The 288,358-nt window shown below is 39.9% G+C and overlaps 2 protein-coding genes and 1 pseudogene across 12 annotated transcripts; 2 read left to right on the top strand and 1 right to left on the bottom strand.

The window, feature by feature from the left end:
- The first annotated feature begins 118,265 nt into the window (after positions 1-118,265).
- Positions 118,266-177,752, top strand: LOC127455777 (cyclic nucleotide-gated cation channel beta-3-like; annotated as a pseudogene).
- A 2,661-nt stretch (positions 177,753-180,413) lies between these two features.
- LOC127455742 (kinesin-like protein KIFC3) lies at positions 180,414-243,414 on the top strand. Of its 7 annotated transcripts, none has more exons than XM_051723837.1 (22): positions 180,414-180,579; positions 218,237-218,354; positions 219,680-219,822; positions 226,053-226,233; positions 226,808-226,944; positions 227,150-227,215; positions 227,770-227,901; positions 229,238-229,519; positions 231,566-231,739; positions 234,115-234,262; positions 234,359-234,489; positions 234,584-234,695; positions 235,582-235,763; positions 235,851-235,955; positions 236,137-236,267; positions 237,560-237,683; positions 237,837-237,966; positions 238,289-238,518; positions 239,159-239,311; positions 240,620-240,746; positions 241,057-241,103; positions 242,374-243,414. In XM_051723837.1, exons 2-22 carry the CDS (start codon positions 218,273-218,275, stop codon positions 242,380-242,382), a joined length of 2,826 nt encoding a protein of 941 aa, XP_051579797.1. In that variant the 5' UTR covers positions 180,414-180,579; positions 218,237-218,272; the 3' UTR covers positions 242,383-243,414. The 7 variants fall into 7 exon arrangements, with proteins under 7 accessions (XP_051579797.1, XP_051579796.1, XP_051579794.1 ...); XM_051723834.1 differs by lacking the exon at positions 180,414-180,579 and adding an exon at positions 195,337-197,699; XM_051723838.1 differs by lacking the exon at positions 180,414-180,579 and adding an exon at positions 204,619-204,868.
- Positions 243,415-244,993: 1,579 nt separating this feature from the next.
- LOC127455761 (Wilms tumor protein homolog) lies at positions 244,994-272,343 on the bottom strand. Of its 5 annotated transcripts, XM_051723879.1 has the most exons (10): positions 272,175-272,343; positions 271,627-272,093; positions 269,564-269,686; positions 266,485-266,575; positions 258,202-258,282; positions 256,552-256,660; positions 255,371-255,518; positions 248,365-248,454; positions 245,956-246,039; positions 244,994-245,814 (listed from the first exon to the last, which is right to left on the bottom strand). In XM_051723879.1, exons 2-10 carry the CDS (start codon positions 272,054-272,056, stop codon positions 245,693-245,695), a joined length of 1,278 nt encoding a protein of 425 aa, XP_051579839.1. In that variant the 5' UTR covers positions 272,057-272,093; positions 272,175-272,343; the 3' UTR covers positions 244,994-245,692. The 5 variants fall into 5 exon arrangements, with proteins under 5 accessions (XP_051579839.1, XP_051579838.1, XP_051579841.1 ...); XM_051723878.1 differs by having other exon boundaries at positions 271,627-272,343; XM_051723881.1 differs by having other exon boundaries at positions 271,651-272,343.
- Positions 272,344-288,358: the final 16,015 nt, after the last annotated feature.

The raw sequence follows: 288,358 nt of genomic DNA, 5'->3' as shown, positions 1-288,358 counted from the left end.
ACCACGGTCACTCTCTTTAAACGATTAAAAGAGAAAACATAAACCCACATCATGGGGTTCAAAAATTGGAGTTTATTCAAAATATAAATTAAACCTGGAAAGTTTTAGGATTTTGCATGTGCGATTCACCGAAAAGGGCTAAATAGTTGATCGGCTTGTGATGTGTGAATGGGTTGCACATGCAGCGCGAGTTTCGTCACAATTTAATAGTGTTCGGTCTCCCATTCAGCTGATGAAAACACGCTGCGTGATCATGAGGAAGGATTACATCAAGATGGAGATTGGAATGCAGGTGCGAAAAACTTCATATAAATAAAATAGCCTGCTCCTCTCTCGCTGTTGCTTGCATGCTAATGATTACCCCTCTGCGTGATTTCAAAAAATGTATGACATAATTTAAGAAATATTTAAGATTCCACACAATTTCGTGATCAGTAATCAAATAAGCAAATTTGTGACATTAACTATGTTAACTCATTTTGTACAAAAGGACAGGTTTTCTTTCATTAAAGCACTTTCACAAGATGCTTTGTGAAAATTTACATGCAGGATCATGATTATATCATAAACATCGGGTTTTGCAAAAAAAATTCACTCAAACTTTTATGCTGATAATATCATTTGTAATGAAAAATAAACTATTAAAATTAGAAAAATCGGCACAGCTATTGACCAGGAAAGTAAAAAATGGCGCTCCATGTTAAAAAGGTTGCTGACCCCTGATCTATGGCAAGTATATCAGTGTTGCTGTAATCTAATTACTTTTAAGTCAGAAAGTCATGTAATGCATTACATTTTAAATTCTTGTAATACGATTACATTTACTGACTCTCAATTAAGTTAAATACTTTAACGTGCATTACTAGGGTTACATATATTTCTAAACTATTATTAATGTAGAATACATTTAAAATTATATTAATATATATATATATATATATATATATATATATATATATATATATATATATATATATATATATATATATACTGTATGTCTGTTTGCAATTCTGAGACAACTGAAAGATTTGCACCCCCTAAAGAGAGAAAATTGAAGTGCTATAGTCTTGGTTACTGTCGTAACCTCCGTTCCCTGATGGAGGGAACGAGACGTTGTGTCGATGTAGTGACACTAGGGGTCCCTCTTGAGAGCCCTGAACACCTATGTTATTTTGAAAAAAGGCCAATGAGAATTGGCGAGTGGAATTTGCATGCCACTCCCCCGGACATATGGGTATAAAAGGAGAAGGAATGCCCACTCTCATTCAGGATTTGTGCTGAGGAGCTGAGACAAGGTCCGGCCATTTCAGCGGCTAGTACAGTGTTGTGGCAAGAGGGACACAATGTTTCTTTCCCTCCATCAGGAAACGGAGGTTACGACAGTAACCAAGTCGTTCCCCTTCTGTCCCTCACTCGACGTTGTGTCAATGTAGTGACACTAGGGGTACCTATAGAAAAATGCCACAACAGGTGAACCGTGTTACGTAAACTGCTGAAGCAGGTGCAAGCAAGCTGCTGCGTGTGTAATAGCAGGTGCATCAGCCTGCAAGTAACCTCCCCCAACGCCCCAAAAAGGCGTCATGTAGTTCACCACATCCCTGAGGGGGAAAGCGACGCAACTAGCATGGGAGCAGGCCATGCCAGCCGCGGCCTTTTCTCTCTATGTTTTCTCTCCACAGAGTATTAGATCCGGCTGGGGCTATCTAACGCTATTATATGCATCAGGGAAGGTGTTCTTTTCCATTCCTATTCTTTCAGGGGGAAAAGACCCCACGGAGACCACATCCTGCCTAAAGGGGAGGTCAACATGTGGCAATACGACATGTGGGATCACCAGCCGCACGTGGTAGGTCCTGCATCGAAGGGGAGGAGCTCTACAAGCATGGCGGCTGGGGGCAGAGAGGGCCCTGCCCAAGGGAGATGCGGGTCTGCCGACAGGGAGACCGTACCGTGGAAAATACATCACAGGGGGACACCTGAGTAATCGGCACCTGTGGAGCACCTATCCCAGTACAGGGCATATTAGTACCCGTAGTGGGTCTGGCTGCAAACTCCTCCGCTGAATTTGTGAGCTAGGGAGGAAGGACATCCAGGGTCCACGACTTCGTGAACTCAACTGGGGGTAAAAGCGCATGCTTTCGCCTCAGGGAAGGGGAAAGGTGCTATACACAAGCGATACACCCGGCCAGTTGTTCCGTATTACAAAACTCTACCTGTTCGTACCTGACAAAACACGGGACGAAACCGGCTCAACCCGGAGATTGTAAAATCTCGCAAAGGTATTGGGTATTGCAGATGTCTGCTAGAGAGGTGCCATGGGCCAGTGCCCATGAGGATGCCACACTCCTAGTAGAGTGTGCTTGTATTCCCAAAGGGGCGGGCACGGCCTGGGCCTGGTATGCCAGAGCGATGGCATCCACGATCCAGTGGGCAAGCCACTGTTTGGAGACAGCATTCCCTTTCCGTTGTCCACTGAAGCAGACAAAGAGCTGCTCAGAGCATCTAAAGCCCTGCGTGCAATCCAAGTAGGTGTGCAAAGCACGCACCGGACACAGCAACGACAGGGTTGGGTCTGCCTCCACCTGAGGCAGCGCTTGCAGGCTCACCACCTGATCCCTGAAGGGGATCATGGGAACCTTGGGCACATAGCCAGGCCGGGGTCTCAGGATCACATGAGAATCTGCTGGACTGAACTCCAAGCAAGTGTCACTGACAGAAATTGCTTGCAGGTCCCCAACCCTCTTGATGAGCGCAATCAGGAGGGCCATCTTCAAGGAGAGGGCTTTCAACTTGACTGACTCTAGCGGCTCAAAGGGGGCTCCGTGAAGGCCCAGGAGGACTGCGGAGAGATCCCATGAGGGGAAGAGGCGTGGCCTGGGAGGATTCAGCCTCCGGGCACCTCTGAGGAACCTGATGATCAAGTCGTGCTTCCCTAGGGACTTACTGTCCACTGCATCATGGTGGGCCGCTATAGCGGCTACATATACCTTCAAGGTGGAGGGGGACAGCCGCCCCTCCAGCCTCTCCTGCAGGAAGGAAAGCACTGACCCGACTGTACATCTCTGGGGGTCTTCGGCTCGGGAAGAACACCAATTCGCGAACAAGCACCACTTCAGGGCACAAAGCTGCCTCGTAGAGGGAGCTCTGGCCTGAGTGATCCTGTCTACCACTGCTGGTGGTAGGCCACTTAGGTCTTCTGTGTCCCATCCAAGGGCCAGATGTGGAGGTTCCAGAGGTCTGGGAGCGGGTGCCAGATGGTGCCCCGTCCCTGAGAAAGAAAGTCCTTCCTCAGGGGAATCTGCCAGGGAGGTGCTGTTGCGAGGAGCGTGAGGTCTGAGAACAAAGTCTGGGTGGGCCAATATGGGGCCACGAGGGTGACTCGTTCCTCGTCCTCCCTGACCTTGCACAGGGTCTGTGCAAGTAGGCTCACTGGGGGGAATGCATATTTGCGCAGCCCCTGAGGCCAGCTGTGTGCCAGTGCATCTGTCCCGAGGGGGGCTCCTGTCAGGGAATACCAGAGCGGGCAGTGGAAGGATTCCCGGGAAGTGAACAGGTCTATCTATGCTTTGCCGAATCAACTCCAAATCAGCTGGACCACCTGGGGGTGGAGTCTCCACTCTTACACAACACAATATACACCTAATAATATACAATAAAACCATTCATCACCGATCATTTACTCACCCTCATGCCATCCCAGATGTGTATGACTTCCCCTCTTCTGCAGAACACAAACAAAGATTTTTAGAAGAATATTTCAGCTCTGTAGGTCCATACAATGCAAGTGAATGGGTACCAACATTTTTAAACTCTAAAATGCACATAAAGGCAGCTTAAAAGTAATCCATAAGACTACAGTGGTTAATTCCATATATTCAGAAGCCATATGATTAGTGCAGGCAGGGGCATACTGGCCGTCAGAAGCACCGTGCATTTTCCCAGTGGGCCGCTGGGTAATTTGGGCCGGCCCATTGCCGGCCCAAATTCTACAGGCAATATAGGCAGCCGCCCTGGGCTCGAACATGCCTGCGCAGTACCCATTACAAAGTAAATATTAAAAAAAAACTCTGTAAGGTAAAGCCGTCTTTTATTTTTTCATTTCTTACACAATGTAGTGCATATCTGAATGTGCACAGTCAATGTGTATCTGGTGTGGATCTCATTATTTCACATACAAATCACAATAATGGTGACAATTAAAGACAACATATTAAGTATAAGATGAGCTCTGAATAATCACAAAATGACAAATAACTGAAAGTTACAACAAATACAATAACAGCAGCATACATAAAATCTGCAAACTGTAAAGCTATGAGCAGTGCATAGTCATTTGCATAATTTATTCATAATGCTGGGAGCTGAAGTGTGGCTTGCTGAATAATGTTCACGCCTGATAAAAATGCAGAAAATAAATGAAAAATATTACTTTGTGGCTATTTGAGTTTTTGAGGCTTACTTTGTGTAAAGGATAGCAGAAACAGTGCTTGTCAAAGCATAGGGCTTTTTACTTTTTCTTAAGAATAATTTGGGGAAGGTATTAAAACACTGCAGATATAAAGATGCAACAAACTCACATAGAGGGAAAATACGAGCAATTAATCTGCAAAATATCTGTAAGTTCTACACTTTAAGAGGTATTTTTATTATGTTTTACATATATTTATATTTGTTTATATTTATGTATGTACATTGTTGGCCAAAAGTTTGGAATAATATACAGATTTTGCTCCAATGGAAAGAAATTGGTACTTTTATTCACCAAAGTGGAATTCAACTGATCACAATGTATAGTCAGGACATTAATAATGTGAGAAATTACTATTACAATTTGAAAAAAAAAAATTCATAACTTCTTAAACTACTTCAAAGTGTTCTCATCAAAAAATCCTCCATGTGCAGCAATGACAGCTTTGCAGATCCTTGGCATTCTAGCTGTCAGTTTGTCCAGATACTCAGGTGACATTTCACCCCACGCTTCCTGTAGCACTTGCCATAGATGTGGCTGTCTTGTGTTCCCCTTCTGTCACTCACTCGACATTGTGTCGATGTAGTGACACTATGGGTTGCTCTTGGGAGCCCCAAACACCTCTGATCTTTGAGAAAAGGTCAGTGAGAATTGGGGAGTGGAATTTGCATGCCACTCCCCCGGACATACGGGTATAAAAGGAGCTGGCTCGCAACCACTCATTCAGATTTTTTCTTCGGAGCCGAGCGGTTGTGTGTCAGTGAGCTGAATTCCACTGCCGGTCCATTCACCTTGAAGAAGCATATGCTGTTGGATATATGGCGCATTCCAGCGTCTTTCTCTCCTTCTGCACGATTAGTGCAGAGTACACCCCTGGGCACTTCGACAGTGCTAAAAAGAGTATATATTTCTGCAAAGAGTATATTTTCTCTATTAGAGCAACACATTGACGTGAACGTCTTTTTAAAGATGCCTTTCCGTCTTTGTGTGATTCCTGGATGCGGTCGTTATCTCTCCACCTCTGACGGCCACGGGCGCTGCCTAGTGTCTGGGCCGCGATCACACTGAGGCAGCATTCTTGGATGGTTCATGGTCTTATTGCGAGAACATGACCATGACAATGTTGCGGTCGCGGCTTTCCTTCCTCCAGCGGAAAGCCACTCCAGCCGCCCCCCACGCTGGGCCTTCTACCTACGGGTATGAGGCCGGCCCGGCCGGCGCTGGAGGCGATTTGGGGATTCCAATGGCTGCGGTCTCGCCGGATAAATCCCCGTGGACCTCCCATTTCCCAGCAGGCTCATATGCCCCCGTCGAGCTCCAAGATGAGACCAGCTTGCCTCACGGCCAGCTTAATGTCTCTTTCGGGGCTCGTGAGCAGGATGAGTCCTTGATCACTGCATCGGAGAGCGCGCTGGCGATGTCGGTTGCCGAGGACTCGACTGGGCTACTACCTTCAGGTCTGCTCGCCCAGTCTGAGTCCGACGCAGAGCTGACCGCCTTGCTTGCACGGGCCGCCACGAGTGTCAGGTTGGACTGGAACCCTCCATCCTCCTCTGAGCCCTCATGGCTAGATGATTGGTTCCTGGGTTCATAAGGCCTGTACCCCTGAGTCTTCTCTTTACTGTTGTACATGAAACTGGTGTTGAGCAGATAGAATTCAATGAAACTGTCAGCTGAGGACATGTGAGTCATCTATTTCTCAAACTAGAGACTCTGATGTACTATCCTCTTGTTTAGTTGTACATCTGGGCCTTCCACATCTTTTTCTGTCCTTGTTAAAGACAGTTGTCCTTTGTCTTTGAAGACTGTAGTGTACACCTTTGTATGAAATCTTCAGTTTTTTGGTATTTTCAAGCATTGTATAGCCTTCATTCCTCAAAACAACAGAGAAAGCGGTTTCTTTTGTCATTTTTGACCTAATATTGACCTTAAGACATGCCAGTCTATTGCATGCTGTGGCAACTCAAAAACAATCACAAAGACAATGTTAAGCTTCATTTAACGAAACAAATAGCTTTCAACTGTGTTTGATATAATGGCAGGTGATTTTCTAGTACCAAATTAGCAATTTAGCATGATTACTTAAGGATAAGGTGTTGGAGTGATGGCTACTGGGAATGGGGCCTGTCTAGATTTGATCAAAAATTACTTTTTTCAAATAGTGATGGTGCTGTTTTTTACATCAGTACTGTCCTGACTATACTTTGTGATCAGTTGAATGCTACTTTGGTGAATAAAATTACCAATTTCTTTCCATAAGAGCAAAATCTGTACATTTTTCAAAATCTGTGTCCGCCAATGTATATATTCTGGCCAACTTTGTTTTCATTGATTTTTTAAATAAACATTTACACTTAGTTATGTGGGTGATTGACATGAAATTTTAAGCATTGTCATCAGTATCCTGCTGTGTGACACTTTCTTCATTATTCTATTTTAAACATTTTATGATCTTGTATAGCTATTTATACATACAGTATATAATATATTACTATTATTATTATTATTATTATTATTGTTATTATTATACTTGTTGTTTCCACAACCTCAAATGAACTATGACAATAGTTAATTTGCACTTCTATAAAAAAGTTGAAAGGTAATTACGATCTTTAAAAACTTTAAAGAAATGCTGACGTCACAGCACTTAAAATACACACTTTCCCTTGTACTTTCATGTACATTTTAACCTAACATCTGTATGTATTTTCGGACATGTTATTTGTCTGAGGTATAAAGTGCTTATTTTAGTGCTGTCTCTAAAAAAATCCACTCATCACATTTACAATGGTTTAATATGTTTTAAAGTTATGACAATTTGAGCAATGTGGGGCCCGCTGTCATGACTAGCAGTCAATATAATTTTTTTTTTTTTTTTTTCCAACACAAAAATGTGAAATTGAGCCAGAAATCAATGAGCCGGTGTGTTATGGTGTGGTGTGTTGCGGGCTGGGTTTGGTGGGCCGCTCTGGGCCAGAAAGTCCAGGGCCACTTTTTAGTTCCAGTCCGCCCCTGAGTGCGGGTGTGAAACAGATCAATATTTAAAGCCGTTTTTATCATAAATTCTCCTGCCTGCCCAGTAGGTGGCAATTTGCATTCTTTGTGTACCCATTCACTGGCATTGTGAGGACCTCCAGAGCTGAAATATTCTTCTTAAAATCTTTGTTTATGTTCAGCAGAAGAAAGAAAGTCCTAGACATCTGGGATGGAATTAGGGTGAGTAAATGACGAGAGAATTTTTATATTTGTGTGAACTATCCCTTTAAGCATAAAAACAAAAAACATTTCTGTGAAAAGTGATAAGTAATTAAAAGTTAAGTAATCAGTAATGCAATGAAGTATTCATTAAATAATCGGATTAAATTTTAGAGAAGGAATCAGAAATTTGTAGTAATTTGATTACTACTTGTCAGTAACTTAAACAACACTGAATATGACACGAGTTGCATGGACTACTTTTATGATACGTTTTGGTGATGTTTTAAGCTTTAAAGTGAGTCAGCGCTAGCTGCTGTTTGTATGGAAATCAACAATTGCGACATTCTTTAAAATGTATTGTTTCATTACAACACATTACACACTGCATAATTACAGTTCAAATTAATGCACAGATAAATAGAAAATTATGTTCATTGCACTGTGTATCATATCAAACATTCACTCTGAAATGCCTATCTGCTTTCCTTTTTTAAATTCATAAAACGTTTTGTGTGGGTAACAGACATACAGACCGAAATTGCACATGTTGTCAGCCACTGACTGTGTCTTGTGAAACACAAAGTTTTATTCCTGCATGGTGCACTTGATGCTCTGAAAACTGAATCCTCTATGCATCCACATTTAACTCTCAGAATGTTTTATATCCCTTTGGGGACATTTTTGCACAGGATAGTTATTTTTAATAAAAACTGATAATTGCAAGGATTCATACCTGTGAATGGAAATCCACCTCAGCATTATCTATAAAAGTATGTATTTTTTCATTCTCATCCAGTAAAAATATATGACTGTGATTAGCCCATGCTGGTCAGCGCTGAGAAAAATAACAGGTACCGTCATCTACGCTCGAGAGGGATTGAGCTACACTAGTTGGGGGGACTATAGAAGGGGGGAATTGTCTGATTATGACAGACTCACAGTCTCACAATTGCAAGGTATCTCATACTAAGTTATTTTCAGCGTTAATAAAAAAAAATATATAAACAAGGACATGATTGTAGGACTAGTTTTTAATTATGTAATTAAAAAACTTTCTGAGATGTGTTTCTCTCTTCTTCTCCTGTGGTGTGAAAACATCAGGTATGGAGGTAAGTGTCTTGACTCATTTCCAATTTTTGACTCCAAGCATTGTGGTTATCACTGTGTCAGCCATTGCAGGTTTGAGAGTGTCTCCTGTATTCCATTCACAAATGGAATTACAATTTTAGTGATTTACTCCCACATTAAATATTGTTGTCACTCCCAAAACTTTACAGTGTGTACATGGCCAAAGTATTTAATCTAAGCTCCATAAATGACAAGAAAACATCATAAAACAAAAGTGGTCTATAAGACAGTATTTTTCCAAGTCTTCTGTCGCCGTACGATCACTTTGTGTGATGAACAAACCGAAATTTAGATTTTTATTCACTATATCAAATCAAATCCAATTAAATCATTAATAAACTCCTGTATACAGAACACAAATCAAATATGGCAACTCGTAAATAACATCAGATCTGATGTTGTCATGACATTTGGTCACGAGACACACAAGAACAAATGAGGTTTGATGTTATTTACGTGTCGCTGTATACAGGAGTTGATCAGTTATTTAATTTGATTTGAGCGTTTTGGAAATCTCAAGAAATACTATAGATGGATTATTGATATTGTTCTTGAATTAAACATGCTCAGTGCACCAACTGGAGATGGTAAAATATTATAATGTCACTATGTCAAGATACTGTATGTCTAGAACATAAAAATATAGCTTGTCAGTATTTCAAACCTTAAGGAGTATCTATAGTGGCTGTTTCAGTAAATATTGTCTGAAAGAGGCTTGGATTAAATCTGCAGGAATTTTTTTTTAGGTTTTTTTTAGGCTAAAACAGACGGAGGCAAAAGTTCACTTGTTATTTGGCAGTATGTCCATGTAAAAGAAAAGAAGTCTTTTCTCTCTTGTCACACTGCATTTCAGACTAGTGTTACAAGGGAAGAATGCTTGTGAAGGAAAGGTTGTGTTTATTTGTTTAGTTTCAAAATGCCCTCCACTCTTACCCTTCTTCCAGCCAGCTCTCCAGATCTGATAACATTTTTGTTGTTGTTTTATTTTAGTTTTTATTCTTTCAACCCTGACAGCTTGTGATTTGTTTTGGTTGCGCTAACAGTTTGATGTTTACAGTTAATAATTTTAATGAGCATGCATTTTCAATGTGATATTTATGACATTAATAATACATGTTTTCAAATGTGATTCTTTATCATGTAAATTATATTTTAGTTGAGGTGAGATTACATGTGCAAAGAAAAGTAATAAATATATGACTTTCTAACAACTATTTAATTAAATTAGTATAAGCTGTGAAGACAGACTTAAAGATTCTCTCAAAATAAAAAACAAACAAACAAACAAAAACAAAAAATTAGTGTTCATTCTTCAAAACATGGTTGCTTCCATAACCCCAAATCCTTTAGTTTTGCATAATTGTAACTCATATTTCAAATTTCAGTCATAGAACTCAAAACCTGCTACATTTACAGGTCACAGACTGCAGCACAAATACATTTCTTCTTGATAGCAAACTTTATTATTATACATTTTTTCTCTCTCTGGTCCATAGATGAAGGTGGAAGAAAGGAGACAGCATATCTTTGGTATCAATTTCTCTGCAGCAATGTGCATTTATCTTGCTTGTTCTTTTTATTCCCTCTGGGCATTACTCATTCTCTTTGTGTGGACCAGAGCAGTTCTTCAGAGATGGATGAAGTTAAATGGAGATTGTGTTTCCTCAAACAATCCCAATATCTATGTGTGTGTTGTTTATCAAATCTTCTTGATGCTGTTGTCAAGTTACAGAAACGTGCACACATGTGAATGTGCACACATTGTGACTGTTTATTGCATCTATTGCTGTAAGATATGACTTTAGAGAGAGTACAGGAAGTGTAAAATATATCTGACTAATGCAACATTAGTAGCAACAGTCTTCAAAGCAGTTTGAATTTCAGCAATTAGCCTGTAAACACACGTTTACTTATTTAAATTGGGACATAACATAGGCTTTTTTATATAAAGCTAATTACTATTACTGTCAGTGTTAGGTATACTCTGATTATAGAGCAATTCGTTAATGTAATCTAATAAAAAATTAGTGTAAAGCATTGTATTTAAAATTTTTGTAATCAATTTACAGTTACTGACTTTCAATGAAGTTAATTACTTTCAGGTACATTAATTGGGTTCCATGCTGTATATTTCTAAAACAACATTATTTATGTAGAATACATTTAAACCAATAAATCTTTTTATATGTACATTTCTTTGCATTTCTTTGACTGCTGAAAGGCATGCACCACCTAACAAGTCATTGTAAGGGAGAAACATGCATGAGTGCAGGAGTCTATGACTTGTATGTGACAATGAACAAGGAGGTAATATAGACATTATTTTGAATTTGTTAAGCTGATTTTTTTTTCTTCTTTTTTTTTTTTCTGTGAAAAGTGTTTTAGAATGTATTTTAAAAGTAAAGTCATTAGTAATGTGGTTACCTTTTCGATGAAGTAATATTTAAAGTTATTTATTTATTTATTTATTGGCATTTTTAGAAGAAAAAAAAAACCTACTTCATGAATACCTTTTTCAAATTAGGATATTTTTGTCCCTAAAATAAGTACTGAATTTTGTATTCATTTTAAAACACTTCTAACTACTTACAAAGCTTTGAATGATCTAGCGTCACAGCTACACCCGGAGGTTGTAGAACCTTGCAAAGGTTTTGGGTGTTACCCAGCCTGCTGCTCTGCAAATGTCTGTTGGAGAGGCACCCCTGGCCAGGGCCCAGGAGGCCGCTACACCCCTGGTAGAATGGCCTCGTAGCCCTACCGGGGGCGGCATGTCCTGGGCATGATATGCCATAGTTATGGAGTCAATGAGCCAGTGGGTGATCCTCTGCTTGGAGACAGTGCTTCCTTTCCGCTGTGCACCAGAGCAGACAAAGAGCTGCTCAGAGATCCTAAAGCTCTGCATGCAATCCAAATAGATGCATAAAGCATGCACCGGACACAGCAATGACAGGGCTGGGTCTGCCTCCTCCTGGTGCAACACTTGCAGGTTCACCACCTGGTCCCTAAAAGGGATCGTGGGAACCTTGGGCACATAGCCCGGTCGGGTTCTCAGGATCACGTGAGAGTAGCCCGGACCGAACTCCAGGCACATTTCGCTGACAGAGAATGCTTGCAGGTCTCCTACCCACATGATGGAAGTGAGCGCAGTCAGGAGGGCAGACTTCAAGGAGAGTGCCTTAAGCTCGGCTGACTGCAAAGGCTCAAAGGGGGCTCTTTGTAGACCCTGAAGAACTAGAGAGAGGTCCGATGAGGGAACGAGGCGCGGTCTGGGGGGATTCAGCCTCCTGGCGTCTCTTAGGAACCTGATGATCAGGTCGTGCTTCCCTGAGGATTTACCGTTGACTGTGTCGTGGTGTGCTGCTATGGCGGCAACGTACACCTTCAAGGTGAAAGGGGACAGCCTCCCTTCCAACCTCTCCTGCAGGAAGGAAAGCACTGATCCGACTGCGCATCTCTGGGGGTCTTCCCGTCGGGAAGAACACCACTTAGCGAACAGACGCTAATTAAAGGCATACAGCGCCTCATAGAGGGGGCCCTAGCCTGAGTGATCGTGTCTACCACCGCAGGTGGTAGGCCACTTAACTCTTCTGCGTCCCATCCAGGGGCCAGACATGGAGATACCAGAGGTCTGGTCGCGGGTGCCAGATGGTGCCCCGTCCATGAGAAAGAAGGTCCTTCCTCAGAGGAATTCGCCAGGGGGCTGTCGTGAGGAGCATGAAGGTCCGAGAACCACATCTGGGCCAGTAGGGTGCTACCAGGATGACCTGCTCCTCGTCCTCCTTGACCTTGCACAGGGTCTATGCAAGTAGACTCACTGGGGGAAACGCATATTTGTGCATGCCAGGGGGCCAGCTGTGTGCCAACACGTTTATGCCGAGGGGGGCCTCGGTCAGGGCGTACCAGAGCGGGCAGTGGGGAGGATTCTTGGGAGGCGAACAGGTGCACCTGTGCCTGTCCGAATCGACTCCAAACCAGCTGTACCACCTGTGGGTGGAGTCTCCACTCTCCCCTGAGGGTAACCTGTCGTGACAGTGCATCCGCTGTAGTGTTGAGGTTGCCCGGGATGTGAATGGCTCGCAGCGACTTTGAAGAGCTGCTGACTCCAGAGGAGGAGACGTCGGGCGAGTTGTGACATACAACGAGAGCGCAGACCGCCTTGGCGGTTGACATATGCTACCGTTGCCATGTTGTCTGTCTGAACTAACACGTGCTTGCCCTGGATCAACGGCCAAAACCCCCGCAGGGCGAGCAGAATTGCCAACAACTCGAGGCAGTTGATGTGCCAATGCAGTTGCGGGCCTGTCCACAAGCCGGTGGCTGCGTGCTCGTTGCAAACAGCGCCCCAGCCCGTTTTGGTCCGTCGTGACCACGACGCGCCTTGAGACCAGTTCTAGGGGAACACCTACCCATAGAAATGAGAGGTCGGTCCAAGGGGTGAAAAGACGGTGACAGACTGGCGTGATGACCACGCGATGTGTCCCGCGGCACCATGCCCATCTCGGGACTCGAGTCTGAAGCGGTCTCATATGCATCAACCCGAGTGGGGTGGCCACCGCTGAGGATGCCATATGCCCCAGGAGCCTCTGAAAAATTTTAGTGGAACCGACTGGGCGTGCTCGTTCGTGAGGCGCGTTGTCAAAGAGACTGAGTCCAACTCCAAACCGAGAAAAGAGATGCTCTGAACTAGGAGTTGCTTGCTCTTTTTCCAGTTGACCTGAAGCCCCAGTCGGCTGAGGTGTGAGAGCACCAAGTCCCTGTGTGCGCACAACATGTCCCGAGAGTGAGCTAAGTCATCGAGATAGTTGAGAATGCGAATGCCCACCTCCCTTAGCGGGGCAAGGGCTGCCTCTGCGACCTTTGTGTAGATCCGAGGAGACAGGGACAGGCCGAAAGGGAGGACCTTGTACTGATATGCCTGACCCTTGAATACAAAGCGCAGGAAGGGTCTGTGTCAAGGAAGGATCGAGACGTGGAAGTACGCGTCCTTCAGGTCTACCGCCGTGAACCAATCTTGATGCCGGATGCTCACCAGAATGCGTTTTTGTGTCCGCATCTTGAACAGGAGTCTGTGTAAAGCCCGGTTCAGTACTCGCATGTCTAAGATTGGCCGCAACCCACCGCCTTTTTCTGGTACGATGAAGTAGGGGCTGTAAAACCCCTTCCGTAGTAGGGTAGCGATCTCCGCGCAAGGTAGCAGCATTTTCGTCCTTCACCAAGGTGAAGTGGACACCGCTGAACATGGGCGGATGCATGGCGAACTGAATCATGTAGCCGAGTAGGACGGTCCGGACCAGCCATCGCGACAGATTGGAAAGCGCAAGCCATGCGTCCAAGTTCCGTGCAAGGGGGACCAAAGGGACAACGTCGTCGGACGTACCGGCAGGTGGGGCCTCGCGTCGTGGCCATGCTGAGTCTAGGGACATCGAAGCACTTACCTGGCTCCTTGTGACCACCCCCGGAAGAGGCCTGTCCTCGTGACCCGTGGAGACTGTCACATCGGGGGCGGATTTGTGCCACAGCTGGGTGTTCAGGGGCGGGAGACCACCGCTGGAGCGCCAAACCTGCCAAATAGAGTGGTGGATGGTGGTCGAGATGATGGCCGTGCACACCGGATACGTGACCCAAAGAACAAGGAAACCACTCTTGCTGAACTCTTGAGTACTGCAGCCACTTGGGCATGCAGCGCAATTAAATGCAAAGGTAACAAAAAGATGGAGAGACCTGCTTACCAGCTCCAGAGCAGCGGGTTTTGTCGTCCCTGGGTTGCCCGTCTCAAGGGCGCTTTGAAGCCTTTCATGGGTTCTGGGCGGCCGCGAGACGGGTGGCGTCTGCTTCCTGCGGTGGGCTCCACGCCGGGGCCGAAGGGGCGGGCTGCGGCAGAGCCGGTGCAGTCACCGCAGGGGGACACCCTTGGCGACAAGCAGACAGAGTGCGGGATCTTGAGCTGCACCGGGGCAGGATATGCCGGATAACCTCCACCTACTGCTCCACCATCAAGAACTGCTGGGAAAAGTTATTGACGGTGTCACCGAATAGGCCAGCCTGGGAGATGGGGGCAGCAAGGAATCGTGTCCTGTCGGCCTCACCCATCTTGACCAGGTTGAGCCAAAGGTGGCACTCCTGGACCACTAATGTGGACATCGTCCGCCCGAGAGACCACGCCGTGACCTCCATCGCTCGGAGGTCAGTCACCGAGTGCAGTTCCTGCATCAATCCCAGGGCGGAACTACCCTCGTGCAGTTACTTTAGTGCCTTTGGCGGACTTGCAGGAGAGCCATGGCGTGCAGGGTGGAGGCGGCTTGTCCAGCGGCACCGTAGGCCTTGGCCATCAGAGACAATGTAAACCTACAGGCCTTGGATGGGGGCTTTGGGCACCCGCGCCAGGTGGCGGCGCTCTGCGGGCATAGGTGCACCGTGAGCGCCTTTATCCACTGGGGAATTGCCGAATAGCCCTTGGCCACCCCACCATCGAGGGTAGTGAGGGCGGGGAAGCTGAAAAGATCGGGACCAGGCAGTAAAAAAGTGCTTCCCATGACCTTGTCAGCTCTTCATGCACTTCCGGGAAGAAAGGAAAGGGGGCGGGGAGCCTCTAGGGTGGCTTGCTTTCTTACGGAGGCTAGCCACGACCGCATCGTTGCCATGGACGTCCTCGCAATGAGTACATAACCATCCACGAACACTGTCTCCGCGTGAGCATTGCCCAGACACGAAAGACAGTGATTGTGACTGTCAGAAGGCGAGAGATAACGAGCGCAACCAGGAATAACACACAATCGTTCGGCTCCGAAGAGAAAATCTGAATTAGTGGTTGCATACCAGCTCCTTTTATACCCGTATGTCCGGGGGAGTGACATGCAAATACCACTCGCCAATTTTCATTGGCCTTTTATCAAAGACCAGAGGTGTCTCGGGCTCCCAAGAGTGACCCCTAGTGTCACAATGTCGAGTGAGTGACAGATAGGGAACGTATGCTATTAAACTTTGGGAAAATACTGAGTGTCACTGCACCCGTGCTTGTTTTTTTATGCTCTTCGCAGATGATAAGTTGTCTGGCAATTGTATCAAATGTCACTTTTTTCTGTCTTTTACTGCCGTCGGTTTTGCCATTATTTCCTTGCGATATCAAATCATTTTAATTTATATTTCTTAATAGGAAAGCTGTTTCACTATACACAGAAAAGAACATTTTTGTACACAAATAAAACAAATAGCCTAATAATTAATTCTTATGTATTGTTTATCGTAATATAAGATAACGTGTTAACGTGAACATTACTACATTAGTTTTTACCTACACAATGCTTAACAATTTATTATGAATAATGTAATGTATGTATTAGTTGATTAATTAGAGTAAGTATAAAGTGTTACCCATTTAACAGTTAATCAAACCTATTAATTTAAATAGATATTTAATATCAAGTTTTAGTAGTGTACTACTGTATACTATACCAGCAAGAAACTGGTATGGTCTTACCCTGACATACATTATGTAAGTTCAACTGAGACTATAATTACAATGAACCATAAATTGTTATTATTATTTATGTAGGAAGTCCAGGAGTGCCATTTACAAAAGAATGAAGGAATAAATAATCAATCTATTAATTTGAAAATAAAAATGTGAATAAATAAACCAATTTATAAATGGACAAATAAATAGACACATTTAAATGTGAATAAATAAACCAATTTAAAAACAGACAAATAAATAGACATTTAAATGTGTTTATTTAATTCATGTTTTAAAATGTACTTATATTTAGCAATAAAACAGCACATTAATAAGTCATGTTTAAATGCATATTTTAAATTGCATTTTAAAAAAACATTTGGCAATAGCTTTTCTTCATCCATTTGCCAGTTACTTTTCTTTACTGTTTGACTTTTCCTTTTCTTTTACCATTTGTCAATCCATACCTGCTGAAGCCCAGGAGTGCCAATTAAAAAAGAATGAGGAAATAAATGATCAATCTGTTAATTTGAAAATAAAAACGTGAATAAATAAATAAATTTATAAATGGACAAATAAAAAGAGACATTTAAATGTGTTTATTTATTTCATGTTTAAAATGTCATTAAATGTAGCAATAAATGAGTACATTAATGAGCCTTTTAAATGCACGTTTTAATGCGCTTTAAAAGCACCTTTTAAATTGCATTTAAAAAGTTATTTGGCAGTTGCTTTTCTTAATTCATTTGCCAATGGCTCTTCTTTTTCGTTTTCCTTTTCTTTTCCTTTTCTTTTCCTTTTCCTTTTCTTTCTCCAATTGAGAATCAAGTTCAAAAAATGCCATTGGACTGTTGACTCATGAGAGCAACCAATGAACTTTTGATTCAGTTATAAGACACACCCCCTCTCCCACGTGCCACTCAAAGAGGATGTAAGACGGCCTGTCATTGGATGATGGTACGAGCAGTTTACGTGATATTATTGGATCTGCGAATCCCGCGCATAACATACGGATGCAAAGCATATCAGAAGTTAATGGTGGCTCGTTCACTGTTGCTGTGAAATGCTGATCGCGGCCTTACCTGAGTGTGCACAGTGATGTGTGTCTAGGATGGGAGCTGGTAATCGTGATGCTGTCAGCTGAACCAGCCTCCCAACCCGCGCCCCGATCTGAAATGTGCAGCAACCGTCAATAAAGAATACCGCAAGATCATACTAAAGCACCTCCATGAAATTGGCACCCCATATAATTAAATCTTTACCAAATCTATACCATTCAATAATGAACGTTTGTGCTGGTTCAGTGTTTGAGATATTAGACATTAATTTTTTGGCTGTGTGACATCACTTTTCACCCCATGAGGTCCAAATCGCTCCAAACTTGTGCCGTTCGTTTGTACTCGATTTGTGCTGATTTGCCATTAAAAGAATCACTGTAACGTCCTGGTTATTTTTGTAACCTCTGTTCCCTGATGGAGGGAATGAGATGTTGTGTCAATGTAGTGACACTAGGGGTCACTCTTGGGAGCCCCAAATACCTCTGATTTTGAAAAAAGGCCAATGGGAATTGGCAAGTGGAATTTGCATGCCACTCCCCAGGACATACGGGTATAAAAGGAGCTGGCTCACAAACACTCATTCAGGTTTTATGCTGAGGAGCCGAGACAAGGTCCCGGCCATTTCAGTGGGTAGTTCAGTATTGTGGCAAGAGGGACACAAAGTCTCGTTCCCTCCATCAGGGAATAGAGGTTACAAATGTAACCAGGACATTCCCTATCTGTCGCTCACTCAACGTTGTGTCGATGTAGTGACACTAGGGGTCCCTATACAAAACTCCACAATAAGCTGAACTGTGTTACATGGACTGGTGGTGTGAGACAGGCAGACAGCTGTGTGCCTCGTAGTCAGCGCACCAGGCCGTTCACGTCGAATGGTCCTTTGGGAACAAGTCAATTTGCCCAACAAATAGGGACAGGCTAGCCCAGCCGTGGCCTCTTTTCCTCTTTTTTCTCCCCAAAAAGAGTGGAATTTTGTTTACCGGCTGGGGGCCATAAGTGTCTACGTCCGGTGGGGGGGGTCACTCCCAAGGGGAAGACACCACAGAGACCACACCCCACCCCTGGCTAGCTGTCCCGGAACTTACCTGCTCGTACCTGACAATACACGGGACGAGACCAGCTCAACCCGGAGATTGTAGAACCTTGCAAAAAGTGTTGGGTATTGCCTAGCACGCTGCTCTGCAGATGTCTGCCAAAGAGGCGCCACTGGTCAGGGCCCAGGAGGCCGCCACGCTCCTAGTAGAGTGGGCTCGTAGCCCCACAGGGGGCGGCACGTCCTGAGCATGATATGTCATCACGATGGCGTCTATGACCCAATGGGCGATCCTCTGTTAGGAGACAGCGCTCCCTTTCCGCTGTCCGCCAAAGCAGACAAAGAGCTGCTCGGAACTTCTAAAGCTCTGCGTGCAATCCAAATAAATGCGTAAAGCACACACCGGACACAGCATCGCCAAGGCTGGGTCTGCCTCCTCCAGCTACCTGATCCCTGAACAGGGTCGTGGGAACCTTGGGCACATAGCCCGGTCGGGGTCTCAGGATCACGTGAAAGTAGCCCGGACCGAACTCCAGGCAAGTTTCGCTGACAGAGAATGCCTGCAGTTCCCCTATCCTCTTGATGGAAGTGAGCGCAGTCAGGAGGGCAGTCTTCAAAGAGAGTGCCTTAAGTTCAACTGACTCTAGGGGCTCGAAGGGATCTCCCTGTATAAGGACTACAGAGAGGTCCCACGAAGGGATGAGGCGTGGTCTGGAGGGATTCAACCTCCTAGCACCTCTTAGGAACCTGATGATCAAGTCGTGCTTCCCCAAATACTTACCATCTACTGCATCTTGATGTGCCGAAATGGCGGCTACATACACCTTCAAGGTGGAGGGGGACAGCCGCCCCTCCAGCCTCTCCTGCAGGAAGGAAAGCACTGATCCAACTGCGCATCTCTGGGGGTCTTCGCGTCGGGAAGAACACCACTTAGTGAACAGACGCCACTTAAAGGCATACAGGCGCCTTGTAGAGGGAGTCCTAGCCTGAGTGACCGTGTCTACCAGGCCGCTTTGGTCTTCCATGTCCCGTCCAGGGGCCAGACGTGGAGATTCCAGAGGTCTGGTTGTGGGTGCCAGATGGTGCCCCGTCCCTAAGAAAGAAGGTCCTTCCTCAGGGGAATTTGCCAGGGTGGTGGTCTGTCGCGAGGAGTGTGAGGTCCGAGAACCATGTCTGGATGGGCCAGTAGGGTGCTACTAGGACGACCTGCTCCTCATCCTCCCTGACCTTGCACAGGGTCTGTGCAAGTAGGCTCACTGGGGAAATGCGTATTTGCGTGGTCCCGGGGCCCAGCTGTGTGCCAGCGCATCTATACCGAGGGGTGCCTCGGTCAGGGCGTACCAAAGCGAGAGCCCAATCAGGGCAAGCAAGCATGCTGAGGAATGGGAGGTCCATGGGGGTTTACCCGGCGGAGGTGCTCCCATTGAAGTCCCCAAATCGCCCCCCATTGCTAACCAACGCGGTCTCATACCCGTAGGTAAAAGGACCAAGGCGGGGAGTCACTGGGGTGGCTTTCCCTCTTACGAAGGAAAGCCGCGACAGCAACGTTGCCATAGTCATGTTCTCGCAATGAGGACAGAAGCGGAGAGATAACGACCGCAACCAGGAATAATACACAAATGGAAAGGCATCTTTAAAAAGACGTTCCGTGAGTGCCACTCTTTTAGATAGAAAATATACTCTTTTTGTTCTGTCGAAGCGCCCAAGGGCATTCTCTGCACTCCATGGGTGCAGAGGGGGAGAAGCCGCTGAAATGAGCCGTAGATCCAGCAATTTGAGGTGAGTATTGGAGGGATTGAATTTAGTGCACTGAATGCAACCGTTCGGCTCCGAAGAGAAAATCTGAATGAGTGGTTGCCAGCCAGCTCCTTTTATACCCGTATGTCCGGGGGAGTGGCATGCAAATCGCCAATTCCCATTGGCCTTTTTTCAAAATCAGAGGTGTTTGGGGCTCCCAAGAGTGACCCCTAGTGTCACTACATCAACACAACATCGAGTAAGTGACAGATAGGGAACTATTTCTCTTCCTTAGATATAGCAAGAAACTTTTCGGGAGCAGTGACGTCCTTTTTTTTTTTTTTGAAGATTGCTCCAAATCATTGTCGTTCATTTGTGCTCGATTTGTGCTGTTAAAAGAAACATCATAATGTTTTCCTTTCTTTGTATTTAACAAGAAAGCTTTTGGGAGCCATGAAATCGCACAGGCTAAACCCCATGTCAATCACTCACACCTGTCTCCATCATTTGTGCTCGCTTCTGGTTTGTGCCGTGTTTGGTATCATTAAAGCATTAATTTTTTGGAATCTTTCACCCCATCAAACTCAAACACATCTCTCTTTCTCTGTCAGGAAATATCAGATTTCGTCTGATATTTAAACCAGGGATGAAAACTTCTCACCTTTCAGCTAAAGTCACCTTTTCTGAAGTTAATTTGCCCAAATTGTTTGGTAACATTTCTAAACTGTCCTTATTAAAATCACTTTAAATGGTTACTTTAAGCTTAAAAATGAAAAAAAAATAAAAAAAAAATTATAATAAAAAAATGAAACTCAGTTATTCTAGATTTATCTACAGTAATAGCAAAACATAGCAAGATACAATACAAATCAAATAATATATACAGTATATTTTTTTAAAGTTAGTAAATAAAATTTATATTAAGAACATATAAAGATAAAATAAATGTAGCCTACACAACCTTTTTTCTCATATGCTTAAAATATTTTGATCTAAAGACTTATGGTCAAACGCTTGGGATTATTTCTGTACTCAAAAATAAATTGTGCCTAATTATAGATGTCTAAACAAACCTTATATTGATTTGTTTTATTTATTTATTTATTTATTTTTATTTTTTAAGAAAAATAGCCAACAAGTGTCCAGAATATAAAATCATTCAATACATGTTTAAAAAGCATCCCAGGATGCACCTGAAGTTGACTGAGAAAATGTGCAGAGCTGGAATAGACAAAAGGCTACACTGAAGAAGTTCTAATAGAAGATTTTTCTGATTTCATTTGTTTTGGTCACTGCATAATTTCCATACTTTTGTGTTACTTCTTAGTTTTGATGACTTTATACTTTAAATTCTAAAATGTGCAGTAACAAATAATAAAGAATAGGCAAGTGTGATCAAACTTTTCTAAAGAGTTCTAGTCTTGCACTGAAGGGCCGTTCACATTGAGCGCGTTTTTGTGTCCATCCACGCTGTTTTGTATGTAAACATGCACTGTCTTTGACGGCTTGTTCGTGTTTTTAGATGGCATGTCAAGTAAAAAAAGAACCTAAACTGTTAAACGTACCCACATCTCGAGTCAAGACACCTATGTTTTGGTCTTTTGTGGTGCTGCGTGTAATTTTAGTGCAATAACAGCACATTCCAGCATGTGTACGGAACCTAACATGTTTTCAAACAATGCGCTGAAATTTCAAACAAATATTTTGAATATTAGCTACCATATTGGCCTATGCCAAGGGTCTTCAACAGGGAGTCCGCGGTGGTACCGCAGGGGGTCCGCAAATTATTGTTTGATCCACCATTGGCTTTTGTAATAATCAATCACTCACTCACTTGTAAGTGACAGCGAGGAGTATTAATTTTAGTCTATCCACATTTTGAAGTCCTTTGCAGCTGCATGCCAAATCTTAAAGTGTGACTAAACAACGCTAGTCAGCAGAAGTGCTCAGCCTGGATAAACCCTTCACACATCAGGTTCAGCATCAGTGCAGTGGAGGGTCGCGTGTGTAAACACGTCTGCTTTGCGTTGGTCGTGCTGTGTGGTTGAACAGATGACAGCCTACGGTTTTTTTTATTTTAACTATTACTTGCTTTTTGCTTTCAGAACAATAGCTTACTTGTGTGTGTGGAACGTTAAGGACCAGACAAGACAGTGACTCTAAAATCAACATAATTAAAGGTGCACTCAGTCACTGTTTTCCTCATTACAAGTTTTTACTCAATAAAATGAACAGTAATTTTGAAGTATATGTATAAAATCGATCACTCACATGAGATGAAGACTCCATTTTCGTAACCTTATAAAAGTTGTTTTATTCTGTATGGACAGGGTCTGTCTGTTTTCTTTCTGTCTGTCTATCTATTTATCTGTCTGTTTTTGTCTTTCTTTTTGGAGGAGATTTAGCACAGAGATTAACAAGGAAAATTAAAAATGCCATTTTAAGTCAAAAATGTTGCAGACCCCTGCTGTCCCTGCTGAAAAGACCAGCTAAATCTAGCCTAAGCTGGTCAGTTAGCTGGTTTCAGAGGGTGTTTGAACACTTTTTAGCTGGTCAGGCTGGGAGACCAGCTAGCCTCCAAGCTTAAACCAGCTTAGCCAAGACCACCCTGACAAGCTAAGACTAGTCTGACCGACCAAGACCACCCTGACCAGCTAAGATCAGCATGACCAGCCTGACGAGCTATGACCAGCCTGACCAGCTAAAAAAAGTGTTCAAAACCCCTTTAAAACCAGCCTGACCAGCTACTGTATGACCAGGCTGGGCAACCTGCTAAAACCAGCCAACCAGCTTATGCTGGTTTTAGCTGGTCTTTTCAGCAGGGCAGCATTTAATGATTATTTCAATAGCTTTGCAATGTAAACATCATGAAGTATGTATATACAATAATGTGGTAGCCTACCATACACGTTTTTATAGGCATAAAATGCAACACTCAATTTCATACAATATGTAACAGGGGTCCCGGCTCTGTCTCTTTACCCACAAAGGGGTCCTTGGCCTGAAAATGGTTGAAAACCCCTGGCCTATGCAATTACACAAACACCATCAACGCAAGTCACGCCAGCTTCTAACTAAATTAAAATGAATAAAAGCAAATTCAGAGCTGAATGTGGCTGTTTATGGGAAAAAAATCTGAATAATTAACCTATATAAACATGATGTATAGCTTTGTTAAGCAGTCTCACATATAGCCTATAAACAAATCATAATTTGTAGCACAAACACGGACAAATTTTGCTGTTGCACTTGGAGTTTGATGGGGTGAAAGATTCATCTTTGCCCAAAAATTAATGCTTCAATGATACCAGACACGGCACAAACCAGAAGCGAGCACAAACAATGGAGACAGGTGAGAGTGAATGACACGGGGTTTAGCCTGCGCGATTTCACACTCCCAAAAGCTATCTTGTTAAATACAAAGAAAGGAATATTTTATGATGTTTCTTTTAAAGGCACAAACCAGCACAAATCGAGCACAAACGAACGGCACCGGTTCAGAGCAATTTGGACGATATGGGGTGGAGAGTGACGTCACTGCTCCTGAAAAGTTTGTTGCTGTATCTAAGGAAGGGAAATAGTTACAGTGTGTCTTTTAATGGCACAAATCGAGCACAAATGAACGGCACCAGTTTGGAGCCATTTGGACCACAAGGGGTGGAAAGTGATGTCACACAGTCATAAAAATTATGTGTAATATCACAAACACCAAACCAGCACAAACATTCATTTTTGCAGCACAAATCAGCACAAACACAGCACAAACTAATGGTATAGATTTGGTAATGATTTAATTATATGGGGTGCCAACTTTACAGAGGTTACTAAAGCAATTGCCTCTCTGCACAGCCTGACCTTACAGCTATTCACCTGTTTCATTACTGTATGGCTGCTCTCTATGCCATATTTGTGAACAAAGCCCATATACTGTACCTTCTGTGCACTGTGAGATAATTGATCATAAGCACTGAGACACGATGAAACTGTATCTGTTTATAAAGCTTAATAAAATGTTATCTTTCTTTTACACAACCAGAAGGTCTTTTTTTTTTTTTTTCAGTAAAAGTTGTTAAGTGACTTTTTCATTTCACACAATTCTAGCAGTAAGGGGGTAGAACACTTGTTGGTTATTGCTTTTTTTTCCTCTCTGAAAATGTCTGGCCTGGATCTTGGACATTTTACCTCAAACATCTTTGACATGTTAATTGTCATTATCTGTGTCAATTAAATTTTGCGATACAGAGTTTAAAATCGATTCAGGTACAATTAAACTGTAAATTCATTCAAAATTCAAAATGTTAAATCCATAAGACCCAGACTACAACTGTAAAACAGGAATGTGTTAAAAGAATGTGTACATTGTGTATTTACTGTGTGTATATCTACTGTCAGTCAATAAAAATCATTATGAAGATGAGCACAACAAAAGATGAAGCACAAACTTTATTTGCGACATTATAAACAGATATACACAGCAGGTTGGTGTGAAAAAAACAAATATATATATATATATATATATATATATATACAAATAATTGAATTCAGGTGTTCCAATCACTTTCATGGCCACAGGTGTATAAAATGAAGCTCCTAGGCATGCAGACTGCTTCTACAAACATTTGTGAAAGAATGGGCCGCTCTCAGGAGCTCAGTGAATTCCAGCGTGATACTGTGATAGGATGCCACCTGTGCAACAAGTCCAGTCATGAAATTTCCTCGCTACTAAATATTCCACAGTCAACTATCAGTGGTATTATAACAAAGTGGAAGCAATTGGGAATGACAGCAACTCAGCCACGAAGTGGTAGGCCACGTAAAATGACAGAGCGGGGTCAGCGGATGCTGAGGCGCATAGTGCGCAGAGGTCGCCAACTTTCTGCAGAGTCAATCGCTACAGACCTCCAAAGTTCATGTGGCCTTCAGATTAGCTCAAGAACAGTGCATAGAGAGCTTCATGGAATGGGTTTCCATGGCCGAGCAGCTGCATCCAAGCCATACATCACCAAGTGCAATGCAAAGCGTCGGAGTGGTGTAAAGCACGCCTCCACTGGTCTCTAGAGCAGTGGAGACGCGTTCTCTGGAGTGACGAATCACGCTTCTCCATCTGGCAATCTGATGGACGAGTCTGGGTTTGGCGGTTGCCAGGAGAACGGTACTTGTCTGACTGCATTGTGCCAACTGTGAAGTTTGGTGGAGGGGGGATTATGGTGTGGGGTTGTTTTTCAGGAGCTGGGCTTGGCCCCTTAGTTCCAGTGAAAGGAACTCTGAATGCTTCAGCATACCAAGAGATTTTGGACAATTCCATGCTCCCAACTTTGTTGGAACAGTTTGGGGATGGCCCCTTCTTGTTCCAACATGACTGTGCACCAGTGCACAAAGCAAGGTCCATAAAGACATGGATAAGCGAGTTTGGTGTGGAAGAACTTGACTGGACTGCACAGAGTTCTGACGTCAACCCGATAGAGCACCTTTGGGATGAATTAGAGCGAAGACTGCGAGCCAGGCCTTCTCGTTCAACATCAGTGTCTGACCTCACAAATGCGCTTCTGGAAGAATGGTCAAAAATTCCCATAAACACACTCCTAAACCTTGTGGAAAGCCTTCCCAGAAGAGTTGAAGCTGTTATAGCTGCAAAGGGTGGGCCGACGTCATATTAAACCCTATGGATTAAGAATGGGATGTCACTTAAGTTCATATGCATCTAAAGGCAGATGAGCAAATACTTTTGGCAATATATATATATATTCATTTTCATTTGAAAGAGACACTTTCGTAATACACATAAGTAATACACAACATTAGTTTAAACACTACCATTTGTTCCACAAAAGTGTGCTCACTTGCCTTCTCTGTATCATCAGCTGACCGTCATTCCGACAGTCCGCCTTTTCTCGATCATACACAGGCAATTATTTTAATAAAAATAAAATAGTAAAAGATGATCATACAGTGTTTTTATACTTTCTTCAGTATAAGTTCTGGAAAGTTCATCGGCTTTCTCCAGCGTCTCGAGCCGTTGCCCTTGCTCACCTCCATCGCATGCTTTCAGTTCGGGGTGCGGGTCGGGAGACTGGTTCTGTTGACAGCATCACAATTACCAGCTTCCATCCTGGACACATATCAATCTGCACAATCAGGTAGGACCGCGTTCAGCATTTCACAGCAAGAGTGAACGAGCCACCATTAACTTCTGATATGCTTCGCATCCGTTTCTTATGCGTGGGATTTGCAGATCCAATAATATCACATAAACTGCTCGTACCATCGTCCAATGACAGGCCGTCTTACATCCTTTTTCCTTTTTTTACCCTTTTCTTTCTCCAATTGAGAATCGAGTTGCCCATTGGACTGTTGACTTGTGAGAGCAACCAATTAACTTTTGATTCAGTTATATGACTCCAACCGTCAGACATGGGATACTTCACTGGACACTGCCTGAAACTTGGACTCAAGATGGACTCCACCGAAAATTAATCTGCCACAAGCTTACAACCGAACTGCAATGCACCTTACTGACCTCTGCCTACTACATCACCTCGATCAAAGGATGGACTACACTCTTAAAATAGAATACATAGATAATAAATTAATTGCAGCCTTCATCAGCCAAATAACAATAGAAAATGCAACTGTTTGCACTTCCACAGTTAATTAAAAATATAAATTCTAAGAATTTAGTCATTAATCTTACAGTTCATACAAAATCTTTTTGTTTAAACAAAACATTTACTTAGTTTACTCATTTTAAATCTTGACTTGTACTACACATAAATAACTAATATTGGCATTATATTCATGCTGTTTAGCCAGAGGGGAACTGGCTCCCACAGTGAGCCTGGTTTACCCCAAGGTTATTTTTCTCCATTAACCAACATGTTCCTTGCCACAGTTGCCTTAAGTTTGCTAACTAACTGCCTATTTTTTATTATGTATTTTAAGGTGCAATTTACAATTATGTTTTTTTTTTAAACCACACTATTATGACTCGAATACATTACTATATTACAGCTTTTTCTGTTAAAGCATAGTTTTCTGTAAAGCTACTTTGAAATGATGTGTGTTGTGAAAAGCGCTATACAAATAAAAATGAATTAACATACACATGGACACAGATACACAGATGCACACATTTACTAATCTATCACAATGAGGGCAGATCATAGATCTATATACGATCTTACTATAAAGGATCTTGTGTCTTGCCATTTTGACTTTAAATTCTGTAACTGTGACAATTAAATTTTGTCTTTATTTCTCATAATTGCAACTTTCACAATTGCACAAATCCAAGCACTGTTCTACTGTTTAAATGTTACTTTTGCAATGACTTGTTTGCAAAGTCTCGCAGCTCAATACCCCCGGCAGTCTGAGGTCTCAAGGCACTGGCCCCATTGGCCTCAGCCATAATCCATTCTTGGCAACACCTCCCTAAATTAAAGGTGCAGTATGTAAGATTCAGAAACCCTTGTTATTAATGACACCTATGGCCATTAAGTGAACTGCAGCCAGCTACGTGTTGCTCGCGCTCGCACTCGTGCACACACTCCATAGGGATGTGAGCGAGCATCCAAAACAAGAGACTGAACGTGATCCACCGGCATCATGCTGACAGATGAGGTAGCATAATTAATATTACACAGTTATGATTGCTTTACTACAAACTTTGAGACTAAAATAAAACTACTTATCAGCTAACATAGCATACTGATACACACATACAGCTACAAACTACCGAACTATACCAGACAGTTTACTGTTGCACTGCACTGTTATGTTGCACTATTGTATGTTTTGTATGTCATATGTAGTACTACGATCAAGAAACCAGCGTATTTGCTTAAATGTATCCTGTCTACCTGACTTTTAGTATAAAGAGAATCGTTGAAATTATTTGAAAGTTACGAAGTCTGAGAACCAAGTCTGGGTGGGCCAGTAGTGCTACTAGGACGACCTGCTCCTCGTCCTCCCTGACCTTGCACAGGGTCTGTGCAAGTTGGCTCACTGGGGGGAACATATACTTGCGTAGCCCCGGGGGTCAGCTGTGTGCCAGCGCGTCTGTACCGAGGGGAGCCTCGGTCAGGGCCTACCATAGTGGGCAGTGGGAGGATTCCTGGGAAGCGAACAGGTCTACTTGTGCTTGCCTGAATCGACTCCAAATCAACTGGACCACCTGGGGGTGGAGTCTCCACTCTCCCCTGAGCGTGACCTGTCGTGACAGTGCATCCGCAGCGGTGTTGAGGTCGCCCGGGGTGTGAGTGGCTTGCAACGACTTGAGACGCTGCTGACTCCAGAGGAGGAGACTGCGGGCGAGTTGCGACATGGGACGGGAGCGAAGGCCACCATGACAATTGATGTACACTACCATCGCCATGTTGTCTGTCCGGACCAACACATACTTGACCTGGATCAACGGCCGAAGCCTCCGCAGGGTAAGAAATACTGCCAACAACTCGAGGCAGTTGATGTGCCAACGCAGTCGTGGGCCAGTCCAAGAGCTGGCGGCTGCATGCCCATTGCATACAGTGCCCCAGCCTGTCTTGGAGGCATCTGTCATGACAATGATACACCTGGAGACCTGCTCTAGGGGAACTCCTGCCGGTAGAAATGCCAGGTCTGACCAAGGGCTAAAGAGGCAGTGACAGATCGGTGTGACGACCATGCGATGTGTCTGATGAGGTGCCTGAGGTGCCAGGTCCCTGTGATAACAGATCACGAGAGTGAGCTAGGATTAGCCAGTCGTCGAGATAGTTGAGGATGCGGATGCCCACTTCCCTTAGCAGGGCAAGGGCTGCCTCTGCGACTTTCATGAAGACACGAGGCGACAGGGACAGACCGAAGGGGAGGACCTTTTACTGGTACGCCCGGCCCTCGAAAGCAAACAGTGGCATTCTCACCCTTCACCGAGGTGAAGCGGATGCCGTTGAACCTGGGCGGGTGCCTGGCGAACTGAATCGCATAGTCGAGTTGGACGGTCCAGGTCAGCCATCGCGATGGGTTGGAGAGCGCAAGTCACAGCTCCAAACTCCGGGTGAGGGGGACCAAGGGGACAATCACGTCGGACATACCGGCAGGTGGGGTCTCGCGGCGGGGCGGAACCTGAGGCACCACGTTGAGGGGCTCAAGTCCCGAACCCATGCTGAGTCTGGGGACATCGAAGCACTTACCTAGCTCCGGATACCCACCATAGGACCAGTCAGGGATGGGTGAGGAGGGAACTCATCCCCACAGTCTGTCAGAACCGGCCTGGCGTGGGTGTGTTTGTGCCACAGCTGGGTGCGCAGAGGCGGGGGGGGCCGCCACTGGAGCGCCATACCTGCCATAAAGGAACGGTGGCTGGCGGTCATGATAACAACGGCCGTGAGCACCGGATATGTGACCCAGGGAATAAGGAAAATGCTCTTTTGTTGAAAATTTGGGTACCGCAGCCCCTTGGGCATGCGGCGAAATGAAAGAAAAAGGGAACAAAAGATTCTCCTCCCGGCCCTCCACTGGGGGATGGAGTGGTCTGTTCACAACCTCCACTGCAGCGGATTTCCACGTCCCTGGGTCGCCCGTCCCAGGGGCGCTTCGAAGCCTTTCTCTGGTTCTTGGCAGCAGGTCGTGAGACGGGAGTCGTCTGCTTCCTGCGGGTTGCTCCATGCCGGGGCCAGGCCGTGGGGGTGGGCTGCGGTGGAGCCGGTTTTGTTGCCGCAGGGGTACACCCTTGGTGACAAGCAGATGGGGTGCGGGGTCTTTATGTTTCTTTGATCAAGATGGAGAAACCTTTCCTCTGCTCTTGCTCTCTTCCCATCTTTTTTTACATACTCATTCTGATGCAGAGCAGAGGGAACAGAAACATTAATATGAGGATACAGAGTTGAATTGAAAGAGGAGAGGAAGTTTGCCAAGTCATGAGGAATTTATTGCTGATTCTTCGTTCTTGGATTGAAAGTTAAATAAATGAAACCTACAATTTGTCACTTTTTTATTACTTTCTTTTCCCAGACAAACATGAGCTTATCCTGTTTTTAACTCTGTTTTCCAATAAATGCAACTCACGCAATTATGTGACTGCAGCTTCTGGAAAGAAAAATATAGAAATCTTTCTGTTGGGCTTTAAATTTAATACTGTGTGCTGCAAAAGATGCAGTTTTACTTAAACATATTAAAATCATACTGCACAATTTGCAAATAGCATTTTAAATATTTGGAGTGCATTAAACTTCACTTGTAGCCTTAAAGGGACTTTGCCTTCTTTTTAAAGCTAAATGTGTAATTACTGCTGTTTATCCTTAAATTTTGATTCAGTTATATAAAATAGGGTGTTTTTTTTTTTTTTTTTTTTGGTTGTTGTTTTTTTTTATTTATTTTTTTTATTCATGTATATTAAGTATACATTTATATATTGTTGTCATCCTGTTTGTTTAGCCCTAACAAAAAGTAACCATGGTCACTATGGTTGTACTGCAAATAACATGGCTAAACTATGGTTACTATAGTAACACAATGACTAACTTTCATAAGGGAATGTCACCCTAATTAATATATAACTATCAGGTGGTATAATTAAATTCTGCAGTTAATTTTGATGGCAGAATTAAATAATATAATTCGATTGTAATCTACCTAAAAAATATTGTTTTCTTTAAATAGCTTAAATGTTTTTAGCTACATTTTGTTAGTAATTTGAAGTGTAACTCACTACTTTTTTAGAGGAGTAGCTTGACTATAACTACTTTAAGTTATGAGTAGCTTGTGAAGCTACAGTTTCAAAGTAACTTCTGGTGCTGTCTAATGCTGAGACTTAAACCAGAAACATACTTTCCGCAAGTATGTGTATACAGATGCGAATGCTTGGCCCACACATTTTCAATGTGCAATCCGGTTGAATATGCATTTTTGCACTGTTGTGGCGGTAACAAACTTCAGGACTCAAGGGGGCGATAGAGTTACCTTCAAAAGTTTGTGCTATTAAACTGGATGTTTTATTATTCAGGTAAGTTACTATAAATACAGTATATTAAATGTTGCTCCATCATGACAGTTTATGCTAATCCCTGCTACAGTGCTCCTTGCGGCAATGTTGAGAATGCAACACATACTTGCATTGTGTTATGAATTGCGGTCTGAGATCAACTTCATTTTAATTGCTCTTTAATGCGGGATTACAGACACTGTTTTTAGTGTAACGATTTTGATGTACGAGTGGCCGTTCCATCCTTATAATGTATATGAATAGGGCTTATCTCACAATCAGCAGAAAGTGTTATGCTTTGAGGGCAATGTATTTTTCACTCTGTGTCTATGTGTGTGTCTATGTATATGTATTTGTGTGTCGAGAGGGAGGCAAGTAACAGTGTCTGCTTTCTCTCCAGACTTAAGCACTACATATGCATTTACATACACCCACCTGTGCTGTGTGCTCTGTTCTCACCCGCAAATTGGTAAATTTGCTGCAGTGCCACCTGAGAAATGTGTGGCATTACCCCTAAATGCATCCCACTGGCTGCGTAGCCCCTGTGACATATTAGGAATATAATTTCCCACGCACACATACACACTATGTGGTCTCATAATTCAAGTGTGAAATATCACCATTTCACATTAATAATGTAACAGCGGCAAAAGCAGTAATGTGTGCTGGCTTTGTCCATTCTGTGTTCGGTGAACTGCACAAGCCATGGGGGAGACGTGCATGATCAGAGCCGGTGAGTAAGCGGATATCATTTTCCTCCATCTGCACTTGATTTACTATGTGTTCCTGCAATAAATGGCAGTAATTGATGGCTGTAATCTTGAGTTATAGAGGAGAGGTCATTACAGATCATTTCACTGCGATTTCATACAGTCAGTTAGACTACTCTCTTCTGCGTGGGACTTTAACACTTTCTTATGAGAGGCCTAACGCCGACTCCAGCTTTATTATACGCTAAGGATAGATAAGAAAAATTATTCTTTGGATTATTTATCTGATGTGTAAAAGGTGGTTCCCTCTCTGGTTGGAATTTCTGAAGGCATGTGATAATGATAGCAGGCACAAAACAGAGACATAGTTTGTCCTATAAACTTTGATGATAGTGACAGTGACAAAATAATAGGGACCCGTAGCTATTCTCAGTTGACTTCTTACAAGACTCAAACCCACCATGAGTACATCATCTGGTTTATAATAATAAACTCTGCTGGCTTTTGTAGATTAATCAAATAATATAGTAGTAATGTTAAATGTGAACTGTGTAATTTCTGTATACAAGTTGTCAATCTGGTTTCCCAATTTAAGGCAGCACGCTGAGGTAAATTGTGGCCATAATGATAACGCGGGCTTTTCTGTGTCATGGTGATGGTAATTTTCAGGGTGATTCTGTAAATATGGGCTCTTGTGACATCAGTTTTTAAGTGTACATTTTTAAATCTGCAGCAATATATCAGTGAGCTTTGTCCCGCGTACCGCAAGTTGTATTTACGCATTTACCCCGTACCCTCGTGGGTGTACTGGAAACTATCACAGCTAATTTGGGCTGATTATCTGTATAAATCCATGTAAACATCCACGTTAAGAGTAAATGCCTTTTGCTCTGCCAAATGTGTAATTGACGACTGGAGCACGGACAGACAACATTTCTGTGCATGGTGCCCTACGCAGGCTGTGTACTCTGCATTTAGGGAGCAGTGGTACTGTGTACAGAACTAATGATCTAAATTCTTTCGACACTGAAAACTGTAACTACACTGACCTAACAACTAAAAGCTATGAAATAACGAAAGTGGGCATTAATAAAACATGATCTTGCTTTGGTTTATCTTTTAGCATTATATATAATGTCCCTGTGGGACATTGTTCATGTTTTCACCGTAATAATTACTAGAAAGGTTTAAAAAACTCTCTACTTATTGACAAATTCATCCAGATCTGACAAGAGCCCTTAAAGGGATAGTTCACCCAAAAAATGCAAATTCTCTCATCGTTTACTCACCCTCATGCCAGAGGTGTATGACTTTCTTTCTTCTGCTGAACTCAAATAAAGATTTTTAGAAGAATTTCTTAGCTCCTTTGGTCCATACAATGCAAGTGAATGGGTGCCAACATTTTAAAGCTAAAACAAATCACACAAGTCAGCATAAAAGTAATCCATAAGACTCCAGTGGTTAAATCAATATCTTCAGAAGCGATGTGATAGGTGTAGATGAGAAACAGATCACTTTCACATTCTTCTTATTGATTTTTTTGTTGATTCACATTCTTCTCTTCATATTGCCCCCTGCTGGACTGGGAGAAGAACTTCAAGCAAAAAATGACTTAAATATTGATCTGTTTCTCACCCACACCTATCATATCACTTCTGAAGATATGGATTTAACTACTGGAGTCATATGGATTACTTTTATGGTGCCTGCATTTGCTTTTTGGAGCATCAAAATTTTGCCACCCATTCACTTGCATTGTACTGACCTGCAGAGCTGAAATTTTCTTCTAAAAATCATAATTTGTGTTCTGTAGAAGAAAGGAAGTCATACACATCTGGGATGGTATGATGGTGATTTTTGGGTGAACTACCCCTTTACAGTGATAGCTCAGCCATAATGAAATATTCCGTCATCATTTCCCAACCCTCATGTTGTTCCAAACCAGTGTGACCCTTTGTATTCTGTGGAACACAAAATATGTTAGACAGAATGCTATGGACTGACAGTCTTGGTCACCATTTACTTTCTGTATATATATATATATATATATATATATATATATATATATATATATATATATATATATATATATATATATATATATATATATATAAATATAATGTATATATATATATATATATATATATATATATATATATATATATATATATATATATATATATATATATATATATATAAAACACATTCACTGAAAATAAATAGTGACCAAGGCTAACATTCTGTATAAAATCTTATTGTGTTGCATGGAAAAAAGAAATTCATACGGGTTGGGGACAACATGATGGTGAATTTACAATAGTAATAATAATAATAATAATTCTGTAATACATGATAAATGTTTATTATGTAATGGAATGTAGGGAGTTAACATCCATTATGTCATTTTTGAAAGTAACGAGTTACTCACTACTTGAGTACTCTTTTAATTGGATACTTTCTTACTCTTACTCAAATAACTATTTATGATAGCACTTGTACTCCTACCCGAGTAATTATTTTTTAAAGTAATTGTACTTTTACTTGAGTACAGTTTTTGGCTATTCTACCCACCTCTGGCTGTGCAATTATATAAAAAATAATCTATAAATCCAGCACCCTTTAAATGTCTTTCAACCAATAAGAATATAAAATTTAATTAACAAGTATTTGCAGGTTTGACCTTTTTAGTGTAACACACCAAATGCTCATTGCTCACTCAGGACCCTTCAGGTGCTTATCGTGCTACAGATGGTGCTAAGTGTTGAAGAGCCTCATCTGTAGCTCTAATATGCATTTAGTCTTTGCACTGAGGTGTCAAAGGCTACAATCATACAGGCAGAAAAAATCCGTTTTTTTGGAAGCTGTCACTCAAATCCGTTTAGGTTTTTGTAGTCTGAACAGTTCAAAAACACATTAAATCTGATTTTTACAAGCCTCATCCAAACCACATTGTTAGGTGGTTAGGAATCTGATTAAAATCATATTTTTCTTAATGCGTCTCAGTCTGAATGGTCAGATCGGATTTCATGTGGTTTTTTTGTCATTTGCTGTGCACGACGGTAGATATTTGGTTTTGCGATGAGAAAACATACTGCTCTCCGAACAGCATAATTAATGCCTTCACAGAGCACTTTGAATTTAATACAATAATGATGGTCACACAGTAGGATCGTTACAAACATAATTTTTAATAAAAATGACTTCAAAAGTGAGTTCAGCCTGTTTTATTACACATTTCAGCCCTACAAAACTCTCACAGTGGAAGGTAAACAGGGCATAGAGATCATCACTTCTGAATGAAACACACCCATATGTCATTTAAATGTTACAGGGCACACAAAGCACTGCAAACCTCTTATAGTAATACAGACATTGGCTTAACTTACCCAAAGAGATGCGCTAAAGTGCAGTAACCCATACCAGTTGTGAGAAACCACAACACGATGAAGTATTGAATGTCACGTGAATACGGGACGCTTGAGAATTTTGAGTGTTTCATCACAGGACACAGGTCCTCGTCTCACCATCCAACCTTTTTATGCTTTAATACGGGACACAAAGCCTTCAATGCAGGATGTTTCGTTCTCTGCTAAAATGCAGGACCCCAAGATAAAAGGCGTCCCATATGGGACGTCGTAATTTCGGCCAAAATACAGGACGTCCCGCTAAAATGGGCAGCAACAACACTAGCAGCAACAATCATTGCATATGCCACCTCTCCCATTTTTAAGCTGTTGTCTGTGAAGAATGTTCATATTTGGATACTGCCCTCATGAAAAGCATAATCAATTTTGAAAACATCCATCACTAAAATCTGATGCATGGTGAATATCTGCAAGTTTGCTGAGTTACCATGACAACTAATGTGGACGTGATAGCAAAAGCGACTGTAGTCTGAACAGAAAAAAATGTGATCTGGCCACATATAACTTGCAGTTTGAACAGTCACTCAAAGAAAATCTGAGGAAAAATCTGATTTTTCCTGCAGTGTGAACAAAGCCAAAAGGTTTTGCATCCTTTAAGGAGAGACAGGGTACAAAATAGTAAGATGACAATCAAGCAATATAGCTGTTCTCTAACCATGCATGACAAAATGACAAGCTGCTTTTCCATGTAAATCAGAGTTTCTGTCATAACCAAACGCAACCTCAATGAGTAACAGGACATTTAATCGGTCACTTGGTTCTGCTTTGTGACACTCTGTAGCCCCACCCACTGTGAAATCTCATTGGTCCAAAATCCCGGTCCTCATAAGTATACATTAAACATCAAATATCTTACCAACAATGACACCACAATACAATATTCAACAAAATTTGATTTATAAACTTAAAATTTGAATATATTAACTACACAAAAAATAACTGACCAATAAATAACTATACAAATGAACAATAAAAGACTATAAATGATAAAAAAATATAAAACAATATATATATATATATATATATAAGAAAAAAAAGGACTTTGCTTTGCGGGGCCTCCTGGTGGCTCGGGGGCCAGAAGCAGCCGCTTATACCGCTAATAAAAATTTGAGGAAAAATCTGATTTTTCCTGCAGTGTGAACAAAACCAAAAGGTTTTGCATCCCTTAAGGAGAGACAGGGTACAAAATAATAAGATGACAATCAAGCAATAAAGCTGTTCTCTAACCACACATGACAAAATGACAAGCTGCTTTTCCATGTAAATCAGAGTTTCTGTCATAACCAAATGCAACCTCAATGAGTAACAGGACATTTAATTGGTCACTTGGTTCTGCTGTGTGACACTGTGTAGCCCCACCCACTGTGAAATCTCATTGGTCCAAAATCCCACTCCTCATAAGTGTACATTAAACATCAAATATCTTACCAACAATGACACCACAATACAATATTCAACAAAATTGGATTTATAAACTTAACATTTGAATATATTAATTGCACAAAAAATTACTGACCAATAAATAACTATACAAATGAACAATAAAAGACATAAAAAGATATAAAATAAAAAAAATAAAAAAAATAGCCTCCTGGTGGCTCGGGGGCCAGAAGCAGCCACTTATACTGCTAATAGATAGAAATGGCCCTGACTGTGGTATACACGGTAGTCAGGTGAACAGGTGTTTGCTGTCATAACTGTTACAAAACTGTGTATTTTAGCATGGCAGTAACACTGTATTGACCAGAATACAGGAGAGTCATTCCTTATCAACTCAACCAAAGGTCCCCAGCTCAAAATTTAGTTTTTGATAATTTTTTTGTCAGGCTTCCTAAGAAACCAATTGGCCCTGTTGCTAGGGTGGGTAGAGTCACATTGGGTTACCTTCCTCCTGGTCACTATAAGGTGGTTCTCGCTCTCGGTGGGGCACATGTTGAGTTGTGCGTGGATGCCGCGATGAATAGCGTGAGCCTCCACACGTGCTAGGTCTCCGCGGTAATGCGCTCAGCAAGCCACGTGATAAGATGTGCGGGCTGACTATCTCAGCAGCGGAAGGCAATTGAGATTCATCCTCTGCCACCCGGATTGAGGCGAGTCACTGCGCCACCATGAGGAATCAGAGGGCATTGGGAATTGGGCATGTCAAATTGTGGAGAAAAGGGGATAAAATCCACAAGTCATCTGGCAAAAGTAATTCGCCTATGTATTGAATGCCTTCAATACAATGGAGCCAAAGTTGGACTGAACCATTAAGAAGATACTGACATGGGTTTTTGCTGACAATTGGCTTTTATAAACAGTTTTCAAGCTATATTTGGTTCAGTTATAGGTTCGTGGTTTATTGTTAACAGACAAGTAACCGTGCTGCGGGCACTACGAGAACATTCTAGAAAGTGAATTGTTCATCATGCCGTTCAAGTATTAATCTCTTGAACTGTACGTTTGCATTGCGTATAAAGGAATTGAAAGACACAGAGCCTGCAATGAAGGAGACATTGGAAAGGTGGCCAGGACTCTTCACAGAAAGTCAGATAAGTAGAAATTCATGTCTTCTGTGTATCCGGTTCACTTGTTATTTCATTATGAACATTTGCTATGTATCATTTGTAAATGTCATTTTCATAGTAGTGAAAAGTGTACTAAACTTCACTCCATAATCCACTTTTTAGGGTTGATGTTTAATTCATACTTGTACATTTCAGTGCCAAAGTGATTGCTTAATTCTGTCAAGTTCTGTTGTATATCTGGGAAAAAAATGCTAACTGAATTATTTCAAGAACTGGATTCACTCAACGCTTCCTTGATATGTTCAGTGCCAAAGGCAAAGACATTGGCTCTAAATTTAAAAAAGATCCTGTAACAGATTGAAACCAATGCAAGCTTCTCAGACACACCAGTTCATTTTTGTTTTTTTCTGGTAAAGTAACTGTTGCATTTGCTGTTGCTGTTGTTTGCTCTGTGTTGTGCTTGTGCTATGATTGCTATTATTATTATTATTGTTGTTATTATTATTCATAATTTAACAGAAATCAGATATCAACGGGAGATGAACAGCAGTTCTTCATTGCCTTCCACTCATCCTCGGAGAAGACTCCACAGATTTTTACAAGATTGTAGCACTACTGTAAGTTTTGTAAGTAGTTCTGTCTGTGATGTTTATTAAATGTAATGCAACATTTTTTTTGCATTTGTTCTTGAACCAATGTTGAGATCTGGCAAGAGACGAAATGAAGTAAGAAAGGAAGGAAAGACAGAACACAGAAAAAATAATGAAAGGAAAGAGTTAGAAAAAAGAGGAAAGAAAGTAGAAGAGAAAAGAATTAAGAGAAAAGAAGAGAGAAAGACACAAAGAAAGAAGAGTAAGATAAAAGATAGAACAGAGTTAGAAAGAAAGAAAGAAAGAAAGAAAGAAATTAGATAAGAGAGAAAGAAATAAGGAAGTGTAAGAAAAATAATGGAAAGAAAGACAAAACAGAAAAGAGACAGAAATGAAGTTAGAAAGTTAGACACAAAGGAAGGAAAAATAGATGGAAAGACAGACAACACAAAAAGGAGAAAGAAGAAGAGTCAGAAAGGATGGAAAGACAGAACACAGAGAGGAGGTAAGAATGATAAAAGAAAGACAGACAGGAAGAAAGGAGGTTAGAATGAAATAAAGAGATTAGATAAGAGAGGGTGAAAGCAAGACTTATATGTGTGTGGGCGGCTGTATGCCATGGCATGATTGCTGGTGCCAGACGGGCTGGTTTGAATATTTTTTGTAACTGCTGATTTCCTGGGATTTTTATGCACAACAGTCTTTAGTTTACTCAGAATGGTGCCAAAAACAAAAAACATATTTTTTTCAAATCAAAACAGTGAGCGGCAGTTCTGCAGATGGAAACGCCTTGTTGATGAGAGAGGTCAACGGAGAATGGCCAGACTGGTTCAAGCTGACAGAAAGGCTACGGTAACTCCGATAACCACTCTGTACAATTGTAGTGAGCAGAATAGCATCTCAGAATACACAACACGTTGAACTTTGAAGCGGATGGGCTACAACAGCATTAGACCACGTCGCGTTCCACTTTTGTTAGCCAAGAACAGAAAGCTGAGGCTGCAGTCGACCTACCATCTGTGTGCCTCAGCAGAAATTGAGATTCATCACACCAGGCTACATTTTTCCAGTCTTTAACTGTCCAGTTTTGGTGAGCCTGTACCCACTACAGCCTAAAGACTGTTGTGCGTGAAAATCCCAGGAGATCAGCAGTTAGAGAAATACTCAAACCAGCCCATTTGGCACCAACAATCATGCTACGGTCAAAATCACTGAGATCAAATTTTTTTCCCCATTCTGATGGTTGATGTGAACATGATCTGAAGCTCCTGACCCATATATGCATGATTTTATGCATTGCACTGCTGCCACACGATTGGCTGATTAGATAATTGCTTGAATAAGTAGGTGAGTTTATAACATAGAAAAGGGCTCTTAAGATATGTGATGTGACTTTTTTTGAGTCTTAATTGTTGTCATATGCCACTTTTGTTTTTAGGACTGTGATGGCGTTGAAGATATGTCCCGTATTTCCACTGGCACATTGACAGTGACTCCTGAGGACTCTTGCACCTTTCCTTACTCACTGCACCTTGACTCCACATGTACTGCAAGGTACTGGAAGGAACCATTGCAGTGGATAACCTGGAAAATCTTCACCAAGCCACGTGCCTGCTCTTTGGCCTGATCTATGCACTGAATTTGTAGTATTCTCAAGTACTGAAGAACACCATTTGGTTTTATACAAAGATTGATTTTATGTTGCCAGCCAAATCTTGAATTACAAAATAGGACAGAAAAAGGACATTGGACTTTCTTTCTTTCTTTTTTTAAAAATTTATTTATTTATTTATTTATTTATTTTGATTTCCTGAGTGCAGTATATGCACTTTTTCTTACAGTTTTAATTAAATTGTTTACAGTATGCCTTAAAAGTAATAACTTTAACACTATTTTATGGAACAAGTAAATGGTCTAGTGTTGTCCCAACAATCTGTCTTTGTATTCACAGCTTACAGTTTTGAGAACTTGCTTGAGAAATTTAAGGCAATTAGTTTCCACATATTTTTCTAGCAATGTGAACAAGAAGACTAATTAAGAAAACATATTTTGTATAGTTTTGTTTGAGTTCGGTGTACTAAATTGGCTGAACTAAGTTAAACTTGTCCAATTGAGTTACCAATACTCAAGTTTTCTGGTTACCTTTACAAATACACAAGTTGCCTATACAAAGTTGTAGTAAGCTTTATCAACTAAGAAATTAACTAATTTGCTTGCTAATTTTGAGGCAATCAGTTTCCACAGGTTTTCTAACTAAACTCAACTTATTATAGTTTACAGTGTGTTGTGGATAGGCACAAATGACACCCAGCCATTGTTCCTAGATGGTAGTCATCGAAGACATCAAGGAATTCTGTTACATCGGCTGCAAAGTGACTAAAAACACTGGAACTGATGCTGACATTGGCAATCGCATAAATAGAGTTCGCCAAGCCTATTTTATGCTGAGCAAGGTATAGAAGTCATCTACCATATCCAAAAACCTGAAGCTTCACATGTTTGGTGCTTGTGTAGAGAGCCAGCTCCTGTATGGCTGTGAAACTTGAGGTATCACACAGCAGAACATCAAACGTTTGCAAGTGTTTGTCAAAAAATGCCTTAGTTTAATCCTATGTATCTTCTCGCCCAAATGCATCTCAAATCAAGATTTGCTTGAGCTAACGATTAGAAATGCAGTGGCCAATGAAATCAAGAAACGTAAGTGGCGATGGATTGGTTTTGCCCTCCGTCTGCCTCCCCAAGACATCAGCAAAACTGCGCTTGTTTGGAATCCCCAAGGCAATCATAGACAAAGGTGACCAAGCAACGCATGGTGCAAAAGAACACGGTAGCAGATGAAGCCGAAGGCAAAACATGGCGGCAAGAAAAGGCGCTGGCAAACAACCGTGAGCCATGGAGACGTTGGACTCCTAAGATCCATTGCAAGCACACACATAGAACTGGCATTAACCTCATTTAGCCCATGGCAACATCAACATGTTCCTCCATACTGTGTAGTCTATGCGGCAATATCTATTCAACACAGCTGTTTAGCTGAGGTAAACCACTGAGCATCTGGTTATGCTTGTTTAGCAAATTACTTTTCTCATCCTTTTTCACAGATGCTGTCATGTTTTCAGTTCAGAAGCCTGTTTTATTTTGAAGGTTTCCTTCTCTATGGTTATCTCCAGGAGGGCTTTCTTTTAAAGGTCATCACCGGCTGTGTTCCAGTTAGATGGTTTAAGCAGTTTCACTTCAATTTCCTCAGCAGCCCACAAACCTGCTTAATTTAACGCAACCTTTCCCACATCTCTTCATAATAAGCAATATGAACCTGTTAACGGCATGCGAACAGCTCATGTTAAGCTTCAATGATGGCATCATTAAAAGGGAGTTGGTGATGATCTTCTATTGTACCTAACAACTCCTCTCCTTCTGGTCTTTCTCTCTCTCTCGCTGTACTGACATTGACTAATGTTGATTATGTTGATGTGTTATGATAAAATAATTACATTGTTAAATGAGTAACACCCCTTTTGTCTTTCATGAGAGATGTATTGGGGTAGAATGCATTTGTGCAATGTTTTTATGAGTTTTAACAGTTTTGTTCTGAATTGACTTTCTCCTATCCTAGCTTGACATGCAGAAACAACTACAAGTAAGCAATTTGTATGTTAATTTCTCTGAAAAGTGTAAACATTGTGGCTCTCTGGCGCTTTTAACATTTACAAACACAGTTTGTTTAGGCATCCTGGCCTGCTTGACTTATCAACTTTTGCTCAATCAATTGTATGAGTTTTGGGGTGGGACTGTTTATTTGACCAATGGGAGGAGACTTGGCAGATGGGATGTGTGTTCAGGAAACCTGTTTGAAAAAAGTCATTATTTTTGCAATTCTGTTAGTAATGCTAGCGTCACAGAAATGAAACACTTCTCTTTTGAAAAGTGGGATAATTCAGTTTGCTTATCTTTCATTAGTTTTCACCACTGGTTCAACAATATGCCTTTGCATATACATATAATTGTAGGGTAAGACTGATAACAGGGTGTGTATGCAATACTTGACCTGACAACATCTGATGAAAGGGCTTTCATTTCTGTAAGATTCTTTTTGTGAGAGAGAATTGTTTCCACTGAAGTTATCTACAGTATATGGCTGACAGTTCCGTAGAGGCTTCAGTGAGTGTTTTTCTACATCGGAGTCGGAAAATGAAAATGTGTTCTTTTGTGACAATGTCACATAGATGGGAGATGTTTACAGGATGTGTGTGTTTACATGCATTGTCGCAATTGTGGCCTTGTGAATATGGTCCTCTATTATTTTGTAAAAAAAAAGTCTGACATTCTTCATTCTTTCATTCTGTTTCTCTTTCTCTCAATGTGGGACATTTAGAGGACTGAAATATCTATTAAATATTCCACTGATGTTTGTTTCTCTGGAGTTCACCTCCACCATTATATTTTAAAATTCTCCTCATTTCATCAAAAACAGAACATGAACAAAAACTTTTTTTTTTTTTTTTTTGCATTGTAATCTAATAAAGGGATTGCAAACGTACAAAACTCACACAGAAGTTAATACACAGAGTGAAACTAATGCCTGACCTTATACATATCAGCCCAGTGATCCATGCATTGGCATCACTATCGTGATACAGTTGTGATGTCAAGACATGGTGAAGGCTTACACATGAATATTAATTACTTTATGCTCAAAATTCTGAAACTATTTTGGTAACACCTTAGATTAATGTTCCCTTTGTTAAGGGTTTATAAAGGGGTTCATTAATGACTAACAAGCCATTTACAAATGCATTATAAATCATTGATATGCTACATGATATTTTACCTCACATGTTATAAATGCTTAATAAATACCCTTGTTCATACTTATTTTCTTCATGTGTTCACTTTACATTAAGGAACATTTTCATAGGTTACTTAAACTGAATAAGTGTCATTAAACATTTATAACAAGTGAGATACAATGGCTCACTATTTGTAAAGTATTGCATAACAGTTACCCTTTTTTTATGTTGATATAACTGCATATTAATTATTTATAATGCAATTGTAAATTAAAAAATGGTCATTAATGAACCCCTGTATAGACCCTTAACAAAGGGAGCATTAATGTACAGTATAGTGGTACCACTAATCTTTTACTATTTTCATAATTTAGTCTATAACATGATTTGACCCGGAGATCAGATCCGAAGTGTTTACTCATTTTCAAATTAAAAGTGAAATGTTGCTATTTTTAACATAAATATAATTTGTCATTAAAAATTTGAGATAGCACCATTCTTGTTGACCAATTCTAGTGCTCAAATGATCTTGTGACATTTTTAATTTGGTAACTTTATCCCTACATACCACTGTTGGTCCTGGGATTTTGTCGGTCTGTCAATAGAAACATGTATCAGCATCAGAGTTTTGGTTATAACCAGGCCCAGACTTTTTGCACATTTTCTGCATCAATTTTGGTGAAAAATAGAATAGACTTAAACATGGTTAAATGTGTTAAACAGAGCTAAGAGTACATTTTTATATGTAGCTGAATGCATTATAAAACTACCCAAAACATCTAATAAACCGACACGCAAGGGGTGATGTGTAGATGTTTAAGGCCCAGGTATACTTTGTTTTTGAGCGTTCTGGATCAGCTCACGCCTTGTCAACCATATTGCATTTGTGAGTATAGCCTACTCTTCTGACCATGAGCAAATACAAATGTGTTTGATGCATGTCCACTACACCTTTGTGATACTCTTTTAGTACAGTCAATTCCTCATTCCTACAACAACCAGTCCTGTTACACACTCTAAAATAAGTTACACTTCATAGCTGTTCGAAAGTGGATACATATCTGGAGCGGGGACACATTTGTTTGCATTTTGTGATTTTCACTGCAATGAAAAGTTCTGCCTGGCCTCTAAGTGTTATTTAGATTTCTTAAAGTGGTGGGGACAATAATGGCCACAAAAACAAAAAATGGTAAGGATACCATCCCTTTGTTCCCACCATGAATGATGCTTATGTTCTGCCCCACCCTCCATTATACATCTACTGTAGCTTATAATGTATTTGACATTCTGTTTAATGGTGGGCATACAATATAATACAATTACAGTAATACTATCAACAGTGTTAATGATAATAGTAAAACCTACTATCGATCCAGCAGTTTTGAGGGCTAATATTGCTCGTGCCCCATTGACTGCTGGTTCTGTTACAGCTTCAACTGAGTGCGCCTGTGAATTAAATGTTAATTTTTATTGATGAGAAAATGTCAGCAGGAGGCAGAAGCTCTCTGCTTGGAATGAGACATTCTCACGATGGACTAAGGCACTGATAATGCATTCAAGCCTGCCAAGGCAGCATGAGAGTAAAATCACATCTGGATTAGATGTCTTTTGTTGTGTGTGTGTGTGTGTGTGTGTGTGTGTGTGTGGCTCATTTTAAATGGAAGTTAGTATAAACAAATCTTAAGCCCAGACACAGGCTCTGTTAAAAAAAAACCTAGTTAGCTGCTTCACTTCACTGTCTTCTAAGGCAGCAACTTAATCACACTGTGGCTGTGTCCGAAACCAGGAAAATGCTGCCTCCGGAGGCTGTAAATGGAGGCAGGAAGGGATCAAGGCATGTCCAAATCCAATGTTTGTGTCACATCCTGTCTACTGAGATACCTTCATCTAATAGATTTTTGAAGGCGGCATAGATGTATCCTTCGCTGCCTATAAAATCCCACAATCCTGTGCGTGCAGATCCACAGAGGTTGAGCTGAAGATAAAAATAAGGCAGCCGAAGTGGCAGTTGATAGCCAATTTGTGTACAAATGTTTGTTTTTATGCACATTTTCCAACTTTTGATTCCATTTCTAGTGAGAATGTAATATTTTAGTTATTAAATATACACTTGGTTATCGCCAAAACTCTCTTGATTTTGTTCTAGATTATTTGACCATTGTGGTTTGGTTGGATGAATGAAGCAGACGCGTTGCCATTAGTGGACACCAGATGGCGATAATCAGTTGCTGGTAACCTAGCAATGATGTGATAACTCCAACTCCAAAACTAGTTTCTGGAGGTACCTTCATTTGCAAACTTTGTCTGTTGTGTCATTGACTGATAGGGCAGCAAGGCAACAAGCTACCTTTGTTTATGGACGCAGCCTGTAAGTCAACATGTTGCTTCCGAATGTTTCAGTACCCTGACATCGACCCCATTCTGCCGAGTTACTGACAAATGATCTCCCATCAGACATTTTTGCATCAGTTCAAGCATGCTTACCTTCCCCTGTGGTGCGACCGATAGCATGTTGAGTCAGCAGTATCGGACACCTAGATTCTTGCAGTATCCTGTGTTGAAACCAGGAAGTAGTCATGTTTGCATAATTAGTGATGAGTGTGATTTGAAGTTATACATTTTCCCTCAATGATTAAATTTTTACTCCACTGACAGTTAGGTTTAAGGCTGGGGTTTGACATTGAGGGTAGAGTTTGTGGAATATGCATTCCTCTTCACTGTATTACAAAATTTACAACAATTAAAACAATTAGCTTTAGAACACGCTTTTGACGCCCCTCTGTGGACATTTCACACAGAAACTCAAGCTCACACATGCCCATACATTCAAAAACACTTCCGCTTCGGCCACTGGGGCACAGACCGAGTTTAACAGCAACTCTTGGCACCATACAACTTGGATTTGTACAGGAGACTTGACTCCCATATTGATTTCAATAAAGTTGGCATTAGCTAAAATAATGACATGATAATCTAATTATAGAAATAAAAATACATAGTACACAAAAATATTGGGTAAAATAGTTTGGTTTTAATTACACTCACTGAGCACTTTATTAGGTGCACCTGTACACCTACTTATTCATGCGGTTATCTAATCTGCCAATCGTGTGGCAGCAGTCCAATGCATAAAATCAAGCAGACACAGGTCAGGAGCTTCAGTTGATGTTCACATCAACCATCAGAATGGGGGGGGGGGGATGTGATCTCACTGATTTTGACTGTGGCATGATTGTAGGTGCCAGACGGGCTGATTTTGTATTTCTGTAACTGCTGATTCTCCCTGGATAGCTAAAATCGGTCTGTGCTTTCTGAAATTTGAACCATTGCCCCCAGTGGCAAAAGCAGAAAGTGTTTTTGAACATATGGACATGTGTGAGCTCCAGTTTGCAGATAAAATCCAAGTCCACATAAAAGTCCACAGATGGGTGCCAAAAGGGAGATGCAAAGCAAGGTGCTTTTAGTTGTAAATAATTTAATAGTGATGAGGAATGCATTTTTTATTAACTCTACCCCCTAAACCCCCATCCACCATTGTGCCTGTTCCAAAACAATCAAAAATAACTTGTTTAAATGACTGGCGTCCTGTTGCTCTGACCCCCATCATCAGCAAATGTTTTGAGAGACTAATCAGAGATTACATCTGCTCTGTCTTGCCACTCAATCTTGACCCGCTGCAGTTTGCTTACCGCAACAACTGCTCCACTGATGATGCCATTGCATCTACAATACACACTGCTCTCTCCCACCTGGAAAAAAAGAACACTTATGTGAGAATGTTGTTTGTAGACTACAGCTCAGCATTCAACACCATAGTGCCCTCCAAGCTAGATGAGAAACTCCGGGCTCTGGGCTTAAACAGCTCGCTGTGCAGCTGGATCCTGGACTTCCTGTCAAGCAGACGCCAGGTGGTTAGAATAGGCAGCAACATCTCCTCATCACTGATCCTCAACACTGGAGCCCCACAGGGCTGTGTTCTCAGCCCACTACTGTATTCCTTGTACACACATGACTGTGTGGCAACACATCGCTCCAATGCCATCATTAAGTTTGCTGATGACACGACGGTGGTAGATCTGATCACTGACAATGATGAAACAGCCTACAGAGAGGAGGTGCACACTCTGACACACTGGTGTCAGGAGCACAACCTCTCCCTCAACGTCAGTAAGACAAAGGAGCTTGTGGTGGACTTCAGAAGAAAAGACAGAGAACACAGTCCCATCACCATCAATGGAGCACCAGTGGAGAGAGTCAGCAGCTTCAATTTCCTGGGTGTCCACATCACTGAGGAACTCACATGGTCCATCCACACTGAAGTCGTTGTGAAGAAGGCTCATCAGCACCTCTTCTTCCTGAGACGGCTGAGGAAGTTTGGAATGAACCACCACATCCTCACACGGTTCTACACCTGCACTGTAGAGAGCATCCTGACTGGCTGCATCTCCGCCTGGTACGGCAATAGCACTGCCCACAACCGCAAAGCACTGCAAAGGGTGGTGCGAACTGCCAAACACATCATCGGAGGTGAGCTTCCCTCCCTCCAGGAAATATATACAAGGCTGTGTGTGAAAAAAGCTGGGAGGATCATCAGAGACTCCAGCCACCCGAGCCATGGGCTGTTCTCACTGCTACCATCAGGTAGGCGGTATCGCAGCATCAGGACCCGCACCAGCCGACTCCATGATAGCTTCTTCCCCCAAGCAATCAGACTTCTGAACTCTTGATCTCTCATGATCAATATACATCAGCACTGCACTTTATTACCCTTACTCTTATATCTCACACCGGACTGTCATAAATTATATTATTATTATTATATTATGTCTCTCTTAACAACTGACTATCAACCGACAGCCTGAATGTCAATACAGTACAATACTGTACATTCTATATATATATATATATATATATATATATATATATATATATATATATATTTTTTTTTTATATATATATATATTTTAATTTTTAATTTTTATTGAATAATGTGTATCTATATAGTAAAAAACAAAAAAAAAACAAAAAACAAAAACAAAAACAGCATATTGTATACTGTACAGTGTATGTTATTATTTGTATATTGTTGAGTGTAATTATGTGTATAACAGATGTTTAAATTGTGTTGTGTTAATTTGATGTTATTGTAAATTGGTATATGTCTCATCACTGTCACGACTGCTATGTTGATTGGAACTGCACCCAAGAATTTCACACACCATTGCACTTGTGTATATGGCTGTGTGACAATAAAGTGATTTGATTTGATTTGATTTTGATTCAAACGTCAATGGAGTAAAAGTGTAATTTTAGAGGGAAAATACAACTTCCGAATCCCACTTGTCATTTTTTATGTGAATGTGATTGCTTCCTGGTTTCAGCGTGGAACGAGAACCCTTGTCTCTGAGGCTGCTGATGCAACACCACAGGAAAAGGAAAACACATTTGAACTGAAGCAAAAACGCCTGATGGGAGATGGCGCTTCTCAGTAACTGAGCAGATTGGAGTCTATGTCAGGGTATCGGAACATTCACTGGCAACATGTCGACTTCCCGTGTGATCATGTTGGGATGATCTACTGCGTCTCCTGAGATTCTGAATCATGCGATCAGTGGACAATTTACTATTCCATAAGGATGTGGCAGCTTAGGAGCTGTCAGATTGCAACCGTTGAAACTTAAACAGCTGTGCCTAATAGTGCCTTACAACATCGTTGAATGTAATAATTCTACAATGACACCACATACACACTTGCATGAAGGTACTTCATCAGCGGTCAAGAAGTAAAAGTGCTTTCTCAAATTAAGCACATACTATAAGTATGGGAATTCAAATGCAGAGTCTCAAGTCTGAATTGTCCAACACATGATCCAAACCAGGAAACCAGGGGCCTCATTTGCTCGAGGATTCCTTCATGACACTTTGATTTCTGCTTGTTTATTTCATCTTCACCCCAAAAACACTGTTACATCTCAGTTGTCCCTCAGAGCACTCATATTCCCAGCATTGTTGTTTACCGATCATTCATTTTGCCTTTTTAAATTCAAAACAGGATTACAAGAAGCTGATTTCCCTGCTGACATCAGTATTTGAACAGAAATGGCTGGGAGGCCAACTTTACGTTTTCATGAAAGTAAGATCTGCATGCATGCAGTACTGCAGAGGTTAGGAGTGAGTCAGTGGGGAGAGAGAATATTCTTCAGGCAGAACTGACTTCCTCTTCCATTGCTGTCTGAGTGAGTGTGTGTTGCTTTCTTTTTTTTTTTTTTTTCAGTTTTCCAGCTATTTTCAGTCATGTAAGTATAGCTCCCATATACTTGAATGGGGAAACACTGAAATCTCCAAAGCTGTTGCTTCTGGAACTGTTACATTTATATAGCATATTTTAAATGCAACAAAGTCTGACAACTGTGGTATCATAAGTATTGATCAGGTTGATCCAGCTAATGTGCATCCATTCCTATAGTCGTCATATTGAGAATTGCATTGCCTCTATCAAAAAGTTTTCACTGTAAGGTGAAGAATTTGTATAGAAAAGTAAATTTTGAGGTAGAGCTTAAAATAACGTATTTTTAATTTTTAAATTAACTATTTCAATACAAATATTTCGATTCAGGTAAGTTTCCATGCTCTAGTGGTAGATTATGGCATGAATAAGTCAAGTCCAAGGGAACACACAAACTTACAGAATGTACCTACAATGCATTGTAAGTGGTGTAAATGCAACAGAAAATGTCATGCTCTCTGAGGTTTTTTTCTTGTTTTTTAATTCAATTTTTAATTACACAAGGGGGTAGGTTTAGGGTTAGATTTAGGTTAGGAGGTTAGGTTTAGTGATATATGCATTAATAGTTTAAAATTCACTAAAAGTATCTATTTGGAGATATACAGTACTGTGCAAAAGTTTTAGGCACCTGTGAAAAATATTGCATCGTGAGGATTTCTTCAAAAATAATGCCATGAATAGTGTTCATTTATCAATTAACATCATACAAAGTCCAGTAAACATAAAAAAAACACTAAATTAATATTTGGTATGATCACCTTTGCCTTCAAAACAGCACCAATTTTCCTAGGTACACGTTTTTCTTGGTTGTTGGCAGATAGGACGTTCCAAGATTCTTGGAGAATTCGCCACAGTTCTTCTATTTACTTAGGCTGTCTCAATTGCTTCTGTCTCTTCATGTAATCCCAGACTGACTCTGTGTTCAGTGGGGGGCTATGCCATCTGTTGCAGGGCTCCCTGTTCTTCTATTCTGTTCTATTCTATTTGCAAAAGGAATGTTTGGAAGTCTAAAATGTATATTTCCTATTGACACACTAAAGCTGAAGATATAAATAACCATCTTAAGACAAATGTTTTTGTGAAACATATTAAGTGTGTCACAGTCCTGTCACCTAGTCAGGTTGGGTTTTTGTCTGACGGGACCTTGACATCATCACCTCATGTTCTGTCTTGTGTTTCATGTCCTGTCTTTGTGTGAACGCACGGGTCCGTTTGTGGGTTACCACCGTGTGTGACTTACTGACGTGCGCTCTCCGGTGATGTCACAGTCCTGTCACCTTGTCAGGTTGGGTTTTTGTCTGACGGGACCATGGCAACATCGCACCTTGTTCTGTCTTGTGTATTGTGTCCTGTCTTTGTATGAGCGCACAGGTCCATGTTGTGAGTTACCGCCGTGCGCAAGTTACCACCGTTCGCTCTCCGGTGATGTCACGGACCTGTCAACTTGTCAGGTTGGGTTTTTGTCTGACAGGACCATGGCATCATCGTTCCCTGTCTGTCTTGTGTTTCATGTACGTATGAGCGCAAGGGTCTGGGTGTGAGTTACCGCCATGTGCTCTTCGGTCTGACTTGTTCGTGTCTGGGGCATGGTGTCTGGATTCTGACTTCCTGTCTGGTTCAGTTTTGGTCTGTGTTGGGATCTGAACACTCATGCTCCATGTTCTGTTTGTTTTGTTCTAAGTGTGCTGATGTTTTCACCCTCATGGGAAACCGATTGTTTCCATGGGAACGCTGATCATGCCAACTTTCAGCTGGCAAGCGGCACCTGCCCCTTGTTTGTTCATGCCTGTATTAATCCCCTCATGTGTCATGTCCTTGGCTGGTTTGTTGAATGTTAAATGTAGTTCAGTGCTGACTGAATGGAGTTATATGTAGTTCAGTGTTGACTGAATGTGCTTCATTATAGTAAGCTGTTTGATGTGAAGTAACTCACCTCACTCTCTCTGCCTAGTTGGTCCTGTCGCGTGTATCTGTTGGTTTCCCGCCTCTGCCCGCGTGTCGGATGTGTGGTTGCCTTCCAGTTTGCTGTGTGTCAGCGGATTATCCGCGGAGGATACTTTGTCTCTGGAGTGTGGATGCTTTCCAGTTTGCTGCGTGTCAGCTAAGCTTCAACAGAGGATTCCATTAATTTATCATTGATATCCACAGTGATTATTCTTATTTATTGTAAATAAATCCTTTGAACTGTTCCTCTGCATTTGGGTCTGTTTATCTCACTATCGCCCGCTACAAAGTGCCTTTTGCACAATACTGTATTCTGCTTTTTAACTGTATTAGCATAAAGTCTTATCTCAGGGGTACTCAACTTTGTAAAGCCAGGGGGCCGGAAAGCAGGATCTCTTTAGCCTCGAGGGCCACATCATTTTTTTATTTTATTTATTAAAACATATTTTAATTACTTTTTTATATTAATGAGGTGAGCAGACTATGCTATATGCTATTTAATACATCATGGACATATGTAATTAACACAAGTACAATAAACCATTATATATAGATATTTAGCAAAATTCTCTTAAAAGTGTGGTTCTTTAAAAAAAATAAAAACTGTGATATACTATTATTATAATGATCATACTGTGTATAGGCCAATATGTTTTTTGTTTGTTTATTTTAAAAGATTCACACTTTTAAAAGTATGCCATATACTGCTGTGGAATGCACCACACTAAAAAGACAATTAAAATGTACATTATGATAAATGTCAAAAAATGTTGCCATATATAGAAATATGATGATCTGTTCTGTTGTTGTCTCTATCAAAGATTGTCTAGACACTCTGGCCACCTAGTGAACACACACACACACACACACACACACACACACCAGAGATACAGTGCTCACAAAACCAGACATTATATCTAATACTAAATCTAAAAGCACTTCATCAGACATCATTATCTAATACACCATTTTCAGAGTTATTTTTATGTAAGTACCACAAATCACTAAAAATGAAGCATTTGGAAGAAGATGTCTCAATTCCATTATTGCAGGATTACCCTTTTTTCCTGTTATTACTGTTTGCGATGAGCAAATATCTCTGTTGGCTTCGTTTGTCACCCGACACTCGGTTGATTCACGCGAAGGCAGGGACGAGCAGGTGTGAAAGAAAGACTCAGCGTGTGCATGTTTAAAGTGACTGAGAGCGTGCACAAACTGTTATCAACGCACGTGTGCAGACTGACCACACATTAAATAATTTTATGTGATGACAAATTATATATATATATATATATATATATATATATACACACACACACACACACACACTCACTGAGCACTTTATTAGAACACCTGTACACCTACTTATTCTTTGGATTATCTAATCAGCCAATCATGTGGAAGCAATGCAATGCATAAAATCATGCAGACACAGGTCAGGAGCTTCATTTAATGTTTAAATCAACCATTAGAATGGGGAAAAAATGTGATCTCAGTGATTTCAACCGTGACATTATTGTTGGTGCCAGATGGGCTGGTTTGAGTATTTCTGTAATTGCTATCTCCTGGAATATTCACACACAACAGTCTCTAGAGTTTACTCAGAATGGTGCCAAAAACAAAAAACATCCAGTGAGCGGCAGTTCCGCGGACGGAAATGCCTGATTGATAAGGGAGGTCAACGGAGAATGGCCAGACTAGTTTGTGCTGACAGAAATGTTACGGTAACTCAGATAACTACTCTGTACAATTAGTGAGCAGAATAGCATATCAGAATGCACAACACGTCGAACCTTGAGCAGAAGACATCTGGCATCATAGTGTTCCTAATAAAGTGCTCAGTCAGTGTGTATTGTCTATAAACTGTATATTGAATTATCTGTATTCATCAAATAATGATATACGATATAATGTAATTAATTTGATTACAAATTTCGATTGACAGCCCTAATGTAAATGAAATTTGGGCAACAATAAGAAAAATCTACTGTAGTGCAGTGGTAAGGTTCAAAAGTTCTTTAAAGGAGACCTATTATGCCCCTTTTTACAAGATGTAATATAAGTCTCAGGTGTCCCCAGAATGTGTCTGTGAAGTTTCAGCTCAAAATACCCCACGGATCATTTATTATACCATGTTGTAAATGCCTCTTTTTGGGTGGAATCAAAAACATGCTGTTTTCGTGTGTGTCTCTTTAAATGCAAATGAGCTGCTGCTCCCCGCCCCCTTTCCGGAAGAGGGCTGTGCCTTTACAGCTCGTGCTTTGGATACTATAGCAACAACAAATCAGAACCAAAATGACTGACACCGTAAATATCGGAGTTCAGCCATATATGTATGAGCAACCGTAAACGTCGCAAAGCATAGGCATTTTTCTTATGTAGAAAATCACTTCCTGCCCTCCATCTGCATTTCACGCCACAGCAACGCAGTTACGTGACGTCATGTGCAAACAAGCTATAACGACATAGCTCTGTTCTCCGTGAATACAATCAGAGACAATGGTAACTTTAGCTGCATTAGCCGTGGAATCAGCTAACAAGCACATTCGGAAAGCTGATTTGTAAACATTCACAAAATATAAAGTGCAATACTTCCATCTTCAGGATATGAAGCTGGAACACGAACAGTTGGTACTGATCCATGCTTGAGTCAAATTTTTTGAAAATCCTGCTTTATATTGACCCTCATTCACAAAGCAGTCCGGTGTAAAATGATTTGCACAAACATACACAAATTTTGGTATGTTTTAGGGAACATTTTCTTCAAAAACAAAACTTGTCCACTGCGTCTTCAGTGGCTCTGATGCCGGGAGTACATAATGACACTTATGTTCACTTTTACAGCCAACAACAGAACACTTATGACGCTTACGAAATTGAGACATTATTCTTCTCACTGTAGCTGCTCCAGCGCGGAAAAAAAATGGTGGACTGTGTGTCGATCACTATGGGGAGGATCTATGATAATAGGGTGGAGTCCGTCACCAGTCGTGGGCGTGGCCTGCTCTAAAGAGACGTCACTTTTGAGCGGATACGAAAACCAGTCATTTTGAGACACTGTTTTTGATTAATAGAAATATAAGAAAGAGGAGTGGGTGGACTTTTAACATTGTAGGGTGGTTGTGTACACACACTGCCGACTCACATTTATGTTCAAACACCATGTAAAAGTGAATTTTGCATAATAGGTCCCCTTTAAATGTACTTTAATTTTGAATTAATTGTATGCATCTATTTTTTTCTAATTTATTTATTTTTCATTACAAATCAGCATATCAATTTAAGTGAGAAGCTGAGAGAATTAAAAGATTAAGATGAATTTCAGTTACACCAGTAATAATTGTTCTTATTCATTTCACCTCAAAATGTTTCTTTGTTTATTCATTTTTCAAATACTAAAACATTCTGTTTATATCCAGGTTTAAAATTAGATTTTGAAGCCAAAAATGTTATTGTTGACTTACACATTTGAATGCTACTGTACTTACTAGATGTTTGTGAGTTCCTGTATCTGAGCACTTTGATATACAGGGGTTTATAGTTTCAGTGTTGTGGTCAACTAACATCCACTCTATAAGAGAGTTTCTATAAGAGATATGAATGGTTTGACAGGTACCTGAGAGCAGTCTAAAAGACTTAACAAGACACATTTAAAACATGACCTTTAGAGCGAGAACACAGCATCTGTGTGTCCTTGTGTTGATCATACTTGGATTCCTGTGAATATGTATGTCCACTGAACCTTATTAAATGTCATTGTTGATGCCTCCCTGGTTTTTATCTGTATTTTGACACTGTGACATTTGTCTTTTGTCCTGAACACCATACCTCTGATTGCTTTGTCTCAATTGTAAGAATCCTGCTATGGTATTTCACATGTCTTATCAAACTTAGGGCAGCCTGAATCAGCACTGTTTCACCCATGCAAACATGACACAGATATTTTTGACAGGTCTGAAATAAAAAGATATTGCTTAAAATCTGTTCGCAGAGTTCGTTGGCAGGTGTAACAAATGGCTTCCTTTGTTTTTGATTATTAAATGTAAAGAAGGCAGAGAAAATATTTGAAGATGTTTGTGAATCTGACTCATAAAGAGCATATTGATTAGTTTACTAGGTCTGCATATCCACTTCCTGCTGATTTAGCTTCAGACTTTTCAGGTATTGCTTAAAAATTAATACATGCATTCAATCTGTATTACGACGTTTATCATTATTAAAGCTGCAAATGGATCTCAACTCTGATGACTCATCATTACAGAAGACTTCACCAAAAACCAATCCAGCGGCTTTTTTCAACTAACCACCAAGATCTCAACTCCTTCATCGAACCCAGCGGCACACCCGGCCTCATCTAGAACAATTCACCACACCATGGATCTAGCAGCCTTCTTTGTTCAACTAAGCCAGACGAACTTATCAATAAGGGAGTACTCCCATTTCTTTTCCACCGTTGCCGCCCACACTGGTTTTGATGATGCTTCTCTGAAATCCCGGTTCCAACTTCCGAGTCAGCCACGTCTGAGTCTGCTCCATGCCATGTCACAGCCACGCCTCAGCCTGCTCCATGCCATGTCACAGCCATGCCCCAGCCTGCTCCATGCCATGTCACAGCCATGCCCCAGCCTGCTCCATGCCATGTCACAGCCACGCCCCAGCCTGCTCCATGCCATGTCACAGCCATGTCTGAGTCTGTTCCACGCCCTGTCACAGTCAAATTTGATGCCACAGTCCAGCCTTCCATGACTCATTGCTCGAAGGCCTTCACGGCCCTTGTCTCCAAGTTGAATTATCCGCCACTGATATCGGTGCGTAGGACCACGAAGACCCTTTCCCACAAATTGTCAGTGCCCTTGTCTGCCACGGCCAACGAGCCAATGCCCACGCCTGCCACGGCCAACGAGCTGGAAGCTTCATCTGTTCCAGAGCCTGCACCGCCAACTTCGGCCTCCCAGAGTCTGGAGAGTCTCGTTTCCAAGTCTCTGCCAGTGTTCACGACCACAAAGGTTGTTTCCAAGTCTCTGCCAGTGTTCACGACCACAGAGGTCGTTTCCAAGTCTAAGTCCATGCCCACGACCACTGAGGTCGCTCCCGAGACTCTGTTCATGCCCACGACCAAAGTGGTAACTCCCGAGACTCTGTTCATGCTCACGACCACTGAGATAATTTCCCAGTCATCCTGGACTCTTAGCCTCGAGCCTGCCATGGCTCTGCCTTCTACAACTTTGCTCCTCGAGCTTGCCATGGCTTCATCTTCTATGACTCTGCTCCTCAAGCCTCCCACGGCTCCGCCTTCCATGGCTTCACCCTTCGAGTCTGCCACGGCTCCGCCTTCCATGGCTTCGCCTCTCGAGCCTCCTACAGCTCCGCCTACCACGGCTCCACCCTCAGAGTCCTCCATGGATCCAGTCTCCAATCTGGGGTCACCACCCAGGCCTCCTGACCCTGTTTCAGCTCTGTGGTCATCAACCAGGTCCTCTGATCCAGTCCCCACCCTGAGATGGCCTCCTGGGTCTCCTGGCCAGCCGCCTGATCCGCTCTGGTCTTCTGGGTCTCCTGGTCATCCACCTGATCTGCTTTGGTCTTCTGGGTCTCCTGGCCATCTGCCTGATCTGCTCTGGTCCCCTTGGTCTCATGGCCGTCCGCCTGATCCACTCTCATGATTGCCTTTGTTATTACTGTTGCTGGTGATTGACCTGCCTGTCTGTATTACGACGTTTATCATTATTAACGATGCACATGGATCTCAACTCTGATGACTCATCATTACAATATGCTTGTAGTACTGTATCTGCATTTGGCATTTCCTGATTAGAGTCACAGAGAACTAATGAGATCTGTATCTAACCTGCCAATGGCATTTTTTCCCCATAACATTTCTCTGAATTTTTTTGCGCAATAAATGATCTGATGACAGAAACTATTTATTTGGTTATTTAGTTAGAACTGACTTCTGTGGTTCTATCAAATTTAAATAAAGGACCAAAAGGATGCGATACATTTAGCAGATATTATTTTAAGAAAGCTTAGGTTTTAGGCTTTGGTTCCTTGTAAATGAATTGAGACATCAGAGCACTTTGCTGTTGCCATCATGACACTGTCTTTTTTTTAATGTTGCTTTCTGAAATTAAGCTCATATAATGATGGAGCCATACCTGTAAACAACACTTCATATACTTCATAAATACTTTCATAAAGAACACTTCATCTATGTGCACTTCAGCATTCAACTTGGAATGGACTTCAAAGACCTTAAATCATTAATCTTACAGTTCACATCAAATCCTTTAGTTTTAAACAGGCACATGATAGGCTTTGAAACTGAGCAAGCATCAAATATTTTTAATACACATTATTAAATGCTGTGCCCAAAACACATTATACGGGTGAGTGTAAGTCGCAAAAATGTTATTGACGTAAATTGTTGACTTAGAACCCACCAGTCAATGGAAACAATGGTAACACTTTATCAATTATGTTACAGTGGCGAATTTCATGACCAAATTGTTTTAAATTCAGGACAGTAATATTGCTCATAGCACACAAATGAAAGACTGTCATATACTGAAACGAGCATGTTCATTAAATCATACAATGAACCACAGTGCCACAGAAGAGCTTGTTTTGACATACAACAAAAAGAAAAGAAATGATTGCCAGTTACTAGTTTCATCATAGGCCTCACACGTCACTCATCCCACAGTTCAGAACCACTGGAATGGAGAGTGGCAATTAACTAATCTGACCACCAAAGACAACAATCTTAACCTGCACAAGACAAATGTAATGTAGACACAGTAGTCTATATCCCTTAATATATATATTTATTTTTTTTAATATTTTTTTTCAACAGACACTGCACCCTAACGTTAGAACTGTAAAACAGACATAACACAAGAAGGATATGATTGCCAGATCAATACTTCATAGCCTCAGACTAACTAGGAACAATGACCTAGTATCTATGACCTAGGATCAATAACACAGATTTTTTATAAATATATTAACTTACCTTTACTTGAACACAAAATCCATGCATGTCTCCTTGTGAATGAACATCTCCATCACTTTATTGTAAAAGTCGACCACTTGTTTAAGTTTCGATTGCCTCTCTTTCTCGATTCCATTGAAATCAACTTTGCGAAATACGCATAGGTCGCCGATGCTTACATTATAGAGCTGTTCAGCTTGTTGTCCAAAAACCCAGAAGAGAATTCACCATGGGTTCCCTCAGGATTTATGTTGTAGAACAAAACATCCACGTATTGTCAAGTAATGTTTACCACAGACCAAATTTTACTCAAATTCAAAAACCCCATTATAAAAACCCTTAGGAAAATCCAGAGGGAACTCAGGGCGAATTAGAATTCTGGGTTTGCCTAGAAATTGATGTCATGGCTGAACAGCTTTATATCCATTTTAGCACTTAATAATGCATTAGTTATGTGAACCTGAACGTGTAAACGCAAAACCAAAATCTAGCCTATCAAATAGCATGACTGAAGGAAGGAGCATTCTGATTGGCTTATTTATTTTGGTAAGCATTCTTACCTTGGCCATTTGTAGCAGGCGTGATTCAATTTGAATGAATGTGCAGTGTTGAATGAAAGGGCGGTAAACAATGCTTTGAATGAGAGAAAGCATAACATAATGTGCTTATACCTGAGGGTGGCGCCAAAGCGAACAAATGAATAACTGTCTGTGCTGCTCAACCGAGATGAAAGATGATGAATTTGAATGAAAACAGTCATTTATATTAACAATTATATTTAAATATTTCATAGTGTTATTTTTCTTATCACCCTACTGTTAGGTAAGCACTGCTTATATTGACGGCACCTCCCTGGTTTTAACAAACATCTACTCAGTTTACTCACATAAAACAATACTTATACTAGCCCCTTTCACACATGTAACCAGGAAAATTACAGAAAAATCATTGGGTTGGCTTTACCGGTAAATGTACCACATGTGCTATTCACACATGCAATGACTTTCCTTCCTTTTTTTTTCCATCCATTTACTAGTACTATTCACACATCAGCACTAAATGCCATTAAACTCTGTGATGCCGTTTGCTGGAAGTGACCCCTATAAGGCTTCGCCGAAAATGTAGGCTTCTTGTTTGAAAACATGGCGGGGCATTATTTTGGTCTGAATTCTGAATGTTGTTATTTAAAAAATTTTGGCAACTGTTCACATACAGCTGAAGTCAGAAGTTTACATACACTTAGACTGATGTCATTAAAACAAATTTAACCACTCCACATATATCATATTAGCAAACTATAGTTTTGGCAAGTCATTTAGGACATCTACTTTGTGCATGACACAAGTAATTTTTCCAACAATTGTTTACAGACAGATTGTTTCACTTTTAATTGACTATAAATCACAATTCTAGTGGGTCAGAAGTTTACATAAACTAAAAAGTTACCTGTGCCTTTAAGCAGCTTGGAAAATTCCAGAAAATTATGTCAAGTCTTTAGACAATTAGCTTCTGATAGGAGGTGTAGTGAACTGGAGGTGTACCTGTGGATGTATTTTAAGGTCTACCTTCAAACTCAGTTCCTCTTTGTTTGACATCATGGGAAAATCAAAATAAATCAGCCAAGACCTTATGAAAAAATTGTGGACCTCCACAAGTCTGTTTCATCCTTGGGAGCAATTTCCAAACACCTGAAGGTACCACATTCATCAGTACAAACAATAGTATAAACACCATGCAAGCCGAAGAACACCATCCAAGCTGTGAAGCATGGGGTGGCAGCATCATGTTGTGGGGATGCTTTGCTGCAGGAGGGACTGGTGCACTTCACAAAATTGATGGCATCATGAGGAAGGAAAATTATGTGGATATATTGAAGCAACATCAAGACATCAGCCAGGAAGGTCACAATGGGGTCTTCCAAATGAACAATGACCCCAAGCATACCTCCAAGATTGTGGCAAAATGGCTTAAGGACAACAAAGTCAAGGTATTGGAGTGGCCATCACAAAATTCTGACCTCAATCTGATAAATAAAAATTTGTGGGCAGAACTGAAAAAATATGTGCGAGCAAAGAGGCATACAAACCTGACTCAGTTACACCAGTTCTGTCTGGAGGAATGGACCAAAATTCCAGCAACTTATTGTGAGAAGCTTGTGGAAGGCTACTGTAACACAGCTCACAAACAGAAGGGAAGGAGAACACAGGGAAGCAGGTTTTTCCAGGCTCAGGTAGGACTTTTAATCAGCCACTTCAATGCTTTACAACTTCACAAACTCATCAGCTTCATAGGCACGTAGACTAAAACTCATTAGCTTCACAGGCACGTAGTACCTTAAACACATCAGCTTCACAACATAACAGATTAAACGTAACCGCTTCAGGAACACCATGGCCTTCCTTGTGCCAGACTGTCTCTCTCCCTCTGCTGGTGGTGTGGCTGCTTATATGCCGCTCTCCCCATGCTCACTGGAATTAGAAACAGGTGTTAAACATAATCTAGCTCAGGTGCAAGCACCCTTACCACTTTCTCTCTCGGGACAGATGCTTGACCACGCCCCCGCTGCCACAGCTACCCAAAGTGTTTCACCCAAGGTAAACAATTTAAAGGCAATGCTACCAAATACTAACAAAGTGTATGTAAACATCTGACCAACTGGAAATGTGATGAAAGAAATAAAAGCTGAAATAAATAATTCTTTCTGTTATTATTCTGACATTTCGCATTCTTAAAATAAAGTAGTGATCCTAACTGACCTAAGACAGGGAATGTTTTTTACGATTAAATGTCAGGAATTGTGAAAAACTGAGTTTAAATGTATTTGGCTGAGGTGTATGTAAATTTCTGACTTCAATTGTATATGCAGTTGCTCGAGACTCACTGTCAAATCAAAATCAAATCACATCACTTTTATTGTCACACAACCATATACACAAGTGCAATAGTGGGTGAAAGTCTTGGGTGCAGTTCCGAGCAAAATAGCAGTCATGACAGTGATGAGACATACACCAAATTACAATAAACAGATTTACACATCACAATTTACATATCTAATATACACATAATTACACACAACACAATATACAAATAATAATATACAATATACAGTATACAATACACTCAATATAGAATATTGTACAGTATACAATACACACAATATTGAATACACATTATACAATAAAAATAGTATATATAGTTGTGGCAGCGGGGGCGTGGTCAAGCATCTCTCCGGAGAGAGAGAAAGCGGTAAGGGTGCTTACACCTGAGTTAAATTATGTCTAACACCTGTCTCTAATTTCAGTGAGCACGGGGAGAGCAGCATAAATAGAGCCACACCACAGGTAGACGAGAGAGAGAGCCTGGGCACCAGAGACTCGATTGTGAAGCCAAGAATTTTTTATTGCAAAGTTGAGAGTTTATTTTGTGAAGTAGTTTGTGTATTTTTTAGAGTGAGTTATTGAACAGCGTAAAAGCCCTGAAAGTGTGTGTTTGCCGCAGTGAGGAAAATAAAACGCTTACCTGAACCAGGAAATCTGCTTCTTGCCTCCTCCTTCCACTCCGGGGAGCCCTGACTGCCGGCGGGTCATCCCCGCCTTCCTCGACCTGGGAGGAGACAGGAGGGGAAAAACAACAACAAAACAAAATAGGCGAGGGAAAGGCCAACACAGAGCGACAGAGAGAGAGAGAGAGGAGAGAGAGAAAAAGAAACTCACCGGTTCTCTGATGCGCCGTCGCGTGGTCCTCGATCACTCCTCCACCCTCTCAGGCGGACGGCAGCCGCTCCTCCCCGGGCGGACCGGAGTCAGACCTCCGACCCCCAGCGGACAGAACGCCCCTCCGCGTTCCTGGTGTCCCGTGGGGACACTCCTCCGCCCCTGGCAGCGGCCCTACCACTCCAGGCGGTCGGGGAGTTGCTTCCCTCCTCCCCCCGCGGACGGCGTTCTTCTCTCGACCCCTCCGCATTCCCGGGGGACAGCAGGGCACTCCTCCGCCCCCGGCAGTGGCTCCCTCGCTCCAGGCAGTCGGGGAGTCCTGTCCCCACTCGCCTCGCGGATGGCGGCCATTCCCCGCGTCCGGGTGGTCGGGCTACTCCGTACCCCGTCGGATGGCAGCAGCGCTCCCCTGGGTGGACGGCAATGTTGAGGACTCGATGGGAATCCCTCCTCCTTCACGGGTTTCGGCATCAGTGTAAGGGGGTTCGAGGAAAGGAGGAGGCGAGAACCGGCTTGACAACTTAAATAATAATTTAATGAACAACTTAAACAAAAACACACAGTCATAAACACACACACAGTACAGCTGCCTGTAATTCTCTCTCTCTCAAACTGTCGTCCCCGGCTGCCTTTATCCCTCGCACGCCCCATCAGGCTGATTGGGGACCAGGCGTGCGTCATTCCAGCCCGGCCCCGCCCTCCTCGGCTCTACAATAGTATATATAAAATATACAGTAGGTTGTATTGTACCGTATTGACATTCAGGCTGTCGGTTGATGTCAGTTGCCAGTGTTGTTAAGAGAGAATATAATTTAAGACAGTCCAGGTGTGAGATAATAAGATTAATAAAGTGCAGTGCTGATGAATATTGATCGTGAGAGATCAAGAGTTCAGAAGTCTGATTGCTTGGTGGAAGAAGCTGTCATGAATTCGGCTGGTGCGGGTCCTGATGCTGCGATACCGCCTGCCTGATGGTCGCAGTGAGAGCAGCCCATGGCTCGGGTGGCTGGAGTCTCTGGTGATCCTCCGAGCTTTTTTCACACACCGCCTGGTATATATGTCCTGGAGGGAGGGAAGCTCACCTCCGATGATGTGTCTGGCAGTTCACACAACCCTTAGCAGGACTTTGCAGTTGTGGGCGGTGCTATTGCCGTACCAGGCAGTGATGCAGCTAGTCAGGATGCTCTCTACAGTGCTGGTGTAGAACCGTGTGAGGATGTGGCGGTTCATTCCAAACTTCCTCAGCCGTCTCAGGAAGAAAAGGCCGCGTTCATTGTGACCGGGGGATTTAACAAAGCCAATTTTAAATCAGTTGCACCAAAATACCACCAACACATCAGTTTCAACACACGAGGGGACCAAGTTTTGGACCATTGCTAGTCTCCCTTTCGGGATGGCTACAAATCCCTCCCCCGCCCACCATTTGGCAAATCAGACCACTCTTCCATTCTGCTTCTGCCCACTTCCAGGCAGAAACTGAAACAGGAAGCACCCACCCTCAGAACGATCCAGTGCTGGTCGGACCAATCAGATTCCACGCTACAAGACTGTTTTGATCACGCGGACTGGGAGATGTTCCGGTCTGCCTCTGATTACAACATCGAGCTTTATGCTGATAGCGTAACGTGTTTCATCAGAAAGTGCGTAGAGGATGTTGTTCCGACCAAAATAATACGGATCTACCCCAACCAGAAGCCGTGGATAAATAGCAATGTTCGCACTGCACTTGATATGCGGACCTCCGCTTTTAATTCCAGGAACACGGAGGAGCGTAAACAAGCCAGTTATGCCCTCCGCAAAACTAACAGAGCAGCAAAACGACAGTACAGGAACAAGATTGAAGGACAGTTTAACACCACCAGCTCTAGAAGCATGTGGCAGGGAATTAATATCATCACAGACTTTAAAGGGAATAAAAACTCCGCCGTGAACACCGCTGCCTCTACCCCGGATGAGCGAAATACTTTTTATGCTCATTTCGAGGGAAATAACACTGCCCTCGCGGAGAGAGCTCTCGCGGCCGAAGCTACAGGGGTTAGCTCACTCTCCGTCTCTGTAGCGGATGTAACCCAATCCTTCCAACGGGTGAATATCCGTAAAGCCGTGGGTCCAGACGTCATTCTGGGCTGTGTCATCAGAGCGTGCGCGAACCAACTGGCTGGTGTTTTTATGGACATTTTCAACCTTTCCCTCTCCTTGTCTGTGGTCCCCACATGCTTTAAAATGTCCATCATTATTCCTGTACCAAAGCAATCCAAAATCACTTGCTTAAATGACTGCCGTCCTGTTGCTCTGACCCCCATCATCAGCAAATGCTTTGAGAGACTAATCAGAGATTACATCTGCTCTGTGCTGCCTCTATCACTGGACCCATTGCAGTTTGCTTACCGTAATAACCGCTCCACTGATGATGGCATTGCATCTACAATACACACTGCTCTCTCCCACCTGGAAAAAAGGAACACTTATGTGAGAATGCTGTTTGTAGACTACAGCTCAGCATTCAACACCATAGTGCCCTCCAAGCTTTATATAAAACTCCGGGCTCTGGGCTTAAACAGCTCGCTGTGCAGCTGGATCCTGGACTTCCTGTCAAGCAGATGCCAGTTGGTTAGAATGGGCAGCAACATCTCCTCATCACATATCCTCATCACTGACCCTCAACACTGGAGCTCCGCAGGGCTGTGTTCTCACCCACTCCTGTATTCCCTGTACACACGACTGTGTGGCAACACATAGCTCCAATGCCATCATTAAGTTTGCTGATGACACGACGGTGGTAGGTCTGATCACTGACAATGATGAAACGGCCTACAGAGAGGAGGTGCACACTCTGACATGCTGGTGTCAGGAGCACAACCTCTCCCTCAACGTCAGCAAGACTAAGGAGCTTGTGGTGGACTTCAGGAGAAAAGACAGAGAACACAGCCCCATCACCATCAATGTCCTGGAGGGAGGGAAGCTCACCTCCGATGATGTGTCTAGCAGTTCGCACAACCCTTAGCAGGGCTTTGCAGTTGTGGGCGGTGCTATTGCTGTACCAGGCAGTGATGCAGCCAGTCAGGATGCTCTCTACAGTGCTGGTGTAGAACCATGTGAGGATGTGGCGGTTCATTCCAAACTTCCTCAGCCGTCTCATGTTGAAGTCATATGCAACGACTTCAAATAAGACTGAAGAACTACAGAGAACAAAATGCTGTCGCTATCCAAAGGCAGAGATGCCATCTGTGGCTGAAAAGCACAGTAACGTTACGTACAACGCCACAAAGAGGTCTGCAAGTTCCAGAAGGAGGCTGGTGATTTTATCATACATAACAGAATCCCTTACTGTTTCTTTAAACTGTTAGAAATTTTTTTTATCCACTTGGATGAAGAGAAGCGCTCTAGTTTCACTAATTTGTTGACATTTTTCATACTTCAGATTCACCGGTGTTACGGCGCAGAATAATTGCATAATCTTCGTCAGAACTTACTTACGTCCGCGAGTCCTGACCTCGGAGAACTGAAACCGGTAATCTTATGGCTCTGTTCACACATACCATCAATATGAAGATATGTAGGTAATGGTACAATTTCTCATTAAGGGAAATTGTCAGAGCAAAATGTTCAACAATTACCATTTTCAAAAGGGTCGTGTTCACACATGATCTCTAACTTGAAAATTGCAAGACATTTTCTGCAAAAGGCTGTATGTGTGAAAGGGGCTATTGATAATTAATATTGCCATTATATTCATGCTGTTTAGCCAGAGGGGACCTGGCTCCCCCAGCTGTGCCTGGTTTCTCCTAAGGTTATTTTTCTCCATAATCTAACATCTCATGGAGTGTTGTGTTCCTTGCCACGATCACCTTTGGCTTGCTTGGGGCCTACAGTAAAGACAATAATTTTTAAGGCATGATTTTCAAATGCATTATCCATTTAAACTGTACATTGAGGATTTTAAGACATTGCAGCATCATTTTCTGTTACAGCATACTTTTCTGTAAAGTTGTTTTGAAATTATGTGTGTTGTGAAAAGCGCTATACAAATAAAAATTACTTGACTTGACCTAGAATCACAAGTGCATTCCATGATCCAACTATAACTTGATCCTAGCTTAGGGAATAGGTTTAGGAATTCAAAATAATTTTACACATCATCACACAGATTTCTAGGGTGACGGAAATGCTTCAAGCCTTGAATGTTGAATGTGCCGGAACAGAAACTTTATAGCCAGTAAGTCTGCACACAGCTAGTGTGGTAGTCCTCCATGTTCTTAAAGGTGCGATTTATAAGAAAGTTTTATAGTTTATACTGAGTTTTAGACCCTTAAGGTAACTGAATGATGCTTCAAAATGTGAAAAACTGGTTAAAATGTAGTATTATGTAATACATTATTGCTTATGCAATATGCAGTTTGATTTGAATGTGAATACAACTTTTATCCTCAGTGTTTGGATGTATTTGTAATGAAATTGTGAACCTATTTCTGATGCCCTAAATTATAGGCAAACAAGTGTAAATGGAAATAGACATGCTCAACATATTGACATTATTGCAACTGAAGAGAATGTTAAATCAAAACCAAACTTCATTTGCATAATAAGACACCACTTAGGAGAACATAAATATATTGCTGATTAAATTAATTAATTTTTAATGTCTGAAATTGTTTGAAAGAATTATGTTAAATGCATTCTCATAACCTTGTATGTTTATTTTGCAATGGTTATTGAAACACCTCGAAGGCTTTATCACACTTTTTTCAACAATTTAACCATGTAAAGTTAATGCATTACAGCAACTGACAGAGGCACAATTCCAAGCAATATGCTTTTAGATTTTGTTTTCCACAAAAAAGGGCTTTCTGGGGTCTTTCGTGTCAGGAGTGGCTCGTAGTCCAGAGATTGCTCTGGGCTTCCATTCAGCCCCGTCAGAAGGAATTTTTCAGACTCACATCATCCCAACTGTGGGCAAGATAAGCAATGATTCACTCCTACAAGCCGATGGTTCAGGGGTCTATTGTGTCAGCACTCTGGCCTTTTCACACTATGAGCCATTGTGTCCCACAGATTGTTACATTTACGAGAGATTCTGTATATATGGGTTTTTCTTCAAGCTTGAGGACTTTGGGCCATGTGGAATTTTTTCATACTTTTCAAAACCTACAAACTAGCACTCTTGGAATAGATCCACACTCTTGGAATATGTATAGAGCCTATCCATTTTTGGACAATTCTCCAAAAGTGTGTATATATATATATATATATATATATATATATATATATATATATATATATATATATAACCTGTTCTCATTTAAAAAATGTGAATATAGGTACATTTTTGACAATGCGTTAAAATGTTCAATGCTGTATAAATCGATTCAGTTTCCAGGTGAAATGTCCAGTGAGTGGCACCAAAAGCCAGTTCTTTTTTTTAAATAGATAAGGCCATGGTACTCAACAGGTGGCCCAAACCATCTTTTTGTGGCCTGCATGATGTTGTGTGTGTGTGTATATATATATATATATATATAGACTTAAGAGATGTTCTCACAGGATGCGTTCTTGTGTTCGCTCTGCATCAGACGGAACTTACTTACCCTGATGCCATCCCAGATGTGTATGACTGTCTTTCTTCAGCAGAACACAAATAAAGATTTTTAGAAAAAGATAGAGCTCTGTCAGGTCCTTATAATGGCACTTGGTCCAAAAGTCATATTTAAGCAGCAATAAAGTAATCCACATGACTCCAGTTGATCAATGAATGTCTTCTGAAGCTAATCGCTAGGTTTATGTTAGAAACAAATCGATAATTAAAACGTTTTTAACTTTAAATTGGCATTCCACCCAGGACTCTGACGCTGTTTGAAATGGATGAACTCTCGCGTGATGTTCATTCTTCTGTTGTAAATAAGCGCCACTTCCGAATTCTCGCATGAACTTGCCGACGCGCATACATCACGCTTCGTGTCAGCTGCTGGCAGGAAACACTTTTTAAAAGTTAATAACGTTTTAATTATCAATTTATTTTTTACACAAATGTATTGATTTGCTTCAGAAGACATTCATTGATCGACTGGAGATGTTTGGATTACTTTTATGCTGCTGAAATGTGACTTTTGAACTGTCAAAGTGCTGGCACCTGTGTACACCCACATACATTGCATTTCATTCCTCTGAAAAAAAACAAAACCTTTGCACTGTACATAACAGATTTGTATTTGCACTGAACATAACAGATTGTATTAGATTTGCACTACCCATGTGTATGTGTGTGTCTGTACGTATGTGTATAATTAGTTTTATTTTTTATTATTATCTATGTCTTGCTGCTGATTTTGCATTGTATTTGTATTGTTGTACACTGAAAGCTCCTGTCACCAAGACAAATTCCTTGTATATGTAAGCATACTTGGCAATAAAGCTGATTCTGATTCTGATAAGGACCTGACAGAACTCTATCTTCTAAAAATCTTCATTTGTGTTCTGCTGAAGAAAGACAGTCATACACATCTGGGATGGCATCAGGGTAAGTGAATAATGAGAGAATTTTCATTTTTAGGTGAACTATTCCATTAAGTTAAATGTAGTTGGAACATTAAAAGATGCGTCTCAAGACTCCTGCACTCTGCTCCGTCCAGTTGTCTTTGATGAGATGTTGGTTTGTTGTCAAAAACTGCATGTTGCCTGTATTGTTCGAGTTGCGCTTACTGCCCCCTGCTGACTGAGACTCTAAAACATGGAGGTGGCACTTTAAGATTGAATTGTTCATTGGTAGGAAAATTCCTTGTGTGGCGGGGTGAGCAAGAGTGACACAGTGTGTGTGGCGTCAAGTCTCAGAGAGGCATTTATTAGAAATAATAATAAACATAAAATAAATGGGGGAAATAGTGTCCAGGGGGAATGGTGTTCAATACAAAGGGGAATCTGGCATCCTCGCGGTGAAACAGATACTCAATGAAGGTCGGGGGTGTGTCCATGGAGTGGCCCAGGCTTGAGCGGGGTCTGACGGCTGCAGGTGCTCCCCTCCTGATCCGTGGGGCGGCAGGGTCATTAGCGACCTGTCCTCCTAGGTATGAGGGGAAGCGGCCCAGCCTCTAGCCCGTCAGCCACGACGCATGATGTTCTCCCCCAGCGGCACATCTAACTCACGCCAGGGGTCTGAGGAACGGGTCTGGCAACGTATCTAATTCTGCCAAACCCTCCCGCTCTGGTCCTGGGCATCCGCGGATGCCAGTGCACACATGGAGATTAGAAGCCAACTCCCCGAGAAGAGGTGCGCTTTGCGTTTTAAAGACTGCGGTGATGAAGCATTATTCACATCAGGTGTGCTTCATCCACCACTGTCAAAACAAGGCTTATTAACTATGCACCTCTTCTCGCTCTGCAGCCCACTCCCATTGTGAGCTTGGCTGAAGGACAGCCCTAAGAGGCAGGGCGACGATGATGAGAGGGAGGGGCGGGTCGTTCTGCCACACTTGTTATACCTTGTCCTAACCAGATGCGACACGATAAGATTGCAGCGACAAGCAATATGTCTGTTTACACTAGACGCAATGCGAATCTGTGACAATCACACTCTAAAATGATGATAAATTACAATAAAATCTGAAATTAGAACAGTCAAACAGAACAGTCTGTTTATTGAATGCAAATCATTTTCTCGCTGAGCTGCATATGGACATATGCTTTCTACGGTAAGCTCAGAGGGGATAAATACACAATCACACACATACAGTACATAGGGCAAAGTTACTTTATGAATCACATCCTAATTAAATTAGTTAATTAAACTAATTAAACTAATTTTTTACCATTGTTTATGTTCACACGGTACTCCTGTTGTTTTTTCGCTGATCTCTTTGTGTAAGGAAAGTGAAGAGACATTCATAGGGAGCCAGCCGGTATGTCTCCGCCATTTTGAATTGGTGTGTGTGTGATAGAGCTCTCACTGAAGAGAATGAGACCCATTTTAGACCCATTTGTTGACTGGGCTGCCTGGCGAGACATCACAGAAATAGAAACCATGCCCTGTTGCTCATTTTGTGTTGCTGTCACGGCTATTTTGGACAAAACTCTGATTAACATGAAAAAGATACCTTTTATCACATGTTGCGGCATCGTGTCTGCTTAGGACACGGTGTTACAGTGCCATGAATGATTGCATTTATTTTTTAGCACATTAATTATTAATTATTATTAATTGCAATAATTAATCATACTGAATTAACGTGTTATGCACAAGGCAGCATAAATACATTTACACAGGAATCCCTTTTTTGGAGCATTAAAACTGAGTTTTGTTCCTCTGAGAAAGAACTAGTTGCTGACGAAGAATAATTTGCGAATGTTTGTGAGGAATTAAATTCACAACTTGAGCCAATACACCACTGTGATATGGCATAGTGGATATAGGGGTAGGTAACTGGAAGGGTAGATTCAAGCCCCTCAAGCAACAATCCATTAGCTATTACTGTCATGCCCTCAGACAAGACACCTAACCTGGGTTGTTCCAGGGGGATTGACACTGTAATATATGAACTGCAAGCTGCATAATATTGTTATTTAAATAACTATCAAGTTTAAAAGATATTCAGGAGGTTTGTTTGAGGCAGTAAGAAGCAAATAAATATCCTTCATAAGATCTCTATATTCCAGATTTATGTCAATGAATTAATCAATACTTAATCATTTTTTAAGGTTTGAAATTCTAACCACAAAGTCTGCACATATTTGAATGCACTACCACGGTTGCTTTCTGTTTTATTTTTGTGGCATTACTGATTTAAGATTTACCCACCTCTAAATATTATGTCCAAGAATCTTAAATGTGGTTGGTCACTTTGCATGTTAGTAAAACGGCTCCTTACTGTCTTCATGAGACTATTGTACTTAACATCACCATCAATGGAGCACCGGTGGAGAGAGTCAGCAGCTTCAAGTTCCTTAGTGTCCACATCACAGAGGAACTCACATGGTTCGTCCACACTGAGGCCATTGTGAAGAAGGCTCATCAGCGCCTCTTCTTCCTGAGACGGCTGAGAAAGTTTGGAATGAACCACCACATCCTCACACGGTTCTACACCAGCACTGTAGAGAGCATCCTGACTGGCTGCATCACTGCCTGGTATGGCAATAGCACCGCCCACAACCACAAAGCCCTGCTAAGAGTTGTGCAAACTGCCAGACACATCATCGGAGGTGAGCTTCCCTCCCTCCAGGACATATATACCAGGCGGTGTGTGAAAAAAGCTCGGTGGATCATCAGAGACTCCAGCCACCCGAGCCATGGGCTGCTCTCAGTGCTACCATCAGGCAGGCGGTATCACAGCATCAGGACCCGCACCAGCCGACTTCATGACAGCTTCTTCCCCCAAGCAATCAGACTTTTGATCTTACACGATCAAAATTAATCAGCACTGCACTTTATTAATCTTATTATCTCACACCGGACTGTCATAAATTATATTCTCTCTTAACAACACACTGGCAACTGACTATCAACCGACAGCCTGAATGTCAATACAGTACAATACAACCTACTGTATATTTTATATATACTTTATATACTATTTTTATTGTATGTGTATTCTATATTATGTGTATGTGTGTTCTATATTGTGTGAATTGTATACTGTACATTGTATATTATTATTGTGTTGTGTAATTATGTGTATATTAGATATGTAAATTGTGATGTTTATTGTAAATTGGTATATGTCTCATCACTGTCATGACTGCTATGTTGCTCGGAACTGCACCCAAGACTTTCACCCACTGTTGCACTTGTGCATATGGTTGTGTGACAATAAAAGTGATTTGATTTTGATTTTGACATTCTTCATACATAGTTTATGTAAAAGTTTGTTGATGCAAGAGAATACTGTACAAAATGTAACATTGCCTGAAATTTCTAAAGGATAAATCCAACATTTTGGGACGTTCAGACCACTTGATTTCATTGTGCATATGTTTCACACCCCTCGGTACAGGGCGAGATTGATTATTCTGGCATTTCTAATTGCTCCGACCCCACAGTGGAGCCACTGCACCTCAGTGGCTGTCCTCTCATCCATAAAATTTTCTATGCCTCAGAGTAGCCCAAACTAAACAATGAGCAATGATCATTAGCTCAGCACATTTACTAGAGGTGAGTACTTGATGTTGCTGCATGAGGTTTATGTCTCCTAGTATTATCCTCTATCTGATTCACTCTATTAACCTTCTGAGACCTGAAATTAAAGTTTTTTGGAATTAAGTTATTTTCATGTCATGAAGCAGAAGGCCATGTCCACACTTAAACCTATTTATTTGAAAATACATTGAATTTGCTACATCATCTCATACTTACTGTATGTTGTTTTACTTTCAAAACTGCTCTACAAGAAAGGCTTCAAGCCCAAAGTATACTTCGGTCTATACTTCGGTCTGATGTGAATGCTAGGCTTCTGTGTTCAGCAGTGTTTCCCAACCACTGTGCCGCGGCACACTAGTGTGCCATGAAAGATTGTCAGGTGTGCCGTGGAAAATTATCAAATTCCACAAAATATATAAATGCATGAAAAAAAGAATAATTTCAGGGATCCAAACTCCTCACCTTTCGGAGAAATTCGCCGTTTTGAAACCATAATCGGTCACTTTTGTGACTGTGAAGAGCAATGATTAATGTGCAAAAGTGACTGATATTTATACATGTTAAAATTCTTTCACATGACTCGTGTCAGTGCTGCAGAATACACTGAAGTCTATAAAGTGACGACACTTTACACCAAAGTGTTTTTCACACACACGTTTTTGCTTCACCAATAATGTCTTTGAGAGTACTAAGCAACAAGAAATATTTAAAAACTGTCCAAATTTGTGAAAAGACATTGAATGCCTCATAATTTCCTTTAATTTGATATTACAATATTATAATAAATTCACCAAGAAAATGCTTAGACCAAAACAAACGAGTCCTTTTATTACTTTCTGCTATCAAAGCAGCTGCAAGCTTTTTTCTCTCTTCCAAATACATGTTTTCAATGTTTACTGTGCACACCTCATGCTTTTTTACATGGTAAACTCGTAAAATCACCCCTCTGTGACGCTTTCTGCAACTCTTGTCATGTGGAGGGCAATGCGGCGCTTGACGCTGGCGTTGAACAGAGCGTTGACGCCTCGACTCAACCCCTGTGAAATGCGCTTTACAATGACGAAAGAACATTATTGAAACTCAAAATGATTATTATTTGTCTATTATTGTGGTCTTTTCTGATAAAAGCCATGCTCAGCAGTTTAAATAGGCTACTGTAGGAAAATGATACCGTAGATCTGCTTTGTGTTTATAATTCTTATACTGAAGTCAGTAGATTTGTGACTTTTTTTTTTTCAAAACATTACAAGTAAACATACTATTAAGATGGACAAGTTCTTGAAAAGTAAAAATATTGACGATGGTTAGCCTATGTGGGATAGTGGTGTGCTGTAGAATATTTTAGTCATAAAAAGTGTGCCGTGGTAGAAAAAAGGTTGGGAAACACTGGTGTACAGGACGCGTGACACAAATGTCCTCATCAGCAGAGTCCTTGAGCACTGAACATGTGTGGCCTGATTTTTCTAACCGTGCATACTCTTAACGCGCAGCCTGTGCATGCGCCTGTAATTATTTGCACTGATTAGTGGGTCCACAATGTAGCAACACTCACAGTTGAGCCTTTGCTGTCACGAAGAAGCACTAGAAGAAGATGTAATCTCCAATGAACAACAGGAGATGAATGTGGAAACAAATACAATGGATGTGCACGTCAAGAGCGCATGTGTGAAGAGATCAGGAAATACCTAAATATTTTAGGAAGTCTAAACGTTAACTGCCTGTGTATGTGCGCACAGTGAAATGGAGTATATTTTTGAAAGGCTGAGCTTTCTATGTAAATTTATTTTCATATATCTCTCCGAGATGTCTGACAGGTCACCCGCCATTTGGGCAGATGACCAAAATTATCCAAAAAGTACCCATATTTGGCATGCGGCAGGTGCTAATTTCATACCCTGAATACAGGTTTACATTTTATATTGGGTCGCCACTTGATGTCCAATGTAAAATCTGGGTCCTGAAGCAAAACCAGTTGAGAACCACTGCTGTAAGGGGCTCCAAAGAAAATCATATTCTTAAGTTTTCCTGAGGTTTATCTACAAGAAACTGTTTGAAAACCAATCAAATATAACTACAAAATAAAATAAAGTTCCAAACATAAGATTGTGAGGAGCTTGTTCATCTAGTTCTGCCAATCATGTATCACAAAGATATACTACATATAAGCCACTGATTCCGTCACTGTTGACAAATCTTCCGGCACGGCAATCCATTCATCTTCATACACTCTCTCTAGGACTATATGAACTAGTGAAATCCCTACTGACTGTTCTTCTTTCCACAAAAATGGGAACCCAACAAACATTTGGGATCTCTAAAAAGCTCAGGAAGTCCTCTTATAAGATACACCAGGCCCTTAAAAAGTGGCTTGTATGGGAGCAAAGAAATTCCTAAAAAGAAATGTCCTCTACAGAGGACAATAATCAATTGCTGGGTGAAAAGAGGTTAATTAAATATTGTTACAGAAAGAGAAAGGGTGTTATGGACAGAGGATGAGTGAGTTGTTAGTCTTGAGGTGCAGTGGTAACTGCAGGTAAATCTGTAAAACAAACTAATGCTGACTGTGTAAGGAGACTGACAAGGATCTGTCGTGACATCACTGTATTTATGAGCAATATCCTAAATCCTTTTGCGCTGCAAGGCATTGCACTATTTCCTGACTCCAAACCATTACTTATCCTTTGCCCTATGCTTTCCTCTCTTCTCCTTTACACACTCCTCTCTTGATCTCTTTCACTGTAACTTCTCAGGAATGTCAGATATACCCAGGACACACATGTTGACTGATGTCAGACGTTTATACAGGGTGCCTGTATTTCAACTAGCACCTATCAATCAATAAATGAAAATTGATTCCTTGACACTTTACACAATAGTGAACATGACGCATTTGAAGACAGATGCAGATATTGAGGCTAGTATTAAACAGAACACATACAACATATACAGTGGGGTCAAAAGTGTTGAGACACAGTTTGAGTGAAAAGTTGAATTGAAAAATGTATATGTTTCAGAATTGCTTAGTTTATGGTATGCTCCCTTTTTGCTTTAAAAACAGCATGCACTCAAGTGGCCTAGAAATATTGATTGATTGATTGTGGCCTAGAAATAGTGCAGAATCCTCAATATTTCTTCTTTATTTTACATCAGAACTTTCCTTTTTTCTTCATTTCTAGGTTTAAATTGTATTAATGTATTTCCCTATCTGTCACTCACTCGACGTTGTGTCGATGTAGTGACACTAGGGGTCACTCTAGGGAGCCCGAGACACCTCTGGTCTTTGATAAAAGGCCAATGAAAATTGGCGAGTGGTATTTGCATACCACTCCCCCGGACATACGGGTATAAAAGGAGCTGGTATGCAATCACTCATTTAGATTTTCTCTTCGGAGCTGAATGGTTGATGTTTACTGAGCTGACTGTTCATTCACCTCTGCTGGATCTGACGGCGCATTTCAGTGGCTTCTACCTCCTCTTGAGAACGCCCCTGGACGCTTCGGCAGAAATAAGAGAGTATATTTTTCTAAAAGAGTATATTTCTCTAAAAGAGCGGCACACACGGAACATCTTTTTAAAGACGCGTCTTTTTACTCATTGCGAGAACATGACCATGGCAACGTTGCGGTCGTGGCTTGCTTTCGTAAGAAAGCAAGCCACCCCAGCGGCTCCCTGCCTCGGTCCTTCTACCTACGGGTATGAGGCCAGCTCGGCTAGCACTGGGGGTGATTTGGGGACCCCAATGGGACCATCTCCGCCGGATGTCCCCCCATGGACCTCCCATTACCCAGCACGCTCAGGCTTCCGGATGAGTCCGCCGACTCGTCTCACGGCGAGTTTGACCTCTTGTTCAGAGCCCACAAAGCTGAGTTCTCAAGCGCAGCATCGGAGAGCGGGCTCGTCCAGTCGGACGCAGAAGCCTCAGCTGGGCTCCCCCCCTCAGGTACGGTCGCCCAGTCACAGGCTGATGCGGAAATGATGGACATGCTTTCCTGGGCCCTCGTGGCTCGATGATTAGTTCCTGGGCTCGCAGCGCCGCTCACAGCCATGCCCCGCTCCAGTTCCTTTCTTCCCGGAAGTGGACGAGGAGCTAACAAGGTCGTGGGAGGCATCTTTTACTGCCCGGTCCCGATCTTTCAGCTCCCCCACCCTCACTACCCTCGATGGTAGGGCGGCCAGGGGCTATTCGGCGATTCCCCTGGTGGATAAGGTGCTCACGGTGCACCTATGCCTGCGGAGCGCCGCCACCTGGCGTGGGCACTCAAAGCTCCCGTCCAAGGCCTGTTGGTTTACGTCGTCCCTGACGGCCAAAGCCTACAGTGCCGTTGGACAAGCCGCCTCCACCTTGCATGCCATGGCTCTCCTGCCAGTCCACAAAGCCAAGGCGCCAAAGGAACTGCTCAAGGGTATTTCCACCCCAGATTTGATGCAGGAACTGCGCTCAGCGACCGACCTCACTCTCTGGGCGATGAAGGTCAAGGCGCGGTCTCTCGGGCTGGCGATGTCCACCTTGGTGGTCCAGGAGCGCCACCTTTGACTCAACCTGGTCGAGGTGGGAGAGGCGGACAAGGCACGGTTCCTTGCTGCCCCCATTTCCCAGATTGGCCTATTCGGCGACACCGCCGAGGACTTTGCCCAGCAGTTCTCGACGGTGAAGCAGCAGACAGAGGTTATCCGGCACATCCTGCTCCGGCACGGCTCGAGATCCCGCACCCCACCTGCTCATTGCCAAGGGCGTCCCCCTGCATTGACTGCACCGGCTCCGCCGCAGCCCGCCCCTTCGGCCCGGCCCCCGGTGTGGAGCCCACCGCAGGAAGCAGACGCCACCCGTCTCACGGCCGGCCGCCAAGAACCCACGAAAGGCTTCGGAGTGCCCCTGAGATGGGCGACCCTGTGATGATGAAACCCACTGCCTTGGAGCTGGTAAGCAGACCACTCCATCCCCCGGTGGAGGGCCGGGAGGAGAATCCTTTGTTGCCTTTTCATTTAATTTCGCCGCATGTCCAAGTGGCTGCGGTACCCAAGAGTTCAGCAAAAGAGTGGTTTCCTCGTTCCCTGGGTCACATACCCAGTGTGCACAGCCATCATTATGACCACCGTCCACCATTCCATTTTGGCAGGTTTGGCACTCCAGCGGCGGTCTCCCCACCCCTGCACGCCCAGCTGTGGCACAAATCCGTCCCCGATGTGACAGTCTCCACAGGTCATGAGGACAGGCCTCTTCCTTCCCCGTCCCAGGCTGTAACAGGGGTGGTCACAAGGAGCCAGGTAAGTGCTTTGATGTCCCTGAACTCAGCACGGCCACAACATGGCATGGCACCTCAGGATCTGCCCTGCCGCGAGGCCCCACCCACCGGTACGTCCGACGAGATTGTCCCCTTGGTCCCCCTCACCCGAAACTTGGACGTGTGGCTTGCGCTTTCCAATCCATCGCGATGGCTGATCCGGACCGTCCGACTCGGCTACGCGATTCAGTTTGCCAGGCGTCGCCCAGGTTCAGTGGTATCCGCTTCACCTCGGTGAAGGGTGAGAATGCTGCTACCTTGCATTTACATTTACATTTATGCATTTAGCATATGCTTTTATCCAAAGCGATTTACAGTGCACTTATTACAGGGACAATCCCCCCGGAGCAACCTGGAGTTAAGAGCCTTGCTCAAGGACACAATGGTGGTGGTTGTGGGGATTGAACCAGCAACCTTTTGATTACTAGTTATGTGCTTTAGCCCACTACGCCACCACCACACCTTGCGTGCGGAGATTGCTACCCTCCTACGGAAGGATGCGATAGAGCCTGTCCCTCCGGCCGAGATGAAGAAGGGGTTTTACAGCCCCTACTTCATTGTACCAAAATAAGGCGGTGGGTTGTGGCCAATCTTGGACCTGCGAGTACTGAACCGGGCTTTACACAGACTCCTGTTCAAGATGCTGATGCAAAAACGCATCCTAGCGAGCGTCCGGCATCAAGATTGGTTCGTGGCGGTAGATCTGAAGGACACACACTTCCTGCGGTTTGCAGACCCTTCCTGCGGTTTGCATTCGAGTGTCGGGCGTATTAGTACAAGGTCCTCCCTTTCGGCCTGTCCTTGTCCCCTCGCATCTTCACAAAGGTCGCAGAGGCAGCCCTTGCCCTGCTAAGGGAAGTGGGCATTCACATCCTCAACTATCTCGACGATTGGCTAATCCTAGCTCACTCTCGGGATGCGTTTTGTGCACACAAGGACCTGGTGCTCTCGCACCTCAGCCAACTAGGGCTTCGGGTCAACTGGGAAAAGAGCAAGCTCCTCCCGGTTCAGAGCATCTCTTTTTTTGGCTTGGAGTTGGACTCAGTCTCGTTGACGGCGCACCTCACGAACGAGCATGTACAGTCGGTGCTGCCCTGTTTGAAGGCGTTCAGACAGAAGACAGCGGTTCCACTGAAACTCTTTCAGAGGCTCCGGGGGCAAATGGCATCCTCAGCGGTGGCCACTCCGCTCGGGTTGATGTATATGAGACTGCTCCAGCACTGGCTTCAGACTCGAGTCCCGAGATGGGCATGGCATCGCGGGACACATCGCGTGGCCATCATGCCGATCTGCCACCACCTCTTCAGCCCTTGGACCGACCTCACATTTCTACGGGCAGGCGTTCCCCTAGAGCAGGTCTCCAGGCACGTCGTGGTTATGACAGACGCCTCGAAAATGGGCTGGGGCACTGTATGCAATAGGCACACAGCCGCTGGCTTATGGACGGGCCCGCGGATGAGTTGGCACATCAACTGCCTCGAGTTGCTGGCAATTCTACTCACCCTGCTGAGGTTTTGGCCGTTGATACAGGGTAAGCATGTGTTAGTTCGGACAGACAACATGGCAACAGTAGCATATGTCAACCATCAGTGCGGTCTGCACTCCCGTTGTATGTCACAACTTGCCCACCGTCTCCTCCTCTGGAGTCAGCAGCACCTCAACTCAAGAGCCACTCTCATCCCGGGTGACCTCAACACTGCAGTAGATATGCTGTCATGGCAGGTTACCCTCAGGAGAGAGTGGAGACTCCACCCTCAGGTGGTCCAGCTGATTTGGAGTCAATTCGGGCAGACACAGGTAGACCTGTTCGCCTCCCAAGAATCCTCCCACTGCCCGCTCTGGTACGCCCTGACCGAGGCACCTCTCGGTATAGACATGCTGGCACACAGCTGGCCCCCTGGACTTCGCAAATATGCGTTTCCCCAGTGAGCCTACTTGCACAGACCCTGTGCAAGGTCAGGGAGGACGAGGAGCAGGTCGTCCTGGTAGCACCCTTCTGGCCCACCCAGACATGGTTCTCGGACCTCACGCTCCTCGTGACAGCCCCCCCCCAGCAAATTCCCCTGATGAAGGACCTTCTTTCTCAGGGACAGGGCACCATCTGGCACCCACGACCAGACCTCTGGAATCTCCATGTCTGGCCCCTGGACGGGATGCAAAAGATTTAAGCGGCCTACCACCCGCGATGGTAGACACGATCACTCAGGCTAGGACCCCCTCTACGAGGTGCCTGTATGCCATTAAGTGGCATCTGTTTGCTAAGTGGTGTTCTTCTCGACGCGAAGACCCCCAGAGATGCGCAGTCGGATCAGTGCTTTCCTTCCTGCAGGAGAGGTTGGAAGGGTGGCTGTCCCCCTCCACCTTGAAGGTGTATGTAGCCACTATAGTGGCACACCATGACACAGTGGACGGTATGTCCTTAGGGAAGCATGACCTGATCATCAGGTTCCTGAGAGGCGCAGGGAGGTTGAATCCCTCCAGACCGCACCTCATTCCCTCGTGCTAACTAAGCCCTGTACTGGGGTAGGTGCTCCGCATGTGGTGGTTCCCCGTAGGTAACCCCTTGCGACATATATCTCCCGCTAATTCATTTCCCTGTTGGTAAACTGCGTCTTCCTTGGGCAGAGGCCCCTCTGCCCTAGTCACCATGCTTGTAGAAACTCCTCCCCCGCAGGATAGGACCTACCATGGGACTTCTCCACATGACATACTTCTGACAAAGCTCGTCAAGACCATGTGAGGTATTTCCACTCAAAATACCTCCCCCCCCCCCTTTGGGCGGGGTGTGGTCTCCACGGTGTCTTCCCCTTGGGAGTGACACCCCCCCGACTAGACCTGGTGGCCCAAGTCGGTTAATTCCTTTATTTTGGGGAGAGGAAAAAAAGAAGATAAGAGGCCACGACTGGGCTAGCCTGTCTCTATCTTTTGGGCAGTCGACTTGTCCTCAAAGGGCCGTTCGACACTCATAACAGTGTTGGGGGAGGTTACGTGTCAGCCTGGTGCGCTGGCTATGAGGCACACAGTGGTCTGCCCATCACACACTGCCAGTTCACGTAACACAGTTCAGCCAGTTGCAGCATTTCGTATAGGGACCCCTAGTGTCACTACATCGACACAACGTCGAGTGAGTAACAGATAGGGAATGTCCTGGTTACTTACGTAACCTCCGTTCCCTGATGGAGGGAACGAGACGTTGTGTCCCTCCTGCCACAATGCTGAACTACCCGCTGAAATGGCCGGGACCTTGTCTCGGCTCCTCAGCATAAAACCTGAATGAGTGGTTGCATACCAGCTGCTTTTATACCAGTATGTCCGGGGGAGTGGTATGCAAATACCACTCACCAATTTTCATTGGCCTTTTATCAAAGACCAGAGGTATCTCGGGCTCCCAAGAGTGACCCCTAGTGTCACTACATCAACACAACTTCTCGTTCCCTCCATCAAGGAATGGAGGTTACGCAAGTAACCAGGACATTTCTTTCTAGTTCTAAAGCTTGGCACACAACGTCTCATTCCCTCCATCAGGGAATGGAGGTTACGCAAGTAACCAGGACATTTCTTTCTAGTTCTAAGGCTTGGCTTAAAACACAACATGAAATAAAAATAAACACTATTTACTTTCTCAATAAATGTTCCTAGACCATGAATTCTGGCCTTGTTGTGCACAATTCATACATAAACCAAGCAAATGCAGGTGGGGGAAAATAATGTTGACCTATAATATGGCCCATAGCCTACTTTTCACAATCCAATTAATCCCGATTGTATAGCTACAGTCAAACACTGTCCTTTATTTTATACATTATTATATATACATTCTAATATACTGTACATCACATTACGTAAGTTTATTGCATTCCAAATGGTGTTTCATGTCTTTCTGCTCAAGGATGCCAACAATGAATAAATTTGTGATATGGAAATCTTCATAAGATTACACTGTATAAAGTGGTTAGTATGCAGTTTAAGGTGCTCTTCTTGATCTAACTTTTAAAAATTACTTTTTTACATGTAGGTGTAACCTAATGTAGGGCACAAAGGGGCTAAATGCTCAAATTAAGGAAAATTCACTTTTGTCTGGTCACAATATTTATCAAGATTGAAGTCTTTTGTCTCAAAATAAAATGTGATAATTTCAGGGATTTTCATTAGCATCATAAATTTGCAACATTTTAAAAATATTAATAATTAGATCAAATTCAACCTTTAGACACCATACACAAAGATCTTATGGATCCGGAAAATTTTGCAGTGTATAGTGACAAACAGGTGTTTAGAAAAGCGCTGTGGTCGTTTTTGTTGCTTTTTAGTGTTTTGGGAGAAAATAAAATCAAAGGAGTATTTTACCCCGTGGGACCTTTAGCCCCATTGAACCCTATTCAGGTTGATTTTGCCATATTAAATTATAATTTTGACTTGAATAAAACCCGTTTAGATGCTTCCACATGAAACAATTTTTTTAGATTACCTGACAAAGCAAAAACAATTTTACAGTGTATGATGCAAAATACAGTAATTCATATTTGTTCTTTAATGTATTTATTGTTGAAGATAAAGGATGGCAGGGAGCATCTGGAAAAGTCCTGCAGATTTGCTCTTAATGATTGCAATTGGCATTTATGGCCCTGTTGATATACTTGCATCATGCGTTACTGTACAGCAAACACACACAGACATCCATAAGATTACTTTTAATCCTGCACAGCATGCAGTAATATCAGTGTTTATCTGGGCATTAGTCTTTATCTATACAACCCAGACTTCATAAACGTAGGCTTTTCTGGTGTGTGTAAATGTGTTGCATCAGCCAGGGTTATTAAATAAAATTGAATTAGCAGCAGCTCTGTAATTAAGCACTGGACAAAATACAGACGGAATAGGGATGTTTTATTTTGGTAGTGTGTCTTATTCAGCCCCTCAGATTTTGCTTCCTTTAACATGTTTTTGTGTTTAACAAGTTGTATGAGATGTTTCAAGGCCACCTAACATGTCAAATGTTTGCTTTAGGCATCTGTTGTCGGCTACAATCTATTAAATGCCAATGTTGTGCTAGAACAACATTGTTCTGTTAACAGTATTATTGTTCACAAATACAATGACATATTAGCCTATAGAGATTCTGGCATATACAGTATAAAATGTAAAAATATATGATTGATAATACACTGTAAAAAGTGGTAACCGGCAATTGTTACCTTTAGGAGCTTGATATAACCCATAAAATTAGTTCCCTATCTGTCACTCACTTGACATTGTGTCGATGTAGTGACACTAGGGGTCACTCTTGGGAGCCCGAAACACCTCTGGTCTTTGATAAAAGGCCAATGAAAATTGGCGAGTGGTATTTGCATGCCACTCCCCCGGACATACGGGTATAAAAGGAGCTGGTATGCAACCACTCATTCAGATTTTCTCTTCGGAGCCGAACGGTAATGCTCATTGAGCTGAATTCTCACGACTGTTCATTCACCTCTGCTGGATCTGACGGCGCATTTCAGTGGCTTCTCCCTCCTCTGCACTGGTGCACTGCAGAGAACGCCCCTGGTCGCTTCGGCAGAAAAAAGAGAGTATATTTTCTGAAAGAGTATATTTCTCTAAAAGAGCGGCACACACGGAACGTCTTTTTAAAGACGCGTCTTTTTAAAGATGCCTTTCCGATTGTGTGTTATTCCTGGTTGCGGTCGTTACCTCTCAACTTCAGATGGTCATGATCGCTGTCTGTCATGTCTTGGTGCGACCCACACGGAGGCAGCATTCGTGGATGGTGCATGTTCTCACTGTGAGAACATGACCATGGCAACGTTGCAGTCATGGCTTGCTTTTGTAAGAAAGCAAGCCACCCCAGCGGCTCCCTGCCTCGGTCCTTCTACCTACGAGTTTGAGGCCAGCGTGGCTAGCACTGGGGGCAATTTGGGGACTCCAATGGGATCGCCTCTGCTGGGTATCCCCCCGCAGACCTCCTATTCACCAGCACGCTCGTCTGCCCCGATCGGGCTTCCGGATGAGTCCGCCGGCTCATCTCACGGCGAGTTCGGCCTCTTGTTCGGAGCCCGTGAAGCTGATGAGCTCTCAAGTGCAGCATTGGAGAGCGGGCTTGTCCAGCCGGATGCAGAAGCCTCAGCTGGGCTCCCCCCTTCAGGGTCAGTTGCCCAGTCACAGGCTGATGCAGAGATGACAGACATGCTTTCCCGGGCGGCCGCAAGCATCGGGCTAGAGTGGAACCCTCCGCTCTTCCCTGAACCCTTGCAGCTCGATGATTGGTTCCTGGGCTCGTGGTGCCACTCAAAGCAGCCACGCCCCGCTCCTTTCTTCCTGGAAGTGCACGAGGAGTTGACGAAATCGTGGGAGGCACCTTTTACTGCCTGGTCCCGATTCCTCAGTTCCCCCGCCCTCACTACCCTCGATGAAACCCACTCAACTGGAGCTGGTAGTAAGACCACTCCATCCCCCATTGGAGGGCCGGGTTGAGAATCTTTTTGTTTGATTTTGCCGCATGCCCAAATGGCTGCGGTACCCAACAGTTCAGCAAAAGAGCGGTTTCCTCCTTCCCTGGGTCACATACCCAGTGTGCACGGTCGTCATCACGACCACCGTCCATGGGTTCTTCCTTGCAGGATTGGCACTCCAGTGGCGGTCTCCCCGGCCCTGGGCGCCCAGATGTGGCACACATCTGCCCCCGATGTGACAGTCTCCACGGATTGCGAGGACAGGCCTCTTCCTCCCCCATCCCAGGCCATTCCGGGGTGGTCGCAAGGAGCCAGGTAAGTCGATGTCCCTGGACTCAGCATGGCCACGACATGGTGTGGCACCTCGAGCTCCGCCCCACCACGAGGCCCCACCTGCCGGTACATCCAACGACGTTGTCCCTTTGGTCCCCCTTGCACAGAACTTGGATGTGTGGCTTGCACTTTCCAATCTGTCGCGATAGTTGGTCCGGACCGTCCAACTCAGCTACGCGATTCAGTTTGCCAGGCGTCCACTCAGGTTCAGCGGTATCCACTTCACCTTGGTGAAGGACGAAAACGCTGCTACCTTGTGCGCGGAGATCGCTGCCCTCCTACAGAAGGGTGGGATAGACCCTCTCCCTCCGGCCGAGATGAAGAAGGGGTTTTACAGCCCCTACTTCATCATACCAAAAAAAGGCGGTGGGTTACGGCCAATCTTGGACCTGCGAGTACTGAACCAGGCTTTAAACAGACTCCTGTTCAAGATGCTGACGCAAAAACGCATTCTGGCAAGCGTCCGGCATCAAGATTGGTTCGCAGTGGTAGACCTGAAGGACGCGTACTTCCACGTCTCGATTCTACCCTTGACACAGACCCTTCCTGCGGTTTGCATTCGAGGGTTCAGAGCATCTCTTTCCTCGGTTTGGAGTTGGACTCAGTCTCTTTGCAAGCCACTCACATCCCCGGCGACCTCAACACTACAGCGGACACGCTGTCATGGCAGGTTACCCTCAGGGGAGAGTGGAAACTCCAACCTCAGGTGGTCTGGCTGATTTGGAGTCGATTCGGACAGGCACAGGTAGACCTGTTTGCCTCTCAAGAATCCTCCCACTGCCCACTCAGCAGGTATGCCCTGACCAAGGCATCCCTCGGCATAGATGCGCTGGCACACAGCTGGCCTCCTGGCCTACAAAAATATGCATTTCCCCCAGTAAGCCTACTTGCACAGACCCTGTGCAAGGTCAGGGAGGACAAGGAGCAGGTTGTCCTGGTAGCACCCTACTGGCCCACCCAGACATGGTTCTCGGACCTCATGCTCCTCGCAACAGCCCCCCCTGGTGAATTCCCCTGAGGAAGGACCTTCTTTCTCAGGGACAGGGCACCATCTGGCACCCACGACCAGACCTCTGGAATCTCCATGTCTGGCCCCTGGACGGGACATGGAAGACCTAAGCGGTCTACCACCCGTGGTGGTAGACACAATCACTCAGGCTTGGGCCCCTGGCATCTGTTCGCTAAGTGGTGTTCTTCCCGATGGGAAGACCCCCAGAGATGCGCAGACGGATCGGTGCTTTCCTTCCTACAGGAGAGGTTGGAAGGGTGGCTGTCCCCTTCCACCTTGAAGGTGTACGTTTCTGCTATAGCAGCACACCACGACACAGTGGATGGTAAGTCCTTAGGGAAGCACGACCTGATCATCAGGTTCCTGAGAGGTGCCAGGAGGCTGAACCCCTCCAGACCGTGCTTTGTTCCCTCATGGGACCTCTCTGTAGTTCTTCAGGGTCTACAGAGAGCCCCCTTCGAGCCTTTGCAGTCAGCTGAGCTTAAGGCACTCTCGTTGAAGACTGCCCCTCCTGACTGCGCACACTTCCATCAAGAGGGTAGGAGACCTGCAAGAGTTCTCTGTCAGCGAAACGTGCCTGGAGTTCAGTCCGGGCTACTCTCATGTGATCCTGAGACCCCGACCGGGCTATGTGCCCAAGGTTCCCACAACCCCTTTTAGGGACCAGGTGGTGAACCTGTGAGCGCTGCCCCAGGAGGAGGCAGACCCAGCCCTGTCATTGCTGTGGCCGGTGTGCGCTTTACGCATCTATTTGGATCGCACACAGAGCTTTAGGATCTCTGAGCAGCACTTTGTCTGCTTTTGGTGCACAGCGGAAAGGAAGCGCTGTCTCCAAGCAGAGGATCGCCCACTGGCTCATTGACGCCATAGCTATGGCATATCTCGCCCAGGATGTGCCGCCCCGGTAGGGCTACGAGCCCATTCTACCAGGGGTGTAGTGGCCTCCTGGGCCCTGGCCAGGGATGCCTCTCTAACAGACATTTGCATAGCAGCGGGCTGGGCAACACCCAACACCTTTGCAAGGTTCTACAACCTCTGGGTGGAACCGGATTCATCCCAGGTAGTGGCACGCAATACAAGCTGATAAGCCTGGGATAGCTGGCCGGGTGTATCGCTTGCACATAGCACCTTTCACCTCCTCCTAAAGTCCACAATAATCTCCACCGTTTGGAGCGTGTTCAGCTCCAGGTTGTTTTGACTGCACCAGACAGCCAGTTGTTTAACCTCCCTTCTGTATGCAGACTCATCGTCATCTCGGATGAGGCCGATGACAGTGATGTCATCTGCAAACTTCAGGAGCATGACAAAGGGGTCCTTGGCGATGCAGTCATTGGTGTAGAGGGAGAAGAGTAGTGGGGAGTTCACACATCCCTGGGGGGCACCAGTGCTGATTGTACAGGTGCTGTAAGTGAATTTCCTCTGTCTCACAAGCTGCTGCCTGTCCATCAGAAAGCTGGTAATCCACTGACAGATAGATGTGGGAACACAGAGCTGGTGTCCGGAAGATGTAATGTGCTGTCCGGAATGGCTCACTCGGCCAGGTTTCTGTGAAGCACAAGGCAGCAGAGTCTGAAAAGTCCTTGTTTGTATGGGTGAGGAGATGTAGTTCATCCATTTTGTTAGGAAGAGAGCAGAGATTCGCTAGATGAATGCTAGGCAGCGCTGTTCGAAAGCCGCGCCGATGGAGCTTGACCAGCGTGCCTGCTCATCTCCCTCACCTGCGTCTCTTGAACAGCAAAGCTGCGCCTAAAATGTCCAGCAAAATGTCCAAATATTCAAAAACCTGGAAAAGATTGTCTGGTATATGCTGCCGAATGTTCAGCAGTTCGTCCCTGGTAAAACTGATTGGAAAAAGATTACTAAACACAGGACAAACAAACAAAAACAATAAAAGAATAGGAGAGCTCCACACCGAGGCGGCCATCCGTGGCGCCATCATGATGTATAATCAAACAGGTAACAAGGCAAATGAGAGGGCAGGGTATCAATAAAGTCAAGACAGACACAAATGCACAAGGTAATGAGAACACACAAAACCAAGTGCATTGGCTCTGCTCCAAAGGGAAAAATCCCAAAATTATGGGCAGAACCCTGACAATAGCTTCTTAAGGTAATGTAACACACTCTTCGTTATATCAAGGGAATGAGGAAGCGGGAGCCAGGTCCATCAGTCCACGTTCTCTTATATTTATGTTGATAAACACTTTTCAGTGCACACAGCAATTCATACACAATAACAGTTTAGTTCGAAACACAGCACGGTTCACATGAAAAAAGCTGTCATGCGGACCGGGGAGCGCAACACGTTTACCTGTAGGAGGTGGTCTAAATTCGGTTGCAATGGAACCGTAGTGCGATTTGCGTGAATGTGAAAGCAACTCGGACTCGGGTGTGCACTCGTTCAGGAAGTAAAGTAACCTGAGCATGCGTTTTAGCCGATGACGACATCTATCTATCTGTCTATACACCTTATAAATGCTATATATAAATACTATTATAGGTTATAAATATAGGGTATAATAGGAGATGACAGTGGCGATAACTTCACCTTGGACATGAGCGTGAGTAAGCGTGCAGTGTAAACAAAGATGCAAATGAATTCCTTGCAATTAGCTGTCTCCTGAAAAACACTGTATGCGAGCAGCAGCAAGCCGCCTTCCCCTGGACATCTGATGAGTTACACCATGAACGACACAGTTGTCGTTCACTTTGCTGTGCATAATGGCACCAAAATAACAAAAAAACAAAAAGTATGATGAGTCACGTTGTGTTCTCCATGCGTGTTTGTGATGATGTAAGATGAAGGCAAATGGACCGGGGTTCGATAGCATCAAATGAGTGTGAAACCAGACCAAAGCTGCAGGGGGCACCGGGAACAACTCGGAATCGGACCGCAGCAAACATGCCCAGTGTGAAAGCCCCCTAAGGTGTGTGTCACTTCTCTCTCCCCCTCCGGCAGTCTGGACTGCCCTTTTATCCCTCTCCAGCTCTCACTGCAACACAAAACAACTGTTAGAGATCATTTCTCACAGGTGTCAATCCTTACTGCTCTTCCACTCCCAGCCTCGCTCTCTACAGACGTCACTCAGCCATGCCCCCATCACCACATACCCCCATCGCCCGACTCAGGCCAGGGAGCCATCAGGCCAATCACCCCCCCCCCCCCATTTCTGGAGAGGAAATCCGCAACAGCCATCTGCGCCCCCGGACTGTGGACCACCTCGAACTTAAAAGGCTTGAGAACTAGATACCAACAGATGATCTGCGCATTGTCATCCTTCATATGATGGAGCCACTGGAGCAGGGCGTGGTCCGAACAGAGGTTGAAAGCACGCCCCAACAGATAGTATCGGAGGGTGAGGACCGCCCACTTGATGGCCAAACACTCCTTCTCAATTGTGCTGTACTTAGTCTCTCTCAGCGAGAGTTTAAGACTAATGTACAGCATGGGGTACTCCTCTCCCTTCAACATCTGGGACAGTACCACTCCCACCCCCCTGTCCAATGCATCCATCTGCAAGATAAAAGGGAGAGTGAAGTCAGGAGGGTACAATAACGGCCCACCGTAAAGTGCAGCCTTCACCCACATGAACATCTGCTGACACAACCCCGTCCACTGGACCGGATCTGGTGCCTAATTTTTTAATCAGATCAGTCAGTGGGCTGGTGACCGTTGAATAGTTAGGCACAAACCTACGATAATAGCCAGCCAGCCCCAGGAAATGTCTCAACTCCATCTTTGGGTTTGCCGTGAGTCCCACCCATCTCAATGACCTCAGGACATCCCTCAGATGCCGCAGGTGCCACTAACAATCATTACTGAAAATGATGATGTCATCTAGATAGGCAGTGGTGTAAGCAGCATGCGGTCTGAGGATTCTGTCCATGAGCTGCTGAAATGTCGCATGGGCCCTGAATAAACCAAATGGAAGCATCACGAATTGGTATAATCTGAATGGTGTGGAAAATGCTGTCTTTTGATGGGACATGGGAGTTAAGGGGATCTACCAATATACCTTTGTCAAATCCAGTGTTGAATAAAAGTAAGCCATGCCTAACTGATCGAGCAGCTCATCAAACCGAGTCATCGGGTATGCATAAAATTTATATACTGCATTGACTTTTCTATAATCCACACAGAACCGGACCGAGCCGTCTCTCTTAGGAACCAGAACCACCGGGCTGGTCCAGTCACTGTGGGATTCTTCTGTTACCCCCATATCCAGCATGGCCTTTAATTCTTCTGAACCACTTCATTTTTGTGCTCGGGTAATCAGTAGGGATGACTATGTACCACCACCCCTGGGGTCATTTCGATATGGTGCTCTATGAGATTTGTACGACCGGGAAGAGGTGAGAACACGTTGGAGAATTCTCCTTGCAACCTGGCAACCTCCATGACTTGGGATGGTGAGAGTTGGTCTCCACAAGTGACCGGGGTGACTCAATTGGTGGCTTTTAAGTTTACCTCTATTCCGAGCTCCTCCCTCTCTGGAATCACCATCGCCAAAGTCACGGAGACTACCTCTCTCCACGGTTTTAGGAGGCTGAGGTGGTAAATCTGACGTGCTCCACCTCTATCCGTTCGTTTCACCTCTAAATTGATTTCCCCAACTTGCCGTGTGACCTCAAAGGGTCCTTGCCATTTGGTGAGTAATTTAAAGCTCGATGTGGGGAGCAATACAAGGACTTTATCTACCAGTGTTAATTCTCATAGCCGAGTACTCATATTATACAGCTGGCTTTGAAGTTCTTGAGTCAATTCTCCTGTGTTAATTGTCCCAGTATGTGGAGTTTTGCTTTCAGGTCAAGAACGTATTGAATTTAATTTTTGCTGTTAGAAGGTCCCTCCTCCCAGTTTTCCTGTAAGATATTGAACACACCACACGGTCAACACCCATACAATAATTCAAGTGGGGAGAACCCTCTGGAGGCTTGCGGGACCTCTCGTATTGCAAATAATAAGGGCTCGAGCAATTTCGAGCATCTTTGTGCACAAACTTCTGACCATAAATCGCTCGACGAAGCCGTCCATTTGGGGGTTGTAAACGATGGTTCGAATCAATTTAATCCCCAATAATTCATAAAGTTCACGTAGTGTACGTGACATAAATACAGTGCCCTGATCAGTGAGGATGTCTTTCGGAATCCCCACTCAGGAGATAATTATGAAGAGTGCCTCCGCAACACTTTGCGCTGAAATGTTGCACAGAGGCACTGTTTCCGGATATCGCGTTGCATAGTCCACCAGAACAAGATAAAGCGATGCCCGCATGCCATCCATTCTAATGGCCTGACGAGGTCCATGGCAATTCTTTTGAAGGGGACCTCGAACAATGGAAGAGGGCGCAATGGCACTCTTGGGGTGGCCGGCGGATTCACCAGCTGACATTCATGGCATGCTGGACACAACCTGCGAACGTATCCGTGAATGCCCGCCCAATAGAAATGGACCATTAGTCGGTTCAGTGTTTTTTCCTGCCCTATATGACCCGCCATCGAATTATACTGAGCCGTCTGGAATAACATTTCCAGGGAAATGCAGGGAATCCTCTACGGGCTGGGGAAGCTGAGACTTCCCCCTCCTTTATGTCCTCCTGATGTGGAGCTGACGTAGATGGCCCTGGCACCACCTTCCCAGCCAGCGAATCACACACCACACACCGATACACTTTGTTGCAGGAACATCCACACATATTCCTCTTAATAAAGTAGTATATGCCGGCCAATTCTTACCCAAGATTTTTGGATGGGAGAGGTGCGGACTAACTGCAGCCTCAACACTATGCTTTTGTCACCGAAATTTAATAATGACCATCACTAAAGGGTCATTTTGAATATCCCCGTGCACACACCATACCTTCACCCGCCAGCCAGTATCCAAAGCCTCGGATTGAACCAAGCTTTGGTGAATGGAGGTTTGATTACAACATGAATCCACCAAGGCTTTGTATGTACCCCCCTTAATACTCGCAGGTATCCGGTATGCTCCTGCTCAATCGGGGGCAGCCTGTGGCACATCGGGGATCCGGACCAATGTCTCCACCACCATCGTGGGGCATCGGTCCTGAAAGTGCCCAGGCTCCCCGCAGGTCCAGAAGACTACTTCTTTTTTGTGCTCGGCTAATCAGTAGGGACGACTACGTACCACTACCCCTGGGTTTGTTTTGATATGGTGCTCTATGAGATTCGTACGACTGGGAAGAAGCGAGAACATGATGGAGGATTCTCCTTGCAACCTGGCAACCTCTGTGACTTGGGATGGTGAGAGGTGGTCTCCACAAGTTACCGGGGTGACTCGATCGGTGGCTTTTAAGTTCACCTCCGGTCTGAGCTCCTCCCACTCCGGATCCACCATTTCCAAAGTCACAGGGACCACCTCTCTCCATGGTTTTAGGAGGTTGAGGTGGTAAATCTGATGTGCTCCACCTCTATCCATTTGTTTCACCACCTCGCCGTGTGACCTCAAAGGGTCCTTGCCACTTGGCGAGTAATTTAGAGCTCGATGTGGGGAGCAATACAAGGACTTTATCTCCTGGTGTAGATTCCCGTAGCCAAGTACCCCTATTATACAGTTGGCTTTGATGTTCTTGAGCCTGGAGCAAATTCTCCTGTAGTAATTGGACCCAGTGATGTGGGGCAGGGCTATAGCTGTGGCTGGAGTACTCCCCAAGGCTCCAGATCAAGCTCCACAATACCTGTCTGTCTTCTGCTTGGGCTTGGAAACTCTGCTCCTGCTCTGCACGTAAGTCCAGAAGGAGGATGCCAGCAAGAGTCTTGATGACTTCAGCAACTAAAACATGGTGTATCTTCCTCAAATATCCCAGGTTTTGGCACCACTGTAACATGCTCTTTGTTATATCAATTTAATTTAATTATATTTATTTATCACACATTATACATTTGCACATATACAGTGAAATTCTTTTTTTCCACATATCCCAGCTAAGCTGGGGTCAGAGTGCAGGGTCAGCCATGATACAGCGCCCCTGATAGGGTCAAGGGCCTTGCTCAAGGGCCCAACAGTGGCAACTTGGCAGTGCTGGGGCTTGAACCCCCAACTTTCTGATCAGTAACCCAGAGCCTTAGCCGCTGAGCCACCACTGCCCCTATAAGGGAATGAGGAAGTGGGAGCCAGGTAATCAGTCCACATTTTCAAACTGTAGAGGAATTACAATGAAGGCCCTTTGAACCAGTGAGTGAAATGAGGACCAGGAGTCAAAGTTGCAATCAAATGAAGAAGTGTTTAATGAAGAAAGGTTGTTTGCAGTTTCAAAGGCAGAGGTGAGTATTGGAAAAATCATCTACAAGTTCATAGAAGGCTTCTTCCCCAGCTTCAGTATAAGGGCAATTATACTAAAACATGAGATCAACAATGCACGTCATGTTAGATACAATGATTCGGATTGGTTGAAACATAGATAAGTTTAGCACATCTCCAAACATGGTGTCCTGTTCCTAACATATCTCACAGACTACAGGTCTGGTAGGTACAGTTCTAAATTAACTACTAGATGACCTAGCTGTGTCACAAGTCAGCATTCCTATATGAAGGATCTTATTATAGATGGGCCCTCTACAGCCTCCTCCTCGGGTGCCACATTGTCTCCCTTCTTCTTGCTCATAAACAAAGCAATAATAAAGAACACACAACTTCCTAGCTCAAGGTTGAAAGCTGAAAGCTTCGTCAGATTTGGCTTTTTCCCCAAAACATAGAGATAAGATGTACTTTCATCATATGTATATATAACATACATCAATAAGAAAACTTTTTTATGCAACTATATTGTAATGAAACAATTCTAATTTTATCAAAAAGGATAAATACTGATTAATAGTTGAGTGAAACCTAGTCAAAAGGATATCAGGAAGAATCAAAGGTGAAGGTAAATATACACCCCTTCAAAACACTTTTCAGAGCACACAGCAATTCACACACAATAACTAGACACATGTCACTCCTCTCTCCCCCTCCGGCAGTCTGGACTGTCCTTTTATCCCTCTCCAGCTCTCACTGAAATACAAAACAGCTGTTAGAGATAATTTCCCACAGGTGTCAATCCTTACCGCTCTTCCGCTTATTCCAGTCTCACTCTGTATAGATGTTGCTAGGCCATGCCCCCCATCACCCTAGGTAACAACTGCACATTTTCACTTTTGGTAGCACTATTCTGTGAGGTACCTCTGAGCAATATGTACAGTAAATACCAATTACATGAAAATAGTAATTATTAAGTGGTATATATCAAAGAACCATAGTAAGGCCGCAATCCCTTTTCGTCATTGAATATACTTTAATTGTACTCTGCTAGGAGACCCCCTCCATGATTTATAGGCATTCTTTTCTATAGAGCTGCCCTCTGGATGGTGCCAGCCACTTACGTAATTGATGGGGATTAATGAAGTTAATTATTGCCACAAGAGAAAGTTTAACCTGCCCACATAATGGCACTGCTCTCTCTCTCTTTCCATCCGCACTTGTTTGTCAGTAGTTTGGGAGCAATAGTACATATGACTTTGTGTTATGGTGAGGAGGGAGGCCGTGTTTTCTTAAATAGGCTTTGATTTGGTGTGCTCTTTGTATTAAATTGCCATCCCTCTCGCCAATTAGAGTTGATAGTGTTTAGCATTAGCATTTGAGAAGCAACAATATTACTCCGTTTTTGTCTCTCTGTTGAGCCTGAAAAAAATTCTGTCTCTCTCTCACTCTCCATCTGTTTCTCCTTCCATCTCTCTGGAGATCTATCCATTTCTTTTTAGCCTCAGGCTGTTTTTGGCTCAAGGTTTCATGGTCATGCCATTGAGTCAACCAAGAAGATCTCATTTTAAAACATAAGGTTCCTCAAAAGATATATTAGGCAAAATGTTTTCAAAAGTCTGTGTGTGTGTGTGTGTGTGTGTGTGTGTGTGTGTGTGTGTGTGTGTGTGTGGTTAAATAAAGACTCACAGGGATAGTTCCAGAGACTATTTAGCAGAGACAAGCCACTTCTATTAAAATGAATGGGAGAAAATGGAGTGCCCAATGGTCAATGGATGTAGAAATGAAGTCCCGCCTTACAGGTAAAAGAGCCAGTCCCCTTTTAGATACAGACATCACCTGTCAATCAACTCGAGAACGTGCATGTGCACTAGATATACAAGCTGGGGAAAATGCATTTTTTTAGCATAATCTGAAGTAACGAAACACAATTTATGATTCCAGTGTTGTCAGATTTGATTGCTGATTTGAAATATGTTCTTTGATTGTAATCTTGACCAACCATTTATGAGATTTCATTTTTCTCCATTCAAGTAGATAGGATTTGCACTGCCAAGACTGGAAATAGCCTCCCGAGAGTGTTCTAAAGATGGCTGACAGTGGACTGACTTGCTAGAAAGACTTTGATGGTTCACCCAATAAAGTAAATTCTGTCTTTTTCTTTATAATGAAAATGAATAGTGATTGAGGCTGTAGTCACTTAGTGCCTGTTGGGTTATCTCATTCACACTGACAGTGATTAAACTGTTGGAAGTGACAGAGTCTGTGTGCGACTGCAGCATCCAACTGTATCAGCAGGTGGATCACTGTCTGCTTTCGCATTGATTGTCATGGCATCGCTGCTCATTTGCATTAAGTAGAACTCTGCTCAATGTTGTCACATCACTAACGGCTGCTATTATTCAAGTCATCTCAAATCGCCAACATTCACTGAAAATGGATGACTTTGACAAATAAAAAAGAAATATGTGTATGAGGTACCTAACTACCCTTACCTCTCTAAGCCATTGGGGAAATTCTTAATTATTGTTATTCTGACATGAAGTAAATGCATCATTAAAATGTAGGGGGGTTCAGTGTCCACACTGAAAATCTGAGATTCAATATCTTATTTAAATTTGGAAATAAACAGAACATTTTGGAATTTCAAAAATTAAAAAAGGGGGACGTTATGATGTAAAATGAATAAGAAATATTTAGAATTCTGCACTATTTCTAGATCACTAATCAAATAAGCAAAATATGACTCTCATCATGTTCACTCCTTGGTGAAGAAGTTCAAACTTCCCTGCTTCCAGTGAAGTATGCAAGATGCAATTGGAACATTCACAAATTATGTTGGAATTATCATGTGCATGCTCAACTGCATAAAAGCAAAAGAAAACTAAGAACATTCAGATTTTTCAAAGAAATTCTGATTTTTATCAACTTTTAACTTTTAAAGTGTTATGCTGAACATCTGTAATGAAAAACAAAATATATTTCGTAAATCAGAAAAGAATGAAAAAAGCAGCATTTTCACAAATGGATTCAGGCTTTTGGATCCCCAAATGGTAGCAATATCATTACTAAACAGTGTTGGCAAATTAACAAAAGAAGTAATTCACTACAAATCGTTTCTATAAAATTGAAATTAGATTACTTTAATGATTACTTAAACGAAAATGTAATCACATAACAAATAATCTTTAAGTAACTGTTTAAAACACATTTCACAAAAAATATTTGGTCAACTAGTTAAAAAAAAGATGTACATAGGGACATAATTCATGTTTTAGATTCTACATAAATAATACTATTTTAGAAATGTGTAACCCAAGTATGTACTGAAAAGTAATTAACTTGAAATTCACTAACTGCAATTATATTTAGATTACTAGAATTTGAAATGTAATCTGTTACACTACTTTTTTAATCTAATGTAATTCGATTACAGTTACTAATCACTTTGTAATTAGAATACACCCAACACTGGTACTAAAACAATAATGCATTTGAAAATACGCATTGGAACAGATACTTGGACTCGGAAACTTCAGTAATCCTATCCCACAATCTCTCGCAGTGCAAAGATCATTTTCATGGTTTTACTCAGTGGCGGTTTGAGAGGAAGCAAGAATAGCCTGTTTCCCCTGCATGGTATGCTGGAATAACTTGCCCATTGCCATCCATTTTTTCATAATTTTTCTTTATCTTCACATTTGTCTCTTTCTAATGCTTATCTTTCCCTTAGATTTTCTCTTTGCAGTTCACTGCCAATTTGCTCTGTGCTGTGCATGACTGTATGAGTTAAGACAGCTCTCTGTTACTGAATTCTGATAGACAGGCAGTTTTGATATTGTTTGATGCTTTATCTCTCGCACCACAGCATGCTGACTGCATTTGGTTGCATTTGATTGGCGGAGTGTTGACAAGGAAACTGCAGAGGCAGGTTTCACCTAAGCTCTATTCCCTGACCACTGGCGCCCCCTGTGACCAAATACTCTGTTTGGCATACACAACTCCGTCACACTCACTCATGCAGTAAGACATACCTACTGCACATCTGTAAGAACCATGACTTTTAATAATTCATTTGATTTGGCAAGGAGATAGCAGAATGAGAGGAGGTTGAGAATGGTCCAATTCCCACAGGTGCTTTCTCATATATGGTTTTCATAAAAAGGGCTGTAAGTGGATTTTGTTTATAACAGAGAGGTTGTTTTATTTTGTTATTTAACTCAGTGCTGTCTTTATCAGTTTATATCCGCAGATAAGGACCCCAGACACCATATATGGAGTTTAAATTCTCTTATAGAAATAATTCACCCAAAAATGTAAAATCTGTAATCATTTACTCACCTTTATGTTGTTCTCTATTTTGTGCAACACAAAAAGTAAATTTTTATAATATATCCTGTTCACAGAAACTTTATTTGTGTCATGTCATAAACATAGCGATTTTAGAATGCTGTGTCAAGCTAGAAACACCTCGAGACCCCTGCATTTGGAGTTGCACTCTGTCCAGCTGTGTTTGAACACAAGAACGTGTCCTCATCATGTGCTATCTGCTGTCAGTAAGTGTAGTTTGTTGCCTGTACAGCTGCGCATTGCTTGTACAACTGGAGTTGCGCTTACTGCCCCCTGCTGAAAACTTGTACCATTTTAACAGTGTTGCTTAAATGCATAAAATAAAACGTACTTAATGGATCAAAATATGAAAATGTTTTAGATTTTTTGGTCTGTTTTTTACTAGCTATTTGTCTGTTTCTGAGTAAAATCGGGAAATTTTGGCATTACAAACACCAACCATGTGTGGTAACAGAACAAACCAGTTATATCTGTGAATCAACGTCACAAAAAAAAAAAAAAAATCCGCCTGAAAAGTTGTCACAAAAGCAAAAGTGCATTAATGCACATTTTTTAAGCTGAGGACAAAAGCAGTTCTTGAAACTAAAACTAACTTTACCAAACTAATGCAAATTGGTTCGGCATTTACATGTGGATTATCGCATAAACACTCAAAGACTTACTGAATGTATATCATCTGTAGGCTAATTTAGAATGAAGAATTAGACACATCAATTAATTAATAAGTTATCATGTAATCATGTAATTGATGTAATTTCATGTAATTTCATCTAATTACAAGTACTAGATTTTTGTAAACTGATTTTTGTAATATCCAGATTACATGTAATCTGTTAAAACCCAGCAATGTATATATAAATATATACTGTGTATAGTACATATACACTACCGGTCAAAACTTTTGACCAGTAGTGTATATACTTGTAATTGGATTAAGTTACATTTTAAAATACTTGTAATAGGATTACAGTTACCTTTTATAGATTACATGATTACTTATTAACAAGGCAACGGCAGTAAATTGTTAATAATTTATTGATCATTTTCATATCAATACCATCATTGTTTTACCCTGAAGTGCAATAGTCTCACAGATGAACATTTTGAGCATGTGCTCCTTTTACGTTACAACACTAAGATATGCACCTCAGCTAAGGAATAGGTGATGGACTATTACTAAGTAGTAAGGGTTAAAAATAAGTGTGAGTTTTGAGCTGTTAGCTTTGACCTAGCAATGTCTTTGCTGTTGATTTCAGGTTCATTACTGTTTATTCATGTAATGTTTCTATTGTTTTATGCACTTAAAATGAATGATATCTGTTTTTTAAAAATGTATTATTTCGTACTACCTCACCAATGGTGTGCAGCTCACACACCGAACTTAATTACTTCAAAGCATCTAGTGGATGCCATCTCTAAGGGTCCTGCCCGCAGGGTACACAATAGTTCAACTGCAAAATGTGCAGCAATATGAAATATAGCCAGTTGCTCTACTATTGCTGATGATGCAGTGGAGTCCACTGCATGAAACTTGACATAAAACTTGACACAACTGTTCCTTGTGTGACTCGGTGGAACTCTGCTGTTTTGAAATATTTTGATCTTTTAGAATATTCTTGTTGTTCAAAAGATAGTATCTTGCACCTCAGCTTTGGAATAGGTGATGAACTATCATTAAGCATTAAGAGTTAAAGTTGTTTCAGTGTTTTTAGATGAAAGCTTTGACCTTGGCAACGTCATTGCTATTGATTTTATGGTCATTAATTTTTGTTCATTTTATGATCATTTTATGTTGATTTTTGGTCAATAATGTTCATAATTGAAGCCTTGAGATGTTGCTTCAATATATCCACATCATTTTCATTCCTAATGATGCCATCTATTTTGTGAAGTGCACCAGTCCCTCCTGCAGCAAAGCACCCCCACAACATGATGCTGCCACCCCCATGCTTCAAGGTTGGGATGGTGTTCTTCGGCTTGCAAGCCTCACCCTTTTTCCTCCAAACTTAACAATGGTCATTATGGCCAAACAGTTAAATTTTTGTTTCATTAGACCAGAGGACATTTCTCCACAAAGTAAGATCTTCGTCTCCATGTGTACTTGCAAACTATAGTCTGGCTTTTTTATGGCAGTTTTGGAGCAGTGGCTTCTTCCTTGCTGAGCAGCCTTTCAGGTTATGTTGATATAGGACTTGTTTTACTGTGGATATAGATACTTGTATACCTGTTTCCTCCAGCATCTTCACAAGGTCCTTTGCTGTTGTTCTGGGATTGATTTGCACTTTTCGCACCAAACCACGTTCATCTCTTGGAGACAGAATGTGTCTCCTTCCTGAGCGGTATGATGGCTGCGTGGCCCCATGGTGTTTATACTTGCGTACTATTGATTTTACAGATGAGCGTGGTACCTTTAGTCATTTGGAAATTGCTCCCAAGGATGAACCAGACTTCCACAGGAGGTCCACAAATTTTTTTCTGAGATTTTGGCTGATTTCTTTTGATTTTCCCATGGTGTCAAGCAAAGAGACACTGAGATTGAAGGTAGGCCTTAAAATACATCCACAGATACAGCTCCAATTCAGTACACCTCCTATCAGAAACTAATTGGCTAATTGTCTAATGGCTAAAAAGCTGCTTAAAGGCACAGTTAACTTAGTGTATGTAAACTTCTGACCCAATGGAATTGTGATATAGCCAATTAAAAGTGAAACAATCTGTCTGTAAACAATTGTTGGAAAAATTACTCATGTCATCCACAAAGTAGATGTCCTAAACGACTTGCCAAAACTATAGTTTGCTTATATTAAATCTGTGGAGTGGTTAAAAAATGACTTCAACCTAAGTGTATGTAAACTTCTGACTTCAAATGTATGAGATTACGTTACTGATTGCATTTTTTGCCATGTAATATGTAATCAGTACCTGAATACAATTTACAAGTAATCCACCTAGCACTGTGTATACAGTATATATATATATATATATATATATATATATATATATATATATATATATATATATACAATTATATTATATTATATTACATGTTATACTAACACAAATACATTCAAAGCACACATTAGCCTCAAAACCTTATATTAAAAAGTTTTTTTTTTTTGTTTTGTTTTTTTTTTTTTTGATAGAGAAGATATCACAAAGTTTAAAAGAAATAGAAGGAATATCTGTTCTTCTCTGTCAAAGCTATGCTTTGGAGATTGAGAGAGAGAGAGAGAGAGAGAGAGAGAGAGGGAGATGGAAGGAATGAAGGAAGATCCACATTGTTCAATTGAGAGCAGGAGATAGTCATGATAAATGCAGTGGTCAGGAAGAGTAAGCCTCAACAATAAAGGCTAAATAAAACCAAAACAGCTCAGCAGATCTAGAGAATACCTCCTGTTCCTGAGCACTGAGCTTTTGTGTGTGTTGTTCACCCTTCAAAAACCCCAAATCTATGTGTGTTAATACATTGAAGTTGTCTACAAAGCTAAAACAACCAGATCTTTTTTCTGTGTTGGATTAACATGCAAGACCTGTGTTTACACATTTAAGAAAGGCAACACTCAATGAGCAGTATCCAGATAAAGTACATATCTTACATATTGTTCCATTACAACTAAGAGAATGGGGACATGTCTAAATGTACAAAAAAGTAAAGTCTAAAAAGAAGTTCAAACCCAATTTATATTAGGTGGCCTTAACTACGATGTACTTAATCATTTGATACACTGTACTTATTTTGTACATACATGTTGTTGCATTGTAATTACATTTAAAGTACTTGCATTTGATATATTTGTAGTTACACTGTTAACTTTACCCCTAACCCAGCCCTTACCCCAAAACCCAAGTCTAACCCATAATCCTAACCCTAACCCTACCCTTACTCCTAAACCTACACGTACCTCAACCTCAGTAGTAGCAAATGTGGGAATTTTGCAGAACAACATGTAGTTACACAGTAAATACATAGTCTTGTATGTATTTAATGTTAGTACATAGTAGTTAAGGCCAGCAAATATAAAGTGTGACCTGAAGTTCTACAATATATACACTAAAAATCATAAAATTATCTTTTTCCCTAAGATAACGCATAATATACACATTAGACAAAATATCCAGACAATAATACACAACATACAAACAATAATATGCATTGCGCAGTAAGCAATATGTACAAGTAGTGGAATAATTGCAGAATGCTGTCAATAAACTAAGTATCTGTAACATTTCTATATATGAAAGACATTCGGTTTTGGAATAGAGCCATAGATGGCTAGTATCAACAGTGCATAAAGAAAGACCCCATAGGATAAGAGCATATAATGTATTTGTAAGCAGTGTTGGACTACAAATATTTGGGATTACATAATCAGATTACAAAAATCAAGTGCTTGTGATTAGATTACATGTTTTTTAAATGTCCCTTTTCAGGGGGTCCTGGGTAGCTCAGCGAGTATTGATGCTGACTACCACCCCTGGAGTTGCGAGTTCGAATCCAGGGTGTGCTGAGTTACTCCAGCCAGGTCTTCTAAGCAGCCAAATTGGCCCAGTTGCTAAGGAAGATAGAGTCACATGGGGTAACCTCCTCGTGGTCATGATTAGTGGTTCTCACTCTCAATGGGGTGCATGGTAAATTGTGCATAGATTGCAGAGGGTAGCATGAGCCTCCAAATGCTGTGAGTCTCCGAGGTGTCATGCACAACGAGCTACGTGTTAAGATGCACGGATTGATGTCTCAGAAGTGGAGGCAACTGGGACTTGTCCTCCGCCACCTGGATTGAGGTGAGTAACCGCGCCACCACGAGGACCTATTAAGTAGTGGGAACTGAGCATTCCAAATTGGTGAGAAAAGGGGACAAAAAAAAAAGGCCCTTTTCACAGATTATTTACTTACATATCGATGTCATTATCAGTCTTCATTTTAAAGGAAAGGTTTTGTTTAACCCTCCTATGGTATTTGGTCATTTTTGACCTAAATAAATTTTCCTCAATTAATAAAAGCGACACCTTTGGTATTCATGGTCAGATTTGACCGACCATTGAAAATGAATGGGAAAGGCCAAAAAACAGAGCAATTTTTTTTGTTCTGTCAAATACAATCAATAAATAAGACACAATGCAGAAACAAAACAGACAGAAATTAAAGGGTGAGACTCTAAAACACCCTCATTGCAAAACAGGCACACCAACTCACACACAAACACACTTACACACACAAAATGAACTGGTGAGATTATAACACTTGTCAAAAAAATAAATAAATAAGTCACAATGCTAAACACACACACTCAGAAATGAAGGGGTGAGACGATAACACACTCACAATGCAGCACACATGCACACACCGAACCAGGGCATCAATAAGTGGAGCTCTACAGCCCTCATTTGGTCATTGTTGGCATTACAACTCATCTGTGGTTTTCCAGCTGATAATAGCAAACTGACACACTTACACACACACACACGCATGCGCATTTGCAAAATAAATTTTTACTATAGAAAGTTTGAAATTGCAAAATGTTTACTATGATTCTTTTATTTTATACTCTAATTGATTTTTCAGAATTTTGCAGTTCATTTTTGTTTCTTGGTGTTCATTTTCTTGACATTATTATGCATTTACTTTGAGTTATTACATTTTTATGTTTGAAATAAATTATTGGTAGAAAATGCTTATTCTGTGTCTTCTCTTTGTAACACCATGGTCATGTTTGATTGCAACCATAATGATATTAACTTAAAAACATACACTTCAAATCAATTTTAAAATGCTAAACTTTGACAAATAATAGTTTGATAATGTCTAAATATATATATATGAATGCATATCTTGTAATAAAATAAGAAATTAGGTTCCAACAAAACATACAGACTGCACAATATGTGGTTACAGCCATCTACTTTCTGTTACTGGCATGACATGGTTTGCAAGTCATGTTATTTATATTTTGTTCACCAGATGGCAGAAATCTGCCTCCATTTATGTCACATTCTCATATTTTCTTCATGTTTCAATTAATAGAAGTGTAGGTTCTGAATTTTTAATTTTTCTTTCAAAACTTTGCTTATTTGTATATGCAAATTAATTGTAAAATGTAGAAATTTACATGTAAATAAAATCAAAATAGCATAAATTCCCAAAAGAAATGCATAATTTTACTGTTTTTGCTTCAGGGAAGAAGAAATTGTATCATTATCATCATTAAAAAAAGGGTTACACATCTGACCCTTCCGGTCAAAAATGACCGTGAATACCAAAGGGAGGTGCCATTTTTCAGTACCATTGGAGGGTTAATGAAAGGAGTGTAAATTGATACTCAGTGAACTTAAAATTAATTATTTGTATCTAAACATGCAATAAGTAATCCAAAAGTAATCATATTTTATTATATAAAAGTGTAATCTAATTAAAATGTTAGTTGTGTCATTTGTAATCAGTACAAGATTACATTTCAGAAGTAATCTACTCAGCAATATTTTTTTAATTAATGTAAAAGAGGTAATCCTATACACATATGAAGTCACAAAAAATAAAACAAGGAATTTGGTGGAATTGAAAGCGAAATTTAATCTCACATTAATCAACTTTAAAATTTGAAAATGTATCCAAGATCTACCACTCCACATCTAATATGCATGCATACTGCTAAAGCACTTCAGCATATGTGAACCTAACTGGATTATGTACAACTCTCATTAAAATACCACCTATATCATTCGGAAAAAAAAAATTCTGTTGGTGTTAATTGTTCCTGCCATCTAATTATAGTGCATTTAGCACTAAGCAGACTTACAGTAGTACTGCATCTTAATTAGGCATGTGAGTGTTTTATAGCCTCAGTCGCTCATTAGCATCATATAAACAGAATGTGTGAAATCAGCTGGCAAAGTGGTTTCAGCATTATAGACTGTGTACGAAGGTGTTTGACACATTCAGATCATTTCTTTGAGGACTTTACAAGAGATGCTGTTTAAGGGCCAACTAAAAACAAAACGAAAAATAGATTCTTGCTTCTCAAAGAGGCTCATTGAAGAGACTAGTGTTGGGCCTCATGCATTCAGATATAAGACAAAGGCAGGCTTAACACAGTCTTAAAAAGCCTGAATGAGGCCCACACACTAAGTCATAAATCTTACTGATAAAAACTGCAACAAAATCAAACAAAGGGAGTCCAAATCAGACTACAAATCCCATGAAGCCTTGCACACTAAAGGATCAAACTCTCAACTCCTATTGGATGAGGCACATGACAGAACGCCCCTCAACCATGATGTCATCAGGAGTAGAAATACCTCTGAGATCCATCTGGGCATTGCTTCCAGCAACTTTGCTCGTCGTGTGTAGACGCAGCTCATCGCTGCTTTCAGGTGTAGCCTCGTGGCACAAGGAAGTAACGTCCGACTTGAAACTGTGGCCATACAATCTCCATCTCGCTGGACAAGTTGAGATTTCTCCGTGTTCCACCGAACACTCTAACGGATCCGAAGGAGACTGCCGAGCAATCCGCATCTTCATCCGTTTGCCTGCAGAAGTGAAGAGAAAAAAAGATTTCTCTTCCCTCTTCAATCAAGTCGACGTCGCCGCTGATTTCTCCACCAGCCCGCCGAGAATCAGCAGCCGTACCGCCCGCCGACAAAGCGAGGAAATGGCCTCCCATCATCACCCGAGCCTCGAGGAAACGAGTCGGAGTCAAACGACGGATGAACACTCATTCTACCTGTGTCCTCATACGATTCAAGTAAGAGGTTTACGTCTGGGCAGAGATAGAATATTATAGTGTGTTATTCTTGTGTATCAGTGTTATTGCTTGTACAGTTTACGGACCACTGAGTCCGCTCATTGCTGCTAATAATACTCAAGGTATTACTGTAATATACTGTTATCACGAATGAGATCTGCTGTGTTGTAGTCCAACCACATTGGACTGTTGTGTATTTCCGCCATCGAGGGTGAGACACTGAGTTTATCCATTAAAGAACCAAAGACCGCGGGACGGTTTACGAGCCGTCCACTGCGTCTCTGAGTGATAAACTAACAGCTGCTGTCCCTCCCACGATCACGAAACCGGCTTTAGTGGCGCCACTTAATTCTCTCTCTCTCTCTCTCTCTCTCTCTCTCTCTCTCTCGTACTAACCACACACACGCAACCCCTCACAAACATTCTCGCACACACTTTTGGCTAGTAGATAACTTCGTGATAAAGCTCAGCTTTGTCCCTAAGTTATCGTACAAGCGGAGACATGCGGTAAACGGGCAGACGCCAATAACCGGCTTCTCTCCGCCCACATTTGCGCCCATATTCTCTGGCCGGAAATCTCGCGTGACGTACTCTCCACGAGAGTCAATTCCGCCATTTTGTGCGCGTCACTCCTTACACACACACCCATTCACACACACACACACCTTCCTCTCATGTGTTATAGTATTATTTTGGTTACCATATCTAATCATGTCACTGTTTAGTTTGTAGTTGTAAGTCGGAAGTTTATTGACTGCATTGTATTGATTATTAATTGATATTACTGCATAAATAAACTTTGTTACATTTCAAAGAGAAGTGTTTTGGTTTGTTTTGCATACACTTGTCAAATGCTGGCAGGGGATGTCAGTGCTTGGATTCAAGTCTTCATTGTTTCCATTTGAATGTTGATTTTCTTAAGAGAACGATCTAATATTGAGACTGTTATACTGTCTGGTTATTAGTCCCTGATTCCAGGGTGGTGTCCCAGCGATATTAATCCTTATTAATGTTCTATTGATTTTGATAATTGATAATTATCTTTGATGATTGTTGAATTTGAAGGATCAATCAAGTGTTAATTCTAATCAATGTTCCATTGATTTTAATAATTAATGATTATCTTTGATAATAATTCATATTCTATTAAATTTGATGGTTATCTTTGATTGTTGATGTGAAGGATTAAAAGAGCTAACACTTATTCAAATCAATGTTCTATTGATTTTAATAAGTAATAATTATCTTTGATAATTATTAATTATTGCTAATAACCAAACCCGCTAGTGAACGTAGCGCACTACATTTACTGGTGCCCCGTATGAGGCTTTAATGAGAAAGACTCTATTATTTAATTTAAATATTAATTAATAACTAAATAAATAATTATTAATTATTTCTGATAGTAACACTGATCTAAACAACCAGTGGAACATACACTAGTTCGAGGTACACCAGTGGGCTTCATGCCAGTCGTAACATATAATAGGAGACTAGCAAGTGAGCCTGCCAAATTATTATTCTGAACACACTTACAGTATATCCTCCTGCCATAGTGTCCTTGCAAATGAAGAAGGTAGCATATTTTAAGTATAATATTTAAAGTAGTCCTGGAGGCATCTGCATAGAAAGTGAGGGTTATAAAGCATAGTAATTTTGCAGCCATTACAAATGACAATCCACCTGTTATGACAAGGTGCAGTATAGCATTATACCTAACCATCTCTTATTACAGCTACACCACAAGCCTAATGACAACTTAACACACTAAATTCACCCTGAGACAGAGAATGTGGGTAGAAAATGCACATTGGGACAAGATTAGTAAAGAAATTGGAGGTGGCACAAGGCCATTTACTCTGTGAGCTACAGGTAATGAGATATATACGACAGGCAAACAGTGCCTGTTGATCTGATTTAGAGTGTATGATGGAGAGACGGAGAGAAAACAGAGGCTCAGGGTAGTTATGGCACTGAAAATTGATAAACTCACAGTAATAAATGTTGTGACTGTAAAACAAGTTGCATATCAGAGTTGCATATGTTTTTCAGGGATCCTGGGTTACATCAGCTTCAATAAATATTTAGATTATGCATGCAAATTAAAAACTAACTACACAATGACAGTGTCTCTCTGTGCCTATAAAAGGTGCTATGACAGAAACTTCCACGTATTTAAATATACTTTGATGGCACATAATATATATTGAAAAGACATTCATAAATTTTTAAAAGTGGTTTAGGTGTCTAAAGTGCCACTGTATGTCATAAAAAGACCTAAAAGTCTTCAAATAAAAATAGAATTGCACAGAATTGTCCTCAGATAGTCTGCTCTGATAATTGTTACACTACATTTAATGGACCGGATCATAAAAATTATTTGCTTAAGCTTGTGAAAACATGACATGATCTAAATAAGAGGCATTGGTGTGGGGGTGCCTAAACGTTTGTATGTAACACCCGCTACCTTTGGTTGTAATTAAGAAAAGAAAAATAGATCAGTGCCTCCTATAGTTGTGTTTCAGCTTGTTAAAAATAAAGCTTCTGTTTCATTAGTGCTGTGTTTTGGCCTTCAAAGCCAGTTCATCACCGAGACTCCCTGATTTCCCAGAGGAATGTGTATTAGAGGGGGTTTACATGATCAGAGCCCCTTAATTTCCAGGCTCTTGATAAACTGGGAGATCAGGTTTGTTTATTGGAAGTTCCGTTTAATTCCAGGATTTGACATTATAAATAAAAAACATTTGATGTAATATGAGGCAAAACATGTCAAGAAAGACTCTAACAATGGACTATGTCATACTGACAGTGCGTTCCAAATGGCATAGATGATGTCTACGCATGACGCTTCGAAAGGAGAAGATGGAATCAATGTGTAATTTCAAAAAGATGTGCTTAAAAAATAGCTACTTCAAAGGGTGCTTTGAAAGTTTTCATAGGGTTCAACAAATGGACACTTTGCTAAATGATTGTTTGCACTGGATCAGAACCTCTCAGTCTGGACCAAACGTCATAAATCTGCACAAGGGTTGCCAAGTGTAATGTAAATTGTAAATGAAACCATCTCTGCATCTGCAAACACACTATGGTTCTGTAAACAAAAGGCCTTGATCTCTGTGGTTTTTTATAAACATTTTGGTAACACTTTACATTAATGTTCTTTTTGTTAAGTTCATTATGAGGTTCAGAAATGTCCAATACATCATTTAGAAATGCATTATAAATCATTGATATGCAGTTATAACAAGATAAATAAAAGGGGTGACTGTATGTAATACTTTCCAAATAGTGAGCCATTTTACCTCACATGTTATAAATGCTTAATATATGTGACACAAATCATGAATTAGGGCATTTTATGTTTTTGATTAATACAAGCATATATGTGTGTATTTATTAAGCATTTATAACATGTAAGTTAAATTGCTCACTATTAAGGCAAATATTGCACGAAAGTTGTTTTTTTGTTTATGTTGTTATAACCACATATAAATGATTTATAATGCATTTTAAAATTACTTTGTCATTAATGAACCCCTTTATAAACCTTTAAAAATGTAAACTCCTGGCTTATTGCTAGTGTTACTATATTATGAATTGATATGCTTTTTTGTTTTTTAAATAAAGAGTTTAAAGAAAAAAGTATCATATAGAAGCATACACAGTGTAGTTTGGTTAATTTTATAAGTTAATTTTCACATTTGTTTACACTGTTAAACTACTGACCCTACTTCTTTCAGTTGTATTAATTAAATTAATGTATATAATCTATTCAATAATGTATTCTTAAAATACAACAATAAAATTGTTTAAAACATTCAAAATAATGAAGGCAATATCTTCATTAAGTCTAACAGTTTTAAAGCATTTCTTTTTGGTATGTATTCTAAAAGTGGTTTTATTGAATAATTATGATTATTGGAGAGTGAAATCTTCATAGGGAATAGGGCATATAGGAATGACCACTTCTAAATGGAAAGCTCGTAGAGTCACTTCTGTTTATTATAGTGGCAGCTTCTCGCCTGTTGCGTCATGATTAGCCAATAGTTCCCTAATTTCTTCCACTCATTTGCTTAGAAATTAGGCTGCGTTTTACTCCTAATCCTGTTAAGGGTTGTGAGACCCATCTCATTCTGTTGTCCACCCTCTTCTCCTTCTCACAGGTTTAAATCTGTTGGATTACAGCCTCTGATCTCTTAAGGAGATTGTGCATGTGTTTTCATTTGTATAAAGACTGAAATGGAGTGGAGGAAACTTTTCCAAGAGTTTCACTAGAGGAAAACGAAGTTTTGAAGAGTTTCCAGATGCATCATGTCCAAAGTCAGTGTTAAATGTGTACTCTTTAATTTTTCATCACAAAATAAATACATTAATATTACTTTTCAATGTTGTCAGTAAGTCCCAGAATCCACTGCCCTCATCACTTCCATCTGTTTCCAGTCCTCCTCACCTGTCCTCCATTCCATCATCAGTCATTGTTTGTATATATACACACTCCTGTTTTGTTCATTCCTTCGTCAGTCCTTGAAGTGTTACGTTGAGTTATGTTATGATGTTTAGCTTTATTGTTTGTTCCACTCCAGCGTTTCTTCCACTCCAGTGATTGTTATTAAAAGATTTAAAGTATTTACTCCTGCGTCTCCTATCTTCCTCTTCCTCTCCACGACACCAGCGTTACACATATAGCCCCAACCTTCCTTCTCATATCCATGATGTATAACACAATCTGAGGGTTTTGAAGCACAGAGATCCAAAGACAGAATAGATTTAAAAACTGTGCCAAAGCTGTGTCAGGGCTGTCAGTACATAAGGAATGATCCAGCCTCTGTTTTGCTGATGCTGAATTTCAATATGGTCTGCCCTGTTAGCCAAGCTAGCACATAATTCCTCAGGCCACAGAGAGAGCTACAGTTTGCCCTGTCAATCAAACACTCCTGCACTTTGTTGTACTTGTCAGACACATGCGTGGCTACACATGGCATCAAAACAGTATGTTATGCCTTAAAGTTTAAAACTTCACAACTCTTCAGTCAGTAATCAAAGTTTCAGAATGAACCGCTTCAGAAGAAAGAAGATTGAATGTTAAAGATTGAATCAGCCGCAATGCTAGTTTTTAGTATTATCATAGCTTTTCTAAAAGCATTTATACAAAAACATACAGTAAATTGTTGGCAATTGTAAAAGGTACAGGTAACATTTTACAATAAGGTTCCATTCATTAACATAAGTTAATGCATTAGGCATCATGAACTAACAATGAACAATATATTTTTTTACATTAATCTTTGTTAGTTAATAAAAATACAACTGTTCATTGTTAGTTCATGTTAGTTCATTGTGCATTAACTAATGTTAAGTAATACAACTTTTGATTTAAAAAAATGTATTACTATATGTTTAAGTTAACATTACCAAAGATTAATAAATGCTGTAAAAGTATTGTTCATTGTTAGTTCATGTGGTTAATGTTGTTAACAAATGTTGACAAATGGAACCTTATTGTAAAGTGTTACCAAGGTACACAATTAAATGTATACATATATTGATACATTTGATACGACAATGTTAATTTCTTAATTTTTATTTTTTTAAAGAAGTTAACAAGTAGTTCCTTGTGAAAGACATTTGAGTCTAATGCTACAGTTTCATTCAGCGTGCAAGGGTCAAAGGGGTATAAGTTCAAATACCACAAACAGTAATAAACCATTTTGTTTGTATTATTTTGTATTATATAATAATCTACTGTTTTGTAATTAACCAAGCAATATAGCAACTGAACACAACAGCCATGTGCCCAGTGATCATCATGTTTTTTCATTTAATCAAAAGCGAAAAGATGCTTTGGCATTTTTATAATAACTCCTTTGGTGTTCAACAGGAAAAGAAGTCAAATGAGTTTCAAGTAACATGAGTGTGAATGGATGAATGATGAAAGAATTTTCAGATTAATGCAAATGATCTGCAGATGGTTTAGACATTAAATTTGGATATGTGAATTTATGATTACTGCCATTAAGACTTTTTACTTACACTTTTTTTTCCTTTTTAATCAACAATACACTTTTAATCTACAATAAATCTACAATAATGTTTTCCTTTTAATATGTAATGCACCTTAATTATGATTTATTTATTTATTTTGAAAGTTGCATTCAAAATCCAGTTGACTCTTCTGTCAATCAGGGATTCTGATAATAAATTGACATACCTGTAAAGGTACAGAGTGATATTGAGCAGATAAAAGTCAAAGGTGAATAAGTCAGTGTGGACTAATGACATTGACCAACCCATGAAGAGATGATTAACCTTACAGTCGTTAAGGAATCATCCGGCTAAAGCTTACTTCACAGAAAACTGTATGATTGGATCCGCATAGGGGAAATAAAGTTGTTAGCTATTAACATGGCCATACTGCTTGTTACACAGCCATTGGCCATTGATTTTTATTTAAGAGTTGATAGACAAAATTCTGGTAATACTTTAAAATAACTTTTATTAAAGGAATATTCCGGGTTCAATACAAGCTCAGCTAAATCGACAGCATTTGTGGCATAATGTTGATTATCACAAAAAACTTTAGTTTAAGCAAAAATCGCAGTTACAGACAGTTACAGGCACTTACAATGGAAGTGAATGGGGCCAGTCCATAAACATTAAAATACACATTGTTTCAAATAGCCACAAGTCATAAACATTATATTTTTAACATGATTTTAGTTTGATAATATCACTCACCCAGTGCTTGAACTAGAAGAAAAAAGTGCAGATACTCTCCTTGTTAGAATTAAGTGAGGTAAATAAATTATACTCTGAGATTGCTTTTGTTCAAAACATATGTTCATTTAAAAATAAATTAATTTTTAATTAATTAACAGGCTCTTCGACTACTTTTCTTGCAGAGTTCAGATTATCCAGATAAAAACTCAAAGGCCAAACTTTAATTTGCATATTTATCTTACCTAAAACTTTCATTATAACTTACATGTTAATATGGAAAAACAAAACTATGTATGAGTTTATTAGTCAGGGGTATTTAATTAAGATTTTTAAGGTCTGGCTGAAGAACAAACATGACTTCACACCCTCAAATTGCAAATAGGGTTTAATTAAAGGAATAAATCGGGCTCAATCGACAGCATTTTTGGCATAATGTTGATTACCACAAAAAATAATTTAGTCTCATCCCTCCTTTAAAAAAAAAAAAAAGGACAAATCAAGGTTACAGTGAGGTTATGAATGGGGCCAATTTTTGGAGGATTTAAATGCAGAAATTTGAAGCCTATTTTATTAAAGTACTTATATAAAATCTTCTGTTAAAGCTTGTGTATTATTTGAGCTGTAAAGTTGTTTAAATCATCGTTTGAACAGTCGTGTTAGGGTTTTAGGGTTTACAGCCTTATGTTGTCATGGCAATGAAGTTGTAAAATTGGCAATAACTTTACACAGAAAAGGTTAGTAAGCGATTTTCTCACACTAAAATCATGTTAACACACATATTTTGATGTCTTGTGGCTATACTTTTGAAACAGTGAGTATTTGAATGTTACTGATTGGTCCCATTCATGTAAGTGCCTCACTGGAACCCAGATTTTTGCTTTCTTTTAAAGAAAAGGAGGGGCAAGTCAAAATAAATGTTTGTGGTAATCAACATTATGCCACGAATACTGTCGATTGATCTTAAACAGATAGTTAACCCAAAAATGAAAATTATCTGATAATTTACTCACCCTCATGCCATCTGAGATGACTTACTTTCCTCTGCAAAACACTTTTGAAAAAGATCCAGGCTCAGCATGTACTTAGAATGGGAGAGGATGGTGATTAGATATTTGTAGGTCCAAAAAGCACAGGTAGTCAGCATAAAAGTAATCCATCCTCTCTCCAGCGGTGACATTAATGTCTTCTTAAGCAAATCGATCACTTTGTGTGTAAAAAAGAATGATATTTAAGCACTTTTTAACTATAAAAGTTTAACTATAAAAGGTCGCTTCCAGTCAGGCGTTGACGATTGGCCGAATTTACCCGAGTGCTCCCGTTACATAAGCGCAGGGTTGGAGAGTAACAGAATACATGTAATGGGATTTCGTATTTAAAATACAAAATATTAGTAACTGTATTCCACTAGAGTTACAATTTAAATAATTGGTATTTAGAATACAGTTACATTCAAAAAGTATTTTGATTACTGAAGAGATTACTTTGCATTTTATTGTCATTTGTTTCATTTAATATTTAGTCCTTTCAGATGGAAAACATTTATACATATAAATGATGCGGTCCAAAGTGCATTTGAACAGCGGTGAAACACTTTCTTATGATGTGTTACATTCATACGGGCAGACAGAGAAGTAAGTTTGAAGTAAGTTTGGAGCAGAAGAAATAGAAATAAACCTTGTGTAAATTGTCAGCTTTACGCTAAGATAAAATGCTTTTTCTAGCAATTTTACATGCACGTTACCAGACACGATCATATTTTTTTATCAAGAAAATTCACATTAGATCATAATTTCTTTTTTTTCTAGTAAGACTTTTGATATTAGGGCAAAAATCGTATCCGTAAAACCAATCATAAAAAGAAACTACAAAGGACTACAAAACTAACAGGAAACAGGAATAGGTAACTAAACAAGAATTTCAAAATAAAAGTCTAAGCACAAAAACAGGGAATACGTGACAATATTAGCTGACATCACTTCTGTAACAACTGCTGTGACATATTTTTAAAGGGTTACAATACCCCGTTTCAGCACAGTTGAGTTCTCAATGTGGACGTGATCAGCAGCGGAGTGAGCGGTGAAGGTCAGGGGCATAGATTCCGGGGGGATGGGAGGGAGGTAATCAAAACAAGCAAGTGCAACCCCCCAATATTTATAACATGATCAATGGAAAAGTTAATTCTTCACACTGTAACACCCTCAATGTTCAAGCCAAATCTACACCCTTGAAGAAGATGGAGTAAACACAACAACTGTCTGAATAAGTCACTTAGCTTTATTTAACTAATGCAGTTAACAGCATCAATGATTCTCACAATTGCTTGTAACAAAATGCATAAATAAATTATACACTGTATTGAAAGCTCTCATAATACATTAAACAGAATCACAATGGTAATTTTATATCTGTAATTTAACATGCAAATGAATTCCAAGTCATGGACTCTGTATTGAAGTATGTGATATTTCTCTGTATTGAAAAAATATAAACGGTTAACACTCTCACATTATGAATGGATGGATGTATCAATAACATTTGTGTCAAGGGCTATCAATGTAAACCGCGTCTCAAACGATCCCCAGTCCACCTCACTGCATATCTTGAAACACTCACGTTTATAAATGCATGTTGCACGAACATTTTAAATGTTTTGCCATTGATTGAAAGCCTGTCCACTCTGTCAGCATCGCGGGGAGGTAAATTAACAATTTAGTAAAATAGAACATTGACATTTTACCCACTTTCTGCTTTTCAACTCCCCTCACTCCCACATAATCTTTTCTCATGTTGCTCAAAAGTAGGCCTCCTGAACAAAATATGCTTTAGGTTTAGCCTACAATTAATGAATTTATTTATCACAAATGCCTTAATTTATTGATGAAACTTTATTTTCTAATACCAATGCTCTTCTCCGATGTGCAAAATAAAACATATATTGGGAGTTAATTTTGCATCTTAAAATCCTTCACCTCTGACACAATCATTTAAATTTTAAGGTGTCTTCCTCAAGATTGTGCTTACTGGCCAAAAAAGCAGAATCATCGATTGGGCTGCATTCAAAACCCTGAAAAGTATGCTTGTTTAAATCTACTAATTTCAAGGATTGGATGTAAAATACCAATGGAAATCCACCCGCATAATCTCCAGAAAAAAAATATATTTTTTAATCTAACAAATGACTGTGATTGGTGCATCCTGACCAGTGCTGATAAAAGTACCAGGTGCCTCGTGACAACACTGTTTATGCATTGCTTCAGAAGAGACAATAATTTACACATTAATAATTATACTAAGGACATTTTAATGGTTGTTAAAATGAAAATAAAAACATAGTGTAAAGTTAAAGTATTTTCTGTGTGGTAAAACTGTCCAAATGTTGGTCGGGACATTTTCGATTTTCTGAAAGTTGATAGGGACATTTCCCTATCATCCCTACAGAAAATTACGCCTATGCTCTCAACTGAAGTGCTTGAGTTTGAAGCGCTGGTCACCTGATTTAATTAATAATCATGAGGCAGCGCTTTCTCATAGGACAGGGGTCGGCTATTTTATTTATATAAATTCTGCACCTGCATTCCAATCTACATCTTAATGTAATCCTTCTCTTGATCACGCAGTGTGTTTTCATGAGCTGAAAGGGAGGCTAAACAAAAACTTAAAATGTGACAAGTCTTCAGTGTACCCAACAGACTCGTGCAGCGAGCACAAGCCATTCGCGAATCACGAGCTGGCAGCACTTCACTTTTGGTTAATCGCGCGAGTAAACACGCCCGCTTTGATTCAGTCAGGCTGCATGGGCGAAGCCTTTGACCAGGAAAATAAAAAATGGAACTCCATGTCAAAAAGGTTGCCAACCCCTGCCATAGGATAGGCCACACAGTCTCATTAATAATAATGAGACACTGATGACACGACTAGATGCACTCGAAATGTCACTGTGGCATGGGGGCGTGGTCATGTGTCGGTCTGCGGGAGAGGGAGAGCGGTAAGGCTCGTCACCTGGGTCGTAATTATCTCAGACACCTGTCTCTCATTATAGTGATGGCGGAGGGAGACCTGAAAGGGCACGCCAGAGCGTCAGAGAGGGGAGAGAGTGTCCAGAAAGCACGACGGTACCGAGAGAGTGTGGATGGTTTAGAATGCTTTCATTTAATTAAAAGATTTTCTTTATTATCGATGGTTACCGTCGATTGTGTATGTCTGAGAATAAAAGGACTGACCTTGAACCTGATTCGTTGTCTCCTGACTCCTCCATTGGCCACAAACTAAGAACCTTCACAGTCACATCATGTGACGTTAACTCATTGTTGATTTTTAAACCTGGAAGATGAAAATAGTGTAAAATATCCCAAAATTAACCACTTTCCTCTTGAAATTAAAATGAATGGATGCTTACATTTTCCTCTATCATGTGTAACACACATATACAGTATCTGGTATCATCTCAGAAAATGTAGTTTAGTGTTTCATGACCTTTTAAGTCTGTAGCTTTGACTACAGCCAGCAGCTGAAAAATGTGCTCACCTAAAAGTTGCTAGTTCATGTTTTGGAGAGCAGTGTAAATGAACTATCCACAGACAAGCTTAATTGCACGCTCATGTCCGGACCACAGATAACTTTTAACGACCACTGATGCTGTTGCACGTGCTGCTGTTGTTAATCTCACCACTGAGTTTTGTGCAGAGAGCACTAGGATATTTGGGACACGATGCAACAACTTTATCAAAATTACTCTGAGGGTCAGTTATAAGTGAATGGAGGGCACTGACTTACATTAAATTAAAAAAAAAATACCTTGGACCGGGAGACCCTGAGAAGTCGTGGTAAGCAAAAAAAAAAACTGGGGGTACTCTAAATTACAGACGTGCATGTACTGCGTACTGGTGAGTACCTGCCGACTTCAAGCACTGCACTTACCTTAATCTTATGTGTCTAAAGTTATTTCCAATTGTACAACTTTGTTGCCATGACAACATTTTAAGCAATGTTATCACACTATAATCATGTAAAAAAAAATGTAATGTTTACGTCTTTCATTGAAAGTGCCTTATTGTAACTGCAATTTTATACTGTCAATTGACCTTAATTTGTATTGAACCCTATATTCCTATCATTACTATAAAGCTGAAATATAACTTTTTCATTGTTAAAATACTTTCTTTAATCCCAGCTTAATATGCAGAGACAATTATAAGGTCATGGGTTTGATTCCCAGGGAGTGCACAAACTAATAATATGGACAAAAGCATCTGCCAAATGAATATTTGTTAAGTATTATTTAAAATTTGTTAGTTACTTACTAATGAAAGTTATTATAAAGTGTTGCCTATATACTTTTTTAGTTTTCAGTCGTCTAAAATCATGATACAGACGGATAATCAGATCCACAGATTCCAGACGTTATAAAAAGTTGCCTCTGCTCCAAGGTGTGATGTGGTGTCTGTAAAAAGTGGGTGACATATGGGAAGGAGGGCTGCAGAAGACTCGAGACGGTTGTGAGGAGAGGTGAACGTGACTCATCTCAGGCTTTGATAATTTTAAACATGAGCACAGAGATGCCATTTTATCACACTGATGAACAAGTGCCAGATGGCAAACTGGGAGGTGATTGCAACAAATTGATATGGTCACCCTGTCTGAAGGGCAGTGGCAAACACACTTGGATTGTTCACAGTATTAGATATATTCATAATACCTGTTTCTGTTACAATAAGTCAACAGGAAATCGACATGTTACTTCCGGAAGTTCTTGCTCTCTGAAATCAACCCCATCCTGCTGAATAACTGACAAGTGGCAACCTCCATCAGACATAATTGCATCAATTCAAGTGTGATTACATTTCCCTCTATTGCATTGCCCGAGCAGAAATTGCTAGTAAATTATTCTTAGTGGCTTTCATCAGAAATTCTCAAGTAAATTTTTACTCTCTCCTTGGAGTAAACCTTCCACAAGGAAGCTTAATGCATGCTATGTAATCTATTAGACAACAACACTTAGCTTTAATGGCAATAGAAACAAGATACAGAGCTGCACACGCAGACCTCAACACTTGGTGCAGAAAACATGATGATGGTAACAATTAATAATTTTTTTGATCGTGAACAGGTAATTTTGAGTAGAAATTGAACTTCAGACTTCACAAAACAAGAAGTTCTTAAATGTAACAACAAAATCTCCAATAAAAATGATGTAAATAAACTTGCAAACAGTAAAACCATTCTGGGAACACCAGCTTCAAAAAGTTAAGTAAAATGTACTTATTTAATTTACCTGTGAAATTTACTCAAATTAGCATGTAAATATGACATGGTTTTCTACTTTAGGATTGGTACATGATTACGCATCGTAAAGATAACAAACTATCTGTGACAAGGAGGAGGGCGTGGCCGGGCCGTTATCTCGCTTTCCCGCTGATTCAGCACCGGCCATGCTCCATCACGGCTCGGCCACGCCCTATCATAAATAATATGTACATATAAGCTCAAGCATTCATTTTTACATGTTTGAATTGAGTAAAAAAATTTAATTTACTTAACATTTTCAAGTATACACTTTAACTTATTCAATGTAGAAAGTACTTCACCTATTCTATTCACTTCACCACAAAAAAAATGTTTTCAGTGTATACACTGTTAGGGGTAAGTTGAGCCATTTCAAGTCATCTAGGGTAACTTATGTAATTATAAATGCATAAGTAAACGAAAAGATCTCGCCATTGCATCTAAAATGTCTAGTTAGCTTTATTAAAAGCTGTGTAAATTAACAAATTTGAGCTGACAATGCTAATATGTGAGCTCAGATATAAATGCTGTCTGTATTTTTTGTTGCATGCTCTACTACTTGGTTGCTTTGAGCAAGGGACTCTAAATCTACTCTCTGTTTGTCCTGCACCTGTCTCTGTGGCCCTGTACAGGCCAGGCTCCAAGAAGAATTCTGTGAAGCTAATGAGGTCCAAGTCTAGGTCCTCTCCCTCTCTCCATCACTCCCAGAGAGAGTGTAATCCCGTTAGTTGTGCTTTCTCGTGGATAATCCCTCCACTTCTCCACCTACCTGTTCTTGAGCCCTGCAGCCTTTCTCTGGAATGACTGTCTTCTGCTGAACACTACAGGTAAATCTGAAAAAAATAGCAACATAGAGCCTTCCAACATTTAACAAGCAAGAAAAAGCATAACTTTGATCAACTGATATTAATGTTCATTTGATTGGCATACCTTTGCTTTTTATAAAAACAGTTTTATTGATTTATTGTCAAAGTTTTTGTTGTTGTTGTTGTTGTTTGTTTTTTTTTTATTTATTTATTTATTTTTTTATTATTATTATTTTTTTTTTTTTTTTTTTTTTAAATAAAATGTCCAATGATTAAGTCTACTCCTTGTTTTGAGAAAATATATTTTTGAACTACCTTTGTTTTATTGTCTGAGTTGAAGTTGGTCACAGCTCATGTCCTCCCCTGTTCTCAAGTGTCAACCCATTTGAACCTCCTGACAGCTGTTTTGACTAACAGTGAATCAACAGTTCGTGAATGTGCTGTGGGAATCGGTGTTATAACATATAGTATCCAATCTGCTCCAAGACATTTTACACTTTGAAAACTGTTCTGCATTGTGTATTTCACTCTTAATTGAGTATCATGTAGAACTTTAAGGCTTTTGTTGTGAAGATGTGTTTGGTTCAACAGAGTGCTATGTTTCAATTGGTTTTAACTGGCTGGTATTCAAATTTGCACCAAAACAGATGTTGATCAATGGACCAAACAGTGTTTGAGCGTAGAGGATTTTTTGCATAGAAAAAAAAAAAAAAGTTCTTTTTAAAACTGATCTGCAATAGAGAACTTAGAGTGAATGAGATAAAGAAAGAAAATTTTAGTAAAGGTTCTCCCAAAAATGAAAAATCATTCATCATTATTTTACCCTCATGGTTTTCCAGACTCTCTATGACTTTCTTTTGTGGAACACAAAAGAAAATGTTAGGTGGAATTTTAGGGACTGACAACCTCATGGAAAACATTGTATGGAAAATGATACAATGAACGTGAATTGTGACTGATATACTAGCATCATGCTATACATCTTCATTTGTGTTCCACAGAAGAAAGATTGTCTAACGGGTCAAATGATGACAGAATTTTTATTTTTGGATAAACTATCCCTTGGAATCCCTTTGACATGCCATTTGTTTAAAAATTAAATTTAACCTTATTTTTTAAATTTTACTTGCTTTTGGTCGGCACTGGTTTTGCTCCAATGGGATCGTGGTTGTTTGTGTGGGCTTCTGTCATTGTTAATTACTGACAAATACCTCTGACCCTAATCTCTACTGGTTTAAACACCTGCACAAATAGACCTGGCCGGCAGTACCTGTCTGTTCATAGTGTTCAAATTTACACCTAAGAGGAGAGAGATTGGGAGCTCTTGATTGTTCTGTGTTGATCTCATTGATGGGCTCTGTTAAATAACTTTAGCCATACTTTATTAAAATCTACTCAGTTAATTCAAATAAGAATGGTAATAGCTCATGGTTCACTCTTTGCCAGGATCAAAACAGCAACCCTCTGATTACTAACCCAGAGCTTTAACCACGATATCAGTTCACACCACATCCTTTGGTCAGGTGCAAGGCAGATTGTGACATGTATGGTCATGGTGCATGCCGAAGAACAAAAATAGTTGTTTTTGAATGTATTTTCTATGTTTTGAACAAACGCACACCAGTGACTTAGAAGAAAACTGTGTTGTTTCAGCTGAGCTGTGTTTGGGGGAGTGGCCATATGTAGGCCCGGGCATGGTTTGGGGTATAGATAGGTGGAGTGTAAATAGTTGTTGTTAGTAATTAATAAGGGTTGTCGTTCTGTTTACAGTTCTGTTTAGTGTACCCATGCATTTTTGTTTTAAATTATGGTGTTTTATTTGAAGTCACCACCATGGAGTGTTCCTTCTAACTAATCTAAACCTTATTCTAAATATATGAATGCTTTGTAAATGTACATGTGTACAGTATTCAATAACAGAAATGGCTATCAATAATTGAGAGCAATGATCTTGGAAAAGGCGAAGGTCTGTCCAATTTATGCTGTATTTGTGTTCTGTTTACAGATTTACTCTGGTTAAAGTTTACTGTTTTAATTTAAAAGAGTAAATTACAGTATGAATCTCATGTGCGTATTTTAGTTAAATAGAATGAACATGATTAGATCTGGTTGAATTTACTTACTCCACATAATATAGTAGTTGTAACTGAAATATAATAAGTAGGTTCAACTCGTAATGATTGCTGGGAAGTAACAGATTACATGTAATCGTGATTATGTAAACAGATTACAAAATCAAATACTTGGAATTTGATAAAACGACATTTTAAAATATTCATAATCAAATTACAGTTAATTTTATGGATTACATGATTACATATTAATCAGGCAAAGGCAGTAAATTGTTCATAATATATTGATCCCCCTAATTCTTCTTTTTAAATATTTTAAATATTTCATTCGAAATCAGTCAATAGCTGATATATGTTCAATAAATCTTTGAGTGTTTTCAAATAGACGGGGTGGAATTGCAGACACAGGCCTGATACGACCCACCAGCCATAATTCCACTGAAGATGGAGCAGTAATATACACATAAATGGTTGCATTAGTGCAGTAAAGTTAGTTTTAGTTTCGTGAATTGCTTTTGTACTCGGGTTCAAAAATTTACATGAATGCACTTTTGCTTTTTTTTATAACTTCTGAGACTGTTTTCTGTGGCATTGACTCACAAATATAACTGGTCTGAACTGTTACCACACATGGATGGCATTTGTAATGCCAAAATTGCCGAAGAAAATTTTAAGAGCCTTTTTTATTTAACTCAGAAAGAGACAAATAGTAGGTAAAACACACACACACACACACACACACACACACACACACACACACACAATCATATCAATGCTCATATTTTGCATTTTCAATGCATTTAAGCAACATTATTTCAAAATGGCATAGATTATCTTACTCAAATGCATGTGACATCAAATAAAAAAAGAATTAGGTTAGAAGTAATCCAGACGCAATCAAAAAGCAATCAGATTAGACGTTAAAAATGTAATCAAAGAGATTGTTACTGACTACAATTTTAGTCATGTAATTTGTAATCAAGTACCAGATTACAATTCAGAAGTAATCCACCCAACACTGCTCATAGTATATATCTCAAATGTACATAAATAAATTTTGTGCAGCCACTTACCTTATATTTAAAAAAAGCTATTTTTTTCAGTGATTGTTGTGTTTATTTAAATGCACCACTCAGTGTGCAGGAAGTTCTGCAGAAATGGAGTTAATTAACAGAGGTTCAGGAGGAGCATGTTAATTTTAATCTGACAAATCACAGCCCATGAGCAGGAGTATATAAACCGCTGCTTACCTGCTTCCTGTGACAACTCTCCTGACAAGTGGATCCCACCCTCAAGCCAGCAAGATGTCCGAACTGGATCTCTTTCCCTCTAACGGGGAAATTTTCAACTCTCCCACCATTGCTTCATCACAGCCATCCGATTCCGGCAAAGACACTTCTCCATCCAACGGCGTCATCGATCCGGCTGCTCCAAGCCGAGGACGCAGGGCTTCTCGCTCAGCAGATATAGACCTTTCTGCTCTCCTCCAAGACGGAGGAATCAGACCTCTCCTCCACCGTCCAGATCACTCAGATCTTCAACCTCTGCTGACCACCCAACTATACCTGTCATTTAAAAATGGACAGTTAATAAACTTCGCCAAGCTCTAGCCGCTTCTAACATCCACTTCTCTCGCAGGCTAAGCAAAATACAGTTATATGATTTATATGTCTCTTCCCAACCTGACATTCCTTCTACCTCTAAAACCCCTGAAAACGTGATAGCCGAATCCTTACCTTCTACCAGTTTCTCCAGACGTGACGTTCCAGCTCGCAAACACCCCGACCGCTCACAACCCTGCAGGGTTTCAGGTACAGCCCATTTCTCCCTCACCAAACTTCCATCCAGTAAAAGGCCTTCAGCCAGCGTGACGTCAGCATCAGGCCAAGAACCTAGCAAACCACCACCTCTCCTTTCTCTCTCTTGCCAACCTCCGCTCACTTCGCTCCCAACTACCGGGCACCCGGATGCAGGAGTCTGCCCGCCGCCACCGCTCGGAGTTTCAACAACATCAGAGGCTCTAAATCCTTCTCCTCAACCAGCCTTCCCCAGCTCTTTCCCCCTGTCTTACTCTTGGGCATTCGGAGCGGAATCGAGCGCGAGGCTGCCTCCACTAACAACCAATGCTCCAGCCCAATATTCACCTTTTCCAGCTCCTCCCCCCTCACTCTATCCTGCCTTCGGAGCCACCCCAGGCATGAGGATGCCTCCGCCTTCAGAGCCAGCTCCACCCCCACTCCTTCCCGGCGGGCCTCAACCAGCCTGCCCCTCTACTTTCACCCTCCATACAGCTACACATTTAGCAATTCCCCCAAGTACCACAGCCATGGAATCTCCGCAAGTGTCCAATAATCTCCGGACCCAGATTTTGTCAGGTGCAGATATAGACCTTTCTGCTCTCCTTTCTCTCTACCCCACCAACGAGCCGCAATGCCTTTTAGACTCTGGCGACTTTTCAGTAAGGCTTAAAAACATAAAAATCGCCTCCACTCGTCGCTCTCCTTGGCAGAATTCTGTATTTGGTTCAGCCGTTATACAGAAGTTATTTGCTCTGTGTTTCCACACAGATGATGTGAGCTAAATGATTACATGGCGATCATTGCAGAGCTCTCTCTCTCTTTTTCTATCTTCATAACAGAGTTTTCCTTGGCTACCGCAGCATTTCCTGTGCAGTATGTAGATCATCAGACCATCAAACTGAATTATGCCCTCTCATAAATTCTAACCTTCCCACCCGGTCTGCCTAAAGATCCAAAAACTCTACCAGCTACATCTCACACCCCTCCATCAGCCCTCCCCCCGATCAAACAGATTGCGATTTCAGAGGAAGAGCAATAAAAGTTTCAACTGGCAGACAAGTTTGCAATAACTTCAATGTGTTTGGTTGCCCTAGGAAACGCTGTCGTTTCCTGCATGTCTGTTCCTAATGCGGCGGCACGCATGCCTGCCCTATCTGCCCTATATCGAAATCTTTCAAAAATAAAAATCTAAAAAAATATCTCAGCACTCCTGTCAATATTTTTTCTCTTGCTAAAGAACTTGCAAACCGTCCCGACGCCCTATTTACAAACTACCTCCTGAATGGTTTAAAATCTGGCTTCAACCCCGGGCTAGAAAGCTTGCCCTCCACTAGCGTTATTTGCAATAATTTGCAATCCGCGCTAGCTGAACCCGAAGTGGTAGATGAACTAATCCATAAAGAGTTAAAATCCGGTTTTATGATCGGCCCGTTCAAAGCCCCCCCTTTCAAAACATTCCGCATCAGCCCTATCCCAAATCCCAAAGGGATCCTGGCTAGCTAAAGTCGACATCACTTCAGCGTTTAAAATAATGCCCATCCATCCTGATTTCTGGCATCTTTTCGGAGTTCGCTGGCGAGAGAATTACTATTTTTCTGTCCACCTCACTTTCAGATGTAAAAGCAGCCCCAAGATTTTTGACTTATTATCTTGTCAAATAACTACTACGTTCCCCACATAATTCACCTATTAGATGATTTCCTCTTCATCTAGCCCCTCGACGCCCCTCCCGCCGCCCACCTCTGTACCGTCCAGAAACTTTTTGCTGATTTAGGAATTCCAATTTCGCATGAGAAAACAGCAGGTCCCTCTTCATCCATCGAATTCCTAGGTATCATTCTCGATCCAGACATCTTTCAAGCCTCCCTGCCAAAAGAGAAAATCGATAGGATAATCATAATTACTGTATGTCCAACCTCCTATCTAACAAAAGCTGCTCTAAATGAGAGCTCCTCTCCCTCCTCGGGCATCTCAATTTCGCCATGCGCATCATTCCCCAAGGCCGCCCCTTCATCTCGCACCTCCTCACCCTCACCTCATCCGTCGCTGCGTTAAATGACACAATAACCCTAAACCCATACTGCCGTGCCGACCTCCAGTTATGGTTAACATTCCTTAAACAATGGAATGGACTTACCTTCCTTTACAAGGACTTCCTCTCATTTCCTGAAGACATCCAAATTTTCACCGATGCTGCTCCATCCGTAGGCTTCGGGGGATTCTACCAAGTTCGCTGGTTTGCCTCCACCTGGCCCCAGCTCAGCAGCCTTCCACAATCAGCAGCTTCCTCAGCTCTGTACAAATTATACCCCATCGTGGTTGCAGCCTTTCTGTGGGGAAATGAATGGACTTCAAAAAGCATCATAGCCCACTACGATAATCAAGCTGTAGTTCATTGCATCAACAAGGGCCGTTCTCGTGCCCCTGAAATCATGCCGTTTCTAAGACATCTAATTTGGATTTCAGCCTGTAACCAATTCATAATCTCTGCTAGACACATACCAGGATCAAAGAATCAAATTGCTGACTTACTTTCCTGCTTTTCCTTTCAGAAATTCAGAGTATTAGCTCCAGAGGCAGACTTGATTCCGATCCCGGTACCTCCCTGTTCGGAGCTGAGATTCCTATAGACCATCCCCTCAAACAACTTCTCACTGCATCACTTGACTCCATAAACTCTCCAAACCTACTGGACAGCCTGGAAAAGCTTCAAACAATTTCACCAAACCTATAAGCTGCAGTTCCCAAATTTTTCCCTACTAGCCATTTCATCTTTTATTCCTTTCCTAAATCAGTTCAAAGGCATTCAACCAGGTACCATCAAAGGCTATCTGAGCGGCGTATATTTCTTCCACAAATTAATATTCGGCAAGTAAGCCCCAGCAATCAATAACCCCCAAATTTCTCTGCTCATTAAAGGAATCAAAAAATCACAACCTGCATGCCCAGACACCAATATGCCTCTAACCATCTACATTTTAACAAAATGCCTAACAACCCTCCGCCTTGGTTACCATTCATTAAGCACAGCCCGCACGCTTGACGCTATGTTCATTCTAGCTTTTTCGGCTTTCTGCGCTGCTCAGAAATCACTGTCAACACTCAATTTGATCCCAAAATCCATCCCACCTTCTCAGACCTGCAAATTATAGATAACGAAACAATCAGACTCTTCATTAAACAAAGCAAAACGGATCAATTTAAAAAGGGGCATTCGATTTTCATTTTCAATTTTCCCTCCCCCACCCAACCTTACCAATCTCTCGCTTCATTTCTCGCTTACAGACATTCCCACATCAAGTCCCCTCTGGATCCACTATTTACCAATGATAATAACCACGCAGTTTCAAGATTCTGGTTTCAAAAGCACCTTAAATCAGTCCTCCTCCATTCCGGCATCCCGGCAAAATTTTACTCCAGTCATTCATTCTGTATCGGCGCAGCAACCACCGCTTCCCAAAAAGGTTTATCAGAACAACAAATTCAATCTCTCGGACGTTGTTCTTCAGATGCATATCACACCTACATCAGATCTAATTGTTTCCACATCAGAAAAGCTCATCAATCACTTCAGCTAAATTCCTTATCAGTACCACCTGTACCACCTGTCACCGTCACACACGTCACCACCCGCCGCCGTGTCGATACATTCTACATGCACATGCACATGCACATACGTGCACACATACGTATAGGCGCAGATGTATGTGCGTGTGTATGTATGTGTGCACGTGTATTTATGTGTATGTGTGTATATGTGTATATGTGGGTATGTGTATATACGTGTGTACACATGTATATATGTGTATATATATTTAAATTAGAAATCCTCACATTTGAATCACAGCATAATCCTCTCCATCAAAGACCGCACAAACTCATCCATGTCCTTGTATCACAAGCTCTCCCCTTTGAGGCTACCAATCAGCTTTTGCTTCAGATAAAGAGTGGCACCCATTCGATTGCTTGCTGGGCTTACCTGTTCGAATGCAGTGAGCGCTCTCTCCCAATAGAGCAGTCTCTCGTTCGAATCGCAGTGTGAACCCTCCCTTTCGAACACAGCACGAGCCAACTCTTCATTCGACTGCTTGCTGGGCTTACCCGTTCGAATGCAGTGAGCACTCTCTCTCTATAGAGCAGTCTCCTGTTCAAATCACAGTGTGAGCCCTCCCTTTCGAATGCAGCGTGACCAACTCCTGTGCTCATTTTCAAAGTTCGATTGCTTGCTGGGCTTACCCATTCAAATGCCTCGAGCGCTCTCTCTCTCTATAGAGCAGTCTCCCGTTCAAATCGCAGTGTGAGCCCTCCCTTTCGAATACAGTGCGAGCCAACTCTCATTCTCACCTTCCCCGCTTGCTGAACTTACCCGTTCAAATGCCGTGAGCTAAACCTCCCTCTCTTAGAACAGTCTCCGATTTGAATCGCAGTGTGGGCCCTCCCTTTCGAATGCAGCATGAGCCAACTCTAATTTTCACCTTCCCTGTTCACATACCGTGAACCCACCCACTTCTACGACAAGTGGTGGTCTCTCATTCGAATCGCAGCGTAGTCCTCTCGACCAGTAATCGTACAAGAATGCACCTTCAAACAAATGCTTAAAGCACTCTTTCTGTACAGATTTTGGGGGGGAAGAACAATTCAGAATTGTTGCTGGCTTGCTGTCCTAATACTTCCTGCCATAGTCATGGTACTGTTCTTTCATCTTAACGCCTTTTTTGGGGTAATCAGGACTCGAGTTGAGTCTCGAGCTCCGAGCCCTCCAGTATATAGACAGCAAGCCAAATACGTTTACTGCTTCAACACAAGATTACATTAACATACGAACTACTGAAATGGAGTTAATTAACAGAGGTTCGGGAGGAGCATGTTAATTTTAATCTGACAAATCACAGCCCACGAGCAGGAGTATATAAGCTGCTGCTAACCTGCTTCCTGTGACAACTCTCCTGACATCCCACCTCCACCCCATCTCCACTTATTCTCTAGATTCATTATCAAAATAAGTAAAGTCCGGGGGGGGTAATCAGGACTCAAGTCGAGTCTCAAGCTCCGAGCCCTCCAGTATACGGACAGCAAGCCAAATATGTTTACTGCTTCAACACAAGATTACATTAACATACAAACTACTGAATTGGAAACCTGTCATAAATGTATATCTACTGTACTGTACTATATCTAAATTCCTGACATAGTATTTTATTAAATATTTAGACTAATTGGATTATGCTTTCTGCCACCAATATGGTTGTAGTAGCCTACTCACAGCTCCATTTAATAGAATTTGCTGTGTTTAAATCCATTCTGCAGATTCTTGCCGATATTTCACTCAAAATCAGCACAGGAAATAATAAAATAGTCTTTAGATTCCATCAGGGCCTACTGAGAAGACAGTTTTTAATTTAAAACAAAGCAACTCATTCAGAAAATCTGTTAAGTAATTAAAAATAGTTGAAGTATTACAATAAAAGGAACAACATTTACATTTTTGACTGAAAAGAAAAATAACATTGTGATGGAAACACAAAGGAATATTGCAGCCATGCATTTGTGAATGTGCATGAAAACGTTTTTGTAAATGTAATGTTTGCTTTCTTAATGTGTTTCTGACAGCATGTTGAGCTGGGTGGTAAAAGTTGTTCCCCAGCCCCCAGCACCTCCTGGGAAACTGGGAGAGGAGGACAAGACCAATGCTTCCATGGCAACGGTGAGTGTGTGTTTGTGTATGTGTGCAGTTGATTATGCATATACTGTAAGTATATGTATATTAAGAAATAGGTCAACTGAGGCATAAAAAGGTTTTCATTCTCCTCGTATGGCTTTTAGGACACTGTAGCGAAAAAGGAGGAAGTTAAACAAGGTAACAGCCCACTCCATCAACTACACTCTGATCAATGACCAACATTGAACCACCTCATCACAGAAAAACACACAACTGAGAATGTTGCTTATTCATTTTTCATTGCCGTTTTCAGACCCAAACCCTGCCAAACCAAAGGAGGAGGTCTCAGAGGAAAACAGGTAATATGTGTGTGCATGTGTGTGTTTGAGAGTACATATGTGTGTTCAGCCATTCCTGCCAGACTTAATTACCTCTCTCTTTCCCTCTGTTTCTCTCTCTCTCTCTCTCTCTAGCTCTCAGACTGGGGTTTTGAGTTGGCTTTCTCATGGGTTTAACAGTGCTCTCCCTCAGCCAGTGAACACCTCTAAACTGGTGAACACAGAAGCTAAGGCACATGGACTGCTTGTTCAATACACTGAATAAATACCTATTAAACATAATGAATAAAAACAAAACAATCAACAGCACAGGCATTTTGGACCATAGCATGAGTGTCTAATAGCAATCTATAAAGTTATGTATATCATAGGTGACTGATTTTAGACCCTATTTATATCCAACTGCTGAATGCCACAATTGCCCAATCAGAATCAAGTATTCTAGAGAGTCTTGTAATAGATATTAATCCTTGTAAAATCACAGATTAAAATGCAACCAAATGCATTATAGCCTATACATCCACTGACAAACAATTTAGTTTTTATTTGGTTTACTGAAAAATATGTGGAATTAATATGGTGTGTATTTATTATTGTTTTGTTTTGTTTTTTTTTTTGCTTGGACTGAGCAGCAAGAGGAAAATGCAGTGAGCAACAGGTATCATTTACATCATTTGGATTCACATTCAGTGTGTAAATTTATACATCATTTGGGGGGTATTTTATGTGAATAGTCTGGGATACTTGCGTTTTTGCATTTCTATCTGTGTATGAGCCTGTGCATAAAGTATTTGCTGTTAAATGAATGTATTGATGAGTATTACACATTTCCAACCGCTGTATCATGGATGGCAGTAACACATCGGAAGAGTGAGTAGGCTTAAACAGGCTATAGCTCATGCAAAATAATGGAAACCTCTGCTTTACACCTGCATGAACAGTTCTTAGTATGCTACACACACAAGAGAGACTTTATTGCACACATATTAAAAGTTTTAGGGCATTAAAGTTCCTAAATTTCATCATGCCATACTGAATCAACCAGCATAAAGTTTAGTATTCTAATATCTGCACTAGCTGTCACAGAACATAAAAATGTAAAATGAATAATTAAATGTAAAATATAGAATGGCACTGATGTGTTATAAGATCTGTCTTAAAGAGAATAACTGGAGTGGAGCATATTTTCGTGCAATCATAGTCCTACAGCCGCTGGGTAAACCCGTTTGCATTTTACACTCTCCTGCTGCCACCTAGTGTTTACTTAGAGCTACAGTAAGCAGCTTTTACTTGTATGAATGCATACCTGACTTGTAACCAATGCCAGAAAGCCAAAGCAGCTGATAGACTATCCTGTATCTGTTCCTCCTCCATCAGGACTGGAATAATAGGCTTGATTGTGCAGGGACTGGAAAAAGTGGTTCCACAGCCAGATGAGAAATACAAGGGTCACACAGAGCCAGAGGAGGTCACTGAGGTATAGACACACACAGCACATCTTTAACACTAATCTCAACAAGCCAAAAATTCATTATGCAGAATGATTGCTTATTTGGTTATTACCTTATTTGGTTTGTTACTATTTATAATGTACTCTCCCAAAAGTTACAAGGACTAGATTTGCTTTAAGCATATTCAATTTAGTTAAGCATATTTCAGGAATAGACCCTTTTGTAGTGACCAGTTAATATTTGCATTAATTTCAATGCTTGTTTTTGCTGGTGCATGCAGGTTAGTGCTGGTCAAGCTGGTGGACTAGCACAGCCAAGATGTTCACCAGCAAAGCTTGTTGAACTGGCCAACCAATGATTTTCAATGTCTTTCAATGTCATTGCAGTTAGAGGAGGCAGCCTCCCCTAGGACTTCTTACTCTAGAGTAATGGAGTGTCCTGCCACTTGTGCAAGCCCTTTTGGCATTTAATCAAGTGGAGGATAAGAACTATAGATATCTACAATTCAATTTTTACTAGTTAAAGTGCTGATTCTTGATATCAGCAATGGAATTACTACAACTAGTTACTAGTGAAAAAAGGCATTTGTTTAATACCAGTAAGTACGTTTTCATAAGTAAAAACGTTAATTCCTCGCATAAAACAATGGCATAATTGCTTGTGGAAATACCCATTCTTGATATTAAAAATGGAATTTCAACTAGTAAAAGCCGTACATTTTTTATATCTGGAACTGCATTTTTGCTAGTAGAATTTAATATTGATTTATCATTCACTCCTGTTCAAAATGCAATTACAGATATCTAAAATCAGTTTTCTTACTAGATAAATTCCAATTTCACATATCAGCTATGTACTTCTTACTAGTAAAAATTATAATTTTTGATATAATATATTTGAAATTTCCATAAAAAATCCATCCTAATATCAACAATGAAATCACAACTAAAAAAATGCAAATTTTTGCTACCTGTAAATGTATTTCTACATTTACATTAGATTTGGTATTTCAGATATCTGGAAATTGATTTCAGATATCAATAAATAAATAAAGTCATTAAAGGGATAGTTCACCCAAAAATGAAAATTCTCTCATCATTTACTCACTGTGACAAGGAGGAGGGTGTGAGGGTCCATGGATCTCTCATTTCAGATGATCAGTGGGAGAGTGAGATAAATGGGGGCCGGAGACGCCAGTGGGAGAGAGAGAGAGATGCACGTGGCTGCGCTGCATGTGTGTCTGTGTGTCCTTATGTTTTATGTTGTTTTAAGTTCATTTATATTATTAAACTTTACGTTTACTGTTCAGTCAGTTCCTGCCTCCTCCTTGCCCATCATTTAACTGTTACAGTGGTGCCGAATCCCGGGAGGGAGGAGGGATGAGCTGTCACGGAGTCCTTGCCGCTGCCATCTGCCAGGGGAGCAGCTGTGGCCATCTGCCTGGGGATGGAGGGGTCGCTGCCGGCCGCTGAGAGCCGGAGAAACCACTGCTGTCTGCCGAGAAGGGGAGGAGCGGTTCCACTGGCCAGGTGTCGGAGGGCTCGCTGCGAGCTATCATCAGCCAGACGGCGGAGGAGCGGTTGAGGACCGGGTGACAGTATGTCTGGGGACTGGTGAGCAAGTTTTTCTCTCTCTCTCCTCTCTCTCTCTCTGTGTCTCTGCTCGCCCTCTCCCTCTCCCCACGCCTCCACTCTTCTCTCTCCCAGGTTACCAGGAGGCAGGGTGGACCACCGGCTGACAGAATGGCAAGAAGGGCAGAGTCTCCCCTCCAGAAATGGGGGGGGAGTAAGTCAGTCCGGTGGCGCCCCAGCCTGAATCGGGCGGGGGAGGAGTGTGATGAGGTGGAGGGCGTGGCTGGGCCATGAGGGTGCATGGCCTGCGCTGAATCAGAAGATCGGCGAGAGAGCGAGATAAAAGGGGGCCGGAGATGCCAGTTAGAGAGAGAGAGACGCACGTGGCCGCTCTGCATGTGTGTGTGTGATTGTTTATGCTTGTTTTATGTTGAGTTTTACATTAAACTTTATGTTGATTGTTCAACCGGTTCCCGCCTCCTCCTTGCCCACCTTTTTCTCCACAATTTGGAATGCCCAATTCCCACCACTCAGTAGGTCCTCGTGGTGGCACGGTTACTCACCTCAATCTGGGTGGCGGAGGACAAGTCTCAGTTGCCTCCGCTTCTGAGAGTCAATCCGCGCATCTCATCACGTGGCTTACTGTGCATGACACCGCGGAGACTTACAGCATGTGGAGGCTCATGCGGAGGCTCATGCTACTCTCCGCAATCCACGCACAACTTAACCTCCTTGCCCATCCTTTAAATGTAACACTCACCCTCATGCCATCCCAGATGTGTATGACTAACTTTCTTGAAAAGAAAAGTAAATTATGAAAAAGTTTGAGTAAATGATGAGAGAATTTTCATTTTTGGATTAACTATTCCTTTAAAGGTATCTTAAAAGGCTTACTTACTAGTTACAATCACGTCACAAATATCTGAAATTAACATTGCCATTTGTGAAAAACAAATTATAGATATAGATATTAAAAATGTAATTTTTACAAGTAATTAACTGTTGATATCAGGAATGGACATTTGTATGGCAAGCTGATTTAGCTTTTAATGCATCTAGCGTTACTTGTAATTTTGTACTAGTAATATTTCGATAAGAGAGCATTACAGTATATTTTTTACTATTAAGAATTATAATTAGAGAGCTCTCTAATGACATTTTTACTAGTAAGAATACAATCGCAGAGCTCTACAGTTGAATTACAGAGCTCTGCAATTGTATTTTTACTAGTAAAAACTAAATTACAGGGCTCTCTTATTAAAGTTCTTACTAGTAAGGACTCAGTTGTAGAGCTCCACAATTAAATTCTTACTAGTAAACATTCATTAATGTTTTTACTAGTGCAAATGTAATTACTAATATCAAGAATTAGCCCTTTTACTAGAACTTTTATCTATAATTCATATCCTTCATGTGATTAAATGTCTTGCGATACTTACACAGTATTTCAGGTTACAGGCACCTGTCTCGAAGGTGTATTTAAATGTTTAAGGTAGTCTTGTACATGTTTAATTGCATATCTATTTAGCCTGCAGTTGTTCCAGTGGTTAAAGTGGATCCACCTGTAAGTACAGTGTTTTTGAGCACGCTATGTCAGGATTATGCTAAGTATATGCTGCTCTCCCATCCTCTGTCTCTGAAGTCAGTATTAAGTAAGGTGTAGTACAGTCACTTTCATTCCAATTAGGAAAGTTACTTGGTCTACACACATCACTATATCAGTGGATCCAGTCAGAATGGATCATTGGGACCAAGGCCACCAACCCACCTACCTTCTCCTTGACTTGATCCTTGCATGCGTCTCTGACTGAGTCTGCACATAGTGATCAACCAATGAAAACATACGTGAATGAGGGAAACCAGTAAGAGCATATGGAATATTAATAATTCTCTACAGTTATAGTACATGATAGTATTCCTCACAATTAGGCCATAGTGTTACTATAAATTAAAGTTGTAAACACAAGCTGATTGCTGTGGACAAGCTTGTCTGGACTGCTTTGGATGGGTGCGGGTCTTGGTTCCTCCCAAAGTTTCTACTTCTTCTCGTTTGAAAGGCACTATTCCTTCTAAAACTGCTTTGGGACAATGCATATTGTAAAAAGCGCTATATAAATTTAATTTAATTTAATGAGTTTAATTTGTTTGAATATGGGTTGAGTCTTCAAACCAAATCCCTCTTGTCAAGAAGGACTGTCAGAATTTGAGCCCCATCGTATTTAAAATAAGTCTCTTGTTACAGTATATTGGTACATCGCCATGGCCCATGCTATTACCTTGCTACTACGAACCTTTAAAAATATTTCTAATTGCTAAATGCTATACAAGCTTAGGCATGGTTGCTTCACATATATGCCTAAAACTCTCTTGCAAACACATTTACAAGCAAATTATATGTTAAATAATATAGATAGAAATTACACAGTAGGAAAACTCATGTACAAGCCAGTCAAGAACCCCTGCCTAACCTGATTTTCACATATGTGTATGTGTGTGTGCGTGCGTGTGTGTGTGTTTTCCTTCTTTTTACAGGTGCATGAGATCAAAAACCTTCATGGTAAGTCCAATCACTACATAACCACTTAATATTATACTTTGTATAAACTTTTGCCATGGATATTTTTCAAAGGAGTGCACTGAGAGTAATGAGAGAGGAAACACGTGATGACTGTTTTACCAGATGCAGAGCCACTCCCTTATATTCCTGTGGTGGAAATTGTGTCTGATGAGAAGCCAGATGCAGCCAACATGCTCTTCTCTCCAAGGTATATGTTCATTAGCTAAGTAGGGGTACAGCAGCCACTCGTAAGGTCTTAATTAAAGCTGAAGTGTGTAATTTCTGCGCCACTAGCGCCGAATTGCAAAGGAATTGCAAAAATAAATGTTATTTTCAAACAGGTTTTCAAATACTCCGCTGTCTGTTGTTGATCAAACAAACAGATAGTGCTGCCCCCATCTCACATCATTGGTCAAGTCAATTGTCGCGTTTCCACTATCCACAAAGAAATTTAGTTCGTTAGCAATACGCCATTTGGCCTGTGGCCTAGGTACACCTAGCTAGCATACACTCGGTGCACATGGCTCTTCAGAGCAGCAGCAGTACACAAGTCTTGGCGACAGATCTGCTTGGTTGGGGGTTTGTGTTTTGTGTTTTGTGTTTATGTGTTATGCGTTTGTGCCACTCCTCTGTTTTGTTGTGGGATAGTTTATGTCTATTGTGCAGCAGCATATAACAAATCTTCAATGCAGCATGTCTTGCGTTTTGTCTCATTGTTCAGCAGCAGCAGCATGTCCACATGCTAACTCAGTATGTATGTGTTTTTCCAGTAGTAGCAAGTCTCTGTACTTGCTCTGCAGCAGTGTAGCAGATCCGCGAAGACCAATAGCCCACATTAACCACATTAACATGCTAAATCTTTCAGAGAGTTAGCATGACTGAATGAATATTTACTTTAATATATATATATATATTGTTCTTGTTGAAATCAGGCATGCATGAGTTAATAAAATGACAGTGAAATTACGCTTTACATGGAGCCAGTGTTAGTGCATTGCACACTTGACGAATTGAAGAAAATGTCCCATTTTGAGACCAGCAAACAATTTTTATTCATAGCTATTTACATAATGTTCTTTCATCATCATATATATTGAAATGATTCAAGTCTATCACACAACACAGCTCATTAATGTAATCCAATTGGTCCTCCATTTTATTCCAACAATTACTCCATTACTCCTAGCTGTTGCTTCCGTTAATATTTCATTTATATAAATATACAAATATTTAGTAGTGCGTAAGAAATAATGCACGGCTGGTGCATCCAGCTCATCCTCTCTTTTCATCCTCCACTTCTTCCCTCTCTCTGTCTCATTGTCTTGATCTATGTGTCCCTTTCCCTTTCAGTATAATAGAATGGATCAAGCATGGTTTTGAGAAGGTAATCCCTCAGTCTCCTATCCACCTTCATCCTCCCTCTGATTCTGAAATCCCAGCGCAGAGGGCTGTGTCTGCTCCAGTGACACCCTGCAAAAAACAGCCAGGTAGAATTCACCAGTTAATAGTCATCAAGTGTATTGTCATGATGCTCAGTTGGGCTTCCTTAGTGAATGAGTGTTCTGCATGTTTATTTTTTCTGTGTAGCACCAACACCTGCAGCCACACCGGCACCCAAGGCTGCACCTGCACCCAAAACTGCACCAGCACCTGCAGCTCCAGCTCCAGAGCCACCCAAAGCTGTTGAGGATTCAAATGGCTCAGGGTATGCATTGCTTCTTCATTTTTTCAGGACATTTCTATTGTATTCCTTATTATGAGAACTAACAATGTTATATATGTTTGTTAATATTACAGCAAAGACAAGGAGGTCATTTCTATAGCACATTTAAAAACAGCATACGTTGACCAAAGTGCTGTACATAAATGTATAATAAATATACAAGAGAAAAAAAAAACAAGAAACAAAACACATGCATTCAAAACAATTACAACAGAAATGCATTCACAATATATCTTATGCAAGGGAGAAAAAATACATTTTAATCTTAGCATTTTAAATACATTTATAGTAGAAGGTGTTCTAAAATGGATTGGCAGAGAATTCCAGAGTCCGGAATTCCGGAGCTGTGATGGAGAGGGCCCAGTCACCCACAATTACTGTAGCTTCTAACAGGAAGCATAAGCTTTGTGGTGCCTTACAGTGCTGGCCTGTTCCTTTAGAAACCATTCCTATTGATGAGCCAGTGTCATGCTCAACTTTCTGATAGATTCTTGCAAAAAAAAAAAAAGAAAACTGCTTAAACCAGTCAAAACTGGTTTGTTGGTCTTAGCTGATCTTCCAGTCTGGTCAGGCTGGTCTGATATGATGGTTTTGTAACACTTTACATTAATTTTCCTTTTGTTAAGGGTTTATAAAGGGGTTTATTAATGACCAATAACAAATCATTTACAAATGCATTATAAATCATTAATATGCAGTTATAACAACATGAATAAGAAGGCAGAGTTTCAATCTATACTTGCCAATTAGTGAGCATTTAAACTTATATGTCAGAAATGCTTAATAATACACTTATTCATATATTAATCAAAAACATAAAATGCACTAATTCATGATATTCATGACCAATAACAAATCATTTACAAATGCATTATAAATCATTAATATGCAGTTATAACAACATGAATAAGAAGGCAGAGTTTCAATCTATACTTGCCAAATAGTGAGCATTTAAACTTATATGTTAGAAATGCTTAATAATACACTTATTCATATATTAATCAAAAACATAAAATGCACTAATTCATTATATATGTCACAGTGCAGAAAATAAAAACTATTATAGTGAGATGTCATTTTGCTACATTACACTTTGTGTTTTTATTAATGACTGTAATATCTTGGCTCAGTTGTGTTGTCACTTTCCTTGTCATGTTGATGTCAAAGAATGGTGCTACTCAAAGTGGTGTCCCAGCATACCTAGTCTTGGCTACCTAAAGTCCTCTGCAAAAACACTTTTCAGGTCTTCTTGCTCATTCACACTATATCTTATATAGTAAAGCCTGATGAACATTAAACCATACTGAACTTTATGTACATAGGGTTCTAATTTTGGCAACTTCTTAATAAATTATTCATATGCGTCCACTTTACATTAAGGTAAATTTTCATAGGTTACTCATGTTAAATAAGTTTTTAAGCATTTATAACATATGTAATATGGCTCACTAGCAAGTGTTGCATGAAAGTCACTTTTTTTAACCGCATTTTAATGATTTATTATGCATTCTAAATGAATTATTAGTCATTAATAAACCCTTTCATAAACACTTAATAAAGGTAACATTAATGTAAATGTTACCAATGGTTTTATAGGGGTTTTGGGTAATTTCTGTTTGTTCAGAATGGGAGACTACCTTGGCTTCAAACAGTAAAGACCAGTGACGATAAGCAAACCAGCTTTTGCTGGTTTAAGCAATTTCATTTTTTAGCAGGGCTGTGAAATGCTAGTCCACTGAAAAAGAAAATCATTTTCACATATTCCTGATTTTGTAAAAACAAAAGAAAAAAGTATTTATTAGAATGCACTTACAATGGAAACCTTTAACATGTCTTTTGTAATATAGCTTTATTACTGCCTCCCTTATTTTACATCCATTTAGTAATGACTACATCTGTGCTCTTGCATTTAGTATTGTTTTGATAAATATGAATTTTTTTACATGCATCTAATGTAATGCATTATTATTAATTTGTTTTTAAGTATGGTTGGCTGGGTTGTACAGGGGCTAGGTCGCATGTTGCCGCAACCGGTACTGAAACCAAAAGAGGTATGGTAACAAACATATGCATGCATACATACATACAGAAAGAAAGAAAGAAAGAAAGAAAGAAAGAAAGAAAGAAATGTACTTCCTTTAGTCTTCCATTAATCCATTGCCTTTGTATTTATTTGCAGGAGAGCTCTGATGTTGTTCAAAGCGGTAAGGAAAACATTTATCTTATATTCAACACATCTCACACAAAGACATAATCTGTAAAGTCTTGGTGACACTGCAGACTACAGTGCATTTATGTACATACTTCAGACTGCAGACAGTATTGCAGAACAGGGTGTTTGTCTCTGCTCGTTTTTAGGGTGGAGGTGATTGAGACAAACTCTAACTCAGCTCCTCATCTCCTGTTTCAGGGGAGATGGTCTCTAAAGCCCCCTAAACATAAGGAGAAGAAGACTGGGAGAGTCATTACCTCCACACAGAGATAGCATGAGATGTTCAGACAGACAGAGATACTCATATGCACTAAAGTTCTGTAGCGCTACAACAGAGCTTTGAATGTTTTTAGCAATTATGATGCGTAATGTGCTTTTTCATATAAGCCTCCACGGTGAATTCTGTTAACTATGACAAGTTAGAATGCCATGTTATTAATTGTAATGACTGATTAGAGCTTGGATGATTAGGCTACCTCAAAGAGACATGTCAGTTAAATATACTGGTACACAGAATTTAACAGTGGTCCTCAACTGGTTTTGCTTCGGGACTCAGATTTTACATTGGAAATCAAGAGGAGACCCAACACAGTACCAGAATTATTTACTGTGCAAAAGCAAACAAAAATGTACTTAAAATCAAATACTGACATGTACTGATATTACCATGAACTGCATTGGCCCAAAAATATTCCAAATTATTGACTTAGCTCAATAAAAATTAACAAAATTAGCATAGGCTAAGCCTAACACATGGATCAAACACTGGATCAAAATGAAGTTTGATTGGACAAAAAACAATGGATATGGGAAGCGTTTTCTCCTCCCTTTTAAAAGTGATAAATTATTTTTTTATTTCCTGACTATGCACGAATATATGGTATGTTGCAATTTATTTATTTATTTATTTATTTATTTTTGCTTTGAGCATTGTATGCTATATTTCACTTCATTTTTGGCTTGTGACCCACCACTTGAGAATCACTTGTTTGCAGTGTCCATTACCACTTAAGAAGCACATTGTACCTCGGCTCTTGATGCCATAAAGCATCAATAAATAAATATATGTCTCTAAATGCATTTGCAAGTATCTAAACTGCCTGCTTAAAAAAGCAACAGTGATTCTGTTTCTTTTCAAAACAGAACCAATGACCTGTTTTTACCAAGCTAAACATGTTAGCAAAGCAACTGTGCACGATTCAACAATGTCAGATTTAACAACAACAATGTGGAATATTCTTATGGTGTATTTTGGTGTTGTTCGTTTTTTGTTGTGTATCATTGTGAAAGGCTATCGCTAACACAGCACAGGCAGCTACCTTACTTTGTCCGCTGTATGATATCACTAATAATAAATTATTTCTAAAAGCAGATTGTTTGTTGTGTGGTCAGAGCAGAAATAAATTTGTATAATGCTTGCAAACTTGAAAAGTTGCATTGTTTTTATGAAATGTTAAAAAGTATTTCTGTCAGTTGCAGATGTAAGCTAATGCTAGCTTCGATTATAAAATAGCTCAAATAGCTTAAGAAATTATTAAAATAAATGTCAGTATTTTAACATGATCAATACACAAGAAAAATTTGTTTTCTCAACTAGCTTTTTTCAAACCTTTTCAACTCTGCAGATCCGCCGGCAGATCCAAAAGGGGACGCTATATCGCGAAAAAAGTTTACGCTTAAAATGTTCAAGTCTCCGAATGCATAAGTCAGGCATACATGGTATCGTTTGAAAGCTATGGGTTCACCCTAACCCAACTCTAACCCTAACTTACCCTAACCCTACCTAAACCTTACTTTTCATAGATAACTATCACTTCTGCATTTATGTTACATAAAATAACAAAAAAGGCCTGAAAACATTCTCATTGCAAATCAACGCCACCTAGAGGTCATATGGTAGAAATATTAATATGAATATAACAGTCTTTCAAATAGCACGTAAACAGACAAATCATTTATCAAATGAAAGCTCTGTACAGTTTATTATGTTGCCCTAATACCACAGTTCGAAAGATTTTGAAAAGAATCACAAAGTGAAATATGATTTCTGTAAGAAATCAAATACAAATGTCTCATTTATGTTCCAATCACGGCTGCTGTAAACCCAAAATAGCAATTTTTTTTATATCTGCTTTTACCTGTCTAAAAAAAAATTTTTTTTACAATTTTTTTACTTGTCTGTGAGCTTTCTTGTGTGAATAATCCAATGTTATATCTTAGATGTCCAGAACAAAAATGAGGTCCAGCAGGAAAAGAATTCTAAACAAATCATTGGAAATATATGTTATCGATGCTTTCTAATGATACCCAGATTGAGCTTCTAGTCCACTCAGAGGCCGAGATATTCGATAAAACATTGAGATTGTGCGCGAACTGAAAATTGAACTGAATGTCTATGGACGAGCACATCTGTGAGGGCTAAAATGTGTTAGAGCGCCACCTACATTTCAGATCAGCATTTTGTGATAGAGGGAAAATTCTTTTTTTCTAGTACTTGCTGCCATTTAGTGGAATAAAATAAGACTATTTGGAGGGAGATGGAGAGAAGAGAACCAGAATTACATGAACATCCACAGGTTAGGGCAAAATATATATACTGTATATAAATATTCATCATAAGATTGTAAACATATACAATATTATTTATGAATAATTGGAGTCTTTGTTTTAATTTGGGGGGGTTTCTGAAAAAAATTAGACCAGTTTTTAGCAATAGTCCACAGTATGTGTAAATGGTGAGCTTTTATATTTGAATGTGAAAAAATGCAGGTGGCAGCCCAAAAATCCCATGAAAGAAGTTACATGATTTTTAAAATTTACAAAGTGGACATATTTAGCAGTCAGAGTCTAAAATGTATCTAAAATAAAGTATATCTATCATTGTCGAAATTATTATTATTATTATTATTATTATTATTAATTATTGAAACTGCTGTGTAAAATACATTTTATTCAAAATGTACAGTATTTAATTTAAGAGAAAGGTTGATTCAGTCATATTAATCAATACTTTTGACTTGAATGAAAACAGTTAATTTAGATGTTACCACATGAAGCATACTGTTGAGATTACCTGACAAAAATGTTTTACAGTGTAAGAGCAAGAACATCATAATGCTTAATTCAAAGTACATCATAATACAAAAGTAAATGAATCAAAGTGCAAAAGTATTCACAGTTTCAAAGCCAAGTCTATAAATCCTTTCTTTTGTGCAATCAAAAATTAGTAAACTTTCCATTACTTTGGCCTTTGAGTGGACTCTGAGCCTATGGTGATGGTGTGGTCTTCCCTGTTGTCGTGCAGTCTGCATTCTGCAGGATCCATTTGACATGGTGCTAGAGGAGGTGGACTCAGACTGGGAGACCCAGCAGAGGGAGCAGGGCTCTGGGCAGCACATCCAGGCTGAAGAGCAGATGCAGCAGGAGAGCACGCCTCTGCTGCAGGTGCTGCCAAACACATTGCCGCAGGTGCTGGCCATGCAGGAGCAGGAGAACACAGAGACCCAGACAGAGCGCTGGACACCTCTAATTGAGAGCATCAAGAAAGAGGCAGGGGAAACTGCCATAGCAAGCATAGAGCAGAGGTAAGAGGAAATGATTTACCTCCCAGTGACCTTGTGCTGAATTTAATGTTGTAAAGAAATTGGCAATCTTGTAAAGCATATTTTGGACTCTAAGGAGCTCCATTGCCCAAGACATTGTTTGGACGACATTAATAATGTAAATTGTGAGAGTGAATAGAATAAAAACTTAATCATTACTAATTTTGTGTTTACAAAAATTTCAGGAACTGTCATTTTATATGTCATAGGCGTACGTCTTGATGTTTTTAGTGCTTTGTAGCTTTTTATTTAAGTTTGATTATTTTAATATAGTTTATTTATATTATAAAAATAATTTAAGTCATCTCGTGGCCCCCTTGGCAGTTTGCTGAGGCCCCCTTAGTGGGCTTTTGCCCCCTGGTTGAGAACCACTGTTTTAAAGGGCCATAATCTACACTTTTGTACCGTGTTATTGTTTTATAAGTCCACTTATATTGTTAGTCAAGTTTTTTTTTTTTTTTCACATAAAACTGTTACTCATTTTTAATGACCACTTTTCACACTTTCACTGAGCCTTAGAATTAAACAGGCTGATTTGCTATTTTACATTTAAGAATTAAAACTGTTATAGGAACAGTTCACAAAAATGAACATTCTGTCATTATTTACTCTCCTTCATGTCATACCAAACCTGTATGCTGTTATTTTGGAACAGCATACGGGAAACAGGAGAACAAGTAAAATTTTTAAAGAATCTTTTCTAAGCTTTTTTCCCATGCATGGACAGTTCAAAGTGAACACATCTGTCAAAAAAAAAAAAAAAAAAAAAAAGAAAAGAAAAAGTAAACCTACACCATAAATGTAGTCCATACGACTCTTGTGCTGTTTTCTGAATTAATCCACAATGTAATCCATTTAATCCACCTCCTACAAAGTGCTCAAATCTCATTTGCATTCAGATTTGAAAATGGCATGTTGGCACATCACCAGATTGATCTCACAGTGAAATCGGAAACAGTAGGTTGACTTTTCTTTAGCTAAATACAGTCTGTGCTAACCAAAATGCAAAACACTGCCCCCAGTGGCCAAAGCAGTATGTGTTGTTGGGCTTATGGGCACATGTGAGCTCCATTTTCCAGGTGAATTACACACAGAGGGGCGCTAAAATCGAGTTGTGAAGCAAGTTGTTTTCAGCTGTACTGGTTGTAATAAAGTGAAAAGGAATGTATATTTTATAAACTGTACCCCCCAACCCAAACCCCATCCCTAAACCTAACCATTAGTAAAAATGCAATGTTAGTGGAAAAAATGCATCATCCGAATCGTGCTCGTCATTAATAACGTGACACGCCAGTTTGAATATGCAGAATGGATAATGAGATTTGTGAGTTGCAGGTGGAATTTTAGTGAATTAATGCTATCAAATGGCTTTAGAGTTGTATGAAATACTTTTCTGTTTTCCATTACATTTGCCCTTTTAATATGACTTTTATCGCAATCAGAAACATCTCATTGTAATTGATAAACACTGTTACATGTCAGGATTATACTCACTCCTTTCAGTTTTTCCATTTCCTTCATTTGGATCTTGTGTGTGTGTGTGTGTGTGTAGGTGGGTTTGGGTGGTTTACGAGGACATTTTTTTAGGTTACAAACGTAATTACAAGGGTATTATGTTATAAATGTGGTTTATGAGGACATTTCTAGTGTCCCCATAATTCAAATCGCTTAAAAAACATACTAAACGATGTTTTTTTGAAAATGTAAAAATGCAGAAAGTTGAGGGTTAGGTTTAGGGGTAAGGTTAGGGTTAGGGGATAGAATCTATAGTTATAAAAATCATTATGTCTATGAAGAGTCCTCATAAGAATAGCCGCACCAACCTGTGCGTGTGTGTGTGTGTGTGTGTGTGTGTGTGTTTGTGCAGACTACAGCAAGAGTGTGTGGAGTCTGCTCGTATGGCGGAGGACCTAGCTCAACAGGCTGCAGAGTTGGCCATCAGACAGCTGGAGGAAGAGCACAGCACACAGATCATCACTGAGCCAATAGAAAAAGAGCCAGACACTGAGGATCAGTGAGTCACAAACACACTACAAACTCAGAATTCAGTGTGACTGTGTTATGCCTTTCCTCTCCTCTTCTGTGTTTGTTAGTACTGAGATCTGGGGTGTGATAAACCACAAAGTGGCTACAAAACGTTTGGCGGCCAATTAACTTTCTCTTTCTCGCTCTCTCTCTCTCTCTCTCTTTCTCTATCCACATATACACACTGACACACACAGTGTTCAGTATTCACCTGTTCACTGTTTGTTTTGCAAAGTCTGCCAAATATCCAGGAGGAAGAGAATGAAGACCCAGAGTACTGTAAGTCTCACCCCTCCCTGCTGCTCTTGTTCCTTGCTTCCTCCCAAGGTCCAAAATTAACACTCGCCAAGCGGCAAATGCAAATAAACATTTCTTTGGCCGTTACTTTAAAAAGAAGTGCAAAATTACATTGTCAGTGAATTACATAGAATTAAGTCAAATTTTAAGAGTGATACATTCTGACCCTCACTGATGTACTGTAAGCGTCACAAGCAATTCAAATAAAAGATTTCAAACCTAATAAAGAAAACATTTGTCACTCTTTCTAACTTTCACTTTGGTGGAAAATTTACCATCAAAAGTTTTTCTAGGATGCCCAAAAGATTTTTTCTCCAGAACTGTGGAGAAAGCAACACATGTGGATTATTATTATTATTAAGCCACATAAACAAATGTATTTGAAACAAAATCAAGATGTGTCTTCTTCCTTTTCAGTTTCAGTTGCAGTTTTACCGAGAGGCAGAAAAACAACAGCTAAATAATCTCAGAATCATATGGAAATTGTAATAAAAATAATGGAAAACAAATTTGAATGGCTGATTAATTTACTCAGTTCCCTATCTGTCACTCACTCGACGTTGTGTTGATGTAGTGACACTAGGGGTCACTCTTGGGAGCCCGAAACACCTCTGGTCTTTGAAAAAAGGCCAGTGGGAATTGGCGAGTGGTATTTGCATACCACTCCCCCGAACATACGGGTATAAAAGGAGCTGGTATGCAACCACTCATTCAGATTTTCTCTTCAGGACCAACGGTCGATGCTCACTGAGCTGAATTCTCACAGCTGTCCATTCACCTCTGCTGGATCTGATGGCGCATTTCAGCGGCTTCTCCCCCTCTGCACTGGTGCACTGGTGCACTGCAGAGAATGCCCCTGGGTGCTTCAGCAGAAATAAAAGGGCATATTCTAAAAAAAGAGTATATTTCTCTAAAAGAGCGGCACACAAGGAACGTCTTTTTAAAGATGCCCTTCCGTTTGTGTGTTATTCCTGGATGCGGTCGTTATCTCTCGCCTTCTGACAGTCACATTTGCTGTCTTTCGTGTCTGGGCGCTACCCACACGGAGACAGCGGTCGCGGCTTGCCTTCATAAGTAAGCAAGCCACCCCAGCGGCTCCCCGCCTCGGTCCTTCTACCTACGGGTATGAGGCCAGCGCGGCTAGCACTGGGGGCGATTTGGAGACCTCAATGGGACCACCTCCGCCGGATATCCCCCCACGGACCTCCAATTCCCCAGCACGCTCGTCTGCCCCGATCGGGCTTCCGGATGAGTCCGCCGGCTCGTCTCACGATGAGTTCGACCTCTTGTTCAGAGCCCGCAAAGGTGATGAGCTCTCGAGCGCAGCATCAGAGAGCGGGCTCGTCCAGTCGGACGCGGAAGCCTCAGCTAGGCTTCCCCCCTCGGGTACGGTCGCCCATTCACAGGCTGACGTGGAGATGACGGACATGCTTTCCCGGGCAGCGGCGAGCGTCGGGCTAGAGTGGAACCCTCCGCTCTCCCCTGAGCCCTCATGGCTCGATGATTGGTTCCTGGGCCCGCGGTGCTGCTCACAGCCACGCCCCACCCCAGTTCCTTTCTTCCCGGAAGTGCACGAGGAGCTGACAAGGTTGTGGGAGGCACCTTTTACTGCCCGGTCCCGATCTTTCAGCTCCCCCGCCCTTACTACCCTCAATGGTGGGGCGGCCAAGGGGTATTCAGTGATCCCCCCGGTGTATAAGGCGCTCGCGGTGCACCTATGCCCGCAGAGCGCCGCCATCTGGCGCGGGCGCCCGAAGCTTCCGTCCAGAGCCTGTAGGTTTACGTCGTCCCTGATGGCCAAGGCCTACGGTGCCGCTGGACAAGCCACCTCCGCCCTGCACACCATGGCTCTCCTGCAAGTCCACCAAGCCAAGGTGCTAAAGGAACTGCAAGAGGGTAGTTCTGCCCTGGGATTGATGCAGGAACTGCGCTCGGCGACCGACCTCACCCTCCGGGTGACGAAGGTCATGGCGCGGTCTCTCGGGCGGGCGATGTCCACCTTGGTGGTCCAGGAGCGCCACCTTTGGCTCAACCTGGTCGAGATGGGAGAGGCCGACAAGGCATGGTTCCTTGGTGCCCCCATTTCCCAGGTTGGCCTGTTCGGCGACACCGTCAAGAACTTTGCCCAGCAGTTCTCGGTGGTGAAGCAGCAGGCAGAAGCTATCCAACACATCCTGCCCCCGGCGTGGATCAAGATCCCGCACCCCATCTGCTCGTCGCCTCAGCCCGGCCTCAGCGCAGAGCCCACCGCAGGAAGCAGACGCCACCCGTCTCACGACCGGCCGCCAAGAACCCGAGAAAGGCTTCGTAGCGCCCCTGAGACGGGAGACCCAGGGGCGAGGAAACCCGCTACTCTGGAGCTGGTAAGCAGACCACTCCATCCCCCGGTGGAGGGCCGGGAGGAGAATCTTTTGTTACCTTTTCATTTAATTTCGCCGCATGCCCAAGTGGCTGCGGTACCCAAGAGTTCAGCAAAAGAGTGGTTTCCTTGTTCCCTGGGTCACATACCTGGTGCTCACGGCCGTCATCACGACCATCGTCCACCATTCCATTTCGGCAGGTTTGGCGCTCCAGCGGCGGTCTCCCCGCCCTTGCGTGCCCAGCTGTGGCACAAATCCTCCCCTGATGTGACGGTCTCCACAGGTCATGAGGACAAGCCTCTTCCTCCCCCATTCCAGGCTGTTCCAGGGGTGGTCACAAGGAGCCAGGTAAGTGCTTCGATGTCCCTGAACTCAGCATGGCCACAGCACAACATGGCACCTCAGGCTCCGCCCCGCCGAGAGGCCCCACCCGCCGGTACGTCCGACGAGATTGTCCCCTTGGTTGCACTTTCCAACCCGTCACAATGGCTGGTCTGGACCGTCCAACTCGGCTACACAATTCAGTTCGCCAGGCATCCGCCCAGGTTCAGCGGTGTCCACTTCACCTCGGTGAAGGGCGAGAATGCCGCTACCTTGCACACGGAAATCGCTACCCTTTTTTGGGGAGAGAAAAAAAAGAGGATAAGAGGCCACGACTGGGCTAGCCTGTCCCTATCTTTTGGGCAGTCGACTTGTCCCCGAAGGGCTGTTCGACGCTCATAACAGCGTTGGGGGAGGTTACGCGTCGTATGGCCGGGATCTTGTCTCGGTTCCTCAGCACAAAACCTGAATGAGTGGTTGCATACCAGCTCCTTTTATACCTGTATGTTCAGGGGAGTGGTATGCAAATACCATTCGCCAATTTCCATTGGCCTTTTTTCAAAGACCAGATGTGTTACGGGCTCCCAAGAGTGACCCCTAGTGTCACTACTTCGACACAACGTCTCGTTCCCTCCATCAGGGACCGGAGGTTACGAAAGTAAACAGGACGTTCTCTCACCGTTGGCAGATGTGGCAAAAAGTAAATTCTGGACCATGCTTCTTGCTTTTCAGTGCCACCACATCCCTGAAAGCAATGTGTAAACTGACAAACTGATTGGATGACATGGATTTGTGCTTGCTTCTCTTTACTTCTAAGCTGTACCATTACCTTAATGTCCTGCATGTTAACTGTAAGCTGAGGTGCTGTTTGTCCTCTCTGGCTTGCCATACAGGTTACAGCCCTTCCATGAAGAAAGTGAGGAGGAGATTGATGATAGTGAGATCACAGAGTAAGACCTTCATTTGCTGAGTCATAGAAACTTATATGAATTAAATTGCATTAGATAACAAAATATCAACTAACAGTCACTTTTCTGAGCCATTTTTGCAATTATTTTAACCAACTGCTCTCAAGGTGATTTTTAGTGGATGTAGTGAAGTCAGTTCCCCTCAAGTTCACACAGGTGTCCTAGCAGAGTAACCTATCAGATTAATGGCCATGCAAAGGTAAAACACAGTAAATATACATTATGTCAAAATTGTATAAAAGATCATTGATATTGATATAAATGCAATTGGGTCTCTTATTAGCCTATGAGCTGTCCTGTGACAGACAGGTTTGAATTGCTCAAATTAACTACATAATCCAAACTAAAACCAAAATTAACTTTGAATCAATTTTTTAAAAAGTTACAAAAGTAACTTTTTTCTCTGTTTTAAGTGCTGACCTTGTCACATAAATTTGTGTAGGGTGTAGTTCATCAAATATGGGGAAAAATGCCCACCGATGTTTGACAACATTTGAAAGTGTCAAAATAATTTTTGTCTTTATTTTGAGCAGTATTTCCATTGTTTGTTATTTCAAACCTAACAAAATTTTTGCTGAAATGTTTTGCTTGAAAAATGTGTTTGTGGTATATATATACCACTGTATACACTGATACACTGTATCTAGCAGACAGCTAGCAGCCTAGGCTTTAACAAAGGATGGTTCATGGCACCCACACTTAATACATAAACACCTAACAGAATATTAGATTATTGAACATCAACATCCTCATGCTCAAATCAAATGCCAAGTTACTGATTTAATTAAAAGGTATGTGAAGCATATGTATAATGTTGGAGAAATGTTGATCATTCAATATGACTTCACACTGTGCCGTTCTAGTTGCACTGAAAGTTGGGTGCTCAACCTGAGCTGCTGGAAGTATCAATGCTTGAAGTACAGTACAGCACATGCTTTAGCTGCTGTTTGCATGCCTTTTAAATAACTTGCATACTGTCTTTTTGAGTAACTCGAGTTTGTAAAAAGGGTTATAAAACCAAAACTATTGGTATGATGTTGGATTCCAACAGAATGGCCCCTGAAGGTTTCTGTGTTGTTCTGTCTTTTCTGAGTGCAGAACCAAAAACACTTATTAATTTGCACTTTATCAATTAACTTAATTTTATCTGACTCCAATTTTATATTAAACTGGCTCCAATTTAAGTTGAACCTCTAATTTAGATTTAAACTCTAATTGATTTCTGATCATTCTTTTAGTGTAATCTTTTTAAGTTATTGATTACTCTGAATCGTCCTAACATTCATTATCCTTTCATTCAGGTCCCGATTGTTGCTCAGAGTCATATGCTGGCCAATTAATTACATAGATCTCATGAACACAAAATCACCAGTCCATTCATAGTCAGCGGTTGCAGGGTTTACTAATATCATCTGGTTCAGCCGCCTACTTCTTGCTCATAACCAGATGATAGTTTTATTTAGTCACGTTTTATACAACATGCTAAGACGGTGATAAGCAGTGACTGGAAGTCTTACGTGGTTTTCTCCTATTCATAAGCTCCAGTATTGATCATTATCCTAGACATAAGTTTGCGGTAACAAAAGGCATCCCTCGAATCTACCGGTGATAAATGATTTTGGAGGAATACAGAATAAATCAAAAAGTAACGATTTATTTGCCAGGTAGGATTTAAAACGTGAGTTACAAAATCAATCATAGCCAATTTCACACATGATCAGAATAAACAAACATTCCTAAAAATAAAAGACAAATCAAAGAAACATACCTGGCAATGAAAAACTACTCACAGCAATTGTGTGGATATCTGACTACAGACTCCCCGAGCTCCTTGCCAACCCTCCTTAAATATCCAGACAGAAAATATTGCATACCAAATAGTATTCTATTTTCAACAATGAGAATTTTGGGGTGAATGGATACTTGGCTTCGTGGGGTTTAACCTTATTAACATACAAGAAATAATTTAAATTGTAGGTCAAGGAGGGGGATAGACCTCCCGAATTATGCAGTATTTGGGAAAGACCTTATAACTTTTCACCATTAGTTTTACCAACATGGGAAAGAGACCATCATACCAGTCGCACAGAGACCTCTTAAATGATATCAAACACATACAGTTGCATTCTTTGTTTTCATGGTATTTGATATATTTTTACATATAAATCTTGTGTCTTTGTATTGGTACTGAGCTGTTGAAGGGGAGAAGGAGGCGAGAGAGAAGAGGGGGCAGCAAGGTGATTTGCCATTTATCACACTGTGGTGATATTCAGGTGAAGATTTCAGCTTTGTAAACAATGCAAAGGCAATTTGCAATTTATCACACATGGTGATATTCAGGTGTAGATTTCAGCTTTTGTGAGAGAGTTCTATGATGTTGGTTCTCGCAGACCGACAGTGGTCCAAGGAGGTACAAACCACAAACCGGTGACAGAGTGTTGGGCCCCCAAGGCTCATCAGTGTGCAAGGGCAATGAAAGCTATCCCATCTGGTCTGAACCGACAGAAGGTCTACTGTGGCACAAGTCACTTTTAATGATGGTTACTGGAGGAATGTGTCACAACACACAGTGCATCGCACCCTGCTGCGTATGGGGCTGCGTAGCCATAGACTGGTCAGAGTGCCCATGATAACCCCTGTCCACCATCAAAAGTGCCCAGTGGCTCGCCTCAATCCGGGTGGCAGAGGACGAATCTCAGTTGCCTCCGTGTCTGAGACCGTCAATCCGTGCATCTTATCACGTGGCTTGTTGAGCACATCACTGCGGAGACATAGCACATGTGGAGGCTTCACGCTATTCTCCACGGCATCCATGCACAACTCACCACGCGCCCCACCAAGAGCGAGAACCACACATTATAGTGACAATGAGGAAGTTACCCCATGTGACTCTACCCTCCCTAGCAACCAGGCCAATTTGGTTGCTTAGGAGAGCTGGCTGGAGTCACTCAGCGGACCCTGGATTTCAACTCATGACTCCAGGGGTGGTAGTCAGTGTCTTAATTTGCTGAGCTACCCAGGCCCCCGTATTGCATGTATTTTAATGTTAGTACATAGTAGTTCAAGACACCTAATATAATGTGGGACCGTATATATTGTAAATATTTGATAAAGGCCTATCACCCAGCCCTATTGGTTTTTAAACTCAAAATTTAAAACCGAAGGTAAGGAAGACCAGGTTAATTATGTAATAGAAATATTTCTGGATGCATTGTTCATCAAAAGAGAGAAAACAAATCTTTTCTAAAAGTCTATTCAAGACAAACTTTACAATCATAAAGGTGTCCCACTTCTGAGTTCCACCTAATACTTTGTTATTATGGACATAATGATATATGCTTAATTTAGGCTTCATCCTGCTATGCTTTACCACGTTAAATTATAATGTCCAAAAACCAGCACAGGCAATGCCAGAAAAGCTTTTTCGATAAGCACTTAAGTAGAACACAGTTCCAGACCTGCTGCTGCATATGCAGTGTTGATTTCAGTATATCATTAGGCAGGGGTTTTCAAACTTTCTAATGCCAAGGACCTCTAAATATGATGATCTCCTTGCGAGGGACCCCCTTCTTAAAATATAAAGGCAGTTATTTCATGCATACAGGCCCATTTATACTGTGTGTGAATAGTAAGTGTAAATTATTTTGATTCCAAACTAAAAAATTGACTTTTATTTTTCATTGTTATAAAGACAGACCAAATTATTATACATAATTACAAAACAAAAATATGAAAAAAATAATTATATAAAAAAAATTATATAAAATTGTTTACAGTGTGTCTTTATTCTTTCTTTAAAAGAAAATATTACTTTTTTTTCTCTAACCAATATTAGAATTTTAGAGAAATGGTAGAAAATTTTAATTATTATATATATATATATATATATATATATGTAGATTTTAAAGCAGCTTTCTAAAACCTTTTTTTTTAATTGTTCGTGGACACCCTAGAACCCCATTGTGGCCCCTGGGAGTCCTCAGACCTCAGTTTGAAAACCCCTGATATAGAGTAATGAAATTAAACTGAAAACTGCCCTTTTTGCCACCAACTTGCTATCCCCTGTAAAGTGTCAACATAAAATGTATGTCAAACTTTCCTAGACAACTTTGTGTACATTAAACTTGGATTTCACTTCTATTACACCTGGTGCTTGTAATATTCTACAATAGTTCTACAAACACTTGCAAAAGCCTTTTTTCCCAGAAATGCTGCATCATGCCAACAATCTAATCTTCCTGAAGGATGTATTGCCCTTTTTCCTCCTTTATGAGCACATGGTGCCAACTTTTAAACTGATCTCAGTGATTAAATCCTTGAATCCGTGAAGTTTATGACCTACACTTATTTCACAGGGATTTTAAGAAGGAGAATTAAAGTTGAATGTAACACCTCAAGTGAGGTGTTGTTGAGCAAACTGTCTCAAGAGAGGTTTTCACAAGCAAATTTTGAATAGTAACTGTTTGTGAGACATTCCTGTTTAAAAGACCAGCATTAAGTATGATGTATTTTGGATGCTGGTGTGCTATTGACATCCTTAGTAGCCAAACCAGCTTCACCAAAAAGACCATGCTGTTGTAATTCATTTAGCCATCCAATGTACATTAAGAGTAGCCCACATTGACAGTTGAATACAATATATAATTTCTAACAATACTGCTATTTCATTAATATTCTCTAAGCAAGTTTGAGAGACCTGAAGTAACATCTGCTGCTGCATAACAGCTTTTACCCATATTAGAATTAACCTGGAATGTTTCCTTTAATCGGAGTGAATAAGCTGGTACAAATTTGTTTGCTTGTCAGAATAGATGATGGTCATAATCCAATCAGGCCTTCCTGTCTGAGTTTTATCAGGTCGACGCATACCAATCTTTGAATGTTTGTGATTGACTGCTTGTGTTTCCATGACTCTACTCCTCTTAAACCCCCTGTTCAGGTCCCTGGCTGACGTCTGCCCAGCGGAGCCCACACCGCATGAGTCAGATCATGCAACCCAAAGCCCACCATCCTTTGCATCACCACGGCAAGCGGATAACACAACATTAAAGATAGATACAGTTTCTCTACCAGTGACCACCCAGCCTGAGCCCACTACCTCTCAGCCTCCTGATGCTGACCAGGTAACATTGCTTAAAACATATTAGAACACTAACTTTAACCAAACTTAAAGTTTGGAATCATTGAGACATTTTAAATTTTTTCAAAGAAATTGAAATAACATCAAGTTATTTGTATGGCATGTTTTAAACATATTTATATTTAGATACATATATTTAAGTTTTTGAACAGCAGTAATTATGTTCAAAAATGTTCAGAAAGACTCATTTGGGTTTTGTGTACACAACACAACACACGTTTTCATCGAGGTATAATTTCCCACTTGAAAGTGCATAAGTGATCTTATTTTGATGGCTGTATTAGGGCTATATGTGGTACGAAACAGACGTCCATCTTGGGATATAGTTGGACCAAATCAGACGGACTAAACAAAGTCCAATTTTCAATGACTATTTTTGGGCTAACTTAAGGCCATGACAGGCCGAACAGATTTAGCCCAAAAAACAACGTCTATATGATGTCTGGTGCTTGGTGGGTAGCATTTAATTGAGCAACAATACAGTCAAAAACATTAGTAATATTGCAAATAATTACTGTTGTGTGAAATTTAAATTTTTACCTGTGATAACACAGCTCCATTTTCAGCAGCCAGAATAGGATTTTGGCATAATATCTTTATTGTCATTTTTGATCAACCAAATACAACGTTGATTAATAATCCTCAAAATAAAAAAATAAAAAACTAAAATTTTATAGGGATTAGACGATTGGGGAGTTAATCATATATTTCTCTGATGCATGACTACTTTTATTCATCTTCTGTTGTTACAGGAAGAGGAAACTCCAGACGAAGGATGTGGAGGTGTGAATATGAACATGTTATATAAGTATAAGCCACATATAAAGTGTAAACCAAAACATACTGTGGCACAGTATCTGCAGGCTTAAGGGAATGAAATTTAAGGCATTTTAAGATTTGAATGTCAATTTAAAAAAGAACTCAAGATCAATTTGTAACAAAACAGACAAAAAAAAGAAAAAATTACATTTAGTCATTAAATGGCGAGGTCAGTACATTTAGTTGAACTGTATAAATGGTGATTTGGACTTTAAAATACTACACTGATGGAGAGAGAAACCAGTTCAGTATGAACCGATTCAATAGAATGAATCAGACTTCCTAGCACAGAGGCCGTTCAGGATGAAACACATCACTAGATTGAATTAGACTTTGCAATGTAACATAGCTTGGCTGCAAGGCTGCATGCGCAAACATTAAAGGGTTAGTTCACCCAAAAATGAAAATTCTCTCATCATATACTCAACCTTATGCCTTCTCAGATGTGTATGGCTTTCTTTCTTCTGATGAACACAAATTAAGATTTTTAGAAGAATATCTCAGCTCTGAATGTCCATACAGTCCAAGTGAATGGTGGCCAGAACTTTGAAGCTCCAAAAATCACATAAAATCAGCATAAAAGAAATCAATTTGACTCCAGTGGTTTAATAAATGTCTTCTGAAGTAATACAAAAGGTTTTGGGTAAGAACAGACCAAAATGTAACTAATTTCTTACTATAAATCTTGACATCAGCAGTCTTCTTGGTGATCATGATTTCAAGCTCGATTATACTTCCTATAGTGCCATCTAGCGCTTTGCGCATGCGTCAAGCACTAGGAAGTGTAATCAAGCTTGAAATCCTGATCATGCCTAGAGACTGCAATGGCAAGATGCACATTGGATTGCTTCTGAAGACATGGATTAAACCACTGGAGTCAAATTGATTACTTTTATACTGTCTTTGTGTTTTTTGGAGCTTCAAAGCTTTGGTCACCATTCACTTGGATTATGAGGACCAACAGAGCTACAGCGGCTCCTTCAACACATTGAAGACTTCCGCAAAAAAACATTTAAGACTTTTTTTTTCTTTCAGTTTTTTAAGATATTGAAGACTTTTGACGGTCTTAAATTTAAGTGAATTCAAGACATTTTAATATTTTTAAGGACACTCTGTGTGTCTTTTCACCCAGTGAAAGATGCTAACATGGTTAGGGTGAATATGGGCAAAGTGGGACACTTTTGAAAATGAAATTTTTCCTGGCACTTTTAATTATGTTGAAATACCATATAACCAGGGGTGCATGGGCTGAATCCCAGGGGCCGACAACTTCCAGGGAGGCCCCATTCATGTCGTCCATCAGCCTATTCTCCCCTGTCAACGTTCGCATGAGGAGCGGACATGTAAACGCATTCAGCTGGAGATGCTTATATAAAAACGAGATGTACGCAACAGTGAATGCCATCCGTAAAGCACATATTCATAGAATAATAGTCTGCACAACCGCATTCTATAGAAAATATCTGAAAATTTGTTGGAATTACATTTTATTATACACTTTCACATACATCATAAATCATTATGTGTAACATTGACAAACATAAATTCAACTTTTACTTTTTATAACTTTTTTATAACTTTTTTATAACTTTTTTATAACTAAAATTAACTCAGATGTCTGTCATTTTCTTTACCATTGCTTTTCCCAACGGTGGTTGTGAAATGAGCTCTGCCACACAACCCATTGTAACATATTCATCTTAGGAACCCCAAAAGGTAATTGTTTACTTCCCAAAGATGAGTTTAGTAAGGGTTTTTGACCATTTAAGGAAATACATATGGATATAATGCGGATCCAGCTTAACTGTCCCAATTTACCCATGTTTACCCTAGAGCTTTTTTACTGATACCTATGTAATCAATGAAATGTAATGTGAATGTCCAGTAAATTAACTGGTTGTCTACCTGCCTGCAGTGCCCTCTAGCTGTTCTGGCGTTAAGAGCTGGGTTCTTCACTTGTCTCATGCTTCCCAGTGCCTAAACAACTTCGACCAGCTACTGAAAAAGAATCATGTGACCCCACCCAAGCTGCCCTCGCTGCCATCACTGTCCCCTGACCTCATGCTGCTGTACCAAGGGCTTTTCCAGCTTCCAAAACAAGTCCAGAAAGTTTGCCTTCGTCTCAGAAAACTTAACCCTGTGTAGCATGCCTCAGCAGCAGCCTGTAGTCTTGGAGTTAAAATCTGTAGCTAGTCTAAAAATACCCAGTACTTAACCCATGCCAAAGTGCCCTGAATTCCACATCAACCCATGTTCGACACCCATAGAAATGATTTCCATTTGCCCTGTGGTTACAGAAAGCATCCAAACCTTCAACAGTCTCTCAGGTGAACAGACTGTGCTGTGCTCTGTTGTCTTTTCTGTGCCAAATATGTAGTTTAGTGGTACTTGTAAGGCAAGCATGACATAAATGATACTTTAAAATCATGCGTCTTGTTGAGGAAAGGTGTACTATTACTTTTCTAAGCGATTAGACATACATTTTTTGCATGGCAAATTATAAAACTGGAGAAAAAATTACCCATAGACTTTGACTTGGACCATTGTACACAGACCCAGAAAATCAAGAAAATCATAGATGGAAAAATTGTCAAGTCATCTCTAACATCGAGGTGGAAAGTTTTGCACAGAACAGTACCATTCATATTTTCTTAAGAAAAATGTAACAATTATATCTACTTTATATTTTTTAATTAATATTTATATTTATTAAACATTATATTTATGTAGCCCTTAAATGCTTTTGTGTTTCACCAAACATTATTACATACATCCGGTATTTTGCAACCAGGCATGTACAGTATCTATCACAAACGGATCTACAAAATTCCCAGATAGTGTAAAATTTTCAAAGCATTTTCAAGACAATTAGAAAATAATAGAATATAATATATATTGTGTTATATTTTAATGTCTTATTTTTCATATAACAAAGATGATGCAACTTGCATCAGTATATGAAAAATAAAACATAAAAAATAATGCATCATGCAACCAATGATAGAATGTGATTCATTACTTCCACATTGAAATTTTATGCAAATGTTATTTTATTTTATTAAACTGGCTGTCAAACACATATTGAGCTACACATAACACATAAGCCACACATAAGTTACACATATGTATTTTCTCTGGCACATATAGCTTTATCATACTGTTCATGTGTTGTACTTGCTATAGTTTACTTCCACATTGCTTCTTCGACAAATAGCAATGTCAAATGTAAATCAAGTCAATCACTGAAACAACAGTGCCACCCAAAAAAGGCATGTAGAATACTGTATGTATGAGTACATGCATATGGGAAATACACTGATAATTCACCATCATTGTGCATAAAATTTACATAATACTGTAGTCATTAGTATGAAATATAGTACTCATCTGTTTTGTAATAAACAAAGAAATAGATATCCTTTGATTGTAAACTTATACAGTATAGATATGAAATAATCATAAAACATCTGATTTATGGAATCACAGATATATACAGCAACACTATTACATATCTCAGGTCACTAACGACCCTATACACTTTTGGTAATTAAGATTAAGTGTTAAGAAAATTAATTAATTAATTAATTAAGAAAAGTAAGAAAAAAATATTTTGCTTTCTTTTTTTAATTATTATTATTATTATTATTATTATTATTCATTTTTGGTATTGTTACAGTACTCTTAAGAGAAAGGTTGAGAAACACTAATGAGGTGGGGGAACAACTCCCAAAAAATGAGGACACGGGTCCTCTGAAATATCTTGTCATAGTTTGTTTATGTTAAAATTCTGTTTGAGAAGCTATAAATTAAAATGTTATATTGACAAAAGAAAATCTACCAGTGTTTAAAATTTCAGTCCTCCTCTGTGCTCTTAGAAAGCACTCATGTGAAGCCAGCACTAAAATTGGAGGAAGTGGAAGATGGAGAGGTCACCTTGCCCAAAATCATTGTCCTCCCTGAGTAAGACTCTATGACCCTCACTGTTCCTGTACTGAATCTGACCTCCCATAGGTCAGTATTTCACCATCAGATTTGTTAAAGTGACAATAAGCTGAATAATTTAGCCCTATTCATTAAAAACCTGTGCTGTTTGCTTTGTAAGCTCTTTGTTTTGTTTTTTGTTCCTCCTCTCCCAGCAAAGTTGTGGATTCAGGGTAAGTTGTTCTTCAATTACAAATCTTAGTCATTACTTGTAAACCTATTCTTATTTATGGTTCACTCCATTGCCCTGCGTGCCCTAACAACAAGACTCAAATTGTTAAAGTGAGCACATTGCAACAATGACATTCAATGTCACATATAAAGCAGAGGACAGATTAGGAGAGCGCAAACAGAGCATCAGATTATTCCCTCAACTCGCTTGGCTGCAAGGCTGCATGTGCAAACATTAAAGTGTTAGTTCACCCAAAAATGAAATGTTAAAATAGGGCACCAATAGGGATCTCGCCTAGGGTGCCAGAATGGTCTGAAATGACCCTGATGACATTATTACTTTATCACCTGTGTCAGGTGTAGTTTTTTATCATATCTTGCTGTTCAGGAGAATACCCCAGTCTCAAGAGGACACAGCTCTTGGTGAGGAAGAGGAGGGTGACCTAAAAGCAATACTGCAGAAGGATGTAGGCCAAACTGATCTACTGAGTTTGAATGAGTGAGTTTTTATAACCAAATATTAGATATTTTTAGATTTTTAAAGGGATGGTTCACATATAAAAGTCTAAGCAAGTGTTTTGCTTACAACATTTTTCATTAATGGATATGATTTCTTTTAAGAAAGTTGGCATCAAAGCCTGTTGTTGTGATCACTGGGCCATGATTTCCTCTAATATGAGGCCTTGAGCAACCTATGTCTGCAGCCAGTCAAACAAGTATAGTTGTGAGTGAGCGTGGTTAGGCTGTTTAAGGAGCGAACAGACCATGCGAGAGAGAAATTGGTCGATCCAGATGAGTCTGATCATGAAAGCCCCTCAGCATGTGAGTAGAAAATGCATTTGTACTTACATTTAAATTACCTGCATTTAATTACATTTGTAGTTACACTGTTAACCTCACCCTAAGCCTAACCCCACCCCACCCCAACCCTTACCCTAAACCCTAACCATTAACCCTACTCCTAAACCTACTCGTACCTTAACCTCAGTAGCAGCAAATGTGAATTTTGTGAAATTTTGCGAAACAACATGTAGTTGCACAATAAATACATTGTACTGTATCTATTTGAATGTTAGTACATAGTAGATAAAGACAACTAATATAAAGTGGGACCCACATTCTGATAAAATCAGGATGCTTCTTGAAATAATGTTTTGAGAAAAAGTATGCCAAATGTGTAAATGTAAATGCAATGTATTCTGTTTGATATTTGAACCTTAGCTCCTGCCAAAAAGCCTGGAGCAGCTCCACCTCCACCGCTGCCTCCAGAGGAGAAGAAAGAGGAAGATGCTGAAGAAGAGGCAAAAGAGGATCAGCAATTCCATGAGTTTATGGGTTACAAGATCGAAATTCCCCAGTTTAAAATGCCCCGGATTCCCAACTGGCTCAGAGTTATCCTGGAGTTTCATTTCCCATCCAGTATTGACCCCTACACAGGTGAGTTCACCTACAATTGCCTGAAGTAGATCTTAGCTTTATGGGTCATCATTATAACAATATATATATCATTTACTACCTAATCAAAGAGGTCATATCATGGGAAAGTAAATTATTTTCTTTCTATTCTTTTGAAGGATAAGAGTTTGATGTACTATGAAAAAATACTTTTAGGAAACAACAAAGCCAGAAAAACTAAAGACTAAAGTGTGGGAAAGTCCAAACATTGTGCTGTTCCTGGTTGTGCGTAGCACCTACCGCTCTGCATTTTCTTCTGAAGGATCCCAGTGTAAGAAACGTTATAACATTATAAGTGACATTATAAGTGAATTTATAAGTGAGGGGAAACAATAAAATGATATTATCCCTTTAAAGTGCTGCTCTGAAGACCCAACTATATCATAGTGTCTTTGACAACTCACAAGATGCTTGTTTTTCTCCCAAATTAAATCGATGTTCTTAATTCACTGGCCATACCGTATATACTGTATGATTCTTAATTTCACAGATTTGATCTATGTGGTGTGGCTGTTCTTTGTGACTTTTGCGTGGAACTGGAATGTTTGGCTTATCCCCGTGCGCTGGGCTTTCCCATACCAGACCCCTGAGAATATCCACTGGTGGCTGTTTATGGACTACCTCTGTGACACCATTTATATTCTTGACATCCTGGTCTTTCAGCCCAGACTATAGTTTGTGAGAGCGGGAGACATTGTGGTGAGTATATGTAGGTGATTAGTGTACTACATTAGAGCTCAGACTGATTACTGAATAACACTCCCAAAAAGTATTTGGATACAAAAGCCACACTTACAAATGTATGACTTTCATTAGATAACAAAATACCCAATTGGCATCTGCAAACAAATGAAGCTAGAGCTTTTCTCAAAACTTACTTTTCTAGCCATTTCTGCTTTTACTATTAACCAGCTGGTTTCAAGGTGATTTTTAAAGGAAATTTGAAGTCAGTTCCTAACAGAGTAACCATAGGTGTAGTTCAGTGTTTCTCAGTCCTGTCCTGGAGTACCACTTATGCTACCTTCACATGTTATTGGAATTATCGTAAATACGTGTTTCCCACTCGGAAGTTGCACATGAATGACCCTCAAGACGTAGTTATGACTGGGAAACTCTGAGATAATTTTGATACGCGAGTTTTCAAGATGGGAGGAGTCCTAAACTTTTAACATGGCGGAGGAGAGTACGACTTCTGTAGTAAGTGACAGGTTTTACTTAGATATCTAAATACAGCTAATTGTTAGCGCTTACCATTTTGGCATATTCATTTATGTATATCACCAACCCTTTGAGGCAGGTTGTACATTTTTTACACCGTGAAAATAGCTTGTATTTGACCAAAATTCCAGTAAGCTAACTGAGAAACGTGTATTATGGTGTCAAAATAAAAGTTCCTCACGAAATATGTATGAATGACCCTGGCGTCGCCCATATTTCCTGTTCTATCCAACAACAAAGCACTTGAACACAACGTACTCGTAATTACCACTTCAGAAGTGGCCAGTAGGATAATTCCAATAGCACAGGAAGGCAGCATAACACTGCACATTTTGGATGTCTCCCTTATTTGACATACTAATCAAGGAGCATTCTACTAATGAGATAATCAGTGAATCAGGTGTGTTGGATAAAGGAGACATTCAAAATGTGTAGTGTTAGTGGTACTCCAGGAAAGGATTGAGAAACACATTAACTTTGAACATGTTCCACTTAAAGAATGGTCACACTAGATTTTAAGCATGCAAAATTTTAAACCTCGAATGAATATGGGCAACAGGATATGATGCAAGACTCTAGGGCTTCTGTTTTTAATAAATAATAAATTATAACAAATTTAGATCCTTCATTGGCTTTTCGCTGTTTGTTGTGGGGTCAGACATAATTTTGCGTGATGTCACTTTTAGTTTGACATCTAGAATGTGTCCAAATCCTTTTTGTGTTAATTTTGAGCAGTATTTCAATTGTTTTATTATTTAAAAACTAACAAATGCCATTTTGTGAAATGTTTTTGTTTAAATGTTTACTTGTGCAGTCTATCTTTAGAATAAATGCTACTTGGTTTGATGTTTTGTTATCTAATGCAGTGAAATCTACACATTTTAAGTGTTCAAATACTTTTGGGGTACTGTAAGTATCTAAGTAAGTATCTATTGATGTTTTGTCTGTTTTGTTTACTTTAGTGTGACAAAAAGGACATGAGAGAGTACTACATGCAAACAGAGCGATTCAAGGTAAAATCTTGATGTTTCTACAAAACCCTGCTGAAAAAAAAGAGCTAAAAACAAGTCTAGGTTAGCCAAACTGGCTAGTTTTAGAGGGGTTTTAAGCACTTTTTAGCTGGCCAGGCTTGGAGACCAGCATAAACTGTCTATGATCAGGCAGCCAGCTCATGCTTGTTTTAGCTGGGGTGAATCTATTCATTGCGCTCAACAAATAAAGTAAATGTATTATCGAAACATGTATCATCATAATCTTCCATGTTTGCTGAATGTTTGCTTCATGTTCTCTCAATGTTTCAGATGGATGTGATCAGTCTCTTTCCCCTGGACATCCTGTACTTCTTCACAGGCGTCAAATCGGTCTTGCGGTTTCCTCGCCTTCTAAAGGTAAGATTCACAAAGGCCTCTTTATCTCTTCTCACTGTCTCACACACACACACACACACACACACACACACAAACGATCATCTTTCTGTTCTCCTCTTGCAGTACAATGCATTCTTTGAGTTTAATGATCGTCTGGAAGCTGTGATGAGCAAAGCCTACATTTACAGGTAAGACAGAGGGCACCACTATATAAAGTCCTGGTTACTTGCATAACCTCTGTTCCCTGATGGAGGGAACGAGACATTGTGTCGATGTAGTGACACTAGGGGTCCCTCTTGGGAGCCCAAGACACCTCTGGTCTTTGATAAAAGGCCAATGAAAATTGGCGAGTGGTATTTGCATGCCACTCCCCCGGACATACGGGTATAAAAGGAGCTGGTATGCAACCACTCATTCAGGTTTTATGCTGAGGAGCTGAGACAAGGTCCGGCCATTTCAGTGGGTAGTTCAGCGTTGTGGCAGGAGGGACACAACGTTTCCTTCCCTCCATCAAGGAACGGAGGTTACGCAAGTAACCAGGACATTCCCTATCTGTCACTCACTCGACGATGTGTCGATGTAGTGACACTAGGGGTCCCTATACGAAACGCCACAACTGGCTGAACTGTGTTACGTGAACTGGGCAGACCACTGTGTGCCTCGTAGCCAGCTCAACAGGCCGACACGTAACCTCCCCCAACATAGTTATGAGTGTCGAACGGCCCTTTGGGGACAAGTCAACTACCCAAAAGATAGAGACAGGCTAACCCAGTCGTGGCCTCTTTTCCCTTTCTTTTTTTCCACTCCCTAAAAAAGAAGGGGGATTATCCGACTGGGCCGCCAGGTCTAGTCGGGGGGTGTCCCTCCCAAGGGGAGGACACCGCGGAGACCACACCTCGCCCAAAGAGAGGGGGGGATAATTAAGTGGAAAAATACGTCACATGGTCATGACGACCAAGTGGAGGGTCTCAAGGTAGATCCTACCCAACAGGGGAGGAGTTACTACAAACATGGAGACTGGGGCAGAGGAGCTCTGCCAAAGGAAGACACAGTTTGCCAACAGGGAAATGAATTAGCAGAAGATATACATCGTATGGGGTTACCTTACAGGGAACCGCCACATGCAGAGCACCTACCCCACAACAGGGCTCTTAGTTAGCACGTGTACTGGGCCGGCAGTGAGTCTCTCCGAAAACTCGACTGCCACAGGGCTCGAAGGAAGTCAACCAGGGAACATAGTTTGTGAACACTACTGGGAATTAATGGCGCACGTCTTCAGCTCAAAAGAGGTGGAAGGCGCTATGTGCAAGCGATACACCCGGCCGGCTATCCCGGGCTTATCCACTTGTATTGAGAGTAGCCCGGACCGAACTCCAGGCACATTTCGCTGACAGAGAACGCTTGCAGGTCTCCTACCCTCTTGATGGAAGTGAGCGCAGTCAGGAGGGCAGTCTTCAAGGAGAGTGCCTTAAGCTCAGCTGACTGCAAAGGCTCAAAGGGGGCTCTCTGAAGACCCTGAAGAACTACAGAGAGGTCCCATGAGGGAACGAGGCGCGGTCTGGAACCAGATGATCAGGTCGTGCTTCCCTAAGGACTTACCGTCGACTGCGTCGTGGTGTGCTGCTATGGCGGCAACATACACCTTCAAGGTGAAAGGGGACAGCCGCCCTTCAAACATCTCCTGCAGGAAGGAAAGCACTGATCCGACTGCGTATCTCTGGGGGTCTTCCCGTCGGGAAGAACAACACTTAGCAAACAGACGCCACTTAAAGGCATACAGACGCCTCATAGAGGGGGCCCTAGCCTGAGTGATCGTGTCTACCACCATGGGTGGTAGACCGCTTAGGTCTTCCGTGTCCCATCCAGGGGCCAGACTTGGAGATTCCAGAGGTCTGGTCACGGGTGCCAGATGGTGCCCTATCCCTGAGAAAGAAGGTCCTTCCTCAAGGGAATTCGCTGGGGGGGCTGTCGCGAGGAGCGTGAGTTCAGAGAACCACGTCTGGGTGGGCCAGTAGGGTGCTACCAGGATGACCTGCTCCTCGTCCTCCCTGACCTTGCACAGGGTCTTGCACAGGGTCTGTGCAAGTAGGCTCACTGGGGGAAATGCATATTTGCGCAGGCCAGGGGGCCAGCTGTGTGCCAGCACGTCTATGCCGAGGGGCCTCGGTCAGGGCCTACCAGAGCTGGTAGTGGGAGGATTCTTGGGAGGCGAACAGGTCCACCTGTGCCTGTCCGAATCGACTCCAATCAGCTGAACCACCTGAGGGTGGAGTCTGCACTCTCCCCTGAGGGTAACATGTCATGACAGTGCATCCGCTGTAGTGTTGAGGTGCCCTGGATGTGAGTGGCTCGCAGCAACTTGAAGTGCTGCTGACTCCAGAGGAGGAGACGGCGGGCGAGTTGTGACATACAACGAGAGTGCAGACCGCCTTGGCGGTTGACATATACTACCGTTGCCGTGTTGTCTGTCCGAACTAACACATGCTTGCCCTGGATCAACGCAGGGTGAGCAGAATTGCCAACAACTCGAGGCAGTTGATGTGCCAATGCAGTCGTGGGCCCGTCCACAAGCCGGCGGCTGCGTGCCTGTTGCAAACAGCGCCCCAGCCCATTTTGGAGGCGTCTGTCATGACCACGATGCGCCAGGAGACCAGTTCTAGGGGAACACCTGCCCATAGAAATGAGAGGTCGGTCCAAGGGCTGAAAAGACGGTGACAGACCGGCATGATGACCACACGATGTGTCCCGCGGCACCATGCCCATCTCGGGACTCGAGTCTGAAGTCAGTGCTGAAGCGGTCTCATATGCATCAACCCGAGCAAGGTGGCTACCGCTGAGGATGCCATATGCCCCATGAGCCTCTGAAAAAGTTTCAGTGGAACCGCTGTTTTCTGTTTGAATGCCTTCAAACAGGCCAGCACTGACTGGGCACGCTCGTTCATGAGGTGTGCTGTCAAAGAGACTGAGTCCAACTCCAAACCGAGGAAAGAGATGCTCTGAACCGGGAGGAGCTTGCTCTTTTCCCAGTTGACCCGAAGCCCTAGTCGGCTGAGGTGTGAGAGCACCAAGTCCCTGTGTGCACACAACATGTCCCGAGAGTGAGCTAGGATTAGCCAGTCATCGAGATAGTTGAGAATGCGAATGCCCACTTCCCTTAACGGGGCAAGGGCTGCCTCTGCGACCTTCGTGAAGATGCGAGGAGACAGGGACAGGCAGACAGGGAGGACCTTGTACTGATACGCCTGACCCTTGAATGCAAACCGCAGGAAGGGTCTGTGTCGAGGTAAGATCGAGACGTGGAAGTACACGTCCTTCAGGTCTACCGCCGTGAACCAATCTTGATGCCGGATGCTCGCCAGAATGCGTTTTTGCGTCAGCATCTTGAACAGCAGTCTGTGTAAAGCCCGGTTCAGTACTTGCAGGTCCAAGATTGGCCGCAACCCACCGCCTATTTTCGGAACAATGAACTAGGGGCTGTAAAACCCCTTCTTCATCTCGGCCGGAAGGACAGGTTCTATCGCGCCCTTCCGTAGGAGGGTAGCAGCTTTTCGTCCTTCACCAAGGTGAAGTGGATACCGCTGAACCTGAGTGGGCACCTGGTGAACTGAATCGCGTAGCCGAGTCGGACGGTCCGGACCAGCCATCGCGATAGATTGGAAAGCGCAAGCAACGCATCCAAGTTCCGCGCAAGGGGGACCAAGGGGACAACGTCGTCGGCCGTACCAGCAGGTGGGGCCTCGCGGCGGGGCGGAGCTCGAGGTGCCACACCATGTTGTGGCTGTGCTGAGTCTAGGGACATCGAAGCACTTACCTGGCTCCTTGTGACCACCCCCGGAACAGCCTGGGATGGGGGAGGAAGAGGCCTGTCCTCGTAACCCGTGGAGACTGTCACATCGGGGGCAGCTGTGTGCCACAGCTGGGCGCTCAGGTGCGGGAAGACCACCACTGGAGCGCCAATCCTGCAAGAAAAAACCTGTGGACGGTAGTCATGATAAGGACCGTGCACACTGGGTATGTGACCCAGGGAAAACGGAAACCGCTCTTTTGCTGAACTGTTGGGTACCGCAGCCACTTGGGCATGCGACAAAATCAAACAAAAAGGCAACAAAATATTCTCCACCCGTCCCTCCACCAGGGGATGGAGTGGTTTTCTTACCAGCTCCAGGTGAGTGGGTTTCTTCGACCCTGGGTCGTCCGTCTCAGGGGCACTTTGACGACCTCCGTGGGTTCTTAGCAGCTGACTGTGAGACGGGTGGCATCTGCTTCCTGCGGTGGGCTCCACGGCGGGGCCAGGCCGAAGGGGCGGGCTGCGGTGGAGCCGGTGCAGTCACTGCAGGGGGACGCCCTTGGCGACGAGCAGATGGGGTGTGGGATCTTGAGTCGCGCCGGGGAAGGATATGCTGGATAGCCTCCATCTGCTGCTACACCGTCGAGAACTGCTGGGCAAAGTCCTTGACGGTGTCGCCGAATAGGCCAGCCTGGGAAATGGGGGCAGCAAGGAATCGACCAAGTTGAGTCAAAGGTGGCGCTCCTGGACCACTAATGTGGCCATCGACCGCCAGAGAGACCACGCCGTGACCTTCGTCACTCGGAGAGCAAGGTTGGTCGCCGAGCACAGTTCCTGCATCAGATCTGGGGTGGAACTACCCTCGTGCAGTTCTTTTAGTGCCTTGACTTGGTGGACCTGTAGGAGAGCCATGGCATGCAGGGCAGAGATGGCTTGTCCAGCAGCGCTGTAGGCTTTAGCCGTCAGGGACAATGTGAACCTACAGGGCTTGGACGGGAGCTTTGGGCGTCCGCGCCAGGTGGCGGCGCTCTGTGGGCATTGGTGCACCGTGAGTGCCTTATCCACTGGGGGAATCGCCATATAGCCCCTGGCCGCCCCGCCATCGAGGGTAGTGAGGGCGGGAGAACTGAGGAATCGGGGCTTGGCAGTAAAAGGTGCCCCCCACTGGCAATCCCATTGGGGTCCCCAAATCGCCCCCAGTGCTGGCCGTGCTGGCCTCATACCCGTAGGTAGAAGGACCGAGGCGGGGAGCCGTTGGGGTGCCGCGACCCCGCAACCTTGCCATGGTCATGTTCTCGCAGTGAGAACATGAACCATCCACGAACGCTGCCTCCGTGTGGGTCGCGCCCAGACACGATAGACAGCGATCATGACCATCCGAAGTTGAGAGATAACGACCGCAACCAGGAATAACACACAATCGGAAAGGCATCTTTAAAAAGACGCGACTTTAAAAAGACGTTCCATATGTGCTGCTCTTTTAGAGAAATATACTCTTTTATAGAATTAAACTCTTTCAGAAAATATACTCTCTTTTTTCTGCCGAAGCGCCCAGGGGTGTTCTCTGCAGTGCACCAGTGCAAAGGAGGGAGAAGCCGCTGAAATGTGCCGTCAGATCCAGCAGAGGTGAATGAACAGTAGAAATTCAGCTCAGTGAGCATGACAGTTCGGCTCCGAAGAGAAAATCTGAATGAGTGGTTGCATACCAGCTTCTTTTATACCCGTATGTCCGGGGGAGTGGCATGCAAATACCACTCGCCAATTTTCATTGGCCTTTTATCAAAGACCAGAGGTGTCTCGGGCTCCCAAGAGTGACCCCTAGTGTCACTACATCGACACAACGTCGTGTGAGCGACAGATAGGGAACACAGCAACAATTAGGCTACGATTGGGTGACTATGCACAGTAGTATAAAAGAAAATATTAAAAGTGGAGACAGGAAACAGAATGGGAATATGAGTGTGACAGAGGCTGAATTAAACCCGGGTTACCCGCACGAAAATGTACGTTCGCACTGGCATTACGCCCAATGCCACTGCAGCTACACTGACAATGTAGTTTGTCATAAATTTCCATGTTTCCACTAGATTATTAGGATGCAAACAGCCACACTGCATGGCAGGTCATACTTACACTTGGGTGCAAACTGTCATTAAGATAAACTAAAGCAGCTTAGCAGGAAGAACTTTGAAGGAAATTCTGTAGGGATATCTGAAAATACAACAATTACTGAGAATTGGACAGAGAAATAGGACGATTACTAAGAAATCTTTGTTTTAGAAGACATTTTCAGAAGAAGCAGTTACCCTTATTGGAGCAGTTTACCCCAAAATGACAATTCTGTCATAATTTACTCACCCTTATTTACCCTTTTTCATTTCTGGGTGAACTATTCCTTTAAAACAATTGCTAAAAGTGAATGTAGACATCCTTAGTGTAAACTTTTCTTAATCTCTCATATGTCTCTGTGATGCTTTCTTTCAGGGTGATCCGGACGAGTGCATACCTACTGTACTCTATGCACTGTAATGCCTGTATTTTCTATTGGGGTTCTGATTATGAGGGTCTGGGCTCTACCAAATTGGTCTACGATGGCAGAGGAAACAGGTGACATGATGCATAAATGTTGTACTTAATACCATATGACAGATCAGATTTTGACAATGTATATTGAGTGTGTGTGTATGTGTTATATACTGTAGTTATATCCGTTGTTACTACTTTGCTGTGAAGACTCTGATCACCATCGGTGGTTTACCTGATCATACCACTGTCTTCGAAATCGTCTTCCAGCTTGTCAACTACTTTGTGGGAGTCTTTGCTTTCTCTATCATGATTGGTCAGGTGAGAGGTATACATGCACAAAAGTCTCATTTCTGTTAAGGTTTTAAATGTTAAGGGTAATTTCTGTGCCACTAGTGTCACTAAACAGAACTGCAAAAATAATGACTGCTTACCAAACACTCCCCCCATCTGTCATTGGACGGTCAAACAGATAGTCCCACCCCAAACTCAAACCATTAGTTGAGCCAACATTGCTTTGTTGGTCTGTTCGGTATGGTCAAACAAACATAGCAATGTTTTGATAGTGTGCCACAGAGCCCTATAAAGGCAAAACACTTTGATTTCGGTCATAGCTTCATTTTGACAAAATGTGTATTGACTGCACAGCAGCACAGCATTTGCACTTTTCGTGGGAATATACCTACATTGTACAAATGGCTTAATTAAAGGAGAAAGCATTTTAACATTGCAAAATATTTCACACATCACCTTTAAGTGTTAATATATGTTGTAATGTTTACACTGTATGTGGTGTGTGTCTATGTGTTTGAATAGATGAGAGATGTTATTGGAGCCGCCGCAGCAGGGGAGGCCTACTACAGACACTGCGTGGACAGCACGGTAAAGTACATGACCTCCTACAGGATCCCCTGTGAGGTCCAAAACCGTGTGAAGACCTGGTATGACTACACCTGGAAGTCACAAGGCATGCTGGGTACGCAGAATCTAATGGCACTGGATGGTTTCATGCCTTAAAGGGACAGTTCACCCAAAAATGGAAATTCTCTCATCATTTACTCACCCCCATGCCATCCCAGATGTGTATGACTTTATTTCTTTTGCTGAACACAAACAAAGATATTCAGAAGAATATCTCAGCTCTGTAGGTCCACACAATGCAAATTAATGGGGTCCAAAAAGCACATAAAGGCAGCATAAAATAATCCATAAGACTCCAGTGGTTTAATCCATGTCTTCTGAAGCGATCCAGTCAGTTTTGTGTGAGAACAGACCAAAATATAACTCCTTTTTCACTATAAATCTTGACTTTAGCGGTCTCCTTGGCGATCATGTTTTCAAGCTCAATTACACTTCCTAGCTCATCTAGCGCTCTGGTCAAGCGTCAAGCACTAGTAAGTGTAATCAAGGTTGAAATCATGATCATGCCTAAAGACTGCGATGGAAAGATTTACAGTGAAAAAGGAGTTACATTTTGGTCTGTTCTCATCCAACATCCAATTGGATTGCTTCAGAAGACATGGATTAAACCACTGGAGTCTTACGGATTACTTTTACGCTGTCTTTATGTGCTTTTTTAGCTTCAAAGTTTTGGACCCCATTCACTTTCATTTATGAACCTACAGAGCTCAGATATTCTTCTAAATACCTTTGTTTGTGTTGAGCAGAAAAATGAAAGTTATACACATTTGGGATGGCATGAGGGTGAGTAAATGATGAAAATGAAAATTCTAATTTTGTTCCAAACCCTTATAACGTTCTTTCTTCTGTGGAACATGAAAGGACCCAGGCACAATTCATTTTCATTGTATGGAAAAAAGATCCATTGAAAGTGAATGGGGGCATTCTGCCTACCAAAAGAAAGTCATACTGGTTTGGAACAACATGAGACAGAATTTTCATTTTAAGTTAAACTATCCTTTTAAGAGAGCTTTAGTGATGCATTATGGTCTGTTTGTCTTCAGATGAGCAGCAACTATTCAGTTGCCTGAAAAGATGGGTCTGGACATCGCTGCAGATGTTAACTACACCATTGTCAGTAAAGTGGAGCTCTTTCAGGTGAGTAGCTTTTAGGAGATTTTCCAAGAGGGCTCATAAACTTAACAGCATGAAATGAAAAAACGATTTACTTTTCTAATTCACATTCTTAGTCTTATTGCACATGATTCATCTGTGCATGTTATTCCAAAGGGGGGGAAAATTGTCTTCGGAATATTTCATTTCTGTTTCATTTAAAATCAGGGATGTGACAGACAGATGATATTTGACATGCTGAAGAGGCTGAAGTCTGTGGTATACCTTCCAGGAGACTTTGTTTGTTAAAAGGTAAAATATACTTTGTGGCCAGTATGTAATTGACTGTTAATGTAAGTTACTGCATGTGCATTACCACTGCATTAAAATAGCTAGTTTAAAAACCTACAGTACATATATCTCTTCTTGGCCAATATGTTTGAAGTTTATCCTTGAAGTTTAGATTCTCAAAGCCCAATGAGTAAAGGTCACATCAAAAATGGCACCATAAAAGGGCCTTTTATCTGTCAGCATTTGAACTGACTCTTGTCCTGCTCTGCTCTGGTGGTCAGGGTGAGATCGGCCGAGAAATTAACATCATCAAAGCAGGAGAGGTGCAGGTGGTGGGCGGGCCTGATGGGAAGATGGTGTTTGTGACTCTGAGAGCTAGCTCTGTGTTTGGAGAAATCAGGTGAGTGATGGGGAACATTCATATAAAGCTCTGCTGTCTCCTTGTACAGTAGCTAATGTCTTTTGTGGGACTGGTTGGGCAAGACTTGAATAGTAATGTTAGGGTTAGTTTGTACTATGCAGAATTACCAAAATCTAATGTGTCCTGGTAGAATTTCATATAATGTTATATTTGATTTTGCTTTTGTTTTAGTATTGATATTTTGTATACAGTATTGTAATACTCATGATGTCTCAAACTCGTACAACATTCTTTCATTTACAGAACACAAACTAAGATATTTTTTATAGATGTAAGATGTGTCTATATACCCATATAATGACACTCAACAGGGTTTAAAACTTCCATGATCTATCTCACCCAAAACCGATCGTATTGCTTCAGAAGACATGTATTTAACCAAATGAGTCATATGGATTACCTTTTTGCTGCCTTTATTACCTTTTTGGAACTTGAAAGTTTTGGACCCCATTGATTTGCATTGTATGGATATAGACAGGGCATAAGAGTGTGTAAATGATGAGAGAACATTTTTGGGTGCACTATTCCTTTAGTAAAATATCTCATACTATTTTTGTAGTATGCAGTATGTATACTATGCACAGTAGATAATAAGAAACCTACTATTTGCAAAACTGCAGTATACAACAGAGCACACTGCATGGTGTATCGTATCACACAATGCAATGCTCTCGACTTGACCATCCATTTTGAGCATTTAATTTGGAATATTAAAAAATTAAGACATTTTAACAAAAACATTTTTTCCAAAATGATAACTTGCTAAATTAAACATAGAGACCTAGAGATATGACAACAGTATAGCATAGAACAGTTTAAATTGTAACAAATGAATCACACAGATTTCTGTGATTAATCTAGTTTAATCATGGTACATGTACATTAAAACAAACAGTAAAATATAATCATAAATATATTTACTTTATACTTTGTCCCAAAGAACTTGCAAGAAATTGGTTAGTCATCATTTATTTTAATTATTTAAATGTGTAATTATGTAAATATTTGTTAAATCTTTTAATTAGTATGAGTTAATTAGACACATTTTTACAGGTATAAATATTTGATACAAGTATATGTATAATTGCCATAAAATCAGTGGACATGTTGTAATTAAAAGATGCAAAATCTTCTGGCGTTTTCCAGTGGACTTTTATAATAATTGGATCAAATGGGCAGATTCAATTCATATCATTATTGGCAAGATAAACTTAATTGTACATTTCCAATGTATTATTAGACACTGTACATACTGATTTAAAACAAATTGAATGCTGAATTTTAATTTACTGAAGTTTAAAATCTCAAAGTATAATTTTCTCTGACTGCCGTTCAGTCTTTTTATCATGCACATGCTGGGTGTCTCTCAAGCAATTTCACTTTTGACACCGGTTCAGATGACAGTGAGCATTTTCTGTGAATGAAAAGAGATACTGCTGCTTGCCCGTATCTCTCCCACAATTGGCTCACCACTTGAGGGTGAAGTCTCCATTCTCCTTAAATTAAATCCGCTCTCGGGTTTATCTGTTGCACGTAATGAATAAGAATGCATTGCTCCACACAGTCAGTTTCTGTGCTAGCGTGTACCTCCTGGAAATTTAATTATGCACATTTTTAGCCACAGGAAGTACAAAAAACATTAGTAAAGTTTCAGAAAGTGAAAATATATATATATATATATATATTGCATTAATTACGTTAATATTTTTTAACGCAATTTCCCAGACCTGATTTGAAGCATTCATCACTGCATACCTTAATACTAATTAATGACTATATTTATATTTCGTAACTATCTAAATGGTCTTTTCTTTCTTTTTTTTAAAAAAGCAGTCAGTATAAAGTACATAAAGCACAGTATTTAGTAGGCAGTGGTCTAGTATTCCATTGCGAACTATGAAATACTAGACCACTAAGTTGTGTGTATGTGTGTGTGTGTGTGTGTGTGTGAAAACCCACACTGACTGGTTTTGTGCATGTCTACCCCCTCAGTTTGTTGGCAGTTGGTGGTGGGAACAGACGGACAACTAATGTAAAAGCCCATGGTTTTGCCAATCTCTTCATCCTGGATAAGAAGGACCTGGCAGAGATCTTAGCACACTACCCCGAGTCCCAGAAACTACTGCGCAAAAAGGCCAAGTGAGGGGATCGGAGCTCAAACCTTAACCAAGAGCACCAGCAATCCTTACAAACACACACACACTTTTCATCCATCACAGGGTTCTGACTGAGCCATTTACAGCTCTGTATCACACTCACAGATCTCCTAGCGCTAGTGATTAGCCTTTTTTGGTAGACATCTGTTTCTGTGGCATACAGTATGTTGTGCTTTGGATGCTGATATGCTAGTGTCCCCACCAGGGTTCTTAACTAGCTTAACCAGTAAGTCAACCAGCTTTATAAGAATACGTTTTGCATTGCTACTGTATGCTGGTTCGCCATCTAGACCAGCATTAACCAGCCTGGACCAGCATGGACATTCATGTTGGTCTAAGCTGGTCTTTTCAGCAGAGTATCTCATTTATTTCTGTTTTTCGCCTCATATATCGTTCTCTCTGTATCCCTCTCTTCCCTTCCTTTCCTCTTTAATAAGAAGGGGAATGTGGGAGATTAGTGTTTGATTGTGTTAGTTGGGATGTAATTGATGAAGAAGGTAAATGCAGTCAGACATGAGTCACCTGATCTCTGCTTCCCATTCACCCATGAGTCCAATTTACTCCAAGTGTCAATGTGTGTGTTGAATGTATTACAAAAGTGTGTGATATCAGGTCATCTGATGTCATCTAAAACTTGAAACGTGAAGGTTCCTTCTCATGCCCTTCTGTTACTCTTCGGCAATGCACGTGTTAGCTAGTGTGTTTGTCTCCTTCAATAGGAAGATGTTGACCAAAGATAAGAAGCCTGCAGATGAGAAGGGAGAGGTTAAAGAAACAGCTGAGGTCATTCCTCCGCATCCAGAGACGCCCAAACTTTATAAAGCTGCCCTGAAGGTTGGCACAGGAGAGACTTTCGTCAAGCTGAAGGAAGTGTATAAAGGAGCAACCCTAGAGGTATTTACATATACCTGTACGTACTCTACTCAAAAACAGAAACTGTGAATTTTTGAAGAGAATCTTTGCCACTCTTTGTCATATTTTATAATGAAAAAAATGGCGATGGGTGCTCCAAAATGGCAAAAAAAAAAAAAAAAAAAAAAAAGCACTAAAGATTTTTCATAAAAGTGGTATACACAAATCTTGTCATTTTTAAGCATTTTCCAAAAGTTGCTCATCCACACTGAACCGTATGAAAACTCTTTAAATCCCCTTACTGTGTATGTGAAAAATCACCATTTCATGTATGGTCTAAAAAGAAACTGTCCTCGTTTTCCATCGCCAGACAGCAATTCCGAGTAAACTTCCCTTCCCCTTTGAAGGAATGCAATGTGAAGGTTGTACAAAGTAACATTTATCTTTAACAACACTATCAAAGTGAATAACAGGCACAACAACACTGCTACAACATGGGCCACAATCTTGTTTGATTTTGGTAGAATGGATCACATGACCGTGTCACATGACAACAAATACGTCATTGTTTTCATATATCTCCATTTCCCTTCCACATTACAATGCCAAGACGGCCAAAACATAGAGAAACAGATGCGTTTTCAAACTAAAACACATTAGTGTGGATGTGGCCCAATACATATAACATGAAATACACACTGTTTCAAAAGTAAAGCCACACTACTTAAAAGTAATATGTGTTAACATGACTGTAGTGTGATAAAATAGCTTACTAACCTTATTTGTGTAAAGTTATCTAGTATTTCAACTTCCCGTAATCCTCATTGCTCTAGTAACTTTCGCACAATATAAAGGAAACCAAAAAGAAAGTTGACATGACTTCGGTTTTGGTTTTCATTACTGTCTTCTGGTTTTGAACAAGCCTTCGTGTTATCCTTTCCATGATCAGAAGTACGGAAAAGACGCAATGGAATAAATGCGTCTCTAAGCTGCTTCATGTTTCAAGTGCGAGTAGCAGAACTTTGGCCAACAAATGTGCTTGCTCCTGTTAGGTTATCGACTGCGGTCCATTCTGATGAATGATTCTGATCTCACCATGGTGTTCTGTGTAAAAGTCTGCTCTCATATCTGGCCCAGGAACAACTGTCATATGTGAATTTGAATTGTCCACTGTAATGCAAGCTCATGCATGAGGCAGCACAGTGATTGAATGGCAGCGTTCCATCTCATTAATAATGTGTAGAAATGCTCAGAATCATATGACTAATTAGTGTATTCTACTACCAACCACAACTCAAGTTTCGTTTTTAAGCCGGATGAACAAATGTCTAAAAAAATAAATAAAAATAAAATACACTTTACCCTTAACAATAAACATAAGGAGTGCTATAATTGTTTTCAATGATGTGCAAACTGTACATATCTGTCTAAAAAAGAAAAAGGTTGTGGAGTTTCATGACCCTTTAAGACCAATGTATACTTTGGTTTTCTGCATTTCGCTACAATTTCGTCATCAGCACAGTATGTGGGGACTGTTGGTGTGCAGCTCAGTTTTTCTAGACATGCGGACAGTCCACATCTGTGCATGTAATTTGCACATACACCTGCCATTGACTGTACTAAAGAGTATCACAAAACAGTCATAGAGTGCATGCATTGCACAAGGTTAAAAGAGTATTTTTTGAAAGACTAGAGCATTCGACCATGCACGAGATGTAACGACATGCAGAAAAACTTTCTTTCCCACAGCACTCCAATCCCAGCTCTAAAAACAGATCGTCCATCATTTTTAAGCTAATGTCAATATCAAAAATATGTTATTACTAAACCCCTGTTTTACTGGCATTTGAACTGTCATCCTTCCTTTGTTTTGTTTTTTCCTGTCTTTCACAGCCATCCACTACTGCCTCTGGCAGTGCCTTTACAGGTCCAGTTCCCCCTCCTTCCCCCATCCACCGGCGTTCTCCAATTCCCCGACCTCGCATCCCAGATGAAGATGACATGGTATCAGAGACCACCGACAGCACCATGATCATCCGCATGACTCCCCGTGTGGAGGGAGAGGAGATCCTCTCTGTGGAAGTCGCCCCTGCAGAGAGACTGGAGGTGGGCGCAGAAGAGCCAAGCAAAACTGAAGAAGAGAAGTGAGATAAAAGACAAAAGGCAATGAGAAAGAGTAGAGTAGGGATAGAAAAGCAAGCTTGAAGAAAAGCCCAGTTTGTGCAACCCTCTTGCTTTTTCGATCAGGTTCTGGAAAACATGTGCTAATTCTATATTGTCGCAGTGTTCAGAGTCCCATTTTGTCAAAATACTTTCACTGAACTTACATTTAAAGGGGTCATATTATAAGCAATCAAATTTTCCTTGATATTTTGAGATAAAACAGCTTGATATACTATGAAAAAGCTTCCCCCTCTAGTCCAAAAAAAGAGCATTTATTGAAATTGAGCTACAAATATGACTGCACTTTGATAAATACTACAACATTTACCAAATGTCCACTGAGTGGCATTAAAAGTGAGTTACATTCTTCCCTGACAGATAAGGTGTTTAATTTAATGCTCTATCAAGTTTTAAATCAACAAAACCTACCTCCCTACCCTAAACCTTAAACCTAAACCTAAACGATAGTGTCATAAAAAGCAAATATTAGATGAAAAATACAATTGCTAAAGCAACCACATCATTCTGTAGTGATTCTGTGACTCTTTTACCTTGTGTGTCAACTTGCATGCTCTTCAGGACTCCAGTCCTTTGCATTGCAAGTGCAACAGTCTATCAGTTGAGCTATCGTGGAATTTAACTGCACTCGAACAAGCTTGTAAATGTAGTTAGTTATGTAATGCAAACGTTAGTAGATTATAGTAAAAGTGTTTAGATGTCATAAGACAGCATTGTGTGAGGAATACAGCAAAAAGTAAGTGTTTATGAACTGATAATCTGCCCTTTCACTTATGATTTGTGTGAAAGGGAATAAATGTCAGTGTTGTTTTAGCACCTCAAGTGTTCATTTCACCAGGAAACTGCCATGATACATACACAAACAAGGCACGTAAAAATCATTTTGCAAAAAAGCATAGTAACATGGTTCTGTGAGACCAGGTTATAGACTGAAATGAAAAAATATATATATGATAAGACCTCTTTAAGGCCTTAGGTGTCTAGAACTAAAAAACCATTAGGGTCCACAGAACTCCCTGTGTTATGGAAAGTAACCTTGACTATTTTCCGCAGCACACTCTGCTCTAACTCCAAGACTGCTGCTCTGCACCTTATTCCAACATCACTGTCCCTTATGCTATTACCTTAGCAGAATCCTTCTGTACACACACATACACACCGATTCATATTGCAATGTTACCTATTGTTTCTGGTTAAACTGTACATGCTGACAGAATTTGTTTTCTAGTCCCATTAAATACATTGTGTTATTGTTTGAGCTATGCTGTACTCCATTGTGAAAGGTACTTTAAATCTAGTGTTACATTTATTTAATAATATGAGTCAAGTAAACTGTATACATTTGTAATATTCTCTCGGAAAAGACTTATGTTAGCTGTATCACATGGTGAAAATATGCTATTGTTTTTGTGGGTATGCAGCTAATTTGTCTAATTCACTGTAAAGAGCCCTACTTCACTGGATTTATCTGATACCCCGCTGATATGTCCATGTGTTTGGAGAAACACTCCACGTACTAATCAATTAGCAATGATTTTCACTGTTTCTAGGTCAGTTAATGCTGAACTGCTAGTGTGACTGGGCACCAAAGAATCTATAAACGGAAAGTTACAACATAGTTTTGTTTGTGTGTGGAAAATACACAGTAATGCCCTCATCATTCAGGTTTTAGACTGCCCTGATTTCTTCATAACAGGTTAGAAGATGAAGTGTGACCAGGTTTTCTCGAGCACTATCCCCTTCTTCCATTTGTCAGATAAACAGGTATTCCTGCCTCAAACTCATACTGGTTGAGCCAGTGTTGCTGTGTCGGGCTAGTCGGGACACTCAAACAAACATAGCAATGCTTTGATAGCGCCACAGGGCCACTCTGTTTGCTATTTTCAGTGAAGTCAGCCTACGAATGGCTTACTTGTAGTTATTTCATTTATTAATGAAATAAATGTTGAGTTAAATTATTCTGGAAATCATTTTGGATAAATATCATAGTAAGAGACAGACTCAGACATGCACACAGACAGGAAGGTCACCGGAAAAATGAAGAGTTTGTCATTGTTCCTCTCCTGCTCTACAAGACCAGAGGCAGGAAATATGAAAAGGCGGGAATCTGACAGACAATACTGGGTTTGGTGAAGTGACTCCTGAATGAGCATAGTTTTTACTTGTCTACATTTAAATGCAGCACACAGGGGCTATTAAGATATTTTGATTTGTATAGTGAATTCAATGAGCTACAAGCCACAAATGACTATAAATATATGAGGGATAAACTCTTGAATATAACTAAACCATAAAAATAATTAATTACATTATTTATTTATGTTTTTTCTCCCCTTTTTCTCCCCAATTTGGAATGCCCGATTCCCAATGCGCTCTAAGTCCTCGTGGTGGCGTAGTGACTCACCTCAATCCGGGTGGCGGAGGATCTCAGTTGCCCTGTGTATCTTATCACGTGGCTTGTTGAGCGTGTTACCGCAGAGACATAGTGTGTGTGGAGGCTTCATGCTATTCTCCATGGCATCCACGCACAACTCACCACGCGCCCCACCGAGAGCGAGAACCACACATTATGGTGACCATGAGGAGGTTACCCCATGTAACTCTACCCTCCCTAGCAACCGGGCCAATTTGGTTGCTTAGGAGACCTGGCTGGAGTCATTCAGAGCGCCCTGGATTTGAACTCGCGACTCCAGGGGTGATAGTCAGTGTCAGTACTTGCTGAGCTACCCATGCCCCCCATTACATTTGTTTTTGAGTGGGAACTTAAACTCTATTCATTAAAATCTGTGACCTGGCAAATAAATTAGCCATAAGATCTATAAGTTATTTCTTGGAAAGCTTTGACTTTTGTTGATATCACACCTAGGTTCCAAGTCCTTTACCATATTTTTCTAAACAAACATATGCTGTTTTTGTCTGTCAACATATGGGACAAATTCAAATTTGTCATTCTAAGAAATGTAAATGATTTGCTGCAAGTCACAATTGTTATGGAATCATGTAGGCTATTAATCACGCAGATGTTCATTGGTTGTTGATCATTTATTTTCATTGGATGATATACAGTACATTGTATCACACAATGATATATAAGCACTTATGTTTTATATACTCTAGGTTTTCTTTATCTTTTGCTCCATACATATGTATGAGAGCTCATCTTTGTACCTTCAGTTCTTTCTTCATCAAATAATAATTAAATTTATTTAATTATTTTTTGTTATTAAAGGGATAGTTCACCCAGAAATGAAAATTCTTTCATAATTTACTCACCCTCATGCCATCCCAGATGTGTATGACTTTTTTTCTTCTGCTGAACACAAATGAAGATTTTTAGAAGAATATTTCAGCTCTGTAGGTCCTCACAATGCAAGTGAATGGTGATCAGACCTTTGTAGCTCCAAAAAACACAAAGGTAGATTCCAGTGGTTTAAATCATGTCTTCTGAAGTGATCCAATAGGATGTTGGATGAGAAAAGACCCAAATATAACTCCTTTTTCACTTTACGGCTTGCCATTGCAGTCTCTTGGCACAATCATGATTTGAAGTTCAATTACACTTACTATTACTTGATGCATGTGCAGAGCATGACGATATGGAATTATCCACTTGAGTCTTGTGGAATTATTTTTATGCTTCTTTACATGCTTTTTGAGGCTTCAAAGTTTTGATCACCATTCCCTTGCATTGTATGGACCTACAGAACTGAGATATTCCTCTAAAAATCTTTGTAGAAGAAAGAAAGTCATACACATCTGGGATGGCATGAGGGTGAGTAAATGATGAGAGAATTTTCATTTTTGGGTGAACTATCTCTTTAAACTACTTTGTCTGCTAATCAGAATCAGAATGAGCTTTATTGCCAAGTATGCTTACACATACAAGGAATGTGTCTTGGTGACAGGAGCTTCCAGTACACAACAATACAAAACAGCAACAAGACAAGAAAATTGAATACAAAATTAATAAATATTGAAAAGAAAATAGACTATATATATATATATATATATATATATATATATATATATATATATATATAACACACACACACATACATACATACATACACACATACATACACACACAGACACACAGATACATACATACATACACACATACACATACGTAGTGCAAATCTAAATAAAACATTGGTTATGTACAGTGCAAGGGAATGTAATGGCAGAAAAGGTTGGATGTGTTGGATAATATAAAAAGACCAATTCACCATGCATCAGGAATGCACTTAAAAGGTGTAGGTTCTTTTGTATAAAAAGAAAGAAAGAAAGAAACATACACACACTAGAGCAGAAAGATAGAATTGCTTTAGTTATTAGGCTACATCTGTTTATTAATATACAATTTATTTGTTCTGCATTAGATTTTATAGAAATTATAGTAGAACAGCTTGGATGTACTGTAAAAGCACAGCTGTACTCTCAGTTAATTAAGGGATGTCCAACAATTCGCCACATTCAATTTATGTGGAAACTTTTATGTGTCAAATGCTCATGATAATATCTGTATAACTGAACACATTTTAACTTGTAGCTTCTGAATGAGAAAGTTCTTGTGTGTTGTTTCACAGATGTCTTCCTCATTAGACTTGGTCTGGCTGGCTGTGGCCTGTGCTCACTAATGGGATGGGAAATGCATTCCTTTTTTTTCTTGCATGAACAAGAGCGCGTGCGTCACTGGAGTCAGCTGTGCGTGTGTGTGCGTGCTCGCGCGTTGATATAGGCGTGTGCGGGGTTTTTTTTTTTTTTTTTTTTTTACTTCATGAGACACCGCTAAACTCTTTTGAACAGTCTCATAAAACTCTGCTTTTCAACAAGGACATAAAAGAGTGGAGTAATTAAACTGGAAGGAAACGGGTTAAGGAGGAAACAGAGTGGCGAGGAAGGAGTTTGGTGTGCTGGCCTGAGACGTAAGCACATTCTTGAATCAAAAATGCGTTCATACTGCTGCTATATTTATAATTATGTGAAAGCGTCGTATACTGGAAGCATGCCGACGTTGTTTGCCGAATAGAAGTCTTTAACAAGTCACTCTGTTAGGATTGTGCATGAAAGTAGCCAATGCCGTTTCGCTTCGTAAACTTTGTAAAAGTAAGTAGCTATCAGGTGCACTTTTGGGACAAAAATGAATGACCGGTGAACCTGTTATCTGTATCATTTAGAACATCTTGAAGCATAAACTGTATATTATGTGTTTAAAATGAAAATATCTGTTTGATTTCTTGGAAGAGAGACATAAGGAGTTAGCTGGATTCTGTCAAATATAAACCGTTATTATGTCCTTATAGCCCTGCTTTTATCTTTTTAAACACTGTATTTGTTGGAAACCGATGGATTATTCTTGAAATGCCGGTTATTATCGGGTGTGCCCGACAGACGAGTCAGCGGATGTTCTATGAATATCACTGAAGTCTGATGTTGGTTTGGACTTGGGTTAAATAATAGCTTAGGTCGTCGCGCATCATTAAAAGAGATGAAGTCGTGCATGTCCAGTAGATGTTTTGTACCCTATAGTGCGCTTTGTTGTTATAAGCTGTCTAAGCAGTTGTTTATGTTAAAGCTATTCCTAGAGGCCGTTCCCACTGACGGAATGGAACAGAGCTCGGGGGTCTCGCGACCAGTGCTGTTAGTCATTCTGACCTGCGTCTGACTCGTGCATGTAGACAAGCAATTTATTAAAGCGTTGACGGTTGTCGCGTCGCGTGCAGTGTTGATGGGTTAATGCATAGACGGGTTGGGCCGCCTCATCCGGTTCGTGTTTTCTCATGTCCCCTTACACCCTGAGGTATAGCTACATTCCTCACTTAAGAGTCAGTGAGAACAGATTGTGGCACTGTGTTGTTCATTTGTATGGATGTCCGTCTTTATCTGTCTTTATGCGCCCATGCCTGAGGCAAATGAAGCTGTCCAATATCATTTCTATCCATGGCGTGTGGGGAAAAATGAAATGTTCTTTATGGTTACACTGGAAAAGGTGATTTTGTGGTGAAGTAAATATAGCAAAAAAGATTAAGTTCTTTCTTCATTGAATAAGTTCAAGTGTGAACTTGAAAATATTAAGTAAATTCTACATTTGTAGGCTGCTCCATTCAAACATGCTCTAACTCATTGGCTCCCAACCCTGTTCCTGTTCCTGGAGGCCCGCCAACACTACACATTTAGGATATCTCCCTAATCAAACACACCTGATTCAACTCATCAGATCCTTAATGGAGACTCAAAGACCTCAAGACCTGAACTGGGTGTGTCAGAAAATGGAAATATACAAAATGTGCAGTGTTTCCCTCCAGGAATAGGGTTGAGAACAACTTCTCTATCTTATAAGCAAATATAAGTATTGATTGTTTATTTTCTTTACAATGTGTCATCATGTAGGCCGTCAATCTTAGAGTAGAAAACCTTGTCATATTTATTCACTAATTTGAGTAAACTTCACAGGTAAATGGAGTAAGTCAATTTTACTTAACTTTTTGAATCTGGTGTTCCCAGCAGGCACCAGACTTGAATAATGTATGAGCTTGGATTTACAAGTTTATTTACACCATTTTTATTGTTGTAACATTTGGTAACTTCTTGTTTTGTGAAGTCTGAAGTAAATTTTCTACTCAAAATTACCCGTTCATGGTCGAAACAAATCTGTTGAATGTTACTGTGTGCACCAAGTGTTGAGGTCTGTGTGCGCAGCTCTGTATCTTCTTTCAAGTAATAGTTAGTAATGCGAGGTGACGTTGTCTTAGTAAATAAACTACATAGCATGCATTAAGCTTCCCTGTGGAAGGCTTCCGTATGTAAACGTGTTTATAAGGGAAGCTCAAAATGTGGAATGTTCGTTTAAATTTTACTAAGTTTATAGATGTGCCATGCAGTTAAATTTAATCAATATTATGGCATGATGTTAAGTAGATTTTACTTAAGTTTATACCATTAAAATGTGACAACATAATTTTTTTTTAACAATCATTTTAGGTATTTAAATGAAAGTGTTTAGGTGCTGTTACTGGTCACAGTTCTGCTTTTTGCACCATTTGAATCACCTATTTTTGCAGTTCACTTAAATGGTCTTTTAGTGTGACAGAGTTGAGGTCATAAAACTAAACATATATCGGGCTCGTTATTATACAAAAATATAAAATATTATTTAAATAGTTTACGATTAATTAACATATTATTGACACTGTCACTGCTTGGCATGTTATCTCAGTACCCATTACATAATTTTGCATTTAAAATGAACATTTCTAAAACGACAATGGCTGTAACTACTTAATGTTTAAATAATTGTAATATCACCTTCAATTTAGGTAAGTCATATGTAATATGAAGTATTTCTTAATTACCATAATTGTATATTAGCTAATTATATTATTATTATTATTATTATTATTAGTTCAACTTTGTAAACAACTGAACTCCTCCAGGCAAGGCAGCCTGAGACAACCCGTCACACCATTTACTTCATACTGGCTTCTTCACAAGTTTACAGATGTTACATAATTGTCATGATTTGAAGCAGATCCTCTATTCAAGAAACCAGCTCAAGCCAGCAGATGGCGCTATGTTCCTCTGTCTCATTCTTAAATGTGGTGCTTTTGGTGTACAGTAAGTTTGACCTGCCTCCAGTGCGAAGTATTGTGCATTATATTCAGTATTCCTAAATGTGCAATATCTTTGCTGTGGGTACAAGGGTAAGCTTTTCTAAGTGATTTGACTAGAAATAAAAGATCATTCATTAGTCTAAAATGTTAAATTACAACGCACAGTTGATAGAAGCCTTATCATGGGTGTCATATGTTAGGCCACCCATTGAGTGACTAATATTTGTCTGAACAGCCTAAAATACTCTGTTGGTTAAGAAGCTTTGATTTCTTTTTATATTGAACCCTTTGGCAGTATATGGGCAGAAGTAAACTTTGTAGACTGCTTCTGTAAAGGAAACATGTGTAAACCAGATGCCAGACGCTCAAAACACGGCTGTCTCTCTCACCACATTCATGGATGTATACGCCTCTATGCCTCAATGGAGAGTCTGACTCACTCATGAAGTCATTGCTTATTGTCAGTAGAATGGGCAGAACCTACGTTTCGGCTGTTTTACTTTTTATAGTTTATATGGATCTCACCATTCTGACCCGAACCGCAGAGACCAGTATTCTGTAAAGAAACCAGTTTCTTGAAAAACGTATGCACAGATTGGACAAAGACACAAGTTGAGGTATTATATCATACATTAGTGGATATGAACCCTATAATTTTTGGGTTTCCCACCCTTTTCGTTAATCTGTAATTTCATCCTAAAATAGCACACACTGAAGGTATTGTATGACAGCCAAGCTAAATTCAAGGCTCCGTGGACACTTACTGAGAGGTTGTATAAGTTTGTTTCGCCTCTGCTGACTTTTCCTTTCTCGACACACTGTCTCTGTGCATTAATTGTGAGGGCTTGAAAGAGAGTGCTGGCAGCTGTCAGCTTTTTCTAATCCCCCTGCTCACTTTGCTGAAATGAAGAGCTGCATATTTATCTCTAAGCTGCTTAACTGAGGTGGTCATGTTTGGCTTACCTGTGTTGCATACCTGAGTGTCTGCATGTCACCTATCAATGTCTATTCATTGATATACTACCAAACCAATTTTAGAAACACTTGGCTGAATTGTTTAAGATCTTAAAAACCTTTGCATAACTACATTTCTTTACATAACTACAATTATGAAGAAGGAAAAAAAAAAAAGACATTTATGTGTTGGACCAGATGAAGGAAAGCAGCCACCAAGTCCCCAGCATACATGGAAACTCTGTTTAAAAAGCATCCCCAGTGGATTAAGTTAGTTGAGAAAATGTCCAGTGTGCAGAGCTTTATTCTGGGCAAAGGCTGGGTGGCTACTTTGAAGCTAAAATATAACATGGTTTTGATTAACATTTTCTAGTTCTTGAAAAATCCCCACACTTCCATTTGTATTATTTCATAGTTTTGATGACTTTACTCTTATTCTAAAATGTGTTTAAAATAATGTTTTTCCAAATTGATTTCTGTGCTTTATTTCAAAACAGTGTGCTTAGTTATACAGTAATCCATCCTTTGTTCTATCTTATTATTGGTTACCATTTTTAATGTACCTTGGCCAGCTGATATTGTGAAACATTGAGCTGCCCTGCTGTCTACTGCCTACATCGGGCTTTAGTAGGTGGCTGCCAAAGTATACTTCGGTCTGACGTGAATGTTGAGTGTCCATGTACAGGACGCGTGGCGCATATCTCATCAGCAGAGAGCTCGAGCACTGAATGCACGCAGCCCGAACGTGCAGAATGCGCATGAGCCTGGAATTATTTGCACTTATTAGTGGATCCACAAGGTGGCAACACTCGCATTTGAGCTATTGTTGTCACAAAGAAGCACAAGAAGATGATGTAATCACCGCTAAACAACTGGAGATGAAGGCAAAAACAACAACAGTGGATGTGCAAGTCAAGTGCGTGTGTATGTGGAGGTCTGGAGATACCTGTGTTTTTGTAACTCAAGTCTGAAGGAAAATAAAGACACCTTTTGTGGGTCTAAACTCCTGAAGAGAAATAGTCTGGTGTTTCAAAGCAGTCATAGCGCACATGCGCCAACCACCTGTGTATGCGTTGTAAAGTTGGAGTATACTTTGACAGGCTCGTGTTCACGTCAAATTGGAAGTATACCTAGGGCTTAAAGCTGCATCTAAACTGTCATGGAACCTCATTAATGACTTACTAGAAACACTTCACGTTTCTGTGTTGTTTCAAATTCATTTTTCAAAAATCAAGTTTAATAGCGGAATTCCTGTATAATAAAGAACTACGCTACCTTTGAATACTAAAGAGAAAAGATACAATTGGAGAGTTGCAGAAAACAAACTGCGGTAAAAGAGCTTTGCGGCTACAGACCACATCCATGACGTGATGTAAATGACTCAGTTGAGTTGGTCTCAAACTTCTTGTATGTTTGTATACTATATACTGAATATACTTTTGATTTTAAGCTGTTGATTATACTCAATAGTTTTATACACTCACTGAGCTTTATTAGGAACACCTGTACACCTACTTATTCATGCGATTATCTAATCAGCCGATCGTGTGGCAGCAGTGCAATGCATAAAATCATGCAGATACGGGTCAGGTGCTTCAGATAATGTTCGCATCAACCATCAGAATGGGGAAATAATGTGATCTCAATGATTTCAACCGTGGCATTATTGTTGGTGCCAGATGGGCTGGTTTGAATATTTCTGTAACTGCTGAGCAGAATAGCATCTCAGAATGCACAACACGTTGAACCTTGAGGCGGATGGGCTACAACAGCAGAAGACCATGTCTGACACTTTATTAGGACTGTAGTGTTCCTAATAAAATGCTCAGTGAGTGTATATTTCCATAATTTTTTATTTGTTTACACCATTCTCAATGCTACATGGGATTGTAGTTCATGTTCATGCATTACAACAGTTTTGTACCTTTGTCTTTTTGTCTGATTTTCAAATACTTTTTTTGTATCAAATCAAAGCTTGTAATCTTGTGATTCATCGAGAGCCATTGCAAAGGCATATTGTGGCTGTTTATACTGCCTTACTCTGATATCTGCCTTATTGTTTTATTTTTATTCCTAAGAAGTGTATCGACATCATTTAGGTGTTCATTCACCCAACATTTAATAAGTTTATGGCTTGCACACAATAAATTCTTGTTTACGCCTAACAGTGGATCTAGAAAATATACACCTTTTCCAACTATTATTGTAGTTCAAATCTTGGAGTATTGAATCACAACATATGAATTTGTAAGCAATAAACACATTGTATGCATTTACTTGTATTATTTAATATTGTATGTGAATATTAAGATTTTTTTTACTATGATAACTTGAATCTCTTGGTAGCGTGTCTACATAGATATAATTATGTTGATTGTGAAGACATTTTTGCGCAATAAAAAAAATAATTTTTATATATATATATATATATATATATATATATATATATATATATATATATATATATATATATATATATATATATAATATACACATACACGCACTGGCGGCCAAAAGTTTGGAATAAAGTACATATTTTGCTCTTATTGAAAGAAATTGGTACTTTAATTCACCAAAGTGTCATTCAACTGATCACAATGTATAGTCAGGACATTAATAACGTGAAAAATTACTGTTACAATTTGAAAAAACATTTCAGAACTTCCTAAACTACTTCAAAGAGTTCTCATCAAAAAACATCCTCCATGTGCAGCAATGACAGCTTTGCAGATCCTTGGCATTCTAGCTGTCAGTTTGTCCAGATACTCAGGTGACATTTCACCCCACACTTGCTGTAGCACTTGCCATAGATGTGGCTGTGTTAGTTGTACATCTGGCCTTCCACATCTCTTTCTGTCCTTGTTAGAGCCAGTTGTCCTTTGTCTTTGAAGACTGTAGTGTACACTTTTGTATGAAATCTTCAGTTTTTTTGGCAATTTCAAGCATTGTATAGCCTTCATTCCTCAAAACAATGATTGACTGACAAGTTTCTAGAGAAAGCTGTTTCTTTTTTGCCATTTTTGACCTAATATTGACCTTAAGACATGCCAGTCTATTACATACTGTGGCAACTCAAAAACAAACACAAAGACAATGTTAAGCTTCATTTAACAAACCAAATATCTTTCAGCTGTGTTTGATATAATGGCAAGTGATTTTCTAGTACCAAAGTAGCAATTTAGCATGATTACTGAAGGATATTGTGTTGGAGTGATGGCTGCTGGAAATGGGGCCTGTCTAGATTTGATCAAAAATGACTTTTTTCAAATAGTGATGGTGCAGTTTTTTACATCAGTAATGTCCTGACTATACTTTGTGATCAGTTGAATGCCACTTTGGTGAATTAAAGTACCAATTTCCTTCCGAAACTGCAAAATCTGTACATTATTCCAAACTTTTGGCTGCCAGTGTGTGTGATTTTATATATACTGTATTTATTAGGGGTGTAACGGTTCAAATTATGTCACGGTTTTGGTACGGTTCAGTATTAGCAATGTTCAGAAAAAACAAAATATTACTGCCAAATTAAAAAAAACAAACAAAAAAAAACACTATTTGGTAACAAACACTTCAACAGGTTTGCCCTTAATGAAAATCATTGTTTTACAGTAACCATAGTTTAACTATGGTATTTGTAGTAAAAACATAGTAATCACAATCAACATGGTTACTGTCATGTTTACAGTATATAGTAGTGTGCAGTTTCGGCTCATCAGCGGCTCTGTGTGTGCCACGTGCTATCTTTCCCCGGTGATTTTGCCGTAATTACCAGTATACAGCACTCGCGAACAATGTCTGCAAACAGTGCCTGTTTTGTAAAAGTTTTTTTTGACCATCGCTGTTGTAATTGACTGCAAAAAGAAAATGTTTCCATACAGGAAACCTGAATAACACAGGGGGCTTCTCTATCAGCAGCTCGTTTTCTCCACTTGCCTTTTTCAACTACACATAACGCTTGCAGAACAGTGATGTCATCTAGTTGACCCACGTAAAACACAGACTGAGCGTATCCATCTACAGATCTATTCAGGTGTATTAGGGGAGGTGGTAACTGTGCATGTCTATTTGATGCTTTATTTTCTTCGCAAAACCTTGTGCTCCAGATGCGTCAATAAACTTGACCGCGGTGCCAATGCTTACAGAACCATGGGTGGCGAACGAGAACCGATACACCCCTAATATATAATTTTATGTTTTTTTATTTATTTATTTATTTATTTTTTATGACATCCTACCCTGCAGTTCAGTATTATGTCCTGTCCACCTCTTTGGTAACCTTTTTTGTGCTTTGTCATCTTGGAAAGTCAACTTGATATCTAGCCATATTTTATCCTTTTTTATGGTTTCTCCTGTAACTGTGCTGTAAATTGCAGCACTATCTTTTTATAACCCTTATTGTAACTTTCATTGGTTTTGTCCCACACAACTTTCACTTATGTAAAAAAAAATAAATAAAATTTTTTTAAACTGCATTCCCTTGAATTCCAGCACAGGCATGATAGTAGGTTTAATTATATTACATTAAACATGTTTAAAGGTTGATTATCACAGGAAATTATTTCAACTCGTTGCACAGTTTTTTTTTTTTGTTTTTTTTTTAAGCAAATACATGGTTATAGTAAGACACTTACAATGGAAGTAAACAGGGCCTGCACATTAAGATTTTAAAAGCAGAAATGTGACTCATATTTTGGAAGGATAGTGGTTAACCGTCAGTTTCCCGGAAGAAATGTGGTCGGAAAAAAGTCTTGAATGACCGTGATCGGAGATCACTAAAACGCTTGAAGTCACATCATAAAATTCTACAGTAGAACTCATGGCTATGTTTAATAGTGAAAGTAAAAGCATTCATACAAGCACAGTGCGACGAGAACATACAGGATTGGGACTACATTGGAACAGCTGTTTGGTCACAAGAAAGCCACTTGTTAGTGAGGCTAATCGGAAAAAACAACTTCAATTTGCTAGGGAGCATAAAGATTGGACTGTGGAGCAATGGAATAAGGTCATGTAGTCCAGATTTACCCTATTCCAAAGCAATGTGTGCGTCAGGGTAAGAAGGGAACCACATGAAGTGACGCATCCGCCATGCATAGTGCCCACTGTACAAGCCTCTGGAGGCAGTGTTATGATCTGGGTTTGCTTCAATTGGTCAGGTCTAGGCTCAGCAACGTTATGCAGCAATAAAATGAAGTCAGCTGACTACCTGAATATACTGAATGACCAGGTTATCCCATCAATAAATTATTTTCCCCAGGCATATTCCAGGACGACAATGCCAAGATTCATCAGGCTCAAATTGTGAAAGAGTGATTCAGGGAGCATGAGGAATCATTTTCACACATGAATTGGCCACCACAGAGTCCTGACCTTAACCCCATTGAAGTCTTTGGGATGTGCTGAAGAAGACTTTACAAAGTGCTTCGACTCTCCTGTCATGAATGCAAGATCTTGGCCAAAAATTAATGCAACTCTGGATGGAAATGAATGTTGTGACGTTGCATAAGGTTGTCGAAACAAGTGCTTTTTATCACACTATACGTCTCATGGTGATGCATATAGTGTTTAAGTAGGTGAGACTGGGGGCAGTTGTAACAGGGGTCAGTTGTATAACTGCTATTTACTCCAATCAGGAACAAGCTGCCACTGCACATGTATATCCACAATAAACCCCTTTTTTCATGCTGAGGAACAGTTACAACTGACCCCATTGATGTGTTTAAAAGCTGTGCGATGACAGAATTGATAAAATTATATAAACTGAAAAATGTATTTGAGTGTAAATAAATACTGCATAATCTGATTAAGCTTTACTATTTATATATTTTAGTTCCACAATTTGCCATTCTTTGAGTACCATGAGAGCTACTCTTGCCCCTGTAATCAGTGTTGGTGTAGCAAACAATGGGCACACAAGGATACACTATTGGCAGTGCAATATATGTATGTCACAGATATCAGATTGAATATATGCACTGAAAACTCTCAATTTTATGTTGTTTTCACATGTTTGCCAACCATTCACCCCTGTTGTAGTTGTTGTAGTTTAATTCCTTGTTTATCTTTTTTGCTTACCCAAACATAGAAAATAAAATCAATTGCAATATAGTGGTGTGAAAATTGTGCACAAAATGACTCAAGATATGTCTGGGTCAAGATAGGCAAGTCTGTTTGTGAGACATCACATGACAATCAGCCATCGAGTCTTTGTGTAATGCTGCATTTCAAATAGCTCTTAAATTGCTGTTTGAAAGAAATAAGTGGTTCTTCTGGTAATAAATATGGTGCAATATATACGAGTCCTTTACTCCCTGCATGGATGTAAAATTTTTTGCATCTTTCACAAACCGGCTTAATGAAACTAGATGTCACAATTGACTCCATACTATGTAAACTGACCCTGTGGTCGGTGCCAAATGTAACATTTCACTTGCTTGACTTTATTTAGAATATTTTCAAATTATCTTCATTTACATGGTAGAAATATTTGGTTGGTGTGAGTACCTAATTAACAGACAAATGTACCTCTTTTATGACAGAAAATTGTTGGTGTCGCTTGTTTGGATTATGAGATTGACCCCAAAATGTTAAACATGTTAAAACTAGGGCTGTCAATTTAACACGTTAATTATATTAAAAATAATGCCTTAAAAAAATCTTCGCAATTAATCAAGTCCTTGGACCGCAATAAGGAATATTCCTACCATCAAAGCAATTCAAGCTTGAAGTACTAACTGTTTTCTCCAGGGGGCAGTAAGCGAAACTCCAGCTGTACAGGCAACAGGCAGCTTATACAGAGAACAAACCACACTCACCGACAGCACAACACGAGGATGTGTTCTTGCATTCAAACACTTGGAGCGCAAATCCGAACACAGGGATCTCAAGACGTGTTTTTATAAGTTTAAAACTACATGTAACTTGACACAGCGACCTAAAAATGATATATTTATGATGCAACGCAACCAAAGAAAGATATTCCAAAAGCATCCATCTGAGGCATCAATTCACCAAAAGCCAAGGTATGGCAGGTTTCTATGACATCATCCAATCTTACCACCTCGCGTGACCGCTTCAAATCAAGTCCCACATATTTTCATTCCTGACCCTATCAATACGCGCTGCAGCAGCCATCCTCAAATATCACACTAAAGCACCTCTATACACACCATAAATACTTAATTGAAGAGCATGACTGGTTCAAAAACATAGTGTACACATTGAAGCCATATGACAAATTCAAATGCAAGCATAGGTAGAAAAACAGTAGAGAGAAAAAACAACCAAAATGCTGTTAACAACAACATTAGCATTAAAATACAAACGCATGTCTAAAGATGAATCGGCTCTGTTCATTACCTAGCATATTAAACTATTGCTGTTAAAGCCTAGTTGTACCTTATGATGATCTTGATTTCATTTTATTAGAAAGGCAATCATTTAATCAATTAAGGGGTAGCGTCGATGCCTTAAATTGGAAAAGTCAGTAACGAGCTCCTCCAAATTTAAGGACTTTACAACTGCAGGTTCAACAGCCATCAGCATCAGGTCATTTAATCTGTCATCAGTCATGGTGGTCCGCAAGTAATTCTTGACCCGTTTCAACAGAGAAAAATCTCTCATTTGATGCAGTGGAGACTGGCAATGTCACAGCAATCTTGAATAATTTTATCAACTCTGAAAATGCAACTGGTAATGTGCTCAGTTTTGCAAGGGCTGGCAAAATGCTTGTGTCATTCTCATCTTTCAGTTCAAAGTCTAGAAAGACTTTAGCAGTTTTGATCAGGGTTTGAAGCAGTGTCGTCAATGTGCTTGTCATAAATTTTGGCAAACTTTTCGATCTTATTCGCATTCATAAAATCGGGAGACGAACGATTAAATGCCTGGACAGCATCAATTAGGTCTTCGTTATCTGTGAAGCATCGATTAAACTCACTGTTAAAACGGTCAAGTACTTCAAAGTGCAGCCTTTTCTCTCAATCCTGTGGGCTGTCTGTTGGTGTTTGGCCACTGGTTGACCCTACTATAAAACCCGCTAATGCTCTGGACACATTTCGTATTCGAGCAGGCCGTGAGAGAGGTGCGTCTAAAGACAGGCCTGCTTCTGTGGCAAATGCCTTTGCTTCGCTAAATGTGTTCTGCCACTCAGCATCTATACCTCAAATATTCTGTACTTCTAATAAGAGTTGCCACTGTTGTGATAGCAATACCTACTTCTTGAAGTTGTTTGGACAATCCATAAGTCAAATTTAAGGCTTTCTCTAGAACATGCTGACGTACAACAAAAGAAAATGTCTGCATCTTCGTTCTGAGGCCATCTGCTTCCACAGATCCCTCTGCATTGGTCTCGGAATTGGCCTCCAGCACAGCTAATACAGCCTCATAGCATAACTTAATTTTTTGCTGTGCCCTATACCAATACAACCAACAAGTAGTACAAGTGCGCACCAAGTTCAATACTTGCTGTCCTAGGTGCACCTGCGCCTCTACGAAAAGCATGCATCTGGTATTGTTGTTTGAAATAAAAGAAAGTGTTTGTACAATGCTGAAAAACTTAGACAACTCAGGTATTTCAGTTACAGAGTTCACAAGCACAAGATTTAACCGATGTGCAAAATTGTGGATGTAAACAACGTGCGACAATTCTTGACGTATTAGCCTGTACTCCACACACGTTACCTCGCATAGCACTTGCTCCATCAAAGCACTGCCCAATGCACATCTGGAGGTTATGAACGAGGCCAGAGATTCTGCACACAGGTCATTCATGTGAAATTTCCCAATGGCACGTTCATTTACCACCCCCTTATGGACATATCGGCGCAATATCGCTAATTGCTCTTTTTTTTTTCTTCTAATAAGTCTTTTGTTTCATCCACTAAAATAGAGAAATATTGTGCTTCCTTCACTTCAGTGATTATTACTTTCTTTTTTTCTCCAATAACCCTAATCATATCATTCTGAGACTCTGGGGTTGTCCATACTTGTGATCCAATTTGGTTTTCAGATCTTTACTATTTGATGCAATAACATCCAAAAGTTCCAGGAAATTTCCCTTATCAGCACAAGCTTTCTCATTGTGGCCACGGAATGGGAGTCCCTGTCGCCCTAAAAATGATGTAATTTGTAATAGTTTTATCATGTTCTTTGTTTTCTAGTACCTCCGACAATCTGTTGGCATCAATTTGACTGGCAATCGAATCTTTACGTCCACTGACCACAGCCCTGAACTCAGACCATGCTAATACAGCGTTTCTGTGTCTCTTGCTGTCATTGTGCTCCAGAAGATTCTTTTGCATATTTTTCCAACATCTGTATCCATGGCCAATGAAAACACGTTTCCCTTGTCTGTCTCCAGCAACAGTTGAAACCCCGGTGAAATGGCAAAACAAAAAATTGCATCATGTGACACTGAATATTCCAACTGGTCATAGCTTTTATATACACTGCCATTTGAAAGTCTTCCGTTTTTAAAGGGGAACTGGGTTAGACAAGGCTGCACAGGGTCATCTATTTTATTTGCACTGTCAACTCTTTGCGGGGATGTCGCAATGTCATTGGGCCTGGTAGTTGATTGGTGAGGTAGCTGTTCCTCCATAGAGGTTTTGAAGTTAGTGCTGACAGTCACCTCTTCTGGCCTGGGGTCGGGGATACCGGTGCCGCTGTCATTGCTTTCATCAAAGAGCCCAGAATTGCCAGCACTGTTGCATGATGATGTTTCACAGCAGTCACTTGTTGTCTTTTGAAGTATGTATTTAGTGATGCTTGTTTCCTTTTTTTTTTTTTTTTTTTTTACATGTTCACCTCACTTACATCTGTCACGTAATGGTGGGATAATAGCACTGTTTCTGTGTTTGCGCGATGGCTGTTGGAAGCAGGTTCACAAAATCAGCCACACCCACACAGACTGCTGTGGCATGTCTCTGGCATCAAGACCTGAACATGATTCATTTGCTTTACTTTTTATTAAACAATCAGAATTTATTTGTGACACAAATTTTTTTAACTTGGTTAATCCTGTAATGAAAATATATTACTTTTGCATAGACTTTACCAGGCAGCCAAGGTATGGCAGCCGCCATACGCAACTGATGCCCCTGCATTGACACATCCTTAGACAAGCCCTCATAAAATAAATCTCGGACTGATGGACAAATTCAATTGCAAAATGGATTGCTATGAACTGTAAGCCAATGATTGGCTTTTATGTTCAATAATATGGAAATAAACTATATATATATATATATGTTTATTTTTATTATTTTTTTTTTTTTTTTTTACATTTTAGAATAAAAGTCATCAAAACTATGGAACAACATAAATGGAACTACTGGAATTATGTTGTGACTAAACAAAATACAAAATAAATCAAAACTTATATTTTAGCATCTTCAAAGTAGTCACCCTTTGCCTAGAATTTGCAGAAATGTACTCTTGACATTTTCTCAACCAACTTCTTGAGGTATCACCCTGGGATCCTTTTAAACAGTATTGAAGAAGTTCCCATCTATGTTGGGCACTTATTGGCTGCTTTTCTTTATTATTTGGTCCAAGTCATTGATTTCAAAAACTTTATTTTTTTGTAATTAAATTTTAGTTTTGTAATGAAATAAATTAATATGATGGCACAATTATATTTTTGTCTACAAAACTAATTTCAAACATTTAAGCATACGCCTTCAGATCAAAAGATTTTTAAGATCATGAGAAACATTTCAGTCAAGTGTTTCAAAACTTTTGACCGGTATTGTGTGTGTGTGTGTGTGTGTGTGTGTGTGTGTAATTATATATATATACATTTGTAATCATTTAAATATAACAATTTATAATTATTTTATCATATAAAATAATTGTTATTTGAGGGGCTTTCTACGCAAATATTTATATATGTGATTAATTGCGATTAATTTTATTAATTGGCATACCATGTAATTAATTTGATTTAGAAATTAATCGATTGACAGCCTTAGTTAAAACTAACCCCCGTCTCCCTACTGTTTACTTTCATTGTAAGTGCCTTACTGTAATCAATTAATTTTTATTTATTTTTTTAAATTTTTTTGCTTTTTGAGGGTCAACTCTGAATTATTTTCCCTGGTAATCAATATTATGCCACAAATGCTGATGATAGAGCTTAAACATTGCTTTAAACTGCAATTTAGTCTGACCATTAACTGCTGTGTTGGTTACTTGGGTTAGAACTGAATAAGAGCAATGAAGGCTTGTTTTTCTGTGAGTTAAAATATGTGACCCATCCTCTATGTGACATGCTTCTAAAATGGGTAATGAACCAGAAGATGGTCTATTGTCAATTTTTATACACACTTGGGGAACATGGCATACATTCTTTAAGCAGTGATTGAGTTCCAGCACAAGGGTGCAGTGATCTGTTATGACCACAAATCATAATTCAGACCCCATGATTCACACTGTCAGTTCTCACTGTGAGGTAATCAAAGGGTTGCCCATCACCATGGAGTTATTGTTATACAGTAGAGGCATGATGGACTAGGGTTATTGTCAGTAATGAAAACCAAATAAAGACTTTTAATAAAATGAAAAGAAAAACCAAACATAATTTGAAAAACTGAAATTAAACTGAAATAAATTTGTGACTCCAAAACTAAAACTACTGACATACTAAAACTAAACTGCTAGCAAACACTTTTATAAAAAAAAAAAAAAAAAAAAAAAAAAAAAACTAAATTTAAAAGGACAATCTAAAAATAAAGTTGAAACTAATAATTAAATAAATGCAAAACTATAATAACCCTTTAGTGAACATGCTTAAAAGATGCAGTGCAACACATTTATCCCACTGTGGCAATGACCCATCATGGACAAGCTGACAAGTCATGGACAAGTGCTCTGCACTGCATTCAAAATAGACATAGTTTTTGAATTCTTTCCTTCCCTCTCTTTTTGCATAAATGCAAACAGTCGTTACATCATCAGCTATGAGATGGTTGTGCTTAAATCTGTACTGCAGTGACAGATGGACAACATGAGAAAAGGGAGGGGTCAAGGATGAACATGTTTTTTCTCTCAGTGGAGGTGTGGGACATCACCCGCAGTGCACGACCGGCCAGACTATGAATGTTTGGATTTTGCCCAGTATTATGGACCACAAACTGGGAGAAAGTTCAGACCATCAACAAGAATTATAAAAGAGGGAGCGTCCTGACCTGTGAGAATTTTACCCCACCATCAAACGACTGTAAAAATACAATAAAACCATTAGTGACTCGAGGAGACGAAGATTAATTCAACATCAGCTTTTGCCAAAGGGAGATTACAGCTCTGTTTGGATGAAAATTTTTATGATTGTTCACTGGAATGTTCAGATTTCTCTGGAATAGACCTGTAGTCTTATCAAAGACAAATTCATCACTGGAAGTTCTCCAAAGAAGAGGCATTGAGATTGCAGGAGAGGACGTGAAATTTAAAAGGGAGAATGCAAACATTCTGAACCATTTCCTGGGTAACAAACAATAGTGATCTATTGTTCCACAAGTGTTTGCGTGTGCCTGTACATTGGCATACATGACTTTGTTTATCAGGGTGTGTCTGTATTGATGTGTGTCCAGGTTAGTTGAAATGGCTTTTGTGGGGTATAAAAGCAGGTGCGCATGAGTCCGTCCACCCTCATCCTCTCAAGCGAGAGCTATCTCATTTGCTGATCAAATCACAAACAGATTATCAGTCTAAATGAGCATTAGAAGAACTCCGCTTAAAGGCATGTGAATCTTCAGTTCAGTGTGACTGTCTAGGACTGGAATCAGTGCAATCTTAAGGACTTGCTTTTCAAGCAAATACAGCAAAGATCTGTATATAAAAGACTCAAAAGGCTACAGTAAAGAACTTTAAACTTTCCAAACAGATTGCATGGACTATTGCTTGTTTGGAATTTTCCTTGTTTAATTAACTTTGGAAGATCATGTGATTTATCTGCATCAAACTTAACAGAAAAGCTCAGCTGTCCATGATTGCAACAGTTGATATCACTACTGTAACTTCAACCGGAAGATAGTGATCGGCGCTCATGACGATCCTGAAACAGGAGAATTCAGAATGTCTTTTAAACGACACTCCATCTCTGATTGAGATTGAATGTGTTGGGCAACCCAATCTTGACTGTTTTAGTGAGCATCATCATGTATGTATTGTGCACCTTGGTGTTTCTGTCTCTTCACAACCTCTTCAAGAGACCTAAGGTCCTGGAGCCCACAAAACATGAGACTGAAGAGCCCACAAAACATGAGACTGAAGAGTCCCCCAAGCTGGCCAGCCCGGATGCAGCAAAATTGAGGTTCAAGAAGAGAGCCAAGCACCCCTGGCCTGGAAGTTCTGGAGCGTTACAGACCTCAAGCGTCTCTAGACGCAGTGGCTTTGAAAGTTGCCTGGATAGAATACCAAGCAGACCAAGAAAAAGCAGAGCAGTACACCTTGAGAACGTGCATGACAGGAGGAAGAATGCACAGGTAAGAATGAAGACGAGGGGATAGAGGAGGAACGTAGGTCCTCTATGCCTTTAAAGATTGTTCTTGAATGTGGGGCATATACACACATTTTGGGATTGGTTTACACTGCTTTATACTCTGTAAAACACAATGAAGATCACCAAGCAATAAAGTTTACTGTTGTTAGTATTTGTGATTTGGTTGATCTGTGTAGTTCATGAGGTTTTCATAGAGAGTTGCACAGAATTATGCCAACAGAACAGTTCCTGCTGTCTGACAGCAGTTGGAATCCCTCCATTTAATCCAAAATACAATTATATATTCATATTGTCTCATTCATGAGTGTTGTATTATTGATTTAGTGAAACATCGGATGGTACTCGTTGGTTCAAGGTCTTAGCTTCCTGTTCTTTTGGGCGACGCAAGTGTATTTGAATTTTCTCTATTCTGTCAGTAGTTATTCTTAGTTATCCAGGTCATTGTCTAGTCATAGAATGTCTAGTAGAGCTATTTTGGTCCATTTGGATGCGACTCGAGACGTTTCGCCCCTTATCCAAGTTTTATGATCAGCAGTTCAGAGGAATTTTCACTGGGGCTAATAGAGAGGGGGTATTTGAAGATGTGAAGCTAAATATCAGCATGTCCTTGATGCAGAGTGGGGGTGATTCTATGTGCAGATTTCATGTTAGCTGGAATTGTTTCAGATCCACTTGCAATTTGCTGTACTGTCTCTAATGTACCCTGCTGTTCCGATGTCCTGTTTTAGCGGATAAAATCCTGTTAGCGTGTGGTGGCAGTGGATGAGTGGTTACATAAGTACTGGGTTAATCGGAAAGCTCCCTGTCCTCTTTAATCATAAATTAATTCATACAGAATACATTAAATCTACCATTGTTCCCTTTTCCTCAATTGTCTTTGCTTCCACTTGTTGGATCAACGGAAATCTCTCCTTTCTGGGATTGCCAGAGCTTTTAATTCAGTACTGTATATATCGCTTTGTTACAAATAGTTGCTAACTGTATATCTCTGGTAAACTGAGGGTATGTTTACACGACAACAATGTACTAAAAACGGGAACGTTTTTCCTTTTGCGTTTTTGAAAAGTTTTGCGTACAGATGTCAACGTTGTCAAAACGATCCCCGTTCACACGGATCCTTGAAAACAACTAAAAATGCTGCATTATGTATGCCAGGCCAGTAGTTGGCGATGTCACCTTGTAAAGAAACACTACGCGCCTGCGCACATAAGCAATCTTCCACAGAGCGATGAATACAAACGATGAAGATGGCGATCGCTGGTCATAGTAGTGATGCAGTAAATCTACACTTTGCTGGAGAAGCATCAATAAACTCAAAATCATGAGCAGCACAAACACAGTCCTGTAGTCCGCCATTGTAGTTTTGAATGTCTCGCGCCATGTTTTGAAGTACTCGCACGCATGCCTATAGACTGAACACGTAATACGCGTGCGCATGACATCATCGTTTTCACAAATTAATGTTTTTGTATGTTTACACAGAGATGACATCGTTCTCAAAAGCTTGCGTTTTCAGGCCCCAAAACGGCATTGTCATGTAAACGAACAGCCAAAACGCATAAACGCATTTTTAGTTGAAAACGTTGTCGTGTAAACGGCCCCTGAGAAGTCAAAGCCAGAAGGGGGATACCCTTGAATTTGAGCCCAACTATCAATAGTTTCAGTTTTTTTAACCAGTTGCAGGGTGTGTAGAGCTTGATAAGATTGTGGCAATGTTTAATTATCATGAATCATTAAATAAGGACAATGGCATGTCAATGTCAATACTAGAAAAAATGAGGTGACACAGATTTAACACTGAGGATGTAATGGTGCTGGCACTGAAGTCAACTTTTAAGACCTTCATTAGTAAATGTTTAACATGGACACAATGTTGCTACAGCTTATAGCAGTGTTTACTATGCTTTAAATGTTTTTACAACCCTGTGGAAATAGTTTCGTAATGCTGACCTGTAATCTCAGCGAATAATTATTCACTTTAGACTCTCAATAAGTTTCGGCTCCATTGAAAAACCTATTCAATCTGTGCAGTGTTCATCATACAGTTATTCATATTACTAAACTGTATCATTCTCTGCCCACTTGCTCTTGTTTGAGTTTGTAACCCAGTTACCTGGCATTGCCTCGGAGAAAGGGAGATAAAGGGGAGCATTTATGTTCGGTCTCATGGGAGCATTTGCTGAAGAAGAATGGTGTCAGTGTAGTTGCTGAGAGACTCGTCAATTTATACACCACACAAATGAGTGAGCAATTTCACCCGCTTTGGCTGGCCTGTCAAAAGCATGTCTATTTTTATATCTTTCTACAGTACTACCCCTGTTGTGATAATACAATGCATGACTATTGTAGAATGTTTGCATCAAAAGTTGACAATTTATATATATATATACACACTATATTGCCAAAAGTATTCGCTCACCCATCCAAATAATTGAATTCAGGTGTTCCAATCACTTACATGGCCACAGGTGTATAAAATGAAGCACCTAGGCATGCAAACTGCTTCTACAAACATTTATGAAAGAATGGGCCGCTCTCAGGAGCTCAGTGAATTCCAGCGTGGTACTGTGATAGGATGCCACCTGTGCAACAAGTCCAGTCGTGAAATTTCCTCGCTACTAAATATTCCACAGTCAACTGTCAGTGGTATTATAACAAAGTGGAAGCGATTGGGAATGACAGCAACTCAGCCACGAAGTGGTAGGCCACGTAAAATGACAGAGCGGGGTCAGCGGATGCTGAGGCGCATAGTGCGCAGAGGTCGCCAACTTTCTGCAGAGTCAATCGCTACAGACCTCCAAAGTTCATGTGGCATTCAGATTAGCTCAAGAACAGTGCGTAGAGAGCTTCATGGAATGGGTTTCCATGGCCGAGCAGCTGCATCCAAGCCATACATCACCAAGTGCAATGCAAAGCGTCTGATGCAGTGGTGTAAAGCACGCCGCCACTGGACTCTAGAGCAGCGGAGACGTGTTCTCTGGAGTGACGAATCACGCTTCTCCATCTGGCAATCTGATGGACGAGTCTGGGTTTGGCGGTTGCCAGGAGAACGGTACTTGTCTGACTGCATTGTGCCAACTGTGGAGTTTGGTGGAGGGGGGATTATGGTGTGGGGTTGTTATTCAGGAGCTGGGCTTGGCCCCTTAGTTCCAGTGAAAGGAACTCTGAATGCTTCAGCATACCAAGAGATTTTGGACAATTCCATGCTCCCAACTTTGTGGGAACAGTTTGGGGATGGCCCCTTCCTGTTCTAACATGAAAAGCAAGGTCCATAAAGACATGGATGAACGAGTTTGGTGTGGAAGAACTTGACTGGCCTGCACAGAGTCCTGACCTCAACCCGACAGAGCACCTTTGGGATGAATTAGAGCGAAGACTGCGAGCCAGGCCTTCTCGTCCAACATCAGTGTCTGACCTCACAAATGCGCTTCTGGTAGAATGGTCAAAAATTCCCATAAACACACTCCTAAACCCTGTGGAAAGCCTTCCCAGAAGAGTTGAAGCTGTTATAGCTGCAAAGGGTGGGCCGACGTCATATTAAACCCTATGGATTAAGAATGGGATGTCACTTAAGTTCATATGCGTCTAAAGGGAGATGAGCGAATACTTTTGGCAATATAGTGTGTGTGTGTGTGTGTGTGTGTATATATATATATATATATATATATATATATATATATATATATATATATATATATATATATATATATATATATATATATAAAGAGCCCGACCAATATGGGATTTTTGAGACCAATACTGATTTTAGAGGGGGAAAATTCACCAATTACCGATATGGTGGCCGATATAATTAATTTTTGAGCTGAACGGACCTTTTCTATGTGGATTTTTCACTGATTTTGCACCGATATGACTATGCAAAGGTACTCAGAAGGCTGCTTTCTTAAATATTTTTATCAAAGAATATTTGACATTATTATTATACATTGTCAACAAATTCTAGAAATGAACACTGAGAAAATAAATAGCTAAATAAAAAACAGTACTGTATGTTCAGTATCAGTCAGTTGCTGACCATTTAAATAAAAATAAAACAAATAGCTAAATAAACATCAGTATTACTGTTTAGTATCAGTCAAATGCTGACTATTTTAATACTGCCTGTCAATTAGAGGCAGGATGTAAAACAAGAAGCATTTACACCTGCTAAGACAAGAGATAAACAGCAGCAGCGGTGTTACATCGTATTCTGCTATACAAGTTCAGGAGAAACTTTCAACGGTGGAAAACCAGACTTTTAAATATTACATTTTATAAATGCAACGACTGGAATTGTTCGGTCAAAGGGGGTACCAAACTGTGAAGCCTGAACAAAACAGTTTGGTGAATACATGTTTACTCATTAGCTTCCACTCAGCTGACAACAATGAAAGTAGCTATGTGAGTAGCTAGTTAGCTATAAGCTCGTTGTCACGGAGAGTAAAAGATGGTCTTTATTTACTTTCCAGCATTGCGTCTCACCAACTAGGTAACAACACAGCATGAAATCAACACTTAGACACAATCCACCACCGCACCATTGTCTGCTGAACTGCAAAAGATGCTCTGATGTTTACCTTTCAATCTGCTACATTACTGACTGCACTGTCAAACTATAGCTGGCTAACATAGCAAACAGACATGAGTGACATGTAGTGTTGCAGTGGTATCACGGTATGAAAATTGACGGTTTTCATGCCATGTATATTTGCTTATCTACGGTATTGAGAAAAAAATGCAACCGGATGGAGAATCTCACCTGCGCGTGCGCATCTCCTTTCCTGTCAGACTCGTCAACTTGCACCGCACACACACATGCAGCAGAGAAAATGTCAGAGAAGCGAGGTGAGGGGGTCTGACCATAAGTGAGTGTGTGAGTTAAAGCAGTGTTTCTCAGCTGGTGGGTCGCAGGTCTATTCGGACTGGGTCGCAGACAACAGGGAAAGAACAATGCCATGGTTCTCCCATTGAAGATATTTCGACAGCTGCCCAAGTGATAGCCTATTTAGCACTGCCGAGGCAGATTTAATGATAACCTCACAATCAGCTAAAGGCTTCTCATCTGCACTTTCGCAGGAGTGTAACGGAACCAGCTCACGATCATGATCTGCTCTTTTCTCTGGCGCGCGCGCACGTGCAACAACAGGGCTTCCCTCAATATTGTGGAGCGCAGACCTCAAAACTGATGTGACCATTTTCAATTCTAGTGAGACTTTGAGTTTAAAGCGTTACGGAGGAAGTCAGGTCGAACCTCAGTAGGCAGCCCTGACATGCCAAACAGCACTGAGGAGGTAAAGAGCAACACTGTGTTATGTGCTATGTATCACCTTTACACAATTGTTTCACGATTTTCACGAGTAAAAGTAACTGTTATATTTTGACAAAGTTATAGTTTCATATGAAATAATCTAAAGGTAGAATCTATTAGACCTCATTTTATATCAACAGTGGCATTTTTCAAGATGTTTCAGCTAGTATTTATTTTATCATAAATACTATAATTTGTTATTATTATTACTATTATTCAAGACTAGCTACACTGACCTAACCATGGTAATGAGGAGCCTTTTCTCCTGCGTAATATGTCTGTTCTTGATTTCCAATGTAACATCTGGTCCTGAAGCAAAACCAGTTGAGAACCACTGAGTTAAAGGTACAGACAGGAACAGTCTGGCTGTGCTTTCGCGCACCTACAGTATATGTTAATTGTTAATTAACAATCATAGGACATTACTTTAAAAGCTCACACAGCTGATGTTATTTTTCATTTAGTAGTTAATTTAACATGCTATGCTAACATGTAAACTAACATGCTTTAGTTATATAACATGTTATAGTTACATGCTATTTTTTTATCATGTTTGTAATTCGGTTTATTATTATAATTCTGTATAATTCTGTTCTGTTAGAACTGCCGTCAGCTCAGCTCTGTAAACAATGGAGTCGGAGTGCGCTCTGCTGGACAAACTACCTTATGACACCAATTCTAAATTACCCCAACCATTGTTTTCTGCATTATATGTCCTGAAAAAAAAAAAAGTTTTCATATCTGTGCATATCGGAAACATATACGCTGATACAATATATCTATGAAAGGCTAATATCAGCCGATAATATTAATCTGTCGGTCACATATATATATATATATATATATATACACACACACACACGGTATATAAATTCATGTCATTCTGCATTTTGGTGATAGTTAAGACTTGATGTGCGTCTGTGAAAATGCGCCTTACATAGGCTGAAAAATACTTGATTTCTATCATAAGTCCCATCTGGACTTGTTTTGTTCATTAAATAGCGATGGTTTCTCCATCATTTTATCATTGACAGTGCAGCGCTGTTGTGGTGTGTCAGTATATTGACTCTGGACGGACGTATTTCAAAGAAAGTACTTTCATACTTTTTCACATCACTGTATTTAAGGATAGCAAATGAGATGCAGGAATTACTAATTAAACAAATCCATTGTGAAGTATGTCTGCATATTTCTTAACTTGCATATTTGTTAATCAGCCAAGTGTATGTGGTTATCAGCTGATATCAATAATCTTAGAATCACCAAATATCAGCCTTGCTGATATATATTGGTCTATCTCAAACACCCATGCATTTGTAATGCATCTCTTTAATGTTTCAGTGTGCCAAGTAGTTGTCAGAGCATTACGATGCTGCACATTTCGAACACACACTCACACACACACACACACACACACACACATGTTGGTAGAAAAGGAGAGCACCACTACGCTACATTTGCATGGTGAAATATTTATTTCAGAGGCCAGGCGAGCAACGGAAAGAAAGGGCGGGAGACAGAGAGGGGGAGGGAACGAGGGATAGGAGGAGGAAGGAGGGCAGTAGCGCAGGGGGCCGTGATGCTGCTGGCTTAGATTCCTCTGTTACCAAGGAATAGTGTGACAGGAAGAAGAGTGTTTGTGTCAGTACGAGTCTGTTTTGTGAAGAGCAAGGAGCTGCATGTGTGTATGATAGACAAAGAGCGAGAAAAAGAGGGGGTAGCTTTGCTGGTGGTGGTGCAGCGCAGAGATCGGTGGCATTTGTGTGTTTGTGCATGAGCTTGCTCACTTAAACGCTTCAAGATGACTGAGGCATGAGAGAGACCAGGAGACTGCAGGGACAGAGGTAAGTTCAGAGAACGAGGGAGAGGATGAATGCGAAATTTTACTGTAACTACGTGTGCCGTTTTTGTCCATTTTATATTTTTAGGTGCAGCAGAATTTCATCTCCATCCTGTCTGTTAAGTGAGCACTGCATCTTCTAAATTGTTCTATTTTTGTCTAATATTTAGCACTGTATTCTCTTGAAACACATACACACAAATACACAGATCTTGTGTGTTTTTAACTGGACACTGGCTGCTGCATGCAGTGTTTTTCTGTTATGGTGTCCAGTGCAGACAGATGTTTGTGCTGGAGAGATATGGATGGATTTACAGGATCGGAGACGGAGGGAGCGGGTGATTTTACTCTCTTATAATGGGGGATGGGGGAAGCTGTCATAACTGCATTGAGATGAATGTTTCATGGTCATACTCATAAAACAGCGGTTTTATGTGTTCCTCCCATTTATCTTGAGTTTTTACAGTGATTTAGACAAAGCAATGCAGAAATGAGGGGAGAGTCAGTCAGTCAGACTGACAGACAGATGGTGAGATGCTCAGGGGGCATCTACAGATGAATGATACAGGGAAATCAGACAGACAGCGACAGACTGTTTGACCACAGGATTCGTATTACTACCCATTGGCAACAGACTGCGTGCGTGTGTGTATGTGTATGCATGCATGCATTGGCTGATTAATAATTGATGCCACAAACTAGTGTAAAAAGGTCTATGTCAGCAGAAACTAACTGTACGCTCGTGAGTTTGGCTTTTCATTTCAGGGATAAAATAGTGATTTTTTTTTTTTTACTGCATAAATTAAAAAAAATCAGACACATACATACTGTACTTATGCTGTAATGTACCACTACATTTGGCATTTTGTCAAATTACATACAAAGATCTGTCCACATAGAAAACATGCATGTACTGTAGTATAGTTCAGCATACTTAAACATATTAATTGATTTGTAATTGTAACTTTTATTGCATGGTCAGCATTGTATCCCTCATCTCATGAGAATTACGTAACTGACTTGTTTGCACAATATTACAAGGATCCCTACACATCACATACACAAACTAGGGAAATGCAATACTGCTAATTTTTATGATTAATAATTAGGCTCTGTCTTGTTTACGTGAACCCTATCAGATGCGTTTCAGAGGGATATACGGACGCAAAGCGCAGCACTTCAACATGGTAACGAATGGATATTCAACACATAAATAGTCTAAATTGCTCTAACATCGTATTGCTCAAAACTATCAAAGAAAGAAAAGAAATAAAGGCTCCAATACAGAGTGGCACAAAACCGCTTATGCACATCCTGAACACAGAATAACAAGCTTTAATGTAACCAGAGTGCTTCAGGGTGATCCTCTTTGCACAGTCAAAAGTGCAGAACTGCAATATTGTGGGTACACATAGTTCACAGCATCAAGAAGTTTAAAACTATTTATTTAAGCAGTGTCAGACAGAATCAGCAAAAGACTTTAATCTCTCCACAACACCTCACAAATACAGGAATTTTACTCAGAGGATTTAATGTCAGACAGTGATCATCTTGAAATGTATTTTTGACGCAGCACTTTGATTGCTATAACGCAGCACATAAAACGAATAAACCTACAGCAACTTCTAAAGACAGCAAGACTAAACTTCTTGCAGAGGGTTTTACTGTGCTGACTGTTCTTCTCCTGGAGTGGTGATGGTGTAGTGGGCTAAAGCACAGAATTGGTAAGCAGAAGGTTGCCGGTCCGATCCCCACCGCCATTGTGTCCATGACCAAGGCAATTAACTCCAGGTTGCTCCAGGGGGATAACGCTAATTACAGTCCCTGTAATAAGTGCACTGTAAGTCGCTTTGGATAAACGCGTCTGCCAAATTCATAAATGAAAATGTACTGTGCTGAACGCAAAAATGCTCTTCAAGAAGTTGCGTCTCCTTAATTAATTGATAATTGTGTCTCCTATTAAAACCACCACCACTAAAAATATGAATGTTAGTAGTCGACCCCACTAATCAGTTGTTGGACGACTGATCGATTAGTCGACTAGTTGGTCCTAACCGATAGTGTCAAACAAATTTGAGAGAAACTAATTGCTAAAGTAACCAAGTCAATTCGTACCCAGGTCCTTTGCAATCACAATGGTCTATCAGTTGAGCTACGGTGCAATTAGATTGCATGCATACAAGCTTGTAAATGTAGTTGGTTATGTAATGTAAACGTTAAAATGACTTTGTAATCACCTTACAAGTCATGCAATATAGTAAAAGTGTTCTGATGTCATAAGATAGCATTGCGTGAAGAACAGGCCGAAAAGTGTTTATGAACTGATAAGCTGCCGTTTTCCTTGTGATTTGTGTGAAAGGGAATACAACTTCTACAGTATGTATACCAATCAGACCATGTAAAAATTCATTGCATTTGAAGTATTTTATGCCCATAAACATATAGAACATTCTCATAAATGAATGCATTATGAACCTGATACTTCCTTTTGTTAAGAATGTTTTTGGAGGTATTTAAAGGGTCTTGGGATCATTTAAACTGACAACAGAACATAAATGGTTAAGACTGGTGCATCTACACTGTTTTTGAGAGCAAGTGAAACCTTTTTTTAGACCGGATGCTTTATGCATGGTTTTTGTCTGCTGGTAGATATGGGTAGTGGAACTAAAATAGGATACAAGACACTGGGGGGAGAGAGAGAGAGAGAGAGAGAGAGAGAGAGTGCGAGGCAGAACTAGGCTAATGAGATTCACACACTCTGTGTTCATGTCTGTATGATGGGGGACGGATGGTAAAACTTTTACCTTTTTTTTTTTTTTTTTTTTTTTTTTTTTAAACCTAAACAGCCAGGTACAATGTAATATTTAAGTTATTAACCGACACTTTATATAGATGTGCTCTATAGATTACGCACAAATGAGCGAAGAAATGAATATCTGTGGTGTGGTATTTCATCAGGGGACAGAAGCTGTTGATTAGTCTGTTGTGTGAAATCCTCCCAGGAGACCACCTAGTGCTCTGCTGAAACATCAGCCTGAGTTTTGTTTTACTGATGAGCAAGCGTAACTTGACCTTAGGGTAGGAGGGAGAGAGACTGGCTCTTGGGTAATTCAGATGTCATAATGTTTTGGTGTATACTGTGACTTCTGGATAATTGGTGTTTATGTTTGATTAAATTCTAATGATTGGTAAAGAGTGAATCAGATTAAGAGCATCACTTGGGCTATTGTTTGTTCTTGCTGCTCCCTCTGGTGGTCAAAAAAAAAAGAGTAATTAATTGAGAAGCCCAAAGGGTAGATTTATCTTTGTGTCTGAACAGAACATTAAGAGCCTTCTAAAAGTACACTACATTTGTGTTTATAACTTAAACTACATTTTCCATTTGAGATTATTAATTGTTAAAATGAGGAATAATTATTCAATGGAAAGTTTTTGTCTTAAAGGGGGTTAACAGAACATTTATTTGCATAAAGATTTAACTCTTTAGACTTTTGCTTATTTCAAATAATGTGTAATACAATGGCCCCAAAAAGTATTTGGACTCTTACACCACACTTAAAAAAAATTCTAAACTACATATTTCACATGCAACATTAGACCAAGTGGCATATGCAAACAAATTTCTCTGGACTTTTATTTCAGGACTTTACTTTTCTGAGCCATTTTGCAATTACTTTTGATGCAATTACTTATATTTTTAGGGGATATATGAAGTCAGTTCCCATCAAGTTCGCACAAGTGTCCTGCAGAGTCACCACAGGTGTTGCTCATCACATATGGACATGTTTCACTAATGTTTGACAACCAGAAAATGTTAAAATACTTGTTATTTTTCAACAGTAGGCTATATATATTGTATTATTTCATAATTTAACCCTTTAAGCTCGGATGGGCCCACGAGAAAAAAAAATAGGTCTTGACCAACACAAAATAGTTATTGTTTGAAAGTTTAGAACCTCTACTTTACAATGTATGTAGGCATTATGACCAAAACTGAACAAGTGATTTTGACATTTGCAGACAAATCAGAAGTGTTCCATTTTTATAATTTATTAATGCACTGTACATATTATTGTAATCCATAAAAATATTAAACTCATCAAATAGCCGTGTGTCATATGTCGTTGGAAAGCTCTCAAAAGTAGAAGACAACCAGCCTATCTGTTTTACTCAACAACAAAAAATATAGCGAATTTGTTTCATGTGAGCAGGTGTTGCTCATATGCTGTGCTTTCACTTATAACATCATGAAAAATAAACAGATAAAATGTACATACCATTACGTAGATGAGACGATTATCTTTCAAACGAGCCCACACACAAGGTAATCGGATGCAGAGATCATTAGATAATTGACACAAAGCACAATGTGCACAGTGCACACAGCATCTGGCTGTCTGGTATCTTGCAATCTGACTGAAAACACATTAGCTTTCTTGGATCAGATGACATCTTCGGAAATGGTGTAGTGTCATGGAATGCTTGATTGGTGCAAAATGGTTCAGATTGGTGTAAAAATTCATCCATATGTGGGTAGAGAGACATTTGATTGTTGACTGTTACATATGACCACCAGGAGATGGCGCCAAGTACATGACTTAGACTCTGACTCATATGGCTCAAATGAAAATCATTCTCTGAAATCTCATTACTAAAATCATGTCTACATGCTATGCAAACCTTTATTCATTGTTGTGTTTGCATGTGTAATTAGTTTTATGTACAATTATTATGTTTTATTTGTTTGGAGAGGCTTTTGGACACTTGGAGACGTTTTGGACACTAGGATAAATAATTTTTGTAATGTAACTTTTGATTGCTTTGTATCAACACAAAATTTGACTCAGCTTTAGTTGCTATGATTGGGAACAAAACAAAAATGCAGTTTTTCAGAGCCACCTTATTTACACCCAGAGATATATAATGTCAAATCAGAAAAAAAGGTACATTTTTGGCTCAGATGTATTTTTATTTTATTTTATTTTTATTTATTTTTTTAGCAGTTTCTTAGACTGAGAGTCTCAGAATTGATCATAGTCTGTAGCATTAAAAAATTTGAAAAGTTTCCTTTATAATGATACCAATTTTTTGTGTGTGTGTGTGTGTGTGTATGAAGTTATAAGCCTTTAATTTTGGGTATGCCACTGAAACAGAGTTTAAAGGGTTGAAACCTAACAAATTTCCTATTGTCAAATATTAAGCATAAAAAGTGTTCTTGTGCTTTTTTTTTTTTTTTTTTTTTTTTTTTTTTTTTAATGGCTCTTGGGTTGATAGTTTATCTAATGCAATGACATTGAGATTTTAAGGTGTGACTTAAGTGTCCAAATACTTTTTGGATCCACTGTGTGTGTTCTCATAGTCACTGGAACAACACCGATGGTTTCCAGTACGATCCAGTGAAAGAAAGATTATGTGGTGCAGTGACTGAATGGGATCAGTCCAAAAATGTCTGTCCTGCCATCTCAGGAGATAGAGCTCATCTGCTGACAGCTTAAAGGATTATGGGTAAAATGAACTTGCAACAAGTGGTGGAAACACAGTCGTCAACCTTTCAGGGAACAGCCATTACCATTTCTTTCCCTTCTCTCAATCTTTCTCCATCTCTCTCACACTTCTATCAATATGGTCAAACATTGTTATGAAGACTTGGAAGAGTTAAGAGCAGTTTATTTATTGTAGTGTCCCAAAAAAAGAAAAGATGTTGGGTAGGATGGGATCACTCATTAACAAGGACTGGCTGGATCGTTCTGTACATCCTTTGGACCGCAGGAAAACTGGATTCCCAGTACAGCAGGAATATGTTCGTGCATGTTGTGGGAGACAAGCATGAATAGAGGCAATAGAGACTAAGAGGGGTTTTTTCTATGGTCTAGTTTAATTAGTCAGCTTCATTGTAACAATGTATTGTAAGCATTTGATGTTGGGTCAAAGGCTTGTTTTTGCTACTATTGCTAGAGAAGTTTTTAGAGTCCACAGCTAAAATACAGCCTCTAACTTGCTTTTTAGGTCCACATGTACATAAGGTAGAATCAACCAACAAATCTGTACTAACAAAAAACCTCCTTGTGGTCGTGATTAGGGGTTCTCGCTCTCAATGGGGCATGTGGTAAGTTGTGCGTGGATCGCGGAGAGTAGCATGAGCCTCCCATGTTGGGAGTCTCCACGGTGTCATGCACAACGAGCTACATAAGATGCGCGGACTGACTGTCTCAGAAGCAGAGGCAGATGAGACTTGTCCTCCGCCACCCGGATTGAGGTGAGTAACCGCGCCACCATGAGGACCTATTAAGTAGTGGGAATTGGGCATTCCAAACTGGGAGAAAAAGGGGATTAAAAAAATAGTTTTCTACAGTATGTGCTATATCGGGCTAAATGTTTATAGCAGTTTAAATGAGGGAATCTAATGAAGCCTGTCAAGAACAAACAGTACCTGGGTTATATTTCACCCTAAATTCAAAAGTGTTTTTTTTATGACAATATTTAAATAGTAATTAAGCCCAATCCTCCCAATTAATACTTTAATAATAAAAATTGTTGAGTCTGTAATGTCACAATGCAAAACATCTTGTAGTAAAAAGCTTCATTTTCCATTTAATTTATTTTTGTTGATCTTTGGGTGAAATGCAACCTGGAGATATTTTCATGAGATTTGCCCAAATACTCTTGCCTAGACAATACTGCATGTGTGTTTTATGCAAATAACACCAAGAGTGGGTCCTATTTTTTTTTTTTTTTTTTTAATTTTGTTTGTGCTTTCTCTGCTAAATTATATGGATTATCAGAAGACTAGTTATAGTGAAAAATCCCATCCTCTCTGTTTTCTGCTTGTATTTGTGAGCAAATGGGGTCTGTTTGTAGAAGAGACTCCAAAGACTATTAATAGTCACTTAACAGCATCCACGTTCATGTGTTGTCTGTCTGCACGGACTATAATCCTCATCTGTCAGTGTACACCGTGGCAATTGAGCTGTAATCTGATTAGTCAGAACACTGACTGTGATCATTGCCACGTCTTTTGATTGGTCCTTTGAGGATCACCATGAATGCACAGGAAAAATGGGAAATGTTGCACTGTGCAGAGATTTATACTGTTTTTCAACTATTTAGAAGGTGTTTAAGTTATAAGGCACTCAATATGGCTAAAACTTTGTCTTTATCTTCCGTGATAATATCGCAGAGTCTTGAGCGCCTCATAAAAATGTGTGCTTTTACAAATGACTACTATATTAAATAAAGTTTTAATGAAAATGTATATCCTTAATATTTAATTAAGCAAAATCATTAAGTGCCCTCCTACAAGGTATAGTCCCTGAAATGTAAACTATGGTTAATAGTTGGCCTTTATGGGTGCTGCACCGTAATATAAACAGTAGCTCGGTAAATTGGTGTTTCTCGTCATATCTGTTACTGTGTCATGTATTTTAGCATGACTGGAATGCTGTGTTGACAAATCAACCGAAAGTATCTATATTTTAGTTTTAAAGCTTAGATGATGTACTTTACAATGCATGTAGGCATTATGACCAAAACTGAACAAGTGCTTTGAAATTTGCAGACAAATCAGAAGTGTTCCGTTTTGATAATTTATTATAAATTCTTTACATATTTTGTACAAAAACTGTACATATTATTGTAATCGTTAAAAACACAACTCATCAAATAGCCATGTGTCATATGTTGTTGGAAAGCTTTCAAAGGGTAGAATATTTGTTTTACTCGCAGACAAAATATAGTGAGTAATAGCCAAGTCAAGTAATTTGATGCAGCTGGTAGGTAGCTGTGCAGTGTGTAAACCTCACTCCACTGGCCTCATGAGGCGCACTAGCGACTGACGCTAGCAGCTGTAGCATTTAGCCTTCTTGTTAGCATGCATGCCTCCCATGCTGGAGACGCTGGTTCGAATCCCGTTCTGTAACCGGGTCGAGCAGGACCGGTTACAGTAGTGCTGTGACCCGGATGGGAGTGAGTTTTAGGGGGGTGAGTGTAACGGTAGCCAGCTGGTAGGTAGCTGTGCAGTGTGTGTTAACCTCCCTCCCCTGGCCTCATGAGGCGCACTAGTGACTGTAGCCTTTAGCCTCATTAGCGCACCTGCCTCCCATGCCAGAGACACCGGTTCACGGTCAGTGCGGGTCAAGCAGGACCGGTTACACATAGATCATTGGATAACCCACATGAAGCACAATATGCACACAGCATCTGGCATCTTGTACACGTTAGCTTTACCGGATCAAATTACCTCAGCTACCTTACACCCTGAGATATATAATATAGAATCAGAAAAACAAGAAAAAAAAAAAAAGTTTTGTGATTTTTTTTTTCAGCAGTTTCTTAGGCCGAGAGTCTCAGAATTTATCATAATCTATATCATTAAAAACTTTGAAAAGTTTTCTTTATAATTATACCAAATACTTGACCCTCCTTGTTTTTTTGTTTTGATTTTTTTGTCGAGTTATAAGCCTTTAATTTTGGGAGTGCCACTGAAACAGGAAATCTTAAAAAATATATTCTGATTTAAATACTTTGTAGATGAGTAAAGCATTAATTTGACAATACAAAAATGGCTTTAGAAGTTAATTTGTTTTATTTCCATATCATTGAACATAAGCCTACAGTCCACAGCAATCCATTTTGCAACTGAGTTTGTCAGTCTGACTCATTCTTGCCTTCCATCTGTGCTATTTTAATTGTTAATCTATTACATATATGTCAGATGAATGCTTTTGGATCATCTTAACTTATTTGGATATCTTAACTTCATAAACGCTGCATTTTTTAAGTTAAATGTAGTTTAAAGGGATAGTTCACCCAAAAATGAAAATTCTCTCATTATTTACTCACCCTCATGCCTTCTTAGATGTGCATGACTTTCTTTCTTTAGCAGAACACACAAAATATTTGTAGAAGATTTTCTTGGCTCTTTTGGTCCATACAATGCAATTTAATTGGATTAAACCACTGGAGTCATATAGATTACTTCTATGCTTCCTTTGTGCTTTTTGGAGCATCAAAATTTTGGCACCCATTCACTTGCATTGTATGGACAAACAGAACTGAAATATTCTTCTAAAAATCTTAATTTGTGTTTTGCAGAAGAAAAAGTCATACACAGCTGAGATGGCATAAGGGTGAGTAAATGATGAAAGAATTTTCATTTTTGGGTGCACTATTACATTAAACTTTGAAAATCACATCTGGAGACCCCTGAATTCTGTTGTACTTCTTCCAGTTGTCAAGAACGCATCCTATGTGGCTGCGCTGCTTGTGAGGATTGTTAAAGGCGTGAGTCTGTACAGCTGGAGCTCCGCTGACTGACCCCTGCTGTTGTGATTCATAAAAACACAATGTTACATGTACTTCAAGCTTGAATTTACATGTAGGTCAGGGGGCATGATTAATTACGTAGCCCTACCATTTTTAAAACATATTTGTCTAGTATTAAACATAAGAATCAAGATTTACATTTGATTTGTAAATTCATTTAAAAGGCTATTTTGAATGTTGCGGCTCAAACAGTAGCTGTGTGTGTGTCATAAATTCCACAGCTGTTTGTCACACAGCCTTATGAAAAGGTACAGTTGAAGTCAGAAGTTTACATACACCTTAGCCAAATACATTTAAACTCAGTTTTTCACAATTCCTGACATTTAATCGTAGAAAACATTCCCTGTCTTAGTTCAGTTAGGATCACTACTTTTAAGAATGTGAAATGTCAGTTGATAGTTGAGAGAATGACTTATTTCAGCTTTTATTTTTCATCACATTCCCATTGGGTCAGAAGTTTACATACACTTTGTTAGTATTTGGTAGCATTGCCTTTAAATTGTTTAACTTGGGTCAAACATTTTAAGTAGCCTTCTACAAGGCTTCTCACAATAAGTTGCTGGAATTTTGGCCCATTCCTCCAGACAGAACTGGTGTAACTGAGTCAGGCCTATAGGCCTCGCTCTCACATGGTTTTTCAGTTCTGCCTACAAATTTTCTAGCGGATTGAGGTCAGGGCTTTGTGTTGGCCACTCCAGTACCTTGACTTTGTTGTCCTTAAGCCATTTTGCCACAACTTTGGAGGTATGCTTGGGGTAATTGTCCATTTTGAAGACCCATTTGCGACCAAGCTTTAACGTCCTGGCTGATGTCTTGAGATGTTGCTTCAATATATCCACATCATTTTCCTTCCTCATGATGCCATCTATTTTGTGAAGTGCACCAGCCCCTCCTGCAGCAAAGCACCCCCACAGCATGATGCTGCCACCCCAGTGCTTCACAGTTGGGATGGTGTTGTTCTGCTTTCAAGTCTCACCCTTTTTCCTCCAAACATAATGATGGACATTATGGACAAACAGTTACATTTTTGTTTCATCAGACCAAAGGACGTTTTTCCAGAAAGTAAGATCTTTGTCTCCATGTGCACTTGCAAACTGTAGTCTGGCTTTTTTATGGCAGTTTTGGAGCAGTGGCTTCTTCCTTGCTGAGCATCCTTTTTGGTTACAGTGCATCCGGAAAGTATTCACAGCACTTCACTTTTTCCACATTTTGTTATGTTACAGCCTTATTCCAAAATGGATTAAATTCATTATTTTCCTCAAAATTCTACAAACAATACCCCATAATGACAACATGAAGGAAGTTTGTTTGAAATCTTTGCAAATTTATTAAAAATAAAAAAGGAAAGAAATCACATGTACATAAGTATTCACAGGTTTCGCCATGACATTCAAAATTGAGCTTAGGTGCATCCTGTTTCCACTGATCATCCTTGAGATGTTTCTACAACTTGATTGGAGTCCACCTGTGATAAATTCAGTTGATTGGACATGATTTGGAAAGGCACACACCTGTCTATATAAGGTCCCACAGTTAACAGTGCATGTCAGAGCACAAACCAAGCCATGAAGTCCAAGGAATTGTCTGTAGACCTCCGAGACAGGATTGTATCGAGGCACAGATCTGGGGAAGGGTACAGAACAATTTCTGCAGCATTGAATGTCCCAGTGAGCACAGTGGCCTCCATCATCCGTAAATGGAAGAAGTTTGGAACCACCAGGACTCTTCCTTGAGCTGGCCGCCTGGCCAAACTGAATGATCGGGGGAGAAGGGCCTTAGTCAGGGAGTTGACCAGGAACCCGATGGTCACTCTGACAGAGCTCCAGCATTTCTCTGTGGAGAGAGGTGAACCTTCCAGAAGAACAACCATCTCTGCAGCACTCCGCCAGACGGAAGCCACTCCTCAGTAAAAGGCACATGACAGCCCGCCTGGAGGACTCTCAGACCATGAGAAACAAAATTCTCTGGTCTGATGAAACAAAGATTGAACTCTTTGACCTGAATGGCAAGTGTCATGTCTGGAGGAAACCAGGCACCGCTCATCACCTGGCCAATACCATCCCTACAGTGAAGCATGGTGGTGGCAGCATCATGCTGTGGGGATGTTTTTCAGCGGCAGGAACTGGGAGACTAGTCAGGATTGAGGGAAAGATGAATGCAGCAATGTACAGAGACATCCTTGATGAAAACCTGCTCCAGAGTGCTCTGGACCTCAGACTGGGGCGAAGGTTCATCTTCCAACAGGACAACGACCCTAAGCACACAGCCAAGATAACAAAGGAGTGGCTACGGGACAACTCTGTGAATGTCCTTGAGTGGCCCAGCCAGAGCCCAGACTTGAACCCGATTGAACATCTCTGGAGAGATCTGAAAATGGCTGTGCACCGACGCTCCCCATCCAACCTGATGGAGCTTGAGAGGTCCTGCAAAGAAGAATGGGAGAAACTGCCCAAAAATAGGTGTGCCAAGCTTGTAGCATCATACTCAAAAAGACTTGTAATTGGTGCCAAAGGTGCCTCTACAAAGTATTGAGCAAAGGCTGTGAATACTTATGTACATGTGATATTTTTATTTTTTATTTTTAATAAACTTGCAAAGATTTCAAACAAACTTCTTTCACGTTGTCATTATGGGGTATTGTTTGTAGAATTTTGAGGAAAATAATGAATTTAATCCATTTTGGAATAAGGCTGTAACATAACAAAATGTGGAAAAAGTGAAGCGCTGTGAATACTTTCCGGATGCACTGTATGTTGATATAGGACTCATTTTACTGTGGATATAGATTCTTGTCTACTTGTTTCCTCCAGCATCTACACAAGGTCCTTTGCTGTTGGTCTGGGATTGATTTGCACTTTTCGCACCAAACTACGTTCATCTCTAGGAGACAGAATGCGTCTTCTTCCTGAGCGGTCTGATGGCTGTGTGGTCCTATGGTGTTTATATTTGCATACTATTGTTTGTACAGATGAATGTGGTACCTTCAGGCATTTTGGAAATTGCTCCCAAGGATGAACCAGACTTGTGGAGGTCAACAATTTCTTTTTCTGAGGTCTTGGCTTATTTCCTTTGATTTTCCCATTATGTCAAGCAATGAGGCACTGAGTTTGAAGGCAGGCCTGAAAATACATCCACAGGTACAACTCCAATTAGCCAGTTAGCCTATCAGAAGCGAATTGCCTAAAGGCTTGACATCATTTTCTGGAATTTTCCAAGCTGCTTAAAGGCACAGTTAACTTGGTGTATGTAAACTTGTGACCCACTGGAATTGTGATATAGTCAATTAAAAGTGAAACAATCTGTCTGTAAACAATTGTTGGAAAAATTACTGGTGTCATGCACAAAGTAGATGTCCTAAATGACTTGCCAAAACTATAGTTTGCTAATATGAAATCTGTGGAGTGGTTAAAAAAATGACTTTTAATGACTTCAACCTAAGTGTACAGTACTGTACAAAAGTTTTAGGCACATAAGATGTTTCACAAAAACATTTATCTTAAGATAGTTTTGTATATCTTTAGCTTTAGTGTGTCAATAGGAAATATACATTTTAGACTCCTAAACATTACTTTTGTAAATGGAATAGATTAGAATAGAAGAACAGGGAGCCCTACAACAGATAGCATGGCCCCCACAGACCCCCTACTGAACATAGAGTCTGTCTGGGATTAAATGAAGAGATAAAAGCAATTGAAGACAGTCTAAACAGATAGCAGAACTGTGGTAAATTCTCAAAGAAGCTTGGAACATCCTATCTGCCAACAACCAAGAAAAACTGTGTCCAGGTGTACTTAGGAGAATTGGTGCTGTTTTGAAGGCAAAGGTGGTCCCATCAAATATTGATTTAGGTGTTTTTTTTTTTTTTTTTTTTTTTTTTTATGTTTACTGGACTGTGCATGACTAATTGATAAATGAAAACCATTTATGGCATTATTTTTGAAGACATCCTTACTATGCAACATTTTTCACCAGTGCCTAAAACTTTTGCACAGTACTATATGTAAACTTCTGACTTCAACTATAATTAATAGACTTCAGTCTTTGTCCACAGCCGGTCCAGCGGTGCGATCTGCTCGGCCCTGCGGTCATGTACAGCACGCGAAAGACCTGGGACGTCTGCCACACCCCCTGCCTACAGGAACTCTGGAACAAAGACCTCTCATTGGACGGTAAGCACTGTCACATGGGTTGACTTAAAAACCGGTGTGGCAACATTTTTCAGAGGATCGTTTGAATGTTTGTGTGTATGAGAGGGGAAACGAGAGAGACCGAGATGAACAGAGTGCATGTGTATCTTCTTTCGCTGGCTCAGTCTTTGAGAGCGAGTAGTGAGGGATGAATTCTTTCCCACTGACAACAAGCAACAGAGAAAAACAATTCCGGTCTGAATGGAAAACAACATGTTCTCTGTCCAGGTACAGAAGGGTAAATCTCCTTAGAGACGAGAGGAGGGCTTGAAACAGTAGGACTATTGTATGTGTATGTATGTGTGAGTTTGAGTGTGTTCAAGAGTCGCATTCTGTTCTGCATGGGGCAATTTGACAACAGGCAGTAAAAAAAAAAAAAAAATAGTAAGTGCCTGAACCAGGCAAAGAGAAAACAATGAAATGTTGTGGTAGAATGGAGGATGCTGCTGTTGTATTTTTGCAGTGATGCTGTGACAGGTTTGCTTTCTGTCTGACACGGTTTAAAGAACGAGCGTCTCTACCTGCCGTGTCATCGTAAACCGCACTAATATGAGGCAGCTAATCGTGTGTGTGTGTGTGTGTGTGTGAGAAAGACAGTCATTGTTTTTTTTTTAAGGTTCAGGGCCGCTATGAAATCCCAATCCAGGTTAATATATCAACCGCAGAAGAATGTTATCTTGTATCTTATCAGTCTGTACTGGTTTCCATGGTGTCCAGAGGACCTTGTATGTGTTGATTAGGGGATTGAGTGAATGAAGGTAGAGACTGAGATCAAGACTAGGCTGAGAAAGTATGTCGTTAACATGCAGTACTGTGAATGCATGAGAGCAGAGGTGTTTGTTTTAAAGAAATAGCTCACAGAAAAATTTAAATTGTCATAATTTACTCACCATTATGTCATTCCAAACCTGTAAGACTTTCTTCTGTGGAAAACAAAGTGAATTTTTAAAAGAATATACTGGTCGCTCGAGTATGGACCACTTTTATTACATTTTTATGGTGCTTTTTTGACATTTTGGAGCATGACAGCCCCAGTCCCCTTTTTTTTATTATATGGATGAATGGCCAGGATATTTTTCAAGTCATTCAGGCTTAAAATGAAATGAGGGTGAGTAAATAAAGACATTATTTTCTTTGAGTAAACTAATCCTTTAACGCCATCACTGCATGTTTGGCTTAATAGTTGTATTTTCTTTTATTTATTTATTTATTGTTTTTTGTGTGTGTTCTTGTCAAAGTTCAATGGATTTCCTCCTCAAAAATTCTCCCTAATTTGTTTGTGTGTGGGTGTGTGTGCATTTCTTTAGCAAGTTCCCTGGATATCCTGATGAGTGATGGTGAGGAGGAGAGCTCCTTCCTCTCGTTACCCGACTCTGTTCTTCAGCGCCACTGTTTGACCTCTGACCTCTCAAAAACACCCAGCTCTGACCAGCAGCAGCTGCTAATACAGGTATGACCCTGGCCCTTATGAATATTCCTTAAAGGAATAGTTAACCTTAAAATGAAAATTCGCTCATCATTTACTCAGCTTCATGCCATCCCAGATGTGTATGACTTTTTTTCTTCGGCTGAACACAACTAAGATTTGTAAAATAATATATCAGCTCTTTAGATCCATGCAATGCATTTTACTATAAATCTACACTTTCCCTTTCTGAATGTGAAAATGGAGATTTGTGGTAAAAAAAAGGACATAAATATTTATCTGTTTCTCACCCACACCATCATATTACTTCTGAAAATATAGAATTAACCACTGAAGTCTTATGGATTACTTTTATGCTGCATTTATGTGCATTTTGCAGCTTCAAAGTTTTGGTCTCCATTCACTTCCATTGTGAGGATAAACAGAGCTGAAAAACCTTCATAAAATCTTTTGTGTTCAGCAGAAGAAAGAAAGTCATACACATCTGGGATGGCATGAGTGTAAGTAAATGATGAGAGAATTTTCATTTTTGGGTGAACTATCCCTTTAATGCTCATTTTATGTTTTTGTTTTTTTATTTATGAGTTTAATCTGCCATCGGATTCCCTGCACTAATCTGTTTATATGTAAATTACTTTCTTAGCCAACTGCTGTGTTTCTGTGATACTAGTTAAAGGTAGTAAAATACTTTCATCTATCCCAGCATAATATGTAGGGAGCACTCAGGGAAGTCATTGATAAGTGGATTTTCCCAAAAAAGTGTTTCAGGACATTGCTCTGTTTGTTTGAGTGTCCCATTTAGCCCGATGCAGCAACATTAACTCAACCAATGGCGTGGTGAGTTTGGGATGGAACTGTCTGTTTGGCCAACCAATGGAAGATGGGGAAAGTGTTGGAGAAGTCTTTATTTTTGCAATTCCGATTGATGAAGCTAGTGGCACAGAAATGTCACACTTCACCTTTAATGATAAATCTTCACCGGCTCACTACATTTATGGAACTAGTTTCTCTGTGTATGTCCAGTGACTGTTCTTTAGCTGTGCCTGTGTGATCTCTTCTCTGCGTAACTGGGTTAATAAGGGTTAATAAGACACTGCTAGGCAGCACTGCCTTTGTGTTCTGTGTTTAAACAATGTTATCAGCTTTAGAGCTTCTCAGCTGAACTGGTTGCTCAGGATCTGAGGAAATGACCCTAGGGTCTATGTGTTTCAGTGTAAAGGTTACCTCATCTGTGCACCAATCACATTTCACTTAGTATCTTTATTAAATTGGCTGCTAATTGCTCATCCAATACTTGATCTCATTTCCAAGTCACTAACAGATCTAAAAACAGTTCTCTTGTGTTTATACTTTAAATGAAAAGTTGAGACCTTTATGAGATGGGTCACTAAAGTGGACCACTGACTGACAAATAAAACTAGATTTAACATTTTCTGAAAAAAAATTAAGTATTTCTTCTAACCGTTCTGCTTGGAGATGTAGAACACATATTTTTTTTAAAATGTGTTTAACTGTCTGGAAAAAGATCTGTTAGAAATAGTAAATGCGTCACTCCTTTCAGGCACGTTTCCAAAGTCCCTGAAAACTGCAGTTGTTAAGCCCCTTCCTAAAAAGAGCAATCTAGATAACTCAATATTGAATAACTACAGACAAATTTCAAATCTTCCTTTCATAGCCAAAATCATTGAAAAGTTTGTTTTCAATCAGCTGAATAATTCTTAATCTCGATTGGCTACTTGGACAATTTCCAGGTTTCCGACAGCATCACAGCACAGAGACGGCGGTCATAAAGATCCTTAATGATATTCGGCTAAGTACTGATTCAGGCATAATATCAGTGCAGGTATTACTAGATCTCAGTGCTGCCTTTGACACTGTTGACCACAACATTCTCCTAGACAGACTGGAAAACTGGGTAGGGCTCTCTGGGACAGTCCTCAGTTGGTTCAGGTCATATCTAGATGGGAGGGGTTACTATGTGAACATATGCAACTATGAATCTGAGTAGACGTCCATGATGTGAGGAGTCCCACAAGGCTCAATTCTTGCACCACTCCTGTTCAACCTGTATATGCTCCCACTAGGCCAAATTATGAAAAAGAACCAAATTGCGTACCACAGCTATGCAGACGACACCCAGATCTATCTATGCCAAATGAGTACAGCCCCATAGACTCTCTGCATGATGAAATTAACAGTTGGATGTGCAAAAGCTTCCTTCAGTTAAACAATGACAAGACAGAGGTCATCATATTTGGCAACAAAGGAGCAATTCCCAAGGTGAACATACCTTGACTCTAAGGGTCTAAAGACAAAAAAATCAAGTAAGGAATCTTGCTGTCATTTAGGAGTCAGACCTTAGTTTCAGTAGTCACATCAAAGCAATAACTAAATCAGCCTACTATCATCTAAAAAAATATAGCGAGAATTAGATGTTTTGGATCCAGTCAAGAATGCTGCTGCCAGGATTTTAACCTGAACCAAAAGATCTGAGCATATTACTCCAGTCCTCAAGTCTTTACACTGGCTTCCAGTTACATTTAGAATGTATTTTAAAGTACCATTACTCGTTTATAAATTGCTCAATAGCTTAGGAACTAAATACATTTCAGATATGCTTGTTGAATATAAACCTAACAGACCTCTCAGATCATTATGAACAAGTCAGTTAGACATGCAGAGGGTTCACTCAAAACAAGGTGAGACAGTGTTTAGCTATTATGCCACCAGCAGCTGGAACCAGCTTCCAGAAGAGGTCGGGTGTGCTCCAACAGTAGCTACATTCAAATCCAGACTGAAAACACATCTGTTTAACGGTACATTTACTGACTGAGCACTGTGCTGCACTTATTGATAGCACTGCATCATTTTATTTCTGTATTCTTTTTCTTTTTTATTCATTTTAATAATTTTTACTTATTTTTTTAGTTTTTAATCTAATTTCTTGTTCTTAATTGGTTTTAAGATTAATTTTATTTATATGTAAAGCACTTAGAATTGTGTATGAAATGTGCTATATAAATAAACTTGCCTTGCCTGCTTATTCAATATGTGCATGCCAGTTTATGGTTTCTCACGTTGAGCTGATTTTTGGTAGTTATTTGCATACTTGTCTGCATATAAACGCACTTGCTGATACATAACAATTTACCTTTGCTGCAGCACCAATAATCAGCAATGATTTTGTTGCAGTAGATCTGTGATTGCAATAAAAATAAAGCCAGTTTGATATAAAATGTATTTTCACTGAGACACAAACTTAGGAAACCAATAGTCATATTGTGCAAAGGTTCTCATCTGCTTTGGCTGTAAGACCTGGATTTTACATCAAATGGTGACCCAATACAGTACCAAAATTGTTTATATTGTACAAAATTGAATTTCATTTGAAAATCAATTGAAATTCAATTTTGTCATGCATTTGACAGCCAATAATATACTGCAGAAAACACATTTACTGCACAAACTAAGACCTCGTTGCAAGTGAACCCATATTTAATGTAGCCTTGGTTGTATTTTATTTTATCTTGCATAGTTTTGTTCATGATTTTGGAGGATGAGGGCATGTCACGCAATCTATCCATGTTGGCATCTGCCATATTTATCTAGTTTCAACCAACTGATGGTAGAAATAATGTCATCAACAAAAGAGATATGGGAAGCATTTTCTCCTCCCTTTTTAAAAGATGATGAGCCTATTTTTTTAACCAACCTAATTATACATATTTATATGGTTAGTTGCATTTTATTATTTGCATTCAGCATTGTTTTTACCGACTGTCCACAACCCTATCACAACAGACCTGTGACCCGTTTTTGAGTCACAAAGTCACAACCTACTAATTGAAAACCAGTGATTTTAGGCTATAAATAGTAGGTTTGATTTTGGTGTTTGAAGATATACCAAACATATAGCCTGTGTCATGCCATCCATTGTACTGAATGTAACAATAGGAGTTACATAAGTTCCACTGTTAGTTAGTGATATGTTAGGAGGACAGCCCTATTCTCTTTGATCTCCCAGGCTGGGTAAACATCTCTCTGTGAAGCTATGAGAGAAGTGTGTGCGTGCGTGCGTGCGTGTGTGTGTGTGTGTGTTGGGGTCTCAGGCAGGAGTTTCCAGTCTTTTCTGTATTCCATGTGTACAGGTGAGATCTGATTGGCTGCGAATGTTCTGAATTATCAACGGTTTGTTCAGTGGGAGGCCTGCTGCTTTTCAACGCATTGACAGCTTTTCTCAATACAGACAATAGTTTAGACCTGGGGTAGCTTTGTATGTCCATTGCTAGATCTATCCATGTTGACCCAGCAGGCAGTGTTACCTGTTAAGATGAACTGCTCTCCTGTAGTCATAATTCAAGCCTTTTAAAATGCAGGAATTCAGGTCGCCAGATTTTCCAATCCTCAATCTGAAAAAGTAATAACATCATCTTATCAGGTTGGTATGTACATGTTTTTGTGAGATGTTTAAAGAAATTAGAATAGAGAAATGGCAGTACTGTCCAATTGTCCTTGTTTGATTTGTACTTTCAGAAGTTCTGTTGTGTTGTCATTGGTCATCCATCAATATTATGTCACTGATCTCATTGCTTTGATGTCTCATGCTCTCACTATCTCGTCCTCTATATCACTACTGTTTCTCTATGCTCCACTCTCACCATTTCACCTGCACAGAAGGTTACTCTGTCCTGTTCCTGGACATCTGCTTATGTAATTTGCCTATGTAACCTATGAATCTTTCTTTGTGCTTTAGCTGTAAGCTACTTTGCCTCATTCCGGCGTCATGTTGGCAAAATGTGTACTGTACTGCTATATTAAACAGTCTGTATAGTTTATAGTTCCACCCTGTTTGCTTAAATGTTTCTAATAGTGTTTGTGTAGCCATTTGGGTTCCTGAAGACAATATCCACAAGGCAAATGTGTGATGTTTGCCATCTTCCCTTTCAAAAATTGGGAGTTCTGGCCCCTGTGGCAAACTTGTTGCAAATGTGTCACTCATTATTTTCATTTGCAAATAAGCATTTGCAACAAACTCTTCATTGTTTCCACAGGTTTGCCATAGACCTGTTTGCCAGTAGTGGCAAATTGTACAGTTACCAAAGGTTTGCTGCAGGTTCACCACTACCGGTGAATAGCTGCAAACGTCTGGCAATAATTTGCGGCAAATCGCAAGTTCATTTGCATGTGAAAAAAATTAGTTGCAAATTTGTCTGAATTTTGTACAATCAGATATAACATTACACAGACAAGGTTAGTTGTCGATTTTATCACACTTAAATCATGTTTTCATATTGTTTATTTGTGGCTATACTTTTGAAACTGAGTTTTAACGTTTACTGACTGCCCCCATTCTCTTCCAATGTAAATGCCTCACTGTAACTGCAATGTTTGTTTTTATATATATATATATATAAAAACGATGGACAAGTCTATATTCATTTTTGTGGTAATCGGAACCGTCACAAATGCTGTCGATTGAGCTTAACTTGTCTTTAAATACAGGACATAGGCATCCCGTATGAGACATCATAATTTAGGCCAAAATACAGGATGATCTGGTTAATACAGGACAGTTGGCAAAAGCTGTTCTTTGCCATACAATGAAAGTGTATGGTGACAAGAGGCAGCTATGCTCCTGAAATGACAAAAAGCACCATAAAAGTAGTCCATGCAGCTCGTGCGATATATTCCAAAACTTCAGCCATACGATACATTTGTGTGAGGAACAGTACTATTAGCAAAAAAAAATTACATTATTTTGTATACATGCAAATATGCCATGATGCAACTGGTTTAATGTCAATGCCGATCGGTTATGAGACACAAGATTATTTAAATTGTCAAACCTGGCACAACGCATTGGCACTCTGTGCCAAAACCTTTTATGGTGCTTTTTTTTCTCATTTCTGGAGATTGACAGCCTCTGACACCTATTTTAAATTATATAATGTTAAATAGCATAAAGGACAAAAGAATTCCTTTTGTGTTCAACACAAGAAAATAAATTTAAAATCACTAAATTTTAATTTTTGCGTGAGCTATTCTTTTAGGGGTAGCCTATTAGTTTCTTCTGAAGATGTCTTCTAAAAAAGCATTTCTCAGTAATTGTCCTATTCATTTCGTTTTCAGAACTCTCTTTGAATTCCTTTTAAAAGTTCTTCCTGCCTGGCTGCTTTAGTTAACCGATCATGCTGTATAATGTGATGTAGCACAGACAGTCATGGTTTAATGGTTTCATTTGTAATTTTGTGCAGACGCTGCAAGAAAGAGTTTGTGAGTTCCAGGCACGCTTGCACAGCGAAGACGCAGCTAAAAGACTCCTCCTACAACGCCTGCAGACACACGACCACCATAACCAAGAACATCCATCCATTTGCTTAGAACCTCAAGAGCAGCCCAGACTGCAGGACTACAGCCAAGCTATATCCCCTACAGGTGACAGAGAAAGCTTAGTGTAATTGCCTCTGGAACTATTCTGATTGCATAAACTGCAAAAATATACTTTATATTTCATCCAATTTCAAGATTCAGAAATATAAAGTTTGAAATGTATTTGTGGTATAAACCTAAGGCCCGACCCGTAAGTATGTGAATGCAAACGTATCTAGTTTGGAGGTGCTATAGTGGACATGTGTTAAGTTTCTTTTTATACAGTTAGTTTTCTATTATAGGGCAACTACTGTCTAGGTCAACTCTTTTGGAGACTCTTGTTGAGCAAGTTAGTTAAAGGTATTTACACTGTTGACTTTTTTATAGCTAGCTACTTGAATAGCAACACATTTTGATTAATTTCACAGACATTTTGAAGGTAACTTTATCGCCCCCTGGTGTACCAAAGTTTGTTACTGCCACAGTAACACAAGAGTTCACCTTACGTTTCTACAACAGGACTGCACACTTGCAATGTGTTCACCAAGCATTCAAATGTGCATTTGCATACTTGCATAGAGTATGTTTCTGGCCTTATCTCTTGTGGTCTGAAAATTAGAAAATGTGTGTGTATGTATAGGTGTGAGGGGCTCTAGTGCTTTGACACGAAGGACAGTGGATTTTCCCAGCACTGTACAAGTGAAGGTTCACTCACGGGAACAACTACAAAAAGACGAGGGGGAAGAACTCACTCTCATTATAGGGCTACGCACACAGGTATATTACACACCTGCTCAAATCTTTCAGCCAGATCATTTACTTTCTTTGCTGGCCATGAATTATGTTTTTTGTTCATTGATATTCATTGTTTTTGTCTGGTTAGATTAAAGTTCATCAATACCTCATGAGGGTGGATGTGTGAGACTTGCTGACTCATGTTTTGTGAGTGGATTTAATCTTGGGTTTGTTTGTGGGTTTTTAGGTCAAGGAGCTGGAGGAGAAACTAGTGGATCAGACGCAGGAGGTGGAGAGACTGCGCTCTGAGCTGGTGAGAGACTAAAGGAAACAAGTATAGAGAGAGGAATTAACAGGAACAGGGAGAGTTGTTACAGTTAGTGCCATTGTGTAAATCACCTGATCTTGGTGGGCTAAAAACAGACTTACTAAAAAGATATTTCTAGAGCTTTAAAGAGGAACTCTTGTTCTTGCAGGTTGATGCTGACCTGGTTTAGTTTTGTGATTTGAAGGAAGTGCTGAACTAGTTTTGTTGATGGGAGAGGAATGTAAGCCTTCAGCTCTGTAAGATTTACAACTGGCACAAGTCTCAAATTTGTTGTGTGTGGGATTACTTTGTGGGCAAATTTGTCCCCAGAGGAGAGCTAAATAAGACAAATCCTCCCTTCGGAGACATCTGGGGATGTCCTCATTTGGAAAAACTATTCATACATTTTGGGATGTGTTTTTTCCATTCTAAAAATGCAAAAGATTTTCTTTTATGGATTGGGTTATGGCTAGTCATAATTATTATCTTTAAATGAAAACAATAGAAGTCTATATTATGTCTTTATTTGAATGACCACGTAAGTGTGTGTGTGTGTGTAGGGGGCGACAGATCTGGAGAAACAGCTCGAGGTGCTGGAGAGTGAAAACCAGCGGCTCAAACAGGAGCTGAGGGCCAGTCACACCCAGCAGCCCCAGAACACCTGTTCGACTGCCCACTGCCCACACAGCCGGGTATATTCTGAAACCAGAAACACACTCGCATTTATACACTATTACACAGAGATACGGCCGGATAATTTAACACACGAAGCATTGTGTTTTTATCAGTCATTTGATATAGTGTGTGTGTGTGTGTGTGTGTGTGTGTGTGTATATATATATATATATATATATATGTATGTACTGTGCAAAAGTGTTATGCACAGAAGATGTTTCACAAAAACATTTGTCTTAAGATGGTTATTTATATCTTCAGCATTAGTGTGTCAATAGGAAATATACATTTTAGACTCCCAAACATTCCTTTTGCAAATTGAATAGAACAGAATCGAAGAACAGGGAGCCCTGCAACAGATGGCATAGCCCCCTACTGAACAGAGTCTGGGATTACATGAAGAGACAGAAGCAATTGAGACAGCCTAAATAGATAGAAGAACTGTGGCGAATTCTCCAAGAATCTTGGAACAGGGAGCCTGGGTAGCTCAGCAGGTATTGACGCTAACTACCACCCCTGGAGTCGCGAGTTCGAATCCAGGGCGTGCTGAGTGACTCCAGCCAGGTCTCCTAAGCAACCAAATTGTACCAGTTGCTAGAGAGGTTAGAGTCACGTGGGGTAACCTCCTCATGGTCGCTATAATGTGGTTCTCGCTCTCGGTGGGGCGCGTGGTGAGTTGTGCATGGATGCCGCGGAGAATAGCGTGAAGCCTCCGCGCGCTACGTCTCCGCGGTAATGCGCTCAACGAGCCACGTGATAAGATGCGCGGATTGACGGTCTCAGACGCGGAGGCAACTGAGATTCGTCCTCTGCCACCCGGATTGAGTCACTACGCCACCATGAGGATCTAGAGCGCATTGGCAATTGGGCATTCCAAATTGGCGAGAAAGAATCTTGGAACATCCTGTCTGCCAACAACCAAGTAAAACTGTGTCCTGGTGTACCTAGAAGAATTGGTGCTCTTTTGAAGGCAAAGGTGGTCACACCAAATATTAATGTAGCTTTTTTTTTACTTTTGGCATGTTAAAGAGATGATTCAGGTGTCTGGATCACAGTAGAGAGTGATGCTGTACAGTCCGGGCAGAGTGGTCTGCTACATGCTCTATATATTGCTCAAAACCTACCTGCAAGATTGGAATTGCGGCATGCGAAATTCCATTCAACACAGATTTTTGGCCGTATTTGCACTGTTGCCTGATCTGCATAATTCCTTTAGTTAACCCGGCACTAAACCAGTGCAGGCAGTGTGTGCAAATAGATAGTGTAATTTATTTCTTAGTGAATTCCCCCCACATTCTTAGTCAGCTGTTCATTGTCCATATTTATGTAATCATCCATCCGTGTCTCTCTCAGGATGTGGAGGCTCTGCGTAGTGAGCTATGTCGTAAGGAGGAGGAGTGCCGTGAGCAGGAATGGCGACTGGCTGCACTGGAGCTGCAGGTGCAGGAGAGGACAGGTGTGATAGTACAGTTGCAGCAGCAGTTAGAGGAGGCTGCACAGCGCAGACAGGAGCTACAGCAGCAGCTGGAGGAGGTCTCACAGAACAGGAGTCAGAGTGAGGAGCAGCTGACCTCACGACTTCATGATGCTGAGGAGGCTCTGTCTCGCCATGCTGCACTGCCTCCACAGGTCAAGGTGAGAGTTGCAGATTTAGAGCATACTAAGATATTTTACCTAGGGCTGGCTGTAGATTAAAATAATTAATCACAACTAGTCTCAGTTTTTATTTTGAAGTTGCCGTGATTAACCTCTAAATTTGAATTTGCTAATATTTGTCTCTAAATATTTGTGACCTGTTCCATCAATTTGAGTCACTTTATTCACTAATGTAAAAAGGGAAAAAAAAAATTTTTTTAAAAACATTTAAGTTATTATGTCTGCAATGGTTTGGAGTAGAAATATATAAATGATATTGTTAGAAAGCTGAAACATTCCCTTTCACTTTAGTATGGAGTACAGAAACACAAAATGTGTTTCTGGGTCAAAATGACTCAAAATAATGAAGCAGGTAACTTTATTTTATTTATTTTTATTGTGCATTCAGTTTTAATGCCTTTTTATAGTTTCTCTCTTAGGGATAAAAATTACAACATGATATTTCTTTTCTTCATTTATAAATAAATTCCACCTCACAAAGACTGAATATCTCCTTTAGATCAAAAAGCCAAATTTTGGCTTTTAATGTGGCTTTTGCCCATCATTTACTGTTAAACAAGAGCTGGGGTTGCAGGATTGTTGTTAGTTGAGCACAGACACCTCTGCTGGCCCTCCGTTCTCATTGTGTCCGTTCTTTGTCAGACAGAACAGAATGAAACAGAATCACTTTAAAGTGGATACATGTGTTAACTGATTAAAAAAAAAAAAAAGTGCTTTATATTTCAAGTTTAAAGGAATTCTTCACCTAAAAATTAAAAATCTGTCATAGTTTACTCACCCACATGACTTTCTTACGTGGAACACTAAAGGAGACCCGTGTTCATGTGAGAACTTCATTGCTTTCAGGGCTCAAACAAGTTCCAATGTGAGCCACTGTGAAAAAGATTCTCTCATAGCACTCATGAACGTGTAACAAACATCAATGACCATGTTTACATGCACTTAAGAAAACTGTTTATTCCAGGGTTTTTGCAGAAAGTGGCGTTCTGAAACGTCATGTAAACGAGAACGTCATTTTCCTAATGGGAATTAAGGGATTAAGAGAAAGCGGTTGAACACACCTGGGGTAAACACATAACCGCCGTTCTGAAATGTCACGTAAACGAGAACGCCGTTTTCCTTACGCCGCATAAGAGATTAAAAGAAAGTGGTTGAACACACCTAGGTTTCTCCTCAAGAACGTGGCTTAATGTGGCCATATAAACACATAAGCAGCGTTCTGTTGAGTGATTGGAGTGTGCACATATGGGTGAACACACCGAATAACAAACGTCATAGGATGGAGCCCAACAGCAAGTCAACACAGCGAAAATAATTCAACATTTCTGGTAGTACAGTGGGAAAAGCACATATACTATAAACTATACCCATTTATACACAACAATGTAAAATATCGACTGGGGGAATCCCAGAGGAAAACCCCACTATTGCAGTGCAATTCCGCTGCAGTTTGCGATGGTAAATTAAGGAAACAAACACAGCAACAACTCTGGAATATCTGGAAATAAAGCTAAGCAATGGAGAATAAAATAGCGAAGTCTTCCTCAGATCCCTTGTTTGTTATTTACACAAGCGTCACTGGACAATTACGTTGCTGTGGAGAAAGCTGCTTACTGACGGAGACACGTATACAGGAGTAAAGAGAAAGCCGCTTATACAGTGCATGTAAGCGGAAACGCTGCTTTCTTGCAATAAGCCACTTTCTGTTGGCCATGTAAACGCAGTCAATATTTCACCCAAAAAAATTACTTACATTTCGGGTTATCAACAAAACACATCTTATGCCTCCAGAAGACTTATGACGCATAAATCGCATGGACTACTTTAATAATACTTTATGTACTTTAAGTTCCACATAAGAAAATAAGTCATACGGTGAGTAAATTGACAATTTTCATTTTTGGATGGAAAAAGTCCCTTAACGTTTAAGTAAATTTTCATGTTTTTTGCTCTAACTTTTCCTAATAAAAACAGTTTAGGTATAGTCATACCTTCATTTGTCTCTATTTCTCACTCTCCCTGCAGTATGTGACCAAGACAGTTGAGGTGGAGTCGACTCAGTGTAAGCAGGCTTTAATGGAGGCTCAGGCCCGTAACCAGGAACTTCAGGAGCAGTTGGGTGTGCAGAGACAGCTCCTTAGAGAGTTAGAACAGCAGCTCAACGAGTCCCAGAGGACCAGCAGTCAGTTACGCCAGCAGGTATCAGTACACTTCCTTTGGTGACAAATATTTAGTCTTTAGGACATGCTCTCCTGAGATAACCAGTGGCCAACACTTCTCATGGTTGTACTGAGATCTGGCCCCTGTTTGTGGAAAGTGTGATGGGCTGTTTATATTTGTTTAGATGACGCTAATATCCTTTAGCTACCAAGAGGTTTGACCTCATTGTCAAATGTTATTATGGAAGAGCAGGTTAACGGCTCTCTCTCTTCGCTTGCGTTGCAGCTGAGGACGGATCACAGCCGTCTCTACGGTCTGCTCTCCAAGGCGGTGGGTGGGGGTAACATAGAGGTCACCCGCAGGCTCTCCAAGGTTGGCCAGATTACTCTGCAGCTGACAGGGGTCAGAGGTCAAAAATGTGTTTGGGGATCAGATTCCAGCGCTTATTAAAGAATCAAATTTACTTGAAACTATTTTTTGTACATCCCATTTTAAGTTCTGATCAGAAGTTGTGTGTAGATTTATTTCAGTGGTTCATGCTTGCTAATGCTCATTTTTGACCTTTGAAACCCTGAAACTTTGCAGAGTTACTAGCTCACTATCCCCAAGGGTCATTGCTTTTAATTGCTTTTAATTGCCAAAGTGTGACCCAATAATCCGGTGTTTCCCAACCTTTTTTTTTTTTTTTTTTGCCTGAAGTACCCTCACAGCACCATCAGTAATGCTCAAGTACCACTTCGTTGACACAACACAAGATGTAACCAAAGGCTAAATATCATTTAGCGTTATCATTAATGTTGTAATATCCCTGATGTACAAAATTAAAAGAGGAAGTTGCCGGTTATAATGTTTATTCATCAACAACAACAAAAACGAAACCAGGCCATATAAGCCGTGAAACTCACAATTTGAACACAATAATTAATGCTGTTAATTATACAGGGGAACTTTTAGCTTAGTACAAACAATTTTATAATTTTATTTTTTTCATTGTTTAGGTTATTTTGGTAGACAGTGTGTTATATGTCATAGTTTCCGCTAAGAAATTTTGGTGTTGGCCAACATGTCTGGGAATTATAACGTTTATCATACAAATTGGAAATAATCCGGTCATCTCAGTTCAGTGTTTATTTTACGCTTTTGACTATGCCTAATACAGTATACAGTAATAATAACACAAGTCAAATGAACAATAAATGTTTGTTCATTATAGCTGCTTTGTCATAAAATAAAAAAATGGCATTCATGGAATAAGCCTCTAATTAAACATTAAAAACAAAAACAGAGGTCAAAGCACTTCATAGGTTAAACAAAGCAAAATCCAAATCTTTTAACGTACCTCCTGGAACCTGCCTACATACCCCTGGTTGGGAATCACTGCCATAATCTACTGTGAAATAGTCGACATGACCCCCGTTGTGTACTGCATTGTGGATTGTGGATACAGGATTGTTTGTGACTCCAGCTGCCCTTCATGTGTAGATCCAGACCAATTTTTCCCCCACCCAAGGCCCTTCCCAGGAACCAATTCATTTTGCGTTCTCCTTTCACTTAACTGAGTGCATCACTGTCAGTCTAACAATTTATCAATACTGGTTGGCTGTAGACAGCATCCAAATATTGGGCTCTTTTTAAGTTGTGGTCATTACAACAAATGTATTTTTATATAATTAACAAGGCATCAGAGTTTAATTAAATTGGCATTATTTAAAATATTAATTGTTAACATTTAGTGCCTTCTCACTGCATAGCTGGGCAGCTGTGTAAAATTAATGTTTTTACAATCAAATTAATAATTTATTCTGACAAGCAATATGTCATTTTAAAAGCTTTTTACTCAAAATAAAATTTCTGAAAATGATTTTTTTTAGTTATGTAGACTAATTTTGGAGGTTTTGCTCACAGGAAATCAAATGTTAAGACAGAAAGCAGACCCTGCTTTAGGAAAGATGTCTCTGTGTTCATTTCTAATGTTGTAATGTGCATACCTGTCTTAGTGATTATTTAGCATTGGGTTTTGAGTTTAGGTCAATGTTTGTTTATTTGTAACTATTTTGTCTTTTGAGATGTTGGGTTAACTGGTTTGTCAGTGGATAAACCTGGTTTGTCACATATGTATGATTTTTTTATGATCTGTGCATTTACAGTACATGTACATAAACTAGAAAAAAACTGGATCATTACAAAAACTTGCAAGAACAACGCAAGACATTCATTGAAATTTCCAGTTATGACATTTCCCCGCCAAAAAAAACAGAGGGCATTTAAATGACCTGACAAATTGTCTGCTTATGAAGCATAATTGATGCAAGATTTTGCATGTAAATGCATTCATTGACAGTAAGTCTCTAGTTGACCACAGGGTCAGATTTGTTACGAGTCTGTACACATAGCTTTATATATCTGTGTGTTAGATCCTGGTGTATGAGGGTGAGATGGAGAAAGCTCAGGGTCATCTGGAGGCAGAGATGCAGAGTCTAGAGGAGGAGAAGAACAGAGTGATCGAGGAAGCGTTCATCAGAGCAGAGAGTGAGATGAAGGCCGTTCATGAGAACCTAGCAGGTGAGACTGCTCGTGTCTGTACAGTGTACATGTATACTGTATATATGAATGTGAATGCCTGTTTGTATCTAATCCTGTGTGTGTGTGTGTGTGCAGGAGTGCGGATGAACCTCCTGACCCTGCAGCCGGCCCTGAGAACCCTCACCTGTGACTACAACTGCCTGAAGAGACAGGTGCAGGACTTCCCTTACATGCTGGAGAAAGCCATTGCAGAGGCAAAGCAGGAGGTGAGATGAAAACAAACCAACGGAAACACCTCCAAATACATATAGAGCCTGACCAAAGCACACATGCTAAGAGGGCTGTTGTGTATTATTGTAGATCTGTCAGGTGATTGGAGAGGTGAGCAGTGCAAACCAAGAATTGCTGCGAAAATACAAGAGAGAGATGAACCTGAGGAAGAAATGCCACAATGAACTGGTGCGCCTCAAAGGTGAGACCACACAGCATTTTTGAAGAGTGTGCATATGCGTGAACCAACCAGATAACAAACATCATAGGATGGAGCCCAACAACATCAACAAAGTGGAAAGAATTCAACATTTCTGAGAGTACAGTGGGAAAAGCACATATACTATAACCTTTACCCATTTATACACACCAATGTAAAATATTGACTGTCCCTCACGTTTGCGTATATGCGCTCGTACATTGGGGGAATCCCAGTGTTTAACATAAGAGGAAAACCCCACTATTGCACTGCAGTTATGCTGCAGGTTGTGATGGAAAGTTAAGGAAACAAACACAGCAACAACTCTATAGAAATAAAGCGAAGCAACGGAGAATAAAAAAGCGAAGTCTTCCTCGGATCCCATGTTTGTTCTATACACAAGCGATGCAGGGAAATTACATTGCTGTGGAGAAAACTGCTTACTGACCGTGCCGCATGTATACAGGAGTAAAGTGTACGCCGCTTATACAGTGCATGTAAACCGGAACGCTGCTTTCTCGCTATAAGACGCTTTCTCACAATACGCCACTTTCTGGTGTCCATGTAAACATAGTAATTGAAGGAGTGACCCAAGCCATACCTAGGGACCAAAATATAAATACTTGTGGTGGGCTCTTTGAACTTGGGCCAGTAAGCAACCCATGTAGTAACATGCTAACAACCACTCAGAACACCTTAGCTACCACATAGCTACACCCTGACATTGAGGCGGTGAATTTTGCACAGACAAGCACCACTTACATTTCCTTTAGAAAATGTTAAAGTCTGGTTTGAGTCAATACTGTAAAATTAGTCACTACATTCTATAATGCAGCTGTTTACACAGCCATATTTTTTTTTACTTTCAATGCAATTTGTTGTTTTTCAGGCAACATTCGTGTGTTGTGCCGAGTACGCCCCATATGCCCTGGAGAAACAGATGCTGCTGACACCAAAAACCTAGTGACCTTTGACCCTGATAATGATGCTGTTCTCTACCTGTCCAATAAGGGCAAGCTCATGTCCTTTGAACTTGACAAAGTCTTTCCCCCTCAGGCTACTCAGGAGGAGGTTCGTGCTCAAGATTTCTGTTGGTCATATTAGTGTACTTCCTGTTTTAATTATTACCTCACAGTTTTCCCTTTTCTGATTGGACAGGTGTTCCAGGAAGTGCAGTCTCTGGTCACGTCCTGTATTGATGGCTTTAATATATGCATCTTTGCCTATGGACAAACAGGCTCTGGAAAGACCTACACTATGGAGGTATATCAAAGATATCAATTCATTCTCATTGCCTCTAAATGTCGGATCCCTGTGTTTTAAAAGGCTGAAATGTTTGCAACATCCAGTTGTTACAATTGTGCTGCCAGTTGCATGAGTTTGTTTGCTGGAAAATGTAGTGCATCAGCATACAAAGACACTCATGTTTCTGTGTGTGGTGTAGGGCGTCCCTGAGAACCCTGGCATCAACCAGCGTGCTCTGCGGCTGCTCTTCTCTGAAGTGACCGAGAAGAAGCCTGACTGGGACTATAAGATCACCGTCAGCATGGTGGAAATCTACAATGAGACACTTCGGTGAGAAAACCACACACCTACTGTAGGCAGTTAAAGACCCCGTTAAATGGTTTAACGAGCGCAGATTTATTTCCTGTGGTGACATAAGTACTACTGAAACAGAAAGTTTGGGCATGACGTTTTATTTTTGTGTCATACCCACGAACCATGATGTAATTAGTGGTAGAGACTTTGTCATTGTAGAGCGCAGATGGTTGGACAAAAATCTGTGTAGTGCAAAATGAGTCATCAAACATTTTTGGTCCATTTTCCCGGCAGAGGGAACCTTAGACTACCATACAGATTACCTCAACACTTGACATGGACTAAAAGCCACGAACATCTCATTCTGATTTCATGGGGTCTTCAAGAAAATAGCAGCAGGAAGTAAAATCATGATGATGATGATGATGTTCTAGAGTGTTTCAGGTAGCACTGTAGAAGGCAGATAGTGTGTAAGCCCTGTTGGCACTTTACTGCAGACAAAGGTAGATTCAGCACTATGTAATTTTTCCAGTGTCCCTGCGTCACTGTGATTTTATGGATGTGTGTTGTCCTATTTTTTTGCTTGATATCTTTGCATTTAGATTTAGCGTGTCATAGACTGCTTTTCAGCAGTTATGTAAAAAACTGATTAGATTTAAAATCACTCAGGCCATCTGTAAGACATAAACAGAATAGTTCACACATCACACTTCTATCCCCACCATCACATTCCTTTTCTTTGTCCTGCACTATTGCATAACCTCTGCACATCTGTTTGAGTTCTGCAATAGAAAGAGATTATATATTATACTGAAAGCAGAGCACTCAACGTGCTTTTAATATTAAACTGTGTCCCAGATTTTTAGTTTTTACATAATGCTTTATTTGCATAGTTTGTGATGTTTGCTATGGCGAGCTTTACTTTTACTTTTTTTCAAATCCCTAACCTTAAGTATTGAATTTGATTCGCTGCTCTCCCTGCTCTGTCCATGGATGGCTGCATGGATGGGCAGCAAGTTTGCTGAGAAACATAACATAATGCAAACACCTACAGATTGCTTCAAATTCAAATTTATTCAAGTCAATAAAAGGATGTTCCTAAATGGACTAGAGACCAGAATTTCAGAGGGTTTGGCTTTCTTGATTTCAGGCAGTAAACAGCCACTGAGAATGAGCTAAAATGTGCTCAAGTATGGACAAGCACCACTTATGTTTTCATCAGAAAATTTACAAATCTAGTTTGACATTGTTGATTGCAGCAAAGTAGGTGCAGTGCTTCTAAATTCTGCAAATGTTTGGTTGCATTTATTTGTCTTCGATTCCCACAGAAATCTTTTGGGTGATAATCCAAATGAGAAACTTGATATCAAGATGTGTCCAGATGGCAGTGGACAACTGTATGTGCCAGGACTCACTGAGTTCACAGTGGAAAGTGTGGAGGACATTAACAAGGTGAGAGTTCATGCCATCCAAATCAGAAAGAAAGCCTTTAAGGTCAGTATTGTGACCTCTATTGTTAATCCAAAGCAAGGACTATCAAATCAGAGACCATTTTATGTTTAATCACTTGTTTTGTTTGTAACCATTGACCTTTGAACCCTGCAGGTGTTTGACCTGGGTCACATGAACAGAGCGACAGCGTGCACTAATCTGAATGAGCACAGCTCTCGTTCTCACGCCCTCCTTATCGTCACAGTAGCGGGTTTCAACTCTTCAACAGGCCACCGTTCCTCAGGTACACACACTTGCATCTACTGAGCAATTTAAATGGGAACATGCCATAGTCTTCCAATTGAGCATGTCTCTGAATTCCCCCAAAGGAAGGTTTTGTCAAACTTAGCTCACTTTTGGGGACAGTTTTATCTCCAAACTAAAGCCAATTCTGTACACACACCCACACACAGTTCATTTACAGAAACGCTAATGTACTCTAGTATTTCTTTAACAAAAATGAGATGTAATTTCAACACTCTACATTTACCAACTGTACAAAATGGTTTACGATTCCCTTGAGTTGTTTACTCTTGATTCACTTTGTCTCTGTGTTTTTTTTTTAGGTAAGCTGAATCTTGTGGACCTGGCTGGGTCTGAGCGGATTGCCAAATCTGGTGCTGAGGGCAGCCGTCTGCGTGAAGCTCAGTGCATCAACAAATCACTGTCTGCTCTTGGTGATGTCATCAATGCCCTGCGCTCCAAACACTCACATGTGCCCTTCCGGAACTCTCGCCTCACGTACCTGCTGCAGGACTCGCTCAGTGGAGACAGCAAGACCCTCATGATGGTGCAGGTGTGAGCTTCTTAAAGTGCTGAACACTAACTGGACTAAGTTTAATGAAGTCATATAAAAAGGTTTAAATGGTAATAATTATGTTCAGAGTATGAAGAGGCTTACTTGAAAGCTTGACACATTTTTAATAGATATATGGGGAAAACTATTTTGTTCAGGATATACAAGCGAGGTATTTTAAGCTGTTTTGTGCACACGCTCTCCTGTTGTTGTATGCTAATCACCACAAATACTAAATAACTTTAGCCTCTTTCATGGATTAATGGGAGAACACAGCTTAAATTGACCTCATTTACTTTTTTAATAATACACATTCCTGGTCGTATTGTGCATAATTCATTAGCCCACATTATTCTAAAAATGAAAAAAAGTTCTATGTTTGTATAACCTTTCTCTGCTTCTGAAACAACGTTTCTGATTGGGAAACCAAGGCCTCATGAGCAGGGAAAAATTATTTCCAACAGTATCATCAACTTTTCATGATCCAATCAGATCCTAATGCATTAATTGCTGCTGAACTTTTTGTTTATCTTGGAAATAAGTCACAATACCAAATTTAAATGCATCATGTGTCTTCTGCCGTTCTGTTCTATCAATGTTTGAAGTGATGTGTATTCACCGATTGTCTTCTCTATTTTAGGTGTCTCCTCTAGAAAGTAATGTCAGTGAGTCAGTGTGCTCTTTGAAGTTTGCTCAGCGTGTTCGGACTGTTGAGATCGGCTCCTCATCTTCCTCACGACGTCAAGCAGAGAACTCCTCAACATCTTCCTCACCTACTCACGACAGCGTGGAGGTACATCACACACACGTACATAATCTGTGCTCATGTGTGAAAACCATGATGCCTTTAAAAACTGAATCATCAGTCCCCTCTTAAAATGCCTGTAAGTCTTTCACCCACAGCTTTTCGTCTGTTAATACAAGCTGCAGTGGTCCATAATATGCTCTCTATTCATTTGTCCCCTTTTGTTTTCATAATTTTGGCTTGGCAAAGCCAGCATACTGTTTTCGTACATTCCTGGGATAAAGTTTTTTTCAAAAGCCCCAACACAAGACCAATTTTAAACTGTAATTTAATTCTTCCTGGAGCTTTAAAGAGATGTATGCCGAACTTGGCACAGACTTTCAGGCTGCTCTGTCTTGGGTTGCTATGTATATTCTAACTGATTAGACTAGAAGTTTCCCATAGCAGAAGATTACAAATCTCAAATAATTCCAAATAAATGTAAATTTCTGACTGTAATTCAGCCTAGATCTTTCAAACTAAGTCCATCAAACTCTGCACAATCCTACAGGCTATGCTGTCTTCAACGCAACCAACCAAACACCCACTTATCCATCCAACTAAACACTTATTCGCCCGCCCATCCATCCACCATCCATCTAACCATCCGCCTACTTATCCATCCACCCACCTATGAATCCATCCATCTATTCGGCCACCCATCCATCCCCCCATCTATCCATCCACACACTTATTCATCCACCATCCATCCACCCACATATGAATCCATCCATCCATTCGGCCACCCATCCACCCTTCCGTCATTCCGCCCGCCCACACACCCATCCATCCATCCCCCCATCTATCCATTCACCATCCATCTATTAATCCACACACTTATCCATCCACCCACATATGAATCCATCCATCCACCCATTATGAATCCATCCATCCATTCGGCCATCCGCCCACCTATCCATCCATCAGCCCAGCTATCCATCCACCATCCATCCGCTCACCTATCCATCCAACCAACCATTGACCCTCCCATCCGCCTGCACATCCATCTGTCCACCCATCCATCCACCCACCTAACCATCCGCCCACCTATCTATCCATCCATCCTTTGGCACACCCACCCATCCACGCACTTATCCGTTTGTCCATCCGTCCACATATCCATCCATCTATCCATCCATTGGCACACCCATCCATTTGCCCGCCCATCCATCCAATTTTCACCTTCTTACCATACTTTCAGACAAGGCTTTAAATCCAACAACAAACTTTCCTTTTCTCATTTTTGTATGCGATTTGTTTGAGTGAGAGTGTGTCACATTAAAACTAAATATAAATCGTCTGTCTTTCATGCTGTAGCTGGACTCTCCTCCTGTGACCCCTGTCCCTCTCCCCATCTCAAGGGCTAGTAGTGCAGGTTCGACCCTCTCCTCTGCCTCTAAAACCCCCAGCACCCGGCGGAGGTCCCAAAGCCAGCTCTCCACAGGTGAGGAGAGAGCGAAATACCCACTTTGTTTCACTTTAAAGCCAACAATGCAGAATTGTTTTAACAGCATTTCCCACAACAGATCTAAATTTACTGTCACTGAGAAATACCTGCTTATATAAAATTCTATTAGAACTTTTTCAGTTAATAAAAAAATATTGTACATTTGTAAGCTGCCATTTCATAACCACACGCTTAATATATGTAGCATATTTAGCAATTGGCACATTCATTCAGAACAGGTCACAGTATGTGCAGGGAACACCAAATCCTGGTTTGCATTGAGACCCTGTAATTGGTTGGTTTACAGATAGACAGGTAGACAGAAGCAGCCCATTGGCTGGGGACGGTGGGCAGGTAGGTGGGGTTTTATGTGGTTGGTTGCTTGGCATGAAAACGCTCAGCATGGCATGGTACCCCACGTTTCACCTGATCACTGCCCACCCATCTAACACTGCGCCTTTAACCTTGGAAAGCTTCGTGTGAGTGTGTTTATGTCGAGATAAATGTTGCTGTATTTTGTTTTTGTTTTGTCCTTGTACCTTGTTACTGTTTTTGTCAATTTGATTTATATCTCTGTTGTTTGTGGTCTTTGCAACCATGTACTGTATTCACTGTTTGTCTTTGTTATAGGGATAGTTCACCCAAATATGAAACCTCTGTCATTATTTACTCACCCTCATTTTGTTTCAAACCTGTATGACTTTCTTCTTAAGGAACACGCACATAAATAAAATAATTTTAGGCAGAATGTTCACCATTCACTTTTATTTGGAGAAAAAATATGCAATGAAAGTGAATGGTGACTGAGGCGGCCATTGTGCCTAGCATCTCCTTTTGTGTGCCATGGAAGAAAGTAATATGGGTTTAGAACAACATGTGAGTAAATGATGCCTGAATTTTCATTTTTGGGTTAACTATCCTTTTAAATGTGTGTGAAAGAGAAAGAGAGGGCGAAAAGAGTGTTTTAGGTGTTCACTCAGCTCTGCTTTTGTTTGGCCAGGCTGCCCTGTGGTGGTGGCAAAGGATAATGTATGTTTTGTTTTTTGTTTTAACTGTGATCTCACTGTCATGTAAGCATAGAGCAGTCGCAGATATGAAGAAGGACAGTGTTTCATTGGAGGAATATAAAGGACAGTGTGTCATTGGAGGAATGATTAACATGATAATTAATGCACTTGGCAATGTCACTTGGCATTCCAAGCTTGTCGCCTTTTAATGTTGCAATTCTGCGACACAAAGCACCAGATCATAGCCAACTTGGAGCACATACTCATCACCAAAAGCGTGTATACTAGAATAGACACTCCTTGTCTGTAATAAGGTGTGTTATGTGTGCACCAAAATATTGACAACTTGGCCGAAATCAAGAAATTGTGAGTCAGTCTTGCAATGTGCACTTGGCGAAACTAAATTCCATTGGTGTCTGAACTGTTTGGAAAGAGCTTTCTATACCGCAAAAGAGTGTAAAAATAATATGGAGAAGACACAATCAGCTAGTAAATATAATTTTTAGGCTAAATTAGTTTCTTCTATTGTTGAATCTGTTTTGTTTTTTTCCATAGGAAGAGCGTGCTGTATAAACACTGTATTTCCATTGCTCACTTTCTTTTTTTGTTGTTAATAGGACGAATGAAGTTAACAGCGTGATAAACACCTCAAAGTGGAAGTACAGAGAGCTGTTGTCTGTCCTCCAAACCTCTCGACCAATCAGCTCCTTTCTTGATGATTCTACCAATGACAGACCTGCATTTCATACTTGACGGGAAGGGGGGAACTTAACCGGCATATCAGGGTTGGGAATTTGATAACAGACATCTACTGAAGAGACATTCCTTTTGATCTGATTGATTGACTTGATTTAAGATGATCATATGTGATTCAAGATAATGACCTCTCAACACCTGCTGCCTCAGGATGAGAAGACCCTTCCATTACAGCAAAGTATTTATGGGCAATAATGCACTTTAGTCTAGTCTAAGCTGTCATTTTTAGTGTTAATGTTACATAAATGCAGAATTGATTTATAAATGCTTGAATGTACGTGTGTGTGTATATATTCGTGTGTCTAAGCAAGATATTAATTCTTTTTTTTTTTTTCATATAAATTTTTGGGTTTTATCTTTTTTTTCTTTTACAGTTTCTTCATATGAGAACAATTCATAATTCCACAACTGATAAGCTTTGAAAATTGTGTTTTAAATGGTGGCAATAAGAAATAATGCAAAGTTTGGTTTCTGATTAGCATTTTTTCTTTTTGTATATACAAACTTGAAGGCCATTCAAAGCCTGGACCGTCTTCCTGATTCATGCATGTCTCTCAATGTGCTCTCATTAATTTTAGGACAATCATTAGCAATTTTTGTGCAGTGAAGTCAAATCATTATGGTATACAGCATTTGCTGAACTCAGACAATGTGTCGCTCTGCTTGTAAACAGGAAGCGGACTAGTTATGTAAATATAAATGCATTCCTTATGACCCTCAGTAGCTTACAGTACGTCCTCAGTGTACGATCTCTCAGTGTCTTGAACTTGAACAAACCACTAAGTAAGAGTAAAGCTACTGTTTGTGGCTCTGGGGTCTTGCTTGCTTGTATTCACATTGGTGCATGTTTGTATGCAGTTTTTTTTTTTTTTCTACAGTTTTTAATAAATGCCCAAAACCAACCTTTGGAAGTAATTGTTCCTCTCATTCCACATTTTAAGAGCTTTTGGTTTTGGTGAAATTGAATGTCTTTGGGGCTGTTCACAACAACATGTTTTTTTGTCTTTGACCATTTTGCTGCGTCTCACTGTTTTCTTTTGCGTGTTGTGTGAGCGCCTTTTTTTTTTGTTTGTTTTAGATGCTGTGTCAAGTTAAAAAGAACTTCAACTGTTAAAAACACATTTTGAAACACCTGCGTTTTTAACAAAATAACTAATTTGGTCTGAACTGTCCCTTAGTGTACTGATAAGATAAATGAGTATGTGTGATAGCTGTTGACTGTATTTTTGGCAGTGTCCATGTTGGACTGCTAATGTTAAGTTTCTCTTCTCTGGTAATTTTCAAATCTGAAAGTGCCTAATGCTTATCGCAAGCTCTTTTGACATTTAATCATGTGCTGGATATGAATTATAGATATAATAATTTTAAAAAATGTCCTAGTTAAAATGCCAATTCTTTATCAGCAATGCAATTACTACTAGTGAAAATGCAAAATTTTGGTATCAGTAATTAGGTTTGGACTAGTAAAAAAGTTAATTAATCAAGAAAATACCCATTCTACACTCACTGAGAACTTTATTAGGAACACTATGGTCCTAATAAAGTGCGCGACGTAGTCCTCTGCTGTTGTAACCCATCTGCCTCAAGTTTTGAAATGTTGTGCATTCTGAGACGCTATTCTGCTCATTACAGTTGTACAGAGTGGTTATCTGGCCATTCTCCATTGACCTCATCAACAAGGCATTTCCATTTGCAGAAATTGTTGTATTTTTGGCACCATTCTAAGTAAACTTGAGACTGTTGTGTGTGAAAATCCCAGGAGATCAGCAGTTACAGAAATACTCAAACCAGCCCATCTGGCACCAACAATCATGCCACGGTCAAAATCACTGAGATCAAATTTTTTTCCCCATTCTGATGGTTGATGTGAACATTAACTAAAGCTCCTGAACCATATCTGCATGATTTTAAGCACTGCACTGCTGCCACACAATTGGCTGATTAGATAATCGCATAAGTAGGTGTACAGGTGTTCCTAATAAAGTGGTTGGTCAGTGTATATCAAAAATGCAATTTTATCTAGTAAAATTCTTGATATCATTTTCACTAGTAGAATTTCAATAATCACTCACTCTTGTTCAGAATTTAATTACAGGTATCTATCATTAATTTCTTACAAATTCCAAATACACATCAGCTATCTAGTAAAAATGATAATTTCATATATGAATAATTACATCGTTATTAGTGAAAATGTCCATTCCCGATATCAACAATCGAATTACAATAAAAATGCAATAGTTTTATAAACAACTGTAAATTAATTGTTAAATTCAGTATTTTAGATATCTGGAAATGGTTTTCAAATATAATTAAACTGAAGATAATAAAAATTTAAAATTCAGACTTCTGAAATATACTTTTGAGATAAGGTCACCATCCACTGCCACTGTATGTGAGTAAAACCTTTTTTTTCCCCACCCTTTTTGTACCGTAAAAAAAAAAAAAAAAAACAATCATGAGGTTAGAACAACACGAGGGTGAGTAAATAATGACAGAATTTTATGGGTGAACTATCCATTTAAGTACATCATTTCCTTCCTTCAAACACAAGACAAATGAAGAAAAATTTGCATTTTGTAAAGCAATACAATATTCTGTACGCTGCTATCCTGAGTATTTTGCATGAAGTTTAATACAAAAGTTATTTTAAAAAGACAGCTGTCCATTAACAAATATTATATACACATTACAGTGCTTTTTTTTAAAAAAACGAAATTGTCAAATTTTTTTTTTCTAAAATTAATATTCCAAATGATGAAACAATTTAAGTTACCCAGCACATTTTTGAATACATATAAAGTATACTCAGTGCAATCAACTTTCCATTTATGGAAAAATAATAACGGAAAATCAAAAATGTGTATGTGTGGGGGAGGGAGGGACCTGGTCCTTATTTACAAAATGAGATGATGCTAAATATTCCTCATATAACATGATTCATACACAGTCAACCGAAGCCTTTTGTAAATGGCACTGTACCCATGTCAGAAACAATCTGGGGGAAAAAAAAACTCTCCCAAATATTTGTATGTATTCAGTGAATGCCACATGTTTTCCATAGTTCCTAAAGTGGAAGCTTTGAAAATGTAGTAAACAAGTCTATCTTTACTATTTAGAGTACCTCAGCATCTGTGTGTTTATATACAGTTATTTGAGTATGTACAGCGTTTTAATGTCTCAAACAGAAAAGTGGAGTTTGGTCATATTCCTCTCATGCATACAGTGATGTCTGACTAGCTCATCTGAGCGGGCAAACTTCTTCTGACAGCTGGGCCAGCGACAAGTGAACGGCTTCTCACCTGAGAAAGAAAATACGGGAACACAAATTTGTAAGACTTGTTATATTCTCAGGTCAGATGAAATTGATACATATACAACAAATAGATCAAATCATTTTTGAAAAGTTTGAGACAAAAAAAGGTTTACGCACTTGGTTTTACCTGTATGTGTCCGAGTGTGGGTCTTAAGATGGTCTGAGCGTGAAAACTTTCTTTGGCATGTCTTACATTGAAAGGGTTTGTCTCCTACAGGACCAAAGAGAGCAGGAGACAGAGAGACTATGGGCTTCACATATTTAGGTGCACTGAGTAATATTTTGTTTACGTTATATGCTGACACCTTGCGGCGTAGGCAGATTCATGCAAGAGCAAAGTTCTCAGTTTTCGATGTTGTTGCAAAAATGTGCTAAGTTGATTAATTTATTCCGCAAGTGATTACTGGCAATAGCGGTTCTAGCTTGTATGGCACCCTGGGTGATTGTAAATGAGAACGCTCCCAAAGTTGTTGACGTGGGGGGTGCGCCCCCTCGTGCCATCCACCCCCCGCAACATGCCGCCCTTGGCAACTGCCAATGTCGGCCATGCCTAAATCCTCCACTGATTACTGAGATAAAGCCAGTAGTATTCAGCATGCCAGCACTCGTGAATTTCCACCCAGCAAATATGTAGCCTAAAATAAAGCAGTTCTATGGGATCAAAATCCCGTCAAAAGTATTGCGGTCACGGATCCAAAAATAATGTGTTAATCAAAATAATACGCGTGAATCAAAAAATAAGCGCAGATTTAAAAAAAATAAGCGCAAAAATAAATAAAAAGTGCAGATCAAAATAACTAACGCAGATCAAAAAATAAGCATGAATCAAAAATATATAAACACATTTAAAATATGCTGCAAAAAAAAACAAAAACAGAAAAATTAAAGCAAAGTCACCAGAACTGCAAACAAAATCATGTTTTTCTTGGTTATATTACTGTTTTTTGTGCTCTCTGACAATTTTGCTCATATTTTCATTTATTTATTTTTTTTTTATTTTTTTTTTCACGCTTACGCTGTATTTTTCTTTGCTTTTGTTTCCAAGTTCTGCGCTTGGTTTTCCAAAACTTGAGAGTAGAGTTTCATGTAAATCAGGGGGCATTTTGCATCCCTTTTGGTCCACTAGTTCTTGATGGACAGCTCCTCCTCTAGCCAGTCATTCGAACAGGAGAGGTGACGTCACTCCAATGCAACTCTGACGGCTGCTGCTCAATATTATATAATTATAATTGTGGTTGATAGATACGCTGCTTGTGTCTGTTTTGAGTATTTTCTGCCAGCTCTAGGAAGCAATGGTGTTGTCCGCCATTATCATAGTCCATTAACACATATATCGTGTCAGCTGAATTTAGTTAGCAGTGTTTTAGTTTAGGCATTATTTAAGAATTCCTTGTTTGTTGGTTATTGGCTGCATATCTGAAAAAACAAACAAAAAAAACAAGGCTGGGTCGGTGTGGATGTTTGATGCATGTTTTTACTAGCTGTACCAATGTAGTGGCGAATTCAGAACCCAACTTGATCTGCTTTTCCATGTTGCTGAATGTGCCGTTATGTACTGATCCTACGTTGGCATTGTTGGCATGGCTACATGTAGTTTATTTTTCCATGATACTGCAGTGATATCAGAAACAAGTGACCAAGCGTCCCCACGTCAATAAATAATGCAATAAAGTTTGCTTGACATTGGACGTTCTTTATTCACAAATAGTCACAAATTTAGGGACCGTCTCTAAAGATAAAGCAACATTGGAGCATACATATCCAAACATTTCCATAACATAGAGTATACAACTTCAGTAACATTTGAAGCAAATTACTTACAGTCATACAACTAACTCCAAAGTGTGCATGTAGGTGTCAGCAATAATGCACAGACACAAGCAGCGTATCTATCAACCACAAATAAAATAATATTGAGCAGCAGCCGTCAGAGTTGCATTGGAGTGACGTCACCTCCCCTCTTCGAATGACTGGCTAAAGGAGGAGCTGTCCATCAAGAACTAGTGGACCAATAGGGATGCAAAACTGAAACTCTACTCACAAGTTTTGGAAAACCAAGTGCCGAACTTGGATACAAAAGCAAAGAAAAATACAGCGTACAAAAAGTGTACAAAAAAATGAAAATACAAGCACAAAAACAGTAATATAACCAAGGAAAACATGATTTTGTTTGCAATTCTAAAGACTGCTTTAATTTTTCTGTTGTTTCTTTTTTTTTTCTTTTTTTTTTAAGCATATTTTAAATGTGTTTATATATTTTAGATTCATGCTTGTTATTATTTTGATCTGCGCTTATTATTTTGATCTGTGCTTTTTATTTATTTTTGCGCTTATTATTTTTTTATCTGCACTTATTATTTTTTGATTCACGCTTATTATTTTGATTTACGCTTATTATTTTTGGATCCGTGACCGCAATACATTTGACGGGATTTTGATCCCATACAGTTCTTTCTCTAAGACTGACAGGACTTGAGTCTTCATCTCACGTGAATTTTAAATACATCATGAATCTGAAGGTGAAAAGTTGTGTAACCTGTGTGTCTGCGCTGGTGTCTCTTGAGTTGATCAGATCTGGAAAACCTGCGGCCGCATTCTGTGTAGTCACACTGGTAGGGCTTCTCTCCTGCAAATGCAAGACAACGGTATGTCGGTGCAGTCCAGATCATACTGTTTGAATAAGACTGTAGCTACTCTTTGTCACTGACCACAAAGAGGTGCCTTTTGAATCATGTTGAAGAATTTTCTTATATAGTTTAACTCAAAGTGTAATTAATCTATGGCCGATAAATTTGTCTTTGAAAAATGCTACATGCTATGAGTTCACTGTTTTGCTCACTTCACAAAAAATAATTTCAGCTCGTCTCTTCTTTAAGCTTATAATTTTATAAAAGCACTTACATTAATTATTCTGTTTAAACTTGTGTATTATTTGAGCTGTAAAGTTTTTGTTTTTACAGCCATTTTACGGTTTACGCCATTACTTTGTCAAAAGTTGTAAAATTGCATATAACTTTACAGAGAAAAGGTTAGTAAGCGATTTTATCACACTAAAATCATGTTAGCATATTGTTTACGTCTTGTGGCTATACTTTTGAAACAATGAGTATTTTAACAGTTTACAGACAGTGTTAATCTCGTCAACAAAATCACAGACGAAAGCGTTAGTTGATGAAGGTTTTTTTTACTTCGTCAACAATAATGAAGGCGAGACGAAAAAGGCGCATCATGACGATAATTAAACTATTTTATTAAAGCATACTATTGATGAAAATATGACGAAATAAAAATTATACTGCAAAATATTAACAGTGCAAGATATGAAAAGAAGAAACATCTATAGGATCTGTATATACAAGAAGATATTAGATATAGATTCATCTAATCCATTAGTATCTGACTAACTGGGGCCCAGGTCAGGAAGCAGACAAACTGGCTTATCCAAACGTCTGCTAGCTGCCTTGAGATGTCACACAGGTCACATAAATTACAACACATAGAGACTATATCACCTAGATATCATATAGAGACTGTGTCTGTTCCCTGAACTACCAAACACAAACCCCTCAATAAATCATTTAGAAAAAATTAGATTAAGGTCAAACTTGAAAAAACAAATGTTGAAGATAAACATCATATAAAGATAGGGCTACTAAACATTAGATATCTTTCAACCAAAGCACTAATTGTAAATGAAATGATTACAGATCATAGTTTGGATGCGCTCTGTTTGACTGAAACCTGGCTTAAACCGGATGAATATATTCGTTTAAATGAATCTACTCCCCCAAGTTATTGTTATAAACATGAGCCTCATCTGAAGGGTCGAGAAGGAGGTGTTGCTACAATTTACAGTGACGTTTTGGGTGTTTGAGTATATAAATTTAAGTCTTTTGAACTAATAATGCTTAACATGACACCAAAAATCTCTGTCGTCTTTTGCCCTTGCTACAGTATATAGATCACCCGGGCCTTATTCTGATGTCCTTGGTGAATTTGCTAATTTTCAATCAGATCTAGTAGTTACTGTAGATAGAGCTTTAATTGTTGGTGACTTCAACATTCACATAGATGATGAAAATGACACATCGGGATTAGCATTTATCGATATTCTCAACTCTCTTGGAGTCAGACAAAATGTGACAGGATAATCATATGCTAGATTTAAATCTGTCATATGGAGTTGATGTTGATACTATAGAAATTTTACCACAGAGCGATGACAACTCAGATCATTACTTCATCTCTTGTATGCTGCCATCAGCTAATGTTACTCAATCTACACCACGCTGTCATTCAGGTAGAACTATTCTTTCGACCACAAAAGATAACTTCACTAATAATCTTCCAGATTTATCTCATATACTCAGTAAGCCAAAAAGTCAAGAAGAACTTGAAGTAATAACACAAAATATAAATAGAGTCTTCTCTAGCACTCTTGATAGTGTCACCCCCTTCAATTAAAGAAAAAAGCCCCGCACCATGGTACAATGATCACACTCATGCTCTCAAGAAAGCAGCTCGGAAAATGGAGCACAAGTGAAAGAATACAAAATTAGAGGTATTTCACGGTGCATGGAAGTATAGTATCTGTAGCTACAGACAGGAACTAAAAGCTGCCAGGTCAGCATATTTTAGCAAACTCATAGAAAATAACCACAAAAATCCTAAGTGTTTATTCAGTACTGTGGCTAAATTGGTTAGGAATAAAGGCTCGACTGAACCAGATATTCCATCGCAGCACAATATTAATGACTTCATGAATTTCTTTACTGATAAAATTGAAATCATCAGAAATAAAATTGGAATTATGCAACAATCTGTCACAGTACTTCAGAAAACAGTGTCTCATAATTTTCCTCACTGCAACTTCAATCCTTCGCTGTCATAGGTCATGAAGAGCTAACAAAACTTATCGAAACATCAAAAGCCACAACATGTATGTTAGATCCAATACAAACTAAGCTCTTAAAAGAGGTATTCCCTGTAATCTCAGAACCTCTTCTTAATATTATTAACTCCTCGCTATCCTTAGGACATGTCCCAAGAAACTTTAAAATGGCAGTTATCAAACCGCTTATTAAGAAGCCACAGCTTAATCCTGGAGAATTGACTAATTATAGACCAATTTCAAATCTGTAAATACTAAAAAAGGTAGTGTCCTCCCAACTATGTTCATTTCAGAAATAGTATATTTGAACAATTTCAGTTAGGATTTAGGCCCCATTACAGTACAGAGACTGCACTTATCAGAGTTACAAATTACTTGCTCTTATCATCTGATCACGGCTGCATTTCTCCTCGAGTGCTTTTAGATCTTAGCGCTACCTTCGACACGATAGATCACGACATTCTCTTGAATAGGTTGAATTGGTCTCCTATCTAGCAGACCGCTACCTCTTTGTCTGTGTAAATGAGGAATTGTCAAATCAAACAAAAGTTAAGTATGGAGTGCCACAGGGATCAGTTTTAGGGCCTCTTCTTCTTATATATGCTTCCCTTGGGAGATATTATCAGGAATCCTGGAATAAGTTTCCACTATTATGCCGAAGATACCCAACTTTATATTTCTTTGAAACCAAATTAAATTTCACAGTTCTCCAAAATAGCAGTGTATCAATGAAATCAAAGTTTGAATGGCCAGAAATTTCCTTCTACTCAATTTTGACAAAACAGATGTACTAATTATTGGACCAAAACCTCTAAATAAGCCACTAAAATATAATTTGACTCTTGATGGATGTACTGTTACATCATCTTCAACAGCGAAGATATTAGGTGTTATATTTCATATCAATCTGTCCTTTGAAAATCTAATTTCCAGAGTTTGTAGAACAGCATTCTTCCACCTCAGAAATATTGCTAAGTTACGACACATGCTCTCTGTTTCTGGTGCCGAAAAACTAATTCATGCTTTCGTGACCTCAAGACTAGATTATTGTAATACATTACTGGGAGGATGTCCAGCAAGTTCAATAAACTTCAATTGGTTCAAAATGCAGCAGCCAGAGTGCTGACTAGAACCAAGAAATATGATAATATTAGCCCCATTTTATCATCGTTACATTGACTACCTGTTAAATTACAAATTAATTTGACAAAACTACATACAAAGCTTTGAATGGTCTATCTCCGCAGTACTTAAGTGAAATTCTACCACGCTATATTCCATCACGTTCATTACGGTCGCAAAATTCTGGTCTGTTCATAGTTCCTAGAATCCCAAAATCCACAAAAGAAGGTAGATCCTTTTCCTATTTTGGCTCCTAAATAATGGAATAGTCTCCCTAACACTGTTCGGCATGTAGACACGCTCCCTCAGTTTAAGTCTCACCTGCATCACCTTGGTGGAATACATAGACTATTGTTTAATTGCCAACAAAACCCTTCATCAGCCATCTAACAAAGGACAATGCATCTATGTGAATTTATGCAGTTAATCCAGGATGAACTTCAAAGACATTAGTCATTAATCTTACAGTTCTTACAAAATCTTTGTTTAAACACTGACCCTTAAGACTTGCTTAGTTTAATAATTTTAAACTATGACTTGTACTACACATAAATAACTAATATTGGCATTATATTCATGTTGTTTAGCCAGAGGGAAACTGGCCTCCACAGCGAGCTTGGTTTCCTCCAAGGTTATTTTTCACCATTAACCAACATCTTATGGAGTTTTGTATTCCTTGCCTTTGGATTGCTCACTGGGCTTCTTACAATTATTATTGAATTATTTAATAATTTATTTTTATACACAATTTATAATCATATTTAATCAAACTACACAATGATGACTCTTATATGACTTTATAGAGATTACAGTTTCATTTTCTGTTAATGCATGATTTTCTGTAAAGCTGCTTTGAAACAATGTGTGTTGTGAAAAGCGCTACACAAATAAAAATGACTTGACTTAATAATTGGGGATTTCTCCGCATGAGCTGCATGAGTTGAACACAGGCAAAATTAACTGCTTCAGAACGGGGTAAATACCTCATTCAAACGCATCCTATTTATACATGATTTTAATCACTATAGTAGCCTATATCTACAACATATATGTAATATAACAACTAGCATCTGCACAGTGAAGCGAATGAACAGGAGAACTTGAACTAAATAATGCGTTAGTCAGAATATGCGTAATTTGCATTGCTTAACTTGCGTTGTGAATACACTGTTTCCGTAAGAAACACGCTACACGCAATGTAATATCATTTCACAGAAAATGAATAAGTCTCTAAAGCATGAGGAATTCAGAGTACAGTAGGCTAACTTCTAAAAAGTATCTAATACTTCAGTCTATTCATAATTATTTTAGGAGCTCAGTTTTATCCATAACAAGGACAGTAGGCTATGTATAGTTAAATGTTAGAAAATGTTTATACATTTTTCCCTAAATGAAATTTAATCCCTTGATTAAAGTTTGGTCTGTTACAGTTTGACACACTCTTTTTTGTCCATTTTGCACATCGTCGTCAACTAAAACATTTATTTTCATCAGACTAAAACTGGCAAAACTGATGAATATGAGGTGACGAAATATTTACTAATTTTAAAGGACATTTTTGTCAAAAGACTAAAACTATAACTAAAACAAAAAACTGTGAAAAAATTATCTGTTTACATATTGGCCCAATTCAATTCACTTCCATAAGTGCCTCACTGTACCCTAGATTTTTTTATTTTTTTAAAGAAAAGTGGGACAAGGCAATATTATTTTTGTTGTAATCAACATTATGCCACAAATGCTGTCGATTGATCTTAACTTGTATTGAACTTGGAATATTCCTTTAAGAATAAACAACTGAAAACCCAATAGAGCGCAACAGTTCATTTTTTCCATAGACGAATTTATTTTTAACGATAACTTATAAACCTTTAAAGACAGACCTACCGTTAACTCTTAGGTTGTTCATCGATGTTATATGATTCTGCTGAAGCCATCTGTCTGTTATTCCAACTTCACTTTCAAATCGTGTTTATTAGCGGAATTCATGGTAAACAACTACATTACCCACAGTACAGCAGAGAAAGATCCACCAATCAGTGCGCAACAAAGCCCTCGGAGCGACCGCCCACTCCCATGACGCACTGTGAATGACGTAATCGAGTCTCTTCACCCTTAAACTACATATATATTTGTACATATCAGAATATTTTGCAATAAACGTAAAATATATTGTTTCTAAATTTATAATCAACAACCTGAAATCAATAGTTTCAAATATTCCCATAGTTTTTTATTCAATGGCATAATTCGCAATGCTTTATGGGATTGTGCCCTCATTAAAAAGACAGTAAGTACACAGTTTTGTACCATGGTCTTTTTGTCTGATTTTCAAATACTTTTTTTCCTCAAAACAAAGTTTGTGATTTACCTTGCAGCTGGTTGATTTGGTTCATGGCTTCAACTCTTTTATGAATGATTTATTGAAAAGTCTATGGAAGAAATTAATGGGAAAAATACTTCTGGATCCCAGAGAGCTGAATAAGTGGGCGGGCACTGTTGCACTCTATGCTGTGGGGGCTTCTTGCTTTCTCCACTCTTTGTATGATTGGATAAAAGATAGTACAGTCATGTTGCCATGGATACCAAAGCAGTCTTGCCCCCTAAGCGACCCCGTGTTCAGTATGAGTAGGGTAGTGTGTATGTGTGTGCATTTGTGCTTTACACATTCATCATCATGGTTGTGAATCACTGTTATCTCACTCATACTGTCACTAGAAAAAAAAGTTAGACATTCCTGAGAGATGAAATTCAAACATCCAGGGACAGAATCCTGTAAATTAATGTTTTCTGTGCTGAACTTTTCTCGTCTTCTGATTTAAGTCCCTGCCACCAGTGTCTGCCAACCTCTATTATTGGAGGTCTGAATAATAAATATATTCATATATGAAATATAGCTTTGTTAAGCACAAATTACAACATGCTGCCCAACATAGTAAATCATACCTGCTCCTTTTTTTAAAAAGGAAGAAAGCAAAGACCTAAACCAGGGGTCTCCAACCTTTTGCAGGCCCTGTTACATATTGTATAAAATGTTGTGTTATATGTTAAGTCTGACCTATAATAAAGTGTATAGTAACACATTACTACATTTAAAGACTTTATTATGATGCTTAGATTTCAAAGCAATTAAAATCATCTTTATTGGGTAATTTACCCACACATTTGAATAAAAACACTGCAGTTTCAAAATTCATGTTTGAGGTATGACTGTGTGTAATTTATGTTGTAGAACAAAATGTCTATAAGTAAAAAAATCTTTAAGTAATGTTTACCACAGACCTTATTTTACTCATAAATCCAATACTGCCATTATAAAAACCCATAGTAAATTCCTGAGGAACCTATGGCGAATTACCCTTCCAGTTTCGCCTACAAAGACATCATGGCTAAACAGCTCTATTGGCATACCCCCTATTGAGACCATGATAGCACCCTTTTTCATTGTTTCTTTCATCATTATGATTCTAAACCAGAAAATAAAAATTTGTGTCAGGCTGTCAGTCATATTCTGCACAGTTAAACTCACCTGTGTGTTTCCTTTGGTGCATCTGCAGGTGGGACAATTTGAAGTATCTCTTATTGCAGCTGGCGTATGAACACTTGAACGGACGTTTCTCACTGGTCTCTGATGATTTCACAATGGAGGGAGCAATGCCTGGTACTCTCCGTGCATCCTGGAGAAAAAAAAAGAGAGTAATTGGCAATCAACAAATCTTTGTTTGCCAATTCTGCTGAACTTTTGTGTCCCTGTTTGTTTTAACATTACATTTCCCAGTTACCAACCCCTGGCTCAGTTCTGCATCTGACCAAACCCTCTTATCTAGTGGCCTGTTAAACGTCAGTTTAGCTTTTAAAAGCATTAAGGGGAAGAGGGGAAAGACACGAGAAGGTCAGATGAAGCGAATAGTGAAGTAAATGTTCTAAACATACTGTACTGTATACACATACATACATATGTACTGTTCCCTGGACAGTCTCAGCTTTCTAAAGCTCTGATGGATGTTCTTTAAGAGTTTATGATGATGTATAAGTGGAGACCATGGGCTGACCGTGGAAACTCGACCGTTGCTGCTAATGGACACTAAGAAAGATGATCGCTCCTGTACTCTGACACAGAGGGGCCAATTCACAAAATCACAAACCACCTGCAATTAATATTAGCCAGGTGTTAAAGGAGTTCAAATAGCACTGCACCATGAGTATTTATTTTAGTCATTGTAAGTCATTGTCATTCTGTTCAATGCAAACACGCCTCCTTCCAAAGGAAATTTGTACTTTAGGGATAAAGATGGATGGATGGATGGATGAGCGGACGAACGATAGATAGGTGTGTGTGTGTGTGTGTGTGTGTGTGTGGGCAGGTTTAAGTGGTTTACGAGGACTTTTTTTTTTAGGTTACAAACTGGTAAATACAAGGGTATTATGCTATAAATGTGGTTTATGAGGACATTTCTAGTGTCCCCATAATTCAAATCGCTTAAAAAACATACTAAACGATGTTTTTTTGAAAATGTAAATATGCAGAAAAGTTTTTTGTGAGGGTTTAGGTGTAGGGTTAGGGTTTGGGAATAGAATCTGTAGTTTTTACAGTATAAAAATCATTATGTCTTTGGAGAGTCCTCATAATGATAGCTGCACCAACATGTGTGTGTGTGTGTGTGTGTGTGTGTGTGTGTGTGTGTGTGTTGCAGTCAGTCACCCACCCACCTGTAGTCCAGTGAGCACACCATGTGTGTGCATGTGATACTGGGTTCTGTAACTTAACACCACAGGAGCCGCTCCCACAGAAGGTTCAGTCTCATAACTCGAACTGTGACTGGACAACAAAACCAGACAAAGAGACCAGTCACAAACAGAAGAGAGAAAGATGGAGAGACTAAGCACAAAGACAGAGACCACTATTATATCAGACAAATACGGCATAAAATGAACTCTTGATGACAAACATGAACAAATGGAGTTACATTGCTTTAATATATAAAGATAAACTTCATTTGAACACATTTGTCAATTATGGCGCTGCAACATATTACAGTAACTATTTCTTCTTATTAGCAAGGTAATTGTGACGAGAAGGAGGGCGTGGCTGGGCCGTGAGGATGCACGCCTGGTGCTGAGTTGCCCAATCAGCAGGAGAGAGGTAGAGGAGGAGCCGGAGATGCCAGAGAGAGAGAGAGAGAGAGAAATGCACGCGGCCACTGTGTGTGTGTGTCAATGTGTTGTTATGTTTCAGTTTTATGATTAAAGTCTTTGTGAGTGTTAACCCGGTTCCTGCTTCCTCCTTTCCCTACCGAACAAGAGGCTTGTCTGCCACAGGGATGCTGTCAAAGTTTAAAACTGTCATAACTGCCATAAATGATAGCAAAGTAGGGCTGAGTGTCAGGAGGGTGATTTGTCCATGTGGCCAGAAATGGATGAAGTGCTGAAAAACGTTTCACATCCAGAGACTACAGAATCAGCCATCAATAGCCTAGTCCTCCTACAGCCCATCCATTCATTTTTTTCAGTAGATAAACACCCAGTTTTCATGGCAATGAGGGTTCAGAGGGTGGATACCAAATCTTTTATCTGGACAGATGAATTCTGTCCAGCATCTCAGTCACCTATTTCATTTGCATAGTTTACCTACCACTCAATCATCTCACACAATATAATACACCAAAAAAACAATACTATAGAATTTTCACCTCTGCCCTTTAGCCAGTAACTTCATTTCAACATCTCTCTGTCTCTCTCTCACACACACACACACTTTAACACACCCAGGGTCAGACACTTTATCTGGGTTGGACTGGTTGACTGAGCAGGATCTATCCCTATCTCATCCTCTGCTGTCACCACAGCATAATTCCTGCTCTTAATTCTGTCTGAAACATTTGTTTAAAAATGCTCTATATCTTCAACTCTCAGCCCCTCTTCTTTCTTTGTTTCTCTCCCATCAGACCTATATGAGTGTACTATATACACTCACTGAGCACTTTATTAGGGACTCTATGGTCCTAATAAAGTGCCAAACATTGTCTTCTGCTGTTGTAGCCCATCCACCTTAAGGTTCGGCTTATGGAAAGGAAAGGAAAGAAAAGGAAAGGAAATGAAAGGAAAGGAAAGGAAAAGAAAAGAAAGGAAAGAGGTAGGAAAGGAAAGAAAATAGGTCGGAAAGGAAAGGTTGAAAAGGAAAGAAAAGAAATGGAATGTATGGAAAGGAAAGAAGAAGAGGTGGGAAAGGAAAGGAAAGAATTCACAATTACAGATCAACCCTGTCACACAAACCCCACCAACCATCTAGTAGAGCTGGAAATGTAGGGACAGATCATAGAGACCTTTGAAGCACAGTTCTTGATACGGGAGAGTCTTTACCTCTTAATGCTGGGCGTCAGTGAGCTGACGGGGTTCCAGGTCACACATTCCAACTGGGATGCCATTTGGTACAGATTATCACTGCCAAGGGAGAGGAGACAATACACAGGTCACATGATCCAACTTTCATTTCTCAGCTTCTAAAGAAGCACAAAGGTTTTAAAAAGGGAATAAACAAGCCAAAAATAGAATGGAAAGAAAGAACACATAAAGAGGTGATGAACTATTTTATTCTAATTTTGTTTATAATGTCAATATTTATTAATGCTGTTTTATTTTATTTTTTTCAGAGTGATTAAGTGCACATTGTCAGCATTGCGGTGTGCTGATGCTGCTTAGTAACCACCACTGATTTATAAACAAGGGGGTTTTTTTTTAGGAACCAGCTAAACTAGTAACTTGTTTGGCACTGTGGAAACTGCTTCTACACACATTAATACAGTCTCCACATGCAGTGAAGAGCCATCTTACAGCTCACTTACAGGTCACATGTGTTCCTAACTTGAGAGTTGGGTTCCTGGCACAGTGATGCAATAGTGTGATATCACGTTGATTTCTTGGTATCATGGGCAGGGAAGGGTTTGGGGAAATGGCCTTGACTCATTTGCTGTTAGTCCTTTTACTGTGGGCTAAAGAGGCAGTTTCTACCAGGGCCACAAATTGAGTGTGTCAAACAAACAAAAAAATAATGTAATGTTAGTTTGTAAAAAGTATGTGACATTTAAATTAAATAATTCGTTAATATTCCTTAATGAAAGTTAAGCTATTACCTACTATAACTATTATAACTACTACTACTACTACTACTAATAACAACAACTAAAACAACAACAATTTATATTTTTATAATTAACTGAATATTTCTGGAACTGGATAGTTAATATATAATTATAATTAATTGCTTAAAAATAACTTGAGACCCATATTATTATTATTATTATTTATTACTCTAACTATGGTATCAGTGTCATGGTGATGTTAAATTAGTCCTTCATGGCTGGCTGGCATGTTGCTTTCCAATAACTTACATTCCATTACAGCTCATACCAGTATTTTGAAATGCAAGAGACAGTTTCTAGGCCAAACTTTGTTGATGAAATACATTCTGGAATTTCCCTTTTCGTTCCCCTGTAATCTGGCTTTATCGCCAAGAGCTGGAGGCTCCGGGGTCACCGGAACACAGTGCAACAGTACCAGGTTTGTGTGTGTGTGTGTGTTTTCTTATGATGACTCCTAAAGGCATTCCAAGCTCCAGGCAGCAGTTTTGTGTTTACAGTGAGGAGGGGGCAGATTGGGGACACTCCGTCGGGTCTTATCAACCCTGGTTCCATTATTTTGGGTTCTGTGTGAACTCCTTTTTCTCTAAACAACATGAAAGCAGTATTTGAATGTGCGCTGATCCCTATGGCATTGTTGGTGAAAATGTGTAAATTGTGTTCTTTTCCATACTTTTTGTTATAATTTAATTTTCACACCTTTCTCAATGACCAGACTTACACATATATGAAAATTCCAAATAACATCAGAATTTGGTCATATTCTGATTATGCAAGCTTCATGTGTTAACCCGATTGCCATAACCTGATTAAGACAGTATTCAGGTTTCAAGAAACCAGAATTAGACAGCCTGCACATGCCTATAATAAGAATTCCACTGTAACAAAATATTAGTTTACTCTAAATATGAGTGCTGTATGACACAGGCAGTCATTAAAATTTATCAAAGAAATGCAATTTTGAAGCGAGTCAAAAATATTATTTTTAACAAATATTAAAAGAAATGAACAATGAAAAAGTCTCATGACCTACATTTTGCAAATTATTACACTTTTGTTGGCTATTGTCAAAATGATGCTTGTAAATTAATGCATTGATTAAATTACTGTGCAGAATTACTACAGATGAATTTAAATCAATGGCAAGAGCGAGCGTATCCAGAATATCAACAAAAGAATAGCAGGAAAAAAACATGCATGTCTTAGTTTATTCGGAATATGCTGATTACATATATTGAGGAAATATTCTAATGGGCGTAAAGATTGTACACAATTTTTTTTTATTTTTTATTTTTTATTTTTTTTTATTTAGACTTAAACAGAGCATGGACCTTAATCAAAAAATGATGCATGTAAAGTGGTCAATGTTAAATTAGCTTTTAGTAATTGTGGCATGGGGGGGCGTGGTCATGTGTCTTGTCTGCAGGAGAGGGAAAGCAGTAAGGCTCGTCACCTGGGTTGTGATTACTCTAACACCTGTCTCTCATTATAGTGATGGCAGATGGAGACCTGCTAAGGCCCGCCAGAGCAGCAGAGGGGAGAGAGAGAGTGGCCCAGAGAAGTGGCGGAGGAAAGACCCGCAACAGAGACTGTATTTTAGAGAGAACTATTTTGAGTTGGCCACTAGAGCCGTTTTTGCTCTGGGGTCTGACCGACCCGTTGCTGGATGGCCTTTTTCAGGTAGCTGTAATAAAGGAGGCTGGTGGTGGGAAGTTGCTGTGCCGCTAGCTGCGCCTCCCCAGAGAATAAGGGCAACAGGCGGGCCACCCACTGATCGGAGGGCCAACTACATACCTCAGCTGTCCTCTCGAACAGGTCAAGTAAGGCCTCCGGGTAATCATTTGTCCCCATCTTCTTCAGGGTCACAGGTGGGGTAGGCTCCGGGGAGATCGTAGCGTCATCCTCCTCTCTGGCGATCAGGCTCCGGAGCACCTGCCGGTACTCCACTTGTGTCTGAAGCAGGACTTGGAAGCGCTGTTCCTGCTCCAGGCGTACTTCCATGAGGGCTTGATGCTGGTTCTGCTGGTTGCTGGTGAGGGTCTTGTAGACTTCGCCTAAAGGTGAGGACTCCATAATGGCGTTCTCCTCCAAAGCTGGGTTTTCACACCACAGTGATAAGGACAGGTTCGTGGGCAATGGTGGAGTCAGGAGACAGCGAACAGTTGAGTGTTTATTCACACACACTTTAGCAAAACACACACAAAGCAAAAACGGCTTTAGTGGCCAACTCAAAATAGCTCTCTTTAAAATATAGTCTCTGTTGCAGGTCTTATCGCTTTCCCTCTCCCGCAGACAGACACATGACCACGTCCCCCCATGCCATAGTAATGATGCTCTTAATCTAAAAAAATTAACAAAGGGGGGGCCTGGGTAGCTCAGCGAGTATTGATGCTGATTATCACCCCTGGAGTCGCGAGTTCGAATCCAGGGTGTGCTGAGTGACTCCAGCCAGGTCTCCTAAGCAACCAAATTGGCCCGGATGCTAGGGAGGGTAGAGTCACATAGGGTAACCTCCTCGTGGTTGTGATTAGGGGTTCTCACTCTCAATGGGGCGCATGGTAAATTGTGCGTGGATTGCGGAGTAGCATGAGCCTCCACATGCTGTGAGTCTCCGCGGTGTCATGCACAGTGAGCCACGTGATAAAATGCACGGATTGACTGTCTCAGAAGCGGAGGAAACTGAGACTTGTCCTCCACCACCCGGACTGAGGTGAGTAAGCACGCCACCACGAGGACCTACTAAGAATTGGGCATTCCAAATTGGGAGAAAAGAGGATAAATAAAAAAATAAAACTAATAAAACTAACAAAGGACAATGCATCTGTGTGAACTTCTGCAGTTAATCCAGGATGGACTTCAAAGACATTAGACATTAATCTTAAAGTTCATAAAAAATATTTTTATTTTTAAAACACTGGACATTAACGCTTATTTAAATTATATATTTTAAACCATGACTTGCACTGCACACAAATAACTAATATTGGCATTATATTCATGTTGTTTAGCAAGAGGGGAACTGGCCCCCACAGTGAGCCTGGTTTCTCCCAAGGTTATTTTTCTCCATTAACAAACATTTTATGGAGTTTTGTGTTCCTTGCCACTTTTGGCCTTCAGCTTGCACACATGGGTTCTAAATACAATTATTATTTAATTATTTAATTTCTATACACATTTTACAATCATATTTAATCAAACTACCCAATGATCACTGTAAGACATTATAGATATTACAGTTAAATTTTTTGTTTTTGTTAATGCTTGATTTCCTGTAAAGCTGCTTTGAAACGATGTGTGTTGTGAAAAGCACTATACAAAAAAAAAATGACTTGAATTGACAAAGCACTCCTCTCCTGTTCTTATAATGATATTCATTAGAATGTATGGCTCTATCTTTCTTTACCTTCCCTTCCCCTCTTCTCTCATGTCTCTGGGGAGAGCCAGGCAGGGAATGGAACAGGAATTTGAAGGAAACGTGCAGTAGATGATGCAAGTGTATTTTGGCTTGCAGAGAGCTGCTGTGCAGTTCTTAACCTTTGTGTAGACATCAGTGCTCACTGCAGACTTACTGAGGATTTATCATCTGAGCCATTCAGACTGGGCCTCACTGACACTGAATTCAGTCACTCACATACTGTAGATTTACAAAAACAAGAGGGGGTAGTACCACACCAAAAGACCAAATCAGTGACATACTCTGAATTGTTATAGTAGATGCTGATAAACAACACCCTACATTAATTAGTGTATTATAATTCCTTTTTTTGTTCATGGGATTCTACTGCATGAACCACACTTTAGAAATTATTAATTATTAAGAGTGTGACCTTGTTAAAAGAACAGCTGTGAAGCTGCTACTCTTCCCCCAAAACATATTTGGACACTTTGGACTAGGGTGACCAGACGTCCCTTAAAAACAGAGACAGTCCTGATTTTACAAGTCATGTAACGCTTTTTCAGTCTTAACCGAAATGTTATATGAAACATCGCTGTGCTTCATTCTTTTTCTGTCATGAGAAAAAAAGCGACATGTAATGAAAGAATTGTTTATTTCTGCAGTTAGAATCAGTGGTAATTTCTCAGAGCAGCTCCCAGTCTGTGCTAAACATTTCCCCTCAATGCCCCCTCACACCTCTGCTGCTATCTGTCTGCCCATAAGAAAAGTCTCCTAACCTGCTGGAAGCCAAAAACTGGGAAGGGATGAATGATATCCCATACATACAGTACAGGTCATGGTAATCAAATGGCAAACTAAAATGCGTCCTCTTCATATAGCCTACTACATCCTCTCATCTGACATAAGCTACAGTCAGTGTGATCACACACATGTACCAATGAGCCATGTGGATATTTTTCATTTTGTTGAGCACAACGTTACAGAATTGCAACCCCTTAATGTAGCTGTTACTGGATTATTCATCGCTCCTCACAAACTGTGCAGCAAAAATGGAAAGTAGTATGTTGTGTGTGCTGGGCTTTGTTTGTACTGTAAGCTAATACTGGGGAGCTGTTAAAGTTAAAACATTAACTCATTTAAAATAAGGATTTTCATCCAGTAACTTATCTTTATCAAAGTGTCTATTTACACTGAGTGCAAATAGCCCATCTTGTTGGCAGAGGCTATTTACACTAACTCCACCCACCACTGCTCAGACCAAACTTAAGACAGCCATGACAGATTTATTTGGGGTCAACTGCTGATCAAATGAAGGCAGGCATATTTTAATTTTTCACAATGGGTCAGAGACATTAAACTGATTAACGGGTTAGACATTTAGTGGATTAAGAGATTGGATAACTAAGTGACTATTTGCACTCCAATAGTCTGGTGGAAACAACAATTTTACAACAAACTGCACCCCCCTGTGTAGCTGTAATAGCTGTGGGTGTAATGATGGTATGTGTATGCATTGTCACGCTGGAGAACTGGGTTCAAATCCCACCCCTAATGTTTCCTATAATACTTATAGTAATAAATAAAAGAGATTCCTCGCAGTGATTTGGTCACAGTTAAGGTCGGGGAGTTGAGAGAAGTATTTGATCCAGCTAAAATTAACCATGGTTTTACTGTAGTAATATTGTAGTAACCATGTGTTTTGATGGAAACTATATAGTTCTGATGTACTAACCATGATGTTACTACAGCAACATGTTGTTAATAGTAGTTAATAGTAATCATGTTTAATTTTGTGGTTACTATGATTTTACTAGAAGATACCATGGTGATACTACAATTACTGTAGTAAAACCATGATTAATTTTTGTAAGGCAGGGGTAGGGGTTGTGTAGGGTGTCTGTGGGACTCCAAATAAACACAATAAAAATGCTGCAGTGATGCCACTATACTGTATGTTATTATTTAAAGAGGGGTGTAAGAGTATCTGCCACTATTTGCACTAGAGTGCAAATAGCATCTAATGCTTTTTGCACTTAGTGCAAAGAAGATGCTTTTTGTTGCTTTTCACACTTAGTGTAAATAGCATCTACTGCTAGTTGCTCTTAGTGTAAATAGCATCTATCACTATTTACACTAAGTGCAAATAGCCTCTGCCTATTTGTATTATCAATAGCACACGTGAACACATTTACTTTGAGTGAAATTACTATGTATTCTGTCAAATAATATGAAACGAATATGAAGCTTTGATACATTTAATGTATAAAGAGCATATTTAAAATAATTTTTAATCGTATTAAGACATATTTAAGTTGTGCATATGTCTAAATTTATAGTCTGTGTATATTCGGCACAATATTAAGTGTTTGACATCTATCGATCTGTCATATGTTCTGTACTGCATCTCCTGCACACACTATATTTTTTATAACCTATGTTGTCAGGTTGATTATGCCATATTAAATAATATTTTATAAACTTCAATTAAACCAGTTAATTTAGATGTCACCACAAGATGTACATTTTAGGTTGCTGGACATAAAATTTTTACAGTGTATTTTCAATTAAGAAAAAATACATTATAAGCTATTATGGGTAACACATTAATGTTTCTTTTGTTAAGTGTTTTTAAAGGGGTTCATTAAAGGAATTGCCCACCCAAAAATGAAAATTCTCTCATCATTTACTCACCCTCATGCCATCCCAGATGTGTATGACTTTCTTTCTTCTGCTGAACACAAACGAAGATTTTTAGAAGAGTATTTTAGCTCTGTAGGTTCTTTCAATGCAAGTGAATATTGACCAAAACTTTGACACTTTAAAGTCAGAATAAAAGTAATCCATACGACTACAGTGATTAAATCCATATCTTCAGAAGTGATATGATAGGTGTGGGTGAGAAACAGATCAATATTTAAGTCCATTTTTACTTAAATCTTCACTTTTACTTCCACATTTCGAAAGTGAAAGTGAAATTAGAGATTTATAGTAAAATATGATTTAAATATTGATCTGATTCTCACCAAAATTGATTGCATTGTTTCAGACGACATATATTAAACTACTGGAGTATTATAGATTACTTTTATGCTGCCTTTATATGATTTTTGGAGCTTCAGAGTTCTGGTCACCATTCACTTGCATTTTATGGACCTACAGAGCTGAAATATTTTTCTAAAAATCTTAATTCGTGATCAGCAGAAGAAAAAAAGTCATACAGATCTGGGATGGCATGAGTGTGATTACTGTAAATGCTGAGAGATTTTAATTATGTGCTAATAGGTCATTTACAAATGCATTATAAATCAATGATATGTGGTTATAACAACATACATTGAAAGGGTGACTTTCATGCAATACCTGCCAAATAGTGAGTCATTTTACCTCATATGTTACAAATGCTTACTAACACTCAACATTAGTAACCTATGAGAATGTACCTTAATGTAAAGTGGACACACATAAAGAAGGAGCAGCCCACATTAGAAACCTATGTACAGTACATAAAGTTCAGTATGGTTTAGTGTTCATCAGGCTATATTATATGAGATATGGTATGAATGAGCAAGAAGACCTGAAAAGTGTTTTTGTAGAGGACTTTAGATAACTAGGAATAGGTATGTTGGGACACATCTCATAGTAGCACCATTCTTTTGACACCGACATAACAAGGAAAGTGACAACACAAATGAGCCACGATATTACAGTAATTATGACATAATCCCTCCTTTTCATCTCACTATAACAATCAGTTTTTTCTGGATTGTGACATAAATCATGGATTAGGGCATTTTTAGTTTATGATTAATATAAGCATGAATATGTGTATTTATAAAGCATTTATAACATTTAAGTTAAATGCTCACTATTTGGCAAGTGTTGCATGAAAGTCCTAATTTTTATACATGTTGTTATAACTCCATATCAATGACTTATAATGTACTTGTAAATGACTTATTGGTCATTAATGAAACCCTTTATAAACGCTTTATAAAGGGAACATTAATGTAAAGTGTTACACTAATCATGTAATGCTTATTTAGCTCTCTTAATACACTGGAAGCATTTTGCCTAGTGTGTGTAAGTGGTAAAACATGGTAAAGAAGGTACCTGTTGAAGGCATTTCTCAAAAGTAAGGTCTGACTGTCAGGGGGACTGTGGCACCCATAAACATTTGGGGTGATGGGGTACTGCTGCTCACCTGCATACACACAATTCAAAGCATAAATAGATACTACAATTTACAAAACTCAGTGAACATAATTCCACCATATCTGAGTAATACTGACCAATAAACAAAAAAAGTGAGATCTAACATATAGTCAGCACTTAGATAATCTTCTTCAAATAGTTCATACTTCTTTTTTCCTGTTTACGTGTGAAACAAAGCATTTTACAGGAGAACTAACAGAGAGCTCTTGTGGGGGCAGCTAGCAGAGTGTGGCCTCATCTTTACTTTGATTATCCAAACAGCTCAGAGCTCCCTGAGACCATAAAGCAGTCACCAGCTCCTACCTGAGATTCAGAGAGGACTCTAGTCATTCCTTCACAGGGCAATAGATGGGGAATCAGTCCCCTGGCAGCGCTAAACATTCCTCTCACAATCCACTATTCTGCTTCCTCCTGATATAACAGGCCCGAGAAGAGGGGCGTAATTCATGCTTTATGAACTTTGAAACATACACACTCTGCTGAGTGTTTTGACATATATGAGAGAGGGTGAGGTAAAAATGAGAGTAAAATGGAAAAACATATATAGAATATTTACTGCCCTGACATTAAAACTCCATTTGACACGTAACCTCAATATGATCTTTGTGGTGATGGCTTTAGTTCCTCTACTAACTGAAGATATAGTTCACTCCAGATAGAAATACATTTTATTCATCATACTATACTTGTATACACACTCATAAATCCATTTTCCTGCACAGTACACAATATTAAAAGTGAAGTGTGGTATTTCTGCCTCACAAGTGGCACCTAATGGAATTACAAAAAGAACTATGGCTCACTTATAGTAATATAGGCATATAAAACTGGGATAGGAGAAGGTGCACTGATAATGTTTTTGTAATCATATTGTTTTAACAACATCTTTGCTTCCATCTATTTAACTTGTCACAATGATATCTGTCATTTCTACTCATTTTTATATCAAATTTCACCTTGAATCTCTTCATCAGGAATTTAATTAAAAAATGTTGGTTGAGACTTTGGAACCACTTCATAAAATTTAAAGGCAGCAATGGGTGCAAAAACAATGTATGCAACACATAGGGGTGCATCAAATCATCCCAACGGTGGCTGTTAAATGGCCAAATGTTCTTACATACTTACATTAACATATTTACAGTAACTAAGTGGTATGACATTTTTAACAGTGTTGTGGCAGGGCAGAGGGTGGGGCCGTGATTCTGCACACCCGGCCCCTACGGCCCGGCCCCGCCCTCCACCCTGCCACAAGTGTATTTTAACATTGAAAAAGTTACACAGAACACCTTTTATGAATTTAAAGTACATTATTGCAATCATATGCAACCTGATCTCATGAAAATTACATGACTGTGGCGACATTTTTACAAAATTTAATTTCACGGTTCATTAAACGTATTGCGACAGTTCCGAGGTGAAATATCTATTGTGTGTCACTAAAAACTAGTTAAAATTTCAACAAAACAGATGAAGTTTTTAAGTTTAATCCTCTATGGAGTTTTAAATCAACAAAACCTACCTAACTACCCTAAACCTTAAACCTCAACATAACCAGTAGTGTCATAAAAAGCAAATGTGAGATGAACCATCATTTTTACAGTGCTACTTTTGGCTTACATGACATCGCACATGCCTTTCAGGACTTCTATCACATTCACTCATTTGTATCGCAAATGCAATGCTCAAACAAGCTTGTAAATGTAGCTGGTAATATGATGCATACATTAAACTGGATCGTTTTACTATAGGTCAACATGATCACACGGGAAGTCGGTATGTTGTTTCCAAGAGTTCCGGTACCCTAGGATCAGCCACATTATGCCGACTCACTGAAAAGCACCATCTCCTACCTGACTTTTTTTGCATAGGCTCCAACGTGTTCACCTTGTTTACTTTGTGGCACAACTGGAAGCACATTGCATCAGCAGCGTCTTAGACCGGGGTTCAGATCCCGTGTTGAAACCATGAAGTAATCACGTTGCATAATCACTGATGAGCTGATGGTTAGGTTTAGGTTTGGGATTTGGGTTTGGGGGGTACAGTTTATAAAATATCCATTCCTCTTCACTGTATTACACCTCTTCACTGAAAAAACTAGTTTTTGTCGCCCTATCGACATTACACCCAGAAAATGGAGCTCACATGTGCTCATATGCTCAACAACATTACCGCTTTGGCCACTGAGGGAAGCGTTTTTTTTTGTTTTGTTTTTTTGGGGGATTTTTCCCCTTTTTCTCCCACTTTGGAATGCCCAATTCCCAATGCGCTCTAAGTCCTCGTGGTCGCATAGTGATTCGCCTCAGTCCGGGTGGTGGAGGATGAATCCCAGTTGCCTCCGCATCTGAGACAGTCAACCCGCGCATCTTATCATATGGCTTGTTGAGCGCATTGCCACGGAGACATAGCGCGTGTGGAGGCTTCACGCCATCCACCGCGGCAACCACGCTCAATTCACCATGTGCCCCACCGAGAACAAACCACATTATAGCGACCACGAGGAGGTTACCCCATGTGACTCTACCCTCCCTAGCAACCAGGCCAATTTGGTTGCTTAGGAGACCTGGCTGGAGTCACTCAGCACGCCCTGGGATTCGAACTAGCGAACTAGCGAACTCCAGGGGTGGTAGCCAGCGTATTTTACCACTGAGCTACCCAGGCCCCCACTGAGGGAAGTGTTTTGAATTTCGGTAAGCACAGACAGATTTCAGCTAAAGAAAAGTCAATCTACTGTTTCCATTTTCACTGTGCGATCATTTTGCATATGTTAGTTAGTGTTTTGATGTTATACGATAACATTGTGCAAGGAACAGGGTGAAAAGTAAGTTTATGAACTGATAATCTGCTTTTTTACCTGTAATTTGTGTGAGAGTGAATAAAAGTCATTGTTGTTGTAGCACCTCTAGTGTTCATTTCACCAGGAAACTGTCACAATATGTACAAACGAACCACGTAAAAATAATTTTGCTATCCTTACCCATGGTGCTTTGCGGGGACATGGGGTCCTCGTGTTTGAAGGCGTGGTTGGGGAATGGTGGAGTGTGGTGTGCTGGTGTATTACCATAACAGGGAGCTCCATCTAAGGCAAACGTACCATAACCTGAGACAGGAAGCGATAGAAACAGGGGAAAAGAGTGAATGAGGCCATTAGTGTTTGTTTATTCTCAGTAACATCCATGTTTTCTCACAGGATATACAATCAAGGGCACAGATTTGGCTTGAACATTGGGGGGTTGCAGCGTGAAGCATTTACCCATGTTTCCATTGATCACAATATAATAATGGGGGGGTTGTACTTGCGTGTTTTGATTATTGGGGGTTACCTCCCCCGCATCCCCCCAGAATCTTCGCCCCTGTGTACAAGTATCTCAGTTTACTCCTTTGTCCTTTCCATTTATTTAATACAGACAGGAGAGGAATGCCAGCCAGTTATTTTGTGTATTCGAGTTTGCTGACATTCAGTTGGTTAACATGGATTTCAAGGGCAGGGTTTTGGAGAGGGAACGTGTGGTTGAAGAAATTGGGGTGGAAGTTGGCAAAATTGATGACACAAAAATGGACTTACTATAAATAGATACTCCTAATAAACTGCAAAATTATATACAATATACATACATCCCTCACCATCATATGTAGCATTCATCTGGCAAGGAATCCTGCTTGAGACCAATAAGCTTTTATAATGAATCACTATGTCATTGTGACTTTTCTTAAAATTGAGCTAATGATAAATGATAGAAGAAAAAGATACTGTATATTTGTAAAGTCTCAGCAGTACTGTGATTTAAACATGCTGACACCAGATATCTGTGTTCTCTTGGGTTTAAAGGAGAGGAGATGGTTCTCATGGTGCTGTAAGTCATCAACAGAAAGAAAAATAGAGAAAAATAAGAGATACAGAGGCTTGTATTTAAGCATATGGCGTATGGTTCACCTCACAGATGAGACTTCCTGCCTTGGTTTTTTTTTTTTTTTTTTTCATAAATAAATAAAGAACAAGGATAACAGCCTCACTATGCTATGCAAATGACTAAACTGTTTTGTTAAACTAAACCTTTTTTTTTTTTTTTTTTACTTTTTTTTTAATCTGCTTTAAGTCAAAATAGCATTTACTGTTTTCTTATTCTTATTAAAAATAAATGAAAAATAAACATGCACCAAACAAATAAAGCTAATTGCTGTTATTTAATCATTCTTAAAACAGGTTTAGAGAATGTTTCAATAACGAAATGTTGTTTATTCAGTTTAAACTTCTCTAAACCTTGAATGAGAAAAATATATTACTTTAAAAAGTCTTCAAAATAGATTTCAGAACAGTTGTAAGAAGACTAGAAGTGCCCTTCAGATGGAAATCTTCAGATGAAAAGTTGAAGAACTAAGATATTTATCAAAGCTGACCCTTCAGATAAAAACCTTCTATCTAGTGTCTGGTTAATTATAGCAGCTAAAACTGAGCACTTTGGAAAAACAATGATGACTCTTGAGTAACAGTTGTAGTCTTTCAAAACAGTCATGTGCTTCTTATGGTCTTATAAATTAAATCATGGAAAATTCATGCAAAAAAATAGGTTTTATCTTCTACCTTCCCCTAATAAAATATTTTATTTTTCTTTGTTATCACATATGAATAGTTAGAGATATTTGATATTTGTAAGATATTTAAGATATTTCAATTCACTGATGTATTTAAAATCCATTAGGATATCTTTATTATACAAGAAAAGCATTTATAATAAAGAAAAAAAATAAACTGTTTATAAAATATACACAATGAAAAAATGTGAAGCTAAAAATGTGCTTAACAGATAGTCAGAAACATTATTTAACATGCCGGAATACAGGGACGTAGATTCCAGGGGGGATGGAATAATCAAAACAAGCAAATACAACACCTCCCATATTTATACCATGATCAATGGAAACATGTAAATTCTTCATACTGTAACCCCACCAATGTTCAAGCCAAATCTACGCCCTTCTCTGAATCAACCGGACTGCATTAGGTTTGTGACCCAAGACAGAGAGAATATGAAAATATACCTATGAGAGGGGCGGCTGTCTCACCCTGGTTCCACGGGGCAGGAGGGCTCTCCATGCAACCTGGCAGATAAGGCCCACCGGAGAACATCCTGCTCTGGCTGGAGGGAGAATCTGTGAAAGCCCCATGTCTGCAGCCTCCAGGTCCTGTAAGCTGGCCTGAGAAGTGTACAGTGAAGGCCCCTAAACCACAGTGGGGATCCTCGTGAGGGTCTGCTGCCCCCCAGCCTGGCTCCTGTTTGACGAATGAATGAGCGGGCAGAGATCCGTATGTGGAGCCAGGGTGAAAGTCCATCATTGGCCCCCACTGCGGTGCTCCGTTGACGGGTAGAGAACAGTTAGTGGTCCCCCCCGGCAATGTAGGGACTGCTGGAAGCAGAGTGCTCTGATCTCTGATGTCAGATCCCATCAGTCCACTAGACTCGGTCAGCATTTAGAAGGACGTTCTTAGTTCCAATGTTATTAAAACTCTAAAACAAAGATCTGTGGTAAGACTTCAAGTAGAGTGAAAAGGAATTCTGAGCTGAGAACTTATGGAAAAATAATAAAACCTCCTAAATCTCCAAGATATAGATCTTGGAGGGGCGTTCTGCCCCTGAAGAAGTCCAAGAAGATGTCCAGTCCAGCAGAGTGTGTGATTGGCCGAGATGGGTTCTGCAATGGACAGCCCTGATGAAGCGTTAGGAGAAAAGTATGGACTGGGATCGAGAGAGTTTTAGGTAGGAGTAACTTCACTCTCATACATTTGAGTGGGTCTGTTAGCTCTTAAACCAGCCCACCATCTCTGTAGGAGGAGTCACAACCCCTCTAGTTGTGAAAAAATTATTTCTTCTCAACCTTACTCATCTTTAACAGCACTTTCCATCCTCTTCTGACTAATGCCTTGTTAACATGTGTGTGTGTGTGTGTGTTTGTGTGTGTGTGTGTGTGTGTGTGTGTGTGTGTGTGTGTGTGTGTGGGTGGGTGGGTTTGGGTGGTTTACGAGGAAAATGTTTTAGGTTATAAACTGGTAATTACAAGGGTATTATGCAATAATTGTGGTTTATGAGGACATTTCTAGTGTCCCCATAATTAAACTAGCTTAAAAAAACATGCTAAACGATGTTTTATTGAAAATGTAAAAATGCAGAAAGTATTTTGTGAGGGTTAGGCTTAGGGGTAGGGTTAGGGGTAGGGGTAGGGGATAGAATCTATAGGTCAGTATAAAAATCATTATGTCTATGGAGAGTCCTCATAAGGATAGCCGCACCAACGTGTGTGTGTGTGTGTGTGTGTGTGTGTCAGAGAGTCAGTGGGTGTCTGCTTTCTGCTCAAACCATAACTTCAGATTTTTATTTTGTGTGTGTGTGTGTGTGTATTTGTCTGTTCTTTCTCTGTTCCTAAGGTTGGATTTGATTTGTTTTCTCATACAGTTGTTTTGCTGTCCTAGTTTACATGTAACCTAACTGTGCAAATCCGTGGCTCTCAACTTTATTTGCTTGTGAACCCAGATTTTACATTGAAAATATTAAAATTTACTGCATAGTCCCCACAATATGCAAAATTATTAACATGACATGGCTGAATACAGTAGAATAATTATTTATAAATCACGAGGGCCTTCATCTTAACAACCCCTGAACGCCAAGCCCCGTTTGGACTATTTTGACTATTTTGAGGCACCTATTTATCACGTGGCTTTTTGAGCACGTTACCATGGAGATGTAACGCATGTGGAGGCTTCACACTATTCTCTGCAGTATCCACGCACAACTCACCACGTGCCCCACCAAGAGCAAGAACCACATTATAGCAACCACGAGAAGGTTAACCCATGCGACTCTACCCTCCCTAGCAACCGGGCCAATTTGGTTGCTTAGGAGATCTGGCTGGAGTCACTCAGCATGCCCTGGATTCAAACTTGTGACTCCAGGGGTGATAGTCAGTGTCAATACTCGCTGAACTACCCAGGCCCCCTTATTATGCACAAGTTTAATATTTTCTCCATAATTAATCAGCACAGCTAAATACATTTCCTCATAGATCAACAATGTGAAACGGCAGTGTAAAAGCAGTATACACACCTATAGAAATCGCTTAATCCTGTGCGAATTGACGATAAGAGACAGCCACTGTAAAGTGAAAAGTAATCTAAACTAATAATTTTAGACATAGTCAAATATAATTGTATTATTCATCTTTAATTAATTGATTTCTTTATTTCATTTTGTAATTGACAGTTTTTTTTACATGTACATGCAAAAATGCACCTCCCACTACAGCAACCCCAGCATAAATCATCTTCCCACGGCCCTGGCGTTCCTCCTACTCAGTTGTAAATAGCGCTGCTCTTCCAGGTGTGACGATTACGTCACACGTGTATACTTCTGTTGACTGGAAGCGATCTTTTTCGCAGAAAAAGCAATTGTTTCACTTTAGAAGACATTAATTTAACCAGTGGGGTCGTATGGATGATGTTTATGCTAACTGTCTGTTGTTTTTGGAGATTCAAAGGTTGGATCACCATCCACTTGCATTTTAAGGACCTACTGAGCTAAGATATTTTTCTATTTTTCTTCAGATGTGATCAGCAGACATGAGGGTGTGTAAATGATGAGAGAATTTTCATTTTTGGGTGAACTATCCCTTTAAGATGTTTATCAGATATACATTAGATTGTGATGCTTTCCAGACATTCCGAGATGTGCATGTGCTATTTGGGACACCTGTCTCTGTAACAGACTATCTGAAAAGCAAAAAGAGGAAGATAAATGGTCTACATTTTTTAACCAATCAGAAAACTAGGCACACAGAAAAAAAAAAAAAAAAAACATCTGCCTGTCAATCATTTTATGTGTTCAGGTTTGTTTGGAGAGAGGGCATGTGATTGAAGTTGGCAAAATGGTGAAATATAGCGAAACAACAAAACAGCTGTGTTATTTTTGACTTTGCTGGACATTGGCTGTCAGTAACAGTTGGGGGATTTTTCTCCAGATTCTCCTGGAAACAATTACAAAGGATATATCTCAATTCTTCCTGGGCCCAATGTAAAGTGTCATTCGATGATGATGGTCTTGGAATGAAGGTACAGTAGCCGTCTGGATCAGAACCTCTTCTTTACACATGGACATCTGAAGTGTCTGTCTGAAAATTTAAAGACAGCATGCCACTGGCTGTGACCTCTGCTTTGTGAGAATTTTAGAGGAAATTAATGTGTGAGAACAAGTCCAGAAGGCTTGATTCCTCTATCCATGCATCATCTGTTTTATAACAGCTAACTAATAGGGGGAATTCCTCACTTGATCATGTCCTGCTGATCACGCCAAACAAGCAACCAGATTTCTCATTACATTTGTGTACAAATGTGTTCAGTACGTATGCTCTGTATATTAGGAGCCATGTGTACCTTTATTTTGCACATCAAATCAGTCCTGGATGCTAACTGCTCAACACAGCACTCCATCTGTGACAAAATACATAATATACTGTAATAATAGATATAACACAAAATTATGCTGTATATCACAATGCAGCATCAAGAGAAGCCAACAACTATTAACCTTAAGCCCTAGGTATAGTCCCATTTTGACGCAAATGCCAAGCGTCTGCGTACAGTTGAACAGTTGAGCCTGTTGTATACTCTAAATAACTACGCGCATACACAGGTGGTTTGTGCATGCGCACTATGACTGCTATGAGACACCCGACTTTCTCTTCAGGAGTTTAAAACCATAAAGATGTCTTTGTATTCTTTCAGACTTGAGTTATAAAAATGCAGGTATCTCCCGACCTCCTCACACACACGCTCTTGACTTGCACATCCACTGTTGTTGTTTTTACCGTCATCTCCTGATGTTTGGCGGTGATTACCCCTGCAATCCAAACAGGATAAATCACCCTCTGAAGGGCACTTTGAGGGGAGAACAATCATGACAGCCATGCTGTAAGATCGCTTCAAACAGACTGTCCAATAAAAATGACTTAAAAAGTGAGTTCCGAATGACCCTTATTTTTGAGCTCCACACCTTTTAGTCCTCCAAAGCTCTCACAGTGGATGGGAAAGACTTAGAAGGGAATAGGACTTAGGGATGATCATTATGAATACTTTATATCATTCATCTTCATCTGTCGCTTCATCGAGACAGCAACGGCTCAAAATGTGAGTGTTGCCACCTTGTGGACCCAAAAATTAGTGCAAATAACCCCAGGCACATGCACATTCTGCGTGTTCATTAGATAAATGAAAAATGAAAATGAAAAATCAGGCTGCATGCATTTAGTGCTCATGCACTCTGCTGATGACGAGATTTGCATCACGTATCCTGTGTGTCCACGTCTGACCAAAGTATACTTTGGGCTTTAGTACTACGCTGGGCTGTCAACAGGGCTGAGAAACTACATAAAAATTTTCACTTAAATACAACAAAAATTAATATTTACAAAGATCAATATTAACTTTTTTTACCTTAAATCTCCACTTTCACATTTTTTCACATTTTAAAAGTGAAAGTGGAGATTTATGGTAAAAAAAAAAAAAAGGAAAAAAAAGCTGTTTCTCTCCCACACCTATCATATGACATACTGATACCTATCAGAAGACATACTGTATATTAAATCACTGGAGTCTGATGGATTACTTTTATGCTGCCTTTATGTTATTTTTGGAGCTTCAAATGTCTGATCACCATTCACTTGCATTGTATGGACCTACAGAGCTGAGATATTCTTCTAAAAATCTTTGTGTTCAGCAGAAGAAAGAAAGTTATACACATCTGGGATGGCATGAGGGTGAGTAAATGATGAGAGAATTTTCATTTTTGGGTGAACTATCCCTTTAAGTATTAAGTGCTTTATAAAAGCAATAGGAAGTGTAACTAATGTAACTAATGTAGAGACTCCAATAAAGACTCACAACAACATGACAACCACTACTAAGAGTTGCAGATGTGACTGTGGATAAAATGGCAAAAAGAATTGATTTAAAGGTGAAGTAATTTCTGTTCCACTAGCATCACCAAACAATGACTTTTCAAACAGGACTTCAAAAGGTCTTTCACTTTTTTCAACAGGTCTTCTGAACACTTCCCTTGTCTTCCATTGGTAGACAAACATGTACAATAGAGAACTGCAGTGTTTACACTTTTCAGGGAAATTAACCTACAGATCGATTGTCTCAGCATATTAATCTGGGATAAAAAAAAAAAGTATTTTAACATAGAAAAAATTCACACATTACATCACACATGAACAAAAAAGTGGATTTATTAAATTACTTTCGTTGGTGTAACCTAGTTTGTCAGGCACATCTAGTCAGATTAAATAACATTTTCACTTGAATTTAAAAAGTTCATTTATATATGTTAGCATATGAAGCACTTTTTAAGGTTACCTCAACATATTTTCAACATATTTTTACAATGTATTTATGAATTGATTAAATGTGTGTCTAATGGAAATTCATACAGAGTTGATCTGTAAGAGATAAGGGATCAGAAATATATCAGCTCTATGTGTTATATATAAGTGAAAAAGAAATAAAGTTTCACACAAATCCTTGAACATTTTTCTGTATAAAACACAAGCAAAGACAAGCAAAAGCATAAAAGGTGTCATCTTAACTTAAGCCCTCCCTCCACTGTTGCACGCATGTGTATAAGCTTCTAAAACAATGTTTCCAAGACCTTCAAAAAAACACTGAAAAATACACACTCAAAGACACACACAATGCCAGAACTCTGTCAACAGACAATCTCTTCCCACACTTTAAAGTCAACTGTGAAGTGCAAATATAGGCCGTTTTCCAAACTGCATTTTTGCACCCTTGAGGATCACTTCGGGAAGGGGACGCCACTCGAAGGGTCCTTCTAAACAACCATGTAATCAGTGGAAATAAATATGAAGTGTTGTGTTGACATTCAGCTGTCGGTTGATAGTCAGTTGCCAGTGTGTTATTAAGAGAAGTATAAAATGTGAGTCCAGTCTGAGACTAATAAAGTGTGGTGCTGATATATGTATAGTGAGTGACCAAGAGTTCAAAAGTCTGATTCCTTCTGTAGATAGTAGTTCATGGATACAAATATTACAACATCTCCGAGAATAACATCACATGTTACATTTACTGATAAAAGGATTGCAATGTCTTGTAACAAAGGAAAAACCCTTTTCCACAGTGCTGCAAAGCAGAATGCAAAAAAAAAGAAAAAAAAGAGAGAGAGAGAGAAAAAGAGGAAATTTAAGGAAGTGTCTGGGTAAGTATTTTGTAAACTAGTGAGAATGAATGTCAGAAGGTCAGCACTGGTCAAAATCAAATTAAATATGATGAAATAATTTGTTGAGAAAAAAAAAACAACGAACACTTTTGAACTTTTTTCGAAACACTATTACTACTATTACTATATTACATAATAAAAAATAATAATAACATAAAGGCCACAGATTTAACATGATAATTCAGTGCCATTAATTTTTATAAAAAATAATGTTAAAAAAAAGGATGCAATTAATCATGCCACTGTAATGAGACATTTTCCTACCAACGGAACAAATTAAGCATGAGTGCCTCCTCCATGTTATTGCGAGTCTCTTCAGCAGGAGGCAGTAAGTGCCACTCCAACTGTACAGGCAACGCGTAGCTGTACAGATAACAAACCGACAGCTGATCTGAGCAAAGTGCTTTGGTCTGGTGTTTTTTAAAGTTTCAAACTACATTTAATTTGACACAGCATCCTAAAAAGCAGCATTTATGGCTAGAGACACTGAAAACCAGTAAACCGTGACATAATCACAGAGTGAAGGACCAAAAGCGTCTGAATGCATCCTGTGAGAACATCTCTTTAAAGGAGTAGTTCACCCATAAATGTTAATTCTTTCATTATTTACTCACCTTCAAGGGTGTCACTTTGTTTTAAAAAGTGGTGGGGACATCACAAAAATCATGAATATTAATTAGGTTATGCAAAGATCATTTCAAATAATTTTTTTAATGTAAATAAATCTTTTAATGAACGATATGGAAACTCCTGCTCAAGACCTGGCAATGGTTTTTTTTTCTGCATTAGAAAGTGGTGGGGACATGTCCCACCTGTCCCACCCATAAACAAATGAAAGACTGAACTACAGGATCATATATAAATTTGACTCAGTGAAGTAGTGGAGGATGGAGTTCCTCTACACATGTATTAGGTGAGTAGATGTTAGATGGAATGGGACCCTACACTAATTTATAAATGTTTGCATTGATCCTAGTACAGTGTGTACCTGGTACTGTGTGATTTGTTCTGTTCATTTAGTATATTGACAAGTGTTGGGTTGGTGATTAATTATTTTAATATGTTCCTTGAGGTTCACTTATAATATTCACTTATAATATTATTTTTGTGTTTTACACAACAAAAAATAAAAAACAGTCATATATTTGTAAAACATGATAATTCTCCACCCTCATTCTGACCCTCTGTCAGAAACATTGTTTTGGTGCTGTTTCTCCTTTTAAACTTGACAGTAAACACCCACTGTTCTAATTGGCTCTCTGCTCTTGACTGATCTCTCTCTACTTGCCATCTCTGTAAGGATGCTGGCAAAGACAATGATAAAGACGATGATGATGAAGTGACGAACCCAAGTGCAGTTTATTTTCCAAACGTGGGATCCCAAAACCCTGACTACAAACGTGAACAAAACAAAACATAAACATGAATGACTAAACTAGACTTGACTTGACTTGACATGACTTGACTATAGACTTGACATAAACAAAACACGACTTGTCTTAAACTTGTCTTGACTTGGCTTGACCTTGACTTGACTTGACTTGACTTTGACTTGACTTGACTTGACTTTGACTTGGCTTGACTTTGACTTGGCTTGACTTTGACTTGGCTTGACTTTGACTTGGCTTGACTTGACTTGACTTGACTTTGACTTGGCTTGACTTTGACTTGGCTTGACTTTGACTTGGCTTGACTTGACTTTGACTTTGACTTTGACTTTGACTTTGACTTTGACTTTGACTTTGACTTTGACTTGAACTTGAACTTGAACTTGACTTGACTTTGACTTGACTTTGACTTTGACTTGACTTGACTTGACTTGACTTGACTTGACTTTGACTTGACTTGACTTGACTTGACTTGACTTGACTTGACTTGACTTGACTTTGACTTGACTTTGACTTGACTTGACTTGACTTGACTTTAGCTTGACTTTGACTTGGCTTGACTTTGACTTGGCTTGACTTGACTTTGACTTTGACTTGACTTTGACCTTGACTTTGACTTTGACTTTGACTTTGTCTTTGACTTTTGACTTGACTTTGACTTTGACTTGAACTTGACTTGACTTGAACAAAACAACAAAGTCACAATACCTGACACTAGACAATGGCAAACATGAGGGCTTACATACAAGGACATGGGTAACAGGTAAACAAGACAACCAATCACAAGACTAAACTATAAACAAGATAACAAGACTAAATGAACTTAAACCAATGAAAAGACAAGACTAATAACAAGGTAATAAAACAATGAACCAATGAAAATAAGACACATGACAAGATCACATGAGGGAACAGGAAATCACATGACATGACAGGAACAGGAACTAAATTTGAAAATAAAAGACATGAAAACAAGAACAAAACATATAAACATGACAATCTCACTGCTCACCGCTACTGGATGGCTACGGAAGTGAGTAAAGGTAAAGTAGGTGAGGAAAATTCCTCATGTCATGACCCCTTTAAGATATCAGGGAGAGATCCTCAGTGTATACTGTCACATAATTATCAGCAAAAAACATATGATAATAAAGCCCAATGCAATCTTTTATTGGTTTGATCTTTCTATACTAATTTACATATCAGCCTCCCTGGAGAATTCCCTCACAAAATTTCTCCTTTTGTGTTCCTTAGAAAAAAATAAATAATCCAAGAGTAAGTTAATGATGACAGAATTTTCACTGTATTCCTTAACATCTCTGTTTGGCTCCTTTTACAAATACAACTCATTAAGCAACTGACCCAAGATTAAACACTTTGGAGTCACCATAAATAAATCCATAGTAAACAATGCCTCCCTAGTGTGGATGTAGAGGAATAACCTAAAAAGCAAAGTTGGCAAGGTTTTGGAGGGAATTTTATGTATATCAAACACCATGTGGTTCCCAGTGAATGATTTGAAATCAGTCAAAGGTGCATGTTTCTTAAAGTGTTGTTTGAGCTAGACTGAACATGTAGCAAGCTAGTTTATGAAGAAGGGTGAGACTATCCAGGGTCAATCAGACTGAAAAGATTACACCTCCTCATAGAAAAAAATCTATTTGTGTAATCACCACGGCAATGGGCCTTCAAAAAAAGAAACACAAATCATTAAAAAGCACTTGTCTCTTCACAGACTCTTATGAACATCTCTCTTTCCCTCATATGTCCCTTTGTCATGTTGGAGACAAAATAAGGGGAAAAATCTGGCAGCAGACAACAAAATCGAATACACTGTTTTAATTTAAAAAGAACTTTAAAAGGAGAAGCATACATAGAGTGGCCACTAAAAGTGTTCAAAAGTCTTTATTTACTTTACCTCATGTCATTCTTGCATGGAACTCAAAAGGAGATATTAAGCAGAATACTTTGGAACAACATGAGGGTGAGTAAATGAAGATAGTCTTAGCATTTTTTTGGTGAAAATGATTCCTAGTTTAGTCACGAAATTACATAGTGCAAATTGTGTAATCTGTTCGCCAATCGGCCCACATAATCTGTGGCTCAAACTGATAGGTCTTTTCATATTTAATCTGTACATGAATCCTGGAGTTTTCCAACTTTTTGATGCCAAGAACCCCCAAATATGATGATCACCTTGCGCGGGACCCCCTGTTTGAGAAAAATAGTAAACGTGACATTATAAAGACTGAAAATTAAACAAAACTTAACAAAATTAAATTATTGGCTTTATATTGTTATTGTACCAAAACCAAAGGAAATTATTAAAATATTATCTGGAAAATATTTACTTTATATTAAATTGACATGCATTTTTCTTCTATTAGAGTAATGGTAAACATATAAAGAAACATTTTCATTCAATTCAAATGTATTTGTAATAGTTTTTGTTATTCAAAGCAGTGTTAAAGGGAATAGTGAGTTACAATCTTTATTTCTAACAAGTCAGAAGATTTTTTTTTAATAATAAATTATATGTAGATTTATTCTATTTTTGTCAATATAATAAAATAATTGTATTTAATCTCATGATTGCAGAATGCTTTTTTTTTTTGTTTTTTTTGTTTTTTAGTAAAACAAAATTATACTTTTGTTTTCACAAAAAATTTTCGTGGAGCCACTTACACCATTTAAAGATGGTTTGATGTCTAATGCAATGAAATTTGTACATTTTAATGTTGTTTAATTGTGTGTGTGGGGGGGGGGGGGGGGGGGGGTTACGAGGAAACATTTTTAGGTTCCAAACTGGTAATTGAAAAGGTATTATTATCATTTCTAATGTACTAAACAATGTTTTTTTGAAAACGTAAAAATGCAGAAAGTTTTTTGTGAGGGTTAGGTTTAGGAGTAGTGTTAGGGGTTAGAATCTATAGTTCATACAGTATAAAAATCATTATGTCTATGGAGAGTCCTCATAAGGATAGCCGCACCAATGTGTGTGTGTGTGTGTGTGTGTGTGTGTGTGTGTGTGTGTGTGTGTGTGTGTGTGTGTGTGTGTGTGTGTCTGCAGGGGTGGATTTAGTGATTTGGGGGCCCTAGGCAAACTACAGTGATGGGGCCCTCTTCAATGACACACATTTACATCGGTTTTCTCTTAAAGAATAGTATATATCTATATTTATATATTTATATTTATCCATCTATCTATCTATCTATCTATCTATCTATCTATATATATATATATATATTATGGAATGGTATGGAGAAAATATTCCTTCATCCTGAAAGATATCACTGAAATACAAGTGTCCAGAAATATATCATCGGTCTATGTGACAGCACTAGACTGTGCAAACAGCAAACAAAAATGTGTCCATGGTTGTGTCTTTCTCCCTGGTTGTGCCAAATTTCTAAAAAGGAATGAATAATAATGTCTGACAACACATTATATAAAAAAAACACAATTTGGCCACTATGAACTACAATACAGTATATACCACTACAATACCTTTCTTTCTGTCTCACCCTCCCTCTTTCTTAATGCACTTTTCCTCCATCAACTTGACCTTGAATTAACTATATCCAAATTATTAGACTAAAAGTTGATTTTGCATGTTTATACAGAGTATACAGTGAAATCACATGAAACTGTCAGAGCGGTTTGGCTCACTTTCACCTTTTTATGAACTTGTGGAGATGCATAAAACCTTGGAATATTCCATTACAGCCTGATCTGAGGGGGGAGGAAGTTTCTTGCATTGATGGTGCTGAAAATAACAGGGATATCAATCATATCGGCATTGTAACAGTGATATTCAAAATTTCAGCACATGTTATTTAGCATTAATGATAATAAAAAAAGCATATTATTTGTATTTTTAGGGGGCCCTTGGCTTATGGGGGCCCTAGGCGGTCGCCTTACTTTGCCCAGTGCTAAGTCCGCCCCTGTGTGTGTGAAGCATCTGGTTCTTCTTGCGGTTTTTGATTTTGGCACATTTAACACTGGTCCCTGTCAATGTTTTTCTAGAGCAGATGGTAAACTGCTACAGTATCTAACTGTCTTCAACAGCAGGTGCATGTGATTCAGTCCACTGAGGCCAAAAGGTCAGAGATCAGCTGAGTTACTGTAAAGAATCCACATCTTCACCCTTACACACCCACTCCACTGAGTATGAGACATTCTATGAGAACTCTGACAGAGACTCATTCCATGCATTTCATCACTGGGCATCCAACCAGACATGTTTGAGAAAGACTGCATTGCCAGATCGCACATCATATCTGTCTAATTTGAGTTTGCGCTGTGATATCTTAACATAATAATAACTCTGGTGTCAAGTTTATGTCTACAAAAATTATTAGTTTATACTCTATGCTGTTATAATGACTTAAAAATTAATACATGCTGTGGCTCCAAAAAGTATTTGGATGCTTAAATCACGCTTAAATCAATTTCATTGCATCTAAGTCACATCTGCAAGCAAATGATGCTAAACCTTTTTTCACAACAAACTTCACTTTTTTAATCCATGTTTCCAATTACTTCAAACCAACTTGTCTCAATGTCATTTTAGTTAATGTATGAACTCTGTTCCCCTCAAGTTCACTCAGGCTACCTAGAGTAACCACAGTTTATTAATGTTATTACATTAGTTACCAAACTATAAGCCCAAGTGGCAATTATTTTAAAGATAACACAAGTGCACTATTCAAGCCAGAAATTAAAAAAGCTCTTTTTTTATATGCTTTTCAAAATGAAGATATTTGTACACTTCCTGGTTGTCAAATGTTAGTGGAACATGTCCATGTCCATGTCCATGTCCATGGGTTGGGGGACATGGCTCAGAAAATTAAAGTTAATTCTTTAAAAATTTCAAGCATCATTTGTTTGCAGCTGCCACTTGAATGGATTTATATTTTGGTCATATATTTTAAGTGTAGCTTAAAGGGACAGTTCACCCAAAAATTAAAATTATCTCATCATTTACTCACCCTCATGCCATCCCAGATCTGTATGACTTTATTTCTTCTGCACAACACAAACGAAGATTTTTGAAGAATATTTCAGCTCTGTTTGTCCATACAATACAAGTGAATAGGTACCAAGATTTTGAAGCTCCAAAAAGCACAGAAAGGCAGCATAAAAGTAATTAATAAAACTCGAGTGGTTAAATCCATGTCTTCAGAAGTGATACGTTAAGTGTGGGTGAGAAACAGATCAATATTAAAGTCATTTTTATTATAAATTCTCTTCCCTGCCCAGTAGGTGGCGATATGCACAAAAAATGTGAATCGCCAAAAACAAAAGAAGAATGTGAAAGTGAAAGTGGAAATTTATAGTAAAAAAAGGACTTAAATATCTATCTGTTTCTCACCCACACCTATCATATCGCTTCTGAAGATATGGATTAAACCACAGGTCTTATGGATTACTTTTATGTTGCCTTTATATGCTTTTTGGATCTTCAAAGTTCTGGCCACCATTCACTTGCATTGTATGAACATACAAAGCTGAAATATTCTTCAAAATATCTTTGTTTGTGTTAAGCAGAATAAAGAAAGTCATACACATCTGGGATGGCATGAGGGTGAGTAAATGATGAGAGAATTTTAATTTTTGGGTGAACTAATAGTGTAATTTTTTAGGCAACTTTCACAAATATATTTAAGGGCATTTTAGTTGAAAGTCTCAAAACATAAAGGTCACAGTTCATGCCATGTTTCTTCATAAGGTATGAATATGCACTGTGACTCATAAACATTTCCAGCAAGAAAGGGCGCTCGCACCGTTCCCTTAAGTAACAGGGTTGTCACTTTAGTCATCGTGTAAGATATTTTTATAGACATGCAAACAAGAATTGATCACATTCCAGCAATGTTTCATCCTACACATACATACACACCTTCCAGAGAAATCTCATACTGTGCTACTTAAGAAAGGAATAATATACAGTCAGATGGCTATTATCACAAAATAAACATGGTGATCAGGACCCCGACATGGAGTGGAGGGCTCTTGGATCACCCTGAAGAAGATTATTTATTTATTTGGTAAGTAGCTGTGTAATAAGCGAGATAATGTATAGTCAGCCAGTCATTATCGCAAAATAAACCCAACAGGGAGATCAGACTTGTAACACCCTGCAGGGGTTTATTTTGCAATAATGACTTGCTGACTGTAAATTATCCCATTTATTATGCAACATGATCACACAGGAAATCAACAAGCTGTTACTGAATGTTCATGTACCCTAAAATCGAATCCATATTATTAAGCCGGCATTACACTAGCAGATTTTCCAGCAATTTTCAGGTATAACCTTCATTTACATAATTGTCAGCCAGTATGTGAGAGACAGAGCTCGGAATTTTTCCTTTTATTTGCAGAAAATCAAAAAGTGACAGTTAATAAAGACATAATAATTTGACACAATAAATAATTATTAAATTATGTTATTATATCATTACTTTTGTTTAATTATGAATATTGTGATGTGATATTACAGTTTATATAGATAAACATGAATGAATCAATCCTCAACTGTACATTTTGTTTTTTCTTCAGAAGAATATGGTGCTTTATTCATGTGTAAGCTTGTGTTTTGAGGTTATCTCGAAGAGTTTAAATATCTGTTCAACAGTTAGACAAATAGTCTATAAATGGAGATGATTTAGTACTGTGGCTACTCTCCCTAGAAGTGGCCGTCCAGCCAAGATGACTCAAAGTGCAAACAGCAAAATGCTCAATGAGGTAAAAAAGAACCCTACAGTGACCGCTAAAGACTCGAAGGAATCATTGGAACTGGTTAACATCTCTGTTCATGAGTCCACTATATGGAAAACATTAAATCGGCATGGTGTCCATGGCAGGACACCACGAAGGAAGCCGCTGCTTTCCAACAAAAACCACCTTCACACTCTGCAATGCTACTGGGAAAATGTTTTGTGGACTGATGAAACTAAAGTTTAATTGTTTGGGAAGAACACGCAGTATTACATAGGCTGTGAAAAGAAAAGAAAAGAAAAAAAAAATCCAAAATTCCTTCTGAACATTGTGCAGGTCTAATCCGCAACTACCGGAAACGTTTGGTTGAGGTTATTGCTGCCAAAGGAGGATTAACCAGCTATTAAATCCAAGGGTTCACTTACTTTTTCCACTGTGAATGTTTAATGGGATGTGTTCAATAAAGACATGAAAGATTATAATTGTTTGTGTGTTGTTAGCTTAAGCACATTGTGTTTGTCTATACTTGTGACTTTGATGAAGATGAGATCACATTTTATGACCAGTTAATGCAGAAAACCAGCTAATTCCAAAGGGTTCACATACTTTTTCTTGCCGCTGTATATAGTATGCCAATGGAGTAGTATGTCCGAATCCTTAGTATTCAAAAACAGTAAGCAAGAAATACCTGGGTGATCTACAGTTTCCGGCAAAATTCTGTAGTGCGGACACTTAACGATCCCATAATGCTTTGGGAGCTGAGGAGACGTACCGCTGGATTTAAAAGAACGGTTGTGAACTGCGAGTCGGACGGCTCTTCTCAAATGTAAGTGTTATGTATTTACCAAGAAGGTTGTTCCTTGTGCTTAAATGGTGCTTGTTTAACAAAACCAGAGTAGATTATTTTCGCTGTTGTTGTTATTATGTCATATATTCGGGTCAAAGCTCAATACCCACATCCCTGGATGAAGTATGACCGGAATACCACTCGCATGCATACCTAAAGAACATGCTGTTTTACCGGCTGAGAAGTATGTCCTTCATCAAATACAGTACATATTCTGACAGTACCTGATTTCGGAACCAGGGAGGGTGTGTGTGATTCGCTCAGGCGTGACGCTTTCTGATGAGGTCACTGACCTTGCTGATGGAGGAGAACCATCCTGATACAGGGAGGAGAGGAAGGCAGTAACACGGACTGTGGGAACCAGATTGTGAACCAACTTTACTACTCCATCCTTGAAAATAGATAATTAATTCATCTTGGCTGCTGAATTCAATGTATTAATCTACAGTCTTGAATACAATAATCATAGCACATGGCCTGTGCTCAAACCATACACTTTATACAAAAACTTGAATGTCAAATCTTTTCATAACACAGAGCAAGAAATAATCAGTAAGAGTTAGGAAAGTGGGCCAAATATTTTCACATCTATTTATTTATTATTTATGAGCATTCTAAAAACAGATTTCAAGGAAAAACTGCCAAGAACTAAGAAATGTTCTAACTGCCAGGTCATTGTTGCAAATAAATCAATCCAAAAATAAAAAACATTAAATATTTCCATATAATTTATTGTCTCTTCCTATTTATTCAAACACAATACTTTTGAGTTCAAGAGGTATTTTTCCAGCAGTTTTGTACTTTGTACTTTTTTGGGGGGGGGGGAGCTGCAGCTTGTTCATATCACTTGGTCAGTATTTCAGACAGCTAGCTCCCTGTGACTCAATAAGAGCGGCCAACCACACATTCTCAACATCATCAAACTGAAACCAACTAATTTCAGAAACATTGGTGATTAATACTGAAAAACCCCTAATGCTCTTGGGGTACATATAAAATATCAGTGATGGACACACATTGAATTATTTATTTATTTATTTATTTATTTTTACATAAAAAACGGAATCAATTATTCACATTAAACCTCCTCCCCCCCAAAGTCATGGAATTAGCCCACAATACAAAAAAAAAAAAAAAAAAAAAAAAAAACATATAATTTCTATGCACAAAGATGTTTTAAATTAAAAATAAATACACAATACAAGGAGAAAAGCTTTAGTGTGCTTTTTTGGAACACTAACATATAGCCCAATTCTATACAATTATCGTTTAGCTTCCTTTTGAAAAAATGCCGGCAAAATTCCCTGATTGATATTAAATAAATTAGTCTACCAAGTAAATAAAGCATTAAATAAAATAATTACCAAATGAAAAAAATTATATCATTAGACCTATATATGACTTTTCTTTACACTAGCTTAAATTAGCCGTACCCTGTTCTGTAATGAAAAAATCGGCTGAATGACTCTCAGAATGTTCAACACTTTTTCAAGACTATAAACTATCAGAACTATTTGTCCAATGCGCG

Source organism: Myxocyprinus asiaticus, chromosome 18, assembly GCF_019703515.2.
Source record: "Myxocyprinus asiaticus isolate MX2 ecotype Aquarium Trade chromosome 18, UBuf_Myxa_2, whole genome shotgun sequence".
In the NCBI taxonomy this organism is placed as follows: domain Eukaryota; kingdom Metazoa; phylum Chordata; class Actinopteri; order Cypriniformes; family Catostomidae; genus Myxocyprinus; species Myxocyprinus asiaticus.
The sequence above is the reverse complement of the archived record's forward strand: the minus strand, read 5'-3'. Positions and strand labels throughout refer to the sequence as shown.

Bases quoted from the DNA above. Each gene is read 5' to 3' on its own strand.
- LOC127455742 (XM_051723834.1), top strand. From the start codon at position 197,373: ATGTATGTATTGTGCACCTTGGTGTTTCTGTCTCTTCACAACCTCTTC. The intron at 197,700-218,236 runs GTAAGAATGAAG...CTTTGTCCACAG, and splicing joins ACAGGAGGAAGAATGCACAG to CCGGTCCAGCGGTGCGATCT. The intron at 234,490-234,583 runs GTGAGATGAAAA...GTATTATTGTAG, and splicing joins TTGCAGAGGCAAAGCAGGAG to ATCTGTCAGGTGATTGGAGA.
- LOC127455761 (XM_051723878.1), bottom strand. From the start codon at position 272,056: ATGCTGACCGAGTCTAGTGGACTGATGGGATCTGACATCAGAGATCAG. The intron at 269,687-271,626 runs GTATATTTTCAT...TTCCTGTCTCAG, and splicing joins GACAGCCGCCCCTCTCATAG to GTTATGGTACGTTTGCCTTA. The intron at 266,576-269,563 runs GTAAGGATAGCA...GTGTGTATGCAG, and splicing joins GTCCCCGCAAAGCACCATGG to GTGAGCAGCAGTACCCCATC.